General features: G+C 29.9%; 24 protein-coding genes, 1 long non-coding RNA gene, 1 other non-coding gene and 2 pseudogenes across 65 annotated transcripts; 15 read left to right on the plus strand and 13 right to left on the minus strand.

Moving 5' to 3' along the window:
• Window positions 1–3,390: 3,390 nt before the first annotated feature.
• On the minus strand, window positions 3,391–4,224 carry LOC149881337 (uncharacterized). Its single transcript, XM_090067974.1, has 2 exons — window positions 4,002–4,224; window positions 3,391–3,820 (listed from the first exon to the last, which is right to left on the minus strand). The coding sequence occupies exons 1-2, from the start codon at window positions 4,222–4,224 to the stop codon at window positions 3,570–3,572; spliced, it is 474 nt and encodes a 157-aa protein (XP_089924100.1). The 3' UTR covers window positions 3,391–3,569.
• Window positions 4,225–6,714: 2,490 nt separating this feature from the next.
• Window positions 6,715–7,717, minus strand: LOC149881338 (melanopsin-A-like). The gene has a single exon (XM_090069358.1). The coding sequence runs from the start codon at window positions 7,631–7,633 to the stop codon at window positions 6,722–6,724; it is 912 nt and encodes a 303-aa protein (XP_089925484.1). The 5' UTR covers window positions 7,634–7,717; the 3' UTR covers window positions 6,715–6,721.
• Window positions 7,718–10,724: 3,007 nt separating this feature from the next.
• On the plus strand, window positions 10,725–21,187 carry LOC145194356 (CDP-diacylglycerol--inositol 3-phosphatidyltransferase-like). 2 transcript variants are annotated; one of them, XM_090069153.1, is made up of 8 exons: window positions 10,737–10,853; window positions 14,564–14,715; window positions 15,096–15,230; window positions 17,623–17,662; window positions 17,766–17,879; window positions 19,713–19,794; window positions 20,408–20,489; window positions 20,654–21,187. In XM_090069153.1, the coding sequence occupies exons 3-8, from the start codon at window positions 15,116–15,118 to the stop codon at window positions 20,797–20,799; spliced, it is 579 nt and encodes a 192-aa protein (XP_089925279.1). In that variant the 5' UTR covers window positions 10,737–10,853; window positions 14,564–14,715; window positions 15,096–15,115; the 3' UTR covers window positions 20,800–21,187. The 2 variants fall into 2 exon arrangements, with proteins under 2 accessions (XP_089925278.1, XP_089925279.1); XM_090069152.1 differs by lacking the exon at window positions 14,564–14,715 and having other exon boundaries at window positions 10,725–10,853.
• Window positions 21,188–21,517: 330 nt separating this feature from the next.
• On the plus strand, window positions 21,518–36,626 carry LOC145193630 (integrator complex subunit 2-like). Its single transcript, XM_090069154.1, has 19 exons — window positions 21,518–21,826; window positions 22,343–22,528; window positions 22,645–22,747; window positions 23,007–23,120; window positions 23,233–23,421; window positions 23,731–23,831; window positions 24,379–24,463; window positions 24,544–24,760; window positions 24,869–25,112; window positions 25,512–25,646; window positions 26,443–26,719; window positions 29,008–29,262; window positions 29,382–29,583; window positions 29,722–29,966; window positions 30,083–30,210; window positions 31,208–31,322; window positions 35,594–35,700; window positions 35,829–36,093; window positions 36,184–36,626. Exons 1-19 carry the CDS (start codon window positions 21,593–21,595, stop codon window positions 36,450–36,452), a joined length of 3,471 nt encoding a protein of 1,156 aa, XP_089925280.1. The 5' UTR covers window positions 21,518–21,592; the 3' UTR covers window positions 36,453–36,626.
• Window positions 36,505–39,966, minus strand: LOC145193631 (glutathione hydrolase 1 proenzyme-like). Its single transcript, XM_080071091.2, has 8 exons — window positions 39,428–39,966; window positions 38,911–39,338; window positions 38,578–38,770; window positions 38,113–38,417; window positions 37,856–38,007; window positions 37,555–37,742; window positions 37,170–37,416; window positions 36,505–36,910 (listed from the first exon to the last, which is right to left on the minus strand). The coding sequence occupies exons 1-8, from the start codon at window positions 39,667–39,669 to the stop codon at window positions 36,641–36,643; spliced, it is 2,025 nt and encodes a 674-aa protein (XP_079927217.2). The 5' UTR covers window positions 39,670–39,966; the 3' UTR covers window positions 36,505–36,640.
• A 72-nt stretch (window positions 39,967–40,038) lies between these two features.
• Window positions 40,039–52,608, plus strand: LOC145194408 (uncharacterized). The gene is made up of 19 exons (XM_090069155.1): window positions 40,039–41,200; window positions 41,299–41,391; window positions 41,610–41,651; window positions 43,363–43,395; window positions 43,554–43,590; window positions 43,754–43,804; window positions 43,906–44,034; window positions 44,709–44,782; window positions 45,150–45,251; window positions 47,098–47,156; window positions 48,247–48,329; window positions 48,452–48,499; window positions 48,612–48,770; window positions 48,882–49,017; window positions 49,168–50,426; window positions 50,877–50,971; window positions 51,145–51,186; window positions 52,046–52,181; window positions 52,291–52,608. The coding sequence occupies exons 1-19, from the start codon at window positions 41,108–41,110 to the stop codon at window positions 52,335–52,337; spliced, it is 2,718 nt and encodes a 905-aa protein (XP_089925281.1). The 5' UTR covers window positions 40,039–41,107; the 3' UTR covers window positions 52,338–52,608.
• A 378-nt stretch (window positions 52,609–52,986) lies between these two features.
• On the plus strand, window positions 52,987–54,742 carry LOC149881339 (uncharacterized). Of its 3 annotated transcripts, none has more exons than XR_016445745.1 (2): window positions 52,987–53,472; window positions 54,416–54,742. It is a non-coding gene; the product is annotated as an uncharacterized LOC149881339 (long non-coding RNA). The 3 variants fall into 3 exon arrangements; XR_016445744.1 differs by lacking the exon at window positions 52,987–53,472 and adding an exon at window positions 53,697–53,900; XR_016445746.1 differs by lacking the exon at window positions 52,987–53,472 and adding an exon at window positions 53,697–53,883.
• Window positions 54,743–55,597: 855 nt separating this feature from the next.
• On the plus strand, window positions 55,598–62,381 carry LOC145193761 (uncharacterized). 8 transcript variants are annotated; one of them, XM_090069161.1, is made up of 6 exons: window positions 56,576–56,700; window positions 57,183–57,427; window positions 57,797–57,857; window positions 58,318–58,586; window positions 60,500–60,707; window positions 60,815–62,381. In XM_090069161.1, the coding sequence occupies exons 4-6, from the start codon at window positions 58,581–58,583 to the stop codon at window positions 62,134–62,136; spliced, it is 1,536 nt and encodes a 511-aa protein (XP_089925287.1). In that variant the 5' UTR covers window positions 56,576–56,700; window positions 57,183–57,427; window positions 57,797–57,857; window positions 58,318–58,580; the 3' UTR covers window positions 62,137–62,381. The 8 variants fall into 8 exon arrangements, with proteins under 8 accessions (XP_089925286.1, XP_089925285.1, XP_079927402.2 ...); XM_090069160.1 differs by lacking the exons at window positions 56,576–56,700; window positions 57,797–57,857; window positions 58,318–58,586 and adding an exon at window positions 55,598–55,618 and having other exon boundaries at window positions 57,326–57,427; XM_090069159.1 differs by lacking the exons at window positions 56,576–56,700; window positions 57,797–57,857; window positions 58,318–58,586 and adding an exon at window positions 55,678–55,841 and having other exon boundaries at window positions 57,326–57,427.
• A 1,186-nt stretch (window positions 62,382–63,567) lies between these two features.
• On the minus strand, window positions 63,568–65,788 carry LOC145194112 (calmodulin-like). Its single transcript, XM_090069163.1, has 5 exons — window positions 65,606–65,788; window positions 65,011–65,283; window positions 64,366–64,632; window positions 63,850–64,006; window positions 63,568–63,730 (listed from the first exon to the last, which is right to left on the minus strand). Exons 1-5 carry the CDS (start codon window positions 65,606–65,608, stop codon window positions 63,699–63,701), a joined length of 732 nt encoding a protein of 243 aa, XP_089925289.1. The 5' UTR covers window positions 65,609–65,788; the 3' UTR covers window positions 63,568–63,698.
• Window positions 65,789–77,960: 12,172 nt separating this feature from the next.
• On the minus strand, window positions 77,961–88,006 carry LOC145193633 (uncharacterized). Of its 2 annotated transcripts, none has more exons than XM_080071093.2 (8): window positions 86,513–88,006; window positions 83,752–83,913; window positions 83,322–83,662; window positions 82,513–82,770; window positions 81,946–82,321; window positions 81,625–81,797; window positions 81,268–81,543; window positions 77,961–79,105 (listed from the first exon to the last, which is right to left on the minus strand). In XM_080071093.2, exons 1-8 carry the CDS (start codon window positions 87,174–87,176, stop codon window positions 78,287–78,289), a joined length of 3,069 nt encoding a protein of 1,022 aa, XP_079927219.2. In that variant the 5' UTR covers window positions 87,177–88,006; the 3' UTR covers window positions 77,961–78,286. The 2 variants fall into 2 exon arrangements, with proteins under 2 accessions (XP_079927219.2, XP_089924374.1); XM_090068248.1 differs by lacking the exon at window positions 86,513–88,006 and adding an exon at window positions 86,014–86,135 and having other exon boundaries at window positions 78,130–79,105.
• Window positions 88,007–88,733: 727 nt separating this feature from the next.
• LOC145188068 (uncharacterized) lies at window positions 88,734–92,065 on the minus strand (annotated as a pseudogene). The gene is made up of 7 exons (XR_016445449.1): window positions 91,861–92,065; window positions 90,737–91,670; window positions 90,499–90,642; window positions 90,087–90,416; window positions 89,678–89,833; window positions 89,347–89,539; window positions 88,734–89,186 (listed from the first exon to the last, which is right to left on the minus strand). The product of XR_016445449.1 is annotated as an uncharacterized LOC145188068 (transcript).
• A 4,346-nt stretch (window positions 92,066–96,411) lies between these two features.
• LOC145193635 (uncharacterized) lies at window positions 96,412–104,843 on the plus strand. 2 transcript variants are annotated; one of them, XM_090068249.1, is made up of 8 exons: window positions 96,412–96,535; window positions 97,862–97,926; window positions 99,088–99,310; window positions 99,705–99,828; window positions 100,229–100,293; window positions 100,500–100,627; window positions 100,759–100,914; window positions 102,049–104,843. In XM_090068249.1, exons 1-8 carry the CDS (start codon window positions 96,504–96,506, stop codon window positions 102,060–102,062), a joined length of 807 nt encoding a protein of 268 aa, XP_089924375.1. In that variant the 5' UTR covers window positions 96,412–96,503; the 3' UTR covers window positions 102,063–104,843. The 2 variants fall into 2 exon arrangements, with proteins under 2 accessions (XP_089924375.1, XP_089924376.1); XM_090068250.1 differs by lacking the exons at window positions 100,229–100,293; window positions 100,500–100,627; window positions 100,759–100,914; window positions 102,049–104,843 and adding an exon at window positions 99,970–100,176.
• LOC145193636 (peptidyl-tRNA hydrolase 2, mitochondrial-like) lies at window positions 102,282–117,238 on the minus strand. 2 transcript variants are annotated; one of them, XM_090068252.1, is made up of 7 exons: window positions 117,190–117,238; window positions 108,151–108,332; window positions 105,812–105,898; window positions 103,471–103,524; window positions 103,326–103,393; window positions 103,073–103,185; window positions 102,282–102,624 (listed from the first exon to the last, which is right to left on the minus strand). In XM_090068252.1, the coding sequence occupies exons 2-7, from the start codon at window positions 108,289–108,291 to the stop codon at window positions 102,575–102,577; spliced, it is 513 nt and encodes a 170-aa protein (XP_089924378.1). In that variant the 5' UTR covers window positions 108,292–108,332; window positions 117,190–117,238; the 3' UTR covers window positions 102,282–102,574. The 2 variants fall into 2 exon arrangements, with proteins under 2 accessions (XP_089924378.1, XP_089924377.1); XM_090068251.1 differs by lacking the exon at window positions 117,190–117,238 and adding an exon at window positions 109,934–110,039.
• LOC145198368 (uncharacterized) lies at window positions 109,105–115,211 on the minus strand. Its single transcript, XM_090067975.1, has 3 exons — window positions 114,276–115,211; window positions 112,537–112,669; window positions 109,105–109,130 (listed from the first exon to the last, which is right to left on the minus strand). The coding sequence occupies exons 1-3, from the start codon at window positions 115,209–115,211 to the stop codon at window positions 109,105–109,107; spliced, it is 1,095 nt and encodes a 364-aa protein (XP_089924101.1).
• Window positions 117,239–120,226: 2,988 nt separating the features above from the next.
• Window positions 120,227–121,435, plus strand: LOC149881340 (zinc finger BED domain-containing protein 4-like; annotated as a pseudogene).
• Window positions 121,436–124,765: 3,330 nt separating this feature from the next.
• LOC145194407 (spliceosome associated factor 3, U4/U6 recycling protein-like) lies at window positions 124,766–139,843 on the plus strand. 4 transcript variants are annotated; one of them, XM_090069842.1, is made up of 29 exons: window positions 124,766–124,972; window positions 126,209–126,511; window positions 126,755–126,907; window positions 126,988–127,430; window positions 128,770–128,896; window positions 129,457–129,561; window positions 129,691–129,815; window positions 129,900–129,959; window positions 130,076–130,119; window positions 130,307–130,368; window positions 131,908–132,032; window positions 132,746–132,925; window positions 133,531–133,635; window positions 134,509–134,542; window positions 134,679–134,789; window positions 136,075–136,137; window positions 136,259–136,317; window positions 136,400–136,506; window positions 136,612–136,724; window positions 136,815–136,891; window positions 137,508–137,558; window positions 137,632–137,728; window positions 137,813–138,002; window positions 138,099–138,183; window positions 138,257–138,445; window positions 138,531–138,620; window positions 138,775–138,858; window positions 139,244–139,389; window positions 139,519–139,843. In XM_090069842.1, the coding sequence occupies exons 1-29, from the start codon at window positions 124,855–124,857 to the stop codon at window positions 139,703–139,705; spliced, it is 3,633 nt and encodes a 1,210-aa protein (XP_089925968.1). In that variant the 5' UTR covers window positions 124,766–124,854; the 3' UTR covers window positions 139,706–139,843. The 4 variants fall into 4 exon arrangements, with proteins under 4 accessions (XP_089925968.1, XP_089925969.1, XP_089925970.1 ...); XM_090069843.1 differs by having other exon boundaries at window positions 137,816–138,002; XM_090069844.1 differs by lacking the exons at window positions 124,766–124,972; window positions 126,209–126,511; window positions 126,755–126,907; window positions 126,988–127,430 and adding an exon at window positions 128,028–128,438.
• LOC145194569 (U5 spliceosomal RNA) lies at window positions 127,989–128,107 on the plus strand. Its single transcript, XR_013848040.2, has one exon. It is a non-coding gene; the product is annotated as a U5 spliceosomal RNA (small nuclear RNA).
• A 4,950-nt stretch (window positions 139,844–144,793) lies between the features above and the next one.
• Window positions 144,794–152,974, plus strand: LOC149881341 (uncharacterized). 2 transcript variants are annotated; one of them, XM_090069519.1, is made up of 6 exons: window positions 144,794–144,966; window positions 149,665–149,678; window positions 150,144–150,393; window positions 151,898–151,984; window positions 152,136–152,423; window positions 152,648–152,974. In XM_090069519.1, the coding sequence occupies exons 1-6, from the start codon at window positions 144,915–144,917 to the stop codon at window positions 152,680–152,682; spliced, it is 726 nt and encodes a 241-aa protein (XP_089925645.1). In that variant the 5' UTR covers window positions 144,794–144,914; the 3' UTR covers window positions 152,683–152,974. The 2 variants fall into 2 exon arrangements, with proteins under 2 accessions (XP_089925645.1, XP_089925644.1); XM_090069518.1 differs by having other exon boundaries at window positions 144,795–144,966; window positions 149,665–150,393; window positions 152,648–152,970.
• Window positions 152,975–165,438: 12,464 nt separating this feature from the next.
• On the minus strand, window positions 165,439–173,488 carry LOC149881342 (uncharacterized). The gene is made up of 5 exons (XM_090069443.1): window positions 173,307–173,488; window positions 168,157–168,720; window positions 166,409–166,495; window positions 165,970–166,257; window positions 165,439–165,745 (listed from the first exon to the last, which is right to left on the minus strand). Exons 1-5 carry the CDS (start codon window positions 173,356–173,358, stop codon window positions 165,711–165,713), a joined length of 1,026 nt encoding a protein of 341 aa, XP_089925569.1. The 5' UTR covers window positions 173,359–173,488; the 3' UTR covers window positions 165,439–165,710.
• A 9,948-nt stretch (window positions 173,489–183,436) lies between these two features.
• LOC145184478 (uncharacterized) lies at window positions 183,437–185,895 on the minus strand. The gene is made up of 2 exons (XM_090068522.1): window positions 185,627–185,895; window positions 183,437–185,516 (listed from the first exon to the last, which is right to left on the minus strand). Exon 2 carries the CDS (start codon window positions 183,873–183,875, stop codon window positions 183,531–183,533), a length of 345 nt encoding a protein of 114 aa, XP_089924648.1. The 5' UTR covers window positions 183,876–185,516; window positions 185,627–185,895; the 3' UTR covers window positions 183,437–183,530.
• Window positions 185,896–188,837: 2,942 nt separating this feature from the next.
• Window positions 188,838–209,598, plus strand: LOC145194087 (uncharacterized). Of its 7 annotated transcripts, none has more exons than XM_090068513.1 (16): window positions 188,838–189,134; window positions 189,235–189,336; window positions 189,443–189,499; window positions 199,754–199,781; window positions 199,938–199,992; window positions 200,256–200,407; window positions 200,560–200,682; window positions 201,168–201,215; window positions 201,318–201,423; window positions 201,907–202,149; window positions 202,276–202,382; window positions 202,497–202,588; window positions 202,714–202,740; window positions 203,693–203,766; window positions 208,785–208,943; window positions 209,039–209,598. In XM_090068513.1, the coding sequence occupies exons 2-16, from the start codon at window positions 189,244–189,246 to the stop codon at window positions 209,232–209,234; spliced, it is 1,560 nt and encodes a 519-aa protein (XP_089924639.1). In that variant the 5' UTR covers window positions 188,838–189,134; window positions 189,235–189,243; the 3' UTR covers window positions 209,235–209,598. The 7 variants fall into 7 exon arrangements, 6 of the variants coding, with proteins under 6 accessions (XP_089924639.1, XP_089924643.1, XP_089924642.1 ...); XR_016445541.1 differs by having other exon boundaries at window positions 188,864–189,134; window positions 202,029–202,149; XM_090068517.1 differs by lacking the exons at window positions 188,838–189,134; window positions 189,235–189,336; window positions 189,443–189,499 and adding an exon at window positions 192,940–193,008.
• On the minus strand, window positions 193,454–196,806 carry LOC149881343 (uncharacterized). 3 transcript variants are annotated; one of them, XM_090068519.1, is made up of 6 exons: window positions 196,610–196,806; window positions 196,325–196,399; window positions 195,563–196,172; window positions 194,726–195,459; window positions 194,252–194,548; window positions 193,592–194,143 (listed from the first exon to the last, which is right to left on the minus strand). In XM_090068519.1, exons 3-4 carry the CDS (start codon window positions 195,981–195,983, stop codon window positions 195,317–195,319), a joined length of 564 nt encoding a protein of 187 aa, XP_089924645.1. In that variant the 5' UTR covers window positions 195,984–196,172; window positions 196,325–196,399; window positions 196,610–196,806; the 3' UTR covers window positions 193,592–194,143; window positions 194,252–194,548; window positions 194,726–195,316. The 3 variants fall into 3 exon arrangements, with proteins under 3 accessions (XP_089924646.1, XP_089924647.1, XP_089924645.1); XM_090068520.1 differs by lacking the exon at window positions 196,610–196,806 and having other exon boundaries at window positions 193,454–194,143; window positions 195,563–196,020; window positions 196,173–196,476; XM_090068521.1 differs by lacking the exons at window positions 196,325–196,399; window positions 196,610–196,806 and adding an exon at window positions 196,187–196,201 and having other exon boundaries at window positions 193,454–194,143; window positions 195,563–196,002.
• Window positions 209,599–210,524: 926 nt separating the features above from the next.
• Window positions 210,525–239,823, plus strand: LOC145194458 (uncharacterized). Of its 8 annotated transcripts, none has more exons than XM_090069298.1 (16): window positions 210,525–210,638; window positions 227,017–227,117; window positions 227,206–227,262; window positions 232,611–232,638; window positions 232,746–232,800; window positions 233,100–233,251; window positions 234,387–234,509; window positions 234,780–234,827; window positions 234,929–235,034; window positions 235,120–235,353; window positions 235,478–235,584; window positions 236,289–236,380; window positions 236,518–236,544; window positions 236,689–236,766; window positions 237,842–237,996; window positions 239,475–239,823. In XM_090069298.1, the coding sequence occupies exons 2-16, from the start codon at window positions 227,025–227,027 to the stop codon at window positions 239,674–239,676; spliced, it is 1,557 nt and encodes a 518-aa protein (XP_089925424.1). In that variant the 5' UTR covers window positions 210,525–210,638; window positions 227,017–227,024; the 3' UTR covers window positions 239,677–239,823. The 8 variants fall into 8 exon arrangements, 7 of the variants coding, with proteins under 7 accessions (XP_089925424.1, XP_089925425.1, XP_089925422.1 ...); XM_090069299.1 differs by having other exon boundaries at window positions 236,689–236,762; window positions 237,838–237,996; XR_016445779.1 differs by having other exon boundaries at window positions 210,526–210,638; window positions 235,120–235,303; window positions 236,689–236,762; window positions 237,838–237,996; window positions 239,600–239,823.
• On the plus strand, window positions 213,246–214,662 carry LOC149881344 (uncharacterized). The gene is made up of 2 exons (XM_090069301.1): window positions 213,246–213,941; window positions 214,057–214,662. The coding sequence occupies exons 1-2, from the start codon at window positions 213,761–213,763 to the stop codon at window positions 214,626–214,628; spliced, it is 753 nt and encodes a 250-aa protein (XP_089925427.1). The 5' UTR covers window positions 213,246–213,760; the 3' UTR covers window positions 214,629–214,662.
• On the plus strand, window positions 217,165–220,083 carry LOC149881345 (uncharacterized). Its single transcript, XM_090069096.1, has 2 exons — window positions 217,165–218,247; window positions 218,299–220,083. Exons 1-2 carry the CDS (start codon window positions 217,165–217,167, stop codon window positions 220,081–220,083), a joined length of 2,868 nt encoding a protein of 955 aa, XP_089925222.1.
• Window positions 239,824–245,830: 6,007 nt separating the features above from the next.
• On the minus strand, window positions 245,831–246,525 carry LOC149881346 (uncharacterized). The gene is made up of 2 exons (XM_090067977.1): window positions 246,230–246,525; window positions 245,831–246,080 (listed from the first exon to the last, which is right to left on the minus strand). The coding sequence occupies exons 1-2, from the start codon at window positions 246,523–246,525 to the stop codon at window positions 245,831–245,833; spliced, it is 546 nt and encodes a 181-aa protein (XP_089924103.1).
• Window positions 246,526–248,171: 1,646 nt separating this feature from the next.
• Window positions 248,172–253,325, plus strand: LOC145194196 (uncharacterized). The gene is made up of 3 exons (XM_090069302.1): window positions 248,172–248,297; window positions 248,481–248,592; window positions 252,461–253,325. The coding sequence occupies exons 2-3, from the start codon at window positions 248,584–248,586 to the stop codon at window positions 253,127–253,129; spliced, it is 678 nt and encodes a 225-aa protein (XP_089925428.1). The 5' UTR covers window positions 248,172–248,297; window positions 248,481–248,583; the 3' UTR covers window positions 253,130–253,325.
• Window positions 253,326–256,854: 3,529 nt separating this feature from the next.
• Window positions 256,855–275,003, minus strand: LOC149881347 (peroxisomal acyl-coenzyme A oxidase 3-like). 7 transcript variants are annotated; one of them, XR_016445780.1, is made up of 17 exons: window positions 273,349–275,003; window positions 272,709–272,786; window positions 272,508–272,597; window positions 271,885–272,114; window positions 270,783–271,065; window positions 265,896–266,024; window positions 265,648–265,768; window positions 262,323–262,445; window positions 262,023–262,130; window positions 261,338–261,423; window positions 261,158–261,226; window positions 259,573–259,711; window positions 259,414–259,481; window positions 259,092–259,178; window positions 258,836–258,974; window positions 257,328–257,479; window positions 256,855–257,086 (listed from the first exon to the last, which is right to left on the minus strand). XR_016445780.1 is itself a non-coding variant. In XM_090069304.1 (16 exons), exons 1-15 carry the CDS (start codon window positions 273,670–273,672, stop codon window positions 258,849–258,851), a joined length of 2,061 nt encoding a protein of 686 aa, XP_089925430.1. In that variant the 5' UTR covers window positions 273,673–275,003; the 3' UTR covers window positions 256,855–257,086; window positions 258,836–258,848. The 7 variants fall into 7 exon arrangements, 4 of the variants coding, with proteins under 4 accessions (XP_089925430.1, XP_089925432.1, XP_089925429.1 ...); XR_016445781.1 differs by having other exon boundaries at window positions 272,713–272,786; window positions 273,349–273,688; XM_090069304.1 differs by lacking the exon at window positions 257,328–257,479.
• Between the last annotated feature and the right edge of the window lie 4,797 nt (window positions 275,004–279,800).

Consider the following 279,800-nt stretch of genomic DNA (forward strand, 5'->3'; position numbering starts at 1 on the left):
CACACGAGACATATTTTGTAATAAAAAACAGAACCAAGTTCAAAAATACTACGTAGTAAACAAACCAGAACACTGTTCTCAAGGAGCATTATCTTTATTTACTTGTTCTAAAATGAAGAGCCTTTGGGAAGAGTTGGGCTGTGTGTGGCAGAAATGTTTAATAAAGACATTAGTGAGGGTAAATAACCCAACTATCCTACTCTAACCTAAAAATATATTTGGCATTATTACAATCAAAAAGATCGCAATATTAATGCACAATTATGTGATCCTTGCCGTAAAAAACTGTTATATTAGGAGGAGGATGACTTCCCATTAAGACTTCTATTATGTCACAAATATTTGTTATTAATTATAGTTTATTATTAAATTAGAGCTTAATTATAATTAACCTAATCATAAGACTAACTACAACTTTTAAAAAAGGATTTTTTTTTTTTTCTTAAAATTTTTTCTTCTCTTAAAAAAATGTGTTGAGATTATTTATGCTCCTACTGCTTACAACCAGGTCAGGTTTTTAAATGATTGAGTGTACAACCATCACAAGAAATCTTAACTTGCTTTTAGTGTCTAACTATTTTAATGTAAATAGAATAGCTTGTAAATATATAGCAGGATAAATCAACGAAGTATAAATGTAAACAGTAATAATTTTAAATTATTTAAATAATACATTACCGGATTATTATTTGATCCCCGGTTAGATTGTCTTCACTTTTTGAAAGGAAACAGAATGTTTATTTAGTTTTGTTATTGCCAGTAGATACTTCCAAGTACAAATACTTCTAAAAACAACATCTTTCCAAGTAAAAATAATTTAATCAAAATGCTTTTTTTCTTATACAGTCTATGGAGATTGCATTGAAAATGTTGTAAATGTTAAAAATTACTCAAAACGAAAGAGATATAAAGGCAAAATTTAATTTAAAAACCAATCAATTTTAAAATTGAAAACTGCTTAAGTTAAGTTATGCATAGTGGACTTTTTGTTTCTTCGTCAATCAAATGTTGTAAGGCCTTTTGCCATACTTCAAAACGCCTATCATTTATTACGTGTTTCATAAAATTTTTTTTTAGACTGTCATTCAATTTGATCATAGTGCGCAACTCTATATTTCGCGAGGTTAGAATTATTTTGTTCTATCACCAAATTTAAAAGTTGAGAGAAAGTTTTTGATTTTTCTAAAAGTAAAAATTATTCAAAATTTTAGCTTTAATTTTTAAAGAAATTATAACTTATGCTTTAAATAATTTATGTTTAAGCAAATTATTTAGAAAAATAATTTATAAAATAAAGCGTATTTTAAATGTAATTATTACTAACTAAAATTAATAACTCATATTCTCCCAACTTTTAAAATCGGAGATAGAACAAAATAATTCTAACCTCGCGATTTGTCTGCTACAAATTTTCTTGGCTAACATTTTTGAAGTAACACAGCGCAGTCTCCTAATGGTCAGCGCAGTCTCTAAGATTTAAATACTTTTAAATCAAAACAACTTCTTTAAAATATTTAAAAGTACTAAAAGTAATTGCAAAAACTTTTTTTGCAAGTCTGAAGCCTAAACTTTACAGTTTAGGCTTCAGACTTGCAAATAGAAGAGTATTTGTTGCATGTATGGCGCTTCAAGTTTGAGGCTCTTATTGGATCATGTTTCTCAAGTTCCTTGTTACCACTTTCCACTCAAGTTCCTAAGTTACCACTTATCGCTATTTGTAAATGAGTTTTATTGTATAATATAACAAGATACGATACAACACTACCCAACGTAACAAATCTAAATTTAAAATGATAAAACTTCTTAAAAGCATACAAATCCTTAATTTGATTTTTCTAAATTTTTGTATAATTAATTTTAACTCTCATTCACTTAATTTTAGTGCTAATGATGCTGTAATCAAAATTACAGCATATCACCTTTAGCTTAGAACTAGTTTCCTTTGTCACTACAATGATGATTTCATATATTACAAATAAAAAGATGTATATATTCATGACAGCGATAGAAATCTAAAAAAAGTCTAGTTTTTATTAACTCATGTCTTGATTGCAACACAACTATTAAGCAAAATTCTAATGAGATGAAAATGCATCTCAAAAAAGCTGAACAAGTGGTAAATTCATTTCGTTTAAAATTATTAAATAATTTCTTTTTGTTTTCTTTTTACTAAATTTTCATCAGTGAAATTTTTGCTCTCATTTTTTTATTTATAGAATAGTTATAGATATTTTAGATAAATATGATTAAAATAAATTTAAAAAACTTTAAGGCAAATATTGCAACACACAGATATAGCGGAACATGGGGTAAGATGACGAATGGGGCAATATGAAAACATATTGTTATCTTCAAAACTTAACTAAATATGAAATCTGACTGCAGCTAAGAGGGAAGTAGATTACATCTACTAGATTTATTTATGCTTTCTATATAAATACTATTTTCGGAATCAAAGATAATTGTTAAAAAGGTTTTTCCTATATTAAGGAAAAAAAAAATTATCCACTTCTATTTGATTTATTTCACCATTACATTACCAACCAAAGGTAAGCAAGAATTTCTCATGCAGTTTGTTCAATTTGGAAGCCATGCAAGTAGTATTAAGCTATGATAACTTATTTATGTAGAGTTCTGAGTCATTTTGAAGATTAAGTAGCCTAGGGGCAAGATGAACGGGGCAAGATGACTCGTTTGTCGTTTCGCCAAAGTACATGTTTTACCATAAACCTGTACTCTAATAACTTTTGTGTAGCTTAGTCATTATTACATTGCTTTATTATGCATTGAAATATTTTGTTTGACATTTACTTTTTTTTGTTGTGTTGGAATTTGTTATGAGCTGATTAGTAGACTTTTTTTTGCATAGCCCTATATAAATATATAGTTTAATTGTTTAAAAAATCACATAACCGTTGGTATTACATATCTTACTAACTAGAATTTATGATATCGTGTTATTTGAGAAGGTAATGGTATAATGGAATTTACTTTTTATAAAGTCGTCATCTTGCCCCGCATACGGGGCAAGATAATAATTTGAGGTAACTTTGGTCAATGAGTTTTTTCCAGGCTATTTTTAATTTTTATATGGGTTTTTTTTATACATACGTGACGCACAATAATTTGTTTTCCACTTTTTGATAAAGTTTTACTTATTGAAACAGTTATTGAATAAGATATATGTGCTTTTCAAAACGTTCGTCATCTTGCCCCATGTTCCCCTATGTGTGTATTTGTGAGTGTTGCAATAAGTGCTTTAAAAAAGTTTTTTTTTCCTCGACACTTAGTCACTCTGACTATGATATGTGGTTCGTAAGGGTCTGCGTTTCTTTATTTTTTAAATCGAGACGAGACGAGACGATCCTAACAGCTTTATCCCGAATAGCGATAAAAATCGAGACAATTTTCAATTTTCAGTCGAAATCCGGGACGATACCGAGACGAGGCGAGATGTCCCGGACAAAATAGGAGCTTCACAATTTCCCGGAATTTACATCTTTTTAACGGGACATAACGAGACATAACGAGACATAACGAGACATACTAGTTAATCCTTAATGTGAAATTTAGTATTCTGCTAGGGGGGCATCAGTTGGAGCTTTGGATGGTCCAGCAAAAGGAGCTGGACCAGAACCCCTTGAACTGGTGATCAGTGGTGTAATACCTGGTACATGAGATGTTGTAGCAGTAGAGATTCTAGAGGAGGCCATACTTGCTCGATACATCGGCTGACTTGGCAGTCTTGGATTAAGCTGAATCTCAACCACATCATCAGATTCAACAATATTGGCTTGATCACTCTCTTGAGACAACAAATCTGGAAGAAAATTTACAAAATTTTTTTAAACTGAGCAAAATTTCAGTTTGAAAAGAATTTAAAAGTTTAAAATTCAAACAAAAAACATAGAAACAATAAATGGATGTAGCAAAACTTAAGATTTTACTAAAGGCAAAGATAAAGTTAAGATCTCTCTTTAGAATTTTTGTGAATGCCCTACCAGGATCTTTGTCATCTTCTGAGGTCAGTTTCCAGGACTTGATTTGAACAAAGTCATAGTTCTGTTGGATATAGAGCAACTTTTCAACATTTTGCGGCTGAAGCTTGGTACTTTTGTGTGTGACAATGTTTCCTCCTGCAGAGAAGGCCCTCTCGGAAGTGGTCGAAGATGCTGGAATTGCCAGGTAACGCCGTGCTGTTTCAGCAAAAAGAGGTAAAGTCATTTCATGTTTTTTCCAAAACCCAAGAACATTTTTCTGGGCCTCTTTCCTTGGCTAGGGATGCGTATTCTTGTAGACATCCCATTCCTTGGAAATGTCGGACTTGTCCAAAACTGCTGTGTGTTGAGAATGAAATTCAATCTCGTCTTGAGCCAACGAATCTGTTTCTTCCTCCAAGTTTACAGTGGCCGTTGGTTGGTCCATAATTTTGTTGAGCCATTCATGATGATTGGTGTGGTTTTCAACCAAGTACTTGTATTTTTTATCATAGGTTCCAAATTTTTTGGATGCCACATCATGTATATAGAATTCCAGCGAGTATTGTTGGCAGTGATGAACTATTTGTAGGCCAACTCTGTAACATTTTCCATTGAATCGGTTTCCATGGCAAGATGAATGTCCCTGTTCATTGCTGCGATTTCGGCCTTGATTCTTTCATTCGCCAAATGACTCTTGTGCATCTTTTCTGCTAGCCTTTGAGGACAAGCGATTGCATGATCTACTGTTGTGATGGCATCAACAGTGTACTTGATGGCCAAATTCAAGGTATGGTCCACACAAAGCAAAGACTCATCAATAAAGGTGCACTTTGGAATTGCAGCTTTGACATTGGTAGCATTGTCATGAGTTACGACAACAGAAACAGTTCCTGATGCAGGTAGATTGGCAACAACCCAAAAAAAGTAACAAAAAACACAGCAAACTGAAATGTCTAGTATTATCACAGTATGGTAATTTATGTCTAATACAAACACTAAAATAACTAACTTTTCTTTGCACTGATTATAAACGTGCATAATGGCGAGATCAGGCATATCACTTTAACTGTTGAACACAATTAATTTAACTCATGTAAAAAAGTACATTTTGTAATTTAACTTACTTGTCAATCTTTTTGGCAATGTTGTCTGCTGTGTGCCTCTCCCTGAACGGACTGACAGGAACGACAAACTTGTTCAGGGTCCACTCCTTGTCAATGTAACGAACAGACAATAATTGGTATGGATCAAAGTTCCTTGAAGTCCAAATATCCGTGCTCAGAGCCATTCCCGGACTTTCCAGTAGATCAGTTTCCAAAACTTTATCCACAGCCGTCTTGACATTGTCATACAACAAAGGCAGCTTGTACCTAGAATAAGTTGTGGCAGCCTTGATTTTCAGTTTTGAATCTAAGTAGTGCATAAACTCCTTGAAAGGTCTTGCCTCAACAAAGCTGAATGGAAGATTCATCCTAGCCAGAAGTTTCATAATTTCCAAGTCACCTCGAAGTTGCTTTGGATCTCTGGATTTGTACTTCAAACACTGACTCAGTCTTGCCTGGCTTGACTTACGCTTTATAAGACAATCTGGGATGGAAAGTCGTCTTTTCTTAATGGAGCGGTTTAGAACTTGAGGAAATTTTTCGCTTGGAAAAAATCTTAAAATAGTTTAGTATTGCCAAGTCTCGTTACGCTTTTCCCGGTTCATTTCGAGAAAACAACTCAGAGACGCAGGCCCTTAATATCTAGTTAATATAATTGCTCTGTCTTGTAACATTTCGTAATTAACCGGGACACAGTTTTTAAATTCCGAGAAAAAGTTTATGTCCCGATTTACAACTTTATTCCGGGATAATCGTTTCCTTTGTCTCGTTATTTTTTTCCGGGAAATTTCTCGTCTCGTTACGCTTTTCCCGGTTCATTTCGAGAAAACAATTCCGAGACGCAGACCCTTAGTGGTTCGTGATATACTGCTGTTAAATAGATCAAGTTTAATTTGCCCTTTAGATATTTCGATTCCAAAAATAAAATTCAAGCAATAAATAATTATACCAAATGTTTTTTTTTTTTTTTTTTTTGCGGATTTTCATGACCAGATATGTGAGATAAATTTATTCAACTGATAAAGTTTATCAAATCACTAAAGTTCACATCAAAATTCAAAACAAGAAAAAAAGTGAACTGGAATTTATATGACTTTAAGTTGTATTATATCATTAATTCTATTATCTGATTTAACAAACAACAACAACAGCGATAGTTACAAGTTCGTAGTAACCAAACATTTAATTGCATGTATTGCAGAAATACTAGAACTAGTTTATACATTAAACTACGAAATAAATTAACTTTTTAAGTTCTTTCTACAATATTTATAAAACGGACTTAGCTGGTATTCAAAAAGAGATTTCTAACAGCCAGGTTTAAAATAAGTTTTTTTTTAATTTTAATTCCGTCATTTATTCCGATAGGCTGGCATTTCTTCTTAAAAGCTACACCTTCTTAGTGCTAGAACTAGACTTGTAGAAATATATATATATATATATATATATATATATATATATATATATATATATATATATATATATATATATATATATATATATATATTCTGTTAGGAAATATTCTGAATGTATTGGATATAATTTAGATACTATTTTACGATAATTTCATTATTAATACTTAAATGAAGCAAGTTTAAAAAAAAAGAAAAATGTTTCTACTTGCTTTAAAATCAACTGTTATAAGTTAACTTGTCCATTTTGAAATTTGTGATTCCAAAAACCAACTTTTATCATTTGTTTGGATAAAAAACTTTTCAACTTATCTTTCTGCCAATATAAGAGTGGGTTGATCATAGCCGATAATTTTGCAAATAGAACAGCTGTTTCCATTAGCCAAATAGGATGTGTAAGATTTGTAAAGGACGATAAAAGACTGATTATCGCGTATGGGGCCCAGCAAATCACAAAAGTCAAACACATTAACGATAATGATAGCTTCACTTTGCGCTCTCTTAATTTACAAATTTTGATTGCCGATTCATTTAAATACAAATTATTTGAAATATTTTCAAAATTTTTGTGCACTGTGCCAGCTGTAATAAAGGATGACTCTACGATAACCAAAACTGGAATGACGTAGCAAAACACGAGTAGTAAAATTAAGTAAATTTTTTCTTTGTTATTTTCTACGTGCCATTTAATCAAACAACGAGATCGTGTCGATTCTAGTGTATAGGAAGAAATACCAAACAAAGGTAAGATAGACCAAAATAGACCGTAAATCATTGAAACAATAATAATAACTTTAATTTGTCTCCTACAAACTACCCCGCTCGTCAAAAAGGCTTCTTTTAATAAATAAACTCTTGTAAAAGCTATTGATGCGAGCAAAGATATTGACGCGTAGGAAGGGAAAGCAACAAAAAATGCGGTTATCTGACATATTTTGGTCACATTTTTCATATTTCCTTCCAAAAAGAGACACGGTATATATCCTAGCAACGTTTGTAGCAAATTGCATAATGATAGGCTAATGCATAGAAAAATATAATTATTCTTACGACATTTACAGAGAAAATACAAAGCCATAAAGTTGAAGAGAAGAGAAAATGTAGTAATAACTGTTAAGGCAATCTTAACAACTTCCATTATGCTTGAGCAGCTGAATTCTATTAAAACACAATAAGCTTCAGAATTAATGATTTTTATGGTTTATATAGTTTGAACAATTCTAATGGTGTTTTACTTCAAACATTTTAAGGAAGTTCCTGCACAATTATTTTGAAAACTTTGTAAGTTTAAGATAAAATCAGTGAATACACCTGCACAAAATATTGGATATCATTAAACTGCTTATAAAAAATTAATATTCATTTTCGAAAAATAAAGACACGTTCAATTTTGTGCTAAAAATGAATATTATTACAGTTAATTGTATCATTAAAATTAATTATATTGTTAGCATTAACTACATTATTATAATTAATTATATTATTATTTATAGTGTGCATTTGTATTTTTTATCTTACCTTTTTAAATCTTTCTACACATACGTCCAAAGAAATGTGATATAAAAAAATCACACTTTGAGTAGCAAAATGTATCTCAAATACGAAAGATAAAAAAATTTTATTTTAAAAAAAAGGAGTTTTAACTTTTAGACTGAATTCTTATTGTTCGGGTAGTTTTACAACACGTACTCATAAAACATAACACCCGAACACATACCTGAACACGTACCCGAACACGTACCCGAACATAAAACATAACAAAAAATATATATATTTATATAGGTATATTTCTAAATATGGAGAATTAGTAATTGGTAATTTTTTAATTATGAATGTTTTTGTCGGAAATAATTGAAAAATGGAATAAAAAAAAAGAAATGTTTTTTCCATAGTTTTTTTTAATAATACAAATACAGATTTGCACATGATGCTTCATGTAACTTCAACTCTCTATTTTTAACATGTGTTTTAAACAGACGAAGAATTAATATTCATATTTGAATGTATTTTAAAAAGCCAATTGTTAAACTCTCGAGCTATTTTGTCATGTTGGTGCAAGAAATTTCAAGCGTATCCAATAGTTTAAGGCTTTTAAATTATGGGATTAGGCAAAACAGAATGGTAATTTCACATCGACGAGCCAAATATAAATCATATATTTTATAAATAATATAAAACATTGGCTGAGGTTAAGCTAAAGTTTATAAGTTAAACCGAGGGTAATTTTCGATAATTTGATTTAGCAAAAACGTGCACTACTTTAGAATTACGTATTTTACATTTCAACAATAAGGCGTCTCAAAAGTAAATGTTAAAAATTGAAGATATTAAACATCTTTATTTTTATTGGTAAATAGGAAACTCGATTAAGTTCTTTTTACTTGTGATTTATTAAATGATAAAGGGAGTTCTTATGCCATGTGCATGATGCATATGTGTGTATATATACAACATAATGTTGATAAGCTATATATATTTTAATGTAACAAGATGTTATTTTTCGATATTATCTTTTATTGTTATATCATCGCGATCTTAAACACTACCCATCAAACAGAGATTTTAACAAAAACTCATCCCAAGTTATGTAGAAGTAACAGATTAAAAATCAGTTTCTAATGAATTCTACTAAAACAATTTCGTTTTAACTCGTAAAGCTTTGAAATTTAAAAGTTGCGGCTCCTTTCTGAACTTGACGTAATTTTTAATCCAAGAATTGTTAAAATATTATTTAAATGTTAAGGAATTTTTAAAGAAATATTAAGGCTTCTTTATCCAAGAAGCATTTTATCGTTTCAAAGGACTCAATTTAAATCTCAAAAGAATATTTTGCAGAAAGTTCAGGGGTGGAAAACGGGCAAAAACATTTATGGTATATTTGACCAATAATTATATGCAATTTTAAAATGTCATCATTATAAAATTTTAAAGTTATTAAATTCCTACATCTTTAAAATAAAAATTGTGACCCATTAGTTTTAAAGCTGTGAAACTTTACATTAAATTTCATAAAAATGCAATAAGAGTTCTAAGGATTAGAGATTAACACTGAGATAAATGAGAGATTAACACTGAGATAAATGAGAGATTAACACTAAGATAAATGAGAGATTAACACTGAGATAAACGAGAGATTGACACTGAGATAAACGAGAGATTAACACAGAGATAAACGAGAGATTAACACTGAGATAAACGAGAGATTGACACTGAGATAAACGAGAGATTAACACAGAGATAAACGAGAGAGAGAGAGAGAGAGAGAGAGAGAGAGAGAGAGAGAGAGAGAGAGAGAGAGAGAGAGAGAGAGAGAGAGAGAGAGAGAGAGAGAGAGCAAGTTGTCCAAAAAATATCAGCTTTTAATTAGTTTTTCATTCAGCAGTTTAATTAGTTCTGAAATTTGCTTGTAATCACTTTTTTTTTTTTCTCTGACAGATCTTATTTGAATGCGCTGAAATTGAAAAGTTGTACAAAGTATGCACAAAATTAGTTGTACAAAGTAATTTTTGAAATTTTAAAACTATCAAATATTCATTTTATAATTTATATTTCACCGATATTTCTTACAACATATTTTGGTAAAAAAAGTTGCAATAGTATGGCACGTAAAGGTAACATAGAATGTTTTTTTAGATCTAATCACTTCTATCGACTGTAAAGAGTAAAAGTAATTGAAAACGTTCACCAAACACGAAATTAAAAAAATTACTAAAAAAGAACCATGAATATTTGTGTAAAAAAATCGGAATAGCCTTTGCTGTCTTTGAAAAACGTTAGCCCCTGAAAATATACAAGCATGTTGATGTTACAAATAATTTAATCATTTAAAAAGAATTAACTTTTTAGTTCATAGCATATGGATAACAAAAATCAATAATAAAAAAAATTGGTATTTATGTTGAGAAAACAAAACCCCCGTGCTTGCTGATAAATCTTGCGGTTATGAATTCATATATCGTTACTAGTAAAATATACATACATTATAAATGGCGCTAGTTCCTTCTATTCTGATTCTTGTTTGTTATTCCTGTACATTTATTATAACTCATATAAGCAAAATATTTTTGAAAGCGTTGTGAGTTACAATGCAACTAAATTTTTTAAGTGATAAATTAAAATCATAGCCAAAGTATAAAAAAAATCTATCAAAATTGTATTATCAAGTTAAAAAATGTTTGTTAGTGTAAAATTACATGTACCTAGATATAACTAAATGTACTTAAGCGTTAAGAACCGCAGTATTTAGTTCATATGCTTCGGATAAAGATAAAAATATAGTGGTGTGTTTTTTAGGAAAAAAATAACTATCTTTGTGATGGCTAGTGAAAATATCTACATGTTCGTACCTAACTTAATTGGTAAGATTTTCTAATTCCTGTGCAAACTCTTCTTAATTACTGAATTGTAAGTAAATAATGTGTATAATCATTATAAATTTTAAATTTTGATTTATGAATTATTATTTATAGTTTACTGCTACAGACTTTGTTTAATAATGTTTGTCATTTACATTTTTCATCTCCACTCGCTGGGGTAAAAGTGTTTAAAAAGTTTATGTTACTATAAACACGGACATCTGCAACAAAAATGTTTTAAGTCTTAGAGTTAATTATTGCAAACATGTCACTTAGTTAAACATTCAGTTCAACCAAACACAGAAAGTTGTTTTAGCAAAGTAAAGTTCAGCTAATTAAGATTTACTCTCTTAATTAAATACAAGAGAAGCAGAATTCAAACCAGTAATATTACTACAAGTGTGTGCTTTAAGTATTTACTGTTATGAATTATAGCTTGTTATTACTTTATATCTCTCTTTAGAAATCTCATAGTTGTTTAATTGTTAATTACTATGCATTGATTGTTTGATCATTTTTGAGTCAGTAAAGTACATGGAATGTATTAAACAATACGCTGCTTGGTTATACTTACGTGGTTGACACTGTATGTCATAGCTGTATCAACCAAGTTCAATATGCCATTGCATAATTTTATCTTTTTTATTTTTTTAATAAAACTGATTGAACATGTATGAAAAAGCTTGTTAAATGTTCACTAAGGCCAAATAATCCTTCTATTTCCTAAGAGCTTTTACAACTTGCATATGCTTCTATTTCAATAGCTCGTTGCTGTATTTCATGTTTTTTAGAGGTTTTGAAAAGAAGACAACTGGCTGTTCAATTTGAATTAAAGTTGCAGTTAATGCAAAATTAGATATGTCTATTTTGATAAAAAATGGGATTGAAATATCATTTTTTTTATTAGTTTAAAGCATCTGTGGCTCACTGGTTGAGTGGGAATGTTGAACACTGTTATTACAGACTTTTTTAGAATAATGAGGGATAAACTTTGAGTAGGAGAAGAAGAGTCCTATAAGTTGTAATGCTTTACCATTTAGCAATCAAGCTTAATAAAGTAGGGGTTGCTATCTCTCTGGGTCTGGCTTTATACTATTTTAAGATAAAATAAAGTCAAAGAGATTTATTGAATTAACTGAAGCTACACTTTTGCTTTTGTTAAAAGTAAGCTTGTTTTCCTTAGCTACTTTGTTTCTTTAAATTTTGTGTTCAGCTTAAGTTATGCCTGCTGCTATTATTTAAATGTATCTAGGTGTTTGATAAGTTGCTTTTTTTTTTTGAAAAATGGCATTTGACTAAATAGCAAGTCTGTAATTTAATACAATTTGCTATCGCCCAAAATTGCTGTATAGAGCTTGTCTTCTAATAGAAGTGGTATCAAATGATAGGTACTCGTAAGATAAAGAGTACTAAATTATTACTCTGTAGGTATTTAAAATTATAGCACAATGATGCCATTAACTTAATGAACCTAATTTTATATTTAGGGTATATCAAGTGGTTTTCATTAAAAACAGCTTTAAGGATAGTTTTCTAATACATATAATATGTTTTGGGTTTACTTTGATATGTTCTCAAATTAAATCCACAATAGTTTCTTTGGGTTTTCTCAGTTTAGTTTTTCTTAGGTTAGGAAATTGTTAGTTTTTATAATTATATTTGTTCCTAGAGTTGTCAAATTGCTATAAAGTTAATGAAATTATAAAATAATTATAAAATTGGTATTTGAAAATAAGAGAGGTAAATTAATCTATTTTAAACCATCATACTTGTTGATATTCTTATAACATAAATAGGAACAGGCAAAAAACACGAAAACACGGAAGCAGTGTTTTTTGTCATTTGCCGTGTTTTCCGTGTTTTCTGAGAAATTCGTGTTTTTGTCAGATTTACCGTGATTTTCTGTTGTTTTTTTAAATTAACTCACTCTATTCTCTTACTTACTTGTTGTTAGTGGTAATTGCTTGACGTCAATTCATCTGTCATTTCCGGTTAGTAATTACCATTTTTTCGTAAATAATTTGCGTGTCAATCAATAAACATCTTACATTTAATTATGTTGAAGAACGTCGTGAATGTTTCTTGTGCCGAGCGCGCAAAATACTATCCCAAGGGAACTTTGCACGCCGACAATGGCCATCTCTTTTGCACAAGTTGTAACATTACACTAGATCATACGAGAAAAGGTACGACTGATAGACACTTGCTAACACCTATGCACACTCAAAAATGCCTCAATGAAACAAATGACACTCGTGCAAAGAAGCAAGCTACAATAACAGGTGCATTTAAGGCGGTATCTGAGTCACGTAATGCATGAAATCTTGCTCAGTTTGAATTAGTGGAGGCATTTACTGCAGCTAACATACCACTAAACTAACTTGATCATCAAAGAAATATTTACAGGCGAATGTGAAGAACCTTGGGGTACTACCATGTGCAAGTCACCTACGGCGCGATTATCTACCGAAAGTTTTTGATGTTACTCATGATGAATTGAAAGCCCGTGTTGAAGCAGCATCTTAAGTTGTTGTAGCCACTGATGAGGCCAGCGATTCCCAAAATTGTTTCGTTCTACATATACTGTTTATACTACCAGTAACAAGTTCCAATGAAACGCAGATGAAGGCGGTAATAGTTAATCTGGTCTACTTAGAAAACGTTAATGCAACGACAGTCAGTCAGACAATTGTTAAGACCCTGAACAAGTTCAAATTTAAATTCAATAAAGTCAGTGCATTTGTTACAGACAATGCCAGTTACATGACGAAGACTATGAGAAATCTCCAAGGGATACTCCTCAACTGTGTTTATTTGTCGTGTAATGTTTTTAATTCAGTAAGCTAAGAGCTAAGTGAATAATTTCAATTCAGAGACTTCAGCAACAAAGTTGAACAAACGGTCATAAAATCTTAGTTAAAACACAGTTTTTGCTTATTGAAGTTATTTCACTATGAATAAAAATGTGGCATTTTGATGCCGTGTTTTTTCCGTGTTTTTACCGTGTTTTTTACAGTTTTTATCAAAGTAGGCCGTGTTTTTTGCACTTTTTTACCGTGTTTTTCACCTGTCCCTATACATAAATTACAAAGTTACATTAGAACTGGATTAGAACTGCACTACATTAGAATTTATATTTGGCTTGAAAAAAAAGGTTAAAAGAAGTTTGCATGTCACTTTTTTTATGACATTTTTTATGTTTATGTTTATATTTAAATTGGGGTAATTTTTATTGTAAATTTAAAAAAAAAGGTAAATCCCGCAGGGATTACGTGTGAAATATATTGTAGAGTATAGTGTATCCTCATGTCCTATGTCTCATGACCTATGTTTCAATTTTCTAGATAGAATTTTCTAGATAGAATTTTCTAGATAGAATGTTTTTCCAGGTTTTAAAGTTATCAAGAATATCTTAAATCAATTTTTTTAAATTTAGTGGTTTAAGATACTTCTTCTTTTATTGAAAAGTTCAAATCTTGTTCTTAAAACATTCCTATTCAACCTGTTGATTTATTTGAGCATGTATCAATTTTTTCATAACTTTCCTTCTAAAGGTTTCTATCTGCGCACTTTACATTCTAAGCTGAAGAATATTGATTTTTCTCTAACTTCTCTTTTTACCCCAAGAGTTGTTTGAACCTTTTGCATTATTTTTAATGAAATTTTGGCATAATTTATAAAATGCACTTCCTTATTTTTCTTATATATTCCAGGCATCTTTATTTCTGTTCCCATTGCTTACTAAAGTGGAGTTGTTCTTTGCATAATGGTTTCAGTTTCAGAATGTAGCTTGGATGTTCATGAAGATTCTTTTTCAAGAGAGGGCTCTTGATTTTTTTTCAGATCCTGCTGCTTTAAGACCAAAGTAAGAGTCTATTCTTTTCATTCTGATCACAAAAGCATGCAAACCGTAAAAAAAACCACAAAATCATCAAATTTAAAATAAATATGAAAGGTTTCCATCTTAGTTTTTACTATTCTAATTTTTTTCACTAGAGGTCAGTGGATTTGCTGTATTTCAAGTTTTTTTTCCTATAAATATTTTTGCTAGATTTATTATTAAATGCTACACTCATGAATTAACTATTACAATTATTATTATTAGTGTGCGCACATGTGTGTGTGTGTGTGTGTGTGTGTGTGTGTGTGTGTGTGTGTGTGTGTGTGTGTGTGTGTGTGTGTGTGTGTGTGTGTGTGTGTGTGTGTGTGTAATGTATTTAATGCTGAAACTATTTATATTTTCAGGTTACACGAGAATTATATTCATGTTGGTTTCTTTTTACTTCATGCCTTTCAACCCTTGGATTGCTGTTAGTTTATATTTAACAAGTGAATTTCTAGATGCATTTGATGGACATGCTGCCCGTGCTTTAAACCAATGTATTCTTATCTTATTCTTTTGTTTGTATACTTTTGTTCATAGTTTGTTCACAGTGCTATGTTTAAGAACTTGAATTTTTGTTAGAGATTTTAATTAACCTTTCAGAGAAAATGTGTAATATATAAAAAAAGAAAAAAAAACCAAGAAGAGCCCCATTACATAGTTTTCAAAAATTTCTTTACTTTTGGTCTTCATTTTTAAATCTATGTTTAGATTGCCAGGTGAAAAATGAAAGATGATCATTTCTTGAAAAAATTATTTTCAAGGAGATTAAAATTGAGCCTTCTTAGAATTGAGCATTAAGCCTGCTGATTTATTTAAATTGATAATTTTTTCAAACATCATTAATATTAGCTTTTTAGAGATTAACATTAGCTTTTTAGAGTTTTCTGCACATCTGACTCCAGCTCTGAATACTAAAATAAGACATTCCAAAATCGTAGATTGTTATTTACATCACATGTTTCATTTAAAGAATGCTACTTGAATTTTCTTACATAATAGTATGTAGCTAGATATCATATGCCACAGTAGCTTTTTCAAATAAGGTATGCTCAGGTAGCTTATAATAAGTTAGTAACCAAGCCTGTACACTCTAAAGCTGAATGGTTCTTTGAATAACCAATGAGGTTTATTGACATTGGTGTTGAAGGAGCACCTGTAAAGGTTCTTCAAAGAACCCTTAGGATGTGTTTTTCAAAAGAATCTTACAGTAAGGTTCTTGGGGTGATGTGCATGCTGTCATTTAAAGGCTGTTCTTATGGTGATATATGTAAACTAAGAATGTTAGTGTTTTCATGATGGAGCAAGCACTCATCACAAGTATTGTTGAAATATCTTGTGATCAACTTTTCTTTTTTTTTTTCTTTTTTTTTTTTTTGTTGAATCAATTAGGCAAGGCGAGCTGTAGCAAGCCTATTAGTATTATCTAAAAATAAATTTTCTGCTTAGTGGACTCAAATTTTTCACAGTTGGACTTGTGAGCTTTCATCTTATATTCATTTATGTGTTTTAAATATTTTTTTAATAAATGGAAACAAAAATTTTTTATCTTGTACTCAGAAAATTAACAGCATAACAATTCTTATAAAAGTATAACACATAATTTATATTTAAGATAAATACAAAATACATATGATATTTGCTGAATGTCTATCATTTTGTAATTTTGTCTAAAACTTATTACAATGTTAAGCTGCAACTTTTTAAAATATAGCCTATTTTGTTAAATTTAATTTTCTTATGTGGGTGTAGTTAGTAGCAAAAACTGTTAAATTGAACCAAAAATGATGTTGAAGCAAAGAAACAATGTGGATGTTGCTGCACTTACAAATAATTATCATTTATTTGTTTTATAAAACAATTATTGTTATTTTGAATAGAAATGAGTTGCACTCTCAGGGCAGAGATCATTGGAATCAGGGCTAGAGAGTCAGAATCATAAACCTGGAGATTTTTGGAAGCTTCTCAAGTTAGAGTCAGTAAAATGTACCAACTCCCACCTATATGCTCATGCTTAGTATTCTTTTTTAATATTTCATTAAAGCACTTTGTCAAAGTTATGAAATTAAAATCTCAGAAAATATTCATCCTATGAATGTATGTGTTCAAATGCTTTATTATGCATTTTTATCAATAAATATAAAACTCCACTCGTCATCAAGTTTATTTTTCAAATACATAAATCTAGGTATCAAAAGAACTTGGATTTAGTGCATTTTTTAAAAAGTTCAAACAAACAACAAATTCTCACTATTTTTTAAAATGTCATAAAAGACAAAAAAAGTGTAAATCTGTAGTTCAATAAAGGTAACTTATCAATTTATTACATCTGAGTGCATACATTATTACATTTATATCTATGACATTTAAAAGCATATATAAGACTATTTTATTAATCTTCAATTAAATGTGGCTCAAATCCTTAGTGATTGCCAATAACAATAAAAGTACTCAATGTACTATAAGTTAAATCTAATATGCATTTTGTTGGATTAATTTTCAGACAAAAAAGTAAAAAATAGCTGTTAGCTAGCTGCCATAATTTGGAAATTTTAAATCTTAACAAGTGTAGCCATGTTCTAAATTCACGAATTTGAAACTGAATCTGCATCCAAATGTTGGCATAACAAGGTTATGCTGATAGGCTTTGCCTAGCCTAATTGATTTATCTCAAAAATAAAACAAAATAGTTGATCAAAAGATATTTCAGCAATACTTGTGGTGATTGCTTGCTTCTGTGAAAACACTGGTATTCTTAGTTTACATACATCACCATAGTAACAGCCGTTAAATGATAGCATGCACATCACCATAATTTAAATTAAAAAAATTTCTAACAAAGATTGTTACTTTTTGTTATTTATTCTTTTACTATTTATCTAATTTAAGGTACAAAGTTTGGTGCTGTTTTGGATATGGTGACAGATAGGTGATTATATTTTAAGATATGGATTTTAATTAAACTTAATACATATCTTATGTTATTTTAATTTTGCAAATTTGAAGTATATCAGTTGTTTTTTCTTTTATAGATGCTCAACTACTGGTTTGCTAGTTGTTCTTGCACAATTTTACCCAACCTACCAGGTAGTGTTTCAGTTCCTTGTTGTGCTTGATATCATGAGTCATTGGGTCCAAGTTTACAGGTAGCTCTTTAACTATTGTTGTATATATATATAATATATATATATATATATATATTTACATACATACATGTATATACATATACATGTATGTATGTATGTATGTATATATGTATGTATGTATGTATGTATGTATGTATGTATGTATGTATGTATGTATGTATGTATGTATGTATGTATGTATGTATGTATGTATGTATGTATGTATGTACATGTATGCATACATGCATATGAGTATCTTTTAATTTAATGAGAGTACTGTTTGGAATTTTTGTGGAATCTTTTTTGCTAAGGATTTTTTAACACTATATGCATTTCTAGTTAAAAGCATATAGTTTTCTGTTTAAACAATTATACTCTATTTATATGTTTGTACCAGTTATATTTATTTGTTGTCTAATTATGTTCTTGCTGAATATTTATGGTCTTGCTAATAATGCTATGGAGACTGAGGTTAGTTGGCTACAGTTTTAATTTTTGAGCTCTGTGCAATTCTGGGTGAATTTTTTGGAAAACATGAATTTGGCAAGCATGTTCAAGTGTCAAACATTTTAAAAGAAATTAATTGGTGGTCCCAAAAAGACCTCCTAAAAAAATTCATTTTAACTTACCCTGACCACGGGGTAAGTTTTGCACACCATATAAAAAAAGACAAGTTAAGTAACATTAAGCATCTATTTAAAGATTATCTTTTTTATGAAAACTATTGATAACTTTCATCCAACAATTTTTTTTCCCTTAATTTTTTTTGCCCTTAAGTCTATCAAATAGACCTTTCTCATATGAAAATAAGCATCGACAGCATTTTTTATAACATTTAGAGGAGTTATAGCCCTATCTGTTTTGTTTTTTTTATAATTTTGCATGTCTCTAGATCTGCAGTATTATATAACTTTAGTGAAGTTACAGCCTATGTGAATAGGGGTATATTTGCACATGTTGCCAGTTAGTCCTGTAGTCACTGTGCCAACTAACCCCAAAAACTTTTTGCTCACAAAATTTTATTTAAATATGTTGAGGAAGAAAAAAAGACAATAGTGGTTTATCACTGTATCAGGATTTGGTTATGAGCGATTCATTTTGTTTATCTTAATCTCCTGAAAGTATTTTTTTTTAAGTTTTTCCTCTTTGCTGTACATAAAAATTTAAAAAGAGTTTAAAGGGAGCTTTTAAAGAAATATTTTAGGAATCATTAAGTTAGTGATCAAATTTATTGTTAATGTGGTGATGCTTGGAAGATTCAAAGTATGAGCAATGAGATTTGTGGGATTAATTAGTTATTAGTTTAAAAGGTTTTAAAAGTGATCAACATATGGATCTTTAACACCTAATTTGACCTCTGTATGTTGCTTATATTTTATAAGTCCTAGTTTTAGTGAAGGTTTTTATTGTAAAATGTAAATTCTAACCAATCTTTATTTTTTAATATTTGCTAAATAATTGTAAACTAGAGTAACCTATATTATTAGTACCTAAGAATAAAAATAGGTTGATGATAGCGATTCAAAGATAGCTATTGTTATTATAAATGTTGTTATTTTCATTTTACAGTTAACAAGCTGTAGCAATTATCACACTTCAAAGCATCAAAAAAAAATTTTGTTTTAATATTTTGTTTTGTTTTTCTTTAATTTTAACTACTACAATGCAGTTTTCTGCAGTTTCTTTTGTTTTTGCATTATCTATAAATTGATAGTTCTAATAACTTCATTTAAAGTTTTATTTTCATTTGAAAAAAGAATTTTTTTGCACCTGTTTGAACCACTTGCTTTTTTTTCTTTTTGTAATTTTTTGTATTTTGCAGTAGTGTAACTTTTTTGCATTTGTAACTTTTAGTAATTTGCTAGCTGGTAGTCAATCACACAAAAATGTTGCTGAAAATGGAAATGCATTCTTGAAATTATACTACACATCACGGGTAAAAATATTTTAATAGAATATTCTATTTAATTCCTTTTTTTTCTCCATAAAAAAATGGATAAAATTAATATTTTATTTGGTTAGTTCTAGTTTGTTAACATAACTTGTGTTCAAATTTTATCATTTGCACATTAGTAAATTAGCATTTAATGCACTACTCATATACACTGTGTTATTTGCATTAAGGATTGTAAAGTGTTTTTTTTTCATATAAGTTTGAAAAAAATAATTTTCTAAACAAAGTTTCGTAAATAGATAAAAGTTTTTTTTACTGTTTGGAGCAGAACATTTCTTTCTAACAAAGAAAGATGGCGATTGTATTTGCAATTTTTATTTGGGACCCATCATAGTAGTTCATGTTTAATTCTTACAAAATTATTTGCTTGTATTTTCTGGCTTGATTAAAAAAATCAAATTTAAAAAAAATCAAAGTTTCTTTTTTAACAACTTTTTCTTAAAAAAATTTCTTTGTATATAAAGTGCCTTCAAACCTTTACAAGGTTATTATCTTATATTTTTATATATTATATGTATATATGTATGTATGCAATATACTTTTTTCATATTATATGTATATGTTAAATATGTTATGTACTGTTCTTATATTGCAGGTTGTCTTGTTTACAATGTGTGCTGGCAATGAATTATTCTTTGCTATGCTTTACCTGATTCATTTCTCTAGTGGACCAGTTAGTAAGTTTCTTTCTTAAAGTATAGTTGGGTGAATAATTGAAATGTTGGGGCTTATTTAGGGGGTTAAAGTTCATTTCTATGTTTAAATATGTTTTATTAAAAGAAAAAAAAACTATTACCATTGAATTTAATCTTCAGATCACTTTAAAACTCTTTTCTCTTAGTTTTTGGGTTTGGATTGTGGAAGGTGGTTGCTTATCTAGTTTTTCCAATCAGTGCGACAAAAAACTTCATAAATATCATACAACTTGTGAATGGTTTTAAAGCTGTTGGCGATGTTGACATAAAAGACAGATCTAAAAAGAATTGAAATTATTCTCTGTAAATTTTGACTTAATTTATTGTTCATTTTGTTTAAATTGTTTTTAAGCTTCTTTGAGTAAGATATTGCACACAAACTTACTAATTTTTCTTCTTTGACAATAATTTTCTTCTCTATCTATAATAAAAGGTCTTGCTCATTCAAACTATGCACCGTCTTCAAAATAACTTGGTGTAAACTGTTAAAAATAAAAAATAAAAATTCATCAAAATCAAAGAATTCTTGAAACTTTTAATTAAAAATGTCTTTTTTTATTTCACTTGCACCTATATAAAAATTAGAAAGTTTAGTTAGTAGAAATATTATTTTTATATATATCCAATCATATTTATTTGTAACAATTGTATGCTTTAAGTTGAATACATGTGTTAAAATTCAGAGTTATTTTTACTTTTTACCCATTTCCCTTAAAAACCAGTAGTTTTGAATTTATCATTTTGAAAGTTTTTTAATGAGTCAAGTTGTGATTACTTTGTACTCTTTGTTTAAGAAAAAACAGGTCTACCAAATTTTTAAGTTGGCCTTTGAAAGTTGTTTAAATCAAATTCAATATTCTTTACTGCTTTGCATCTTGTTAAAATGTTTTGTGATTTGATATTCGTCTTTTTATTTTCTCATTTCCTCCCATTTTACTTTTTGTGTGAAGAAAAGAAGAAATGCAGTGCCTTTGTATCATCTTGTAAATGTTACCAATATTGCATTAAAATACAGTCAGTAACATTAGGGCACTATTTTTAGATGTAATTCTACAATTATGTTATTAATTATTACTAAAATCTAAATGGAAGAGTATGAACATATTATACCTTCTGAAGAGGCATTCATTGCTCTGCAATCTTCATGTATTAAAAAGATTCTTAACCTTAGTAATGACAAGGTTCGGCCAATTCTCCCATCACTTGTACGGTTAATTTCAAAACCTGTAGAAAGTGTAGAATTTGAATGTCTCCAGAAAGAAATAATAAAAAAGATATCAAGATTAGATGCTGTGAATATGATTTCTGAACTGTTAAAGGTGAACTTTTTTTTTTTTTTTTTTTGGTCTACTTTTTAAGTTAGTTGAGTTCATCTTATTCTTTTTAAATACTGTTATTTAAGCTCTAAAATAATGGTATCAGATAACTCAAGCACAAAATCACTGAACTTTTTAGATAATTTGCTAGATATACCTGTTCAGTTTAATAAAAGCGACTTTATATTTTATGCAAGTAGCTAAAAAACATTCAACTTAAAAAATATGAGGAGAAAGATGTTTACTAGATGAAAAGAAATAAAAGCATAGAAAATGCAAAATTTGCAATTATACTCATTTTTAAAACTAATGACCATTTATCACTCAAATGCTGTAAACTTTGGTGTGAAGTGTAATGAAAAGAAATTCTTTGCATAAAGCTATAAAAACTTAATTTATGTATAATGGCTATTGACCACAACTTCTTATGGTTTGTAAAAAGGTTGATGTGTTGTATTCTTAATAACTAAATTATGGCAAGTGTTAGATTCTTCAGTAAATCTCTTTCTTGTTTTAAAGGTGGATTTTGTTATTGTACATGAAGATGCTTTAAAGGAGCAGCATTTACAGAAAAAACTGGGAAGCATTGAAATGTCTGAAGATTTGTTAGGCGAGGCAAAGGGATTGTTGTTAGAGTTTGAAGAAAGTGAAGGAATAAAGCGCATAAGACTAGTACTCAGTGAAATTCTTCGGATATCTGGGCAGGTAATGCTTATCATTTTACAGAATATTTTATATTTTGTGTCAAAACAAAAGAATTTGTCTTTATTTTGATAAAAACTTTCCTTTCCTTATTGAGTAACAATAATTTTATTGAATAGGTTCTGGAAAATCCTGTTGCATTCAAATTTATTGATTCGGAGTTATTTGAATGCATAACTTATTTGGAGGAGATATCTGATATAATTTGTGTATCATATGCTGGTAAATATATCATCCTCATTTTTCTCTTTGACGACAACAAAGATGATGATCATGATGATCATGATCATGATGATGATGATGATGATGATGATGATCATCATCATCATCATCATCATCATCATCATCATCATCATGATTTTTTTAGCCATAAAATATTAAATTAATGTTTCTAATTCTTACTGTTTAACTATAATTGTATTTATTGACTCCTTTTTAAAAATTGATTTTGGAAATTTGCATAGAACACTTACCTTTCTAGAACTTCCTTCACTCCTTATCATTCCTGAATTAGCTGAGGTATTACTACGTGTAAAATATGGTCCAGAGCTTCTTTGCATACTTGTTGTTAACAATCCACAGTCGTTTGATATCGGTACTTGATGGTTTTATTTATCATACTTGTTAGTTATTCACTTGTTGATAATGATAGTGCTATAATGGTGGTGATGTTGATAAGGTCAAAGAAAATTTTATTCTGTATATAGTTTGTTCAAGCATTTTGAGTCATGCCTCTTCATCTGAAGATCTGAATGTGCAAACACAAATTAGAATTAAAACTCTGAAAATGCTCTGCTCTATGAACTCTCAATACAGTAAAATTCTACGAGCTGAGTGTGTATCTACTAGGAAACTTACTGGATTGGCAATAGAGCTGTCAATTGATGGAAATGTAGGTACGTCTATCCAGCTTAAAGTTTAGAAACAGACTTTTTTTTCAATAAATTAGTAGTATGACTATGGCGAAAAAGAAAAATTTACACAAGACAAGCTGTCATTTTGAAGTGTGTTTTCCAATTTAAATTTATATAAAAGTTAAATGCTATTTTCATGAAAAAATTAAAGTTCTAAGTTTATTTAAGAGCTGTAAAAATTGTAAAATAAAGTTTTTCTATATCTTTCATTTTATGTTTACTATGAATACAGATAATTTCAAATGTTTATATTTATTTGAATATCAATTTAAAGTCACTTTTCTCAACTAGAAAACTCAAGTGACTTAGTGCCATTTTTCACTGGCCTACTCTTGGCAAGTGATCAGCAGACAAAAGATTGGTTAGCTGAATATATCAAAGTTGCTCAAAAGGTTTTTGAAGTTTTTTTTTTGTTTAGTTTTTCTGCTTTCTAGTTAGATTGAGAAAAAAAAAACTCTGAGTATAAAAGTAATTATCTTGGACTGTAAAACAAACCTTAACAATAAGGAAATGTTTTCGCTAAAGTTTTTAAAAGTCAACTATAAGAATGAATAAGACTCGACTAAGGCTTGTTTTAGTTTTGCATAATCAATTGTTAAATGTGTGTTTTTCACTCTTACAACTTCTTTACCAACACTCTTTTCTTTTCTTTTTTTTTTTTTTTTTCTTTTTTACAACTGCTACTGGTGGTTGTGAGCTGGTGAGTTGAGTGAAAAGTTGTAGATATTTTTTTTAATTGCAAGATCTAAATGATTGGTGATTGTTAAATGCTGAACAATACTTAGTTGTTTTTGTGTTGTTTTTTTTTAATATTTTAATCACTTTAATTTTTTGCTTTAATGAAAATCATAACTGTATAAACATGAATGTTAAATGAAGCTTATTTTATCACATGGTTATATTTTTATTGTTATTATTATTATTATTATTTTCAAAAAGGAACATAAAGAAAATGGTTTAACTATGTTTAAACATCAATTAATCAAAGAAATGGAGGGTGTCATAAATGTACTGATGCACAAAGGTAAAGGTTTTAAAATGTACTTATTAATATATTCTGTGTAGTTTGTAAGTTTTTGATATTTTGAATGTTTTTTACTTTAGAATGTGATGATTGCAAACTCAATCTTAAGATACTCCATGGAATTGCAATCATGCGACTTTATTGTGCACTTAAAACTGTAACAGGATTCAAGTTTTCATCAGAAGAATCAGAAGTACTGCTTGAGCTTATCACATGTAAGCCATCAATAACAGCAGTTGGAGTGCGCTTTGTTGTGGTTAGTTTGTGCACATTGGTGGCATGTGCATTTCTTATAAGGTCACTTGATTAACTTATCAATAAACTCTTTTTATCAAAAGTTTCTTTTTTTTTTTTTTTGTTTGAAATAGATTTAGTTAACCATTTTGTTTATATACAATCTTTTAGCACTCAAGAGCGTGAAGATAAAGTTGTTACTTGGTTAAGTAGTCTCCCTGGGCAATCAGCAGTATTTGATGAAAAGGTAGGCTCTTCTTATGGAGAAACCCTATTGCTTATGGCTATTCACTTTCATAATAACACTCTTGAACCTATTATGGATCTGATTTGTGACACTTTGGGTATCAAACTTCGTCCTAGCTCACTAACAAAGATCAAGATACTTTTCACTCAGCAGGTGTTTTCAGAAAGGGTAAGAGATTTTTTGGTTTTATTCTTTAACATTTTTACTTGTAATTTCTGTTATACATTTCTAGTTGCCATTGGATTGACTTGATCAGCACTCAAAAAATGTGTAGTTTAAAAAGTGTAAGAGAATCGCTTAAAAGTTTAAAAAAACTCTTTAAATAGTAAGTTTCATTTAAAATTGTAAGAAAGCTAAAGGAAAAATTTTTAACAAAGTAATTTTGAAAATACAATGTGTAGTGAGATAACAAAAGTTTAAAATGTTCATATGGTGTGTGATCATCAACAACTGCACAGAGCATTGATTTTTATCTGACGAACATTTTAATGATAAGTGTTTAAATTCACAGTTGTCAATATAAAAAAAACGTTGTTGTTGTTATTTTTTTAAAAATATTTTTATTAGGTTGTAGCAGAGCACGCTTTAACTGTTGCTATTACAAAAAACTTGAGTGCTAAGATTAAAGGTTTTCTTCCAGTTCATTGTGTTCTTCAACTAATGAAGTCTAAAGTATTTACAAAACATTCAATCGCAGTCAAGGTAACCAGTTGAAGATAAATTTACTGTTAAATTACTTTTAAGTATTATTGTTTTAATAATTTTTTAATTGGGCTAAATCAAACAAGCCAGGAAGTAATATTTGTAGTTAAAATGAGGCTAATTTGTATTTTTCCATATTTAGACATTTTATAATAAATATAACGTATATAAGTGTTTATCAATTGCACAAGAAGTGTGGATAACCAATATGTAAAATTATTTATGATTTTAACTCAACATTAAAAATTGGACTTATACAGAACTTTTTTTGTAGAACATCTGTTTTCACAAAATTTAACAAAGTACAATCTGGTATAAATGCTTATTATGGTCTTCTATCATTTCATTGCACCAAGGGAAAATCAGTTTCATTTTATTTGACATTAGTGATTTTAAAAAACACCTGTTTATATATTAAGTTTGTGAAGGACCGTCAATTTATAAGACTTTATGCTTCAATTTTTTAAAATATACCTTTGAATTTTTTAAAATATAAGGAGGGTCAAAGACAATTTTTTTTAGGCTTTGAATTTTTTAAAATATACCTTTGTAGTTTTTGCTTTAAGCTGGTTCATATTTTATTTTTTGTACTTCTTTTTTTTTTTTCTTTTTTTTTTTTTTTTTTTTTTGCATGTGTATGACTAGTTGTTTGTCTTTAAGATCAGATGGTTATTTTTACAACTTATTATTTATTGGTTATGTTGCTTATTCTTTAAGTTTGCAATTTTTATTCTATAAGTTGGCAGTTTTTATTTTTTAAGTTGGCAGTTTTTATTCTTTGGTTATTTGTTTTTAGGATTGGTTGTTTGATCAGCTTTGCTGTTGCACAACACCTGTGCACCCTCTCATGCTGCCTCTTATTGAAACTTTTGTTCATTCAATCATCAACACTGTGAATGTTAGTAAATCTTCGAAACGCCAAATGAACTCTCTAGAAGAGTTTGATGAAGAAAAAATTATAGAAGTATTTTCTGGATCCCGCAAATGTATTGATGTTACAACAACACAAATTCTACTGATGCATTATTGTCTGATATACCAGGATTCACTTCTAATAAATATGAAAACCTTGGGTAAAAAAAATTGAACTTTTTCCAAATAAGTACATTTATATGTGTGTGTGCGTGCATGCGTGCGTGCGTGCGTGCGTGCGTGCGTGCGTGCGTGCGTGCGTGCGTGCGTGCGTGCGTGCGTGTGTGTGTGTGTGTGTGTGTGTGTGTGTGTGTGTGTGTGTGTAATTTCAGCAACTTCTTTTCAAGGGCATCAGGCTGTTGAATTTATTTTAAAAATCCATTAAAGTTATTATTATTTTGCTAAAAGTTTTTTTCATTAAATCTAATGTAAGCTCATGATAAAGATTTCTCTTTTTCAGTTTTACAAAAATGTATTTAAAGCATAATTTTATAATGACATTATTTCATCCATATTTCACTGACAGCCTTTTAGTTCTCATAGTTTTTTAAAGTCAATAAATGAAACAAAAAAAAAATTTAAGAAATGCAATGTTAATAAAACAGCAGAAATGCAAAGTTAATAAAACAGCAGGAGAAAAGTAGGAGCAAAAGGTAATGAGATAAAAAAAAAATTCCTTATGCCTTATCTCTAAAAAGTTCTTTATTCACAATTGAAAATATATGTATCAAAGTGTTTGTTAAATTAGTTCCTAATATAGCCCTGTTTTTTTTTCTTTATGGATCTGACAATTAACTTTTGCTTGGTTAATGTGGCAGACATTTCCTGGTTATGATTCATTGAATTGATGGTTTGCCTTTTTTTTAAATTTATTATGCCACACTTGATTGGATAGCTCAATTTTGTCTTTGAACTTTGTGCTGTGTTAAATGATTTGAGGTGGTTTGCATAATGCAACTTGAAAGGTAGCTCACATATGTCTATGTATACTCTATCTGTATAGCTGGAAAGGCCAAAAGAAAAAATGGCTTTACAGTAGAGTGTTTTCTATGAGGCAAAGTTGGTTAAGAGAGTATTGCTGGACGTGAATTGCAAGATTTCTTAGATGGGTTTGTGATTTTCTTAATGATTTTGTGGTTGTGTGAGTTTACTACTTATTTAGCTTATGTTTTGCTGGAAAATGCTTGTCTAAATGATTGATTTGTTGCTAAATGAACCAAATAAAAGTTCTGCTTCTGGTTATTCCTGACATATTATCATTGTTGTTGTTACTATGATTTCACCAATTTTTATCTTTGTCACTGTTACTAAACAGCTTTAAGTTTAGTTTTATCATAATCATCATAGTAAAGTTGTATCATTGAATACTTGATCATATGATGGTAATCTTGATTCTAAAAGTATTGAAGCTCTAACCAAAAAAAAATATTTGTTTAATGCTGCATCATTAAACAAAGATTAACTAGGCAAACATGCAGGTTGTTTGCTTGCCTGGTTTGTTGTAGGGTTGTGAAGTGGAATTGTTTAACCTCAAAGATGTATAGGTGTGTATACATACATGCATACATACTTTTTAACAAATAATCCCATTTTGGTTTTGAAATCTTTTTTTTTAATTCTGCTTCTAATTTGGCTTCTTTTTTAGTTAAAATACAACTAATGTTAAAACTTAAAGATTTATCAAAAAGCTTAAGTTTTAGCCATAATGCCAGTAGCAACTCATTAGTATTTTTTTCCCAATTACATTTTATGCAATCTATTTCCTCTACTACTCAAAAAGTGTACTATTTATACATATAATCATCTAGTTTATAGATGATTATATGTATAAGTTCATCTGATTATAGATTTTTTTGTTCTATTTTCTCATATTTACTTCCAAGCCCAGTTTTGCTCTCACTGCTTCTTGATTATATGACTAAATATGCTTATTTTATAGTTAACATGTTATAGTTAGCAGCTATAATTTCTTAAGAATTCACTGTCAAATTTTCTAAATGCAGAATGAAGTGGAAAAAAATTAATGCATAAAAAACTTATAATCCATATTAAGTGAAATGAAATGGAATATTATGCAACCTGAATGCTTAGAAAACTTCTGTCAAGAATAGTTTGCTGATAAATAAGTTGCATTCGTTTCATTTTGCATTTTAACAAATTCACACTAGATTTTGAGAACTGAATCAAATTCACATTTGCTCTACAAATAAATAAAAGACCTGAATTTAAAAGAGAAATATATTTTAAATAGTTTCAGTTTAAAAGTTCCTATTATTTATATTTGGTACTGTAACTATTGTTTATGATTATTCCTTCTACTATCTTCAGTAAAGATATTATAAGGGTGTGAGATGCCTTTAGTCACATGACATTTTAGGAAATTCCTAAAGTAAATGTTCTTTTAATCATGTAACATTTTAAGGAAATTCTAAAGCAAATGTTTTTTCAGTTAGTAACTCAAGATCATTGAAAATGTACTCTTCTGGTTTATATGCTACAATCCCAATGAAGCAATTATTACTAAAAGCATGCTCTGCTTCTTATAGCAGTTTGTATGCCTCATTGCTGGGCTTGATGACCACTCATTATCCACATCTAAATCTTGCAGAAGATATGCTTGAAGCAGAAGAAATTGCAGAGTTACAAATCATAAATCCAGGATTGTTGGATAGGATGAAGGTATCTTCAGAAGACATTAGAAAAGGTTTCTTATTATTATTTCTTGACTTGGAGTTTTTTCTTCCTTCCTTTTTTTCTTCTATTTTTCAACCTTGATTTTTGTTTTGGCTTACAATGGAACTGATTTTTACACTTGTTTTTAAGCTTTTATATCCCTCAATGATTGTCCACAGAATGTACTGCGTTTACTTTCTCATCTTGAAACGCTTCATCCTGATGATCTAATACCCTATTTGGATGATATTGTTGAAGCATTACCAATGATATTGAATGTTGAGACACCAAGGAAAGTTCAGTTGGTATTGGCTGCTGTGTGGAAAAAGCTAAATATAGTAGCTCCAAGAATGTAAATGTTATATCAGATATTTAAATATTTAATTTAAATGTTTAAGTATAAATGGCATAATAATTTTGCATTTTTATTCCATTTTTTATGAGTTAAGTATAAAAATGTTTAAAATAAAAATTAAATTGTTTTATTTAGTTTATGGCTAAAAACAGTAAATGTGTTGCATAAAAAACCAGACCATATCAAATATGAGTGGCAGAAGGTAGTGCCATTCACTGATGAAGAAATTAAAAAAGACCCTTTAATTGTACTAAGATGTGATGAAAGGGTTTATCGTGTACCACCTGTGTTTGACCTTCTCTTGAAAACATTAAATGGTTATCTAGCAGCCTCGAGATCTCTCCTAAATTACCATATTTTGTCAAATCCCCTGACAACAGGTAGATTTTATTATGTAATAATTTTGAGTGTTATTTTAAAGTGAATGCAGATTATTTCTATTCTTTATTTCTAACTATAAATCTGTATTATTATTTCTCTTTATCAATTTTGATAGCTATGCCAATGACAATTGCAGCTGATGTTGAAAGAGAAGAGCTTAAGTCAGCTTTGATAACTGCACAAGAAAGTGCAGCATTACAAATCTTGCTTGAAGTATGTCTCCCTTATGACTTTGAAGAAACGGTAAATTTATTAATGAATCTTTATGCTTCAATTAAGTTTGCTATTTTGCTTGTACAACGTTTCTTGACATCATTTGTTAGAAAATTGTAACAGGATGAATAATGCTTGCATAATAGATGTTTCTGATTATGCCCTCTTGCACTTGAGTTTTATTGGGGTGCATATTCAACGTTTCATGAGTGTAAATAATTTTTAAATACTTAGACAAAGTTGCTTTTGGTTGTCTTTCAGTTTAATGTTGTACAGAGTGTGACATATACATTTACCCAAAACTTAAATATAAATTTTTAACAAATAATTACAGATGCATTAAAATTTTAGAAAAAAAATTTTCAATATATATAGAAAAGCCATCAGAAGGTACAATCAACTTTACACAATCTAGTTCCAGGAAGAAACCGTTCAGTTTGTACCAAGAGAGCCATCTAGATTGTTAGGAAGGGAGCCCAAACAAAACCGATAAAAATTATGAGGAATATGGCAAATGAACTTGACATTTCTAATACAGCAAAATGAGACCATTTTGAATTGTAAAATGTTTTTAGTTAATATATAAATATACATGTTAACATTCTTTTAATGTTGGAAGTATATTTCATAATAAGTTAATAATGGGTAAACATGTGACACTATGTAAAGCAAGACATAGCTCAGTTTTTTGAGAAATGGTGCCAGAGTAGATATGCTTTTACTAAATAATTGAATATTTTATTTACTGTTGGTGACTTCTAGCAATAAAAGCTGGAGTCTTTTCTTATGCCTCCATTGCACTCTCCTAGACCTCAATTGCACTTACTAATATTTATTTTTACTGTGAAAGAAATGTTTTGTTATGTTGTTTAACATTAACTTGCATTGTCTTTTGTTTAAAATGTTTTACTTTTTATTTACATTTTTACTTTTTCTTAGTCTCAATAAAAAATAAATGTGCTTTTAAATGACTCTTGTTGGTCAAACTCAAAGTATAAAGCATTATTTAACATTTTATTGTTTTCAGACTTCAACATATGGTGTACAGAGCACTCTGCGAGAAATCAGATGTCGTGTTTGTCGCTTTATTCACCAAAGTTTTATTTCTGAACCTCATATGGCAAAGCTCATCCATTTTCAAGGTAAATTATGTATATTAAGGTGTCCCATTTTTGGGATAAAATTTTTTTATTGCTTTTGCATTTCATTTAGTGAGAATGGGTGAAAACATCTGTGTTACGTTTTAACTAGAGATGGGAATCAAACCCTTTTTTTAAAGTTCAGGTTCGGTTCGGTTATATCTAATGTTCGAGCTCGGTTCGGTTCAGTCTTAAGCACAGCTCGGGTTCGGTTCGGTATCAACACAACTGTTTTTTTATTAGTTACACAGCTTTACATTTACAATGATAAAACAAAAATAAGTTAAAGTTATGTTAAGTAGTTAAATCATTGCAAATAATTTGAAATAATTTTCAATGCTTTTACACTGCAAGTTCAAAAGTTCAAAAAACAATGCAGTTGCTAATAGCTGCAGTTAAAGTGCACAAAACATTAAAGCAGTAACTTTCTGAACACAGATAATGGTAGCTCAAGTAGCCTACTGTCAAAATTTTAGCTTAGTTTTTAAAGAAATAATAACTTATGCTTTAAATAACTTTGATATAAACAAATTATTTAGACAGAAATTTAAAAAAATAAAATATATTTTAAAAGTAATTATTACTTACTAAAATTACTAACTCATTTTCTCCCAACACTTAAAATGAGAGATAGAGCAAAATAATTCTAAACTCGCGGTATGTTACACATTAGGTTATGTATTGTTATGTATTATGTTATGTATTGTAGTAATGTGCGAATTGCAAAATTTTCACTTTTTCAAACGAATTTGGCTTAGTTAAGGTAAGGACAGTTGGTTTAATTTGGTTCGTTCCCAACAGTTTTAAAGTTTGGGTTCAGTTCGGTTTGGTAACAACTAAAGTTCGGGTTCGGTTCGGTTCTGTTGTAAATAAGGTTCTAGTTCGGTTCGTTTGGTTCGGGTTCAGTTCGTTTCCCATCTCTAGTTTTAACCCATAAAAATTATTTTTGACAGGTCCCCAGCACTTTAAGGTTTAAAAAAGTGCATTTTCAGACCAAAAAAGATTTTTGAGGATCTGGGGATCTCTCTATTTTAAATATATTCATAGAAAATTTTTTTTCTAAACTCATGGATCTGAATATATAAATTTTTGTTGAAAGCAATCATATATTTTGTATTTTGATTACTTTTTATGAGTCTCACACACACACACTAACACACACACACACACACACACACACACACACACACACACACACACACACACACACACACACACACACACACACACACACAAGAATCTAGTTTTTTTGCAAAACATTGACAAATTTACAGATTTTTAACCAAGGTTATGCTGTGAATAAAATAAAAAATATCTTTTAGTTTTAAAAGGTATTGAGCTACCAATGAACAATTAAATCTTGATTGATTTGCATTAAAGTATATAATGTATTTGCATTAAAGTATATAATGTAGAATTACATCAAGTTTTTACTATATAATAGTAAAAACTTGATGTAATAGTTTAAACTGTGATGTTAAGAAGCTTCTACATTATATACTTTAATGCAATATACTTTGTTATCCAGTTTTTATTATAAATAACAAAGCTTGTTATCCAGTTTTTATTATAAAAAGTTTCCCAGTTTGCTTTCTTGTATCACAATGCACTCACTACAACATTCTCTTCTCAGCCGGTGTGCCTTTTCCTCCTTTTTTGTTTCTTTTTTCTCCACCATCAGAAAAAGATCTTGCCTAAGGTTTTTGTCATGGCTTACAGAAGCAAAGTCATTTAATAACTTGAGGTTCTTTTCAGCAGCATCATCACAACAGAGAGATTGCAAACAAACTCTTTATAGGGGCTTGTAAGATTCTACATATCAGACAGAAGTTATTGCAACCCTTATTTTCTGCTTGTCATGTTGAAGATCAATTTGGATCCTGAATTGATCAAAGATCCCAAGCTAGGTCTTTGTTCTTTATCTAAATTTAATTTGGATATTTTCAATTTATTCACTGGGAACCAAATTACACTCATTAGGATTGAGTAGACCATCATTTGTCTCTTTTGCTCTGCTGAAGCTTTAGAAGGCTTAATGGAATAAGGTAAGTATGGGTATTAAGGCCCACCTTTGTCGAATGCGCGGTAAAGAAATGCTGATTTTTTTTTGCTGCCAGTGATAAAACCAGATAACTCTAATATTTTAATGTCAAAAAAAAGTTTCACAATTTATTTTTTCCCTAACTTTGGATTAGTGGGCCTTATTACCCGCCGGGCCTTAATACCCATACTTACCTTATTAGATGAACTTATATATCAAAGACGATTAGTCATTCTCCTTAAGCACTTCTCAGAAATTTCATTAGCACTTGCTTCATAGTTTTTTATCTCCCAGATGGCTTCAAGGTTCAGCCTCAGTGAAATTATAGCAATTAAAGACCTTAAAAACAAAATTGCATAAAACAATGCAATAAACTTAGACATAAACTCAATCCTTCTTTAGAGAAATTTTTTTTTCTAGATTCGATTGGCTGTTTAGTATTTGGATTACTAAGTAATTGTTTGCTTGGGAAATCAATATTGCATGAAAAGCAGCTCCTGGGTGCCTGATTTCAACCTCCTTCTGAACTGGTGAAAGGATTAAGCAGAACAGTTCAGCTAGCTCAGTATAACCTCCTCTTGGCAAAATTTCCTCTTCAAGAGAAGTAGAACAGACCTTTAGGGATTCTAGATTGTCTAAATTTTACTCTTTCCATAATCATATTTGAAAAGTTGAGAGATGCCGATTTCTACATAAAACCAAAGCTTTTTGAATAGAAGATGATCTTTTCTACATATTGTTCTATGAATCTTAGAAGCATTTTTGACATGTCATTCATAGACGTGATGTTTGCAAAAAAGTGTCCTTGAAAATGTTCGTTTAATCTGACACAAACTCGTTTCTTTGTGGTAGTATGTGAAATTGTAGTATTAAACATCGTATTAACAATTTTTTCTTTTAGTGTATATGATTTCAGAAAGTCAGTCATTAAGTTCAGTCTGGTATTCTTCTGTTGAACTGATAAAAGAGGGTGTTCCTAGCAGAGTATTTTTGCCTACACAATACTTACTGCTATTTCTATCCCTTGTTAATTCTCTTCATTTGGTGAATTCTTGAACAATTTACCATCAAAGTGAAGTATCATAGGGGGGATCCTTTCATATCTTTTATTGATGCTCAAGCTTTTATTGTTGCTTTTTGTGTCATCTTTTTTCCCAGTTTTTTGTTATCAAAAATTAGTTTGTGATTCCGGTGTTTTTACAAGCCATGTATTTTTCCAACAAGTTGGGATTTTTTTGGTTTAAAAAGAAAAAAATATTGAAGAACGTTTTCATTTGTTGACAACTGTTTCATTTTTGAGGTTTCCCGAGTTAAATGTGTTTCTGTAATCAAGTTTTAGCCATTATTAACTAAATAACGTCTTCACTTGTGTCTTTTTACAAATGATCACTCTCCCTTTACTGTATTATGTGCTTTGTCCTTTCACAAATAAGCAGGGTTCATTCACAATATTGTTTGTGGTGTCCTAACACCAATTAATTGTTTCTTTCAACCTTTTAAACTGTATTATAGCTATTTATATTTTAACCATTTTCTAAAATAAAACCATAACATACCTGTACGGCTTTTACCTAAAAAGTTATGCTTAACTTTATTCTTTACCTCTATACCTTTTTTCTTTATGTTTATGTACATTTTATAATTTCTGATTTGTGTATATGTGTATGTATGTGAATACATTATAATAACTATTTGACCTATATTTTAACTCTTTTAAAAGTCTGTTTTATAAGTGTTACTTATAAATTTTTGTAAAGTTATACTTTTACTATGGGACTAGTTTATTTCTTACGTTTTTCTCTTGTCTTTTCATTATATTATTTAGGTCATTGCGTTTTATTTGTGAATTACTATTTGCAATGATCTGTGTTTTTTGTAACATCCTTAACACGAAATATATTGATTGAAATCTGTAAATTCGTCAAATGTTTTGCAAAAAACGAAATTCTTTTATAAAAAAGAATTAAAATACAAAATGTATGAGTTTGGAAAAAAGTTTCCCATGATTTTTTTTAAACCTAAAATTAGGAATCAGTGAAAATGATTTTTGATTTTGACACACGCACGCGCACACACACACACACACACACACACACACACACACACACACACACACACACACACTAAAAAGAAAAGGTAGTTTTTGTGTACGGAAATTTTTATAAAAAAGGTTTTCGATTTAATTTTTACACCACGCCGCTCACATTCTAAAATGTTTTTTTTTTCTTCTTAGGTTATCCTCCTTGTTTGCTCGATGTATTGTGCACTGGGGTACCCTCAATGCATATTTGTATAGAATTTATACCAGAGTTACTTAATCAACCTCATTTAGAAAAGCAGGTATCACAACATTACAAGTTTAAAAGCATATAAATATAAAAAGTTCTTTTTTTTAAATATATATTTTAAAATGTTTTAATATCCGCCAGTGTTTACCTTTAAGATTTTTAAGTTTATTTTATCCGCAGCTTTTTGCCGTTCAATTGATATCTCATCTTGCCGTGCATTATCCCATTCCAAAATCGTATTCAATGTGTAAGTACACTTTGCAAAGAGCATCTGACTTACTTGTTGCGCTTCCAGTTTCAAAACGCAACCAATTTTTTGTGCCGGCACTCAGCTGCTTTGCGAGAATTTGTAAAGCTTTCCCGCCCCTACGTAACAATGTTGTCGAGTTGCTGTTAAGTATTGGTAAAATAGCAGCTTCTCAACTTAGTAAACTGCCGTTGACAGGTTAGTTTTTCATGTGGTGGTTTTATGTTATTTTTAATTTTTGCTGAATGATTATAGAGGTTCGGAGTTTTTTGTTTTAAAAACATTTAGTCGTGTGTTCGAAGGAGAACGTGAGTAATTTTGAAGAAAACAATATTGATCAAGACTTTGAAATGGACATCGAATGTGAACCGAAAGGAGTGAACAATGCTGTGAACACGAACATGAGTATCGGCGTTAACAATAAGTTTTCCAGCAACTGTCGTCAATTTTTTATGAAACCTTGTTCCAGTCAAGAGCTTGCGGACGAAACGGAAAGAGTTTTTGAGAACATTATGAAAGCAAATTTGGAAGAAAAACTCGCCTTGTATGATACGTGATCTTTATCTTGAAAGAGCTTACAATGCTTAACTACGAAAAGATAAGACTACGTTTGTAACGATTTGCTTCCTAAGCAATAGGTATTATTGTACAGAAGATGGGTCGAAATAGCGATCATTTTTATAAAATTATTTATACAGCTGTAAAAAAACTTAAGCAATCTCATCCTTAAACATGTGATCAATGTTTAATAACCATCGGTTTTTCCCTCCCTCCTTGGATCTGACATTGCGTAAATTTGACCTGGTCTTTCAACATATATTGCTTGGGTAGATGTTTTCATCGGTAGTATAGTTTCAAAGGAGTGTCCTTTCGCTTTTAGTCTTTTTATGACCTCTTCGCCTATATTGTTCCCTTCCTCTATATTAATTATATTTGGCCAAAGTTGATGATACAGCCGTGGTAATGCAACTGAATGCGCTAGGTCCTGACCAAACCACAACTTATTTATGATAGCCTAAAATAGGAGTCATTAAATCCAATTAAGTTAGGTTTCAAATTTTTTAAAAAAAAAAAAGAAAAAAAAAAGCATATTTACTTTTCGAAAAATTCAGATTAAAGCGCCTTGTTAACGTGTGCAAAATTAGTTTTTACCCCACTAATCATTTGGCTTTTTCTATTACTTTAACCGCGCGTAATGGCTAATAAAAGCTTAGATCTGATCTTAACATTAAATGAACCAACCCTGAAAACGTGTTACTCTTTAGTAAACTTACCTGAGCCACAGATGCTATTATTCTACCGCCCCCAGTACCACCAATTACGAACTTGACTTCGCCGTTTTTGTCTGTCATTATTATAGGTGACATGGAAGAGAGGGGCGTTTTGCCACTATGCACTTTATTATATGGAGACGGTGCTAAAGGTGCCAAACCTTCTTGTACTGCACTGCTTGTACTGAAGTCACTCATTTCGTTGTTATAGATAATTCCAGTTTCAGTAGACCGATACATGCATCCAAACCTTAAAATTACAATAAAAATATTGCGTAAATAAACAAGAAGTATTGTGATTTATTCCAACAAAATACCAACGTTTCGTCAATTTGATTTTTACTACTGCGGAATTTCTAATCGTTGCTTTTTAACCAACTTTACACACCATTCGTTGATAGTGGTAGTGACTGAAACTGCGTCTCCATTTTCAGCAAGAATACTTGCATGAGATGTCCCTTTATCGGTTGGTATTGTATATTCTGATCCATAATACTGAAATTCTCGTGTTTTAACATCATCAATCTTTAGACGCAGAGAGTCTCCGAAGTTTTCATCCAGAGCATTTTCAATCTCCTTAAAAAACGTTCGTTTGTAATTGGTAAAGTTTGTCATGTAATTCGTACTAGTATAAGCGAAAACATGTTGACACAAATATGTCCCTCGTATCCATTAGAAATAATAGTTACCTTGTTAACCGAGTTTTTGTCAATAAATGCTGGATCACCATACTTGCTTTTTTGCGCAAAAGTAAACTTAAGTGCTTCAATTATCCGATGATAAGTTTTGGCTGTTTTTTCAGGGTCAGTTGGATCCAAATCAAGTGGAGAAAGGAAATAACCTTGTAAAAACAGGTGAAAAATAGATTAAAAATTCCCAATATAACTACTTCCATTAACATAGTATGAAATTAATAGTTAACTCATTTAGGAAGAAAAAAATTTACCTCTTAATATATTTAAAAGCTGAATAACTGAGACACCGCCACTTGGCAAACTTATGGTAGCGAGCTCCAAATCATTAACATAAGTTGCTATAACGCTCCTCGTTATCACCTTATATTCTGCTAAGTCATCCAACGTCACAACCCCGCCGGCTATGGATATGTCTTTTACAACTTTTTCTGCTAATTTTCCATTATAAAACGATTCAGGGTCGTCTCTAATAATTTTTAAGGTTTCTGTCAACTTTGGATCTTTTAGCACTGTTCCAGCTTGTATCGGTTGATATCCAGATGTAAGCAATAAATTTCTATTAGAGAAATGGAATATTTGTTTTTAAAAGAAAATAAAGTCAAAAACGCTACCAGATTATCAACATTTTTATGATTACAATGGTAGCTCTTAGATCATTCAAGTTATTATCATATATGGAACCTATTACTTTGAAAAGGAAAAAAACTGCTTAATACCTTAATCCAGCATCAGTTTTAATAAAGTCTTTACTTAATGTGACAACTTTGTTTAAAATTGGATGGACTACAAAACCATCAGAGGTTAACTGTATAGCTGTATCAACAAGTTTTCCCCAAGGAATTCGCCCATACTTTTTCCAAGCATGATATAAGCCTTTAATTTGACCAGGAACTCCAACCGCTTGTCCACCTGCCAAACAAGTTTAAAAATACTATTTTACTTGTAATAATATTTATATATTATAAATAAAGTGTTATTTTCAGAATCTAAATCTCTTTGTAGAAGCCTATTATATATTTATGTAGAAGCTTGCATAGTTGCATCATTACCGTATCTGGATTTATTTGTATTAATCTCAAACATATCAACGGTAGATTTTCCGGGGGCTCTCTCCCTAAAATCAATAGCTTCGAATGTCTTTTTCTCTTTTATATAAATGAGCATAAATCCTCCACCACCAATACCAGTTGCATACATGTTAATAACGCCTAAACAAAGGGTGGTAGCAATTGCACTATCGACTGCAGAGCCATTTTGACGGAGAATATTGACGCCAACTTTAGAACAAGCCCCTGCATCACAGGAAACCGCTGCTTTAGCATAAAGTTCGGCTGCATGCGTATCATGAACTTTCCCATGAATATGGCTTTTTTTTGTAAATAAAGTTAATGTTATACCGGCTGCAGCTGCAATACCAAGGAAGATTGCAAACGTGGTTAGAGACATTATAATTAGCTGCTTTGCGCTGCAGTTGTTTCTAATAAAAATTAAAAAAAAAAATAATCCTTCGATTAATTTTTGATTATAGTTCTTAGAGACCAATAGTTCTTTAAGTTTTGTTCTTACCCCTTTTTGTTTGAGTTTGTTTCCATGTCACCCGGTGTCTCGTCGAAACAACCGGTTGCATTTACGTCTGATGAACTCGGGATTATGTTTAAGCTTTCTGTTGTCGATGATGTTCCATTACTGCTATCTGAAGTTTTTATTGAAACATCGGCTCTTTTATTTCCTTGAGTATCATTTATAAAATTTGAATGTTTCGGAGATTTGCTTTCGGTTTCAGCGGTTATACTTTGATTCCTAACCATTTTTTAAGAAATAGAATGGTTTTATTTGATATAAGTCTTAACATAAGCGCTTACTTGCATCCGATAACATCAATTTAATTCCTTAAACAACTGATTTTTTTTAATAGAAAGTATTCTCGTAGTTGGAGTTTACAACAAACTTTTTCTGCGCTCTTCTTGGCTAGTTGTGAGGTTTTTCGAACATCGCCGTTAGCTTCTTAATACCAATCAAGAAAGCAAAGAAGAAGCGTTTGACTGACGCCACAACTTGGAGTATGTTACCTTTGAAAGCTCGAATTTAGCAATATTGTGCGAAAGTGAGCGCCAAAGTAAAAAAAAAACAGTTTTTGAATAAAAAAGTAAATCAAGCGTTAAAGTTTTAGAAAGACCATTCCAGAGTCTTTGAAACGAGCTATAATACAAAATAATTCCTTTCCTTAATAAATGAGTATTTGAAATTGAACTAATGGTGAAAATAACTACAATTGAAAGTCTTTCTATTATTTCATAATTTGTAATACAAATGGTAATTATTACTATTACATGTTAGAAAAAATCATTTTGAATTTTTAGCTAAAAAATTATTCTGTCGATTGTTAATACAGCTACAGATCTTTTTGGATTGTCATTAACATGGCACGACGATAAGAATACACTAATGTTTCATGGTGGCAAGATGTTAGTTAAAACCATTGGTGTGCTAAGTTTCACTATTGAGTAAAAATGCTCAGGTGGACATAAGATATTGTTGAGATGGAGCAGAAAGAAGTTTATCCACTCCATATTTTAAAACACCAGAATAATTATCTAAAATGTAAGAAAAAGAATAATATCAATGTAAAACTGATCGAACCCTTTTAATAAATTTTTCAGAGAGACCATTAATAGTTACTATATTTTTCTAACCTCTAAACTGATTTTCGTCTAAAAGCACATATCTTAAAGACTGATGGTACTGAACTTAAATACACATTCGCACTTTTTATTAATCAGTTGGATTGCCATATTCGAACCCAGAATATATATTTAAACGGCAATCGGTATGGCAACAAGTAAAACCGTCGCTTACCGTATAACTTATGAATGGGCAATATTCTCAAAAGGTCCGGCATTTTAGATCGATCCAGTCTTTTTTTTACGCGTCCAAAACAAAAACAAAGTTTTAGTTTTATAATAATACAAAGTCATTTAGGCAACAGCATCATTTAAGTTACATCATTTTTTAACAAATATTTCCTAAATACTAATACCATAGAAGCCTAATGTACTAATATGAAAACCTTCATACTAATTGCATCGGAGGAAAAATCGATCCAAGGGCTGCGCATTCAAAAGTTACCTATCTAGGCAAGTTTTAAAAAAGGATTATAATGAGTTGTTGTTTAGTTTAGAACGTTACCAGGAACTCAAATTGCACTACATGATCTACTAACTAAATACTTTTAAGTATTTTTCTGCGATGGAACAAGTAGGGAACTATGAGTACAACAAAAAAGATCTTATTGGCCATGGAGCTTTTGCAGTTGTGTTCAAAGGAAAAACTTTAGTTCCGGTAATAGAAAAATTACTTTTACATTTTAGAGATGTTTTTATTAAGTTGAAGAGTTGTATGCATTAACCTATGTTTTGAAAAAAAAAAAAATTTTTCAGGGAGTCTCTCAAGATGTAGCTATCAAACTTATTAACAAGAAGAATTTATCAAAAACACAGACTCTTCTGGAAAAAGAAATAAACATTCTTAAAGTACAGATAATTTTTTAGTCGTTTTAGTGACATTGTATTTTATCTTTAAAAAATAAAAACAGCCCATAAAAAAAACAACGAGTGATTTTAATTTTAATATTTATGAATCATTAATAGTCTTCAAGAATTTCAATCTAAAACTTTTGTTAATTGATAATAATGATTTTACTTTATATTGGTCTTAGTCACAAGTTTTTTAATTTTCATTCCAATTTTAGGATCTTAATCATGATAATATTGTTAAGTTACTGGACTGCATTGTGAGTAAATGTACCATTGATATTTCAATTTTTTATATATTATTGTTTTGTTACATTTATCTACTTACATTATTGTTTTAAAACAGATTTTGTTTGGTTGTTAATTTTGGTACACAACTTAATTATGTTTAACCTTTTTATAGATAAAATATATTTTTATATTTTAATGTTTTTTAACATTGTCATAATTTCCTATCCATCAATGAATGATAATATATTTATGAATAACATTTTTTTAATGAAATATCATATAAATGAATTTTTATGAAATGTCAGATAAATGCTTTATAAATGAATATAAAGCATCCACCTAAAAAATTTGCATTAAATTAGACACCATTTTTAAAAATTTTTTTGTAAGTATGATTGTTTTGATTTATAGTTTTGGAATCTTTGACTCATACATAAAAAAAATAATAAATTGAAAGATTTGATTTTTTTTTACAATGAATGTTAAAAATAAGATCATAATTGACTTTCATCTCTTGGGTGTTATACCCAAGAACATTACAGCAAGACAATTCTATGATGATGTTTGGAGTTTTGGCTTCCTAAAGACTTTGTCTGGTCATGAATTACCATTTTGACCCTGATGTAAAAATATACCAGCAGGTTGGGGCTTCACCCCATACAGCCAACAAGACCCTGGAGTGGCTCAGAAAAAATGTGCCTGAATTTTGGGAGAAAGTTTTGTGGCCAATAAGCTCTCCAGATTTAAACCATCTGGACTACAATATATGGGCATATGTTCAGTCAAATGCCTGTGCATCTTCCCACAACAGTATTGCAGCTCTGAAGGCCTTTACAAGTATTCATCATGTCCCCAAGACATCAAGTCATGATGTCTTGGGGACATGATGAATACTTGTACCAGGTTCTTAAACATAACAACGCCATGCTACCAGAAGAAGCGCTTTACATGATTCAATATCATTCTTTTTACCCCTACCATGCTTCAAACAGTTACTTGAATTTGTGTAACGAAAAAGATATTTCGATGTTACCTTGGATACGAGAGTTTAATCTTTTTGACTTGTACACAAAAAGCGACAACCCGCTCGATGCCAAAGCTCTTCAACCTTATTACCAGACTCTAGTTGATAAATACATACCAGGGTTGCTCAAGTGGTGAATTTTTTAAAAAAAATAAATTCGCATATATTTTTTGTAAGTAATTTAATGTGTATATACTATTGTAATATTTTGGGTAGGAATTCAGTTTATTTAAATAGCTCTCTTTTCACACCCCCGGATTTTTCACTTGTAAATAAAACTTCTTTTTTTAAAAAAAATGAATCGTAAGTATTAAGCAGTGGAATTTGATGGCCAACAAGCCTAAACGAGTCTAATAGACATTAAATAAATTCAGGATCAGAATTGAGGCTGTAACCAATAGCTAATGGTTCATAGATTTAATAATTTATTTGAAGTTCATTGAAAGATGATGTGAAATATAACCAAAAGTATTTTCTTGTTTACTTGTTTTAACAACCTACCATTTTCAAAATTTATTGCAGATTTTAAGGGTGCATACTATACTTATAAATGTTTACATTTCTCATTTACTAAACTATCTAAATTTTTGTTTTTTAAGTAATCACAGTGATAGTAGTGAGAGTTGTTATGTATTTAAATATGAAAATTTCTAAATCTTTCTAAAATCTTTTTAAAAATTTAATTAAAGTTGTTATAAACATAATTGTTTTTTTAGGAAACACCTACAAGTGTTTACCTTATTATGGAGGTATGAGGTTATGACACTTTTTACGAATTCTTTTTCATATATAGATATATACATATGGTTTGTAAAAACAAAAAGCAAGATTGCTATCATAGATTTTCTTATTAGCCATAATATGTTATCTTTTATTTGTAGTATTTTTTATTTTTTTTAATATATAGTTTTGCAATGGTGGTGATCTGGCTGATTATTTGCAGCGTAAGTATATATGTTTTAAAAAATTATTATGACTTAAGCTAGTCTGTTGTGATAATAAATGAATTGAACTCATGATTTTAAAAGCTAAACATTCTGTCTATTTTAACTGCACTTGCCTTTATACATATACAGTTTATATTTAATTTTACCATTTATGGTTTAGTCAAAGGAACTCTGAGTGAAGACACAATACGTTTGTTTTTGAGGCAAATAGGTAATACCTCACTTTACATAAAAAGATATCAATCCATATTTCAGACAAATCAGCTAAATGATTTTTTTTTTTTTTTTTTTTTTTTTTTTTTTATCTTTTAGCATCAGCTTTACAAGTTCTGACTGCAAAAGACATAGTTCACAGAGATCTGAAGCCACAAAATATTTTGCTGAGTCATCAAAATCTTTTTTCAAAGTCTCTTCAACCATGTGACATTAGAGTTAAAATTGGTAAGTAAACATAAAAAAATTTGACTCCTTTTTTTATTATTATTATTTTTTTTAACATTATTATTTGTTAGATAAAATGATAATGTTGAAGTTTTTTCAAATATGTGTTCTGAACATCAGGGAAGTGTGCCCAGATTGAGGAGAGTCACTTAGGTCAAATTGAATAATTTTGAATTGATTGAAGCATTTACAAGCTGTTCTTTCAGTTATGAAGCCTTCTCCACAAATGGAACAAATGTTTCTGGGGGTTTGAATAGCATTGGGTTTAGCTGGATTGGCAATAATACTCAAAATGAACAAGGTGTAAGAGATGTTATTTTTCATCGACTTGGAGCTCCATAAATTTGGATCTATAAAAGAAATTTTTAATAAGAAGAAATATCAGGGTTCCAAGAAATATGAAAGAACAAAAAAATGGCTAAAAGATGTTTTGCTACTCAAATTGCATTTTAATGAAAAAAGCAAAATCACAATTGTTTTAACAAAAAAAGTTCATATAAGTAATAGAACAGCACAAATTTCTTGGACAACCCAATTTACTAATTCCTTAAAAAGTGTTCCTGAAATGCTTTTGTATATTTTTGTTAAAAATCTTTTTTATGCTAAATAGATTTTTTTTAGTAATATATTATGCATGTTTTTTTTACTTATGCATGTTTTTTTGCTTTACACAGCTGATTTTGGTTTTGCACGATTTTTACATGGTGAAATGATGGCAGCAACACTATGTGGATCACCTATGTATATGGTATATTTAAGTCTTTTTAGATAATATTTTTAATTTTAGATATTTTTAGCTTAAACTTTTCTAAACAATTAATACTTGAACATTTGCTTTCTATAAAAATATCAGATTTATTTCTCACATCATCAACAAGATTATTGCAATTATCAAAACACATTATTTAAATTTAAAAAAGGTTTTCAATCTTTTTTTTATTTTATTTTTTTGTCAAAAATGTTGTCGGAATATTTTCTTTTAAAATATATTATTAAAATGAGTAAGTTTTAAAATTGCTTACATAATTAACTGGAGTGTAGGAGCTATTGAGAGTAAGTCAATAATTCACCTTTAAAAGAAAATAATTTTTGTAATTAAATTTTAAATATGACAGGCTCCTGAAGTGATTATGTCAAAAGCATATGATGCTAAAGCTGATTTATGGAGTGTTGGAGCAATTGTTTATCAATGTTTAACTGGAAAAGGACCTTTTATGGTATGATAAGTTGCATACATACAGCTATGCACAAAAGTTTAATTGAGATGGTAACTTCTATCTAACTTTTCAGGGTTTTTTCAACTAAAAAAAAAAAAATCATGGAAATGAATTTAATTTTTTTTATTTTTGAAAAAACAATTAATTAGCTATACAACTAACATTGATAAGGTAAGATAGTTAAAAAATAAGTAATTGAAAAATTTTAATAAATATATAATCATAAAATGAGTTGCATAAAAGTTTGAGTTAAGGTTTAGAACATAAAAAATTTTAAAAAAATACAAGTTTAATATTTAAATTGTCCTCCTTTGGCTCTATAGCAAAGAAGAACTTGTCTCTGCATTGATTTGACCAATTTCACGCTTATCTCATGTGGCACTTTTAACCAATACTTGTTCAGAAGTTGCTTCAAATGCTCAGTTGATTGAATTTGATGGTTTGCCAAATGATTGCCAACCATGACCAAATATTTTCTATTGGGTTTGATATCTGGTGATCTAGGGCACCAAGACAAAATATTGATTTTCTTTTGTTAAATCAGTGTGTTGTGCTATGTGCTGTGTGTGCTGAAGCCCTGTCTTGCTGGAAGATGTATTGCTTGCTTCTGCCATACAATCGCCTTATTGATGGAATCAAACGTGTTTCAAGTATGTTTTTGTAGGTGTATTGATTGATACACCCATTATACAGCTCATAAATACCAAGGCCTTTGTGGGAAAAACATCCTCATATGTCTTCTGAGTCCACCACCTTGTCATTTTGCTTGTAAATAGTGCTTGCAGTAGACTCAATATCTTTTTTTGCTGACATTCTTCTAACAAGTTCTCTGCTTACATTTTGATAAGAAAAGGATTGGTTGAATATTTGAGCTAGCTTTTTGTTGCTAAACCTAGGATTTTCTCTACTGATTCTAAATATGCTGCTTTTGTCACGGTCACTAAGCTTCAGTGATCTTCCAGAATGAGGCATGTCAACAACATAACCTGTTGGCTCCCAGGTTTTCACGGTTTTTCACACACAAAATTTAAAAACACCCATAAGTTTACTAATTTCAATGTTGTTATGATTCTTTGATTTAACCAATCCAATAATTTGCCATTTGATGCTCTCTGATACTGCTTTTCTACCCATTTGTAAGCGAATTGAAATTTAAAATATTGCAATTATTCTTTAGATAATTTTTAACAATTAAAATAATTTTTTGCGATTTTAAAATTTTTTTTTATTTAAGAATCATGAGTACTCACTATATTTACCATTTAAAGCGGTAATTAAGTATAATAATTAGTTACGAAGTGTGAAAAATGTACAATTAAATAACTTGATTAAACTTTTACTCAATTAAAATGTTATCAGTAAAATATATTGTCTAACATTCAATTAGTTTTAGGAAAGTAGTGTAGTATGTGTGAATATTCTTTTTTGTCTATTTTATCAATACAAACATAAATAACAAAAAACAAAAAAGATAAACTTTAAATCCATATCCGATAAACTTTAATGTTAAAAAAACCAGCACATTGTTATGAAAAACTCTATCTCGATTAAACTTTTTTGCATAGCTGTATTTGTGAAATTATGTCTTATTATAAGTGTTTCAAATTTTTGTCATGACTTTTTTACTGCCCTCTTTTATACTTGTTTCCATAAAGTCCAGAAAATCTGCTTTTTTTTATTTCTTTTAACATTCTTTTCTTATACTTTTAAAACATGCATCAATGCTGAGAAGTTTATCTATTCCAAAACCTAATAAACGATTGAATACTTGCATCCTGTTATTAATTATTCTATCAATGTTATTATAAATATCCTTTTACGTTTTAATTGGTTGAATGCTTTTTAGGCCAGTAATCCTCAACATCTGAGAAGACTGTATGAGAGTAACAAACACCTAAAGCCAATGTAAGTCAGATTTGCAAGTTTCATGTCTTGTAATTTGCAGGTTTGTCAATTATGCAAATTGAAAAATTAAAATAAGATTAAATATAAATATAAGATTTAGATATAAAGATTAGATAAGAAAAAAAATTAGATATAGAAGAATGATTCAAGAGAAATATCACTTCAAATTTCCCTCATTTTTGACAGTGCTCATCAGCTTCTGAACAGGATTAGGATGCATTTCTCTAGCATGAAGATTCATTTCTCTAATATGAAGATGCATTTCTTTAGTATTTCCACCATTCTTGAGTAATATTTTTTTAACAATAGTCAGAAGTTAACATGGTTGTTTTTCGAAACTTCTTTATATCATAGGTGCAAAAAGCCTGTCAGATGAGAAGTTATTTGCTAAATTTGCTGAAAACAAATGTTTATACTATAAGAAATTGAAATTTAAAGTTTATTTCCTGAAATTTGTTTAAAAGTCACATTTGATGTAAGTTCCAGCATTCATTAATATATAGGTGTCACTTTTGAGGATGTTGTAATACAGCTTGCTTTTTTGTAATTGTGGATCTCTTATCACTCTTGAGGGGGTCTTTGAACACACAGTATACCTGTAGGCACCTTTAATGCATATTCTTCTCACTGTGGCCTCTAGATAGCTTTTTGTTAAAGCCTGATCAGTTCTATTTTGAACAGAGAGCAGATTTAATTTGATAGTCCTTATGATTTTAAGAATAGTTTTTCCTTAGTTGAAATGCAATTGCCACCACTGCATTTGTACATCAGTACTAATGGTTAGACACTATTTACCATTTTAAGATCAAATAAATTTTTTCAAAAATTTTTTTCCAGCAAAATTTTCAATGCGCTTGACCAAATTAAGTTTTCCTATATCAATTTCTTTACACCGAATTTCAAGTTCTGCTTTATCAAGCCTGTTAAAAGTTATAACATTTAATTTTGGGAATGTTTATTTATGTTTGTTTCAAAACACAAGTTGACTACATTGTGCTTGCATCTTTCTGATATAGAAGTTTAGGAAAAATATAATATTTTAGAAACATAAGTATTTATAATGATGAAAACTCATTAATTTGTGCTTTAGAATTCCTGCTGACTGTTCTCAATCTATGAAAGAGTTGCTGTATGGTTTACTAAAACGAAATCCTAAAGAAAGAATGTCTTTTGGTAAATATTTGAATTTTTGGCTTTCTGCAATAGTTTTATCCCATAATATTATTTTTAAAAAAATGATTATTTTTTTAAAATGTTTTTTTGTTATGGTTTTTCTATCATTAATTTGTTTTTAGATATGTTTTTTACTCACTCTTTTTTGATTGGTGAAAAATCTTTTACCTGTGAGTTTATTGTTTTTTTACAATTATGAACAGTATATATATTATACTTGAATATTTATGAAATTTATAGTTTGTAAATATATCTTTTACTACTCAAATCTTATTATTTTAGCTACACCAGTTGCTGTTCCTTTACGAAGACGAGGGTTCTCAGAGTGTTCAAGAGGTATTCGATCACCATTGGAATCATTATCATCCCCACAGTATACAGATTACTTACAGCAAGCTGCTGTGACACCCCCAGATGACATTAAATTGTATACTGATCCAGGTATTTTTTTGATGAGAAGGGTTGAGAATATAGTTTAAAAATGCTGAATTTATTAAACTAGAACAAGTTTCTGCATGAGTCCAAATTTTCTATTGTAAGTATTTTGCTTAGTTACACAATTGAATGTGTGTGAGGTGAAGCCATGCAGTTCTTCTGCCCCAGATGATTTTGTTGTGGTATCGCAACATGTTCGTAAAGAGCTATATCGTGTTCCTTCAAAACACAAACAAATATTAGTGGCAGAAAGGTGTTTTTGTTTTTTCTTAGTATCAAGGTGTAAAGTATTATTAGGTATTTCATTTTTACATGGCTTTTACATGAGAAAACATCAATTTAAAACTTTCTATGTTATGATGATGTAATTAAATTTTGTTGATTTAAACTTATTAACTTACAGCTCTTCATCAAAAGCTGGTAAAGAAAAAAAAGCACATTTTGTGATTGGTTCTCCAGAAAGCAACCCTTATGACATTGTACTTTTTGATCAAGCGCATAATGTTGTAGCTGAGTCACTTGATTCCGCATTTTATAATTCTAGAAATTTAATGAGAAAAGCAAAATCACAATCCCCATCTCCAACAAATATTTCACGCACTCCTTCACCATTATCTAAAGATAAATCTGCTCCTACATTATGTCGAAAAACCTCATGGAAAGTTTCAACTCCTCCATCGTTGTATCCTGTGGCAGATTTTGGAGAAAATCATAATAAGGAAAAATTTCACAAGGATCAATCAATAGTTCATAAAGTTGAAAGAGTTCGTAGGGCTACTATTTCTAATTCTGAGAATCCAATGAAAGAGCTTATAAAAAACCATAGTCTTCAGGAAAATTCTAATGAAAAATTTTTATTGACAGGTGATTCTGGTGATTCTAGTAACACTGCTCTTCATAAAAGTAAATCATCACCTGCCTTGATTTCTCAAGCTGTAAAATTGATGCCTGTGCAGAAAACACACGAAGAAATGAAGTCAAATCTAGCTGCATTATTAAAACAGCTCAATTTAGAAAATCGTCAGCAAAATATCCTTGCAAACCTTCCATCACCTTCTTTCAAACTATCTGAGTCTCCAGAATCCCCAAAGTTATCTTTGGGTGAAAATACTCCTCCACCAGGTGTGTTTTTAGCAGCTTCACCATCAAGTTGGCATGATAAACTGAGCTTAATTCGGCGAGAACAAAGTAGGCGAGCAAGTAGAACCAATAATCAAAGTTTTTTAAACAAAATGCGAGAAGAAACTGAAATTGATGGAAAACAGGAGACTCTAGATTCACAATTTAAATTTGAACCTCAAGGTAATCTTAGCTCTAATAACTCATTAAATCCAATTTCTTTGACTCAGCAAACAAAACATCATGAAGAGACTTTCTTATCTCGTGAGCATTTAATAGCCATGGAAGAGATTGAGTTTTTATACTCATTTGCAGAGAATTTGTTGATTATTGTAGCAGACATAAATATTTCAAGCTATGTGTCAGATATTTTATATGACAATAATAAAATAAGCAATAGCATAAAACCAACAGTTGAAGGTTGTAAGCATAGTAAAATCTTATTGATTCTTGAAGCATTGCGTGTGGCAACGTATGCACTGAGGTTTGCACACTCCCATCAGAGCAAAGGAACTTTGCAAGCTACCACAATGTTAAAAACAGGTAAATGAAAGAAAATTTCCTAAGTTGGTTCATTAAACTATTAATTTCTTTTTGCAATGTTTACTGTATGCTATGCTATTGATTCTAAAACAAGCAAAAAGTAGATAAATCCATACACAAAAAGGAAAGTGAATATAAGTTTTAAAGTGCAGACCAAGAACTTTGCATGTAGTAATAATAAAATTGTTGAAGTTAAGGACACAAAATATTAATCTCAAATAAAAAAAAAAAAAGTTGTATAACCATTTATTGCCGTTTTATTTGCTGAAGTAGACTCCTATGATGACCAGGCTTCAAAATTTAAACTACCTTGAATACATCAAGCATCAATGGTGCTTGAAAAACACTTGTGAACAATTTGTTACTGTTCTAATTTTTTTTTTTTTTTTGAAAAATGTTTGTTGTTACGGAAATATTTTTTCACATCAAATGCGGTTTTTGATTTTTTAGTAATCACCAAGCTCTCTTCTTTATGCGATGATTGTATTCATAGAGTTGCTACTTTTAAAATTTATTCTCTTGCTGCAAATATAAAAAAGTTCAAGGTGAATTTTATAAAAACTATTGTCAACCATCAAGCTTAAGACATTAAAATCAATTGTACTCAGCAATAGTTCGTGTGTGTGTTCAGCAGCCTTTTTTTTTTTATCACTCAATGCACTGTTTTTCTGTTTCTCAACTCACTGTTTTGTGGTCAAATTTTTGTATTTCCGTTTAGGTGGATACTGCTAAACTTCTCTATATATATGGAGTTGGGGTGGTATGCAATTTTATTTTAGTTTTGAAACACAAAAACTGCTTCTTTGTGTTGTTTTCTATCATTTTTATTATGTCTATATGTTGTCTTTGTTTTAGTTTATGCTTAAAGAAATGAAAGTATTTATCTTCGTCAAATACCTCGTTTCAAAAATATCTCATTTCAAAATTATCTAATTTCAAAAATACCTTATTCATATTTTTTTTCTAATGTTGCAACCCAACAGTTGTTTCTATTTTTATTATCGATACCACTAAGTTAGAGCTACAAATATCATTGAAGAAGCCAGTATAGATGTAAAAGTAGTTTGAATATTCGGTCGATTGAGTTTTAGAGTTCTTGGATTGAAAAAAAAATAGTTATTTCTAAATTACGGTCATCCACGTGTTTTTTGTTGGACGTGTTAACTGTCATCCAAGTGTTTTCTGGTAGTCGTGTTAACTCTGTCATCTAAGTGTTTTCTGGTGGTTGTGGTAACGATAATCTAAAGTTAATGTCAATTTAAGTTAAAAAATAATCTTTTCAATAGTCGAAAACAGACTGTTACCTTTTAATCTTTTTTCTGTAACTCTTTCTGATCTTGCCGCCAAAGTTTTTTTTGCAGAATTTACCCGAGGTCATGAAATCTTGAACTTTCAAAAATAAAACTTCTTTATCTTATAAATATTATGGGAAAAAATATATCTTTGTAATTGTTGATATTCTTTTTCTAAATGCGTGTCAGTTATTCGCAACACGATATCGATATTTTTATTGTGATTCTTATTTTCGTGTAATTGATGCATTTGGTGGAGTTTTTTCTCCAACGATGTGTTATATTAACATGTAGTTGTTGGTTCTTTGATATGTTTTTTTTTGTTAGTGTCAATACGCTGCTTTTTCTGAATTGACGGCTAACCATGTTCAAGCAGAACGATGTTATAAAATTTCCAAAGTTTTATTTGATGGTTTGGTTCAACAGTCACGATCTTCGGCTGATAAAAAACTTCTTACAAATTGTCAGTTTTTTATCTTTGTCTTTTGTTTTTTTTATTTATGAGATTATATCCAACTAGCCTTATTTAAATTCTTTTTTTCTTTGACTTTTTTTTTTTCTTTTTTCTTTAGTCTCGAGAAATATAAGCGAACGATTACGAAATCTAGGTGTCACGTGACCCTCAATTAAGGGAAACGAAGATTAAGTAGAAGCGAAGAGGAGCATTATAGGTGTTTATGATCTATATTTGAGTAAATCTTGGACTGAATTCTTGGATTCGGCTTCTTTTACTTTGAGAAAATCTATTTAATTTTAACGTTTGGTATTGCAGCCAATAGAGTCTCGGTATTTGAGACTCATTGAGGTTCGTTTTGTGAGACCTTTATATTAACGAGTTTTTATCGTTTTGATGTTGTTTAGCTATTTTTAATTTAAAAAAAAAAGAAAAACGAGAAAATATTTTTTTGTTTGAATTTTGTAAAAAGCATAAGGCAATTTAAAACTATTGAAATGTGTTCTATATGTGTGTGTGTGTGTGTGTGTGTGTGTGTATATATATATATATATATATATATATATATATATATATATATATATATATATATATAAAAATTCCTCGAGTAATAGATTTCTAATATCGTTTCTATATAAGTTTTGCTTTCACTTCGACTTTTATTTCTTTATTAGTTTTATTTTTTTATACCACGAAAATATATGTTCTATATAGTTTTTAAAAAAGGGGGTTCTTCAAATCTTTCTTTTATGTTGTAAATATTGTCGCAAAAAAAAGCGTTTTTAAAATAAAAGAATTTTGTCATATTTTTCGCATCATAAACCGAACGTCGATATTAATTTATATTGCTTTAATATTGCTATAAATTTGGTCATATAATTTAGTTTAAAACTCAGTTAAATAAGACGACTAATGATATATAGTCTATTTTATTAATGCTGGAAAAATGCATTTAAAGCAAGTTGTATATTTAAAGGACCAAAAAGAGAAAGAAAAAAAATATTGATTACTTGGCCCAAGTACTGCGAAGAAAAGCAGATTAGTGAAATAGATTGGTGACGATTCTATTTTTCTATTTCTTTTTTTTCCTCTGTTATGGTGTGAGCAAGTCTAGACTTGTTAAAGGTTTTTGGAAAGAGTTTGAAAACGTTTATGATTGGTTGGTTGGTTTTGGTTTTCGTTTATGGTTGGTTGGTTTTGCATGAAAATAAAATTGCGGTGTGGAATTTCAATCCTACTTAAAAGAACTCAAAGTTATCAATCTTATCATTTTTTATTGGGTGAAACTGTTGAAATTCATGTACGTTCCTTAACGTGCGTTTTTGGTTGGAGTTTTCTTTTAAAACTAATAATTTTAATTTCTTTCGATACCTGAGATGTGCAAGGAGGTCTGTTAACAAATACCTGAGATGTGCAAGGAGGTCTGATAATTATTATTAGGTGATGTACTTAGAATTTCACAATAAGAATTCAAAACTGATTAATAAAAGTAAAAACTTTAAATTCCGATTAAGAAAATTTCAATTCAAATAGTTTTTATTATTCTACGAAACCGCGCTTTTTTTTAAATAATGCGCAGCCAAACGGGTTGCTTTCTTTATAATAAAATAACCGATTGGGTTTGAGTAATTCAAGGTCTATTGATACTTCAAAAAAAAAAAAAATTTTTTTTTTTTTAATATTTTTTTAAAGATTGATGTTAGAAACAAAGGTATACGGTTCTTCGAGGTTCACTTTCTCTTTTTTTCTATTTGTTTTTTTTTTTTGTTTGTTTGTTTGTTTTGTTTTGGTGCGTTCAGTTGCACCTAAGTTATTTATTATTAAACAACTTTCTTGCAACCAGCAGGTTGCTTTCCTTTTTTCTTTAAGGCAATGAAAAGGATTTTTTCATTCATTTGTTTTCGATAATGTTTTTTTGATTTTTTTGAGACTTAAAAAAATTTGTAACTATAACTTTCATTTTAAATCTTTCATTTTATTTAAAGTTTTCTCTCTTTTTTTTTTTTCTTCGTATTATTTCTTTACATTCTTTTCTTCTTTTTTTTTTTTTCTTTCTTTCTAATAGAGATAATTGATTTGTGCAATATTAAAAAATCGCCGACCACCTGTTGCTTGCAACTGTCAAACACTTGTTATTATCTTTTTATTCATATACATGCTAAATTTCATTTTTAAGTTTATCTATTTTTCATTTTTATTTTATTTCATCTAAATTTCATTTTTAATTTCATCTATTTTTACAGTTACGAGTTTTATTGTGCAAATCTAACGAGGCGTACTTCAAAAAGTCAAAACACAGAAGCCTGTTTTTCTGATCAGTATTATGTTAAATCTGAATAAGCATGTCTGAAGACTCGCACTCTGCCTCGTTTACCTTACCAATCTCCTCAAGAATTATTTTAGAAACAAAACAAACGTCCATCGAATAAAACGAAAACAACGTTTTGAGAAGCAATTTGGTATTACATAATTTTGATAACGAAAAACTGTTTACCATGAGAAGAGAAGCAGAAAATGATTTTAAAATATTTCAGTTCTTAATTGCTATGGATAAATAACTCAAACAAAAATCTTTTGTTCTTTGTTCTTGTCGTTTTTTTTTTGTTTTTTTTTTTCATTTTTTTTTCGAATTAAACTTCTTGATCTGATCGCCTTACGACCTCAGAGAAAAACTGTTTCTTGTAAAAAACTTTTAAACTAAAAAATTGTCGCTGGTGCACTCTGCCTTTTTCAAAAACTTGCTTAAAAAGAAGAGATGCTTTAAAAACGAAGATAAGAAAAAATAAAAAGTATTTTTTTTCATTAACAAAAGAGAAATCAAATCAAAGTTACCAAAAATAACATACAAAGGGCAGATCACCAGAAAGACCAATGAGTCATAATGAAGAAAAGGCAACGTTTAAAGAAAAAAATTTCTTTACGAGAAGTAACAAAAGAAGTAAAACGGCATCAATTGAAGAGTGATTACAACATTCGTAAATCTATATTTCGTATTAATTTTGATCGATCGTCCATAAAATTAAAGCTGCAATGTCAGCATTTTATGTCATTCATCGATTTAATTTAAAGATTTTGCAGTGTCAGCGTTTTTTGTCATTCATCGATTTAATTTTAAGATTTTATACAGTGAAAAAATAAGAAAAAATAAGAGCGGTTGTTTGTCGACATCTTAAGAAAAATGAGGTGAAAGCATTACGGTTGTTGACGGTAATTTTGTATGCTCTGTTTTGCATTTCAGTGGGGGGTGAACACTGTTCTAAGAAATTTTGTTTATACAGAAAAGTATCAGAAAGTAAGCCTGCTGCTCGCTTTCTTGTCAGTTAATCCACAACTATGTGCTTGTATTTCACTTGAATATTGCGATAAATAACGGATGTTTACGCAACTGCGCATTGAAAGCTCTAATCGGTTTCCTTTTGTTTTCTTTCTCTGTCGTGATCTTAGCTGTAAGTAATGTAGTCAACTCCTTTATGTTTTTTCTACGCATTAATTTGCCTCTGGACGCAGCATGATGGCATTCGAGTAAAATCTCCTTTTCCTGACGTTCGCTTGTTATTTTTTTGTACTCGCTTTTTTTTGCGTTTACTTGTTTTTTTTTTGTTGTTGCACCATTCAGTTTGAAGGATTTATTTTGAACTAAGATCAATTCCTTCTTCGAAAGATTCTTCGGTAAATAGAAGATTGATTCATATTTAGAATTATTCGTCGAAAGATCAAATACGATCGGAATAGAATAGATTCGATAGATTGATTACAAGTTAGATTGGAAGATAGATATGATAGATCGATTGCAAGTTAGAAAGAGGATCAATAGAAAAGACTAATTAATAAATATAAAAGTCTACTAATAAATCTGTAGATGTAGAAGTAAAGATAAATGTGTAAATGTAAAAGTAAATCATTTAAAATAGGAAACGAACTGACAATACGCATTATTTAAACATCTCTTGCATGACTGTATTTTATACAAGAGTGAAAATTTCAAGTTTAGAAGTTCTTTTTGTTCAACTACGCAATGGAAGTGTCGTGTTTAATTAAACGCAAATTTTTACGAAAAATCTATTTTTGTTGCATTTGTTTATGTTGTTAAATGGCAACCGACATAAAAAATGACGTATCGCCAAAATGCTTAACGTACACGGTATATTTTAACTCAAACCAAATATTTACATTATTACATTTTTCTCTTCTGCATATGTTTATTTTTCTCATACCCTTAACATCAAGGATACGTATTCTTTAAAACGTTTAAATTGTTAAAAATATTTCAACATTATGCACTTAAAGCGTATCCGATAGCGCCGTTTCCATGTCCTCTTGCAATGTAACTTTGTTTTTAAAGGTGTTCAGGTAAAAATTTCATCATTACGTAACTGTTTGAACGAGTAGAGGGGATTTGATCGAGTACATGGTATGTTTGTAAGCTTTTCATTAGGGTTGTACGTCAACTTTTCAAAGGCGTTCTGAAACTTCTTCTTTTATGTCATCACAATTGATCTTGCAGCAAACGTTGCTCAATGGAGATATGGTAAATTATTGTGCAACCCATTTTAAAGGGCAGTCCATAATTGCAAAAACTCATTGTAAAAGTTCGAATTCTGGTTAAGAAAATTTTTTTAAAACATTTTTTTTTTTTTTTTTCTTTTTTTTTTTTTTAACATTTGAAAGGCATTGCAGTTATATGAACGTTTATAAATAGTTACACAAAATATTATGACATCTTGAAGAATTAATTTACAAAATAGCGTTTTCAATTCCTTCACTGGCATTTTTTTGGATCAATTATCTTTACCATATAACATTGCTTATTGCTTTAAATAATGTCCCATAATCAAAACCTGATAGAATAATTTCATTTTCGCATATTTTAGAATGCCTTAAAATTATTTTTTTGACAAAGAAAATAAAAACAGAGTTTGCACTTTAAGGCCATCGTGTTTTCTTTTATTTATTTATTTTATTTTTTTTTTTGTTTCCATTTTTTGTTTTTGTTTGGTTGGTTTGGCATAGCGAAGGAGTGCTCGATCAATTATTCAGTAGGAAGTGTGCAAGCTCAAAGGAAAAGTGTGCGCTCTGCATGAGATTATTATAGTCATAAAAGACTGCGAAAAAAAAAATTATTTCATTCAATAACACAGTTTCTTCTCACGTAGCTGGCAGCTCCAACAAGCATGGTAGCCGTGGCTAAAGAAGAAGGCGATGATATATTATCGATTATGCCCAACGATCTGAAATCAAAAAATACAAACGGTCAGGTAAGGATGTACATTTCGCGGTATTAATTTATATCAATGGGTATGAAACGTATCTCCTCTCGTGGTTAAATTTCCTAGGAATAAGTTAACAGGATTTCTTCTTACTTTAACCAAAAGAAATTAACAAAATTGTTTTGTAAAAGGGAAAAAAATACTCGTCAGTTTATATCGATGATTTTAATCGAAGATTTTCTTTTTACAAAACAACACTTATTCTGGTGGATTGAAAAATATTTAGTAACATATACCATCGTTATTTATTACCAATACAAGAGTTGCTTGCATACCCATTGCTATACTTTTTTTGGAGTTTTTCTCTATCGCTAGTAAAATGTTTGTTCTGTTTTGCTTTGAAATCAATTGATATAGGAACGGTGTATCCCTATATATTGCGGGAATACAGAAAAAATGGTCTCAGAATTTTTCAATTGTAAGTTTGCTTTTTTTTACGTAGTGTCTAATTTTAATAAAACGCGTTGACACGCGTTTTAATGGAAATCATCTATGAAAATCTGCTGTTTGCAAAAAAAAAAAAAAAAATACTATCTCATTGCGAGGGAATCTTTTTAAAAAAGAATTTGAAACAGATTTTAGCATTCTCAACGAAAAGCTTGAACGCAATAAAGTTTGATGCTGTTTTTTGTGTTTCTTTCTTTCGAAAATTTGCAAGCAGATGTCGATGTAAGAGTGTTTTTTTTTAAAAAAAAAAAAAAAACCTAACTTATGAGAGGCAGTATTTTACTATGAGAAATCCGCCGATGGCATTTTTAAAAATCAAATTGTTTAATTTGTTCTTTCTTACGACCAAATTTTCGATGACACTTTAGTTTTATTTATTGACCGATGTCGCATTTTTCACACGCAAAATATTTCTTTCATCTTTTTGGCAGCCGTGTCGTTTCTATGTATTATTTTACCTTACGTTGCGGTTCTTTGTATAAGACTGGTTTACAAAGAAAAACAGACTTGCCGAGTAAATACTTATGCCAACAAAACGCAAATTAGCACGAAACGTTTAACAAAGGAATGCAGTTTTCATTTTGACGTGGAATAACGAAGTGGCAATCCTTTGAAATTCTTTGCGTAACTGAATGAAAAGAAAAAAAAAAGAAAAACAGCATTGTCGAGAATCGTGTTTTAATAAATAAAAAGAATGGAAGTGAGTCGTACGATTTTTTTTTCTTTCTTAATTATGTGTTTCTCTTGATTTTTTTACGATTTTTTTTTTAATTAGAATTTTTATTGGGACCAAAGAGTGTTTAGAAGAGTTTGTTGTGCTAAAATTCACAAATGTTTTGCCAACAGCTTTTCTTGAAGGATCTTCGTAAACAAAAGGCATTTATGAGCCGCACCTCTCAAAATTTATTAAGAGCACTGTTTTGACATATCAGTTTTCATTTAAAAGCAAAACGTAACTTTTTAATTCTGTACATTTCCAGGGGAAAAAAATACGCAGCCTCGAAAATATTTTAATAAGATTTTTCTCTGAGGTTGAAGCCATGTTAATACTTTATGTTTAATCCATCAAAAAAGAACTTTCTTTATACAGCTTTATGGGTTATATTGAGAGAATCATTTAGGAGCATGTCGCAATCAATAGTATCATTTTGACAAAGATATATACTGTGCTCACACATTTACGTTAAATGTTGTACAAATTTAGTTTCGTGAAAACACATTTAAAGTCAATGCAAAATACAAATGAATACTAAGGTAACAAGGTATATTTGCACCGTCAACAACAACTTAGGAATCGATTGACAAAGAAAGTAAAACATCTTAATATTGACTCACAGGTATTTAGAAGCATGTTACACTGTTTATCCAGCAGTTTCGGCATCCAATAAAAACTCTTCGAACTAGCCGCTACTGTTTGAGTTGTGAATTATATTAATTGCTTTTTATATGACAGCATATCGGGATTCGTTTTTTTTAAGAAACGAAAAACAAATAAAAGAATAATAACTGTCGTAAATATTCAATGAAGTCGTTCTGCTGTAAACTCAATCGGCTGATACTGAAATCATAAAGAGATAAAGAGGAAAAGTCAAATTTTCGCTCATAATTCAAAGCGAATCACCAAACTGATCGCCTTTCTGTTGAAAAAAGAAACTGAGAAATTTATTCTGCGTCCTGTAACTCTTTTCTCGCGGTCAGCTTTTACTTGTATGCGAGAGTAATCGTACCGTTCGCCGTTTTTTGCTGCTATAAGTTAAAATTCATCTGTATGAAAAAAAAATTGGAAAAATAAAAAACAATCAGATGGGATTTTATTATTATTATTACTTTTTTTTCTGTTTGAATTTATCCAAGTAAAAAAAATAAAACCATACATGAAAATCCCCCTTAACTTTTTTTTCCGGATACATAGACAGAAGTTAAGCTGCTGGGCCGGAGAATTAAGGTACAAGTGTGTATAGAATATGATTTTATTGGACGGGCATCGGTTTATAATCCAAATAACAAGCAGACCATCTAAATGACCGGGAAAATATTTTTCTTTAAAACATTTTACTGTCGGTTAAACATAAATATGATAAGATTAAGGTTTTTTAGAAATCTCGGTAGAATTATTGTTGGTTTTTAAGAAATCTCGGTAGAATTATTGTTATTATAATAATGAAAATAATAGTATTTTAGCATTAGAAATTTGAAATTATTAACCCTAATCTTACTTTAATTTGCTTAGGGAGTATTGTGAGATTATTCTTTTTTTTAAGAAGAAAAATGAGAATGAAAATGTGAGAAAACATGAAAAGCCAAAAAAGAAAGTTAGCATAATGGAGTTTTCCATTAAATTTGTATTTAGATTTCCTCGTTTAAACTAACGTTTTTTACAGATGAATTTTCTAGTCCTTTTAACATTTCTATAAAATTTCGCGTGTTGAAGGTTTTGCTTTGTGTAAAAACAACCCTAAAAGCGTTTCAAGTAGTTTTCTAAAAACTCTTGAAGTATTTAATTGTAAGTTAAATAATTTTGTTGCAAGTCGTAATTGCATTTAAAAATTCTATAACAAGGAATTTGTGCATGCAATACAAATACGACAAACACGCAGCTTGCTTTCTTCATAGGTCATGATTTACGAATCAGGATCTGTTGTACTGAAGGTGGAAGTGGGTACAACTTTAGAAGTTATGAAACTACTATATGAATCTGAGCAGAGTCAACCATGCGATAAAATAATCGGAGTGAGGCCACGAAAGTCAAACGGCATACCTTGCATAGTAACTCTACAGGATTCAAAATTAGAAGAAAACTCTTATGATGTCATACTTCGGGGTGAGTGATACTATATTATATTACTTGTATATTTAATTTCTAAACATTTTTGAGACATTGCAATTATGAATACTTCTTTCGAATTATTATGACGCAATTACTTCCAGATAAAAAGTACAACAAGTCAAAAGAGCTTTCCAGTTTCGAGCTTACTGTAGTAGAGAAGCAGGACACAACGCGCTGTGTAGATTGCTCACGGGAAGCTTGGAAATCGAAAAGGTACACTAGCATTGGAATGAACACAGAAATCAGTATTAACCCACTTTCTGAAATTGATTCTATTCGTTCACATTTATTGCACGCAACGTCTTCTAAGCAACAAGCTAATATCGAAGCGTCATATCATATTCGCTCAAGAACCCGACCTTCAATACAGAGACCCACAACGATGGAACCAGCTCCTTATAGTTCATTGCATAAGACAGATTATATCGTTACCGCTTTACCTCCAATTCCGTCTAATGTTGCTGTTCCAGATTTTATTAAATACCGCCCCCGTTCTCCAAGGAGATCTCCAGTGCACGGAAATGGTCATACACAAATTTGCTTTCCCTCTCAAAACGTAGTAAAACGAGCCGACCTTGATTCAATATCTTTTGAACCAGTTGTTCATCATAGGCTACAGCGATCGCACTCTCCACATACTGTGACTAGAACTGCACAAATATCTCCTCGACCAAGAAGTCGTTCACCTCTCGAAAAGAAAAGAGATGCACTTGATGAAATCAAATTAGACGAACGGAGGGGTTTTTACGAAAACAGATACATCCGTACTACTGATAACTATCCACATTATGACCAAAGGCAATCTACAACCACGGGAACAATTCCTTCTCATCAGCCTGAAGATACACTTGAAGGAGAGCCACCTGTGTTTGTTTTACCTAATGATTTTGACTCTAAACATGATAGAATAGACGAACATGTAATTAATTACCAAACACCAAAAAGCTATACTCCAGTGGAATCTGAAAAAGAAGATTCCAAACAAAGTGTTGGTTGCTCTTCGCCTGTTACATCCATCGGAAGTGATTCTGGTCATTCAGTTGTAGATGAGCAACTGCCTTCGACGCGTAATCTTTCATGTAAAATATGTAAAAAAGTCTTTCCAACAAAAAGCACCTTATATAAGCACTTACGTGGTCACCCTTCTGATGAAAAGCCCTTTAAATGTAGTGAATGTGGCCAAGGTTTTACGCTAAGTAGCAACTTACGCCAACATCGTATCATTCATAGAGGGTACAAACCATTCCAATGTGAATATTGCGGTAAAAAGTTTATGCGTTCAAACGTTTATAAGCAGCATAGAAGGATTCATACAGGTGAGCAAATGCACAAATGCTCATTGTGTCCAAGTGAATTCTTACAGCGATATGCTCTCGTAAAACACATGAAGAAAACGCATAACATTGAAACTATGGAAACATAGATCACTTATCTAGTAGTAGTTATTTATCGAATATAAATATATAAATAAACAATTTATTTTTTTGTGAATACATAACTTCTTTATTCGTCTGCGTTGTTTGCCTCAATGTTTTATTAGTGTTTTTATCTGAGATTCAATAATTTTTTTAAAGATATTTATATAGAATATAGACATATATGACATGTATATAGAGATATGCTTGTAGCTATATAGAATATAGAATATATTATGTGTATGTAGATTTATATACGTTCATAATTGTGTGTATGTGTGTGTGTATGTGTGTGTGTGTATATATATATATATATATATATATATATATATATATATATATATATATATATATATATATATATATATATATATATATATATATATATACATGCATTTATGCATATATATAGCAAAACCTCTACAAAGTTTACGTTGAATTTTTAGTAGATTTTGTTACTGGTACTGGAACTGAAACTTTTTCTTTTAGAAAAATTCCTTTTTGACTTCAAGTGCGTGTTAACTAAGTATGTTGTTAATAAGAATATCAATAGTAATTACATTACTAATGGTTAAAATCTGGTTAAAGGGTATGGTAAAGACTTGTGATCATTTGTTTTGAACAGCCAGTAATGGGTTCTTCATCTGTTCGCAACATACTTTGTATACTTTTCCCATAATGAAGGACAAGTCTGCTTCAATTGGAAGTTTTTCTCACCTAGAAATTGATTGCTGTTGTCTTAAATGTTAATGATGCTTTCTTTTGAGTAACAGTGCAACTGTATTTGAAATTCTCAACAATTATATATTCGAAATAATATCAATGAAGCAAAATGTTCATTTATCAAATTAAGCAAAAAATAAATTTCCTAAAGCTATAAAAACGTACATGATTAAACTTTCAGAAAAACAACATGATATATGTGTTGGCGAGTGATAAAAGAACAGAAAATTTGAAATATCCTGTACAGAGGTTTACATATATCTCGTTTATTGAAATATTTTCAATGAGGCTTGCTTAAAAAAAAATAATAATGCTTAGTGAACTCGATTAATATAATTTGAACTTTTTTCCTTATTTTTTAAACTACATATGGAAAAAATATAAGTTTTATGCTTTTATTTTTTATTTAAATATTTTAAAAGTTGAACTATTGGTGGTAACTTCCACTGTATATTGTTCACACCGGTAGACTTTAGAGAATATTTTGAAGATTCCTCACATACTGTCAGCCACTTACGGTTCTTTTTTCTTTAAATTAAAAAAATGAAAGTTTCTCTAAGTATCTTATTCTATCAAATTTAGAACTGATGGGGTGTCAGAAATATTTGCTGCATATCATTTGATCTTCTTATGATGGTCGATGGTTGGTTAGGTTATTTATGACCACTCCACACACAAATATACTGTCCACACGCTTTTAGCGAGGTAAGAGGTCACAATAAATAGTTAAATGTTCACGTGTAATACAATTCTTAACAAAATAAAACTATTTACAAATAAAAATTGAAAAACATATTCATAGTTGAAATATATAATGTTAAAAGGATATACTTGCTATTGACAGAAATTAGTTGAAAAAATTCATCATCTTGACAAACTCTAAAAAAGAGAACTTTTTTTTACCTGTTTATCCTAAATCAATTTTTTGAGTTTATACTAATGTACTCATATTTTTTAATCAATTAATAATTAATATTAATATATAAGTCGTTTTGTACCTGAGTAGTCCACTTTTCCATCACCATTTGCGTCAGCTTCTTTCATCATTTCTTCGAGTTCTTCGCTTGTTAAATTTTCACCAAATTTCAACATAATTATCTGCAACTCCTCTGAGCTAATTGATCCATCACCATCTTTATCAAAAAAGTCGAAGGCCTAATAATAAATTATACTACATGTACACGTATAAAAAAAACATATCAAGTTGTCGGCCTTCTGGCAAATATCACTAAATCCAGTTTTGCAAAAATGAAGATATTTGTACAAAAATGAGTTAAAACGTGAGCTTTATTATCTGGCAAACTTCACTTACCAAAGGATGATAAAAATGAATTTAACTTTATAATTAGAGTTAAATCTTTAGTTATTGAAATCCAAAATTTTAAATTTATCATTTTTGCCGGAATGTCAACAAAATGCTCAGAAATGTATACAAAAGAGACCATGGAAAATATAAAATAGAAGAATAATAAATGAAGTTCTTTTAATCCGTTGTAACGTGTCAAAAAATCAACCTCTTTTAGTTCAGCTGAAATATCGTCCGCACTTTTTTTTCGAGTCATAAGTGATATAAACTCATCGAAGTCAATCCCAGAACTCTCTTTGGTTTGAACGTCTCGCATCATCATTTTTATTTCCTCCTCTGTTGCGTGATGACCTAATGATTCCATGACAACGCTCATTTCAAGAATGGATATAGTACCATCGCCATTCCTGTCAAACATGCTGAACGAATCTTTCAACTCTTGAATATTTGCTTCAGAAAGATTTGTATAACAACTCTAAAATCAAATACATAAACAGTTAGGAGCTTGTGATAAGCGAAATCAAAGATCTAGATAATCAACCTGTTGCTTACAGACAAGCACTGGGCGTTAGCTCACCAATAATAAAAAAAAAATGCTTAGTACGCATTTTTACCGCGTTTTTGCGTAAAAGTAAAAACGCAAAACACGCGTTTTTACTTTTACGCAAACTTACACATAGCTGCAGTAAAAAATTTTTTTTTTCTTTTTTTTTTTTTTATAGCAGAAAGCGTAATAAAGTATAAATTTACACAAAAATAAAGGTTAGATTGCGTAAATGTTCCTCAAAGGATTTCAGATTTACGCATTTTTACGCACTTTTACCGCACTGTGGTAATGGCGGTGCTTACTTACAGATCGATGCTTTTTGGTTTGAGTCCTTGTTCGAACTATTTCTATTACTTCGCACACTTTATTTAAAAATTCTTGAAATGTAATTTTGTTGTTAAATTCATCAACAACACTTCTCATCGTGTCCTCGATATCAATGTCCATTGGTTTAGGCTCCAAGGAACGTAGCGTTATACCGAGATGCTTTGAGGAAATATACCCCGAATCATTGCTATCGAAATATCGGAACACATCTCGCAGCTGTTCAACATCTTCTTTGCTGAGGTTAAGGTATGCCTGCAACATAAGAGAAAAAACACAAGCTACGTTAGAAAAATACATACATACATACATACATACATACATACATACATACATACATACATACATACATACATACATACATACATACATACATACATACATACATACATACATACATACATACATACATACATACATACATACATACATACATACATACATACATACATACATACATACATACATACATACATACATACATACATACATACATACATACATACATATGTACCTAAAAAATTTATGTCTACATAAACTTTTTAGGTACATTTTCTTTAATTTAAAGGAATCTTACCATTGTCACGAATTCTAAGTTTTAAGTATGGCTTTATTAAAGCGTCTGTCACACTTCCAACGTTTATATTCACATCCATGTAAAAGATTGTCGGCTAAATTAAGATGATCAAAAGCAAAAAATAATTCGAATTAATAGTTTTTTTAAAAAAATGTTAAATTTTCGCTTAATGAGATCATCAGTGCACTTAAATGCCGATGTGTTCGGATGTCTTAGAAGATGAATTTGATATGAAATACATTCTCTTCATAAATCGATTAAGTAATTAAATTTTGATGAGATTTTGTTGGTTTTTTGAAAATAAAAAACAGTTTACATACAAAAAATAGTTTTATTCATGTCGAATTCTCCTGAGGGAAACATTTAAAAAATTTTATTCTGTGTTAGTCAAAGTACTTTTTTAAAAGCCAACTAAAGTTTGACTGCAGTTAGATAACAAAAATGACTTGTTTGTCGCTTGTTTATAACAAGTAGAAGAGATTTTCTTTCTTCATCGCACGACCGACGTTCGTATACAATTAACCGACTTGACTGCTGAAACTAATCGACGGTTACTGCTGATGTCGGTTTCGCAATTTGCTCTTCACTTCCCTTGCAATAGCAAAGGACAGTTTCACTTCCGCTGCATTTTTGGGTTGTCGATCATCAGATCGTAGTTATCGTCACTTTCTGAGATTTTTTTCAGTCGACTGGAATTTTTTCGGAAACTTGGCATATTTTCGTTGTAATGCCACTGCGGCATTGCGGTCACAAAATGCCGTTTTGGCGAGTTTGTTTTTTTTTTGTTTTTTTTCTCCCTTTTTCTTCTTCTTCTTCTTCTTCTTCTTATTTTCTTCTTCTTCTGTGATTAAACCAGTTTTAAAACAGATTTTTCTCCCATTTGTACTATTCTGCAGGTGTAGAAATAAGCTTCCAACGAAAATATAAGTCCCTTAATTGTTAAAAAGTTTAGTATTTTTCTGGCAGTTTAAAATTGCAAGTTTATCGTAAAATACCATTAACAGCGCTGGACCTACTGGTATGCTGACCTGGTTTATAAAAAACAGCCATTTGAGTTTGACTTTTAATAAATATTTGATTGAATTGATTATAACGAAATCTAAATTCTAAAATGAAAATTAGAACTGCTACGTGTTTCAGAAAACAAATGTTTATTATCGTAACTTGTATTTAGATTTTGGAAATCTTGTTAAGAATTAATTAAAGTTTAAAACGGCAACAATATTTAGAAAATATCACGACGGAATGCAAACAAAAATCGCACTGAGGTTTAATATTTTTGATACAATCCAATTTTGCTGTTTTTAACCTCTCTACAAACTTGAAAAATTTTTGTCAAAATTTGAAAATTCTAAATAAATTTTTTTTTTCCCAATATGTTCTTCAATTACTCCTACATCTGGGATATTTTTTTTTTCTTTAATATTTTTTAGTCTAATTAGTCTTTCCTTCAAGGAGTATGCTCCACACTATTGAGGTAGTTTTAAGGTTTCTGTAAACGAGATGAACACATTCTTTACAACTTTATTGATTAAATGCTCTTTTTTTTCTCTTTTTTTAGCTGAGAATTAAAGTAACCAAAATAAAAAAAAAAATCAAGTTATAACTAACACCTAGTAATGAAAAACAAGATTTAATAGTCTTAAACTCGTTCCCAGTGCTAGTTCGGAATGAAGTTAATTTAAAAAAATGTAATCACGTTACAAATTAGTTATTAATTATGTTATGTCTTGATTAACTACTTCCAGGTTAAACGAGATATTTTATAATTTTAGTTTGAACCCGGGATCTCAGGTGTGTTTTTAAATAGCATAACAAACGGTTAGAGTAAAAATATTGTAAATATTAAGTTAGAAAATGAGTAAAGCACTGAAATACAAAAATATTTTTTTTGAGTTAAAATATGGCATCTTCTAAACCCTACCGTTCACATGTTATTTACCTATCAAAACAAATTTTAAATCTTGTTTTCCAAGGTTTGCAAACTTTTACTTTCAGTTTTCGCAATGTAAATTAATCCCTTTTTCTAGATATCGATATCTAAAAAATGACATTTAGTTTGGTGAATACGTAAATCAGAGAAAAAGAAGAAAATTAGATTTACTTTAGAATAGGCGTTTGATTTAAAATAAGCCTAATTTAAGATAATTTATGTATTTAGATATAAAAATTTGACTGTGTGTAATTGCTATTTAATTAAATCCGTTCAACTTATTTCTTTAAAAAAAACAATTTAGGCATGGAAATCAAAGTCGCATCAAAAAATTTGGTGTTTTAATCGCATAAACAAAGAGTTCTTTTATATTAAACTTTAGAAAGTTCGATTTATCTTATTCGATTTATCTAATTCGATTTATCTTATTTGATTTATCTTATTCAATTTATCTTATTCGATTTACCTTAAAAGACTGATATAGAAATTGGTATTAGTGTTGATTTTATTGAAACTGAAAAACCAAACGTGAAGCAATTTTTTGTAAATTGTAAAAAACGCGAGATAAATATGTATTACTACACTTCATAAAGTTTAAATAGATCATATTTGTTCAAATCTGTTCATACAAAAATTTGTTAAATATCATATATTTAAATTTTATAACAACTCTTGTAAAGTCTCAATGCATTGCAACCCATCTGCTACTATGATCTCCGAACTAGGGCGTTTTCTCACATGAATAACGTTAATTGTACATTTGATGCTGTGTCATCTAAAAGTTATGTAGGACTTAAGTTGTATTAGTATAAGTTATATATTAAATATAAGTAAATGTAAAATAATTACAAAATGTAGTAGTAAAAACTAAAGCACAAAGAACATTTTTTATTAAAAGAATCACTTGAATCGTCTGAAAAGCATTCGCTTTCTGGCGCTGTTTTAAAAGTAGTTGTTTCAACGTATACTATAGTTATTTCAGGTTCCATTTTTTCAAATTGTACTGCAGTCACTTTAGGTTCCACGTTGTTGACGTGAATATGATAAATATAGTGATAAATGTTGTTGGAGCTACGCGATCTGATACTGATGATGCTAAATATTTACAGTCTTAAGTTTTCTGGATTAAATGGATTTATGAAAGCTACTCGAAATTTAGATTCTATGTTGGATGGTGACAAAGCTTTTGTATAATAGAAACAATAGGCAGGTATTGGATCCTAAATTAAATGATTTGAAATCATGATTTAAATCGTAAACTGTGAATTTTGATTTTGATTTAAAATCACGATGACACATGTGCCTTAAAATTATATTTAAATCATTTTCATTTAATTTTCTTTTAATTGTACCAAAAATTCGTCAAAATTAACTATAATTTATCTACAGGTATTATTTATCTACAGGCAGCCTTGGACTGGGCCGCCGGGATACCGGGAGATTCCCGGTGGGCCGGTTGGCATAAAAGTTGTATTATATTTTTAGTTAGGCTACATTTTATTTTCCAAATAAAATGTAAATTAAAGTTCAGACTGATTTGAAAGAGAAAAGAATTAGAGCAAATCAACTACTTGAAAGTGCAAAAGATAAATTTCGTATCAATGTTCACAACATGGTAATGAATCAAGTAATTAGTAGTTTAAAACAGAGATTCTCAGAGCATGGTAGTCTATATGCTGATTTGTCTTGTTTAGATCCAAGAAATTTTGCAAAAATTTTGAAAAAAATGCCTAGTGGCAGATTGCAGCATCTGAGTGGGTTGCTCAGAAAGTTTGATGCTAGTGTAACAAAAGATCAGCTTCAAACGGAATGATCGGACTTTGCAAGGAAATGGGAAAGTTTCGAAATAACTCTTGAAGATGAATGTAATTTGATATTTGACACGGAAGTATCTGACTCTGTCTCGGTCAACATGTAACAATATAAATCCGAAGAATCTGAAACTGTCTTTACAATCCCAGAAGTGGGAAACAGTGACAGCCACAGAAATAAATGCAAATCTTGCAAAAAATGTGTTGTTTGTTGTTACTTTGTCCTCCAGAAGTTTAACTTGCATAGTCTTGCGTATTCAAATTTGTTTCTGGCTTACAAATTTGTGCTGACATAATCCTCATCACAAGTTGCTTGTGAAAGGTCATTTTCGAAATTAAAATATATTTTGAACAGATTAAGAAATTTGATGAGCCAGTCAAGTTTACAGTCATTCATGCTGATGTCTTGTGAAAAAGACCTTCTTTCGAGAATTAATAACGATGCAATAATTGATGTCTTGGCATCGACTAGTCAAACGATGAAAATGTTGCTATACTAGTCAATATTGAATAGCGATGGTGTCTACTATTTCTAGACTCCAACTAACAGCAGTGTTTTAGAAATATTTGTTTTTATCAATATTTAGGCTGGGAAGTTTAAATCTTTTTTTTATATTTTAAATAATAATAAACAATAATTTTATAAAACGCTAATTATCCCGTTGATGGGCTCAGTGACGCAACAGTTTTTAAACTATTACTGTAAGTTAATATAATGTTTTTTGACCAATTTTTTTTTAATGATGAAAAGTTTGCATTAAAATATATAATTTCTAAAAAAATCTCGCCTTAAAGCCTAATTTCATTGTGATAATTAAACTTTTTTAGTTTTTAGTTCAGTGACGCAACCTAATTTTTACAGATGTGCATGTGACAAAAAAACACTTGAGTTATTTTTAAAGACTAAAAGTGTTTTCACTCAAGACATATATATAATCTCAAAAATTCTTTCTAACAAAAATATGGATGCGTTTTGTTTAAAATATTGCAAGAACTCACCCTCAAATTTTACTCACTTTTTCGAATAATAAAAAGAAAAAACAGTTGCTAACATTCATCAAATTTATCTACTCGGTTCATATATTTTCTACTCAAAATATATTTTAACAATAATTTTAAGGTGTTTAAACTACAATTAAAGAAAAAAAATCTTTTGAAAAAAGAAATTTCCATCGTGGAAATAGCCATATGTGTGTGTATATATATATATATATATATATATATTTATATATAAAATTTATGCAACATACAATGAAGTGGGCCGCCGTGACCAATTTTCCCGGGCCGGTTTTTCAAGCCAGTCCAACCCTGTCTACAGGTATCATTTATCAACAGGTATCATTTATCTACAGGTGTTATTTATCTAGTCAGTAATGCTAATATATTTGTTATTTGTATTGTTTATATTTAAACTATATTAAATGATAGCCAATATTAACAGTATACCGGTTATTCTTGATGGAACTTTTTCAAAATTATCCAAGAAAAAGACTAAAGGTATATATCAAATACGTTATTTACATTAAAAATGAGTTATCAGGAGCCAGAAATGCAAGGAAAAACCCGCTAAGTAATGTCACGAAAAACCTTATCTGACAGAATCACTGAAAGTAACGTTAGAGAAGCAGTACTGGCTGTAGTGTCACACCCAGGTTTTAAGTTGAAGTGAGTAAAACTAACTTTACTTGAGAGTGTAACTTAGCTGTTGATTAGTACTGTAACAAAATTAGCAAACAACTTGAACAAGGTATCTGAACAAGAAAGAGACAGGTTAGGAACACCAGCTGTCAGTGATGATGGCTGTGGTTACGGCGACACAACAGAAGCTTCATCTATCAGCAGCTCCATACAAATGTAAGCTCCACCTATTTAACAATAACTGTTACTCAAAACTGCCTCTGATTAATGTTATGATATCATTCCAGGTCCTTTTCTACTTTTCGGATACAAACTGTATCATGATATACCACCTCAACATCAATGCTTACGACAGTGAAGAAAATACTCATTCGTTACAATACAGCAAGTTCTTCGTCAACAGCTAGAATACCCTTGGCATTAAAGGCTTAATTTAGAAATCCAGACGAAACAGACTACCAGATACAATTTTCAAAAAGTTGACGGTAATAAAACTTATCCATGGTTCATTTTAACTGCTACTTGTTCTAAAGCATGTTTTTACTAAATAAAAACGTTGTGATGTGCATTTACTTTATATATAAAAACAGTTTATTGCTCAATACAGAACTGAAGCAATAACTTTATGATTTTCCATTTGTCACTGGATTTTGATTTTTAATCATTTTTATTTTTAGGATTTTAATTTCAAATTATTTAAAAAAAAAAAATGATTCTACCCAGCACTGGTCATAGGTCTCGGATTTGTAACCATCCAATAGTCACATGCAATGAACAGTTCCGTTCAAACGCTACAAATTATGGAAGTAGTTTATGGCTTCAATTTATAGATGCAATTAATGGTTGCAATGGAAAATTAGGATTGTGACTCCATGTTGCATTGTATAAACCTCTAACAGAAATATGATTTTTATGATTGTCCTGAAGTAATAAAACTGGAATTTCACGAGAGCAGTTCAAATATTTCACAAAGTCTTTCATCCATTCTATAAAAATGTTTGTCATCATTCAACCAGAAGGATTTGCAAACCTTATGCATCCAGAAGGGTCTTCCATTATCGTGTGATCTTCCATTATCATGTGATCTTTATAATTTTACTCTTAAAAAAAAAAATAGCGAAGGAATAGAATTTCTTGTTCCATTCAACCGCAACATGTACTAATCTTCTTTCTGCAAATGTAATTCTTACAACTTGCTTACTATTTCTACCTGCTACTACGTTTACTGGGTTTAATACGGTTATTAACCAGTTTCATCAACATTATACATTAAGGATTAAATTTGCATTGATTTCTTTCTATTCTGAGGTTTTGAAAAAATCTACAAACTGCGTTTCGGCTAAAAGCAGTAGATTGACCAAAGCTTCTTGCTTTAGGTGTTCAAAAAAAATCTTGCAACCAATCAATGTCTGCAATAAATTTTTTAATCCCATGATGATGGGGAAATCATATAATTTTTCACAGAAAATTCAAATGCCAATAAATGCGTTGATCTAGTTTAAAGACCGTAGTTCATTTTTGATGTAAACAGTAGATAGCTTGATAAACTTTCTTCATCTTCTGCTGTACAAACATATTTATTGTCGTAGTTAAAACCTGTTTGTTGTTGTAGTTTGACTTAAATTTCATTTTATGAATTCATATGGATAGCTTCTTTTTAAGAAACTATCGACCTTATTTTTGTTCCATGTAAAACTCGCGCGCAGCGGCATTCAGCGATCTACCTTTCAAAACTTCTCTCTTTACAGCTGCTTTTTTTTTAATCAACTGGTACAGCGGCCCTGCAAAAGCATTTGGCACAGCGGCTCTGCTCTTTTTGGACGGAGTTGATTTCCGGGGCCCCGTTTGTGTACAAATAATTTTTTAAAGTAATTTTTTAAAGATCGAAGTAGTTTTGGCTTTTAAAAGATTTAATTAACTTTCATTTTTAATTTTCAATAACCAGAGCACTCTTTTATTTGTCTTGGGTAAATAAATGATCATACTGAGGGCCCCTTAAGAAAACTAAATAAATGATCATACTGAGGGCCCCTTAAGAAAACTAAATAAATGATCATACTGAGGGCCCCTTAAGAAAACTAAATAAATGATCATACTGAGGGCCCCTTAAGAAAACTAAATAAATGATCATACTGAGGGCCCCTTAAGAAAACTAAATAAATGATCATACTGAGGGCCCCTTAAGAAAACTAGTTATCTCCAGTGCAAACAATTTTAAGAGTAGTAATCTAAGTTTCTGTTAATTGCCCATAAAAAAAGAATTTACATGTTGGATAATGGACGAATAGATTTTAAAATTTTGGCAACTTGTTTAGGGTTAGTATTAATAATATAAATCTAAAACTTGTATTGAGAGTTGGTGAACGCATTTTAAGGAGTAATCTATCCACAAAAATTGAAGTTGTTGTTTCAAAATCCTCAAGAGAAAAAAAATCAACAGTTAGAAAAAGCGAAGGTGCAAGGAGAATGATATAAGGGCTTAACCAGCACTGAAAACTGGCTTTTTCCTATCAATAAAAGACCGAGAAACCGACGCTTAGATGAGAAAACAATCAACAACCAAGGAAGATCTTATTGCAAAATCTTAACACATGATGAAGAGAAGTATATAGTTGAACTCATAAGGAATAAAAATAGATGCATGCAAGCTCTCAATAAAAAAGACCTGGAGGAGCTAATCAAGATAAATTTACCTCTCCACCAGACACCAAAGATATGAAGCAAATGTTGGACCAACTTAATAGAGACATATATTAAGAATATGAGATGGAAAAACCATCTATTTTTACAAAATTCAACTCAATAAATAGAGAAGCATTTATGTTGATGCTTGCATAAATATGCGAAATGTAGGCAACAAAAGATTGATTAGTTAATACAACAAGGTGGGTTAGCATAACCAATGATATCCTGAGTGTAGAGTTTATATAAGAAGACATGTTCAAGAGAGCTAGGAAATGCATGAAACCAGAAATATCGTCATCTATATCAGTACCAACAAGTACATCAGGACCTGTTTAACAAAGTCTCCCAACAGACAATGTGGTTCTACATCATATTGGCTTGACAAGTTTCGACAAGCTATAAGATTTATAAATGAGTTTCATAAAAAGACCATACTAACTAAATTACCTGATTTTATTAAGGTCCTAAAAGCCAAACCAAAACTATCGAAAGAATACGTCAGAGTCACCCAAATATCTGGATCAATGAAAGCCAAAAATGTGATTTAAGTTGTAAAATGAATAAAAGAGAAAAAAGAAAAAGTCGCCAAACAAAAGCAAGGTACCATAAAAAAGAAAGAAGAAGCAAAACAAAGATCCCTCCAATGTAAACTCAAATGTGTTACAGTTCAATACAATGTCCTGTCTTTCTTCAACTTATAAAATCTGTATGTAGAAAATCTACGTGTAAAATTGATGGTAGGAGCTATAGTAATTCAGATGCATCACTGAACGATGATAACAATGATCCTACCTGCAGCATTTACTGCAAAAGAACCAAGATGTCTGTCTCCCGTAGAATAAAGTGATTTCGACAGTGAGGAAAGCTCCTCTGAAGGAAGACAAATTTGTTGCTTCCCATTATGTAAAAATGTTGTTAAATATACTCTTGAAATGCTTTCCCAATGTAAAGATTTTGTTGAACACTTTTACATCGGGGAAGCATCTCAAGAGTATATTTAATAACATTTTTAAATATTCAATATATTTTTAAAGTGTTTATACTGTCACTGAGTATCTAATGTATCTGTTAGTCAGGAATGACTAAAAAATACATTAGATACTCAGTGACACACTAAATGTCTGTAGTGTGCTCATATACAGTATGCAAAAGAAATAATCGTACACTTGAAAAAAAATCAAAATTTTAAAGATTGCATCAAGAAAATGAGTTTTCCGTTAAAATACTTGAAATTTTTTTTTAGATATCTTAACAAGTATTGTTTAAAGAATTTATTTTTGTATTGGTGAGTTAATTGCTTTTCATACCTGTTGAATTTTACACAATAGATCTTAATGATGCATAAAATTGACTGCAAAAAAAATAATCGTACAGTTAAAAAATAATGTCATACTTAATCAAATTTCATGAAAATTAATATCGAGTGTGGCCTCCTTTTGCCTTCATGGTTTCAGCTAGACGATTTGGCATTGAGTTGACTAAACTTTGAGTCTCTTTTGTTGTTATATTATCCCATGCGCTCATTATAGCTTCTTTCAAGTCGTCTTTGCGTTTAAATGCTCGGTCACCAATTTTTCTGTCCAAAATATACCACAAATGTTCTATAGGATTCAAGTCCGGACTTTGAGATGGCCATTCCAAAACATTAATGTTGTTTGTTTCAAAGTATACCTTCGTTTTCATAGCGGTATGTTTTGGATTGTTATCCTGCTGAAGTATAAAATTGTTTCCCGTTCTCAATTTTTTAGTAGATGGTCGGAAGTTGGCTTTGAGAATTTCACAATACATTGAGGCATCCATTTTTTCATCAATAAATGTCAATTTCCCCAATCCTTTCCAACTCATACTACCCCAAACCATCACATTTCCTCCTCCATGCTTTACACTAACTCGCAAACAACTTAATTTGTAAGCTTTTTCTTTTTTTCGCCACACTTTCTGAACTCCATCCGATGAGACGAGGTTGTATTTTGACTCATCTGACCATAAAATTTTTTTCCAATATGATATCGGCATTTTTTCGTACTTCAATGCAAATTTTAATCGACGTTTCATTTGTTTTGCCGTTAAAAAAGGTTTTTTTCGAACAACTCTACCTCTATATCCTTGTTCTCTAATACGATTTCTATTTGTTTGAGGGGCTACTGTGATAGTGTGATCTTGAACTTTTAAAGCTAATTTAGCAGCCGAAACAAATCTATTTTTCTTCACATTAATGATGATATTGCGATCAATTGCACTGGTGGTTTTGCGTTTTCGTCCTCTGCCAGCCACACTAGCAACGGTTCCGATCAGATTATGCTTCTTAACAATTGAGGACACTGTTGTAAAAGGAAATCCTGTTTCTTTTTGGATCTGACGGTAGGATTTTCCTTGATTTTTCAAATCAATTACGAGGCTTCGTTGATGGAGAGACAAATGTTGTTTTCTTGACGCCATTTCGCTGAAACACTATATTTCATTTCTAGAACAAAAGTGTATTTAAAAAATTACTATTTTCAATTTCACTAACTTCAGTTTGATCGTTCAATTTGCTCGATTTATGCTAAAATGACGACCTATTTTGACAGCGTACGATTATTTTTTTTTTGCAGTCAATTTTATGCATCATTAGATCAATTGTGTAAAATTCAACAGGTATGAAAAGCAATTAATTCACCAATACACAAATAAATTCTTTAAACAATACTTGTTAAGATATCTAAAAAAAAATTTCAAGTATTTTAACGGAAAACTCATTTTCTTGATGCAATCTTTAAAATTTTGATTTTTTTTCAAGTGTACGATTATTTCTTTTGCATACTGTATATTGCTGATCGTAGCTGTAGTAATTCAGATACACTACTGAACAAGCAGATTTATTGTTTTCATTTTATATCGTTTCTCTCAAAATGCATACCAAAAACCACATCTTGACTTGCATATTTTGCAAGCAATTTCAGGAAAATATAGGTTTAAAAGTATGCAGCAGGTTAATTATTTCCTAGAAAAGAATGAGCAGAATTTATTTATGTCTATATTTATGTATATATATCTCTTTAAACCTCATTTATAAAGAAAGAAACAAGCTGTTTTTTTCTAAAAAAAAGCATTTATTTTTGAATAAAAATTAGATATTTCTTATAAGAAAAAACTCCATCATGTACAATAGTTCTCAATTTCGCTTTCACACCCTTTGTAAGCGACTATAAAAAATTCAAATCAATTTCTTTAAATTCAAATTTGATGCGATCAAGAGAAAATTCCTATTAAGCAAATACATTTTCTGGACTCTTTGATACATTTGTAGAATTCAGACTTTCAAAAGATGTTGTCATCAGTAATTACAATAATATTTTAACATTGATGTTATTTCGTATTACAGAACTGTTTAAGAAGATTTCTGCTTCTTTTTCTTACTTGTGTTGTTCACTAGTGTATTTGAAAGTCTTTTCACGTTTTCTGCATTGAATATTCATTTTTTGTAATTGATGACCATTTATCAATTGATTTACATGGAATTTAAGACCCAATTTTTTCTGGCTAACCCCTATTTGATTGTTGACAAGTCTCTTTAGTTTTAGTGTTGACAAGACTGATTAGTTTTAAATCTTTTTAAGTTATCATGTGATTATAATTCGAGTTATTCCTTCTTATTTGAAACGACTTACAATTTCAATATTTTTCCTAAATTAGGGTTATTTACAAACAAATTTCGAGATGTCTTCGAAAAGGTTCTCGTTCTTCTGCATTTGACCTCATTTTACATAAATGTGTTTTAAAATAGTAAACAATTGAGAGATTTTTTTAACATATGCATCAAATCACATGAATGTTTAAATAGCTAGAAAAAATTAAAATTTGTCCGATAACTTATGCATAGGCCGTTAGGTTCTACAACTGTTTATTTATTATGTACTAAAGTTTTTTTTAATGTTTTTTTACAGTTTAATAGGGTGGCTTTTATTTTCTAAGTGACGATTTGTATAATTTTCCCAATTGAAAGATATTTGCAACTAATAAGTGACAATTTCTTATAAATTCAAAAGTGTACCACGTGTGTATATTATTGCAACAATAAGCAACACCAACATAGTAGTCTGACACTGCAAAAAACGAAAGGTTCGTCAGCTAGTTAAGGCTCTTTAAGAGCTTAGTAAAAAATAGATTACCTTTTTAGTAAATGGAAGTTTTTAAACTAAACTGTACCACCTTTAATAAAACAAATTGTTTTAAAATAGTCAAGTCCAACTATTTTAAAATTGAGTCATCGGAACATGAAAGACGATGAATACATCCAGCACCATGATAGACGATAAATTAAATTTCTTTTTACTCTTTGCAAAAATACAAAACCTATCTTACAAAATATATCTTAAAAAAAACTACTCCAAAAAGTTAAATACCACTACATTTAGAGTATGAAAATTTAAAAAAACGTAAAAAGATTCTTAGTCATACTTGTTGAAAATTGATATCAGATGAATATATTGCAACGAGAACGTAAAAAAAAAAAAAAAATCGATCAAACATAATAATAATATATAACAATAATAATATAACAGAGAAAGGATATAACATTCTTTTTCAATAAAAATATTCTATTAATAGTAAAAAAAACCCTAAACAAGCAATCTACACATGTAGATCAGTGCGTATATCTTCCCAACTCCCTGTAAGAGGATTAGCTCCTTTTTTACCTTTCTTGCGTTTCCCTGTAGGCATCGATGCTACAGACTTAGGGCTCGGAGGACGCCTCAGATGCTGCAATGAGATTTGCTCAGAAAATACGCTGTTTTGATCGCTTTCGTATCCGCTACCATAGCCACCACGCTTACCGCGGCGCCTTCTTTTCCCACGACCAATACCTCCTATATTATTTTCAGGTTCAGTTACATATCCTGGATTTCGCTGGTTCGATAACGTACCAGAGAAACTCTGATGACCAGTTGGCCTAACAGATCTCAGTTGTTCATCAATTGACATTGAGTATAATGGAGGAGGGTTATAACTAGGGCCAGTAGATGATGGGTAACTAAGAATTCCAATTGTTGACGGTGTATATACTTGAGCAGATTCTGTTACTCTTAGTATTGTTGGATTAAGAAGTTTGGGAGCAGACTGTTCAGCTACTGCAGGTTGATCTTTAGAAGCCAATTTTGTCTTGTTATGCATTAATAATCTTTTTAATTCCTCTAAATCTTTTTTCAGATCTAAAATTTGGCCATTCTGAAACTGTACTACTTGCATTACACCATTAATACTAGAATCTCCACTACCACCACCTTGATTTCCACCTCGCGATCCACCAGGATGAGAATTACTATTACCCCCCACTCGCTTTATAGAATCTTCCAATATATCAATACGATTTGTGATTTGCCTAGTAACTTTCTCAAATAAATCATTGTCGTGATCGTCTGGCATATTTCCTTCATCTCTGGAATAAACTTCCTACAATTGAAAGCAAATATTTAACACTTTTTTAAATTTATTATGAATGCTATTAAATATTCTCTTAATGAAGTTTATTTTTAAAATCCTTGTTATTACATTTAAAAACTTTATCGGTATGAAACTTTTTTTTTTATTGATAATAAACAGAAAGAAGGGGGCAATTAGTGTGACATCCTGTATAAATATGAAAAATTACCGCTAATAATTGTGAGATCCCTTCAATAGAAACAAAAATATGTATGCATGTACAGTACTGTGAATATGTTTTAGACCACTTACATTTTTTCAAAAAATCCCGGAGAATTCTTCTCTAATATTTAAGTTTGTAGTTCTATATTATAAACTTATTAAAACACATGTATTTCACACAAAAATATGGAACAATAACAAACTATTTAATGTCAAACTTCATAAAAAACTCTTAATATCTACTATGTCCTCCTTTTGCCTTAATCACAGCCGATATTCGCCGGGGAATAGATTCATACAAATTAGTTATAAATTCCTGGGGTATGTTGTGACATTCTCTTTGAAGTACTTCAAAACATTCTTCAGCATTTCGGGGAGCATGTTCGACCTTCTTTCTGTCCAGGTAATCCTATATATGCTCAATTATATTCAAATCTGGACTCTGGGGAGGCCAGGTCATCAATTGTAGTACTCCTTCCTCTGCCATTTTACTTAAATAATTTTTTGCCACTCGGGAACAATGTTTTGGGTCATTGTCCTGCTGCAGAATAAAATCATGACCTATTAGTCTCATTCTGGATGATACAGCATGGTGCCTTAGGATATCCACATAACGTTCCCCGGTGAGTCGCCCCTCTATTTTGATCAAATCACCTACTCCAGATGAAGATAAACAGCCCCAAACTTGTAAAGAGCCTCCTCCGTGTTTAACGGTAGGGTTTAAACACTCGGGCTTATAGGCTTCTCCAATTCTTCTTCGAACATATTGGCGTCTTTTTGTTCCAAAAATTTCGAATTTGGACTCATCGGTGTACAGAACCCGATTAAACTTTTCTTGGGCTCAATCTTTGTGTTGTTTCGCATATTTAAGTCGTTTTTCTTTATTACCACGCCGTAATAATGGTTTTCGAATTGCAACACACCCTCTTAATCCCGATTTGAGTAGGTGTCGTCGAATACAAGAAGAGCTGACATTTTTCCCAGTTGCTGTGTTAATGTCCTTTGCCAGCTCGGTTGATGTTTTTTTCCTATTTTTTAAAGAAAGTGTTTTTAAATATTTATTGTCATCTTTTGTTAGCTTAGGAGGTCTACCACTTTTCTTTCTATTTTCAAGGGAGCCAGTTTCTCTAAACTTTTTAATGATTTCTGTAACAGCAGTCTTTGAATATCCTGTTTTGGACGAAATTTGGCGCTGCGAATAACCTTCTTCGTGAAGCACAATAACTTTTTGTCTCTCTATTAAAGATACTTTACCCATTTAATTAATCTAAAAATGCAAAACAAAACATTTAAAAATGAAAACTAATATATAATTTATCTAAAAATGCAAATTAATAACTTTGTTTAATTATTTTTAACGATTTGTCTAACTGTGTTCATAAAAAATAACAATTTTTAAAAAATGTACCAAAACCCATAATTATTGTACTAAATTCATTCAATCACTGCACTTTATAATGTCAAAAACAAAAAATGAAGGAGTATGAACCCGAATCACTATAAACCAGTTTATTTTTATTTCTTATTTAGATGAACGCTTGGTCGGTAGTTATTATGACACATCGCTTTAATAAATAAACAAACAAATCCCTCATGTTCTCTCATCAATTTTGTTTATTTATTCAAAATAATATACTCTTTCAACTTTTCTTGTATATTATTAAACTTAAGTACGCTTTAAAAAAATTATATAGGAAAAAAATTGTAAATACGTCTAATTATGCAAGTGGTCTAAAACATATTCACGGTACTGTATGTATGCATGTATGTATGTAATATATATATATATATATATATATATATATATATATATATATATATATATATATATATATATATATATATATATATACAATATAAATTTATTTATATATACATGCAATTTAAATTGCAAAGGTCAGCTTTTTTTCTTTCCAATTGCTTACCTGATTTCTGAAAACTTTTTAAAAAAATTAAAACTAAAATAAAACCTCTGGTGAGCAATGATCTTGCATAAAGTGACCAAACTTTAATTTTTTTTCTCGATTTAATTTATTTTCCAGCAAAATAACAGTCTGGGCTTGCTGCATGACAGCATTAGCTTGTGCTTGAGCATATACACGAGCAAATGTGTCAGAAAGTAGTGCAATATAAAGGTTCATGCATACAACACCAGCAAGTGCAAAATAAGTACCACACAAAATCTGGGCCATGAGGCGATCAACAGCAACTAAACCATCCCAATCAAAATCTCCCATCAATGTCATCTAGAAAAGTAAAACAATTAATGGAATTTCACTATTGAAAGTTTAAATAAAATTACAAAAATTTTGGATAAAACTGCTCACACTCCAAACAGAGAATGTCAGATCATTAAAATACTCCCAGTTAGTAGCACTTTCTTTGCCCATAGTTTGAGCATTTATTTTACCACCAAATAAAATCCAAAACCCAACAACATATGGAATAAAGAACTCAAAAAACAGAAATGCAAATTTCATCGTATCAGCAATCACAGAACCTATAGAAAAGAAGCATGTTTTAAAAATATTCTTAAAACTGATTTAAAAAATTCTCACCAACAAATCTAAATATATTTGAAGCAAAATTAAAAAATAAAGAAGCAGATAACAAACTGATATTAAAAAAAGATGATTTTTTGAACTCACCTAATATTGCAATAAATGGCCCAAGACTTCTGTAAGCACGGCATGATCGCATAAATCTAAGCCATATGACAATCAAGCCAAGAGAATACACACGGGGATGAACCTCACTTGCAGTCTGATCATTCAAAGCCACTGACATTATTCGAGTTAAAATTAATGTTAAAACAACAAAATATGTTATCCATTCAAAAATATTCCATGGTTCTCTAAAGTAAGTTCTTTGAAATGTGCGTATCTGGGCAAGTTCCGATTCCAAATATTTCCGCTCTTCAGGCCATCTAGGGTGACAATACTGTAGATCTTTCTCTACATGCTTTGTGCGCCATTGACGCCACATGTTATGAGCTTTTTCTGTTTTGCGAAGTTGAGATAACTCCTTAACAAGATTTTTAAATTAGATAATTAGAGTTCAACATACTGCATGTAAAAAATAATAAAACCTCTTAACTGCATTAATAAACTATGCATTTATCTTCTACTAAACAAACTTATGTTTATTTATTGTTTTATATTCATTAAATGACATAAACTATTAGAGTAACTCATCCAGATGTTTACTTTACTCACCATAAAAATAAAGTAACCAGTCAGTAATACGCCATTTATTTCTAGCAGCAATCTCCACCAATTTTTGCTGAGTGGAGAATAATAGTTTCGATCACGTGGTATAAAAATGCCAAGAAATGTCCAGATGAGCGTGAAGTACAAGTTAATGAGGAGTGTATATGTAGAACCAAACTTGGCAAATAAACTCCATTTAACAGAAAGAAGACGCTGGAAAACTACATGCATAACAAGATCTAGCTGGTTATACTGAACTATCACCTATTAATAAGCATCAGAAAACATATACATTTTATTTGAAAATCTTTATATTTGTATTTATATTTAATCTAAAGATGAGCTTCCGCTCATCCGTTTAGCTACAGGAAAGGGAAGGGAATGGGAAAACTAATCATATGGGCTTGTACAGTGATTAATTTTCCCATCCTTTTCCCTTAGCCGTAGCTAAAACGGATGAGTGGAAAGTCACCTTAATGTGTTTAGGGGAACCCCTAAACACATTAGATTAAATATAAATACAATAATTGAAATAAATAGAATTTTGCTATAAAGACAAAAACTGAAAAGATTGATATTATTTGTAAAGAGATTTTTTCATGTTTATACTAAGGAATAAACATTTTCATGGATTATTATTAGTGATGCAATAGATGTGGTCTTTTTCATTTATTATCTGGATAGGTATTCTTTTTTTATTTTTTATTCTAATTCAACACCCAAAACATAAATTATTTGTACAGATTATAAAACAAAAAAAAAATAAATAAACAAAAAAAAAATAACATAACACAAAAAGATAAAATGTTTTGTACCTCTAAAGGTGTTTTGGCGTATGTCTTTTCTTTCTTGGGCATTTTTTTTCCTTGGTCTTTTAGCATTCTTTTTTGATCTTTTAACTTCTCTTTTAATTCCTTTTGTTCTCGCTTACTTTTTGGAATAGGTTCAGACAAAAATTGAGGATCTCGTTCTAAATAACTTAAGTAATAATAGTGTTTTCGAAAAGCTCGGTCAAGAAGGTGGAACTGCTCTACAGCCTCCATAGCTATCTGGGGCATCTTTTCTATCATTAAAGAAAGGCACGGTGTACCACTAGTATCATACACACCAGCTGGAGCTCCTTGCTCAATAAGAAAACGAGCAGCATCTGCACGAGCTATACGAGAAAGGTTAGAAAAGTATATAATAATATTGCTTTTGAGCAGTAAGAAGAACATTTACTACTTATAATATTTACTAGATTACCAGTTTCTGCAGCAACAAATAAAGGAGTTCTTCGTTTGTAGTCTCGATCATTGATGAATGCACCCAGACGCAACATTGTTTTTAAGGAAGCTGCTGCATTATTTTTAGCAGCATAATGCATTGGTGTCTGTAGTTCTCCAAGGGTTTTTGCTCCCAAATTTGCTAAAAAAGAGTAGTAGTTATTTAAAGGAACTATTTCTGGTAAAAAAAACAACATTTATTTACACAAAATAAATTTTAAAATATTTTTTTAATAACTAGTTATGTAGATTTTCATCTAAGACCATTGATATATTTAATTTCAGTTATATTAAAACACTAACTATTTAGACTTTTGCATAATTATTTTACAAACATTTAACACCTTTGTAAGTATCACATATTTATTTCATTTTATTTTTTGATATCAAAACGTCTATTCACTATAAGAGAAATTAAAAATATATTTCAGCAAACGCGTTGAATTATCTTAAAGGTTTAAACTTTAAAAATATATTAAAAAAAAAAAAAAAAATTAAATTGATTTTAACATTTTAACATTTTTTATGTTAAAAGAATCAAAAGCAAAAATTTCCAACATTTTTTTGTTAGAAATAGATTACATTAAAAGTTGACACCAGTTAGGGTTGTACATTATGTGCCCAAGTAAAACCTACAAATGTATGGTTTATCTTTGAATAGACTGTCATTTACATTTATTACCAAATGAACAATTTATATTTTGTTTATCTTTTATTTAACTTCATTTTGTAGCTTATTTGGGAGTGCACTTTTAAAGTTCTTCCAATTTTAAATTAACGGCACAAACATCATAGACATCACCATCTCTTCATTTCATGATTTGGCAGTAGTATTGTTTAATTTTAGGTTGGAACATTCTAAATCAGCTAGTAGCTGTGGTTTGTGGTTCATGTATAATGTATAAAAAAAAAAAAATTCATTTATGACTCCAAAATTTTTAAAATTACTTACAAAGAAATGCAAGATAATATCCTCAGATTCTTACAATACAGAATTGTGAGACAGCAAGGATTATTTTGCAGTTATGTAAGCAATTTTTAAAATGCTGATTAGTGCTATAACTGAAATTTTTCATTTATATATTTATATTTTTGCATTTGTAAGGCTCAGTGTAAAATGAGACAGTTTAAATGTCATAATAATAAAAATAGAGTCAAAAGTTCAAAGGCAACAAGCATTAAATATTTTGTAGGTTTTGCTGAAACATCAATTATATACCATTTTGAAGTCTTTTTTTCCTGGTTTTCCCGGAAAAGTAAGTTCAACAATATTTTTGGATTCAAGATGTCCCAGCAAATGAGCTTTTTTTTACATTTATCATTCCGTATTTCAACAGATACTTTAAATAAATTTCAAGAGGGTAAGGTAACTCTTTTCACCAGGGTGAGGTAACTGCTATTCATTGATCAGCTAATACCTGCAGGTTTAAAAATAATGACATAGTTATAGAGAACATTACAGCAAGAAATTTTTCAGCAAAATTACTTATGAAATTTTTACAAGAAGATTATTATGCTGTTCAGACCTCACATCAGCTCTATACAAAAAAGAGTCAAAAAGCTCCATTAAAATTGCATTAATTTTTTTTTTGTACCTGTTTTGTATTAAAAGGAATACTATCACAAAATATTGTTTTGTTTATTTTTTATTTTGTTTGCTTGTTTTAATAAATTCAAGAAGAAAAAAAACAACTTTTATTACATTATTTTTTGTCACTTACTTGATGACTTCACTCATTTTCTGGTTGCAAAATTCTTAAATGTCACATTGTTCTAGTTACACTTATTTTAGATTCTTGCCTTAACTCATTGTATTTACCAGTAAAGCTAATTACAAATATAAAAGTTTAAAATAACTAAAAATAGTGTCAAGACTCTATAACTCCCTCACTACCTTGATGAATTAAGGTATTGAGGGTGTTATATGGTGGTATGGGTGCTTTCATCTGCAGAAAACATAAATCATCTTAAAAATTGACCCAAATAACATCAAGAATATGTAAAAAAAATTCATACATGAAGCTTTAAAAATACAGAAGCTATAAATCTCAGTCCACTATGTAATGAAACAAAAGAATCTGTTTGATACCTGGCCATATTATATATAAACAGAGTTATTAATCTGCTATAATTTCAAAATAAAATGTAAGAAAATTTGCCCTGTAGCTATTGGCAACAAAAACTTTTAGAAGCAGCATGGAGCACCATGAAGTTAAGTTTTAAAAATAAAATCAATTCTTACAAGAGCTTTTTTTTTCTGAACCAGTCATTCATTTTACAAAGGTGGCAACACTGCTTAATTTTTGTGAAAATTTCATTAGCAGCAAGAGGGAGCTTAAGAAACTCTCCATACTGATGAATGTAATTAGCTTTACATCTACTGAGCTCACATGCTTGTACCCCCTTGTAGTGTACATAATTCTTCTTATCCAAGGTTGAAACCCAGCCAGCGCTAAGGTATTTTTACACCTAAGCAATTATTCTAAAATAGTTACCCATAGACACAAAACCTTTTCAAAAAACACTATTTGTTAGTTCTATTTGTTAAATAAACTGACAAAATTTAATTAAATGCCCCAAATGAATTGTTAATCAAGTTATATAAAAACATTTTATCATACTTATCTAAAAAATCAAGTAAAAATTTATTTGTATACATGCAAAACACTGCAATTAAAATACTTCTGCCTTTTTTTTAGTAATTATTACTATATGCATGAATTATAATGATGAAAACATACCTCCATTGCATACAAGAAACTCTACCATTTCATCATAATCTACAGCAGCTGCTAGATGCAAAACAGTCCGACCATGGTTATCAGCTTTATTTACATCAGCACCATGCTGTAAAGCAAATTTTGCTACATCTGGATGCCAGCCACGAGCAATCTCATGTAAAATTGTTTGTCCGTGTTTGTCAGGAAAATTAATATCAGCACCATTTTGGAGCAAGGAATCAACAAAGTTTAAATCAATTGTTTCATTATCATCTTTTGATTTTGCTAACTTGGAAAAATAAACAACTAATGCTCTACAACTAGCTAGAGAATCACCTTTTTCATTAGTTTTGCTTTTAACTTTCCGATAAGGATCTTCCACTAATCCAGACTTTCGCTTATCTTCAAATTCTAAATCTTCAACATCAGAATCTAGTGTTCCATATGTGGCTTTGGAAACACTTTTTTTAAAAATGTCTGCATCTTCTATTGGAGCAGGACCTTTTCTATGTATGTTTGTTTTTTCAACCCGACGATTAGAGTTAAAATTTTTCCATTTTGAGTTAACTTCTAATTTTGGGTTGTGAGACAAGGATGTGCTGTTAAATTCCACATTTGTTGCTAAAGTTATGTCGCTGACAGCATCAGTTTCAGAAGGATTTATCATTTTCTGATATTCTGACATTCTTTGAGGAAGATCAATTAATAATCAATTAGGAATTGAAGATGCTAGTCATCAGAAAGTAATTTCTGAACATTAAATACTAAACATTAGAAAACATTTGAAATTATACTTAAATTGGTTTTAGATATATATACTACTGGTATCTTAAATTAAATCTCCATCTTTCTTTTTTCTTTATTAGACACAAATACTTTCTCAAAAAATAGTTACAGAAGATATTATGATGATTAGGTCAAAAGCAGCTTAACCAATGTAACGTTACTTTGTATCTGTCAACATTTAGAAAATATTACAGTCAGAAAACACGGATACGAAATTATTTGGCGGAAACAAAGGAATGATGGTGAGGCATTTGGCAAATAGAAAGCAAAAACTAATGTATTAAAGAAAGTCAAGGTACCTCATGTAAGGGACTAAATGACTTATTTTGTTTCTTTACATATTAAAACTTAACTTTTTTTTCTTATTGGCGAACCTTTAATGTCGCAACAGTGGTTAATACTGATTAACTTTACTTACAAAATTGAAAAAGGTAACGTCTTAGCTAAATATTATATAATCAACGCGGCAATTTGTATTCAACGCTAAGGGGGTCAGCATTTAACCAAAACAAAAGCCTGATATACTTCTTTATTAAAATTAAATTATTAACATAAACTTTATGTCCGTCCAAACAAAACTTGATGCAATAGAAATTCTAAGCCGTAAAACAATATCGATCAATGAAAATAATGATTGAAAACATGAATGTGCACGTGCGCATCAAGCTTAAAATATCTAATTCAAATTAAACATTAACGCTGCATATACACAGTGACAGTTCATTTAAAGCTAATTTTCAGCAGTTTCCAGTCTTTTGTTGTCCGAACAAAACTTTTCTAACATCCTACAAACTCGGACGTCATTTTAAACAAGTTTTGCATTCAAGTGCATCAACAACTGCTTTAAGAGTGTTAGAATATTTTAAAAGCTCTAAGAATGTTTACACGGCAGTTCCGTAATGGAACTTTATTGTGGGCATGCGCATTAACAAATATTTTTCCGGCTTGATTTTTAATAAAGCGTGCAACACGCAAAAAAACTTTGAAAAGCCTTGCCCTAATAACTTAATTTAATATATCTTTTTATAACAATAGCATGTTAAAATTTCTTTTTTTTAATAAGTGTTTATTATTACTTGCTTTCAAGAGAGAAAAATATTACACAAAAGAATTTGTCAAACTTTTACAAGATTTAGAACTTTACCTATTTTTTTGGTATGAAGTTTAGGGAAGTCAGTAATTCTTCATAAATAAGTACTTTAATAAATTTTTTGAGAAAGTCTGGAGTGTTTAAGAGAACGAGTTAAGGTATTTAAAGAGTTTGTCAAATTTTGAAGAACCGGTTTTTTTTTTTTTTCTATATATTTTTAGAATTTTTTTCGTTAAAAAAAAATACGTTTTTTCCCTAAAATTTCCATTTTGTTATAGGTACTGAACAAGATGTTAAGTAAAACGTAAAGAATAAAAACTGAAATATAATGAATTAGAAAAATAAAATATTCGTTGCTGTTCTAATACCAACCATTGAAATTCAAATATGAACTATTTTTATTTATTTTTTTTGGAAATATACAATATATAATATATTATAAAAAATTCTTACAAAAAAAATTGAAATTAAGTTGTAATGTTATACTCTGTTTACACAATTCATCTGAAAAACTTCACAAAGCTTTTCTTTTTTTAATGGTTGGTCTGATTTTCAATGTTTCTGGTGAGTTTTTGATGTAATGTTCAGACAGAATACTTTTTAGTCGCTGCGCTCCTTTCATATGGCAAAAGGTGCTGTTCATACTATTAAACTCAGCATGCATGCTTTCTATACCTTGCTCTCCGTAAATATCGAGACCCAAACCCCAATTTCTTATAAAATCAACACAATGACTCTCCAACAAATGCATTTTTGGCGTAATGGACTCGTTAGGCCATGTTTTACGAAAATAACTCATTAATTCTTCAATGGCTCTCTCTAATTCCAAAAAAGTAAATAAATAAAAGAACGTAGAAAATAAAGAAAATAAAGAAAAGAATAACTATGATAACCCTTACAAGTGTAATTTAAATGAGAGTAAATTTTAATAAGAGGACTGTAATGCAAGACAATAAATTTTTAAAAAATGTAATTTCACCTAATTCTGATAATGGATTATTATTAATGATTTCACTTGAATTCATAAAGTTTTAGCATGCTGCATATTTGCAGAACAAAATGACAAATTTTTCACTCAAAACCATTGCCTCATTATGAACATCTGTATCAATAAATCCAAGATCGCTTACTATCATAGGTATTGAATTGCAAAGATCTAGGACACTGTTTATCTAATGAACAAAGATCATTTTAGGGCACATTTACAAAATTAATGTTTAAAAACCTTTATGTATTTATGAACTTATGTATTTGAGAAGATATTTATAAAATTCATGTTTAAAAGTATGCAGAAATATAGATGAAAAAACCTGCAACATTTTACGAACATGGTTCCCAATAAAACATTTTCCATGATAACCTTGTCTTTGAACATTAAGACCACATAGAACTTGGTCAAGTTTATTCACAAGTGGTCCATGAGATTTTTCAAATGTTTTGGATCTTAGTTCTTCTAATTCGATCAGCTATATAAAAAAATATACACACACATAACAATATATATATATATATATATATATATATATATATATATATATATATATATATATATATATATATATATATATATATATATATATATATATATATATATATATATATATATATATATATACATATATATCAAAGGGCCCATTGCTCTTAAATTGATTAATGGCTACATACACATAAAAGCATGAAATATTTTATTAAATTACTTACAATATTAACTCATTATACCTTAGCATTTTTCTTCTCCATAAAATGAATTACTCTGGGCTGACAAATTTTATAGAGCTTTTCTTTATTTTCAGGAGAACACAGAACTTGAATTGCCATGGCTTCATGAATTAGTGTTATTTTTTCACAATATTCAGCAATAACCTTTTCTCCTTCATATATTTTTAACTGAAGTGCAATATATTCATTAAAATTTCTGTTGTTTGCAGTTTGATTTTTTTCACACATTTTTGCTGCAATTTTAACATCTATGAGATGACAGGCATCTTCCAGCATATTAAAAAATTTAAGATAAATTCCCAATTAGATATGCAGGGATGGAATGCACACCTAAATTCAATAAATTAATAAAAAATATATAAATAAATGGTATAAATAAATAAAAATGTAATATAGTAGAAAAATGTAATACTTGTGTCAAATGAATATCGAAAAGTGGTGAGTCAATGACATTGTTACAATACTTTGCTAATTTTGGTATTTGACCTTTTTGAATAAATTTTTGAAAATCTGCATAAAGTGTTTCCAGTGCACGATTGGAAGTAAAGTGCAAAGGCTAGAAAGTAAGAATTGAAATGAAATTCTATTTTAACAATTACAACAAAACAATATACTTTTTTTTTCTGCCATAATACTTAAAATGCACCTACCCTTGGTCCTCTGGAAAGAAAGGCAAAAGAGTTTGATTCAGAGTTAACTAGCTTTTGCTTTATAACATGCAATGCAGCATCTTCTACAATCCGTGGTATATCATCATTTTCTTTTAATAAAAATACATCAGCAAGAGTTGTATCAAGCCCATTTGCAGTTTTTTTGCAAATCTGAGCCTGCAATAACATATAACCAGTACAATTTTCTTCGTGTAATTTTTTAAGCTCATTTTCTTTAACTGTATATTTTAATTTGCATCCCTTATTGCAACCTAAAAGAATGTGCTCTATCATTTGTATTACATTAACAGAATTAAAAATTGTATTTAACGGAATATGTTGTTCACAAATAAAGAATTTTGCTTCTGTTTCCAACTTTCCTTCAATCTCCTTAAACAAACACACTGAGCAAAACGATTGTTGACAGTCTTTTAGTATTAGTGGCTTGTACATGATGTTGTTGCATAACTTACATATACATAATTTTAAATGTGGATTTGATACAGGATCAATATCAATTACATTTAAACGAATTGTTGGTATTGGTATATTACCAATTAAGCTATTTATGATTGGTCTGGTCCATCTCTTTTGATTTTGTTCCATGATACATGGTCGACCAGGTTTTAATTTTTTAACTTTCCTCCCAGAAATTTTGGGGAAACAAAAACATTTGTCTGTGCATGGTAATGGCCAGTTGATTGCTTTAACACTGTTGCTTGAACCTTTTTCAACGTTCCTCAAAATGTTATAGCATCTCCTACACATTTTTTGTGGGTGAACTTTTTTATTGTCAATGCTAGTGTTTATATAATATGAATTCTCAATTCTTTTAGAATATTTATTCACATCAACTGAGTCTTTCATTATAGCTTCTCCACATATTCGACAAATAAGATTTAACTTGGTTGAATGGTCTATGTTTACAAAATACCTAAATATAGCAGTTATGTAAGATGAATAAAAAAAGTGCAAAAAAAAAAAATAACCGGTCTTCAGAATTGACTTTAAAAGAAGGAGAATAAAATGAAGAAAAAAAAAAATCTTACTTTCAGCTACAGAAAATTCGTTTCATTATAATATAGCTGATTAAAAAACTGATTATTTCAAGAAAAATATTTTACCGTTTGATTTAAAAGCTTTTGTTGAAAATCTTAATTACAACAATAAAACTTATAATAGGAGGTTGTATCGGTCAACTCTGAAAAAAATCGCTACGGTTTAGAAGAAATTTGAAATATCAAACATAAAAAAAAACAAGTTAGAATAGTTGAGCTTCAGAAAAATTATTGAAAAAACAAGATATTTTTTCATGTTTTGAAGTTGTTGACTGCGCATGCTCAGAATAAAGTTCCAAAAAGTATCAATTTGAAACTGCCGTGTTTAATGATAATAAAGTAATTTAAAGATAATAAAGTAATAATTTAAGAGAATAAAGTTCAGCTAAGATAAAAAGAATGAAATTAGAAACTACGTTCCAAATATTAGACCTACCAAATGTACGGTTGAGAGGCCTGTAAATATAGTTTACCGTGGTGTTTAGCCTAATACGTGAAACATTTGCTTAATAAACGCATTAAGTTATTAAGTTACGAAATTTTTAGGTATTATTGATTATTTTTTTGAGGATAGAGGGAAAATGGAGGCAGGTACCCCCTTTGTCCTCTCCTTTGGTGTTGATATTTCCATTTCGTAAAGTGTGAATTAAGCGTCTGCGTCTCGGAATCGTTTTCTCGAAATGAACCGGGACAAGCGTAACGAGACGAGAAATTTCCCGGAAAAAAATAACGAGATAAATGAAAAGGTTGTCCCGGAATAAAGTTATAAATCGAGACATAAATTATGTCTCGGAATTTAAAAATTGTGTCCCGGATAATTATGAAACGCTACGAGACAGATCAATTATATTAACTAGATATTTAACTCGCGCTTTCGCAGTGAAGAAAATTTTTTGCCAACCAAGTTTGTTTTGCCAGCCAGAAAATGACGCACAGTGACTCAAAACAACAAAAAATGAATCCCTCGCAACTTTTTTGCAAATATAGTGCACTTTTTTTTAATGATATTTAATTAAAATGATTATTTATTTAAAAAGTAAAAACAGTTTTTTTATAAAACTTAAATTTTGTGTTTTATGGTTAAAAGAAATTAAATTCATTTTCAATCATAAAATTAATATCATTTTCAAAGCAATCTAAAAAATGAGAGATTTTTATTTAGTAAAAATGGAGACCTTTTAATCTAAATTAAAGTTTATATTTACTTTAAGATAATCTTTTAACTTTATATATTTCAAATATATTGGATAAAAAAATTGCATCCTGATTTTTATTGTTCAAATTAGAAGAATTTTCTAAAACAGTATAGAATATATACATATTTTTTTGTTTAAAAAAATCAGCTAAAAAAAATGTCCCACCGAGTTTCAAGGAGATTTATATTTTTTTCAGTTAATTAACACTTTTACTTTTAGAATATAAAGGAATTGCTGCGGTTGCCTGCGGTATAGGGAGTTAATGAAGAAATACAAATGTCAATAAACCCATAAAAACCTTGTTTTCAGCCATTTTTCAACAGTAGTTTATTATACTAAAACAAATTAAAATGGCGGAAAACAAGGTTTTTATGGACTCATTGACATTTGTATTTCTTGAGTTTGAGTTTTTTTAACTTGTATAATTTGTTTTAGTATATCAAATATTTTCAAGTAACATAGTTTTGTCATCATGTGCTACTTAGAAATTTGTTAAAATGTTTTTTTTAACAGTAATTTATTATTCGAGAAGTACAACATATTTGAAATAGAATTACTTAACAACTTCAGTATTTCCTGTAATATACAAGTAACATTTACTTAAACATTATAGGAAACGTAATGTGATAATTGTCAAAGAAGTTATAACATAAAATGTTAAATAGTGTTAAGTGAAAAATTATATAAAGTACTCAAAAATGTTTCTGATATATATTAATAAAACAAAGATTAGACCCAGCAAGCACACAACGTTGAAACAACGTTGAAATAACGTTGATCAACGTCGATCAACGTTATTTCAACGTTGTTTCAACGTTGTGTGCTTGCTGGGAATCTTTTCCCAAATATACGTGAATTAGGAGTGGATAAATTGCGATTTTGAAAGGATTTACTTAACGAAATCAAATGAAACTGAAGAAATTAGCAAAGAGAACATAAATAAAGTTAAGGCTACTTTAGATACATTTATTTCAAAAGTGAAGAAAAAACTAAAACAATGTGGTAGAAATTATGATTCTTTTATAGAAAAAGAATGCCAATGGCTTCAAGAAAATCTTTTGACCAATAAAAGTAGCCATTTTGGTTCTAGAAAACCCCATAAACAATAGGTCGTTTTTGGAGAGCAAATCAAAAGAGAAAAAATAAATGTACTACGTGTTAAACATCATGCTCTATTTTTAGTCTCTGCAAGAAGTACACTTTTTAAAAAAATTCAAATGTTTTATGGATCAAAAAAGTTTAAGACACTTTGGATGAAACCTTTCCTTTAAATATGAGTGTAAAACAAACTCTTCCATCAGAAATGAATACTGACCTCAGCGATAAACAATATCAAATGATCAGAAACTTAGCCCTTAGATACATACCCAGCAAGTACGCAACGTTGAAACAACGTTGAAATAACGTTGATCGACGTTGATCAACGTTATTTCAACGTTGTGTGCTTGCTGGGATATTTATCCCCTTCATGCACTATATTTTAATGGAAAAAGCTGAATAGTATCCTAAAATAGTTTTTTTTCTCTGATTTCAGCTTCTTCCATTAATATTGCTAAAGCTGTGTTTGTATAGATGGTATAACAATATTAATAGTTGCAGCTGAAATAAATGATGGTAATTGTGCCAGAAATTCATTACTTAAATTTTACATTAAGGATTAACTAGTATGTCTCGTTATGTCTTAGTATGTCCCGTTAAAAAGATGTAAATTCCGGGAAATTGTAAAGCTCCTATTTTGCCCGGGACATCTCGTCTCGTCTCGGTATCGTTCCGGATTTCGACTGAAAGTTGAAAATTGTCTTGATTTTTATTGCTAATCGGGAAATAGCTTTTAGCATCGTCTTTTCTCGTCTCGAATAAAAAAATAACGAGACCTAGACGCTTAGTATGAATAAATGGAAAACCTTATTTCATTGTCCAAATATGTATTAAGTTGGTACAAGTTAACACCTATAGTTGTAATTTGATATTTATTTTTAAATTGTAATAAAAATCAAGTTTTACTATAAGCTATTATGTTATTTATTGAGTACTTAATAATTTATCAAGTAGGCCGTGGTGCTACACAATGAAATAAATGTCATCTTAAAACTACTTGAATAACATGAAGTGTTATGTAGATGCTTAATAAAAATTTTTTATATCAATCAATAATAACCCTACACTCGTATCGTTTATTCGTGTTGTATTTGTATTCGTATCACTTACAGCGTAAGTGACATGTCATGACATATCACTGAAAAAATGTATACTTTGATATGTCTATTGTCACATGTATTCTCATATATGTATTTTGCCTATATATTGTTGTGTAAATTTTCATATATATTTTCATAGAAACTTTCTAGTTTTAAAGTTGATGAAATTGATCTTTTTTTTTTCTCAAAATCTAAAGTGTTGTTATTTTGATCAGTGATACTTCTATATAAACTACTCTTTGTTGTTCGTTTGCACTATGTTTTCCTTATCGTTAGTTAAAGTAGATGAATTTATGACATGTGAGAAGGATGACATCCTCGTAATTTATTTATAGCTGCACTTCTAACTTCTATAACTTGCTTTGTGTTTTACTTTCTTTTATATGGAAAACAATGTTTTATTTTTACAGAAAGGAGGAGAGAGAAAATACCCACGTTAAATTTGATTACTTAGCATTTCCTTTATATCAGTTTTGCATGTGTAGCAGTTGAGATCACTGTAGTAAGGAATACTTCATTTTAAAAGTTTATAAATTGTTAATCCAAAAGTAATCACTTATAAAAAAAATAGGGGTATATCCACTGGCCATATTATTACTTTCAAAACGCCCCTTGATACATTTTCCGCTAAAACTCCTTTGGTTTTAAGGTCATGCAGCTGCTTTACTTTCGAAACAATAGCCAATCAGTTTTGCTGTATCATTTCTTATATATTTTCTACAAAATTACAAAAGGTTACATGATAAAGATAAAAAAAAAAAAAAAGCACGAAATGGCTGCATCATCCTATTTATCACTAAAAAATAGGTGGCACTATCCTAGCTATATTTCAAAAGTATTACATTATCCTAGTTACTATTTTATTTTCTTAGATATAACTAAAAATTTAGTTTATTTTTTAGTAAAAAATAGACTGCTCAATGACATCATCCCTAGGTAATCAGGACAAATAGTTAATGGAACTTAAAATCTTTTTTTTACAGAACTTCATCGTTTAATGAATCGAATAAAAAAAAATGTTACAAAAATATTTTAACCTTCTGAGATTTGTTTTCTTCGAATTATTTTTTGATTAACTATTGATAAAGATGCTCTCGTTAGGGTACGCTTTTCTGACAAGATGTAAATTACCATTCATAATGGTATGCAATTTTTGTGACAATTTCAGATCGTTAAAATACCTAATAGAAATTAATAAATATGTGCTTTAGTCAAACAAAAACGGCTTTTAAAATAGTAATTTTAAATTATTTAATGTTTTTTTATTCGCGTGCGATTTTTATTTTATTATTTTCTTTCTCCTGTTTCATCTACCATGAAGACAACAGTGTGTTTTCTACTATCTTGGTAATATACCTTCTCTTTCTATTAAAAATATAAGACATAAAAAGATTAGCAAATTTATCATATTTTTTATCATTTCTTTTACTTTTGTTTTACTCTTCATTTGTATTACTCTTCAGGTGCTTACATTGGAAATGTTTTTTTTCCTAGTGCACCAGTATTTATTACCGGAAAAAATTATACAAGTTGAGGATTAAATCAAGAAGTAAACAGCACTATTATTTGTTAGTAACATAGTAGCAATTAATAAATCCAATGAAAATCTAAAGTTAGGAGAATTAATTACTTACATGTCCAACTACATTTCAATTATCAATTATAATAAACACACACGCATGTACACACATGCGCGCGCGCACACGCACACACACGCACACACACATACACACACACATATAATATAAATAAAACTACGGCAAAATTTTGGGAGAAAACTTCGTTTACTTGAAAGAAACGTAGTTTTAAACTAAATATTTTTAACAAAATACGTCAATAATTATTCTCCAAGCAATAGAAAGATTTTAATTTTTACATTACGAAGCAAGAATGCAAGAAGACATTTAAAATTATTAGGAATCATCGTGTGAGAGTGCTGATTTGTTTACGCGAAAATGTGTTTAGTCTTTGGGGAATGTGTTTGTTTTGTTAGGTTATGGTTGGGTGTTTGGGTGTTTAAGGTTAGGTTGTGGGTAATATGAGTGTAAAACAAACTTGACTTTAAGGTTAAGATTACCTCAGTTTTGTTTAGGTGTGTGCATGGTTCGTGTAACGGTGGACTCACTTTAAAATCTTCTCCTTCTCTATGAAATGGTCTCTTTACTTCTTAAGATTTTCTCTCATAAAAAAATTTTCCCATAATAAATTCTCTGTAAGATTTTCTCAACCTTTTTTTTTTCTGTGTCTGCAGATGTTTCTTAAATCAGGTGTTGATCTAGCATATGTAATTGATTTTATCTTTAAGTTCGTTTAGTGTTTTTGTTTCAACCTTTGAGTCATGGTTCTCTAAAACAGATTTCACCAGTTATCTCTTGATTAGAGTATGTTTCGAGTCTCGACTTGTTTGTAAAACTATTAAAATAGTTATGGAAATTTTGCGAACCTTATTAATTGAATATCATTTTATCAGCTTAGTTACATTTGATTTTATGGTCGTTTTTGCGAAAAGAGTTTAAAGGTGTGACAACTATAATGGTGTGATTGATTTATTTGTCATGCAACTGTATAGTCTGAGTAAAACTTAAAAATTATATTTTCATTTTCTTTCGTTTTCCCTCCTCACAATTTGTACTAAAATAACTGTGACCTGTTATTATCTTCATTTATTTTTAGTGTTCTTCGATTAATGCAATGTGGTGTAAATGACTTTTGCCCTTGCATGAGAAAACCATGTGCGAGTAAGTAGAATTTTTGTTATAAATATTTATTTCGAGGGTTTAAAGTCAAAAAAAGTTTATTTAAAAGAGAAAAAAATTTATCGTAGCATTTTTTCTATTCTAATAAAAAAAACTGATCAATCTTTTTTCGTTCCGTGCAAAACCATTAAACGTTAACTTCTTACCACAGTTAAACGTTAAAAAATTTTGAAAAAAACTCGTAAAAGTTATACTTTTGTAAAAAACGTTTGGGCTCGCTTGCCCTCGATACATCGTAAAAACTACTTAGTAGTTCGGGTTACGCGTTTTGTGTCGTTAAGGTTTTTTTTTTGTATCTTTTTTCTTTTTTTACAAATTTTAAGATTAGTAAATCAACAATAAGAAACTTAATAGCACTAAGAGAAGTACAAGAGCATTGAATATCAAAATACTATTAGAAAGAACAGTTACTGAAACAATAAATATAAAAAATAATGAATTACTAGCCTAGCGATAAAAAAAGTTGCTTTTTTTTTTGACAGTTTTGCGTGATTTTTATGTTTTCGGAGTCATATCACACACCAATTTTTCATATATGAAAATAAGGAGTGTGAGGAATTCGTTTTTTTGTACCAAATATTTATGCATTTTGATACACTAAAGCTTACACAAAAATCTAAATGAAATTAGCAGTGGTAGAAAATTTAAATAAGTGAGCAGTGATAGTAAATTGAATCTCCAGGTTTGTTTTCCCACCTTATTCTTCTTTTAGAGCTTCACCTTGTTCTTGCTCTTCACTTACAGCTGTTTGTTTTCAGTCACTTTCCAGTTTGTTCCCCATGTGCTCCAAGTATCGTTAACCCTTAGTTATAAAAACTTTTCTAAAAGATTTTGTTATACATGTGATGAACTTGTAATTAAAAAGCATAGTGCTCTGAGTGAAATAAAAGCTATAGTTAAGCAATAACATATTATGAGCTAAATTTAAAAAAAAAAATTATAACCCTTTACCCGATTTTTAATTACAATTGAAATTATATTACGAAAGATCTTTAGTTGATGCAAAAAAAAAAAAAAAAATGCCAGAAACGGTTTCTGCACCCAAAAGTACATAAGATTCAGCTGTATCTGTTTAAATGATTTAACATTAAACAAATAAAATCATGTAAATTCTTTTTTCATGTTATAAGTTTTGTTTTCCAGGCTTTTCAACTATATCAAATGATCTCTCCGCGCCATCTTGGAGCTTCCTATTTGAAAGTAATATACTTAATTCTGGATTAGAATCTTCAATTAAATTAAGTATTAATCAAGGAGCAGTAGTAAAAGTACCCGAAAGACATGGAACCGTGTTGTATTGCAATAAAGTGAATGGGTGTTTATCTCCACCTGTCTTGACGAACTTATCTGCTTTGCTTTGTGTTAAGTGAGTGGACTTGGTTTTGTTTGTTATTCTCAAAAAATACTCTTTGCATTTAATTTTACATAAATAACATTTCAAATGTAAAGACTCAACAAAATGCTCTTTTGTGTTTCATCTTTTTGATGCCCCTTTTAATTTCATCTGGATGCCAAGTGACGTCAAGAGATGCCAAGTGAGATAGATGCCAAGATGCTAAGAGATCCCAAGTGACTAGATAGCTTTGTTTCCTATTCATTTAAAAAAAGCTCTTCAAAACAATTTTTTAGAAAGACAACCTTTAAATTTTCCAAAGTCAATGAAAAACAAAAAACTTTTAACAGAAAATAAAACGTTGAGCTTTACACTTGAAAAAGGGTTGGGAAAGAGGATTGCTTTGAATTTTATTATACTTTATTAGAAATGTAAGCAGATGCAATTTGGGAGGATTTACAATTTCTTTTTGGATAAAAATGGGACCGAACGAGCAATTGAGGCTAGACCCAAATATAACTGAAAACGCGACGTATTTAATCAATTTCTCGGTAATTGATATATTTTACTTTTTTAAATTTTTGTTTAAAAAAGTTGTATAGTTTTTAACAACTAATATCTCTAAACTTCAGCTCATTTAGTGCTTTATCAACGTTGAAAATATAACTGCCTTCATAATTTTTTTACCTTAGTTTTCCGGCTGGTGAGCATTATCAAAAGATTTTTCTTTTGCCTTCATGCTGAATAAAAAAATGTGCTGAGGCTATTTTGAGGCTAGATGAAGATGGAAAGCAGAAGAGGGTGTAAAAAAATATATATTTAACTATGAAAAACACCCTGTTACCAATCTTCTCTTCATTTTATTAGTTAATTGTATAATATTTCTGTTTAATATACTATTTGTATCTTTATTTCCTCACTCTTTTAGTGTCTTTTTTTTTTTTTTTTAAGGAACAAAGCATAATGTTGAAATATGATCATATAAGCAAGATGTGGCAAATCGCCTCGAAATACAGGTAAATAAATAGAATTTTTTGTTGTTGCACATTATTCTCTAAAATAATCACCACCAAAAAACTTCATCATCTATTACATGGGGGTCAATTATACTTCGCCCTCCCTCCTCCCCTTCCAATAGGATATTACTTTACACCAAAGGTTTAATCTTTCTTAATTTCATGCATACGGGTTTAAATCAACTAGTGCTAATTTTAAAATTTAGTGGTTTGAAAGCGTATATTGAATTTTCTTGCGGAATTGTGGAAAGATGGCATCAAATAATAGCAGTGGTGACAAAAAGTCAAGCATTAAGTGCATATTGTGATGGAAAACTGATGAGGAATATAACTTGTGCGGATTTCTTGAAATTTTATAATCTTTTTTATTTTTTTAAAATCAAGAGTCTTTATTAATTATAATGATATAAAATAAAACAGTGATGACTTTAAATATGTTTATAAATATCTGAAATACCAATATAGTGACATCGCAATCAAACTTGTGGCCCTACATTAATACAACCAATATTTTTTCTGGACTCGGAGGAAATCCGAAATACGCACGTTTTTGGGTGGATAATTTTAAAATGTGGGACAAACCTTTAAAAACAGAAGAGGTTCAGAAAAACTTTAACGACGGTAAGATCTTTAATGACGGTAAGATCTTTAAATTTATGACGGTAAGATCTGAGGGTAAAATCTTTCACTTATGACGAAAGTTTTTTTTAACTTAATTGTAATTAAAGTAAACATTTTTGCTTTCACTTTATTTTTAAAAAAAAATTGGATGATGTTCTCGCTAAAATATGGCGCAAAGTAAAAAAACTTGACATGGAGATGTTAATTCTGTTAACGAATAAACAAAAGATGATCACTACCGTAAATTTCGTCACGGTCATATCACAATCGCCTAAAAGATTGTTTGTGGGTCTTGTCTCAGTAATTGAATTGTAAAGTGTATGCATTCTATTATAGTATGGCTAAATCGCTTAAATCATAAACCAATCAGAAAACAAATACATTCAGTTTCATTTCTACCCAAAATTCGTGTTTAGACTACAGTGACAATACTTTTTAATATGACGACGCCATTTATTTTGGATATCAAATGCCTATATCCTTATAAATCTCTAGGTAATACCCAAAATTATTTTTTGTCATAACTTGACAGCAACTAAGTTCAACAATTTCAAAGGCACCAAAGTGACGTAACAAAATTACCACCTATATCATTCAGTTTCTTTTTAGGTTTCAAAAAATAAAAAAATTGCGGTATGAGCGTAACGATGTGAAACACGATTCATAACGTTTGTAGCCTATACTAAAATGATTTCCGTCCGATTCATAACGTTTACTAAAAACTATAAGTCACATTTCAAAGGGACAGTCAGAAGTTACCTTTAAAGATGCAATTATATTTTTAAAGTAGAAAATGACGTTGTTAAGACGAGCCACAACTACTTTAACGGTTAAGCAAAATCGTTGTTAACTGAGTTGTAGAAAATGTAATAGAAAGAATCGGATTTTGAGCCGCGTAACGCCAACATCAGAACGAATTTTAAGGTGTTAGTGTTAGTTTATGAGTGTTAGTTTTTAAAAACCAATGATTGTCAAAACTTATTAAAAATAAGTTTCCTATACCAATATTCAGTGGTATTTACAATCTTTTGCAATTTTTAATGCGCAACTTTACTTTACTCTTTGATGTTTAGTCCTTAATAGATTTTTTTTAAATCAAAACAATTTTTTATTTTTCAAAAATTTATTTCATAGAACTCGAGGATTGATCGGTAAAATTAGCACGTGCGGATTTTTGGCAACAAAAAAGAAAAGAATGTTGAGGTTTTTTATCTAACAAAATTTTAGCATAAGTATATTGCAAAACGTTTGCTTTTCTTGTAAAATCTTAATTAAAAAAAAAAAATTTTTTTTTTGAGGTGTCGGTTTTTGTATTATTTTTGTTGGAATTCAGGGAAACCACGTCAGATTAGACTTTCTTGGTAAAGTTTTTTTTTTTTTCACTTCTAAATCATTTTATTTGCTCTAAGTGGAATTGTTTAAAGGAATGAGATCTAAGAGTTTTTTTTAACTACGGTTGAAAGTTAAGTAATAACTAATAAAAACTGCTAAATATTCAGTCAACAAATAATATCAACAAGTATTATTGTTTTGCGATTTAAAACTAAATTTTTATACTTGAAAATCTAGTCATTACGTTCTATTTAGATATATTCGAATTCGAATTTTATCTTAAAAATATCTCAAATTTAAAATAAACAGCTACACCGATTGACGTGAATCAATACAACTTCAAATGCCCCGTAACTTTATTGATCAAATCCGCAGGAGCTAAAAATTAATTGTAATGAAAAAATTAAATAAAAACAACAACTTATAAATATCAAATTGCAATTATATAAAACAAAACAAAAACATAACTTTTTGAACTTAGTCAATTATAAAGCCTACCAACAGCTTTTTATAATTTTACATTATTTCATGGTTTTAAGCAAAGAAAAAAATCATGAGGCGTCAGAGAACACAGCATTGGAACCATCTACTTTTCAAGTATTGTGTATAACACTTGATAATAGTCAAAGGAGTTCAAATAATTTTCCATACGAGACAGCAACATATTTTAACATCTTTTTAAAAAAAGACTCTGGGAATACCCTTTAAAATACATAAAACAAGACACACTCTTTCGATTACCCATCTCCTCAGTGAATTAATCTCACTACTTATAGCAGATTACATCTAGGGTTGTTAAGGGTTCCAATATAACTTTTATACAAACCTGGGCCAAGACCAAGAACTGTTTTTGAACCAGAAGGTATTTGTGTGCGACCTGCATCACATATTATTTGAGCATCAATTCCTAATGTTTTTGCATGTGTATACAAAGCTTTCCTAAATAAAAATATTAATCAAACATAAATAAAGGTTTTTTTAAACAAAGAAACTTCATTCTGTCAATTCCATTTTTCTTTATGAAATTTTTATCTGTATAAGGTTTGCTGAAATAGATCAGAAATAAAAAATAATCTTACAAGGTCTCCTCATCAGGACACTTGAGGGCCACTTTTGGACATCCACTATTTTGCCATGCATGCAACCACTAAAAGTAACATTGTACGTTTATTTTTAATTGATAATTTAAAGCGCCAATTTTTTAGTTTTAGTAAGAAATTTTACTTTTGAATGATTCTTTTCAGCTTTCAAATAAACATCAACAGCAGCATGGCAGCACTACAATATAAAAACACACTAAAATTAAACACCTAAATAATACAAAGTATAATTTTCAAATATAAAAACAAAAACTGCAGTCATGTGTTAGAATACTTTCCTACCCTTACTGTATTGGATGCAAGTTCTTATGTATTTGTCTTAAATAAACTATACAATCACCTATATGCATACGTATCTACACATGTATTTTCTAGCACACAGACAAGCTATAATTATTTAGAAACACAACATAAAATCAGATCAATATATTAAACTATAAGTTAAACAAATACATTTGAATATACAACATATACAGATGTATACGATTGTCAACCCCTATCTATGTGATATATTTTCTACCTTTTAGTGTTTGTTTTTGTGGTATAAAATCTAGTCTATTCTAACTTATTTTTTTTCACTGTTTAAAGCATTATATAATAGAATAATACACATCAAATCAAATTTTAATTAATAAAAGGGTGTTCAAAAAAAATCTGTAAAAAATGTTTATACATAGGTTATTTTATTTGCAACAACTTCCTATTTAGTTACAAATTTTATTCTCTATTAAAGTATATGATACATCACATAATTATTAGACATTTTTTCAAAAACGAGCCTCATGCAAGAAACACAAAGATACTTAATTTACAAATTTTATTTGACAAATCAATTTTATGGCAAAAAAGTTCAAGCTAGAACACTTTTAAACAGAAAATATTCAGAAACGAACCTTAGACAAAGTTAAGTATGCTTAAAACCATTCTGGCCTTGAAAGATTCAGGAGAAGTGGTCATATAGCCAAAAATTTGAATAAAAAAAAATTAAGTGTCTAAAAACCATGTTTGACCATTGTGATGAAGCTTCAAAAAGGCAGGTCGGTCAAAAATTTGAATGTAACTCAGCATTGATCAATCATACATTAATATGAAGACAAACATCTGTTGGAGTAAGAAAAATATACCAGAACAAACTGAAAAACAGTAAAACCAAACTTACAACAGCTGCAATTGCCTGTATTTGGATTCTTTAAGGAAAATCATGCATTATCAATAATAAGCCTTATTTCAATTTTGTGCACAGTATAATCAATGGAAAAGATAATTTCTACTTAACTGACATTGTACAATTGCTTTCAGCACCAATATATCAACACACTGCTAAGTTCAAACAGAAGATTTTAGTGTGGCTTAGTTTTTGAAACAAAGTTCTATTTTGTTCCAAGATATCTTAAAGTCAAACAATACACTTACCTAAAAGAGTGCATCAAGATGCAACTGGGACAATCCCATGAAGAACATCATTCTGATGTCAAGTGCTGGTTCTGGCCTGACCTGCCCCCCCCCCCCCCATTGCATTATGCCCAAATGGTTAAATTAGGTCAGAAAGAAAGTACTTTTGCTTTTTCATGAAATAGTTTAATTCATTACAATCTTCTGAATAGAGACAATCAAGCTACAATATAATCACCCTTATTATTAACAATTATTCTCTTAGTTAGATGACCAGACCATGAACATTCCTCAAGTTGGAAGTCCCTGTAATGAAAATGTTGATATCAAATTTGATAAGTGTGTTTGATAATACTGCCTTAGCTTAGGGCGACCAATCTGGAACTCATGTAAGTTTTAGTGTTGAATATGGGATTTTTGATCTAACATTTTATGTCAAGTGAACTACCTGTACTTGCTTATATAATTGCATGGAAATTTCTAGAAAAAGTACCATTGATGCATTTAAACAAAATGCTAGAACATTCTAGAAAATTACAGAACTTCCCATGTTCTAATGAGATCCATTTGTAATGGCGCAAGTGTGAAAAATACCAAATATGTATCTGAAGTTGATAGCTTTTTTTTTCTTAACAACTTTATTTTTTTAATATATGTATCCTGATTTGAGAATAACTGCAGGTATATTTTTGCTTTTCTGAAGAAGAAATGAAGATAAAAGCCATTAACACCTTTTACTTATTGCATTCTGACTGCTGTGTTTGGGCTTTATACATTAAAAAGTTATCTTTTATTGAATACTAGTTATTGGTTACATATAAAATACTATAAAAAGAGACAATTCTATTCAAGGGTGATGATTTTATTCATTTTGAGCCTCACAACAAAGTTTTTTTTACATTTAACTTTTACCATTGGAGGGTATATCTATATTTTTATAAAGTTTTAGTCAAAACCCAAAATATATTATTCATGGACAAAGTCAACACCTGAACAATTATCTCATTTTATGGTGTTTAGAAATAAAATTGCCATGATATGAAAAAAAGCTAGGACCTAACCTTGGTTCATACCTGTGCTGCAGCTTTTCCTTTGCCCATCGCCAAGTCTTGACGAACCACAAGCACCATTTTGTACTCACCAGAATCAACATAAGAAACCTAAATTAAGGAACAAGGAATCTTGGATCTTGGGTTAGATGATTAAACTGATTTTTTACATTAAAAATCAGTTCAAAATTAAAAGTCAAACTTAAAGATAAAAAAAATTTAACAACTTTAAATACTGGGGAGGAATTAGTATTAGGGAGGAATATTTTAATACTGCGACTAACAATCTTTTTGGTGTTTGAGTAAACATTTGAACTACATGAAAACTAGAAACTTTACACACTGAAATTTCTTATACATAATTTTATGAACCAAACTTTTAAATTCAATAATTCTATTTCAGGCTAAATCGTTTAGTCCTCCACTTTGCAACTACAAGCACATTTCTTTAAAAAGATATTTAATTTAATATTTAACAGAACTTTAAATTAAGCTGGTTTTTAGATGTTAATGTTTTTAGATCATTAATGTTTCATCATTTAATTCTACTCTCTCAGATGTCAATGTATTATTATTATTATTATCTGATAAAGTTTGCTCTACACAAGCATTTCCATTCAGAAATGTTAAACAGTTCTTTGCAATTTTATGAAGAAATCCATACTTAGTATTTCTATATTCAGTACTACCTTGGAACACTTTAGCCCAGTAATGGTCTACTCTTTCAAATTTATTTGTATTTGAATCTAAATACCAGTGTTCTGAAATATTACCTGCTTGGTATAACTTACATTCACCGTTTACAAACAATTCCTAAAAAAGGGACTTTTATATCATTTTTGATCTTCTGACCAAATTAGCACAAAAGATCCATTTTTTTCCTTTGCTGTATGGCGGTAATTTTATCAAACATCAAAGTGAAAGCAGCAGGAATTGATTTTATATAGCCACAAATTATTTCTCCAATAATGCTCCAAGACTTTCTTGAAGAATATATAAAACTTTATGGTAACTCATTGTAAAACCCTGACAAATCTTATTATTTGGAAATATCTTTTAAAATAATGATATATTGTCACAATCTTAAAGCAAGATCATTCCCAGTGACATTAAACAGCCTTCATTTAAAATATGAATTCAAAATAATCATTTTTATTAAAATGCCTTCTGCACCTGAAACTTTATATTTAGTAGAACATTCTAATTTTACAATTAATACATCTAATTATTCAATTTTTCTTTTTCACCTAAAAGAGTTTGTTTTTGAATCTATATATAAATGGCGAGCTGTGTTTAAAAATCTAATATCAGACACTTATTTATGTTTTAGAGTTGAAGAATGCTGAAAAAGAGCTTGGAAACCAATTAAGCTGTATTTTAACTCATTTAAAAATAGTTTAAAAACAGAATATTCTAAGTTCTAAGAATTATTCTAATATTGGATATTTTATTGTTCATATTTGTATTTTTTTTGCTAAAGGTTACCTCTTTATTATAGCTAAGCATGCTGCTCTGTCAAATTAAACTTGACGTTGGACTGCAATGGGTTAAAGACCTATTTTTCACTTCCACTTCTTGACAAATAAAGTCAATAACACAAAATTATCCCATACAATAATACTGATTTTTGAACTGATTTTTTTAACAAAAAAAAAAAATTGTTCATGTAATAAGAAAAAAAGGTTGAGTTGAAATCAAGTAAAAATAAAGTTAAAATTGAAATTAAAAATTGAAATTAAAAATGCACTAAACAAAGTACACAACAACTCCACAAGTTGCATTATTTAAAAGAAAAACATCTCACATCTTTATTTATGAATAAAAACAACTCAACTCAATGAGTAAAAAACCAAGACTTTAAAATGTACAAAATGTGAAGAAAATAATGACAATATTGAAAAAAAAAAAAGAAAAAAAAAGACAACTTGACAACCTTTAAAAAACAAAACCAATGCAAAAAAGTACATTTTTTTTTTTTTGCTTAAAAAAGCTTTTTTAATAAAAGATCACCTTATAAAACATGCTAAGGCTGCTGGTAGTAACAACATACAATCTTATATGAGATCAAACTTAATGATCTTTTTATGAAAATGGAAGAAGCTTTCCACTGAGCTTCATATAACAATTCAAATGTTAGAAATTTTGGGTGCCCAGTCAACAACATATTGGTTTCAACAGTAACATACATAAGTATGCAGCTTTTCCTAGAAGGAAATTTATAACTCTTTTACTATATGGTTGCTACATACTACCTGATATTTATCTATTTCTATAGTCTTATACTATATACTAAGTAATATTTTAACTTAAATAATTATAGTTTATCATAATCTTCAAATTCGTTATTTGCTGTATGAACCAACCTCAGACAAATCAACTTTTTGTTTAATAGTATTTTTCTTCTTTTGAAGTCCAAATAGAAGAACTACCAGTGTGCCACCAATCATAACTCCTACCAGTACACTTACTACAACTATCATCCAAACTTTAATATCATCAATCATTTTGACCTGCTCTTCTGTTGTATTTTTGTGATTTAATGTATCTAATAGAAGATAAAAATGTAAAGCTACCAACAATCTTTACACATATAAATCCATAAATGTATTTACATAAATATATACAATGGAGAAAATCTAATGCTTATTTTTTTATAACAAACACGAGAAATGTTTTTTATGAAAAAAATGAAATAGCTTGAGCATGCTGTTTTTTCATAATGAGTAAAAGTTCAAAGGTACAAAAATTAGGTATAAAGGTATAAAAATTTTAAGAGTAAAAATTAAAAAATTTTGTGCAGAAAACTTTTAAAACTTAACCACATATTTTCTCCTGAATTTTAATTATCTTAGCAGCTAACTGCAAGAAAAAAATTATGCATAAAAAATTAAAACATTTTTTGATGAGTTGTTGACAGATGTTATGGCCATGGTAAAGAAATATAAATAGCATATTAGGCTTTTATCAAATAAATAAGCATAATGTATACATATTTAAGTGTTAAATATAGAATAATAACAAATAAGACATGACAAAAACACAAACATATATATCAGATAGTTGTCCAGTAGGAAAGTAATTTATTATGTACAGAAAAAATTAATGCAATGAGCATAAAGTTAATGTAAAGTTTTTATAAAGAAAAAGTAAAACAGAGGAACCTTTTCTTCATTATAAATAAATATCCTTATTATATCTTCATTATAATTAAATATTCTTATTATATCTTCATTACAAATAAATATCCTTATTATATCTTCATTATGAATATCCTTATTATATCTTCATTATAAATAAATATCATTATTATATCTTCATTATAAATAAATATCCTTATTATATCCTAAATAAACAAATAATACACAAAATCAAATATAATGCATAGTGGTTTAGAAAAAGCAAAGTTATTGAATAAAAAAGTAAGCAATCTATATAAAAATAGGGACTTAAGAGATTGAAAGATTACAGTTTGAAGCTAATTACTGCTGTGTGCATGCTTGGAAAAAAAAATTACAATAGCTTGCAAATAAAATTTTTCATTTCAAATTCAAGACTGTAGTGCAAATTATTCTGGTAACTTGAGTGAACAGCATTTTAAAAAAAAAGTATTATTAAAGGTTAAGGGGTATTAAAAAAAAAAAAAAAAAAAAAAAGATTTGAAACATACTTTTAAAGTAATAAAAGAAATCTATGAAATTAAATCATCTTCATTGTTAGGTATAATTTTTTGTGTGTCACATTTTTACTTATAAATTTTTTTATTCTACAATTAAACTCCCCAATTCTATTTAAAAAAAAAAAATACTTGACATAAATTAAAAAAACCCTAAACAAGATTTTAAAAAAACACATTTACTTAATGAAAACATAATTATTATTGCAATCAACAAAAATCACTTTTCTCTACTATAAATCAACAATAATTCAGTTTCAAATTGTTTAGTTGAACTTTAAAACAATTCGTTAAGGAGACTGACTTGTACCTATTTGGCATATAAATAACTCTATTGATTTGATAAGTATAAAAAAAAATTCAAACTTTAAATAAAAAATATTGTACTCATGCAATTAATCTTTATATTTCTTCAAACTGATCTAAAAACCGACAGAGAATATGTTCAATACACATATGTTCAATACACTTACATGTGCGCTCGTAAGTACCATGAAAGACGAGCGATTGAGATTTTTCAAATACATATATTATATTATGAAATCTCTCATGTTAACTAGAGAAAAAAATGTCAGGCTTCTATTTAAAAATTTTATAATGACAAAAAAGAAATTTTGATAAGGTTTAACTTTAGCGTCGTAAATCTCATAAGAAAAAAAAGTAACGATTATTTCATCCTAAGACAGGCATTAATATTCAGAAATAAATGTTGAAAGGAAATGTTATATTGACGATGCAAATGTTATCAAGCAAATTTATGGTTAAAATAAAAGTTAGTTAGTTATTTGTTTCAAAAATAATTTTATTTATCTTCTTCCTTTTTTAATTTTACAATGGGTTTTGCCGCCCGTTCTACTTAATAGGGGATATCCAGGGGCGGATCCAGAGGGGTTCAAAGGGTGCCCCAGCACCCGTCAACTTTCAACAAGCAAAGTTTACTATTTTGTTGCATTTTGTTATATATGAAAATTAAATTGTTAAAATATTTTATTCAACTCAAAATTTGCGATTTAATTTTTTGTGAAGGATGTCGTAAATAATTATCTTTGTTGTTGTGTTAGCGCTAGCGTATTTTATATATATTTATGTTTCGACTAGGAAACTCCAGTATAGTCGCTTTCTGATTGGCCTGCTCCCCTCAGAATTATTTCTGATTGGCCTGCACCCTTCAGAAGCTATTTTCGATTGGCTTGGTTTCTTAAGCTAATCAAAACTGGTTCTGAGGGGTGCTGACCCAATCAGAAAGATCTCTGAAGGGTGCAAGCCAATCACGCATAAATCAGAAAAGAGGGTTTTCACTAAGCTTTTGGTTAACTCGTAGGTTAAGGGTGGAATGCAAGAACCGAACTTGAGTCAAGTTCGACTTGAAATCTCAAGTTCGACTTTGTCAAGTCAGACTTGAAAAATTGACTTGAGCGAATGCGTAAACGAGACTTGAAAATTTCAAGTTCGTGCTTGAGAAAGTCGAACTTGAAAAATAGTCGAGGCGTTGAATTTAGGGCGTTTATCGGAAAATGCACTTCGCAACCAATAGCGGTAATGGATTTTTTTTACGGGAAAAACCTTTTACTGAAACAAATTCCGTGTAATGATATTTGTATAATATACGATTAAATAAAAAGTTAATGACAGTAAAAAAAAAAAAGTTCTTGCTATGTATTTTACATCAGAAAAATAAATTCATCTTGGCACTTTCAGTTCCAAATCCTAAGTTGTTGGTAAACAACGGTTGGTCAAATGTACCACTTAAGTGATCAAGACAATTTCTCTTGATTTCTCCATTTTAACAGATTCCATTTGAATTAAAATACATGCAAATGTTCTAGAAAATGCAGAATCTTATTTTGACGCTTTTTGGGGATGATACTATACTACAATGTATTTTTATTTATCTTTTTACTAATACTTTAATGAAAATAATGGTTTTTTTTAAAAATACTGAGAAAATTACTTTAAACAAAATTAGTTTTCTCAATACTAATACTACATAATACTATGTGTGTGTGTATATATATATATATATATATATATATATATATATATATATATATATATATATATATATATATATATATATATATATATATATATATACCTACACATATATATACCATTTACATATGTAAGTATACCATTTACATATGTAAGTCAATAGAGATCACATATGGAGACAGGTCTTCTGAAATTATTGGGCCACTTATAGAAACAGAAAAGAAAACTTTTAAAAACCATTGATAGCATCTTGCTCATTAACACATGAAAAAGAACAAAGTTTAACGTTAAACAAAAATCTCTTAATAAAAAAAAATACAAAAAAGCAATATAATGAAATTCATGATCTTGATAAAGAACTAATGCAAAAACAAATAGAAATAGATGATATAAAAAAAAACTCTCTCCAGAAAAAGCAACAATACAAACAAAACTTTGTAAAAATTTTCACAGTTAAAATTTTCACAAAGTTTTAAAAAAGCAACACAACAGAATTATTCTATGTGAGGATTATTATTTTCTAACAATATCAGATCCAAATTGTTTTTGGAATGTTTGAATTTATCACTTTATTTTTTATTGAAATTGTTTTTTTCATATATAATACTATTTTGAAATATAAAATGTAATTCTTTTGAAATAATATGTAGTATAAATATTTGAAAATAATGTTTTTGTTATTAGACCCTTTATCCATTATCAGACACAAATTTTTTTTAAAAAAAATAAGTCTGAAATTTGACTTTTGCTTTGTTTCTGCAAAAATATCTTTAGTGAATGCTTTAGCACCACATTCTTCATTGCTATTTTGTATTTCATTGCCTCCACAATAATCATTTTGTAGAAGGGCAATGTTGTGAAGCACAAAACAGGGTATTATTATAGCTATGGAATTTTGCAGTTTTGTTCCTAAGGGAATGTTAAGACAAGGGTATTGTTTTTTTTTGATATACCAAAACAATATTCAACAACAACATTCAACATGTGTGTACTTCTCAAGTTGTAATTGTATCTGATTTCATTTTCATTTTTGGGTTAGAAAAAGGTGTCATTAAATATTGTTTATAAGGATAGCCAGAATCACCTGAAACATGAACATGTTGGCGAGCTTCTAAAACTTGTTTAATAGCTGAGTTAGCAAAAACAAATGAATCCTGAACAATTCCAGGCCATTGAACACAAGCAGATAAAATTTCATTTGAAGCACCTGCAATGACCTGGCAATTCAAAAAAAAATCCCTTTTTGTTTCGATAAATTTCTGAGCTTTCTCCACAAGGAATTATTATAGGAATATGTGTTCATTAATTGCTTCTATACATCCTGGGAATCCTTGAATTTGGTAAAATCTAAATAATGGTTGATAAATATAAATATTTTCTTTATCTAAGAAAAGTTTGAAGTTTGTATGAAATAGCAAAATCAGATATCCATGAAAACTTATAAGCACTTTTGCTAAATTATCAAAAAATCAGCTTCTGTTGGAAACTTTATGTACTGATATCTTTTGTTAGCCATTCGAATTGAAATGTTCTAAACCACTGGACAAACAGTTGAGTTTCAGCTCTTCCAAATCTCCTATTATTCTCTAAAAGAGTTTATTTATTGTTGTAATCATTTGTTGGTATAAAATGTTGTTATTTAAAAACGTAATGTAAAATCTACAATAAGAAGGTGCCATTTTCTGATACCGTTTCTTGAATATCTACTCACTTGGAATGAACCAGTAGCATAAAACCGAAATGCAATAGCCAGTTGTTGTACAGTTGAAAGAGGGCACCCTCGATTGTTAACATTGTTGTTAATAATGTCATTAGCTAATATTAAAAAGGTTTTTTTGAAAAATCTGTAGCACCTTTTAAATTCTATACCGTGGTAAACTTCTAAAGGATTAGCTCTGTCAATAATAAACCTTGGTATGTGACTTGGCTTATTTTTTTTTCTTCTTCTTCTAAAATTCAGCTCATACCGATTCATTTTTGAACATTTAAAAAAAAGTTTTTTTAATACTTCATGTAATTGTAACTACTTCTCATGAACTCTCTTTTACTCCTTTTACACGTATCACCTCTTTGTATAACTGCAACTATTTATTACTAAATGGAATTTACTTTTATACTGTATCACAAAAATGTGCCTTAATCAACAGCCTTTTATAATGCTAGGATGTTCGACATTTCAAAAAGCTAATAAACATTTCTAATGGCATCAAAATATGACATGTTGAATCATTACATACGAGTTACAGGATGTTTTAAAAGACACACGTTTTCGCAATGTTAATATTCAGTTTTCTGTAATGAATTCATTTAAAAATATACTTTCACAATGTAACCTTCTAAATTAATTAGGTGAATATGCCCAAGTAACTACTTTTGGGCGCTAATTTACTTTTCTACCCCCCTATTTTTATTTTTGATTATGATAGAGAATTTTATCCTGATTAAGAATCGTATAAAAACATACACCTGAAAACCAAAGGAAAGTTCTCTAATTTGATGTTGAAGTGTCAAAAAAATATTCCAAAAACGCTAATATTCGCCATCTTTTTTTACAAAACTACTAAGTTAATAATTCATGCAGTAAACATGAAATTATTTATTAAAAAAACTTTATAGCCCGGTTTTTATTTCGCTAAAACATTTTATAGAGAAATTTGTTATGTATTTTCTTTTTAAGTATTTTTTTCTTGAAAAAACTTCGAATTTCAATAACTTTTTTTCTTATTTTCAGATTATATAGATTTTTTTAAAAATATATTAATGATTTTAGATAAACAAATGTTTATCTAAAATATACAAAATATACATAAATATTATTCAAACGGGATATTCATCTACAACTTGGTTCCAAAAGTGAAAATAAGAATGTTCTTTAAAACGTTGCGCCCACATAAATTCTGACAAATAATCGGGAATCATTTCTCGATTTGTGGGCCCAAACATAGCTTTAAATTTGGCTTTGCTTCTTTGCCACATTGCCTCAACCCTGTTTGTTGTAACACTTGTTGCGGGATCAACAAAATGTAAAGTATGGTTTACTGTACCATGTTGAAAGCCTTGCGCTGCTAAACCTCGGTATGCTGCCCACATATCGCTCCATATTTCAGTTCCAGGACGAATCCATTGTATGATGATGGGTAGTAAGGTTGCAGCATCGCGGTGCGCTACAGGAATGAGTAACCCTTCTTTAGTCGCTATATCGTACGCACCAAAAATCCATTGATCTTCCACAATTCTACCTCGGTTGTGTTTCCTTCTTGAAAAAAGTGATTCATCTATTTCCACTATTGAACCTGGTCCTCCTAATTGCACACGGTTATTAAGGAAATAAGTAACGGCAATGTCTCTACAAAATTGATTCCAATCAACAACAGTTTTATTGCTACCAATTTCTAAATCCTTTTGAATGTCTTCTACTGAAAGGCCACGACTTTTTCCGGCGCTACGAGTCCAAATATAAGTAATACCTAATACTTGCCAAAGTTTCAGTTGAGATCTTTCAAAAAAACTCCCAACACGAATACTTATTTTCTTTTTGCATTGTTTTTGCATGCATCTCCAAATCTTTCCATCGACATTATCACTATTTTGTTCGTTGCACTGGATGTTACATCGAGGACAGACCATATTGATAGCAAGTAAACCAAACTCCCTGCACCAACGGATACACTCGTTATTATTGTTTTTAAACCTGCGACCAATTTCCGGTAAATTAAGGCTATCAAATTCAATAATAGTCGGTCGTCTAGCATTCGCCATTTTAATTTTAAAACAGAAATAAAGAAACATTTCTTATAGAGAGAGTCTTTTATAATTACATTTTGTTTTTTGCAAATTTTTTGCATCGGAATTTTCATGAATACTTTCTGAATTTTCATGAGAATTTTAATTACTTTTAAACTACAGAAACCAGGCGGCGTAATTAAATAGTGAAATTTTAAAGTGTTGTAAAAAAAGATGGCGAATATTAGCGTTTTTGGTATATTTTTTTGACACTTCAACATCAAATTAGAGAACTTTCCTTTGGTTTTCAGGTGTATGTTTTTATACGATTCTTAATCAGGATAAAATTCTCTATCATAATCAAAAATAAAAATAGGGGGGTAGAAAAGTAAATTAGCGCCCATAATACTATTAGAGAAAAATTTTTGCTTAATGAAAAATCTAAACTAAGTGTATTACATAAAATATGCAAAGTTTCAAATATACAGTTTCCCATCTCAATGATTTCGAGCAGAAAGCGATTTTCAACCAGTGAGGTAATAATTTGTTTCTTAAATAATTATATTAATTTAAAAATAAAAAAACAAACGAAATATTTATGTGTGTGTGTGTGTGTGTGTGTGTGTGTGTGTGTGTGTGTGTGTTGAATTATAGTTAAAATAATAGCAAATAAAGAAATCATATATAACTTTTTTTGCTTAAACATTTTACTACAAACTTATTTTTATTTTAAGCTGAAAGATGTGTAAAATTTTGTACTAGGTGCTTAAAATTTAAAAATATATTTTTCTAGTAAAATTTTGTTCATGCTTAAGTATAATTTATTTATATCATATTTCAAGGAGAAAATAATCAATTATGTTATAACTTATTTTATGATTGAATAATACCAAAATTACATTTAGTAAATGATTTACCAGTAAGTTATTTTATGACTTAAAATTGTGTAATAATTATTTTGTGGCATAACATCATTAAATTATGTTACCTCGCTCATGCTAATTTTTTGTTTTTTTATTAGAACTTCTCCAAACGGAAACTGTTTATTTGATGCTTGTTCTATATCATTAATTGGAAACGAATCTTTGTCAGAATACTTTAGATATTTGACCAGTATCGAATTATATACAAATGCAGATTTTTATTCAAACCATCCAATTATTTTTTCTCAAACTGATGTTACCAAATTTCGAAGAACTGATGAAAACACAAATATATTATATCATAGTATTAATAATTATTTTTAATAGTGAGTTGTAATACAATTGTGTTATAATTGCAATATAATGTGCATGACGCAGATGTTTTTAGAAGTTAAACTAGATGGTTACTTTATATATTTCTAAGTTTCTGTTTAAAAATCATATTAGAAGCAAAATTTGGATAGTTCCATTGAAACTAGATTTTTATTAAAAGTTTCTTTTATCAGTTCTACATTTTGTAACTATTCTACTAGTTTATTTTAGTTTTCCTACTGTTGAAATATGATTTTAATTTAGTAAAGTTTCATGATTTGAAATTTACTATATTAGTCATAAGCTAACAGTTTAGAAAAAGAAATTTAGCACAGTTATGGTAAGAAATTTGTTTACTTTTAACATTTCAAAACTGGGTTTTATTGTTCAATTCTTATGCCATTCCTAGTTTATGTTATATGCCATAAAAATAATTGTGTATTCAATGTTTGGGTTCATGAAATTAAACCCTGTTTATTCGGCAGGCGAGAGTAATTATTTTTATTATCATTTTTATTAGCTATAACTCTGTTATTGAATTGTTAATGATATAAAAGTCAATTACTGCTAATAAAATTAAGTTGCTGCATTATTTTGCATACAAAATACTATTATGGAAATAAAATAGACATGTTTATAAGAATTGTAACCTTTCTTTTCTGATTATTTAATCAAAATACGGGCAGTTTAAAGGGTATAAAAAGATGGGCAGACAGGTAAAAGACCCAGAGGGATTGAAAATTTAAAAAGTTGGTGAAAAATATAGTCAAACTACGTACGTATTCGTTGCCTTGAACACCTCTTAAACAAACTTGTACACTTTTGGGTGACTCTCTCCCCCGTACTTTATAAAAACCTTTTTTTATGACCCCCCCCCCCCCCTTCGCAAAGCGTGCGGGGGGGGGGGGGTAATGAACATATCTTCGCAGTACATACTTGCTCAGCACCCCTCAAAAAAAAAGCTAGATCCGCCCCTGATATCAGTACTTCGGTTCTCGTGCTTTTAATTTTACGCAATTTATTATATTTCACTTTGAAAAATGGCCGTTAGATCAATAGCAATTATCGTAACTGTGAATAAGTTTTTACCTGCCGCAGATATTCTTTTTAAGAATAATACTTTGTTATCCTTGCTTTCAAAGTTCAATTGCTTCTCGGTCTAATGGCTAAGATCAAGTGTATCTGGCCTTGGCCGGTGTGCTTGTATTAAGCTGATAACTTACTTTTTTTTGCCTCGCCCGCTCTTCAAAGGGGAGGCAAACTCAGGGTCGACGTGCTACTGGGTCTTCCCAGGAAAGGAGTGGGTAGTCTGCAAAACAGTCACTGGAAGGCTAAAAACACTACAATACCTCAAAATTCAATGATGATTTCTCTACTTTGCAATATGTAGCTAGGCAACGATTTGTGGCAAACAATGTTTATGTAGGATTAGGACTATTGTAATTGTAATGAAAACAATAACAGTAACAATAATTATTGTTATTATATTAACTTAATTTAGAAACAATAACAAAACTTGTGATTTACAACTATTGTAATTCTGTAATACAATAACAATAAATATTGTATTGCAATTAATCTTTATAAAACAATAACAATATCTGAAAAAAAAGTGTATTGTAATGACCCACTACAATAACAAATATTGTATTGTAATTCGTCTTTGTAATACAATAACAATAACCCTTAAAATTAACCTTTAAAATTAACCTTAAAATTTTAAAGGTTAACCTTAACACTTAAAATTAACCTTAAGTTTTTAAAGGTTAACCTTAACCCTTAAAAATAACCTTATAATTTTAAAGGTTAACCTTAACCCTTAAAATTAACCTTGAATTTTTAAAGGTTAACCTTAACCCTTAAAATTAACCTTAAAGTTTTAGAGGTTAACCTTAACCTTTAAAATTAACCTTAGAAAATTAACCGAAGTATTCGGTTAACCATACAAAATAACTTTTTGTACGGTTAACCCAATATGAATTTTTTTTAAAGTGTATAAACTAGAAACAGTGTTGCAGTTTAAAGACGACAAAGTCTCATGCAGAGGTGGTGTTTAACCCCCCCCCCTTTTTTTTTTTTTAATTTGGCATCTATCTAGAAGAGAGAAGTTAAATGAATTTAATTTAATTTAATTATCTGTAAGAGAGAGTTTTTCTCTTTTCACTTTTACAATCAGTGCTTGTTTACTAATTGTGTTGAAAAGTTCTACATATATATATATATATTCAACTTCAACAAACTTCAAATTCAAATTGATCAAGTAAGAAATTTATTTATTTATTTAATTTTTTATTTATAATCACATTATGTTTGAGGGTATATTTAAGTGCGTCACCTTAAAACAGTAATTTCTAAAACATCTTTTTCAACTAAGCACTGAATTTCTTTCCAAATGATCGCCATGTTTTTTATCAATAAATTAAAATATTATTTGCGAGTACGAAAATCTTTCTTTTTGGCATTTTGGAAATTTTGTATTTTCATTTTTTTATGTGACCCTAGCAAAAAATTACTAATTAAGAATCATCAAATAAATATAGAAGAGAAACATTTCGATAACAATTTTTCATTAACTAATAAATATGTTTTTTTAAAACAGCAACTAAAGAACCGAAATGATTGATTTAGAAAATATACCATATATTTCAGAGATCCAAAAGTATTTTGGTTACTTATAATATTCTTGATTATTTGCAATAGCTATTTGTTAACATGTAACAGTTTTATGAATTTTTAAAAATATAGCGCTGAAATATTTTTATACAGAATATAAAATTTTTAAACTGTGTCAACAGTTTCACGAAACTGCAAATAGGGAATTTACAACCTAGTCCGCCCCCCCCCACTCCTCCCCCCTCCCGTCAAACAGATAATCTTTTTTACTTGCAAATATTATTTAATTGCTTTCTAGTTATTAATTTCTTTTATTACTTTCAGTTTCATCATCATCAATCATCATGCCAAAAAAATCAATGATTTGGGACTTTTTTACAAAAACTGATGATTCTCATGCTAAGTGTAATGAGTGTGGCGCGATCCTTGTTTCAAAGAATGGCTCAACATCAGGTATAAGGAATCATCTTAAGAGACATCCTCAAAGTTTAATTGAATTCGAGCAAAGAACTGATTCTCAAGCAGTGTTAAATTCCAATGGAGCGAAGAGACACAATGATAGTGAAAGTGATAATGATGAAGACTTCATTCATTGTCGTAAACGTGCTCGTTTAGTAATGACTCCTGGATCATCAATATTACCTCATCGATCAACAAATACTCAGAAAACTCCAAAAACACCAAGAACAGCTCGTGTTGTAAGTCAATGGCCCAAAGACCATCCTGAAAATGTGCAAATAGTTACAGAAATAACTAAGTGGATCATAAGGGAACAGTTGTCATTTAAGATAGTTGATAGTGAAGGATTTCGTACAATATTGTCACTGACAACAAAGGGAAAATATAACCCTATTTCATCAACTTCCTTGTCCCGTTTAAGAATTCCAAAACTATATCAATTTGTTCAGGACCACATCTCAAAAATTGTGAATGATGAAAGGCCCTATCTTGATGGTGCTGCTTTTACAACAGACATCTGGACTACTCAGTATAATAATCTTTCATTCCAACCTTTAACTCTTCATTTTATCAATAACCGGTTTGAGCTTAAACGTCTTCTTGTCAAACTTGATTATTTCGGAGAAAAACACACGGGTGAAAAAATCTTGGAAAAACTTGACTCATTGATCAAAGGATTGAAATTGGAACAGAAAACCCACACATGGGGCAACAACAGATGGAGGTACTAATTTTTTGAAAGCTATGCGCCTCAGCAAAGCTAGCCAATTACCATCGACAAATGACAACTGTGGTGTGCTGATCATCAGATTCATTTGATTGTCACTGATGCTTTAAAAGCTGTTCCTGCCTGGAAAGAACTTTCTTCTAAACTATCTAAATTGGTTGGCCACTTCAATCATTCTCCCAAAAATTCCAGTATCTTGAGGAAAATAGCTCTTGATTTTAAGCAGTCACGAACTAAACTGGTACAGAATGTTTCAACAAGATGGAATTCAGATCTGAAGATGTTGCAGTCAATTATTTATCTTGAAGGTTGCATTGCTAAAATGGCTGAAACATCTACAGTCATTGAAGGTTTCTTGCCAAGCCTGGATGAAATTCTTATCAGGAAGGGTGTTTTGAACTGTCTTGAACCTCTTGAAAAAATGTCTAGAGCTCTTAGTTCTGACAAAGAACCAACTATGAACTTGGTGCTTATGCAACTAGTCAATGTTAGGAGAAAGTTAGTATTCTTTGGTAACCACAGTACTCTTACTTGTGTCAGTGAGATTTCAGAGAAGCTTGTTGAAGGATTAGATGCCCGATTTCCAAATTCTGGTATTGAAACACCAGAATATGTAATGTGTCATTTTCTTGATCCTCGTTATAAGGGCTCTGTTATCAATTTTGCAGATCCTGAGAAGTATGAATTGATTAAGGTAACTGCTGTCCAAGCCATAATTGATATGAAAAAGCGAGATGGTTCAGAAAGTCCTACTAGTAATGAAATCTCTTCACCAACACTACTGGAGTCTGAAGAAGATGAACAGGAAGATGTTTGGGAACAGGCAAATAAAAAACTTTATGGGAAACAGCAAAAAAGACAAAATTCTAAAGATGACTCTTTTAAGGAGGCACAAAATGAAGTAACGTTATATGTTGAAGAAGGCTGTGTACACAAAGATTCAAATATCCTTCAATATTGGAATAACCAGCAAAATAAATTTCCATATCTAACCAGACTAGCCAGGAAGATGCTGTGCATCCCAGCATCATCTTCTACATCAGAAAGAGTGTTTTCAACAGCTGGAAATATATTGACAGAACGAAGAACTTGCCTTAGCATTGACAACATTGAAATGCTTGTTTTCATGAAAGAGAACATGAAAGAAATGAAAAATATCACATGGCCTGGATTTGAAGAGAATGAGAATGAATAAGATAAGATATCCAATAAAATAAAACATGTTATAAAAACAAAAAAAAAAAAAAAAAAAAAACCTCCATCACAAAGGATAGCCTTGACGAATAGCTTTACAAAAGCTTGGCGATGGGGCTTATGCCTAGCAGTTAGAGCACTATCCATAAGATTATGCTCTAATTACTATGTAACCAATATCCTTTACACTTTTACATGTTATGAACTTTTAAGTGTAATTAATAACCTTTTACATTTATATAAAGAGCATAAAAATTTTAAACCTAAAATTCTTAGGAACTAAGAAGATATTTTGAGAAAAGGGCATTAATCCGTGACAATATAAATAAATTTAAGGGTTAAGGTTAACTGTTAAAATTAATCTTAAACTTTTAAGGTTAAGGTTAACCTTTAAAATTAACCTTAAAATTTAAGGGTTAAGGTTAACTGTAAAAATTAACCTTAAAATTTTAAAGGTTAAGGTTAACTGTAAAAATTAACCTTAAAATTTAAAAGGTTAACCTTAACCTTTAAAATTAACCTTAAAATTTTAAAGGTTAACCTTAACCTTTAAAATTAACCTTAACTTTTTAAAGGTTAACCTTAACCCTTAAAATTAACCTTAAATTTTTAAAGGTTAACCTTAACCCTTAAAATTAACCTTATAATTTTTAAAGGTTAACCTTAACCTTTAACATGATTAACCTAAAAATTAACCGTTTAACAGTTAACTGTCATGCTCTAATCATCATAAATGTGCTATATATGGCACACTCATGGTAATTTGTCACCACAACCACGCATAATTATAGGATCGGCATGTCCAAGTTACAAAAATGATTTTAACGTAAATTTCTTCTGATCAAAATATGTAAAAAATAAAATTTGCAATTTGTTTCAAATCCGTAAATAAAAAAAAGCAAAAATAATAGTAAGTTCGTCAGAGATGAATATAAATACGTTAAGATACGTTAGCTTTTCTACTGTAATGTAAAGTAATACACTACATTAGTTATTGTAATTGTTTTCATCAAAACAATACAATAATTATTGTAATTGTAATTCATTAAAACAAAACAATACAATAGTTCTCGAACTTTATTGTATTGTTAGAAAAAAAACAATACAATACTTATTGTAATTGTTTTTTATCACAGCAATACAATACCAAAGTAAAATTTTGTTATTGTTTCTGTAATATTACAAAACAATATCATTGTATTGTAATATGTAATTGTATTTAATTTTTACAATTACAATTATAATAGTCCTAACCCTAGTTATATGTTCAAATATGCAACATACCATCCTCATTGAACTAATGTAGTCCAAACTAAGATGGATAGAAGTTGCGTTGTAATGCAAACAATTTTAATCAAGCTATGTGCCATTTTTCATTTTTTGAAAGAAGTCATCTACTTCTGAAATCTCTAACCCAGCAAGCACACAACGTTGAAATAACGTTGATCAACGTCAATCAACGTTATTTTAACGTTGTTTCAACGTTGTGTGCTTGCTGGGAATTTTGCTGTTGTAGATATAATGCTTTGATTTTACACAGGTACAAACCACCCGACAGCTTCGCCTCTCTAGAAAAGGTGTTATAGGTGAACTTCATGAGACAATTTGTGAGTAAGATTTAGAAGAAATCGCAAAAAAACTTGGAGGCTAAGATGAGAATGGTGATCCACAGGATGTCGAGATTAGTTACTTAGCAACATTCGGGATGCTACTGCCTTGTAAAAGTTTCTGACAGACGTCGAGAAACACTTCGAACCATAATAGAATAAAGGATTTTACTTGGTATTTGAATAAAGTTTGACGGTTGGTCATTCTAAACTTTGACGGTTGGTCATTCTAAACTTGTGGAATATCAGCATAAAATTTGACATTTTATGCTGATATTCCACAAGTTTAGAATGATTTTTACATTCGCAAAGAGTTAGTGGAAATAAATTTGTGTTATAGCACTCGTTTTCTGGGTTTTTTATCTGGTAAAATTTTATTTTGAACATAATTTATTCCTTTTTTTAAAAACGAAAATTATTTCAAATAAATTATCATAAATAATAGTAACAAGTAATTAAACGATTGCAGTAACAAACTAAAATATAAACAACGGAGTTTTCATTTTTATGAATCTACTATTTTAACAACAAATAATTATTTAAGTAACGTATTAACTAAACTAAACAGACAATTTTTTAAAAAAAACTTTTCCACCGCAAAACATTTGTTTTCTTTCTTTCGAGATTTACGACGCTAAAGTTAAATGTTGCCGAAACTTTTTAATTTACGACAATGTAATTATACATTTATTGTCGGAAGTGTAAAAACAGAAATATTTCCATAAAATTAGCCTTGCGCTAGTGTTCAAGCTTTCCAGTAATATTACAACGACATAATTAAGCTATACTTTTTGTTATTGTAGTGATGCTGTGGTCAATTTTTTTTGCACATAAAAATACAGATGTACCAAAGTATAGTTATTTCAATAATTAATAGACCTGTTTGATAAAACTGATTTAAAAAGGTTAAGTGATTAGATATTTAAAAATTTTTGATTTAATTACCCAAATTTAAAACTTTATTGCCAATTCAAATTTTATCTCATTAAGATTTAGATAATTACAAAATCTCACCACTTTATTTAGCAATTTTTTTAAAAAATAAATAAATAAATAAAACATTTTAGCAGAAAAACCGAATCTCTTTTTTAAAAGGAAATTACCATTTTCTAATCAAGCATCTAAAAATTGCATAAAAATATATACTAAACTTTTCAAACGCAGATTAGTGTTATATATAAATACACGTTTCCTTCCCATTTTTCTCATTCTGGCCTCCCCAATCCCGCAAAGAATAGAAGGCTGGGTAAGGTTACTTATATGCCATAACCATTTGACTTCATAAATTTAATTTTTTTAAGATGGGTGCAATCGTTCTGGAATTATCAGGAGCAATTCTTCGAATTCAAATTTTAAAATACTTTCACTTTTGTTTGCGAGAAAAGCTTAAACTTCTTGTTTATATACATGCTTGCTGTTAAGTATTAAGTAACTCAATAAACAACTCAGTAGTTTAAATAAGTTAAAAATCTTAAAAATTAAAATCATAACAAAAAAATAAGCACACCAATAGCCTTCCCATCATGTTATAAAGTTGCACTTAGACATTTTATAAGTTGCTTTATTATCTAATAATCTAATAATCTAAATTCTGGATGTATCGAGAGTTCAATTTTAAGTATTTAGAAGATAAACACCTCTAAACTGATATTATTTTTGTATTACGTCTTAATTCTGATTTTACTATGTTTTCTAATGTATGTCTCTTTCTACATTTTTAATGCTGAATTAATCATTTAATTGAAGTATTGTTTATTTTATTTTGATTACTTAATAGGGTGATATCACAAATATTGTTTAAAAATTTATATAAGTGCTGGTGTTGATATAAAGTTTTTTCCAAAATGAATATGACAAAAATTGTTGAAGAACAACTACTAAAGATGGCAAAAGTTGTGACTAACAATACAAATTATGAAAATCATGATTTTAATAACCAAATTAACAGCATTGAAAATGCAGGTACTGTCAATATGAAATAATATTTTATTTTCTAAAAATGTTAAATCTTAGTTGAAAAAATATATATTCATTCTCTTGTACTAAACAAATGAACAGAGTCATTCAGAAACATCCAAATTTTCATAAAAGTGCCATAAAAGATCTAAAAGAGTACTATTACTAATTTGCTTAAATAGCTTGTGTGTAGCTGTCATTTTAACATCTTGCCTATAATATGGTTATTTTCTATCTAAGGGTTTGTTTCAGTATTTAGTGTAACAGCACATTCTTGTCAATATTGGCATAATTTAAAAGATAACAATGACCCAGCACAAATACATGCTCGCACACATCTATCATAGCACATTCAAACACACATATTTGTTATAAAACATCCATATTTTGAAAATTTGATTGCAGTGTTTTTATAAATTACAATTAGTTTTTTGATTCTTATATTTTTAGCTCTAATTTTACATTATTTAAAAAATCTAATCAGCCAAGTAGCAATTCTACTGAATAACAAAACTGATTTAGCACTAATAATAATATTTTACTAATAATTTTGTCCTACTCAATGGAATGTAAAAAAAAAACTCTTAAAAATCTTCAAAGCACATCTTATTGAGTAATCTGAAAATTCTACTTAAACCACTAGTGAGTTTCATGCATGGTATACATGCTAAGCATTTCCTTTAATCTTGATTTTTATATTTTTTAATTTCTTTTTCTCTGTTGATTTAACATCTAATCAAACTATGAACCTTTTTTTTCTTGTTGCAGTGTTGTATACATAAAATTTAATTTATTTAAGTGATAAAGTTAAATAAAGTTTTTCTAAAAGTTTTTCTGTTTACTTCATTGCAAAACTAAGCAGCACTGCCATCGGACACTGTCTTTATCCATTTTTTACTCTGTTATATGTATTTATTCATTTTACCTACTTTTAATAATAAAGAGCTCTTTGAATACTCCAAGAATGACAAGAATAAAGTTTTTTACTATTAGATTTTTTTAAATTTGTAGAATTTAAATTTAAAGTTTTACATTCTAATCATTTTTATAATATCCAAATAGCTGCATATAATTTGCAAGATGCAGTTTGCTGACCACTAACCTAAACCATTATTTTTTATTTGAAGTTTATAAGAATATAATTATAAAATTATATAAATTATATTATGTAAATTATAATTATAAAGTATATAATTATAAAATTTATATGTAAATTTTAGTTTTATCAATGCACATATTTAGATACACGAAAAATTTTTGAGGTTATCAAGTTGAATGGTTCTCTTGGAGTTACAGAGAGATGTTTAAGTGATGAAATTATCGAAGTTGATGAACAGCAGCAAACAGTTAATGTAACTGACAGTCAACATGTCATTTTTATATCCGACAATGGAAACCAACCACATATACGCTTCAGTGATGAACAACAGCACATATTGAAATTTAGTTCATATATGGATTTTAAACGAGCCCTTGCAGAATATGAAACTCAAACAATTACAAAATTTATCTTGAGAAACCAATCAAAACAATTTACTGCACCAGGTATTTTTATCCTGGAAACCTATTCTAATTTTTTAATGGGAAATTTGTACAACTTTCAAAACCTATCATGTTTCTTTGATATAAAACTCTTTTTTTTCATTTTAATTATAAATCAGATGGCTTTTTTAACTATTTACTATTTAAGTTACTTCTTTTAAAATAATTTTCCTCAAAATATTATCTTACCGAAGCATTTTTGTATTTTCCTAAAAACATTATCTTTGTCACTAAAATATTTTGTAGTTTGTTTACATGACATACTACGAAACGAAAAGAATTCATCAGATTTACCAATGATTCGTTGGGAATTTTGCGCCGCAAAAGACTTTCTTCCAATTCCATTCATGGGAATTCCTTATATAACAGTTGGGAAACAAGTCTTTCAGTGTCATCAAGGTACTTAAATATTTTGTTTTTTGTTGTTTACTTTTATTTAAGTTTATATTTTTGTTTAACTCCGTTGTAAAATTTCTTAGGTAAAGATTATAATACCAACAAGAAGCAACAATATGAACTCAAAAAAGAAATTCTTAACCAGGCTACTCGTTTTCAAATCAAGTCGCGCAATAAAGGGCCTTCAAAAAAACTGGACTGTCCAGTTTTGTTTGCTGTACGCAAACTTTATTTTTTCCCCGAATATCCCTTAGAGACTGATACAAAACGAAATCGTGCCTTGATAGCTCAAAACTTACGTGCTCATCTTGCAAAGATAAAACTTGAAAAATGTATTTGCCTAAAATCTAACGAGCATTATGAAAACTTATCTCTAAGCGACATTCCCGGAAAGCTTGAGTTTCTTACTCGCTTTCCCCAGAATAATGAGCACAATCACAGCGTAGCAAAAGCTGCCAGTTTCATAAAACTACAAATGAAGAAGCTCGGCTCTAAAAGTACTGAAAATATCGCATTAAAGAAAACGGTAAGCTTTGTATATGTTAAAAAAAGGTCCTTAAAATTGAGCTAAAATCTTTTTCATTTACATATCGATACGAAACATCCATGCATTTGAATAATGTACTGTACAGACGATAGCGGGAGTTGGTTACTGAAAAGGAAGGTTCTTTCGCTGTTGAAGGTCTTAAGGTTAATAGTAAATAAAAAAAATAAAAAGAGTGTATTGCTAATGAATCCCATGAAAAACCGGTATACCGAAAATTATATTAACGTCACAAGAAACTGGAATTAAATATTTCTTTAAGGAACAATTATCTAAGAGAGTATAAATATATTAAGTTAAGATGAAAAACTAATCATCTATCTTAATATATTTATACTAAAATTATGATTTTCATAGATTTAATATTTTTATTATATTAAATCTATGAAAATCATAATTTTAACCTAAGTTTCTTTTTTTTGAGCTATTACAGGGGTAGAGTTTCCACCAATTTGTTTATTAAAAAAAAAAGTTTTGTAATACGCACCACAAGTAACTTAGTAATAGTAGTATCAAATTCTCCTGTTCTACACTTACTATTTACTCTGGGCTTTCTTCATACACGCACAAATCTTTCGCCTTTTACTAAAGATTTCCGTGGAGAAGGCCAACACAATGAGTGTTTAACCAATTTTTCTTCGGCTTGCTAACGCGAGCCAACTAATTACTTAAATGAAATTCTGAAAAACAGTCTACTAACCTAACATATTGACAAAATTTCTCTTTGATTTACTGTCCAAATGCCTAATTTGAATACAGTTCAATTTGTTGGATGCTGTTGTTAAACCATGTTCCCTTCTTGAAAAGCGTTTAAATAAATGTATTACAAAAATTCTTTAAGGTAACTTTAAAAATCGTTGTCATTTAACGTTCTCTGAGAAATGAGAAATGGCGCTTAATGATCCACACGTGGATAGCGATGAGGAAAGCAGTTCTTCTGATTTAGAAGAAGATGGAGTAAATGCAAAAATACAGAAGCTAATTTTAGAGGTCTAGCTAATTTATTCTTTAGTTAACATAGATAAATTATATAAGTAAATTAATATATATAAATTATGGAGATATTCCTGCTATTCAAATTATACAGCTAATATGTGAAACTTTGGAATAGTTGAGTTTAATATGGTCAAAAATAAAAAATGCTATAGAATCAAAAATATGCAAACAAACAAAAAAATACGCACCTCTGTATTAATATTTTCCCCAGAACAACTTAGCAATATTTTTCTAAGTAAAGCTGAACAATGCCTTACTCTACTTTATTGCTTTTAAAGATTTAACATTTTGACACTAAAGTGTTTTTTCTTTATTTTTGGTTAAGGCTGAAGTAAATCCTTTTCAATATGATAAACATGTGGAGCTTATTACAGCTTTGCGTCAATCTGGTGATCTTGATCAGTTGCGAACAGCAAGAGAGAATATGGCAAATGTTTATCCACTGACTGAAGGTAATTAGTGCAAGTCTAGTTTTTTCTCTTAGAAATTTTTAAATATTTATAATTTAGAAATTTAAAAATAGATTTAATCTAATGTTAAAATGTTTAATAATCCACAGTTGAGATTGTGTCACAGTACTTTACTGGAAACAATATATTATATAAAGTAAACATACATAACATTTGAAACAATGAAAATATGGCATTTAAAGCAAATTAAAAAAACATCAAAAAAGATGTTAATATCAAAAAAAGCATTTTTACATTTTTGCCTTTAAATTGAATTGAATTATTTTTCTTAATTTAAAATATTTTACATGACCTAAAATGCAACAAATAATTTCATATAAGAAATATATAAGAAATATAACATTGTTAAACTAAATTAGTTTATCAACTATTTAATATAACTATCAAGGAAAAAAAAGTTCAAAGCATCAAAGATTTGTGGTGTTCATATGGAATATTTGTTCACTTTTACAATAAAGTTAATAAAATTTTTTTTTTTTTTTTAATTTGCATATGCATTTAACTTGTATTAACATAGTTAGTATTAATTTATCATTATAAAGCTATGTGGCTGGACTGGTTCCATGATGAGTTGCCTCTGGCAATGTTGCAAGAACAGAAGGAGTACCTCTTAGAAAAGTTTGATTTAGCTGTCAAAGATTATACTTGTAAAAAACTTTATTATTTTTTTGTGTTTAAAAATTCTTCCTTTTTTAAAAAATTTCTCCAAGTTCCTTTTTATCATTAATAGCTTTTATACGAGTTTCCACATTCAGATAATCTTAACTTTTATATAGCTGTAAAGGTTTGGCATGAATATTGCCAGTTTGTAATGAACAACATTGAATCTCCAGCAGATATTGAACGTGCAAGAATTGTATTTGAGCGAGCTATAACAGCAGTTGGTTTGCATGTTGTTGAGGTGGATCTTTTTGTTGCTTTTTTGTATTTTTCTTTTCCAGAAATAATCAGAAAAGTTTAAATGTGTTGCAATAATATTTTATAGGGCTCTTCAATATGGGATGGGTATCGGGAATTTGAAATGGCTATTCTGGATTCATATCAAGTAGTTATTAAATTTTGTTCTTGCATGTGCAAAGATCTCAAGAGAGGCTTTATAAAATACTTACTATATTATTACAAATCATTTAATTAACAGTATAGCTTAAGTTATTTGTTTAGCAACTTCATGAATCAGGTGATACAATTGGAATGGATGCAAAAGTGTATGAAAAGTTTCATTAACTTTTTAATAATTTTTTTTATTATTATTTTATTTTGTGGTTATTTATAGAAAAATTATGTGGTTTAATTAGAAAAGATAAAGAAAAAAAAAAAAAGGAGAGAAAAACTTAAAAAAAATATTGGTTTATTAGATTTTTAAAATGAGAAAATGATTGATCTTTGTTTTAGTGACATGCAGATTGAAAAAATATCATCCCTATTTAAACGCCAGTTATCTGTTCCTCTTATGGGTAATTCAAATAATATTGCATATATGTTTTTTTTCTTATTTGTGTTCAAATTTTCAATATAACCTTAAAGAAAATAAAACTTATTTAACATGGGCGCCGGTAGGCAAGGGCAAGGTGGGGCAGTTGCCCCCCCCCCTGGAAAAGCAAAATAACAAATTTTGATATTCACAAAATTTCTTTTAATTGTTCATTTCGATATCTTATCAATTTATTTCATTTATAGTTTTCTCACCGTAATGTAAATGAAAACAGTTTAAATGAAATATTACTATAAAATGCAATGACTTCCACTATGGCGGAAGCTTTTTTTATCAAGGCATAATTTATATTTTTAAAAAAAGATGTTTGAATGAACGTTTAAAAAAAATATGATAGAAATAGATCATAGAAAAATAAAAAAGGAATAAATAGAAAAAAACAATAGATAAAGGAGAAGTATAGAAAACAAAAAGAAGAGAAGAAGAAAAAAAAGGAAAATAAAGGAAATAATAATAAAAAAAAAGAAATCGAATTACAATAACAAAGTTCTTACTCAAACAAATAAACTTTGAACAGATGAAGAAAGAATTGGATGCAGTGATCAAATTTTTTAAATTATTTTTTAATGTGTCAGTTTCATTTACTTTTTTATGCTGTTGTTTTTTTTGTTTGTTGGCAAAATGTTTCTTGTTTGTATTGTATTTTTATTATTTTTTTTCCTATTTATTGTGTTATATTCATTTTAATAATACTATTACCTTGTGTTTTTTGCAAGCCAAATGTTGATTAGTACAATTATATATATTTAATTTGATTAACTTAAATTAACCTGCTGCATTTTAATTTTTGTTTTGTTTTTTGGAATATGTCTAATTTGTATTTGATAAATCAATGTTTTTTAACGAATCATTATATTATATAATTAAGCATTATTTGGTATTAAGCATTATTAGCATTATGAGCGTTTGTCTGGGCTTTGCATGCTGAGCATGCATCGTGAAAAAATACGCTCCAGAAAATCTGAATTTTTGGAACAAATTGTAAATAAGTTTGGCAGTGAACGCAGACGACTACAATTTCTATTTACTGAAAAACAATGATTTAACTCTTGTGTTTTTATTTTTACATTTTCTTTAATTTTCTGTTGTCACTGGTCTAATAAAATGACTTGATTAATTGATGCAGTTATGTAGTTTTTGAAATATCACTTATGAATTTTATTTTGCCCCCCCCCCCCCCCCCCTTGAAAAAAATCCTGCCGGTGCCCTTGTTACTTAATAAATTGAAAGAAATTTTTGTTAATAAAAAAAAAAAGAAAAAAAAAAAATTTGTCTGAAAACAAAATGACCAAAGATATTTTTTAATGCTACACATGTTTAAAGATTTTTTCTATTAACTTATTAAAAAATGTTTTCTTATTATTTAAGTAAAATATAAATAGAAAAAATAAAATAAAAGTTAAATATAAATAAAACATTTTTTAAATCTGGTTTTGAACATACGCTATTAGTTAAAACTGTTAAGATGTAATTTTATTATTATTTTTTTCTCCTTATTAAGGAATGTCAGAAACATTTAAAATCTTTGAAGATTGGTTAACAGAAGCTATACCAAGTGAAGTTCATCGCAGTTATGACAGAGCTCTACAAAAACTCTCTCTATGTATGGAGTATGAAGAAAAACTTGTAAGTTTTGAGGAAATTGATTTAAAACTATAACTCCAGAACATATTTTTGTTTCTGTTGATTTGGATTGGCTAAAAAAATTTTGAAACTTTGCCTAAAGTTCTATAAAATTATAGTCTGGAGCATTATGAAACATTCTTTTACAAATGTTAACATTAAATGAGGTTAAGGGAGGCTTTATTACAACTCATTAAAACTTTTCACTTTAAGTTTGATAAAATAAATGATGCTCTTATGTAATTAACCTTCAATTCTAATTTAAATGCTGATGAATTGCAATGGTGTCTCAATCAAGTTTTTTAAAATGCAGTAATGGTAAAAGTACACCATTTGATTAGTTTACAAATTTCAATAAAGGAAAATACGATTAAAGAAACTGACTATCAGAGATGAATGACGTTACAATAGAGCAGATCTGCTCAGGGTAATCTATTAAAAACTGTTCCATCCAAAAAAAAAATTTTCCAAGTAGTACTGAATGCAGCTGCAAAAATTGCATTATACAATTGCTGATGATAATTTCTTTCTCTCAATAAATTGCAAGAAAATGTATTATTAGCCTGCAGAGATTTGCTGCAGCTGGTCTAGAAAATCCTCATTCATTCACTGTACTTAGTTGATTTGGCAAAATATCTTAGTTGATTTCCTGAAAATATATTAGCCAACTTAGTATATGCTCTTGTTTTTCTTGTATAAGCAATATATATTTTTAGACATCATCGGTTGATTCTTCTTTTCCATCAACTAATTTACCTAGTTTGAATGAATATTTAAATTATATAAATTATGAAATGAAAGATGGAGACCCAGCACGAATACAATCTATTTTTGAAAGAGCAATTAAAGATCACTGTCTTCAACATGAACTGTGGATTAAATACTTGAACTATTTGGTAATTTTTGTTAGTATTAATTCTTCTTAATGAAACTTGTGCTATTTCTATAATTATGTGCTATCATCATATTCAGGCACTAATTCAAAAAATTTCACATGCCAAAGTAATATCTATTAGTATGAATTTAAATTTTTAGATTTGTGGTTGTAATCTTGAGAGGTTTTTTTTCAGCCTTTCTTTAAATTAGCTTCTTATCTTTTTTTCTGTTAATTGTATTTAAAAAATTGTATCAAAAACAGTTAACCAATTAAAACCAGTTCTTTATAAAAAATGATATGAAAAATAAAGACAAAAGCCTTCTAGCTTTTTTAATCATTGTAAATACGGCTTAATTAAATCTTTTTAGTCTGAAAAGTGTGAACATTTTTTTCTTGTTTTTAAATTTTTTTTATTTGTATATTTTTTTAAGGTATTTAAAAAGTTTTAGTGTTAAAGGATATTTTTTCCTCTATGATTTTTTAGTGTTTTTAGTATTTTTTTAGTGTTTTTAATATTTATAGGTTTAGTTATGTAGGTTTTATTTATTTTTTTCATTATATGAAGCACTTTAATGTCACAGCTTTTAAGTTGCAATAAAACATTTTACATTATCTGTATTCCAGGATTATAAATTGAAGATTCCAGACATAGCATTAGCTGCTCATGTGAGATCTGTAAGAAACTGCCCATGGGTTAGCCCATTGTGGGTTAAATACTTAAATGCTCTGGTATGTAATCAATAATTTTTTTTAACTGTTAAAAAATTGTGGCCTAAAAATTTTTAATTACGTAAATAAATATGTAAATATTTACAATTTCACGGAGAAATTGTTCTAAAAATAAATGTTCTTATCAATCCTGATATTTTTATATAATATTATTTCTATATAATATTTGATATTTCTATATAATATTTGATATATTTACATAGTATTTGATATTTATATAATATTTGATATTAGCTAATTCAGTATTAAGCTCTAAGTTGTTTCTCCAAACAGCATGATATCAGGTTAATTATTAACCAACCTTTAGATTATCACTCTTTTTAGATGCAGATCAAGCCTGTCATTGTGGCTTTAATTGGCCACAATGACAGGCTTGATCTAATAATTCTAAAGACTATATTTTTGTATTAGTAAGTTTGGTAAAAACTTTGCAACATTTCTGTGAAATTGATTTTGATACAAACTTTTATTTATCAAATAACTAAAATAATTCCTCAAAATAAAAAATGTTCCTCTTTCTTATTTGATATTCTTTCAGATCTTTTGGAATACCATTCGTTAGGCTTTTAATCAATGAATTTCAGAAAAATCTTGTCATTTTCATCAAAGAAACTCACCTCAGTTTTATCAACAAAATAGTTCTAAAAGTCCAACTACAGGATATTGTTTTTCATATACTCATTGTCTAAAACCAAAACAGAACTGACCTCACTTGAGGTGGGTTGACTAGGTTCTCAACTTCTAGTGCAAAGGAGCTTCTGCATTCTTTATTCAATCATTCTTCTGGAACTGATTTAAATTAGAAGAAGTTCAGAATTCATTTTTCTGTTTTATGAAGTTTTTGTTTGTTTAGTTGTTGCTTTTAACATTTAGGAAAGAAGTAACAAAGATTACTCAGAAATTAAAGGTAACCTTCATAGTTATTTATGAAGTTCAAAACAGATATTTAGTTAATAGTTAAGTCAATATGTAGTTTACTTCTCTGCTATCAATAAAAATGAATGCTTTGTTTTGTAGGTGTGAAGCTATATTTATTTTTTTAGATGTATTTAACCAATCATTAAAAGGTGGTTTTTCTGGAGCCCCATCTTATCTACAAATATGGTTAGCAGATTGTGACTATCATAGGAGAAGGGCTGTTGATTCATCATTTGGTAGGAATTTAAAGTGCAATGGTTTAGTTCATTATACTTTATATGTATATTTATATATATAGTTTTTAAATTTTAGATTTTCTTTTGCAAAAATTTGGATTAAAATTTTAGCTTTCATATAAATAGAAGTCTTTGACTAAAATTCATTTTCTCTTATGGAATTGTTTTCAGTAACATTCTGAGTGCAAAATAATTTTGAAGTAATATCTAAAATTTAGATCTGCTATTTATAATTTATACAATTACTTATGAGAAATCTTAATTTAATCATATTGTCTTATCTTTTAACATAAATAGTTTGTAAACTTAAAATAGTGATATATCAACAATGTAAATGTAAAACTGTTACATCTTAAAAAATACTTAGTATTATTCTTACTCAGTATTATTCTTTGATCACCATCAGATGGTACTTCTGGATTGATTTCTATCAAACTATTACTTTGATTGAAGAAAAACAAAGAAAAAAAGTAGTTTGTATGTATTTATACTAAAAGGTAAGACAAAAAGATTTGATTAAGATTTTGTGATCATCATCTTGTTGCGGTGTACAAGCTATTATTTAAAAGCTGTTGCTGCAGTGGCATTTGTAAATTAGGGATGTTTGTGTTTTCATGATAGCAAGCACTCACAGCAGTAGTAAAATACAAGTTTTGTTAAAATATCTTCTGATCAAAGAGTTTTGAGTCATTAAAAGATAAAGTAAATTCAATCAAGCATCAGTTTAATTCAACACTTCTAACTACAATTCCTGCTCTTTTGCAATCGACAAGACTCCATCTCAAAACATACGTGAATCATTTGTAAAATTTTATAACAAGATGTTTAAAAAAGCTGTTGTTTAAAAGAGGTTATAGACAGAAAAGTGCTGTGACACATAAAAAACTATTGAAAACTTTTTTAAAATTTGCCAAATTTTTTTTAAACTTTGAGTTTTATTATGAGAAAATGCTTAATATCTGCTAATTAGTTTCTGCAAATTAATTAAAAAGTAATTCCATTTAAAGTTTATTTAGCTTTTATTAGCAATAATAATTTAAAACCTTTTTCAATCCTTTGAATAAGTTCGATTTATTTGTAACATGAAAGCTTTTTTTTGATTATAGTTGTAATTGGCCAAATAATAGGATGACTTAACCAAGTAAATATACCTACTGTTCATACAAATTAGTTACTTAAAGCATTAGTCACCTTAAGAAGTTAAGATTTTTTACTCTACCTGAATACACTTAACTCTTTGAAGCATTTTTATTATAAAGTATTTTAATTTGGTTTCTTTATGTAGATAATGAAAAAGTTGAGGATCTTCGGAAATCTTTTGAAGGAGCAATAACCTATATGAATCAGTGTAAGTACTCCCTGAGATTTTAAGCTAATAACTGTTCTCTTATTGTTATGTTTTAGTTATATTTTAGTTATATTTTAGTTATATTTTAGTTATATTTTAATTCAATATTAAATATTTATAGATTTTGGACTAGAAGGCGATAAAAATTGCATTTTATTAAGAGAGTGGGCTTTCATTGAGGTAAATATTTGGTTAATTTTTTTTTAATTGCTTTTTTTTTTTTACTATAAAAACATTGTATTCAGTTTTTTCTCTTAATTAGGCAAAATATTTAAATAATGCAAAACGTGGTCAAGAGCTCTGGGATACTGTTATGAAGAAACATTCAAAAGATATCAATATGTGGCTTGAATACATACATTATCTTATGTGAGATTGTTTATTGTGACTAACATAAAATGTTTTGTAAGAAAATAAGTTAATTTTAATTTTTCTATTTTTTGTCTTGTTATATTCTGTACTTTATTTTTTAAGGTTGTTTGCTGATGTTCCCACGATTCGACGAGTTTTCCAACGAATCATACAAATTAGTTTTGATCAGCCTGAACAAATACTAGAAGCATTTATTACGTTTGAGCGCCAACATGGTTTGTTAAAAATTTTTTTTTTTTTTTTTGTTACAAGGTTCCAATATAATGATAAGTTTTGTTTACAATCTATCCAAATTTATTTCTCAGGTTCACTTGCAGAACTTGATGATGCGCAACAGAAAGTTGATGCACAACTGATAAAAATTAAAGAAAAAAGAGAGAAGGTATCTTAACCTAATACTAACTAATTAAAAATTGCATAAAAACATATATTATGTTTTTATTAAATATTATGGTTGTATATTATGTGGAATTACAGCATTCTTACTTCATAATAACAAATCTTTTATACTACGAAGAGGAGTTTGAATTCAGCAATTCACCAAGAACCATAGTTCACTAGACACTAGATGAACTCAAATCTTGTTTTAATTGATTCAAATATTATGATTAAATTTGGGCAAATTTTATAGTGATGCATGATTAGTAGTTTTAATAAATTTCAAAATTATATGTATGACTAATACAAGGTTTTTTTTTTGGTCACTTTTTAAATTGTTCAAACACACCTTACTTTTTACAGAATCAACAGTTTCTCTGAGCTAACCTTTATACATTTCTCCATTATTTAATGCATCTAGAAGCAGTTTGATATTTTAGTGATAGCAAAAACACAAACAGAATGTGTGCAACTTACTTGTGTTTGTTTATGTGTTTTTGTATGTGTGTGTGTACCTGTGTATATATATATATATATATATATATATATATATATATATATATATATATATATATATATATATATATATATATATATATATATATATATAAATCTTTTAGGAAGTTTTCAATCCTCAGCCTGAAAAGTCAGTCAAAAAAGATCAACAAAAGGTAAACAAAAGATATTTTTTGAGTTATACTTTATGCAATTTACAGGTTAAACAATCAAAAGTTTTTTTTCCAGCCAAATAAAAAAAAGAAAGTTAAAAAAGAAAAAAGTTATCTAAAGAGAAGTAACGACGAATCCATGGAAATCGAATCCCCTCTAAAAAGAAAAAAAGGTAAATAATGTTCTTATGCAACATTAGAAAAATGATTTTTACTAAGAGTGTATTTCTCTATAAAAAAAAAACTTTTATTACTAGAAGAAATGAAAATGGAATCGATAGATGAAGTAAAAACTAATAAAGATGATTTTACTTGTGTGACTGTACAAACTCAAGCTGCATTTGCTAAAACTGAGTTTACAGATATTGAGCGCTCCTCCTCTTTGCCATCACCATTAAATGTGAATGATAAAGATCAAGTGGTTCTCAACAATGGGGAGCAAGTTAGGTAAAAATTTACCCAATTAAAACCTCTCATGTAAAAGTTGTTATGTAAAATAGTCCTCAAAATGCATTTAAACTTTTTTTTTTTTTTTTTTAACAGAAAAGTGGACAATGATGCCAGTATATTTATCAGTAATCTTTTGTTCTCGGTTGACGAAAATCATATCAAAGAGAAATTTGAAAAAGTAAGTAATCAAACTCGAATATTGATTTGTTGAGTCGATTAAAAGATGACGATCTTTTTCCTTTCTATTCCAGTTTGGCGAAATCGAGACCATTCGTGTTGTGAAAAATCGTGCTGGCAAGTCAAAAGGATATGCTTATTTGCAATTTAAATCTAAATCGTCCGTTGATTCTTCATTGTTACTTGATCGCGAGTCGATACTTGGTCGACCAATGTTTGTTTCAAAATGTGTTGATAAACAGCATAATCCAACTAAGTTTAAGGTTTTTCACTTTCTAAATGATCACTTGGCTTTAACGTATTTGTTTATCTATATATGTTTACTAAAATGTATTTTTTTCTATTTAGTTTCCCACTCAACTTGATAAGCATACTCTGTATGTGTCAAATCTGCCATTCGAAATGACTGCAGAAGAAGTTACAGAACATTTTGCAAAAGTAAAAAACTGTAATTTAAGCTGTGCTTGTGTTTGTGTATGAATGGATAAATGTATTAATGGGTGCATGAAAGGGTTTGTGTGTAAATGAGTAAATTTATGAATGGGTGTATGTAAGGGTGGCTTATTGTATAAATTTCCCACTGTTTTTCAAGATAGGGAAATTAAAACAAGTTCGGCTCGTCACTAATCGGTCTGGTAAATCAAAAGGGTATGCTTACGTTGAATACGAATCAGAGGTGAGTTTCTATCTATGCATAATCATTGACTTCTCTTTTAAAAAATATGTGTCTGTGAGGTATTAAAAAAATGCTTATAAAAATATTGATGTCTATAAAATATAATTAGACGTAGTAGATGCTAATTAACTTTATAATTGGAGGCACTGCCATTATCATTTTCTTTCTTTTGTAATTGGAGAATCTGCTATTATCATTTTTTGATACAACTATGATATCTAGTGTGGTGTAGCAATAAAAAAAAAAAAAAAAAAAAAATACTTCATCTTGTACTTTTAATATTTTCTTTTAGCTTAAATATTATTCTATATAACATTTATATTGTACAATACAGAAATCAAAAATATTTAAATAGTTTGTTTATCATACGAGGTATTTTTTTAAGATTGATGCCCAATCAGCGATTGTCAAGTTAGATCAGATACCGTTACATGATCGACCTATAAATGTTGCTTTGTCCAACCCTCCTGCTCGTAAGATAAACGTCGCTCATGAGGATAAATTTAAAGTTCCTAGTAAAGAACCTGGAGTGTAAGTTGCGTTTTTTTATTCGTTTTAATAGAACCTGATACCTAGACCTCATACTTAGATACCAGACCCATAAACAAAAGCTTAACTTAGTCTGATTTACTCGTTTTCTTTACATTCATTTAAATTTAGACGAGGCCGATCTAAAACGCAGATTAGTATGGTACCTCGATCGTTACAAAAAAGCTCTTCCAGTGAGGTATCGAATAATCCATCTACTTTACAAGAACTAAAAGGCAACGATGCTACTATCAAAGATAAAGGTCCTGCTGTTGCCATGAACAACGAAGAGTTTCGACAATTTCTTCTTAAACATTGATCTTGTAATGAAATCTCCTCATAGAAAAGGATTATTTTCGAATTTTCTTGAAAGTTTTCACAAGAAAAGCTACACGAAAGTTGGTTTCATTACTAAAAAAGAATATATACTAATAGTAGCATTTGACATTCTACGAAATTCTATAGTATTCTACCTCAAAGCTTTCTTTTCAATCCCCGCATTGATACCAGTGTTTTGAATACTTTGGCGCTGCATTACTTGCCAAATACTAATAAAATTTGCTTTAATTCTTTGACGTTTTGCCAGGTTTCATGTTAATTCACTTAAAAAAAAAATCTTCATTTTAATGCTCGTCTTAATATTCAAATATAAAACATTTGATCTGGCAAAATGTAATTTAGTTTAAAATAATTTCGCACGTCGGATATAGTTTTTGCCCTTATTACAAATGGCGGATTCAATTTGTAAACAAAAAAAGCGGCTTCACTTTTCGTCCAATAAAATCCCGCAAGTTAGACATCTAGTATATATAATATATCATTGGGTTTTTATAATATTAGACTAGTTAAGTTTTTCACTACAATTACCGGATAACGATTAATTTACTGACATAAAACGTTTGTCATGAAAGTTCCACTTAAGCGAAAAACTTTTTTTGCAGTAAGTTTTTTTAAAAGATATTAGAAAAAAATTCATAACAATGAAAAAATCTTGCTGAATCTAAAATTCATACCGTGATTCTTATTGCTGATAAAATTGATCCATTACGCAAAACAAAATGAAACGATGGAACACTCTCAATATCCATTTCATGCTTTTTTAAGATGAGGATACTTTAAGAATTTCTATTTTTTGTTTTTTGCTTAATAAAATCCAAACATTCTGGATTCCACTAGTGTTTATCGTTGCTCGCCAGAATGATTTTTAACAATTCGCGAGGTTAGAATTATTTTGTTCGCTCTCCCATTTTAAAAGTTGGGAGTAAATGAGTTACAAATTTTCTAAGTAATGATTACTGTTAAAATACGCTATTTTTTAAATTTTTTTCTAAGCAATTTGTTTAAAGTAATTATTTAAAGCATAAGTTATTATTTCTTTTAAATTTATAGCTTAAAATTTAATAAATTTTTACTATTAGAAAAAAATCAAAAGCTTTCCCTCAACGTTTAAAATTGGAGATAGAACGAAATAATTCTTACCTCGCGAATCGAAGACCCACAGATGCCCACTTTTTCTACTTTTGAGAAAAATGGAATTTTGTGTTCGAAGACTTCAGTAGTTTTTAATATTAAACATTTTTTAACGACTCGATATCGAGACAGGTAGTGATAATTTTTCGCTTGTAATACACAAGCGACAAAATATCGTTATCAGTAATAGGTTAGTACCAGTGCATGACAAAATCTTAATGCGAAATTTTACGAAATAGTAAATATGTGGATGTTCCCGCGTGGTGTTCAATTAACTTACATTGACGGTATATTGAGATTTTGACGGGATCCTGAGATTAGAAAACTTCAGTCCTGCTCATTCAAGTCACCGAACACCGGAATTCACCGAACACCGGAATGAGATATTTTTAATACTCCAACACTTTCACTCATAAAAGAGAATAGATGAAAGTATAAGGAAGGCATACGAAATACCTCCTTTCAAAATTTCAGAACCACTGTTATCTATTCTTATTTATTCTTCCAACAATAATTTCTACTCAGCCTGATCGGATACAATAAAAAATGACCAAAGGTTCTAAGAAAAGTCGGTGAAACCCTCGAATTTGGCGACATTTGGCACGAATTTTTACGTTTTGTTATGGAGATTGAGTCATAAACGGGGTTTTGTCGCAAATTCCGGTACTTTCCAACCTTTCTACTGACTGTCTTTGTCATTTTTGTGACGAAATAATCACAGAATTGTTAATATAAAAAAATTTTAAGCAACTCTGTGCATTTATTATAAATTTCTGTACTTTTATCAATTATAGGGTAAAAGCATTCCTTAAAAGGAATCCTAGAACTGTTCTTTGTACCACTGCACCTATGAGAAGGGCAGCAACAATGGCTGCTGTCATCAGAATCAAGAGATTTTTTGAGTATTTTCACAAATTTTTAGAAAAGAATTGCTTGTTTCATGTCCTCGATTATCCAGATTCTTACTACAATTTGATGAGACAAATTTTGAATTGAACCCAAGCATGCCTGATATTGCTAAAAACCCAGGTCTTTTCGATTTTTTTTCGAAATTTTTTTATTAAAAGGAGAAAACACGTTTTTTTTTTAACGAAAAATTGAAATTAAAAAAAAAAAAATTAAAAACTAAAAACTTTTATTAAAAGGAGAAAACTCCAAAAAGTTTTTCTGTGATGAACGATATTTTTGCAATATTTTTCACACGTCATCAAAAATGAAAATAGTGTAAATATCCATCCTTGCATTTTGAAATATGAACACTTGACTGGATGCTTGTAATCAGCATTACAAAATTACTTCAGCACAAATTTAAGTTCTAAAGATAGGGAGTTTTGTCACGTGACATTTTATCGCGGAAAAAAAATATATCGAACGTTTTTGAAAAACTTCGTCCAAAAAACGCAACAAATGATTTTATGTAGGTGTCGAAGAATGAAAACCCACCCATGAAAATAAATAGTATATATGTATATATAGATGTTATTTTTTTTAGAAAAGGTTGCACTACAATAATATTTTTGGGGACATCGTTTTGCTTTAGAATTGATAAAGTTATTTAACTTTAAATGTTTCAGTTTTGTTTATATACAAGTAAATTAAGCTAGTTCTTTCGTCCCCACATAAAAATAGATTCTGCAACTATTTATTTATTATGTCAATCAGTTTTTTTGTTTGTTTTTGGCAGTCGAATAGGGTGGGTTTTTTGTTTTCTAAGTGGAAATTTTATAAATTTCCCCCGTCTTTAGATATTTTATTGTTAACGCAACTTTTTACGCAAGAAAAAAAAAGATAAAGTTTTTTTTTTCGGTGCCAAAAGTTTAACGAGAAACTTTAAGAAAATATTTCATAAAATGTATATGAATTGAAAATATTAAAACACGAATATCTTTGGAACTAAATAAGCTACAGAAGTGGTTGAAACCATTTTGAAAACAAAATATATTAAGGAATCCAATGCATTTTGAATAAAAAAGATTTACATCGACTATAAAAATTGCCTAAGCTCCCTACTAAAGATAAAATTGCTGTTGGCTTAGTAATATAGGACAAAATTGTATACAACTTAGAAGCTAATCCAGTATTAGCTCCATTGAATGAATACATTTTTTTTTTTAGATTTTAAAAAGTATAAGAAAATTCTTAAAAATCTTAAACCACCAAACTTTTGTTTTAAATGAAGGCCTCTTAATATCCTCTAAAAAAATCAAAGCTTCTTAACATTTTTCAAAAGACCTCTTAATATCTCACGATCATTTAAATTTATTTTGCTAAATGAAAATTAACATAAAGTTCCGGATAAGTAAAAAATCAAATCTTAACTACTGCAATGTATTTTGCAGAATACTCATCTTACAGGAACAATATCCGTCCAAACAAAAAGTAAAACCATCATAGATTTCAGAGAAATTAAGCAACTGCTGATATATATTTAAAAAAGAGGATGCGTTTCTGTCACAGCGGTAGTAAGATTGCATTTCAGCTGTTCCAATTACAACATTTGAGTTTAAAGGCAATTTTGAAAAAAAACTTCAATAATTTTTAAAAAAACGATAAAATTAATTGGTCTTTGTTGAAAGAGAAAGATATTTCTAAATATAATCTCATGTACATATTTCTTAAAATATTTTTTTTTTTTTTTCTGTTCTTTAGTAATACAAGTTTATGATTTCAGAAAATAAACAGTTTTTTAAATTTAATTTTAATTTCTATGTAAGTGTATTTAATCAAAATCAGTATATTAAAATACTAAATTCTAGAAATTTTATTTCATTTGAATTATAGTAATTTTAAATTGTTTAGTTTGGAATAAATCTTCAATTAAGGGACCATCTGTCTGAGCAAAAAGAGTTTCTGTTGTGATCTTTCAGTAGTCAAAGTTTCAGTGATCGAAGCCGCGAATAGCAGAACTCTGAGGAATCCTCTCCGTATGCAAAAAATTTGTAATCTTATACTATATCGTAAAAATTATTATTAAACTAAAATTATATCGAAAATTATATCGAAAAGCCCATTTTCAGGAAGATGGTTATTTAGAAACGCACAATGTTCCTCCTTGTAAAATTAGACCAAAAGATGGAGGCGGTTATCAAAGAAGCACTGGACATTTGGTTTCAGAGCTTTAAATCAAACTTGTTTATTTTGGAAAGTATTTAGGTACACGATGAATAAGAAAAAATCCCGAACTAATCGTCAGTTAATGTAAACCGTAAGTTGTTTAGCTGGTTGGGTTTTTTTGTTTGACCGTATTTATTTATTTCGGATATGGAGCTCACTAAACCCATCAGAAAAGACAACTTAGGTAATTGGTTTGCGGTTATCTACAAATCGAAAAGAGAGTTACATTCCTTTATCGGAATAGTAACTTGACACTTTTTTAAAGAAGAGATTTTTGATATTTAAATATCGCATTAAAAAGAGAAAATTAACGAATAAAGGTTTTTAACGCAAAAAAAAATTAGGCTGGATTTTGGGAAAATTGAAACTATTTGTTTTAATCTAAACAAAACCGAAACTGATACGGCAAACGAAAAATTAGGTAGTGAAACGTTAAAATGCGGTATCGAGTTATCAATAAGAATTCTCATAAAAGTTTTTTTGTTGAGTTCTAAAAAAATGCAATAAAAAATGACATGAATAGAACAAATGACCAAGTAAATAAAACATTTAAAAAGTAAAAATTAAAGATGCATTTTGTTAAACGAAACGTTTAATTTCGCATTCATACCACAGTGTCTTCTTTTTATGGTGTTATGAATTGGTTAGAAAAAAAAGTATTATTGCTAAATAAAGCTTAGGTCGAATTAATGCTTCTATTTTAATTGAGCTGGAATGAATTTTAACATACCAAATCGAAACTTTTACTTACGCTGATTCAGCGCTGAATCAGCGTTGATAGAAGATAAAAATACATAAAAATCTGAATTCTAATTGTTTTACATTAGAAAAGAGATTAAGAGACGACAATATATAAGTATCATCTGAGGCAATCGGTATATAAGTATCTGAGGCAATAAGTATACATATCTCATACCTGTATTTTCTCAATTATATCAGCCATTATGGGGAAACCGGTATTTTGGTTACTTTTAGTGGTTTTTGCTCTGAAACAAGGTAAAATTAATTTTTTCCTCGTGAATATTATTTTTAATTGGCAATTTAAAGATATATTTGTTGATAATTTTATTTGTTAATGATTTTGCGTTTAAGCGAATCGATCAAGCACTGGCGTTCCGCACCAACAGTAAAAAAATTGCGGTAAAAAAGGTAAAAATGCGTAACACGCAACATGCCTAACATGCATTTTTACTTTTACGCAAATTTACCCAGAGCTGCAATAAAGAGTTTTTATTTCTACATTTTTACAAGAGAAAGCGTAATGTAGTATAAATTTACCCAAAAATAATAGTGAAATTGCGGAAGTATGCGTACAGGGCTTCAGATTAACACATTTTTACTCATTGCGGAACGGTATTAACGTGCATTAAATTTGAACGGACGTGCATCAGTTTGCGGAATGCAGTAAGGCACGACAGAGTTTGCATAAAAGCTTATTTTAAACATGCCTTCAATTGTAAGTTTAAAGTGACTTTGTTTGCAACCATAAATTTGAATTAAAGGTTTGTAAAAAGGCTTTTATTGCTTGGTCAGGTGTCTTAGGTATTTTTAAAACTCAGGTTCAAATTTATTTTTGCAAGCAAATATTTGTTTGCCACAAGCAATTGAGATGCTTCCGTTATAATCCTGTAATTAAATTGTACAAAGCGTTTAGCAAAATCTAGTTTAAAATAAGTGATTGGATCCTATTTAGTGATGCTGAGCAATCGAATACGCTTTATCGTTTCGCTCAATTTACTTAAATTCTCTTTAAACTCCGAATTAATTCACAAGCACTTTCTTTTATTTTGTAATAAGATTTAAGGAAAAATTGACAGAATCTTCTGTTTTCAAACAACAAAGGAAAAGCTAGAATATTATTTTATTATATATTATTTAGAAAATTATTTCAAACGAATTGGTATTTCTTGTTAGTTTCTCCAAAAACCGCCAAATAATTTAATGCTAACCCTTTTTTAGTCATACAGTGGTCACTAGTGGGTTGGGAGGCGCGGAGAACACACCGGGTGACAAGAATTTAGGGGAGTCACACCAAAATATGGAAATAAGATAAAATGGCTGTGGCTTTGTAAGTAAGGAGTTTAGTTATTGAGAACTATTTGCGATCTTCTATTGAAAAGTTGATACTTTCCGATCTTGCAATAATATCAATAAAAAGTGACTTAATAAAAGACAATATATTACAATGGTTATTCATAAATTTACCGCTTTAAAGGTCAAGAAAGGAAAGTTATGATATATTATGGGTACAAACTAGTTTTTAGAGTTTTTTGGTAACTTGGAAGCTTTGTTCAAAGAAATCAGTACAATGTACTTTATTTAAAGTATTGTCCATCGTTAACTGCAACTTTTCCTTATTTTTCAGGCGGCATACGTATACCATGTTGAAAAAACTTTTTGTCTTTTAAGGCAATCCAAAATTCAATTCCATTCATGATTTCTTTGTAAAAAGTGAAGTGCTATTCGAAGCCATCGTGCTGAAAGATCACTTTGTCATATACTTTGACACTATAGGACCGTTCGAGCTTCAATGCTCGGCTCATTTGCATCATTTGTTGTTGGTCACATTCTCCAGTAATGGTTTTGATAGGGTGCAGTAGCTTAGAGTAGATCCTTCTAAGAAATGAATATTCTGTTTTGTTCTTGAAATATCTGAATACCATGAATATTCTGTTTTGTTGATGAATTTGATGCATGGCGGGTTTACCACACAATTCTCTAAGCTTTGGTTTGGCGTAATGGATTCGCTTTTTGTCACCTGTTACAATGTAGTGCAAAAAAACCCTTCCGAATTAGCCTTTGGAGCAGTTGTTCACAGTAAAAGTATGGCGTTCAAAATTTTTTAGTTTACAGAACTCAACTTCCTTGTTTTTTCGCCACACCATGGCCTAAAGCGGTTTAAAAATCGCTTCTTAAGTCACTTTTAAGGTTTCATCAAGAAGATGACGCTTCAACATGAATGTAGTTAAAAGATGGTCCGATGCAATTTAATGCCAGATGCGCCATTTTTTCCACAAAAGTCGTTTTTACTCCTTATTAGATGTAGCCACTGAAAATTTATAAGCACTATGTGAAGATTATTCAGATTATGTTAAGATTATGTTATTGATTAATTCAGAATCATGTTAAGGTTATTAGTTATAAAAATTCAGAACTATGTTAAGATGCAACAAATTTAAGTTCAATTACAAAAAAAAAGTCACCAATAAGTTTTGATGTAGTTGTTGTGTTGTTGATGTAGTTGCTGTGTTGTTGATGTAGTTGTTGTGTTGTTGATGTAGTTGTTGTGTTGTTGTAACCTGTTCGTCAAATGGTCACTAAAACATGAATAGTTTTATTTCAGTCATTGTACCTAAACTTATTCATAATTTTTTACAACAAGATTAAAAGGGCGAGAGGCATTTTTGCACCTACGAGGAGGTCTGTTACTTGTGATAGCAATTCTTCAGCAGCAGAGCTAATTCGATGACGTATTAGTTGTTTCCAATTGATCACACTTCCAATTTCTTTATTCTATTTTGTAATATTCAATACCATTAAAGTAGTAATTTTGAATTTTTTCGCAATTTGTCCTATTGAATATTTTTCTAACAATAATATAAATATTACCCATCGTGTTTCAACTGATAATTCGCATTTTCTTATCATTTTTTATTTAAAAATTTGAATTTACAAAAATAAAAAATTGAAATTATCGAACTTCACTCCGGCAAGAGTGTACCATTACTTTTAAAAGAATAGTTAACTGTTTCACTTTCTTAGCTTCTTACAGACTTGACCTAAATATTGGTCTTATAAACCACGGAAGTTATCATGGTTTATTTAATAAATAAATTTTGGTGAAAAAGCCGTAAACACCTACTTGAAATAATATAAAAAAATATATTGTTAAATTTATGATTTAGAAAAACTTCACTTTTTTAACAATATTACAAAAATAAAGTAAAAGAAATATTAAGTATATGGATTTTTCAAAAATCCGTACATCATTAAAGTAATTACCAGCTGGCTACAACTGTCGCGCACCTTTTAAATTTCCCGCCAAAATTTGTAGACGTCCGTTGATGTATCTTTTCATTTGAATTTTGTAACTCAATAACTCAAATTTTATGAAAAATAAAATAATTGGTCCCAGATTAGCATACGAAGTTTCAAGGAAAAAGAGAAGCTATATTTACATGTTAGAAGCCCAAAAACGACCAGTTGACATTGTCAGGATCCTAAAAGTTTCAAAATCAACCGTTTTCAAGATAAAACGTAATCTTGAAGCATATGGATAATCTCTGAAGCCTAGAAAACAGCAAAAGTGTAAAGTGAAAACTCTAGAGCTGATTCGGAAAGTCAGAAATAAGATCGCCTACAACCCAATAAGGTCAATGAGAAAGATGGCCGAAGAGCTCAAAGTTTCTAAAGACACTATCAGAAATGTGGTCAAAATTGATCTGAAGGCTAAGTCAAGAGCCAGAACAAGAAATCAACTCTTGACACAGAAGTTGAAGAGGTTGAAAACTTACAGACACAACAGATTCAAGAAAATCCTGAATTTTTGGAAAAAATCAAGTTCGGTTCTTCTTTCTTCTGATCAGAAATACTTTACAGAAGTTTATTGTTGAAAAGAATTTTATTCAAAGAAATGACTATTACATCTCAACCAAACCTGCCAGTGATGCCTTAGAACATATTAGGAGTGTTGGACATTCAAAACATTCGAATCAGCTGATGGTTTTTGGACTGGTAGCATCAGATGGCAAAAAGATGCCTCCTGTGTTCTTAGATTCTGAATTTAAGCTTAACACTGATGGATACATATTACAACAATTTGTACTTCTATGGGTCAAAGGCAACTATTAAGACACATCAAACATAGTTTTATCTGAGATGGGGCACCTTGTCTTACCTCAAAACGAACTCAAAATTGGCTAAGCGACAACCTCCACTTTTGGCTGAAGGAAATGTGGCCTCCAAGCAGTCCAGATTTAAATCCTTTGGATTATTCAGTCTGAACCAATGTTGAAACAGAAGCTTACAAGTAGAAAAAACCTAATTTGGACTTTTTGAAACGTTCTTTAAAGTCAACATGGAACAAGATGTCAGAGGACACATTTAGAAGACTTGCTCAAAATTCAGGACAAGAGTTGAGGCTGTCATTCACACTAATGGAGGGCTTTTTCAATAAATATATTCTACCATTGGTGCTGTTAATTTTTTCAGATAATGAAATTTCTTAAAAAAAATTCTTTAACAGTTTTTTTAAGCTCGAATTATATTTTTAAATGGTGCGCTAGCCTTCCGGTATAGACCATAGTGTGCTTATATATATACATACATATACATATCTATCTATCTATCTATCTGTCTATCTATCTATCTATCTATCTATCTATCTATCTATCTATCTATCTATCTATCTATCTATCTATCTATCTATATATATATATATATATATATATATATATATATATAAATTTGTATAACATTAGTGTCTATTATTATTACTACTACTATTATTATTAGTATTGTTATTGTTATTATTGTTATTATTATTATTATTATTACTATTATTATTATTATTATTATTATTATTATTATTATTATTATTATTATTATTATTATTATTATTATTATTATTATTATTATTATTATTATTATTATTATTAATATTATCATCAATATTATTATTATTATCATCATTAGGTACAAGCACTGAAACAACAAGCACCGACTCAACAAGCACTGAAACAACAAGCACCGACTCAACAAGCACTGAAACAACAAGCACCGACTCAACAAGCACTGAAACAACAAGCACCGACTCAACAAGCACTGAAACAACAAGCACCGACTCAACAAGCACTGAAACAACAAGCACCGACTCAACAAGCACTGAAACAACAAGCACCGACTCAACAAGCACTGAAACAACAAGCACCGACTCAACAAGCACTGAAACAACAAGCACCGACTCAACAAGCACTGAAACAACAAGCACCGACTCAACAAGCACTGAAACAACAAGCACCGACTCAACAAGCACTGAAACAACAAGCACCGACTCAACAAGCACTGAAACAACAAGCACCGACTCAACAAGCACTGAAACAACAAGCACCGACTCAACAAGCACTGAAACAACAAGCACCGACTCAACAAGCACTGAAACAACAAGCACCGACTCAACAAGCACTGAAACAACAACCACCGACTCAACAAGCACTGAAACAACAACCACAGAATCAACAAGCACTGAAACAACAAGCACCGACTCAACAAGCACTGAAACAACAACCACAGAATCAACAACAACAAAACCAACAACCACAGAATCAACAACTACAAAACTAACAACCACAGAATCAACAACAGCAAAACCAACAACCACAGAATCAACAACAACAAAACCAACAAGCGTAACTCCTACAAAAAGTAACTTTCTTTTGTTAAAAATAACAGTAAATTTATGTCGTCAGAACAAAAAAATATAAATTTTATATATTTTTGCTGTTAAGTTCAATGAATTATATATCTCTTAATTTAGAGATATATAATTCATTGAACTTAACAGCAAAACTAATTAATGAAATCCCCGCCCTCACAATACTTCTTAATTAATAAATTAATTAAGAAGTATTGTTAGGATGGGGATTTTATTAATTAATTTAATTAAAACAAGTTGCGCCGGTAGCTGGACAGAGGTAGTGTGAGGACAGCGATGTGTGTGTGGGAGTGCGGGGCAGAGGTAATATGGGAGTAGTGCAAATAAAGAATGTGATAGAATGTGAGATAGGGCTGTCAGTGTATAACGCAGATATTGTAGAAGCGCGGTAAGAGCATCAGACTTTTCAAAAACAATTATTTATAATAATAATGCCTTAAACAAGATGCAAACAAAGATAAAAATATTTTCTACTGGTTTTTCTTCTCTTACTTATTTTCCTTAATAAATATTCTCAATTATTGCTCACCAATATTTATTCTCCTAATATTAACTCTTACAAATAAGAATACATTAATACAGATAATAACGCATATTTAAAGTTATTCAAATATCTTTTCTTACCAACTCTTCTCATAAAGTTCTCTTTAAAATCTCCATTAATTCTCATAAAATTCTCTTTAAATCTTCAAAAATCCTTTTCTCATAAAAACCTCTTTAAAATCTCTTTAAACTCTTTCTTAATAGATCTTCAAAAACTCTCTCTAAAATAAAACACTTTATCAAAATCTTTCCTAAAAAAATCTTCTAAAAATGCCTTAAAATTTTCTCAACCGTTCCTTTTCTATCTGTCCGCAGATTTTATTTTAAATTCTCGTTCAGACGATAGATTTCTTTTTCTTCAAGTTCGTTTAGTACTTTTGTTTCAACTTCCGAGTCGTGGTATTCTAAAACAGGTTTTACAAGTTTTCTTTTTATTAGTCTTTGTCTAATAATAGCTACAGAACTTTCTAGAACTTTACTAGTTAAAATCATATCATTGTGTTTCGAGCTTGGGAAAACAGTTTTAAAAATTAATGGTTGGACTCATTCATTTGTCATGTCTTTGAACATGTGCGTCCACCTGGTGTTTTGGTTGACTAGCTCTTTTCTTCGTTCGTATGTTGCGTGTTTGAGTCGGGTAAAAACTTAAAGATAATGTTTATAATATTCTCATTTTCCCTCCTCACAGTATGATTACTTAAACAAATAAAATCTGGAAAATTCAACCTTCACTTAGGGATTCACGATGTTTCAAAAGTGCACACAAATTCTATTTAAACCTTAAAATGAATTCTATAGAACTTCTATTGAAACTCCAATCCATGTAAAAATTCAAAAAGAAATTTAACCAACAATTTGTCCCGGGCAAATTTTAAGATAACTAATAAATGACTCTTAATAAAACCTTGCTTCAATTCATACTAAGTATAGTTATGTTTTTTATATTTCTAGTTTGCAACGCTTGTCGGTGTGGTTTGGGTGTTTCAACTTTTCCCAATTTCAATCTTACGAAAGAGGATATCGAAAAAAACTTTAGTGGTGATAAATTTATTTTGGTTGTCAAGCTTACTTTTTTGGAAGGAGGGTAGGGTAGGGGGCAGAATATTTAAAACAGGAAGTGATTCCATAAATATTAAAAAGAAAAGGTAATTTCTAAACAAATTCTAAACTTATTTTTTTTATTTGCAAGGAACTTGCTTCAATGATAAACTAAAAGAGTCAATCAGATTTGTGTCCACCATAGTCAACTTGATCGTCGATAAAAACAACACCTTTGAAAGTTGCAGACGAGATTTAAAGAAAGAGATCAAATTAACAAACGACTCTCCCTGCATAGACTTGATGTTTGATAGCTTTTCAGAATGTACCGCGAATATCAACTTTCAAATTAGAGATCTTTACGTTCAAGCAAAGAGTTCCGTTAAAATGCTGGAAAAACAGTTGGTTTTTTCGGAGAATAATTTCGAGACATTCATAGGTAAAGTTCATTTGTTAACTTGTATAAACGTGTTTTGTTTTTGAGAAAGTGTGTTAACATGTGTGTAATTGAAAACCATCTAAATAACTAAGCTGTTTTTAAGATGTTGTTTTGGGTATTTGAGACATTGTTTTGGATGTTATCAAAATTGATGATATGGGAATTATTGAAGAGAGAATTCACTTTGTTCGAAATGTGTTTTTCAAGCTCTCTTTTATTCATAGGTTTAAAGAAGTTGATGAACTTCATCGGCTGGTAAACTTGTGTTTCTGATGTGTTTTTCTTTTCACATGTTGAATCTAAAAATATTTTAACCTTGAGCTCAATCATCTGGATGATGATGTAAAAGAGGGTTAGCGTCTGTTTTATCTCAACGCTGATTGACGTTTTAAACACCGGTTGCATGAACACAGCACGAAAGTTAAAGAGCAGACAAAAAATAAACAGTTGTATAGTAACAGTTACTATGACAAGAGTTGTAAAAACCAATTAAGATTATTGAACTATTCTGAAAACTAAAATAAAAAGTTTTGTTATATTTTTAAAAGATTTTTGGCTATATATATACATTTTTTTTTTCCTTCTCCGATAGAAAAATATTAGGAGTTCTGTAACTCCCTAAAATAACGTTTTAGCTGTTCTGCATCTCCCTCAAATAAAACAAACTTAAGCCATCGCGCTACTCCATTCACTAAAAAAAGTTTTTTGATCAAGGATGAAATCAAAAATAATTCAACAACAGACATTTGAAAACAAAATGCCAAGTATTTAACGAAAAAAGAGTTAGGCGATAAAAACAGGTTAACAAAATCATAATTATCATTAACCAAAAGTCCCTACGGATTTTTCAAGTGTATTCCTACATTACAAGCACAGTCCTGTTTAATAGGGGAAAGGTGCCTATGATGGCATAGCGCCTATGATGGCATACTGGTCATATTTCCAAAAATATTAGTTTCGGTGCGTAAGTGATTAGACCAACATGTGTATATTAGCAATTCATTACTTTTGATAAAAATTTGTTCCTCTGTCATAAATAATGCATTTGTAATCAACAAGCATAAATTTTCGCATGTGGTGTTGTAGTTTTAATGCTCTCATATATTTAGGATAGCGATTTTATTATACATCATACAGAAGTGAAATTTTCATGCATTTCATCTCCAGGCTTTGTACATTTATTAGAATACTTATTTTAATGCTATGTGTAGAATAAGGTAGACACAGCTTGTTTTAATAAATATGGTGACTCTTTCCTATGATGGCATACCGAGGAGTTGCCATCATAGGAAAGCCTGCAAAATGAATTGAAAAAAATCCCTGAAATAAATTTTTATGCTCTTAAAAAAGTGATCAGACTAAGAACAAAGATGAAATACGAGAGTTTGAGAAACCAACACATTTGGAAATGGAGATCTCCCCCATTAGAAGCTTCCATATGCATTGAATCTTCTGTTTCAACGAAAGGATAAGATCTAGTATATAAAAGTTGTGTCCGGTGCCTTTAGCAACCCCTAAAATCGAATTGAAAAGGGCACGAAAACGTGGAAAAACTGGACCTCTGAATATCACACCGGACATTCAAGAATTAAAAGATAAGACAAATGAAAAAAATAACAAAGAAAAGGAAAAATTTGTTAGAAAAACAAAAAGAAAGACGACTGTTGAAGAAAAATGCTGCAGTGAGGAGATTAAAAGAAGTAATAATAAAAAGAATTTCGAATCTGATACAGCATTTTTGTATTGTTATGAACTTTATTCGCTGTCTTGCTCTAAAGAACCATGGATTTGTTGTCAAAAATACAGATCTTGTTGTCATTTTTTATGTGCAGGCATAAATAGAAGTAGAAAAAAATTTATATGTGGACTATGCTTACAGACCAAATATTTATTATTAATTTTGTTTTTTTGAAAAAAGTTGTGTTTCCATTAAAAAAAAAAAAAAAAAAATTCTTGTTTGTCTATTTTCTTTAAAGTGTGCCATCATAGGAGCAGTTAGTTGCCTATGATGGCATACTTGTATTTTTTTTTTTAATGGTATAAACTTATAAAAAAGCAAAATAGTAAAAATTCTAAGGTTTATTATTACTCTGCATGCTAGAGGGAATACACCCATGTCAAAAATTGTTTTTTAAGTTTTCAGGTAATGACTCAGAGAAACGTTAAAGTTAAGTATGCCATCATAGGCACCTTTCCCCTACTTAAGGTTGTGTTATTCAAACAACTTGGATGCGGCTAACTTTCATCCATATTAACTATTTTCAAATAAGTGGCGCGCTGGTGTAAGGGATTAAAAACATTACAAAAGACTAAAATTTTTTTCAATAGTTCCAATCCACTCTGGTTAAATCACATACTTGAATCCAAGTATATGAAAACAACATTTATTTTGTTAATTATTTATTTGTTATTTTTCTCCTTTGGACAAAAATAAGTGAATTAATATTTCTATTATGTTCTATTTCTTTATTATTTCATTCTCTAAATTTTGTATTAGTTTTTTAATTTTGTCCTCTAATTTTAAGTTTCAATACACTGGAGCCAAATCTCCGTCAAGAAAAAAAAGTTCTTCGATTGAAAATGTTTTCTAATTTAACGGAATGCAGAGTTTCTGTAATAATTTACATTTAAATTACAATTAAAATTGAATTAAAAGTTCTCTGAATTTTTTTTTTTTTGTCTCGGCTAAAGATCGGCCATCAGACACTGTTCAAGGTGTTTCCAAAAAAGATCAATTATTAGTGATAATAATATATCCCCAAACTTTTTGTAATGACAAATGGAAATTTTCACTTGAAATAAAGTTATTTAGGGATATTTTAATTGGGTAACCATTCAACAGAAGGACTGTTAAAAATCCCAGCAAAAAAATATTTACCGCTACCGTTGACTTGAAAGTAGTTCTTACAGTTACAGTTTGAAAGTTGCTTTTAAAATCTTCAGGGTTTTTTGAATATATAGTTTAATTGACGTACTTTTGAATATTTATCTAATATAAGCATATCCCTAATGTACCATTGTAATATTATTGTTGTGTTCATATAACAACCAACGCAATTGAATCACCTAAAGCAAATGAAAGTGACATCTGTGCAGGTGTCAAAGTGTAGAAAATTGTTTCTACAACTCATTTAGTTATTTAACTTATCTTAACAATTTGATAATAATATCTTGATGATTATCTCAACAATTTGATAATAATATCTTGATGATTATCTCAACAATTTGATAATAATATCTTGATGATTATCTCAACAATATGATAAGTAGCTTAAACTTACTGTATTGTAGTAACAGTTTTGCATTATTTCTATTTGCTTTTTGTTATAGAAAGAATACAAAATGATGTATTAAAACTTAAGCTTTTTGGCTCAGTTTTCTATACTTAGGTACTGATGCTTTTTGTGTCGCTGAAATTGGTTATATTAGGCTGGTTTTCAATATCATATCAGACTAGTTAAGTTTTTCATCACACTCGATAACAATTAATTTAGGGACATTAAACGTTTATCATGACAGTTGCATTTTAAACAAACAAAAAAAACTTTTGCAGGGAGTTGTTAAAAGATAATCAGAAAAAAATTTCATAATAAAGAAATCTTTGCTGAATTTAAAGTTCATGGCTTGATTTTTATTGCTGATAAAAATTGATCTATTACATAAAACAAAATAAAATAATGAGACACTCAATATGCATTTCATTTCTTTGTTTTTTTAAGATGAGGTTCCTTACATTTTTCCTTAAATAATTTCTAACTTTTTTTTTTTTTTTTTGCTTAAGAAATTCTAGACATTCTGGATTCAACTAATCTCTATAGAGTAAGGGTGGGGGGGGGGGCGAGTTGAGCAGTTTTTACTAAATCTAATAGATCCCTTGAACGGTGCGTCGGATTAACATAGTTGTTACTAGGGTTAGGACTATTGTAATTGTAATGAAAACAATAACAGTAACAATAATTATTGTTATTGTATTAACTTAATTTAGAAACAATAACAATACTTGTGATTTACAACTATTGTAATTCTGTAATACAATAACAATAAATATTGTATTGCAGTTAATCTTTATAAAACAATAACAATATCTGAAAAAAAAAAGTATTGTAATGACCCACTACAATAACAATAAATATTGTATTGCAATTCGTCTTTGTAATACAATAACAATATCTGAAAAAAAAAAATGTATTGTAATGACCCACTACAATAACAATAAATATTGTATTTCAATTCGTCTTTGTAATACAATAACAATATCTGAAAAAAAAAATGTATTGTAATGACCCACTACAATAACAATAAATATTGTATTGTAATTCGCCTTGTAATACTATAACAATATATTGTTATTGTAATAAAAAAAAAAATTTTATTGTCAAAATTTAATAAATGTTTTAATAGTTCAGTTGCCGACTATATACCCTTGTACCCTTGAAATAGGGTACAACTCATATTTAATGATTGATTCTATTTTACTGAAACATAACGGGAGGGGGAAGGGGTGCCAGAATGGTATATTGGGCAACTTTAAATATTGAAAATCAAAGTTAACGGGATCAAAAAATAGGAAACCATCATTTTTCTGCAAATGAAAGGGATTCGGCAGACCTAAGACAGCGACTCAACATAAAATACGTCCTGAGAAAGGTAAAATAATAAAAATGAAGTGAATAGTTTTCTTTAAGTTTAAAAATTACAGAATATTTTACAAAAATAGGCCGGGTGAATAAAAATGAGCAATTGCTTTTACTCAGTAATTGCTCAATTTTACGTGAATAAAAACTTAAGAAAAGTTGTTGAAGTTTTTATTCACGTAAAGCTGACCAATTACTGAGTAAAAGCAATTGCTCATTTTTATTCACCCGGCCCAATAAACTACAGAATGCTCGTCAAATTGCCCACAAATGCAAAGTCCAGTTACTTTCGCGTTCGGCGCGTATAAATATTCCCAGTGGGTACGGAACGTAAAAAAGACACCTTTTAAATTCTTTTGAACGATTTGGACGTCTTTTCAACGTTCAAAAGACATCTTCTTTTGGTCCCGTGCCTACTGGGATAACACAATGAAAACTGGCTTTATTAAACAGTCGATGCAATGTTTTGATGCTCTACTATTACTTGCTGTTTTTTTCGGATGAATCTTTAAAGAATCAAAATCACTTATGTCTTTAGAGAACAAAAGTGAAATTAGTTCTTCCACGATCATACGTAATACTCTAATACTGTGTGGAAACGTCTTTCCAGCCAACATATCTCCAACACCTGCAATCGTAATTTTCAATACACCTTCCAGAATATGACATTAATGTACAAACACAATCAACAATTGCTGGATGTTTTTCAACTGTTTTAGCTACCAGCTTTTCCTGAAGAACTGAGAACCACGATAGCATTACCAACGTAGTCAAAAAGATCAAAAATTAAATTTCTGCGGCTTTTTGTCTGCAAACAAAATAAATAAATTAAAAACTACACTCTTTTTATTTGGTACGGATTAATTATCAAAAGAACATTTGCGAACGTATGCCTTACGTAATAATACCAATAAAATACCACAATGAGCGGAAACTAAAAACCTTATTGCTACGAAATTATCCTGAATTAGCAATTTAAAATTCGGGAAATTTTTAATAAAACTATTTATAAGTAAAGTCTTGTCTTGTAAAAAGAGTATACCAAAACTTCTATAGAATTTCATTAATTATATTAGTTGTAATTTATATAATATATTATTAACTAAAATCTTCTTAAATATTTTGTGGTTCATTCTCGGGTACAACCGATTTTACCCGATTCAAAAAATATTTTATGTTGAATTGCCATCTACTTAGTATTTATACAATAAACTTTTAATTAACTAAAATTTTAAACTTTGATAAGTCTAAAATTGTATTTTAACTTTAATTTTAGACTGCCTAATTCTTTCCAGCCGACTAGTACAAATTAGGTTTTTTATTGCTTTATAGTCATGGTTTTTTATTACGTAATAAATAATTCTTCCACGGAAGAATTGACACGGTCCGTGTCCAGACAACATTAAAGCGTGTCAATATAAAAGCGTGACAAGTTAAACTTTCTGAGTTGCCTAAGTCAAAAGAAAATTTCAATTTTTGAAAGATTCATAATCAAATGCAGTAAAAAGGTAAATTTTATGATTTTTTTATAGCTTGTGAAGGAAATGTTTCTTCACAGTGTTAAGCCTGAAGTTTTAAATTTCAAAAGCGCAAATTTTAAAAGAGTACTTAAAGTTTGTGTTTTTTTTCACAAAAATTGTGTGGCTCAATTTTTTTCTCAAAAAAGTAGTGTCACACAATTTTTGCAACTACACACTTTAAGTTTGTAAACATAAAAATGTTAAAAACCAGCCAAAAAAATGTTTACAATTTAAATTTATTTTCACTCTTTTAGATTTTGCATCTAGTATCAGACTCATTTTTTGCCTTAGGATCAAAGGTTGAACCACAAAATGGCAGGTATAGTTTTTTTGTTTATTTTTTTCTCTTTTTTTAAGTAAATATGATTTATAACCCAGAGTAATTTTTTTAAATAGGCTTGAAGCAGTAATTAAAAATGTTTTGTTCATCTTTAAGTTATATTATAAGATTGTAAAATGGGGATCCTAAAGAAGTCTAAGTAATACTTGCTATAAAGTTGGTATTGTTACTTTTTGAGCTTGTAAATGATTTCTTTTAAATTTGCAGAAACTAGACTCCAACCTGGTCGCAAAAAGCAAAAACTCTGGTGGAATAACTTTGAAGATGTTGAACCGACTTCAAAAAATGTTTCACAAGTCAAATGCAAGTTATGTCCAGATGTCGTCTCTAACAGAATCGCTAGACCAAATGCTTCTGCAACTGGCATGAAGTCACACCTCAAGCGCAAACACAAAACTGTGTATGATGAAGTTTTGCGGCAGGAGGAAGAAATAAAGTCTCAACAAACCACTTCTGGAGAAGAACTTGAGTTTTTGGCATCAATAGGAGGTAATCATTTTTTAATACTTAATGATTCTGAAAACTTGCAAAACTGCTTTTAGGAGTTGAAGCTCTTGTGATAACAGCAATTAAAAATATATCTAGGAACTGGAGCTGGTAGTTACTTTCAACTGCGCGGGAAATTCAGAAAGCCAACACATTTTCTAAAGCTGAAGTCGCAAGATCCTATGCAATTAAGATTTGACTATGAAGTGTGTCTAGGCCTTGCAAACTCAAATGTTTCATTTCACTTTATGGAACTTCCATCGATTCAACAAATGTTTCAAGCAATTTGTCCACAGGTATATTAGGGTTCTATTCCAATATTTATGCTAACATCAACTACCCGAGTAAAGTAAGCTTCAAATGCCAGGTGTTATTATGATTCAAAGTATTTTAAATTCTTTTTAGTACATACTTCGTTCAGCAAGGACCTACGCTCAGAATAAACTTCCCATTGTATATGAGGCTGCCAAAAAAGCTGTGAAAGACATCGTCTTTTCCGAGATCAAAATGGTTATGCGCATTGGTTTCACCACTGATGGATGGTCCTCTCCAGCATGTGACAAGTATAATTCAATCACAGTCCATTACATCAACAACAACTACCAAATACGGAAATTTTTGTGGTGTTGTGAGCCAACTGATGTTCCACAGACTGCTGAAAACTTACAAAAAATCTTCTCGGAGTAAGTACTTGATGGTTACATCAGTAAAAAATATTTTATTTTATTTTTTGATTTCTTTCAAGTAAATTATAATTAACTAAAAAATTGGGAGACTTTACTGTATTAGTAATTTTTCTGTCAAGTTCCAATTAAAAAAAGTTGTTTGGCAACTTTTGATATTGATCATTTTATGGAAACTATAGTTATTGTAGTATATATAGACTTTGGTATTCACAATACAGTGGCATAGCGAGGGTCATTAGCGCCCGTGGCCAAAAAAGGGCCTTTTTATAACAAAAAATAATTTTTTTTCAGAAAAAAGCTTTTTATAAAAAGACGAGCATTTTTTTTGGCGCCTCTTTAATTGTTTGCGCTCTGAGTTAAAAGGCCCTTTACCCCCGTTCCGCTATGCTACTGCACCAATGTGCCTCTAACATTTTTGTGTTTAATTATTTTTACAATGTTATAATTTTATTCTTCTAGTTTAACTCAGGATTTACAAAGTCAATTGCCCAATGGTTGTGAAATTTTTCTCACTCATGATGCTGCTGCCGCCAATGTGAAGGCTTTTTCAAAAAACTCATCATCAGTCTCATCAGTTTCCTGTGTCAACCATCGGTTAAATCTGGTCTGCTTGGCTGGACTTAAAGCCAGTCCTTGGTTCGAAAAAGCAAAAGCGTTTTCCTCTTTGCTTCGAAACTCACCCAAGATTGCAGGCCAAATGGAGGCCACTGCAGCGCACTTGAAACAAAAAAATTTGTTTAAAGGACCACTCCATAAAATTCAAAGCTTTGTTAAGACACGCTGGAATAGTATGTTTTTTTGCTTGAAGTCAATTTTAGATGCAAAGCCTATTCTTCTGTACATACAAAGAAAAGGAAAGAAAAATGAGTTCCCTGACAAGCAGAATATATGGTGGAGAGAAATTCCTGATGAATCCATTTTTGAAATCTGGCAGAAAGTTTTGCCCTTGATGAAAAAGCTTAATGACGCAATCAACACCTTGTCTGTTGAAGACAAGCCATCAATTCATGAAGTCATTCCCGAAGTGTTCAAATTGCACAAAATCTTTTCTGACAGCATGACAGAAGAAAACACAGAAGATGTGAAGAACTACTGTGCAGCTGTTTTGTCCAAGCTTGAAGAAAAGTTTAAGAACCATGGCTGCGATGAGAAAGCTTTTGCTGAAGCCAACTTTTTAGATCCACGTTACCGTGGTGTGGCTCTACGTCGATTCTCCCCGGCATTATTCGAAAAGGTCAAACGAGAAATTATCAATGAACATTCTTCCTACGAAGAATGGACCTCTGCAACACGCCCAGAGGTTTTTGAGGAGTTTTCCCGTGAAAACGATCCCCTTTATGAAGCCTGCAGAGATGAAGAAAAAGCAACAGACCCAATGGTTGGAGCTTAAGAGAAACCTCTTATTTTAATGGAGTGGGAAGCTTTTTCAAAAGTCAAAGTGCCAAAAGATACTGATGTCCTTTGCTGGTGGAAACAAAATGAATTTCGATTTCCTTTTTTGTCTACAGCTGCTCGTGCTGTGCTCTCCGTCCTAGCATCTTCTGCAGCATCAGAACGAGTTTTCTCAGAGGCAGGAAATATTGTAACTCCACTACGAAGTCGTTTGGACCCAACTAATGTGGCTCGTCTGGTGTATATACATCACAACAGCAGCAAAGTCATTATTCAGTGGGATTTACAACTTGAATCAGGTAAATGCAGTTTGTTAGAGGGTTTGTTGGTTGCTGTAACAAATTTATCTTTTTAATTCTTTCAATTTGATTTTTGATTTTACTTTAATTTGAAAAATTTAAATTAAAAAAATTTAATTAAAAATTTTTAAAAAAATTATAAAACCGTCAAAATGCAAATTTTTAATTTAACTGACTAAAACTGTTATGAAATATCCTATCATATTTTGATACAAAGTATTAAGAAGCGTAAAAATGCTGAAATAATGTTATTCAGGTCAACTTGAAGGTCTATCTAAGTCTGATCAGCATCAAAGCCAGCTCAGGAGATTTAGACTCTTCAATGAACAGCTCCATGTCTGCTGCCTCCTCGAGCAGAACCTCAACTTCAGTTAAGCGCAATGCATCTCATAGCCAATTTGAAGAAATTGATTCAGAAGATGATGAAGATCAACTTAATCAGGTCTCCAGTGGTTCAAGTCAGAGTTTTGATGATAATGATGATTACACATCACCCTGAATTCAAACAAAGGTAACTTTACGGTGCAGGTATTTATTCGTTGGAAATATTTAAACATCTAATAGTCTTATTCTTATACCAAAATCTTATAAACACAACTCATTCCAGTATAACTTTTAGCAATTAAAATCTTTCTAAGAAAAAGTATGAGATATTTGGAAAAATAATGAATATGAAGATATTGTTAAAAATAGTATGGTTAACATTCTGTTTTATTTTTAGGCCTTAAACGCATCAAGAAAAATCTCCTTTTGGCTCTTCGTTTCGTCATCATTAATTTTTTATGTTGGTTCTTCAACATTTCAAGAGATTAACATTTATATTTAAGAAGAATTATTATGTTTAACTGTTTGTGTTACTAAAGTTAATTTTCGTATATATTTTAAGTTCCTTTGCAGTACTAAAATCAAGAGGAAAAAATAAAAGGGCTGAATAAAATAATATATGAATGGTATTTTTCATAATAGTAAGGCTATCATCAGACAGGCAATATTTTGCGGCCATTTAGAGCATAGAAATACATAACAAGATAGGTGATGCGAAATCTAAATATGTAAAAAATAAAATTTGCAATGTTGCAAATCCGTAAATAAAAAAAAAATAGCAAAAATAATAGTAAGTTCGTCAGAGATGAATATAAATACGTTAAAATACGTCAGCTTTTCTGCTATAATGTAAAGTAATACACTACAATAGTTATTGTAATTGTTTTTATCAAAACAATACAATAGTTATTGTAATTGTTTTCATCAAAACAATACAATAGTTATTGTAATTTTATTTCATTAAGACAATACAATACAATAGTTCTCGAATTTTGTTGTATTGTTAGAAAAAAAAACAATACAATACTTATTGTAATTGTTTTTCATCACAGCAATACAATACCAAAATAAATTTTTTTTATTGTTTCTGTAATATTACAATACAATATTATTGTATTGTAATGTGTAATTGTATTTAATTTTTACAATTACAATTACAATAGTCCTAACCCTAGTTGTTACACTATTAGAAAGATGTTTTTATCTGCTAAAAATTGCTTAAAAAAAAAAAACGTTTTTAGATTTGTTTGAGAAAATATTCCCTAAAGTTTACCGAGCTGCTCAATCGCTGCCCCAGCGGGGTAAGTTGAGCAGCTGCGTGGGGTAAGCTAAAAATAAAGTAAGTTAAAATTTTTATTTCTTAACTTTTGACTTAAATATTTTATTGAATAAGTAATATTCAAGTAAAAATATTTTTAAAAGAAGCAAAAATTTAATAGTTTTAAATAGCATTAACATATTTTTTAAAAAACCGGATTTTAGATATTTAAAAAAAAGGGTTTCAGATGTTTTTAAGTGTTAATATACTATTCAATAATGATTAATTTAAATGTGTTTATGGACCTTAAAATGTTTACCCAACGAAATTTGTTTCTCCGTATCCGATAATGCCGTTTTATGTATTTTTTTTCAAACCTGCTCAACTTACCCCGAGAAAGTTAGGTTATAAAAAGATCTATAATACTTAGAGAAAAATCGCTAAGTATAACCGAAAATCAAGTAAATGGGTAAAATATTAACATTTAAGCGATGACAGATAAACGTTTTTTTTTAAAAATCTAAAAGAAAAATAGTAAAAAATTTTTTTTTACTTTTTGGTCCAAAATTGAAAAAGGTGCCTGTGTATCTCACTTGACCACCGTCCAACAACTTTTTGCTGAATTAGCCCCGCCTTACCTTAGTTGCTGGTCAGAATGATTTTTAATAATTGATGATGTCCACAAATGTCCACTTTTTCTACTTTTGAGAAAAATGAGATTTTGTGTTCGAATACTTCAGTAGTCTTTAATGTTAAAAATTAATGTTAAAAAAAAGAGTTAAGAACTCGATATTGATACAGATAAAGATTTTTTTTCGTTTGTACATGCGAAAAAAATACCAGTTATAATAACCAGTACGAAAGGACGAAAAAAATACCAGTAATAATAACCAGTACGAAAGGACGAAAAAAATACCAGTAATAATAACCAGTACGAAAGGACGAAAAAAATACCAGTAATAAAAACCAGTACGAAAGGACGAAAAAATACCAGTAATAAAAACCAGTACGAAAGGACGAAAAAAATACCAGTAATAAAAACCAGTACGAAAGGACGAAAAAAATACCAGTAATAAAAACCAGTACGAAAGGACGAAAAAAATACCAGTAATAAAAACCAGTACGAAAGGACGAAAGGAATGCTTATGTGAAAATTTCTGAAGTGGGATATCAGCATATGTTCACCTATATCTACATTGATAGAATATTGACATATGACAAGTTCACATTAATCAAAAAATTCCATTAAACTTTTTCAAAATTGAAAGGAATTTTGTGATCAATGTGAAAATCCATCTTTTTTGGAAAATGACATTTAAAAACATGTTTTTTAATATCATTTTCCAAAAAAGATGAGCTGCAACCTGCTTCTTCATCTGTCATCATCAACTATCTGCTGTCTTTCTTGCATAATTCGAGAGCATTTTAGTCTCTTGTAATGTTTTAAATCCCTTACTCCAGTACGCCACTTATTTGAAAATAGTTAAAATGGATGACAATTAGCCGCATCCAAATTGTTTGAATAACAAAACCTTAAGTATTAAACAGGACTGTGCTTGTAATGTGGGAATACACTTGAAAAATCCGTAGGGACTTTTGGTTAATGATAATTATGATTTTGTTAACCTGTTTTTATCGCCTGAATCCCAGCAAGCACACAACGTTGAAACAACGTTGAAACAACGTTGAAATAACGTTGATCGACGTTGATCAACGTTGATCAACGTTATTTCAACGTTGTTTCAACGTTTTTGTGCTTGCTGGGATCTTTTTTTTTTTCATTACATATTTGCCATTAATTTTTCAAATGTCTGTTGTTGTATTATTTTTGATTTTATTCTTGATCAAAAACGTTTTTTATTGAAGGGAGTAGCGCAATTGCTTAAGTTGTTTTTTTTTGTTTGAGGGAGATGCAGAACAGCTAAAACGTTATTTTAGGGAGATATGAAACCTCTGAAATTTTGTTTGTGGAAGGTACAAAACTGTTGAAACTTTATTTTATGGAGATACCGAACTCCTAAAATTTTTTGTTCAGAAAAGAAAAAAAAAAAACAAAGCCATAATTTTTCAAAAAAATGAAAAAAAATTTTATTTTGGTTTTCAGAATAGTTCAATAATCTTAATAGTTTTTTACAACTTTTGTCACATTTTGTCTAATTGTTTTATTTTTTTTGTCTGCTCTTTCACTTTCGTGCTGTGTTCATGCAACCGGTGTTTAAAACGTCAATCAGCGTTGAGATAAAACAGACGCTAACCCTCTTTTACATCATCATCCAGATGATTGAGCTCAAGGTTAAAATATTTTTAGATTCAACATGTGAAAAGAAAAACACATCAGAAACACAAGTTTACCAGCCGATGAAGTTCATCAACTTCTTTAAACCTATGAATAAAAGAGAGCTTGAAAAACACATTTCGAACAAAGTGAATTCTCTCTTCAATAATTCCCATATCATCAATTTTGATAACATCCAAAACAATGTCTCAAATACCCAAAACAACATCTTAAAAACAGCTTAGTTATTTAGATGGTTTTCAATTACACACACGTTAACACACTTTCTCAAAAACAAAACACGTTTATACAAGTTAACAAATGAACTTTACCTATGAATGTCTCGAAATTATTCTCCGAAAAAACCAACTGTTTTTCCAGCATTTTAACGGAACTCTTTGCTTGAACGTAAAGATCTCTAATTTGAAAGTTGATATTCGCGGTACATTCTGAAAAGCTATCAAACATCAAGTCTATGCAGGGAGAGTCGTTTGTTGATTTGATCTCTTTCTTTAAATCTCGTCTGCAACTTTCAAAGGTGTTGTTTTTATCGACGATCAAGTTGACTATGGTGGACACAAATCTGATTGACTCTTTTAGTTTATCATTGAAGCAAGTTCCTTGCAAATAAAAAAAATAAGTTTAGAATTTGTTTAGAAATCACCTTTTCTTTTTAATATTCTTGGAATCACTTCCTGTTTTAAATATTCTGCCCCCTACCCTACCCTCCTTCCAAAAAAGTAAGCTTGACAACCAAAATAAATTTATCACCACTAAAGTTTTTTTCGATATCCTCTTTCGTAAGATTGAAATTAGGAAAAGTTGAAACACCCAAACCACACCGACAAACATAGCAAGCTAGAAGTACAAAAATTACAGTTAAGTATATTAGATATGAACTGAAACAAGGTTTTATTAAAAGTCATTTATTAGTTATCTTTTAAGTTGCCCGGGACAAATTGTTGGTTAAATTTCTTTTTGAATTTTTATATGCATTGGAGTTTCAATAGAAGTTCTATAGAATTCATTTTAAGGTTTAAATAGAATTTTGTGCACTTTTGAAGCATTACAAAGCTTTTTGCCCTTTTTAAACTTTTTTGCGAAGGTTGAATATCTTATTTGTTTATTTGTTAATTTAATATATCTAATTTAAAAGAATAAAAATAAAGTAATAATAAACTGTTAAGAAAATACAAAATTAAATGTAATTTATACCTAAAATTAATAATCAAATGTAATTCATCGCACTTTAAAACAAGCAATAATGTTGATGATTTAATTTTACAGAGTTGTCAAAACTGAGAGAAAGGGTGAGTTTTTTCCCCAAAATGACTTTCAGCAAAGTGATTTAGCCTTTTTGGATTTTTGATCAATAAGTAATTTTTTTTCCTGTTTGATGATTTTAAAGCAAATGCAATGGCTTTCAAAAATATAAGATCAGTTACTTTTCTTTGATTATTAAGTTGCTGCAAGAAAACTGCTTTTAAGGTGATAGATGGGATGTAAAAGATATAAGTTGCGTAAGGAAAGACTTCAATGGTCAGTAGATGATTTGTCTTAATCCTAAACCAAGATCTATTGCTAAAACATAAGCTTCAGAAAATATAAGGAAAGATTTTGTGTACCAAGTGTAAAAGGCGGTGGCGGCTCGATTAGTATATGAGGATAAATTTGTCATAATGGGGATAGGATTTCAAAATGTTTATACAAGGAAAATTAACCAGTGTAATTAAAATGAGACCTTGGAAAATTAAGCTTTTACCTACTTCTAGATTATTTTTGGAAGGCGTGAAAAAGTTGGATTTTGCGACAAGACGGCGCAACGGCACATACTGCCAACTCGGTGAAAGAGTGGCTTTAAAGGCAACAAATGACTCTTTCTACACTGGCCAGAACGATCACCAGATCTGAACTATATCACAAATATTTGATTATAGATGGGCAAGAAGTTATTAAGAGAGAATATGGAAAGCGAAGCGCAATCGAAAATTGCACTGAAAAAAATTTAGAATGAAATTCCAAGGGAATTATGTATGCATCTAATTGAATCTATTTAAAACGTATTTTAGCCTGCGTAAAAGCACGTGGTAATCAAGCAAAATACTGAATTAAAGCGTGAACTTAAGTTTTTGACACATTTTTTTACAATAGTTTTTAACCTGATTCTCTCTTTTGATTGATTTTGGCACCAAAATAATGTTTTTATTATTTAATTTTCTTTTTTTTTTTTTTTGGCTATACAATATATTCCAAATTAAAATTTAAAAATAATCTGCCTTTCTTTTTTATATTTTTAAAAAAAGTATGGAAATAATCGCTAAAAAATTTAAAGGAAATGATGTTTTTGAAAACCACTGTATGCATTATAAAATTATTATAAAACACTGTATGTTGTATGATTGATTGATTGTATGATTCTACCATGGTTTAGGCATAACTTAGGTGTTCTGTTTATTTTATCAGACTGCTTAATTTTAGTTTTTGCATAAATTCATTTTTTACCGAAAAAAAAAAATTACGTTTTAAAGGAGTTGAACTTGTTGGTTCTACTGTTGTAGGTCCTGCGGTTGTTGGTCCTGCGGTTGTTGGTCCTGCGGTTGTTGGTCCTGCAGTTGTTGGTCCTGCGGTTGTTGGTTCTACTGTTGTAGGTCCAGCGGTTGTTGGTTCTGCGGTTGTTGGTTCTACTGTTGTAGGTCCTGCGGTTGTTGGTTCTGCGGTTGTTGGTTCTACTGTTGTAGGTTCTGCGGTTGTTGGTTCTACTGTTGTAGGTTCTGCCGTTGTTGGTTCTGCGGTTGTTGGTTCTGCGGTTGTTGGTTCTGCGGTTGTTGGTTCTACTGTTGTAGGTTCTGCGGTTGTTGGTTCCACTGTTGTAGGTTCTGCGGTTGTTGGTTCCACTGTTGTAGGTTCTGCGGTTGTTGGTTCCACTGTTGTAGGTTCTGCGGTTGTTGGTTCTGCGGTTGTTGGTTCTACTGTTGTAGGTTCTGCGGTTGTTGGTTCTACTGTTGTTAGTTCTACTGTTGTTGTTTCTTCAGTTGTTGTTTCTACTGTTGTTGATTCTGTGGTTGTTGTTTCAGCGTTTCCACCTGAATTTAAAGTATATATATATATATATATATATATATATATATATATATATATATATATATATATATATATATATATATATATATATATTAATGTATGTATATATATATATGTTTAAAAACGCACAAGAGTATTTGTATTATTATACTATAATAATACATATTTTGTATATATATATATATATATATATATATATATATATATATATATATATATATATATATATGTAATAGTAGTAGTAGTAGTAGTAGTAGTAGTAGTAGTAGTAGTAGTAGTAGTAGTAGTAGTAGTAGTAGTAGTAGTAGTAGTAGTAGTAGTAGTAGTAGTAGTAGTAGTAGTAGTAGTAGTAGTAGTAGTAGTAGTAGTAGTAGTAGTAGTAGTAGTAGTAGTAGTAGTAGTAGTAGTAGTAGTAGTAGTAGTAGTAGTAGTAGTAGTAGTAGTAGTAGTAGTAGTAGTAGTAGTAGTAGTAGTAGTAGTAGTAGTAGTAGTAGTAGTAGTAGTAGTAGTAGTAGTAGTAGTAGTAGTAGTAGTAGTAGTAGTAGTAGTAGTAGTAGTAGTAGTAGTAGTAGTAGTAGTAGTAGTAGTAGTAGTAGTAGTAGTAGTAGTAGTAGTAGTAGTAGTAGTAGTAGTAGTAGTAGTAGTAGTAGTAGTAGTAGTAGTAGTAGTAGTAGTAGTAGTAGTAATAGTAGCAGTAGTAGTAGTACTGAGGGGCTAACAAAAGATGGCGCATCTAACAAAAAGTCAAAACTGAGAGAAAGGGTGAGTTTTTTTCCCCTTGCCCAAATGATTTTTAGCAAAGTTATTTAGCCTTTTTGGATTTTTGATCAATGAGTAATTTTTCTTAAGTAGTTGTTTTGACACCTGCGACAAAAAGTGATGAAAAGTGAACCCACCATGACGAATCGTAAGTTAAGCCCTGCCAATAGTGATCAACCGGAATTCGGTTCGGATCCGGTTTCCGGCCAAGTTTCCGGTCGGAACCGAATTTCCGGTTCCGGTTTCGGATATATTTAAGATTTCGGTTCCAGCCAGAGTTCCGTTTCAAAATAATACCGAAAAAACATATTATAAAGCTTTATTTAGCATAATACCGTTATTTTCATTTTGAAAAAATGATTGAAAAATTTTTTAAATTAGTAGTTAAGCTTGAGAATTAATGTAAATAAAATTTGGCTTTTATTGAAAACTAATTAAATTTCTTGTTTAAAATAATTTTAAATTAATATTCATATCTTGTAATATTTTTATCGCTATAATTTGAGCTGAACTATCACCATTCCGCTTCTTCTAGCTCATTTTCTTAAACATGTTGTCATGATTCAAATGGACAATTTTGAACCTCCTAAAGATAAACAGCTCAAAGTCTGACTATAATGAAAAAAAATTCCATCTTTTTCGCACATTGCAAAAATTATTGCGCAAGCTCGAACAGGGGAAAATGATTAATGTGCATTTTGGCAATCCAAAAAATCATTTAAGTGTTAAATGATTTTTCTGAATTGTCTAATTGCTTCTCGATGCCTTAGGTTAAAAAACTTTTTAAAAAAAAAATGTAAAATTTTAATTATTTTTACTACATTAATTTTTGTTTAAATTAGAACTACTTTTTTAAAAATATATTACTTATTTTCGGTTCCGGTTTCTGTTCCTGTTTCGGTCTGGATTTATTTTCGGTTCCGGTTCTGGTTAGGAATATTTAGGATCTTTTACCGGTGTGGTTTCGGTTCCGGCAAAACTTATGTTCCGGTCGATCACTACCTGCCAAGCATCAAATTCAATGGCAAAACCGGATACTCATGACAAGAAGCTTATGCTGTGAATCTTGTGAGATGAGCTAGAAGGGATTTACTATGAACAACTGCTCTCTATCGAAATTTTCACTGGGAACGTTACCAACAACAAAGCTTTTTGGAGTATTGAGGTCTATAGAGCATTGAAGCTTAAAAGACACAAATACTCCAAAAGACATGACGAAGTTATCATCTTACAAGCTTTTTTGTTTTATAGTCAAAAATAGGGTTTATTCTTGCCTTAAAAGATAAAAAGTTTTTTCAACACGGAATCAGTATGCTGCCTAAAAAATAGGAAAAAGTGATATTTAACGATGGACAATTCTTTGAATAAAATTTTGCGCTTTTGCTTAACACTAATTAACTTGATCCAACCAAACGTTTCAAACAAGGATTTTGCTAAACGCTTTGTAAAATTTAATCACAAGATTATAACAAGCATATTATGCTGGTGGCAAACAAAACAAATACTTTGTTGTAAAAACAAATTTGAATTTGAGTTTTTCAAACTACATAAAACACCTGACCAAGCAAAAAAAACTCTTTCACAGCTTTAGGTTTTTAACGTTAGACTGCTTAATTGTCCAAGTGAAAAGTGTTTAAGACGTTCTTGCATACTCTGATCAAAACAAAACAACTACATGTTTGATCAACACCAGAATTAAAACTAGTGCGTCACTTGCACAAAATCAGACATTAGACTAAAAAATGTCTTACTATTTTTAGTATAGTTTTTTTCCCTCTTTACTAACTTTTTATCACGATTTATGACTGCAAACAAATTCACTACAAACTGAGAATTTAATGTATATTTAATATAAACTTTTATGCATACACCGTCGTGCCTTACTGCATTCCGCAATCTGCATTTTAATTGTCAATCGAGAAAATTGGACGTCCGTTCAAATTTATTGCACCTTAATACCGTGTTTAAAAATCGATCAAAACTAAAACCGATATATGTTTTCAGCGCATTGCAAATATTTCGGGAGTTATTTTTAAAACTTTAAGACTAGATGTTCTTTAGGAAAAGTTTTTCCATTTAAAAGTATTTGATCCAAAAGACAGAATTTGTTAAAAAACAACAACAGATTTTTAGCGTTACATAACTATAAAAAAAAAAATAAAAAAAAAAATTAGTTTCGAATTATCTCCAATATTAATTAATTTGATGATTAAAGCTTTTATTTTATTTTATTTTTTTAGAATAAAGATTATGAGAAATTTTTTAAGAGATGATTATATAGAAATTGAGATCATTTGTTTGAAATCTTTTGTTTTAAAACATAGAAATTTAATTCTCTTAAAGTCTGTCGGATTCGTCGAAAATATTTGGTTTCGTCTAACCAGTCACATCAACTTCCATATAGTTATTAAAGATAGCAGAACTAGAACCAAGTTTTAAGCTTAATTTTATATAGCTAGACATTCTTAATATTTTAAGAAATAACGCTGATGATGATATAAAAATTGAGATAATTTACTTAACCACTTTAGTAAATGTATAACTAAAGATATAACTAATAATGCAAAATATCAACTAGTTTTGTAGCTACCTAGAGCACAATGATTCCATGTCCAGGGAACTACTCCATCTACAATATTGCTGTAAACTTCCAGTTTATGAATATTATAGAATTTTATATTTTTATGTTTAACAACAGAAGTATATACAGTTAAGGATAAATAACTCGAATGTAAATAAATAAAATGAACGTAAACACAATAAAGAAAAAAAATAATTTGTCACAGTTTTAAAGAATTTAGCAAAGCCAATTTATGGCGAAGCGCAAGAATAACTAAGTATTTAGTATCAGCATAACATGATTTACCAGCTAAATATAAGCTAACTTTTATTTGACAAAAAAAAAAAGTGTTATTATGTGCTTTTTATGACAAATGAAATGATATATGAATAATGAAAAACGAAAAGATGAACAACCTGGCCGCATTTTGCAAGATAATTATAAATTTGAATAACTTTTTAAAAGTTTTTGCTTCATCAAATGAATTATAAAAAAGCCTATTAGAAAATACAACTACTAAAAAAATAATGTATAGTGGAATATATATCATGGAGCTTATAGAGTAGTCGAGGCAAAAAATGGCGACAAATTGGAAAAGATACTAAAAAAATACACAAATTTATGGTGAATGAAGGACCAAGGAGATGAATGAAACCAGATCTTGACAACAAATTTTATTTAAGCTTTTATATATTTCGCTATGCTTTTTTTAGCCATTTTAAAATCATTCTTACAGGTCTATTTAATCATGGACAGTCTTTGTTTACGAAAAAGTTCCCAAATTTACAAATATTCATCTTGGAAAAACGATAAAATCTGTTCGTGCCGAAAACTAATTTCCTTTACCTTGGTGTAATTTGATTAGTAATTTGTCAACGCGTGAAGTAGTTACTTTATCCTGAACAATTTTATTAAACAAATGCTTTTAAAGTTTAAACTAATGCCACAAGATCAGAGTTTCTGTTTTAAATCTGTCGGCAGCCGTTTTAATAGATTTTTTATTGATGGCGGAAAATTTAGAGTAAGTCGGAAACTCGCTGATTTCTGCGGCCTCTTTGGTGTGAAACAATAAGTTGAACGTCCATCTTATACGTCCATAAATAAACTAATAAGTGTTTTACCGCAATTTTTTTTTTTACTGTTGGTGCGGTAACGCCAGTGCTTTATCAATTCGCTTGTATGGAAACTTATTAGCAAATAAAATTATCAACAAATATATCTTTGATTTGCACAATTTAAAATAATATTTAAAATAAAATTTAATTTTACCTTGTTTCAGAGCAAAAGCTAAAATAAATAACCAAAATACTGGTTTCCCCATGGTGCCTAATATACTTTAGTAGTACGGATGATACTTATATATCGATTGATATTTATTTACTTTGATATGTTATCGGCGATACTTATATATCGATTATCGTCTCTTAATCTCTTTTCTAAAGTAAAACCATTAGAATTCAGATTTTTATATGCTTTTATCTTCTATCAACGCTGATTCAGCGCTGAATCAGTGTCAGTAAAATTTTCGGTTTTGTAAGTTAAAGTTCATTCCAGCTCAATTAAAATAAAAGCATTAATTCGACCTCAGCTTTATTTTACATATGCAATAATACTTTCTTTCCTATTCATTATACCATAAAAAGAAGACGGTGGTATGAACGCAAAATAAAACTTTTCTTTCCATAAAATTTATCTTACTTTTTACTTTTACTATGGTCATTTTTTTACTTATTTATAATGTCATTTTTACTGCATTCTTTTAGAAACTTTAGAACTCAACAAAGATTTTTAGGACAAATAGTATTTATGACAACTTAATACTGCATTAATATTCAACTAACAATTTTACGTTTGGATTTATAGTTTTGGTTTTGCTTTCCCTATATCCAGCAACGATTGGTTTCGATTTTCAGCGTAAATGTTTTTAGCGTTGAAAACCTTAATTCGCCAATTTTCTTTTTTTTAAATGCCGTATTAAAATATCAAAAGTTTTTTTCAAAAAGTGCTGACATGTCATTCCAATAAAAAGTGTAACTCTCTTTTCGATTTGTAGATAACCTCAAACCAATTACCTAAGTTGTCTTTTCCGATGGGTTCAGCGAGCTCCATATCCGAAATAAATAAATAAACACGGTCAAACGAAAAATTCAAATAGCTAAACACTCACAGTGTATATTAGCTGATAATTAGTTCGGGATTTCTTCGTATTCATCGTGTACCTAAGTACTTTACATATTGAACAAACTAGATTTAGAGCTTTGAAACCAAATGCCCAGTGCTTCTTTGGTAATCGCTCTCATCTTTAGGTTTAATTTTATAAGGAGGGATATTGAGCATTTCTAACTACTCAAAGTGCATTTATATCTACAATAATTACAGCATAGTTTTAAAAATACTTTTTACAATGTAATAATAACTTAAGCTTTTTGCTTAAGGAGATGATTATTCAGAGTTCGATGGCAAAATACCGAATCTCGATCACAGAATTTCACGATTTACCTCCGGGAAATCCCGGGGTTAAATAAAAAAACAGAAGCAATAATTGGCGGTGAAGCATGCGAAGCAATCATTCAAAGGTGAAGAACAAACTTTTAAGTACTCATCAAACACTGAAAAATGATTAATTTATTGATAATATAATTAAAAATATGATATAAATATAATAATATAAATTATTATCAATAAATTTATAGTTTTTCGTTTTTTAGTTAACTAAAATATTTCATTTACTAATGAACCAACCCACCCAACATAAGACGTCTTTAAGACGTTCTAACTTATCTTTCACTCGTCTAGACACCTGCAACTAGTTAAAGACGTGTTTAAGACGTCTTCAGACAACCAGTTTAAGACGTCCTTAGGACATTTTAACAAGACATCTGTATATCTCTTTTAGTAATGTGTATATATATACACATTACTATATATTGTATATATATATATATATATATATATATACAAAATATATAATGCATTATTATAGTGTAATAATACAAATACTCTTGTGCGTTTGAGAGTGCTCAATACTAATGAATAATAGAGCAATATTTATTTATTTATTTATTTAAAATGAATAAAAACACCTTTATATGGAACTCTGAGTTTCATGCCTTTCGGCAATCATCAGCCATAGTGTATATCGTTACTTAAAAACCGTTTAAAAATTACAAATTAAAATTACGGTAGAACGAGTTCTGACGTTACTAAACGGAAACAAAAAGACGTTAAAGGTTTTAGTCCCTGGTGTCAAATAAGGATAGCAAAAATTTCTTTGCATGTCGGCACTTTGATATTATTTCATATCTTTTGTTAAGTAAGTTTTCTCCTTTATATGATAATATATGAAATTTTTCGCGGAGACAAAGATTACAAACTTTTGCTGCTTGATTGTAGGGCTTGCATTGTGCTATAATCTTCCATGTAATCACCGGTTTCAGATTTTTAGATTTTAGCATCCATATTTCTTTGGAAAGTTCGGTGTCATTTTTATATTTAGGCGCGTTGAAAGATTTAAGATGGTTGCCATATCTAAGTTTAAATGTAGTTTCACTTATACCGAAATAAACTTTCTCTTTGAATTGAGGATCTCCAGAATTTACAGTGGCTTGGTATACGACATTGCTAGAAAGGCATTGGTTATTTAACGGACAATTTTTTTTGTCTATGCAGTTGCATTTTTTTGTTGTTTTATATTTATCGCTTTGAAGAATTTTGCTATTATGTGCATTTATTAAAGAATTGATATTAGGCATGCAACTATAGCTAACTTTAATAGAGTTTCTATTGAAAATTTTATGAAGCCTGTGTCCTACTGGAAAGTGTTGGTCAATTAAAGCTAAGAAGCGCTTTCCAATATTAGTTTCAACATTTTTGCTAAACGGGGGGTTATACCATATAATTTTACGTTTGCGATGTTTACTTTGATGTTTGTCTATTTGCGGTTGGTAGGTGAGTTTTGAATTGTATCCTGATTTACGTAAAGCCTCTTCATAAGTAAGAATAGAGTTATTGAACACAGTTTTATTTATTGCCATAGTTGATAATCTTGACTCAATAGTGCGAGGGATTTCTTTTATTATATTAGGTGGATGGTTTGAATCAGAATGAATATACAAAAGTTGGTTATTAGGTTTACAATATGGTTGATAAGAACCGTCGATCAGGTTCAATGTTACATCCAGATAATTGACAATTTTAATATTAGATTGAATAGAGATATTTAGGTTGTTACCTTTAAAAACATGCGTAAAATGCTTTTTAATTTTCTCCATTTGTTGGCCGCTTTTGTTTTCAAAAATAGCAAGTCCGTCATCACGATACAAGCCAAAATTATTTTTATCGTAATGTTGAGAAAGCTGAAACAATATAAAGATACCAACTAGTTCGCAAACTTCAGCTCCATCAAATGCACCCATTGTGTTGCACCCAGTTCGTTATAGATAGGTTTAAAAACATCAAAAATAAACCCCTTTGCAAATTTCTAATTTTCGATATAAATGATTTTTACCCATCTATTAGTGAAACCACACTTACCAATGCAATCAGTTTCGCCGAACAACATGTTGTTATAAATGATGACGATAAAAAACAAATATATCATGCAAGAAAATCTTTAATTTTTAAAAACGATGAAGCTTGAATAAAGAAAAGAGGCGGATTATTTGATGTCACAATGGGTGCATTTGATGGAGCTGAAGTTTGCGAACTAGTTGGTATCTTTATATTGTTTCAGCTTTCTCAACATTACGATAAAAATAATTTTGGCTTGTATCGTGATGACGGACTTGCTATTTTTGAAAACAAAAGCGGCCAACAAATGGAGAAAATTAAAAAGCATTTTACGCATGTTTTTAAAGGTAACAACCTAAATATCTCTATTCAATCTAATATTAAAATTGTCAATTATCTGGATGTAACATTGAACCTGATCGACGGTTCTTATCAACCATATTGTAAACCTAATAACCAACTTTTGTATATTCATTCTGATTCAAACCATCCACCTAATATAATAAAAGAAATCCCTCGCACTATTGAGTCAAGATTATCAACTATGGCAATAAATAAAACTGTGTTCAATAACTCTATTCTTACTTATGAAGAGGCTTTACGTAAATCAGGATACAATTCAAAACTCACCTACCAACCGCAAATAGACAAACATCAAAGTAAACATCGCAAACGTAAAATTATATGGTATAACCCCCCGTTTAGCAAAAATGTTGAAACTAATATTGGAAAGCGCTTCTTAGCTTTAATTGACCAACACTTTCCAGTAGGACACAGGCTTCATAAAATTTTCAATAGAAACTCTATTAAAGTTAGCTATAGTTGCATGCCTAATATCAATTCTTTAATAAATGCACATAATAGCAAAATTCTTCAAAGCGATAAATATAAAACAACAAAAAAATGCAACTGCATAGACAAAAAAAATTGTCCGTTAAATAACCAATGCCTTTCTAGCAATGTCGTATACCAAGCCACTGTAAATTCTGGAGATCCTCAATTCAAAGAGAAAGTTTATTTCGGTATAAGTGAAACTACATTTAAACTTAGATATGGCAACCATCTTAAATCTTTCAACGCGCCTAAATATAAAAATGACACCGAACTTTCCAAAGAAATATGGATGCTAAAATCTAAAAATCTGAAACCGGTGATTACATGGAAGATTATAGCACAATGCAAGCCCTACAATCAAGCAGCAAAAGTTTGTAATCTTTGTCTCCGCGAAAAATTTCATATATTATCATATAAAGGAGAAAACTTACTTAACAAAAGATATGAAATAATATCAAAGTGCCGACATGCAAAGAAATTTTTGCTATCCTTATTTGACACCAGGGACTAAAACCTTTAACGTCTTTTTGTTTCCGTTTAGTAACGTCAGAACTCGTTCTACCGTAATTTTAATTTGTAATTTTTAAACGGTTTTTAAGTAACGATATTAAGCTAGGGATTCTCGAAACGTTTCGGGAAAAATCAAATCGCGAAACGTCATAGATTGTTCGGGATCGAACTCACGACTTTCTAATAACGGGACATATGCCTCAGACCGCTCGACCATTGAAACAGTCTAATAAAATTTTAAAAAAATACATTATTTAAATTATACATAGTACATTTACTTTTTAAAAAATTAACAAAAAACTGATGAATATAAATACGTTAAGAGATGAATATAAATACGTTAAAATACGTTAGCTTTTCTACTTTAATGTAAAGTAATACACTACAATAGTTATTGTAATTTTATTTCATTAAAACAATACAATAGTTCTCGAATTTTATTGTATTGTTAGAAGAAAAACAATACAATACTTATTGTAATTGTTTTTCATCACAACAATACATTACTAAAGTAAAATTTTGTTATTGTTTCTGTAATGCTTGAGTCTTCTGCGGCTGAAAATTCAGCCACTTATAGACTAAAAATTGCTTCTGCGGCTGAAAATTAACGCTTGCTCAAAGTTACATCGAGATGACAAATAAATGATAACATCAAAAAAAAACTAAATTCTCAAAAGATTTTCCAATCGATAGGTCGCTCATTGTATTTTTTAAATTATCTTCAAATTCTCTTCAAATTCCTAAAAGATATCTCACAATGATATTTAAGTTAAGAAAATGAAGTAAATTAATATGAATACTTGCGCATGCGTTAATTTTCAGCCGCAGAAGCAATTTTTAGTCTATAAGTGGCTGAATTTTCAGCCGCAGAAGAATTAATCTTCTGTAATATTACGATACAATTTTATTGTATTGTAATGTGTAATTGTATTTAATTTTTACAATTGCAATTACAATAGTCCTAACCCTAGTCTTGATAAGTAATATAATAAAAGACTTTAAATTGATATTTTCAACCTTTAATTGTGTTTTTTAAAAAAAGAAAACAAAATTCAGCTGTCGCGCTCGTCAAATGTCCTAAAAATGCGTACTTCAACTGATTAACTGGTTAATCAAATTTTTTGCAAATCATTTCTGGAACTCGAAATAACTCGAAATATCCCGAAATATCCCGAAACACAAATAATTCTCGTAATGAGAAAATGAAAATTTGGGAAAAATGAGTTTCGGTTGTTACGAGAATCATTACGAGAAACTCGAAACCGTTCTCGTAATGATTCTCGTAACAACCGGGACCCGATCGAAATAAATTTCTCGAAAGTTTAAAAACTTTACTCTCGTAACTCAAAAACATTTCGAGAAGAGTTCCGTTACGAGTCTCGTTTCGTAACGTATCGAAACAAAAATAGTTTCGAGAATTCCATGCTTAAACGATATACACTATGGCTGATGATTGCCGAAAGGCATGAAACTCAGAGTTCCATATAAAGGTGTTTTTATTCATTTTAAATAAATAAATAAATATATATATACAATATTAATGTATAGTATTAGTATAATACTATACATAAATATTAAACACACACGCACACACGCACACACGCACACACACATACACACACACACAAACATACGCACACACATTTTTGAATGGCTTCCAAAAACAGAAATGAGATAGGGTTTGTTTCCATTATGGATGCAATGAGCAATTATAGAACCATCATTGGCCGTACCCCAACCATTTTGAATTAGGGTAACAGCGCAATTATAAGTAAAATCTTTTTTTATTGAACTGATTACTTCTTTATTTAGCTTTATCGAAAGTTCTGAAGATATCCGTTTTCTATTTGGTAACTCGTATCCAGGTCTATGGTTTTAAATCAGTTTGATAAATTCATGATTTTCTTCTATGTTGAATGTTATATTTTCTGAAAAGAAAAACCTTGCAACTTACAAATCCTGTTCATTGTTCATTATTTGATGTTATAGCAACAAATTTAGAAATGGATGTTTGTTGCTGCACCTTTGTTGGATTTAAATGAAAAATTGAAGAATAAGAAGTATCACTGATAAGGCTTAAACAATCTTAACCTTCTGACTGGTTAGACTTATTTGATACTGCATTTGTAGATGGTCTTGATTCTAAAACTGATATTTTGCAAAACACATTTGTGGAATAAATAACATTTCCTTTATTTTTTCTTAACTCTCTCTATTTTTTTAATTATGCTCCCTTTGCAATAATTTTATATTGCTCTATTTGGTTGATCACTTAATATGGTCACTTTATTCCACTCACTTGCCTCAATTTTTCCCCTTGAATGAAACCTTGGCAGGTTGAAGGACATATAATCTGTTACTTTAAATTTAACAGAAATTTTAAAATTATTTTTATAATTAAAACTTTAAAATTATTTTTATATTTTAAACTTAAAAGTTATTTTTATATTTGAAACTTAAAAATTATTTTTGTATTTGAAAAAAATGTCATCTAATTACGAACTAAGAAAATATGCTTGTAAAAAAGTGTTTAAATAACTTTTTAAATAACCATAAATTAATCCAACTTCCTTACTAAAGAATTATAGCAAACTAGAAGTTTTGTTTTACCTAAAACCGAAAAACTTAATGACCCAAAAACCCAGCAAAAATTAAGTTGGGTTGGGTTTCCTCAAAAAACCCAACCATAATTTATAACAATAGATAAAACAAGCATAATGAAACGCTAATTCTTTTGCTTGTTTTTATTTCAAGCCATAATTCATTTTAGTGCTTTTTATTATGCAGTCTCTTAAGATTATTTCCTCATCTTTATTAAATACTTGTGCGACAATATATTTAGTATCACAATTAGCTTGGTCTTAGATGATGAATTTTTATACTTCTTTATTCTGTAATGAAAGGTATTACTTTTTATAGTATGAGTTACAGCAACTTCGTTTGGCTTCATTAATCAGTTTGCAATTTTGAGAACAGCATTGTTAACATCTTCCTCTATGACTTCTATCACTCTCTCTTTTTTTGTATAATTTCGAACCACTTTTATTATAAAAAACTTTTATTATTAAAAATTTCGGGCTGTAGTAATCAAAAAACAAAATGCGAGAAAAAAAAAAACAACAATTCAAAAGGCGCCCCGTTCATTTTATTCAAAACCACCAAACTGCATTTTAGATAACAAACAATGAATTTTCGAAACAGAATTATCTCAGTTACTGACATTTTTTGCTTAATTTTAAATGTTGTGAACTATCTTATCTTATATATGCTATTAAATATATCAATAGTTAGAAACGTGGTCAGGAAACTCATACAACTTTATATCGAAATGTTTACTATTAATCCTAAAAAATAAACCAATCATATGTTTTGTCCAGTTTATGCCAAATGCCAGGAAAAACAGATGATAGCTGCCAGGGTAAATATTATTTTCACGAAATATTTAGTTTTATTAAGCTTATATACAAAAACGTTTCAAATATGCATTTTTTCAAAACTGCCCCCTCTCCCCCATGTATTACTTTATTTATAGAACTATACTGAAATGATTGATCTGAAAACAAACAGAACAAAACAAATACGTAGCGGATCGGACAAGGAGAGATTGAACATGTACGATCGGGCAAGGATTCGTATTCCCACTAGATATGACAAACATGCAAATGGCAAACATAAGATAATTTATGACAAATAAATCAAATTATTACATATCGAAGAAAAAGAACAATAAAACAGAAAATGAAATTAATTGATTTTGAAAATTTGTCAGTTATTTTTATCTTCTTCATAAAGATGTAACGAAATTTGTGAAACTTCTGGAATAAATTAATAAATTATATATTAAATTATTCTGGAATAAATTAATAAATTATATTTTGTATTTTGTATTTTTTAATTATATATTAAATTATTCTGGAATAATTAATAAATTTCTGATTGCACAAACGGTCCTCAAGCATTCGTGAGGCAGGTTTATGATATGGAAAAGAAGGCAGAAAAAAGAAACATCAAAATAATGACAAGAACGACTCAGATATTGAACAACCTAAAGTGTTTACTTTAAGTTGTTCAATCGTCGAAAGTTTTTTAAATGTAAAAAGATTTGAAGTTTTTTTGTTCAGTGTCCTAATAGTAGATCATTAAATATAAAAGTTATAAACAGTTATAAAGTGTACAATTTTGTTAAACAGTAAATATGGAAACAAATTTATTTTGAAAATTTTTTAAGTACTCTATGGTTTGAAATTCTTCTTTGAATTTAAAAGTTCAGTTTATAATAAATTGAAAAGTTATTATTCAATTTTATTATACAATTGCCTGGTATTTGTTAAGAACTATTCGAGCGACCCCTAAAAACCAATCAAAATCAGTTTCATCTGGAACATTAGTTTTTACATCAAACCGATCAAAACAGCTGGGTACATTAAAAAAGAAATTTTAAACTTTGGATTAAGAATCTTAGGAAGCTTAAGAATCCCTAAGCAACAGTTTAAGTTGTTCTCTGTAACTCAATCAGGGAATCTACCTTTGTATAATTGTTCAATCGATCAACAACTAACCCAGAGCAAGTAATCTTATTCTTTGTTTTATTGAGACAGATGATGAGAAATCTAAAAGGAGTAATTTTTCTTTATCCAAGATATTCAGTCAAATTGTTATGAACAACTCCACTACATAACTCCGTGTTTTCCGCAAGCGTTTGTATGTATGTATGTATGTATGTATGTATGTATGTATGTATGTATGTATGTATGTATGTATGTATGTATGTATGTATGTATGTATGTATGTATGTATGTATGTATGTATGTATGTATGTATGTATGTATGTATGTATGTATGTATGTATGTATGTATGTATGTATGTATGTATGTATGTATGTATGTATGTATGTATGTATGTATGTATGTATGTATGTATGTATGTATGTATGTATGTATGTATGTATGTATGTATGTATGTATGTATGTATGTATGTATGTATGTATGTATGTATGTATGTATGTATGTATGTATGTATGTATGTATGTATGTATGTATGTATGTATGTATGTATGTATGTATGTATGTATGTATGTATGTATGTATGTATGTATGTATGTATGTATGTATGTATGTATGTATGTATGTATGTATGTATGTATGTATGTATGTATGTATGTATGTATGTATGTATGTATGTATGTATGTATGTATGTATGTATTTAAATATTATAGTCTTATCTAGCTACCGTTTTTTAAGCTCATTTAATTGAAACAAGGTTTTAAAAAAAAGCGTGAACAGAAAAATGCGTCACTAGTTTAAAAACCACAACTAAAGTTTTATTTTTGATGAGAATGGGGCATTACAGTGTTTTATTTTAGACCAGATTAAGCCGTCTTTAAGACGTCTTAAATAAGACAACTTTAAGATGTTTTAGTTAAGACGACTTACAGTGTTTTATTTTAGACCAGTTTAAGACCAATTTCAAGACGTCTTAAATTCGTCTTTAAGACAACTTGTTGCTGGATGGGTAAGTAATTTAAATTATAAAACAATACATTAAAAAGATAACACAATATAAATTAAAAAAATAACTAAAAATAATATGATTATACAAAAGTATACATGAATTACATTTATTTTTGAAAGTACCCCCTTAAAAACCAAAAGCGTCAATCATTTCGTCGTTTAATCGCTTTTTTGAGCATAAAAATCCAGCCGCTGAGAATGCTCGTTCGGACCCCACACTTGTTGGCCTTATAGATAGTATATAATGATATGCTTTTTGAAGGTGATTACCTTTTGTGGTACCACTTTCAAACAACAATATTTCTTTTTGAACTTTAGAAGTCACACTTTCAACCCTTATAGGTAATGTTTGTGTTGCAGCCAATCCTTTTTCCATAACTTCAATCAATACTTCACTAATGGCTTTGATCTTATTATCACACTTCTTGCTTGATAAAGCTTCGTTCAGTTGAACATCACTATCACTATTCATGTCTGCTGATGTAATTATATCTGCCGAGTTTAGACGTTTTATTAGGTTTATTATATTTTTTTATTTTGGGCACTTGTATTTGGCAAAAAAACATCTGGGATTGTCGATGAAGTAACCTGGGCATTCTAATGAAAATAAACTATGCTACTTAATGGTGTTCTCCTCTCTTTAATTCGGTGACTCAAGACTGCATTCAATTGTTTTCCGATTTTGGATTGTTATTGTTTTATTTCGGTCAACATAAACTCCAATGCAATATTAGCTGCAACTAAAGTTGCGTTTTCGTTGATAAAGTGCTTCCACAGTTGCATTAACGGGAGTCAAAAGCACTACTAAATCTGATATGGTTCGATGTTCGTTTTCGTTCATCTTTATTGAATCATCAAAACTGGAATCCAATTCTAAATCTAGAAGTGGCTTTTTTACACAACATTTTTAACATAAAATCTTTTAAACATAAGCAAGAGATTGCTCCATCGTCTTTTTCAATCCATGATTAAATGGATGACCTTTCCAAACTCAGTTTTTACGTACTTTTGTAAATAATTTTACATTTTTTGTTGGGGACCTTTTAAAAGTTTTAACAATTTTCCTGACTTTTGTTATGTTAGGTCCAATTATTTGATGTTTAATTTTAACCGCATTTGTTTTATTCATTAGGTATGAATCATTCGAATCTCGAGTACAACCTTCCTCTTCATAAACGTATTTATCATTGTAATCATGATCTTTGTCTTCATCATCGTTGTTACTTAAGTTTGCAAAAACAATTTTCATCACCTAAACTTTTATCAACTTCCTAGCGACTGGCGTCTTTTTTTGTAAAGAACAGATGTAACTGCCAGCTGTAGAGCTTTTTTTGTAAAGAACAGATATAACTGCCAGCTGTAGAGCTTGGCAAAGCATAATTGTTGATCAATTTCTAGAATTTTTTCCAAGTTTCTTCGTAACGCTTGCACCATCAGTCGTAATACCCATGATATCATCCTCAAGGTTTGTTTTAAAGTTGTAAAAACTTTCTTTTAGTAGTAAAACGCACTTTTCTGCTGGCATAGATGCTAAAATGAGAATATAACCTAAATTCCAATAGCTTTTCAGCTATCATGTACATTAAAATTCATATAACTGCAGTTTCCAAGTGAAGTTTACTCATCAAGTGATAAGGAAAATTTAGAGCCTCTTGATATTGGATCAATTATTTCCTTTAAAAATTGCTTTTTAATCTGCTCGTAGTAGTTTAACACCATTTTGCTGATAGTATAACGTGATTTTGGGACATCTTTAAATTCTCGCGCTACTAACCCGGCTCGTATATCAATGGAATTACAAATTGCACTAAATGATATACCATCTTTTGCTGCCATGCGTGCCAACATTTCAGATTGATTTTCCTCTTCTTTCGATGTTGCTAAAAGTAGTTCGTGGTTTTCGGTTTTTTGTTTTGAGGTTCTTCTTCTAAATCTTCTTCTAAATCTTTCGAATTTGAAGCTCTCGTGAATAAACTTGCTGCTTGCGATTGCAATGTTACTTTAAGTTTGTTTAGATAGTAAATGGGAATGTAGACATTTTGTTGAACCACCAGCAATTTTCAATATTTTTTTGCATGTTCCAACTTAGCACACGGCTCTTTCAAATGTTTCTCTAAAGAAATATCTCCATATAAGATTTGTGGTGTTGAATTCAGCGTAGTTCGTCATGATATTTACTTTTTTATTTTAAAGTTCAAAAGTTCTTAAATTATTTCAACTTACGTTTCTTTATCAGATCTGTAATTCTTACAGAATTTGTTGCTTTGAAAAGGATTACCACTTTGAATAACTGTAAAAAAAGTTTATTTAATAAACCTTTTGATTATGAAAACTTCATCAATTGAAACCGTAGTTGAAAATCTTCTGAGAATCACGCATACATTTTGTCGCATAAAAATTATAGGGTCCTGTCTAATTTATTTGTTGTTGTGAAAATTTAACTTTCAATTTTTCTTCGTTAAAATGCTTTATTCCTGTCATTTTTTATAATTAAAACTATACGTCTTTTTCGTTATTTATGTTTCATAAATAACGAAAAAGACGTATAGTAATAATTTTTTAATGCCATTTTTAAAATTAAGTTTTTAAGAATAGCGAAGCCTGTTAGGAGGTCATATTAACTGTTTGTTTAAATTATAAAATAAAAACAAAAATACTCAAGAAAATTATTCATTTTTTAAAAAAGAAATTTTTTTTTTTTTTTTTTTTTTTAGTTACACAACAACAAGTGAGGTTCAATTAAAATTTAGGTTAGACCTTTTTAGGTAAGACCTTTTTAGGTAAGACCTTTTTAGGTAAGACCTTTTTAGGTAAGACCTTTTTTTAAATTTATAATAAATACTTGTTACGAAGTTAAAATGTTGTTTAATTGAAATATCGCTGCATTTAAAACGTTTTTAAAAAATATTTTTTTAAAAAACGTTTAAGCAAGTTTTCATCAGGTTCCTCTTCAAAGTTTTCATCAGGTTCCTCTTCAAAGTTTTCATCAGGTTCCTCTTCAAAGTTTTATCAGGTTCCTCTTCAAAGTACAAAAGACGTACAAAATTAAGCAAGTTTTCATCAGGTTCCTCTTCAAAGTTTTCATCAGGTTCCTCTTCAAAGTTTTCATCAGGTTCCTCTTCAAAGTACAAAAATGACGTACAAAATTAAGCTCTTGAAAAAAAAATTTTTGATGAAAATTAATAAAATTTTGGTTTAAATTTGTATTAAATTTGTAATTGAACGAAATTTTGAAGGATGCCAAGGCCAATAATTACTATATTCAAATGGGATAATAATTACTTATCTAAGAATATAAAAATTGAATTATTAACAAGATTGTTTCAGAGTTTAATATTATCTTTTTATTATTATTGTTTTCTAGAACTCATTATTTTAACGTGATTGTGATTAAATACGCTTACACAGAAATTAAAATTAAACTTAAAAAACTGTTTATTTTCTGAAATCATAAACTTGTATTACTAAAGAACAGAAAAAAACAACAACAAAAAAAAAACAAAAAAATTAAAAAAATATAAACATGAGATTATATTTAGAAATTTCTTTCTCTTTTAAGCAAGTGCAACAAATTTATCATTTTTTAAAATGGCTAAATTTATCATCTTTTCAAAATTCCCTTGAAATTCAAATGCTGTAATTGGAGCAGCTGAAATGCATCTAACTACTGCTGTGATAGAAATTTATCCTCTTTATTAAAATCATATCAGCAGTTGGTTAATTTCTTTGACATCTATGATGGTTTTACGTTTTGTTTAGACGGATATTGTTCCTGTTCGATGAGTATTCTTCAAAATACATTGTAGTAGTTAAGATTTGATTTTTTACTTATCCGGAACTTTATCTTAATTTTCACTCGGCAAAACAAATTTAAATGACAGAAGATACTTTAAGAAGTCTTAAAAATTGTAAAGAAGCTTTAAGAGATCCTATGATGTCTTGAGAGGATATTGAGAGGCTTTCATTTAAAACAAAAATTTGGTGGTTTAAAAAGAATTTTCTCGTAATTTTTAATATTTAAAAAAAAATCTACTAATCAAATGGAGAGGAATAAATGTAAATATAATACTAGATTAACTTCTAAGTTGCAAACAATTTTGTCTTATGTTACGTGAGCCAACATTATGTCTTATATTACATGAGCCAATGATATATTATACATACTAGATGTCTAACTTCGATTCGAAAAGTGAAGCCGTGGAAGCCATTTCTAATTCGGGCAAAAACATATATTTTAAATTTTTATTTCGCACGTCGGATATAGCTTTTGCCCTTATTACAAATGGCGAATTCAATTTGTAAACAAAACAAGCGGCTTCACTTTTCGTCCAATAAAAACCCTCAAGTTTTATATCTAGTATATATAATATATCATTGACATGAGCCAACATTTTGTCTTACATTACGTAAGCCAACAGCAATTTTATCTTAAGAGTTATGTTAAAGTAATTTTTTTATGTTGATTACAAGCACCCAATCATGTTTTCATATTTCGATATGTAAGGATGAATATTTACGTAATTTTCATTTTTGATGTGTGAAAAAATATTGCAAAAATTTCCTCGCTCATGGAAAAAAAAGTTTGGAGTTAAATTTAAAAATAAACTTAAATAAATATTTTTCTTTTTTTAATATCTTTTCATTCAAAAAACTTTTATTATTTTCATAATTCCTTATTATCATCATTATCAGTTGCGTTTGTTGGTCTATTTCTTGTTTTCCGTTTATGGGTCTGGTATCTAAGTATGAGGTCTAGGTATCAGGTTCTATTAAAACGAACAAATTTTGTGATTGGGTTGATTTTGAAAAGGAAAAAATTATGATGGACGTCACCGAAGGTATCGGATTAACGAGCTAATCTACGAATGAGTGAATTAATGATGATATTTTTTTAGGAAACCAATCTGTTCCAGCTTTCCTGCTGTAAACCTGCTTTCAATCTGCTATCAATCTGTCCATTTTTACCGATTCTTGCTATCACCTACAAATTCTTCTTTATATCTCCTAAAAATGCTTCTTGGTATGACATAAATTAGATAAATAAATTTTGTCAGAATATAAATTCGACACCTAAGCATTTTAATGTATATTCTTTTAAAAAAAATTCCGCTCATGAATAGTTGCTAAAAATTCACAATGAATAATTGATCCATCTATTGATAATACCTCATTGACTCAAACTAAAACTTTTCTGTAAAAAGTTGCGCGTTAAATTAAAAACATCGAAAAAACTTAACGATGAAAGTTTTAAAAGATTTGGCTGCTGTACTTTTTGTAAAACCGTCAACCGTCAATTTTTCCTTAGAGCTTTGATTTATTAAATTATCCACGATTTCTTTTTCATTTATTCTTCTCAACTTTAATCTGCCTGTTATTAATAATTAAATAATTGGAGCTTAAAAACGCAAACTTTTCTTTTTTTTCGATGCGAAGGTTATTGTTTTTTGTTTGTTTTGAATTAAAACGATCTACTTGAAGTATGTGATTAAAACCGATATTTGCTTTTAGACAACGAACTTTTTAAGGAAAAAATCATAAATTTTAAACGAGTTTAAATACTTTACGTCACCAATATGTAGATAACTTATTATAAATAAACTTTATTGAAAGAAAAAGAAACAAAAAGGGAAGAAATAGATAAAAAAAACTATTCAGAAGTTTAACATTTGGCTTCACAATTTCTAGAAACAAACTCAATTAACTAAATTTGACTTCAAAAAAAAAACTTAAGGTGAGAAAAAAGGTTTTAAAAGGTGTTAAAATAACAAATTAAAATAACAAAAGTATTGTTTTAAATTTGTTTTTAAATTTCATTTGTAATTCTTTTTTAGAGTTTAAAAATGAAAGTTGGTCAATTTTTGCAACGTGCTTTCTACGGTGATGGTGCGACCCCGTTGCCTATTGGAATATGCTTTGTTGTATATTTGCTTATCGTAAGCTTGCTTGACTAAATGATATTGATTCATTGTTACATCTTAAATTCTTCACAACTTTTTAAGTTATTTTACATAGAATATATTTTAATTTATCTTTTCATAGCTATTCAATGGAATGGTGGCGACTAATCTTTCGTCTTACCTTCCTCAGCTTGTTAAGGTGAATAAAATAACTATAATTATTAAAAGTTCAGATTTTAACTGACTTTAAAAACATTTTTCTTTTCGTGAAATCATCATCATCATGATTATTAATATTATTATTATTATTATTATTATTATTATTATTATTATTATTATTATTATTATTATTATTATTATTATTATTATCATTATTGTTATTATTATTATTATTATTATTATTATTATTATTATTATTATTATTATTATCGTTATTATTATTATTATTATTACCGTTATTATTATTATTATTATTATTATTATTATCGTTATTATTATTATTATTATTATTATTATCGCTATTATTATTATTATTATTATTATTTTTATTATTATTATTATTATTATTATTATTTTTATTATTATTATTATTATTATTATTATTATTATTATTATCGTTATTATTATTATTATTATTATCGTTATTATTATTATTATTATTATTATTATTATTATTATTATTATTATTATTATTATTATTATCGTTATTATTATTATTATTATTATCGTTATTATTATTATTATTATTATCGTTATTATTATTATTATTGTTATCGTTATTATTATTATTATTATTATTATTATTATTATTATTATTATTATTATTATTATTATTATTATTATTATTATTATTATTATCGTTATTATTATTATTATTATTATCGTTATTATTATTATTATTATTATCGTTATTATTATTATTATTATTATTATTATTATTATTATTATTATTATTATTATTATTATTATTATTATTATTATTACTATTATTGTTAGTGTAAAATGATAATCTAAGGTAATAGGGAGGTATGGGTCTAGGGTTATGTGGAAGGGATATTTGGAAGGTTGGATCGAGGTTGATGGTCTGAGGATTACTTGGTTTAGAATGCGCAAGATTTAATCTAAAAGATTAAGGTTGTGTTGTGCCGTCCTCAATATATTTTATCATACAATACATTTCAATAAACGTTCTATTAGTGTTTATTGGTTGGCACTCTTTTATTCATTAAGTTATAAAATACAAATAATGCTCTCTTACTCTACTTGTAGTTTTCAATACTGCTTTTATCGGTAGCTCCTCTTTAGAAGAGCTAAAGAGGAGCTACTGATAATAAAATTTTTAACTGACTTTAAAAACATTTTTCTTTTCGTGAAATAGTTAATATATTTTAGAGTGAAATTGAAGTGCCTGTACTAATACCTGTACCAATAACCTTATTGTGAGGGCGGCCTTTTAATTTTATTATAAATTTTATTACCATTATTTTTGTTATTAAGCTTTAAACTCTTTCTTCTTTTTTTTTTTAATAAAAAAACGGCGAAACTTCTGCTTACTTTTCTTCAACCAAATTTTTCTTCTGACTATTTTTTTTTTTTTGTTTACTTCTTTTGCTTTATCAACGATTTCAAATTCTTCAATAATAAAAACTCTCTTTCTCTAAAAAATCATTCTCAAAAATCATTCTTAAAAACTCTGACTTCTTTTCTTCATTTATATAAAAAGAGAACCTTTTCCTCCATCTTTTTCGTTTACTCAATAAGTAGTTCTTCTCAATTTTTTTTTTGTTATTTCAGAAAACCTTCTCACTCTTTTTGTTTGTTTTTTGTTTTGTTTTGTTTTGTTTGTTCAGCCCTTCGTAATTCTATTTTTGAGATTTTATAGTTCTCCATTATTATTTGTTTCGTTGCTATATCTATTTATGATTAATTTTTTGCTTTTCTGCTTCCTCACATTATCATAGTTAAACGAGTTCGTCAAGTTTTTCGAGTTAAAAATTTTTCCTACAAAAGTTCGTTAAATAGTAAAGTTTTTAAAATAACTCACTTGTCAACTTTTATTCATTAATTTTATTCATTATAATTATTTCATTCATTTTATTAACAACTTAACAATAGTTGCATGAAATATAAATCAATCCAATACTGACAAATTAAAAATTGACAAAGTCAATATTTTTTCCGACATAAACAAGTTATTCAATACAGTTTACATGAAGATTTGTTCATTTGCGTGTGAATATGTACTACCTGTCCCCATAAAAACTTTTTCTTATGTTGTGCGCCATAAGATACTCAACCAACTCCGATCCCAGATCCCAGAATTATTTTTTGATTTCTTTGGTTCGATCCCAGATTCGGAAAAAGTTGAAAAAAGATTTTCAAGAAGATTTTTTTGCAAACTCTTTGCAGCCTCGGTTTGATTTCACTTTGCCGATCATTGTTGGGATCCTGAACAAAGATGGAATGACTTGATGGTAGTATGAATGCTAAATATAAATTTTCGTTTAACAAAACGCATCTTTATTCTTTTACTATTTAAATACTTTGTTTACATTTTCTTTTAATTGTAACCACGATTTTTTACACACCATCTGTTTATTTATTCATAATTTTCTTATAGCAGTGTGGCTATGAGTTCGTATAAATATGCACTGATTTAAACTTTTGTGTTAGTGTCATTGAAAGGTTTTAAGCCCACAAAAAACCCTTCAGTTGAAAAATATCATTCATAAATTGTGTTGTAAGAGACATAAAAGCATAATTGTTCCTGCTTGTCCACATATCAGTTATAAATGCCACTAAGTCTTTTAAATGACTTTTTTTTTTTTTAATCGTTGAACGGCATTTTGAACAAGTTATACAACAAAGTTTTTTGTCTGGAAAATATTATACTTGACAATTATTATTAAATCCATCATGTTCATGAGCCTAAGAAATCCTCAACCTTTAGACATATTAAAAGGAAGATTATCCTTACAGATAAAAACTACCATTCCAAAATTAAAACGTATTTGCTTTGGACCACTGAACTCATAAAAGGTCTTAATCCCCATCATAATATAGGCGTTGTAAAAGGCCTTAATCCCCGCCATATTATAGGCATTAAAAAAAAGATGTTCTGTTGCGGTCAAAACAATATATTTAGAATTGAAAAAAGTTTTGACCGCCACCGAACATCTTTAATTAGATGCACTATTGAGCTACTCTCAATAACATTTGATTGGTAAAAACTAAAGAAATCCTGCTGAACTTCTAAATCTCCGCAAACGGTTCTCAAACATATGGACTATTGTTCAAGATTGCTAATGTCAGTGTATTCGTCAGCCATTATTGTAAAAAAAAAAAAAAACGTTTTCTATAAATTCTTTTAAACTCACGAAGGACATGCTGAGCCATCGAATCCAAAAGTTCTTTTTGAAGATCATTGTGGGTATAATTTAAGTTTATTTTTTCCGGTGTCCAATGAAATCGAAGGATATTTTGTTCTGAGGAGCATGACCAACTACGTAAAGTTATCATTCACTGGGTTTCCTTGGATAGCGATTCCTTGCCATGCCAAAATCAGAAGCATCGTATGACATCAAATGTTTCCTTTTTTTTTTTGATCGCGAATCCACAATACTCTGGGTTGTTAATTCAGCAATATTGGTACCTTTGCTCACAACAATCTCCAATGAAGCAGTTGCTTTTGAGTTTCAAAACACTTAGGTGCTTTTTTTTTAACTAGTGTTTAACTATTGCTTTTTAAAACTAGTGTTGTTATCGACTTTTACTAAATCGACTAAAAGTTAACAAGTCAAAAGTCCAAATAAGTCGACTTTGAAAATTCGAATAGTCGATTTAATCGACTATGGGTCTCCTACTAATTGACTAAAAGTCGATTTAGTCGGGTAATCATCCTAAAATCCTTATTGTAACTTTTTCACTTAATTTAATTTTATCAATCTCTAATATTGTTTTGATGTTGATCAATTAGTAAAGAGACATCTTTATAAAAACTTTATCTTGTAAAAATAAGTTATTTGTAAGGATTAAGCCATGCGTAAGAATATCATTCATAGCTGTTTTTTTAATTCAACCAAAATATCTGAGCATTGAACCTAATTTGCTGTATCACATAAACTTAACTCTTAGCTTACTGTATGTACTAGCACACACGTCCCGGGAATCATGAGAAACTGTCACGGAAGACTCCGAAAAAATCCTTTGGAGGGAATGATCCTCACACATTACTGTTCTCAAAAATGCAAAAAATGAAATCTTTTGTGACCGTCCGAGAAAAAAAAATCAGTTTGAATTTTTTCATTTATTCCTTAAAATCATGAATTGACAACTCTGACTCTTTTTGCATTTTTACAGCATATCTAAACAAATTCTACTCAAGCACTCGTTAGATATGGATACTAAGATAAATGTGTACACAATAATATTTAAAAAGGATTCCTAAATCAAGCCAAACAGATTGTAAACTCTTGATGACTTTAGACACTCTTGCTGTTGAAGTCAACCATGCATGCTTTGAGCCACTTTGCATACTCTGGATGGTTGTTGGGCCTTTTGTATCTTTCCCAACAATATTTGAAGCTGTGGTGCAGTGCCTCAGTGGCTTGCTCACTGTATTTGCCAAGTGATTCTTTTTTCAACAGAATAAAGTCTTCCACATGGAAGAACACTGCGTGAACTTTTGGGGTGACACTGACCCCTTGGAAAGAAAGGTATGATGCTCTGAAGGCCTGAATCTTTGAAGCGAAGTGAGGATCAAGGGTGCTGCCAAGCAGGAGGACACTACAGCATCAAACTTTTGAAGAGTGTCGATGATGCCAAAAATATTGAAGGCACAATCCTGTATAAAGAAATGCTCAAATTTAGTAAAGAAAAACATAAACAAAACACTATACCATGTACTTCTGAAGAGATTAGCATAAGGTAAATTGTAAAACTTAAAAAGTACCTTCTCAGCCAGTTTCCTCAGCACATCTGCATTCCTCAGAAGCTTACGACATTCATTGCCAGCAAACTGGCCACTATGGAAAGGATGGCTCTTGATGTGCAGTGATCTTGGCCAATCATCAGCCTTTGGCCATGCCTCTTTCAAGGCCTTGAAGAGGTGATTGACCACACCAAGGAGGAGGTGGAGCTCCATGGGTGCTATGAAGGTGAGGACCAAAGAGCTGTCTGGTTTGTTGAAGAGTGGCAAGTGAATGACATTCTTGAACAGTCATGCTTGTTTTGGATCTTGCCCATGTGCCTGAAACACAAGAACAATTTTATTTTTCCAATTTTTCTATTAAATTGACATTAATGAAAGAATAAAGGTTAGATCTGGTGTCAAGAAACAGTTATTGTTGTTTGAATTGGTAACTGAAATAGTAAAAAATTAAGACTGTTTTAAATTTTCCACGTAAAGAAGGAATGTAATTTTTACCTGAAAGGCATCAAAGCACTGTCGCAGTGACCCAAACGTCCGAAGGTTCCCTTTTTGAGAGAGTTTTTTTGCTTCAACATCACACCAAGTGCAGGGATGTGAGCAGGAATGGGACTGAATGCCACATACAATGTTGGCCAGTTTTAAGTCGCAGGAGAAGAGAAAGTCAACTCCATCAGGATGGATTAAGTCAAGGATCTTCTGAATGTTGGTGTAGTTTTCAGGAACATCTTCAGCAATGGCAACCAGAAGCTGGCGCTTGACGCTTGTGTCTTTTGCTTCTTGTGAAGCCAGAGTCTTTTTTCGAGGGGGAGATTGTAAGTCTTCAGGTTGTTCAGCTTCTTGAACTCCGAGGCTGATCTTGAGAAAGCTTCCTCTACCATCAATGCCAAGCTTCACAACATGTTCTGAGTAAATTTTTCTTTGGAGCAGCAGCTGATCAAGAAGGTCTGCTAGTTTGATGCAGTGAACAACAATTTGACTTCTTTTTTCTGTTTTGTCAGTGGTGATCTCAATTGTAGATTGGGTAAAGTATTCTGCTAAGCTCTTGCCAAGCTCAGCAAACTTTGCATGAATGTTTGGCTCCAAGACTCAAGCCTGGGAGAAGTGGTTAAGTGTGGACACTAGCTTCTTTACAAATTGATTTGACAGCCCGGTGTTGGCTTGAAGTTGCACTAACTCTCGAGCGCTCAAAACATCAGCTTCAGGGAAGAGATTCTTGGCACTGGATGGACCTAGGATCACAGAGGAATTCTCATTACTAATTTACAAAAGTCTCTTAAGTATTTAAACCACGAAAATAATGTAGCAGTACCTATTAAGAACAATAAGTCTTACCTTTCTTTACTCGCAAAAGGCGACCACCAGAAGTTTGAGCCAGTTTCACAGTCCCAAGTGGAGAAGCTTCCTTGGCAGCAACTACAGATGCTGAAACTTGCTCTCCAACCTTAGGGTTTTCAAATGCAAGTGCTGTCATATTTTCACTGAAGGAGGCATTGCTGCAGTTGTGTGGCACCCCTCTTCCAATGATTGAAAGGCAGTCTGAGCACCTCCGCTGTGTTGCTTTAGGCTGTGCTGAATTTGAAGATGGTGGGTTGTCCAGAGGATGCTTTTCAAGGAACTTAATCCGCCCTAACTTACAGATAAGACAGTAACATGCTTGCTCTCTTGTAACTGGTCTCATTCTGATAGAGGAGAAATCAAAGACAGGGGAAATGGTGACAGGCTTTCCCCTTGCTTTTTTCCCTAATGCAAGCATACATGTGTCACAAATGCCTCTGGGCACTCTTGAGTCACTGAAGTCTATAGGAGTTGGAAGGGTTTCTAGCACAACTTGTCACAAGTGGCCTGTCACCTCTCTGACACACATTCTCATGCAGAGAAAACAAACTGTTTTCCTGCATTCATCATGGGACTTGACTGAACTAGGCATGATCGCAAAGCAGACCTAAAGAAAATCACTACTTTTATGCATATGATTAGGACTGTCATTGGTGACTAGCAAAAGTTGACATTGAAAATGTATTTAAAAATTAAAAAGAAAATGAGTAATTGGTCAAGAAACACCTTGTCATCATTAAATTTGTATGGAAAATTTACCTTTAAAATGGGATCCGAAGCAGATAAATTCTCATGCACAGATATTTAGGTATTGCACACTTTATTTTGTCAGTGCTATTTCCCGGAATTCAGAAAAAAAATTTTGATTAAAAATATAGCACAAAGCAAATATTTAAAGATTGGTCCTTTAGACATATTGGCAAGAACTAACAAATCCTGTCTAATAAAAAATTACATATCAGGAAATGGTATCATTTACGGCTTTTTAGAATAGATATAAAACTTTAAAAAGGATTTATATTAATATATTTATATTTTACTTACTTTTTCTTAGTAAAGATGTTTTTGGTCAAATTCATCTCAGTATCCATATCTAAAGAGTGCTTGAGTAGAATTTGTTTAGATATGCTGTAAAAATGCAAAGAGTCAAAGTTGTCAATTCATGATTTTAAGGAATAAATGAAAAAATTCAAACTGATTTTTTTTTCTCGGACGGTCACAAAAGATTTCATTTTTTGCATTTTTGAGAACAGTAATGTGTGAGGATCATTCCCTCCAAAGGATTTTTTTTGGAGACTTCCGTGACAGTTTCTCATGATTCCCGGGATGCGTGAGCACTTCATCAATGTTTCCTTTTTCTCATTAAAGTAACTAGTTGATGCTTTTTAAAACAAAATGTTAAATAATGTATTATAGTACTTAAGGATGCGAAAAATTTTTATTAATCTGCCCCCTCTAAAAAAGTTTAGCCGCCCCATCTGCCCCCCACCTATCTACGCGACCACTTTTTTTTAAATTTTTTGTTATTTTTTTGCTTTAATTGTTGTAAAAAATGATATAAAATGTCCATTCGTGTTTTTTGTCTTTACTTTGTGATGGTAATTTCCTTTTTATTTTGTTTGTTTATTCGATTTTAATTCATCTAATAGATTAGATGGATTAAAATGCCCCACGGTTGTATTGGCCATGAGATAGAACGACGCGTTAAAAATTCAATTTTAAGCGATTAACTTAAAAAAACTTTATTGCTCTGTTTAATCTACTTGAGCACATTGTTTATTGTTTTTTCACCTAAGCTAAACTTTTTGATTTTAAATTCATGCTTTTAATGCTATTATGAAGATATTACAACTTTTTGTAAATAGATTATTTAATAATGCTTTTAAATCACGTGCTTTAAAATAATACTGAGAGATAAAAAGAGAGAAAGCTTGTTATCTCTTTCCTGTTTGTTTCCTAAGAAAATTCAATTAGTCAAAAAGGGCGGTACAGAAGTTCGTAAATGAGTCGAACTTTTAATGTTCGAATCAAATTATGTTCGAATTTAGAAATTTCTAAACTCCTGAAGTTGAATTTTGACTCAGGATTGTTTTCATTCTCACTTTCTAACAAAAAATCATTTCATTTCAAAAATTTTGATGCGGAATTGTGCTAACTTGACATAAGTTTTGTCGTTTTTTTTTTCTTTTTTTCTTTTTTACTTTTTTCCAACTTCATAAGAAATATTTTTACACTCTATTCGAACTTCTTAAACAAAAAAAATTTTTTACAGTCAATAAAAGGTGTCAATAAATGTTTGAATTAGAAAGTACTAACATTTATTGACACCTTTTCTAACTTCTTCCGCTTTTCTACGCCCCATAAAAAATAATACTAAATATATATAAAATAAAACTAAATATCTAGCAAGACGATTCAGCCTAAAGAAACAAAAAAAAACCAAAAAGAACAATCAAATATGTTATGAATAACAAAATGTGTTTTTTAAAGTTGTTAATAAATTCACTTTTTTCGTAAATTGATTTAAAAAGCGAGTTATTTTGTAGAAATGGTCGTTCATTAGGGTGAAATAATATTTTTTGTTCATGTGCAGTCACAACTTTTAATAAATGTGTTACTTTATACTTAAATGCGTTATACATTATACTTTATTTAGAAATCAACAAATTTATATATATGTTAGGAGTCTTGTAAACTCATTTATCTAAAAAGAAGTTTACTTTTAGATATAAATAAAAAAAAATTAAAAAAAAAATTAATATGTTGTTCTGTGCTCATAGACCATTTCGGGCTGCTACAGCTACTAACTATATTCTATCAGGTACATTATGAAACTTCATCAATTTTTGGTAGGTTACTTTGCATCTTTTCAAATAAGTGAATGAATGGTTGGAGTTGTTGTCAGAAGAGAGCAAATGATCTTTCACATAGAATTCTTATAATTGCTTAGGATATCTGTGTTACTCTGAATTGACTGGGAAAAAATCCTGTTGTAACAAGTAAGCTTCAATTGTTGTAAGCAATTGTTGGTGATAAAGACAAAAATATCCAAACATTTGTTTACTATAACTAATATTGTTTAAAATACTCCAGTAGTAAAATTCATGATTGAAAAGAACAATACTAGAATAAATTCTATGTAAATAAATTCTAAAAAAATGATTGGCTTGAATGCTCAAATATGACTTTCATTACTGCAAGATGTCACTTTAGAGGCCAGGGCTAGCAGCTTTCTAATATATGAACATTTTGCATTTCTGGGCATTTTAAGAGACAGTTGTTATGGCTATATATATGAACAACCTATTTTTATATGAATTTTGAATTTTGGTTTATTGATAGCTAAAACCTGAAATTTTTTACTTCAAGCCTTTTCATGCATAACATATATGCTCAAACAGACTCACAATATAAAGTAATACATAAGTATAATATTTGAATTTAAATTCATCATAATTGATGGTGATTTATTATGCTTTTTTGAGAATTTGATTGCAATTTTCTTTTAGTACTGGCTTTTAACACATCATTTAGACTGATTATCAGTCTGATAGAACTCTGATTTGTTAATAATAAGTTTGAACTATTATATACATTTTTTATGGATTTAGATACATTTTGAGATATTCAAGTTTAGTCTTATTTTGATGGCTTTGTCTGTAATATCTTAATTATTTCTAGGGATCTTTATATCTCTCTGTAATCACTAATGTATCTCTATAACAAGTTGTAGATGTGCATGTCGAAAAAATACTGTAGTTTAAGTTTTATGTGTATCTATATATTACATTTATACATACATACATACATACATACATACATACATACATACATACATACATACATACATACATACATACATACATACATACATGCATGCATGCATGCATGCATGCATACATACATACATACTAAAATAACTATGAGGTAAATTCAAGTACAAACCTTATTAATGTTTGAAAATAATACTTTCATTTGAAAGTATGTATATATCATTTGAAAGTATGTATGTATGTATCATTTGAAAGTATGTATGTATGTATCATTTGAAAGTACGTACTATGTATCATTTGAAAGTATGTATGTATGTATCATTTGAAAGTATCTATGTATTATTTGGTAGACTAGAAATTAAATTTTGTTGAGCATTTTTTCCATGTTTTTTTTTTGTTTGCTTTTTTTTTAAAGGAATTTAATGTCACTGAAGTTGAAGCAGGTATTTTTAATGCATGTTTTTTATCCCTAATAAATGTTAGTTTGCTTCATTCCATTGAAGCAATGAAAATATTTTTTTAGAATATCTTTACAGAAATGTTTTGGGTTAAATGATACTTTAAGATTTCAAAATAATTTTATAATTACAAAACTTTAGGAAAGTATGTCGGATTAGTTTCATCTGTAATGTCTCTAAGCAGAATTGTGAGCAGGTAAAAACAATTTTTTCGGTTTTATTCTTTAATTGCAAAAAAAATTTTGAAATATTTTCTCTTAGAACAAGATAGACATGCAGTTTTGAATGAGTTATTTTTTAGTTCATTTACTTCATCAGTTTCTTTTCTTTCTCTTTCTTCTTCCTTATTTCTATGGTGTTAATGCTATTTCAAAAGTTTCTTCAAAGTAAATTTTGATATAGTATTAATACAATATAACATATTTAGCAACCTATTATTGAAAATTTTGTTTTTCTTAGCATACTTTGGGGCTATATTTGTGACAATTTTGGTAGAAAGCAATCGTTACTTATGGCTGGATCCGGTCTTTCCATTGCAACATTGCTATTTGGATTTAGCTTTAATTATGTGTGGACTGTAGTTTCAAGGTCTCTGCAAGGCTTATTCATGGGTATGAAAGCTTAATTTTATGTTAAGCACTATGTCTTGCAAGAATAAATTATGATGAAAGTTTTGCTTCTTAATTACTCACTAAACTTATATTCCTATTCTCAACAGCCAAGTATCAATTAAATTTGTTAACAGGAATGCTTTCATTAATAGGATTGATTGTTATCACAAAAGCTGTAATATCTGATGTTGCTGATGATACCAATCTTGCTACAGGCTTAAGTTTCATATTTGCAGCAAATAATATTGGATATATAATTGGTCCTAGTATGGCTGGTATGTTTTAAACTATATGGTCAATGAATATTAACTTAAGATATATAAATAATTAGCTTTCAAAATGTGGAAAGTCAAACCTTTTTCTGAAAAAAAAAAACAAAATAAAACCAACAAAATAATAAAAAAGCAAATATTAGAAAACACGGATACATTTTTTTTTCTGAAAAAAAAAAAATAATAACAAAAAAAACAACAAAATAATAAAAACCCAAATATAAGAAAATATTACTCAAAGTTGTTTACATTAAAGTTTTTCTAAAATTAGTTTAAAAAAGATTAGAAGAATGAATCTTTTAAATCAAGCATGTTTAAGCTTAATATGTTAATTAACATGAAATGCAAGGTTCTATCCTAAAACAGTCCATTACAGTATTTATCATATGTTTACATATCCATATAAATTTCAGCAGAACGTTATAAATTTCAAGATTCATTTCATATTTTTCAAAGCGATTTTATGATTTGTTTTTTAATTTTGACAGGTTTTTTAGCTTTTCCTGCTCAAAAACATCCAAAGGTTTTCACTGCAGGTGATTTTAGTTTTTGTTATGCTTCTACATGTAATTTAAAAGGTTTTTACAACTTATGTAAATTTATTCTTTATTCAGGTAACAATCAACAATATTTTTCAGGTACATTTTGGGATGTATTCAAGGTATTTCTTCCAAATTTTATTATATCAGTTGGGTTGGCATTATCACTACTTGTTGCATTGGTCCTACTTCCTAAAAAAAACCCGTATGTTCTTTTGCTTTCTAATACACATTTATTTTTGTGAATTAGTAAAGTATTTCCTTAAATAGAAGTTATCAAAAAAATTGAAAAGATATTTCTATCATGAATATACCCAACTATATATGGAGGGTCATGGTCAAAATCAAAGTTATTCTTTAACCAAATACAGTCCCAGTTTTGAGCACTCTCATAATGGCGCTCTCATCTTATAACTAACTCTTTTCAACTTTTTATGAGAAATTAAATCTTTGTTTTTATTGCAAAATCTGAATCTAATTGAAACAGTCAGTCTTGTTAAGAATTCTTGTAATCACACAATGTGTGCATTCAAGTTATGTTGTGAGCATGTCCATTCCACAAATATGTTAATCTTGAAAAAGTGCACTTCTAACAATATTAAATAGAGTTATCTTAATTTCAAATAAAATTAAATACTAAAGCGCATATTAGCTTTTTTTGAACAGTTTAAATTTATTTTACTTTCAGTAATGTGAACTTGAAAAAAGATTTTGTTGCATCACTTTCAACTGAAAATCTTTCTAATGAAGTATTTAGCTTAAATGGAGATGATAATTTAAACAACAGTGAAAAAATTACCTTGATTTCAGAAAACGAGAATTCATTTACCCAGCTAAAACCAGACTTAAAGCAATATCAAAGCTCTATAAATCAAGATATGGTTCATCAAACTTCTTCACACCAAAATTCAAAATATCTACAGCTTCTAAAGTAAGCAAAAGGTTTTTGTATATATATTTATGCATGCATTATTTTGATTGTTTATGCACTCTAGTTTTAAGTGCAAAGTTAGCCTGAGAATCCTTAGCTTAAAGAAATGAAATCTTTAAATTATAGAAACAAAAGATTTATTGTCTCTGTCACTTTATATGCTTTGCATTCAATGACTATGGTGGGTTATGAAGACTTGTTTCCAGTGTTTGCTGCAACATCTGTCAAATATAGTAATTTATGTATTTATTAGCATAGTGATTCAAATCATTGTTTGTAACCAATACCTGGTAGCAGTTTGTTAAAGTAAACCTTACAATAACAATATAGGAATCCATATTTTTTAGATGGATTGGGCATGAACTCATCTGAAATTGGTTTGTTATATTTGATCACTGGTCTTGCTATGATTGTTATTCAATTTTTAGTCATTAACAAGGTATGCTGTCATTGCTATTTTTCAGTTGTTTTTTTTTGTTTTTTTTGTTTTTTTCAATTTGTTAAGTTTAAATGCTTAAAAAAAGTCAAATTGATGAAATATTGAGGAATTACTTTTTCTTACAGTTAGTTAACAGATATGGAGCAAAAAAGGTAGTTAAATTAATTTTTAATTTATAGTAAGAAAATACATATATTTTAATCAAAGATATCACAAAGTGTATCTTTTATTTATCTACTTCATGAAAATAGATATATATTTCTTACATCCTATATCATTTTTTGTGTTTAACAGATGTCCACAAAAAAGTGAATATTTATTAAATTGAAATTGAAATTAACAAAATTCATATTTTTTTTTAACAAAAGAGCTTGTGTAACAAGATAGCTTAAGTAACCAGATGGTCTGATTAATGGCTCTAGTTGTGCCTCTTGGACTAATGGCAAGACTAGAGCCATCAGTCAAGCCATCTGGTTACTTTTTTCTTGAGTTTTAAGGTTAGAGGAGCCATTTTATGATCACTGCAGTAAAATCCATCATTTCCAGCCACTGTATAGTGCAATAATTTCTATAAAACCGCCCACATTTTTGCCAAGCAGACAGCTTTTTGTAACTCAGATCTTTTTGGTAAAGCCTGACAATGTCATTTATTCCTGCATTTCTTTTGACTAATTTACGAGTGTAAGCATGTGAGTGTAATCACGTGATATTTTGAGTTTTTCTGTTATTTTGTTAACTTTGGAGCTCGAAAAATTGTTTGAGGTCCTTGATTTTGGTTTAGTATATGTAAATTTCTTTGTGAAGTTAAAACACTCTTTTACACACTTGTTTTTTTATAAAATGAAATTTTTATCGCTGAAAAAAAACAAGCATTTTTTCTTTTTTTTTTTTTTTTCCATTTATATCTTCATGTTGAATAATTGACATATGTAAAAGTAGGTATTTTTGTGCGACATTTAAACATAAAACAATTACTTTTTATTTTGTCTTATTTTGCAGTGGACACCTGTTGTACACAGAAATATATATTTCGTACAAATCACTTGTAAATGGATACATTTCTTACAAAGCATTTTTAAAGCCTAAATGCATGTTTTATTTCAGGTTTTTTGCAGTACAACATTTTTATTCAGTGTGCTTACTTTCTTATTGCCAACTGATGCTATGATAAAAAACAGGTGAGAAATTCATTTTAGGGACTGAGATGTTTTATTAAAAAAAATTGACTTTCATAAAAAAGTTTTAATGACATAAAGTAAGTGAGCAAGGAAGGTTGATCAAAGTTCGTTGAGTATTCTTTATTACACATCTACTCATAACTTAAATGCAAGTATTTGCTGACTCTAGAAATTCATCGTTAGTAGTATTGCAAGATTTGGAGCTAATAAGTAATCGACGACACAGGCGCTGAAAGTGTTAAATGGGGGGGGGGGGTAGAAATGGGTGGGGCTTGGGGAGGGGTACCCCTCCCTGAATGGGGTGTTTGGGGGGCGTTATCCCACTGAAATTTTTTTAGGCATAACACAGGTCTACAAAAAATTTATTGCATTAAATTTGACGCTTGTTCTTACATAATTTTGATATGCTGAATTCAAATCTGGCATCAGATTTTTATGGAAAGCTACACGATTTTTGCAATAAACATTTTTTTATTTTGCAAAACATTAGAAATAATTCTAAAATACAGATTTGAAACTCATTTGGAAGTGCTACGATATTTTTGACAATAAAAGTTGTTTACCAAACTAAAACAAAAGCAGAAAGCAGATGAAAAAAAAAGTGAACTGTTTAAAATATACATTTTATAAATATCGTCCTATAAATAAAGTCCTAGCAAAATTATCAACTTTTTATTGATTAATAACATAATCATGTTTTACTTTAGTTTTAAAAAAGATTGTAGATTACATTGTTTAATTAAAACTATTTAATCAGGAAGAAACTTTTGCTTGTTGCTCTTTCTTTTATAAACTTTTCCTGAGTCTTCTCTCTTGATGCCCCAACAGTAGTCTGCCATCATATGTATGTCCCATCGTCCTTGGTAATGATCTTTGATTGTCTTAAGATCTTGATGGAATCGCTCTCCTTGCTCTTCGCTCACATCTCCAAGATTTTCAGGAAACTGGTCAAGATGATTATTTATATAATGAAGTTTTATACTCATTTTGCATCCAAGATCACAAAAGGCTTTCAACATTTCATCAACTAAATCTGCATAGTTTTCTGCTTTTTACCAAGAAATTTTTCTACAACAACCACAAACGACAACCAAGCTGTTTTCTCTTTGATATTCATTGTTTTAATGAATTTTTTATCTTTTATAAGATAGCGAATTTGTGGCCCATTAAAAACTCCTGCTTTTTTTTTTCTCTATTGACAAACCTGGTAATGATGTAACTATATACTGAAAGCAATCACTATCAGTTTTCAGTGCTTTAACAAATTGTTTCATGAATCCAAGTTTAAGATGGAGTGGTGGAAAAACTATTTTATTTCGACTAACAATGGGTTCATTCACAATATTTTGCATGCCCACTGCGAGAGTCTTGCGAATGGGCCATTCTATTTGTATTTAGTGTTGATTTCTTGCTCAACTATCCCACATACAGAGATAACATGGAAACTTTGTAAAACCCTTCTGCTGACCAAGTAGAAAGTTAACCATCTTTAGATCTACACAAATAATCCAGTTATGTTCGCGATATTTAATCAAGTTAAGCACCATTTTAATGTCATCGTAAGTTTCTCGCAAATGAACAGAATCACCAATTGGTACAGAACCAAAAATATTTCCATTGTGCAGTAGGACGCATTTGAGGTTTCGCTTTAAACTATTGATAAAAAGTCTCCATTCTATTGGATTATATACAGAAATACCTAACTGTAATAGGAGACCTGATATATCATGACAGTAAACAAATAAACTGACTTCTGAAAAAAAGTTAACAAAGTTTTCATCTCTTGTTCTAAAGTAAGAAACTTTTGCAAAACTATCAAGTAGGTTTTTTTCCTTTAAACGTGATGCTAATACTTCTGCTGCTTGCTTAGAAAGTCCTAAATCACGAACTAAGTCATTCAGTTCTATCTGACTAAAACACTGAGGCAAACTGAAATTGTTTAGCATTAGATGAGAAGTCTTCCAAATCTGGTAAAAATTCTTCTGTTTCTATAGCAGTCATACTTTCCTCGTCTTCTGAAAAAAATAAACCTTTAAAAATTGGAAATGGAATCTCTTTAGAATGTTGAATTGGTCTAATAGCAGAAGGAATGTTGGGATAAGCTGTTTTTTGCCTCTTTATTTTGCCAATACCAGTAGTATTAACAAGACAAAAATAGCAGTCATCAATGTGGTTTTGTGGTTCCCTCCAAACCATGGGAACTCCAAAAGGTAAATTCTTTCTTTTTCCTTTTGTCCAATCTCGAAGACTTTCTTCACAAATATGGCACACAGTATGTAGAGCCCACTTTTTTTCTTGGTCGCCAAGTTTAATATCAAAATATAATTTATATGCTAGTTTTACAAAATTAGTAATGTTTCGTCTTTGTCGAACAAGTGTATAGCAACCACAGATATAACAGAATGAGTTAGGATTATGCTTGCACTTATGTCGATTTGAAGAAGCCATCATATTATATATTTGATCTAATAAAAACAATGATATGGTTCCTTTTTTATACCTATTGAATAAAAATACCTATGAAAAACATAGTTTTTAAAAAATAAATAAATTGGTTATTGCAAAAAAACTAGAGCTTACCAACAAAAACGGACCTTATATTTGGATTCAGCGTTTAAAAATACATAAAAATCAGTTTAAATATCTCATGCAACAGAAAAAAAGTTTTTTTTTGTAGACCTGTGTAATTAACCCTGCTAAATGCAGATTTGCAATCCTTTTTAAATCATATTTAAATATTTGGTACAAAACAAAATCTACCAAAAACAATTACAGTTACTGTAAAAAAATGACCAAATACGGATGAAAGTTTATGGGTTTTAGCCACAAACTCCTCCATGAGTGCTGTAATGTCAACCTTGTCTTGGTAATCTTTGTTAATGTGCATTAAAGCGAGGTGAGTGAGGTGACTCTGTGACATTGTTGGCCGCAGGCAAGTATTAAGCCGTCTCAATGCACTGAAGGACCTTTCAGAACCAGCTACGGATATTGGAACAGATAAACACAACACAACTACCTGTTCCACCATGTCAAGTAACCTGCGGGTACTTGGTTCAAGGTCTTTTAAAGCTGCTGCTAGCTGGTGTAAATCTTTAGGCAGTGACTTGTATTTAAACAACTGTGGAAGCAGTTGCAGCTGCATTACTTGTGGATGTGCATGAGCCTATCAAAGTAGCTTTTAATTTTATACAATTCTAAGTTAAAACGGCGCTGCAGTTCTGTAACTGAGTGGTCAATGGCTTCGAAGAGACTTTTCTTCCAGATAACATCTTTAGTTAATTGTTCTACTTTACGGCTTTGAGCTCCATGCGAGAAACGAGCAGGAGCATTAACTGTGGAACTACACTGTCCCTTAGGCAGCTCGAGATTCAGTGTGGTAGCTTTCTCGATGGCCTTCCTGTGTAATTCTGAAGCAAGTTCATCACTACGCAAGTCTTGAAGTTGAGCCAGAAGGAGTTGAAAACATTTTTCAGCGGCTGATGCACTCACTGATTTGGCTACCAATTCGAATTTGGAAAACAGAGCAGCGCATAATAGGACTCCATAAAAGGTTTGTGGCTTAGAAACTTGTTTGGCTAAGCCTGAGATTTTAGCCCTTGCATCACACGTACTGACCTGTCGCCTGCTAATCTTTGGTGCCTAATAGAAGGGGGGGGGGGGGGGGGGGATTTTGTGCAGCGGGTAAACACATTAATTATGGCATTAAACAACGTTTCAGCAGTGCTGTTCTGGAAATTGTAGAAACCCATAAAGCATTCCTGTACTTTTAAACTAGGGCCTACATACCGTATGCTGACAAAATTGCTCATGACCCGCGACATCTGTAGTTCCATCAGCTGTAAGGCCAAGATATGAGCACTGTGATATATTAGTGACAATGCTTCGTTGAACTGAATGTGCAAACATTTGAATAATTTCATTTTGTATTGTGTCTGACATCCATCTCTGTGAAAGAGTGATTAAACAAACGCGACATGTGTCGCATTTGTTTAACCAAACGTGACACATGTTGCGTTAGACTTTTGGGGATTTAGTTATTGTTAAAAAGCAATAACTATATCTCCAAAAAGCAATTGTACTTGTATTTTGTCAATAAAAAATTCAATAAGTCACATTTTAGTTTGTTTTTTTTTTTTGTTTTATTGAGAGTCTCGATTCGAGACCATGCGATACTATACGATTCTTTTTATTATCGGTATAGTTTGGTATTGAAGCGATACTGATAGTATCGACATTGGAACATAAGCGATACCACACGATACGAGACCTTCCTTCTCGGTATCGATTTGTATCGAACCGATACTGATAGTATCGACATTGGTATATAAGCGATACCACGCGATACGAGACCATTCTTCTCGTTATCGACTTATACGATACCGATTATCTAGTATCTACTGGATAATGACTTTGAAACAATAGACTTTCAAAAGTTGCGTTTTGACGTTTTCAAAACTGAAAATATTTTTTTTGCGACTGATTTATGAGGGCGATATTTTCTTTTATAACAGAAAAGTATTTGACTCTACATAATTTGTTATTAAAACTTTTAAAGCTGAACTCCAAACTAACACAGGAAAGTTCACGGTAATACACATCAACATCAGAAACTTAAACACAAATATCGATAAGCTAGAATACTTTCTTATCGAATGCAAAAGTTCTTTAAAAAAAAAAGAACTTTTGCATTCTTTTGAATGCAAAAGTTTTTTTTCTTCGGAGTGCATGAAATTATCGCTGTTTTGAATCGCGAATAGTATTACTTCGGGGGGGGGGAGGGGAGGGCAGAAGATATCCTCTGCCCCCGGTGCAGAAATGTTGGGTGGGCAGTTGCCCATCCTGCAACCTATGTTCCAGCGCCTATGATCGACGACCGTTGGAAAAGTAGAAACACAGTTTCATCAAATTTTTAGATATTTTTATTATATTATGAGTATTGTTTGTATTATGTATTACGGAAATATTTTATATTTATATTGAATGTAATATATTTAAGATTTAGTATTGTTTCATTTTAGGACTAGTTTGTGGGTAGCTTTATGGATTACCCAGTGCCTTATGAGAACGATGTATAGTTCTGGGGTTTTGTGCGTAAATATATTTATAAATAATTCGGTCGAGTCTGAGTTGCTAGGACTGGCTAATGGTGTAGGCTTGTCCGTCGCTTCCTTTGGAAGGTACAAACTCTATGTCTCGCAAACTTTAATATATTTTAGTATGACATAAAAATAGAATTTTTGGTTTCAATAAATACACCCTGTTTTCTTTGTAGGTCGATCGGATCAGTATGTTTTGGGATGGTGTTTACATGGTCAATGAGTAACGTTAAAAAGTCGAATTCAGGGGAGAAAAGTTTAGGATTCCCATTTAATCAGTATTTTGCATTTATGTTGATTGCAGTTTCTGCACTGCTTGTTGTGTTTATTGCCTCTCGTCTTCCTGAGAGCATAAATAAAAAGAGAATATAGGATTTTTAAAGGCTGTTATTTAAATTTTTGATTCAAATGTTTTTTATTTTTAAATTATTATTTTTTTTTTGTACCTATTTTTAGAATTTTAGAATTTCAAAAAAAAAAAAAAGATTTTTAATAATGACGACAATTTTTGATTTTTGTCAGCGATTTTCATGAAGAAGATTTAAATGAGTTTTGATTAATTCTCATACGCAATTTGTTCTCACAACGTTTAGCAAATATTTTAAGCTTTTGCGTAAAGATTTGTTAAACCAACCTTTTTTTATCTTACAGAGTCCGGTCCTCCATTTTATATTTAACTGTAAAAGCGCTTGTAAATTAGCCCAACCCAAAAAATGAATTATGAAGTATGTTTAATTATGTTTTGTCTTCGTTATCGGGTTCGTTGATGAGCTCATCCCCTCAGCACCATTATTATGTTTGTTGTATCGAATCGAAACAGTAATATCTTACGCTCGGGGAATTTATTTCAACATTTTCTACATAAAACCTCGTAAATAAAATGTGACGTACAAACTCGTTAAATTTCAACTCGATAACTCATTTGCTTTCCGCAGCGAGCAAAGCCCTATTGAAAACTACGTGGACATTGATCTATTTTCAACTCAACAACTGCTTATACAAAGCTTAAGAAAGCATTGTTTTTTTTTTGAGCTTAGCCTAAAAAGGCTAATTAAATTTAAACTCGATTTTGTTTGTTCATGCAAGGTGAAATAATATTTCTTAATGTCTTTCCTTTTTTCTTAAATAACATTTAATAACAATAAAATTTGGAGGAAAAAGTCAAATAGCATCTATCGATATTCTTTTGGATTCGAATATTTTGCTTGTTTTATCACAGAGTTTTATACTTTGAACATTTGTTGGCAAGTCCGGTCTCTAAACATTCGATTTTGGTAAATTTCGCGCCCTTTGATGACAAAAAAGCAGAAATAAGAAACGGTTTTAACAAAACCGTTCATTTTTTTGGTTTCATGTTTTTCCTTTTTTCGAAAGCATGAATTTATAGCTTCTATCATTGTTCTATCTACGATCTGTAGTTGTTAAAGCAATCATTATAGGCGTGCTAACTTTTTTGATTGGTTTCTTTCTCTTTATAATGACTTTTCTTTCCCGTTATAAAAGATTGCAGCTAATTCTCTCTTTGAAACAGTTTTTTTTTTTTTTTGTTTTCACCGAAACGATGAAAATACCTGTTTTCTTATAATTTTAGTTTTTATAAATTCAATACCCGTGAAAAATGTTGCATATATTGGGTTTCGTTGTTGTATATACAAACTTTTTATATTTTTATATTATATTTAAAGTTAAAGCAAGAGAACGATAAAAAACATCTAAAAGAAAATGAAAGAAACAATCGTAAGAAATGAAATAAGGAAAGAAAAATTACGAAAAATGGTAAGTGCGCTTTGAACCCTTAAACTTTTCCTTACAACAACTCCATGATTTTTTGTTCATTTTATTTTTTGTTTAGTTTTTGTAATTTTCTGTTCTTTAGTAATATAATTTTTATGATTTCATGTAATTATTAAAATTTCCACAAACAATTTCATTTTGTAAAATGGTAAAATTGTTATGCATTGGTAATTTTAATTTTTTCGAGCTTAGATTTGCTTGAAGGTTCAATTTGTGATTCATTTTCGCGCATAATATAAAACAACTAGGCTTTAGTTTACAGAGACCATGAAAAGTAGAAAGACATTTGTTGAAATTTTTTTTTGTTCAAGACGAATAGACATTCAGCTTATACAGATGTAAAAATACTTTTGCTTTCAAAACGTACTTTTTTTATTTTTAAAGTTTATCAGCCGCATACTTCTGTTTGCGATAACATTTTCAGTTTGCTCTTATATGTAAGTGATACCATTGGATAAAGCAATAGTAGATTTGTTTTAGTTGTGGTTTATTTAAGACAATTCATGATCGATTTACATGCCTACAATTTGATATTTCGGTTGAAAACAAGCATGGTTTTTTTTTTTTTTTTTTTTTGCGTTATTAGGATGTTTGTTTGCATTGAACCATATCGAAGCGTTTTTAAACTTTGAGTTCGTTTTTAAAAATGGTTGGTATACGTCTTTTGCCTGATTTGAACGTGTTGCTATCGTCAACAAAGAGTATAGTTGAAAGATTTTATGACGTCACTCAGAGATCATTGACGTAGCTTAAAGAAATATCGACTCTTGAGGCATTCAGCAAGAGATTGAAAAGGGAGTTGTGAAATTACTATTTCTTTAATATACAAACTGCATACGTCCATTAAAGTAATGCTTTAGCCACCTGTTTGATACTCTAACGACATCTTAAGCTTTGGTGAATTGCGTCGAATGTTTCGAAATAATCGACAAATTCTCTCAAAGTAAAAAGAGCTTTTTATTTCATTAGTCGTGAAACGTTGCATATTTAGTGAACATTTTTTATTTTTAAATGCAGGTTGTTTTCTATAAAATAAATTATATTGAACAAATATGGTTCAATCAACTAATGCACATTATTCGTTCTAATATTTTTGAGAAAACGGGATGCATTGATAAAGGCTCTTTAATCTCCTACTTTTGTTGTACCCCCAGATTTAAAGATTGATGTAACTTTATCTACGTCAGGTTTCTCCGCGCTAATTTATTCCATTTATTCCATTATTATATAATTTATTCCATTCCATTTTGGAGCGCTTACAAATCTTTTAGGCAAGTTCAAACCATTGTAATAGTCATTACAATCTTACAATTTGAGTCGTCAATTCTTGAAGGTTTGTTTCGATTCAAACATTTTTTTTTTTTCAAACTCATCTGATATTTGCTCTTTATTTTTTATTTCATTTTCATTACAGCTTAGATATTCGCTTTATTTACATTAGGAACTTCAGCCGCAAATTCGGTTTTTCTTAAATTCTTCAGCTATATTTTTCATCTTGGATAGTTAGATTTACATTTAAAATTTATGGCAGCATGACTTCAAAAATTTTGGTCTCCTAATACTTTTTATTTGCCGAATTTTGGTAGGCTTCAGTCGGTGTTTTCGTGTTGAAGACCACTCAGAGAAAAAATCATAATTGTCTATTATCACAAATGTTCGCGTTTGCGTCCCTTTCATCATGTACCCATATGGCCTTGCTTTACCCAGGGTGAGGTCCGTTATTTTGGTTAATGCACTTTTCTTTTTTTCTATATTTCTGTTTTTCGTATTAGGCTGTTTATCAGCATGATAATATAGCATCTTTGGAATGGTTTTTAACAATCCCGATCAAAACAAACTCTCACTCGTGATCAGAGATGCTCAAATCCAGTCGCAATTTTTTTATGCTAGTGTATTGCATCGTATTGCGGTAAGTGATATTGAGTGCGTTCACTAAACGCATCATCTGACAGCCGCATTTCACTTTAACAGATTGTTTTCTTGAGGAAATATTAAACTTATCAAAACTTCGCTACCGCATATTTAGAAAACAGAAATACCGTGTATATATACCAGTACCAATACCAACATGAGGATCTTTAAAGTAATGGGTTGCCTCACAGTCCCAAAAAAAAGCACATTAACATATTTATGGTAAATATTCATCATCGAAAGAAAAAACTATGCACTGAACAGTATTTACAACAAAAAATAATTTTCTCAAAGAGAAAATTAAAAACACGTAAAAATGCATAAAATTAAAATAACGAGATCTTGTGGTGCGGAAAAACTATTTTCCGTTCGTAATTGTTGCAGACGATAAGTAGTTCGGGCTGATGCCAAAGAAGTTTTTTCTAAATTAAAGATTGATTCCATTTTCCAAATGAATAGCTAGTTTTAAAGTTTTTAAATGGCTAATCTTCTAATAATTTATTGTAATGACACATACAAAACATCTTTATGTTAAAACGTTAAAAAACTTAATTTAAGAACCGGATAATTAAGACTAAATTGGCAAAGCAAGTACAACTCATTAAGCTCTAACCATTTTACCTGAAACAATGGTTCAAGCCGCGAATTGTATAAAGGTGAGTTTCCACTCATCCGTTTAGCTACGGGAACGGGAAAGGGATGGGAAAATTAATCACGTGAGCATGCGCAGTTTGTAATTTGATTTTCCCGCAGCTTAGTTTTTCCCATCATATCTGTCTCGGGAAAAGGTTAATCTCAAATCAACTTTTTCCCGTAAATAAGCAAATAGCGAAACGAGCAGCCAATCACCTTGCTAGAATTTTCGAAAATTAAAAACAAAAAAGTGTAAAAGTTTCCAAGAATTTTTCCATTTTCGTAATTTTGTCATAAAGCTTTAATTTCGTAATTTTGTCAAAAACATTTATTTTCCTATAACTATGTATGTAATTACTTAAAGCTATTTACGCGTATATTTTTATTTTCCTACTATGAAGCAAAATGGAAATCATTAAGATATTTAGTTACTCACAATTACAACTTTGTTAGTTTTACTGCTAATTTTAAATTGTATAAATACCCGAATAAAATGTTAAAATATTAAACTTTGAAGTGAACTGTCCGATTTACGATATTATTATAAATTTAATTTAATAATGAATGAACTAAATGTGGATTTTTCAAGAATACAAAATGTTCCAACAAACTTGGAGGCTCATTTAATAGAAGAAGTGAGAAAATTTCCATGTTTATGGGACACAACAACTCGCGCATATAAGGAAACACCTTTAAAAGTTGAAGCATGGAGGCAGATATCTACTTTATTAAAAATAGAAGGTAGCTATTTATTTTTCCAAGTAAATTTAAACAAAAATTTCTAAATAATAAAATGACGTAACCTATTTTACATAACGTAACCTATTTTTTTTTTTTTTTTTCTTTTTGTGTGTAGAAAAAACTTTGACTTCAGCATGGACGAAATTGAGAGAAAATTTTCGTAGATGCTTGAATCGTCAAAAAAAGGCTACCATGTCTGGAGCTGGTGGGGAACAATTACCATCATGCCAATTCTTCACAGAATTAATGTTTTTGAAAGATGTCATTGGGGTAAAATCGACTAGTTCAAACATAAAATGCGATATTTTTGCAACACAACATTTAGTTGAACACAGAGGACTTGAAAATATAGACAATTCCATTAGAGCATCAAGTTCAAGAGATAATTTGACTTTAGTAGAAAATGAAACAGTTATAAATTCAATTACATCACCTCAGATGATTATCTCATCGCCAAATCATATGAAAAGAAAAATGAAAATTGACCCATTACAAGTTGCTCTTGAAAAAGCGATAATGAATGATGTGGAGCAAAATAAACTGATGAAAATATATGAAAATGATCCGGATGAGTTATTCTGTAAAAGCTTAGTAAGCTCTTTTCATAATCTTTCAAAAAAGAAAAACAAATTAGCAAAAATAAAAGTTATGGAAATCCTCCTTGAAATGGAAAGTGACAATGAATGAAAATGTAAAATTTAATTTTCAAATAAAATATATTTCATATACGAAGATGTTAGTTATTTTTACATTCAATATATACATTTAAGGTAAACAATAAAATACTTCAAAAATAAAAACAAATAAAGCAACTAAAAAAACTATATATATTCATATATATAACACACACACACAGATATATATATATATATATATATATATATATATATATATATATATATATATATATATATATATATATATATATATATATATATATATATATATATATATATATATATATATAAAGGAAGAGGAATTTCATCTTTGATCAAATGTGTTTTGAGAATGAGTAACCGAATCATATTGCCATGGAACCTGTCCTTGGGGAGAATTAAAGAAGTCTCGAAATGATTCCCTCACTGCCTTTGCATCACGAGTATAGTTATTTGAGCCTAATTGTTTTTGTAAAAGTGTTATTCCTTGGTAATCAGAAACATCACTTCACCATTCACCAGCTTGCAAACCAGATGGTGTTTCATAATCAACAAATTTTGAAGGGCAATATTGATTTAATGGTTCAAACTGACGACCATGCATAAGGTAGTTATGCAGAGCAGTGGCAGCTTTAGTCACGTTAATTACAATATTTTCTTTTGCAATAATTGGTTTGCGAAAAATTCTGCATCTTGCTGCCAAAATACCAAAAGTATTTTCTATTGTTCTGCGTGCACGTGCCAATCTATAGTTATATATTCTTTCCTTCAAAGATAATATTTCTTTAGGGTATGGCTTCATTAAATAGTTTTTGAGGGGAAATGCCTCATCTCCAATTAGAACATATGGCAGTTTTACGTTTGAGCCTATTGGTTCATAAGGTTCTGGGATATTTAATAACTTTGATTCAAAAGCAATTCCCATTTTACTATTTCTGAATACACCACCATCACTATTTCTACCAGTATCACCAATATCAACAAGTGTGAATTCATAGTTTGCATTACAAATAGCCATCAGAACAATAGAGTGAGATTTTTTATAATTAAAGTAGAACGAGCCTGATCTTGAAGGGGCTTGCATAACTATATGTTTCCCATCTATAGCCCCTATGCAATTGGAGAAGTTCCATTTCTTCTCAAATTCGTTTGCTATAAATCTCCATTCATTTTTGTTTTTTGGATAGCTAATATATTCCATAGCCAACAAAATAGTCCATATAGCAGTAGAGGTTTCGTTTATTATTCTTCCTATGGAAGTCGGACTTATTCGAAACATACCAGATAGGTCTATTTGTGAAGTGCCTCCAAAAATATATCTCAAAGTGACCATTAAACGTTCACTCGCTCCAATTGTCTCGCGTCTGAGGGAAGATTTTGTAATCGCCGGTGCAATTAGACTTAACAAATGTTCATACTTTGTAGGTGTCATTCGAAAAAACTTAAAAAAGAATTCGTGATCGAAAAGTTGCGTATCTTTTATAAATAAATTGAATGCTCCTTTTGTTTTTCTTTCTCTAAATAATTTTCTGACCCAAAACCTTTTTTTATACTTTTGCCTTCTTTTGATTTTTAAATAATTCAGTAATAACAAATGTGTAATTTCGGAAAGTTCTAGAACATTTGATGACGTTAGGGATTTAATAGCTTTAATAGATTTACCAATAAGAATTGTAAATATGTGTTTGTGGTGATTTATGACGGTTTGTGGAAGGATATTTTGGGAAAAGCATGGGGTATATATAAAGGAGAAAATTTGTAAAAAGAGAGAGTTAGTTAGAAGAGAAAATTATTGCTATTTAGTGACTTGTTGATTGCGAGAAAAAACTACAAGCTAACCGGGCCATGGAACCAAGTATGAGATTGTTTGATATGTTTGAAACGTACGATGGCACTTCGGATGCTGCTGTTTGGATTCAACGAACAAAAGTGATTGCTGAAATTCAGAACTTAAAGCTTGAACTACTTTTTCCGATTCTTCTCAGAGAAGCTGCTTATGCAGTGTACGATGCTTTAACCGCGGAAGTCAAAAAAGATGTAGTGGAAGTCGAGCGTGTGTTATTAGCGGCGTTTTCTATAGATGCCTACACTGCATATGAACTATTCACAAAACGAAAATTATGTGACGAAGAAAAAGTTGACGTGTTTTTAGCTGATTTAAGACGATTAGCCTATCTAGCTAAATTACCAGAGGAGTCTGTGCGTTTGGCGTTTGTTGTGGGTTTGCCAGAAGTCTTATCATCAAGATTTCGAGCCGTAATGGACCCGATTGATAAAATGTTACCCAGAGTGAGAGCTGCTATGAACTGTGCAAATGTGATTGACAGTGATGCTGTTGGCGCTGTGTCTAGACGCCATGCTACAAAAACTGCGTTAGTGTGTTACAACTGTAAACGTTTGAATCACATTGCAAAGAACTGTTCGCTTGCGAAGAGCTTGTCTCCGAAGACTGTTAGATGTTTTAAATGTGGTGAGGAAGGACACATTGCATCGAAATGCTGGAAGCTGCAGGGAAACGATTGCAGGAGCGAGGCATCTGCGCTACCTCGCTCCTGAACATCGGTGGAATGAGCGCATTATCTGTTATTCGTTTGAAAGTTAACGGTATGGTTGCGACAGCGTTAGTAGACACAGGGTGTTCAAAGACAATTTTGAATAAAAAATTCCTGCCCAGACGTCAATGTAGGTACTCAAACTCTCAAAAGGTAGTAACGTTTGAAGGAAAGGTTCATCAGTGCACTGGGTCAGCGGTCGTGATTCTTGAAGTTGATGGCATTAAAGCACGTGATCAGGTTATTTTAGTGGATTTCCAACCGTTTGGAGTCGATATGATGCTTGGAATGAGTTCCATTAAGTTACTAGGAGGAGTATCCATCTCTCCTTTGGGAAAAGCGAAGTTCGGATTAAGTTACTGTGGAGCAACGGCTTTGAACAAGAACAAAGTCAAGAAAATCGAAATAAAAAAGAAAGATCATGAAGCAGTTTTTAATGGTGCTGAATGGAGAGTCAAATGGAAATGGAGAGATGGAGAAGGCCCCAACCGATTGTATAATAAAGTGGCACAGTACGGAATTCCACAATACGCTAGAGCAGACTATGAAAACGAACTACAGGAATGGATTGATCGGAAATGGCTGTTAGAGTACAACGAAAATGAATTGGGGCCGCCCAAAGGGCAGATTCCGTTAATGGCTGTCATTCAGAGAAACAAAGACAACAAAATCCGACCTGTTCTAGACTGGAGAGAAGCTAACGATTTAATTGAGGCATACACGAGAGATGCAGATGTGTGTGTCGAAAAGCTTAGAGAATGGAGAAGGATGGGTAACAAACCAGCAATCATCGATTTACGCAAGGCTTATCTTCAACTAAAAACTGATAAATCTCTTTGGCCGTTCCAAACAGTGGTGTTTCGAAATAAAAGGTATTGCTTGACCCGACTTGGTTTCGGATTGAATGTTGCGCCAATGATCATGAAATCCGTTGTGAGTGCCGTCATTGATCAAGACGAATTGGTGAAGAGGGGAACGTCCGCTTATGTAGACGACATTTTCGTAGACGAAAGTGTGGTGAGTCTTGATTATGTCAAGAGGCATTTTTTGAAATATGGTTTAGAGAGTAAAGATGGTGAGCAGATTGATGATAATGGAGTTCGTGTGTTAGGATTGTGTGTGCGCAAGGTTGGTAACAAACTGATGTAGTCCAGAGGGAACCGAGTTGATGCTATCTCGCAAAAGTTAACCAGGAGAGTTGTGTTTTCAATCTGTGGACAGTTGGTAGGACATTTACCCGTGTGTGGTTGGTTGCGAGTGATTTGTAGTCTCTTGAAGAGGAAAGCTGTCAGTCTGACGACGGGTTGGGACGATGATGTTTGTGATGAGAACGTTAAGTGGGTGCTTCAGGAAGTATTTGCTGAGGTGGAACGCTGCGAGCCTGCTTGTGGTGATTGGGCTGTGCGTGGTGATGAGGGAAAAGTGTGGGTTGATGCCAGTTCTTTAGCGATTGGTGCTCTTATTCAAGTTGGGGAGACTACTGTGGAGGATGCAACATGGCTGCGAAAAGAAACGTCTGATGTTCATATAAACATGGCAGAACTAGACGCTGTGATACGGGGAATGAATATGGCTCTGATGTGGAAGCTGAAGAAAGTGACTGTTTTTACCGATTCCGTGACTGTGTACCACTGGGTTTCTGACGCCCTTACGGGAAAATCAAGGTTGAGATCAAAAGCGACGGGGGAAATGCTGATTCGAAGAAGACTGAGCGTGTTGCAACAACTAATTGAAGAATACGATGTTAGCGTCGAGGTGAAACTCATTCCTTCTAAAGATAATTTGGCCGACGCATTAACTAGAGTTCGCAGCAGATGGCTCAACAAACTGACTGTGCCAGAGTGTCGGAATGGTTGCTTGGGAGTCGCAGCTACGAAGGCTGAAGCTATTTCCAATATACACAAAAGAACTGGACATTTTGGAGTGAATCGAACGTTAAACTTTGTTCGTAAAACAATTCCGACTGCTACTGAAAACGATGTTCGAAGTGTGATAAAAAATTGCGAACCATGTCAGTCAATAGATCCAGCGCCAATACGGTGGGAAAAAGGAAAATTGGATGTTAAAGGAAACTGGGAGAGATTGGCCATGGATATCACGCATTATGGCACTGACAAGTTTTTGAGTCTAATTGATTGTGGACCTTCAAAATACGCGTTGTGGCGACAATTATCGAGCTCATACGGAAGTGTTGCCATAGTCCGAATACTCCGTCTTGTTTTTTGTGAACGTGGAGCACCGTCTGAGATATTAACTGACAATGAGCCAACATTTAAGACTAAAGAGATAAGGAGTTTCCTTGATAGTTGGGGAGTGCAAATTAGATATAGAGCCGCTTATTATCCTGAAGGAAAGGGAATTGTGGAAAGAAACCACCGTACGATCAAGAGAATAGCAGAACGATCAAAAATGTCGATACCGGAAGCACTATATTGGTACAATGTCTCAGCCGACAAAAATGGTGCAAGCCCGATGGGCAAAATATACAGCTACCCCATTGGTGTGAAAGGATTGAAAAAAGAGAATCTTCCTGCACGAAATGTCCTGAACGAGAGATTTCGAATTGGCGATAAAGTCTGGCTGAAACCACCAAATGCGAGGTGCCATACAAAGTGGCAACCAGCTACGGTAACTCGGAATGCGTTAAACCAAACCGTAGAAGTGAACGGCATTCCGCGTCATGTGAAACATGTTAGACCTCGAACTGATACTCAGCCCTACATTATCCCTGATGAGGAAGTAGAGATGAATGTTGAAACTGATCAAGTGGATGCTGAAAACCAAGGAGATCCAATTAAAGATGTATTAGAGACGAACGAGGAAAATATCGACGCTGAGGATAGACCCCAAGAAATCGACATGCTTTTGCGACGGAGTGGTCGGGAACGGCGCATGCCTTCGAAATACCTTGATTACTATTTGGATGATCCGTAAGGATCAAGGAGGAGTGTAATTTCGGAAAGTTCTAGAACATTTGATGACGTTAGGGATTTAATAGCTTTAATAGATTTACCAATAAGAATTGTAAATATGTGTTTGTGGTGATTTATGACGGTTTGTGGAAGGATATTTTGGGAAAAGCATGGGGTATATATAAAGGAGAAAATTTGTAAAAAGAGAGAGTTAGTTAGAAGAGAAAATTATTGCTATTTAGTGACTTGTTGATTGCGAGAAAAAACTACAAAATGTAAAGTTCTTCTGCTAAGAATCGATAACACCGCCATTTTTATTATTTAGCTATCATTACTTAAAAGTGAAAGTTAAAGTAAAGCAAGTTTGACCAGTGCAAGTGGAAATGAATATATCCCATCCGATCTGTCCATATTCGTTTTTTTTCCCATCTCTTTCCCTACCCGTAGCAAAAAAGGATGAGTGGAAACTCACCTTAACCTTTATTTTTTTCTCATGTTAACTATCATTTTCAGGGCGTAACCATGCACCGTCGTTAAGTGCGCTTTAACTTTATTCTACCACGGACGTATAAGAGATAGACATGCATCGTTACTGTTTTTTTTTGTTGTTTTTTTTGCGAACCATGCATTTTGAAAATTGTTACAAACCTTTTGTTTTAAAACATAGAACTTTAATTCTCTTAAAATCTGTCGGATTCGTCGAAAATATTTGGTCTCGTCTAACCAGTCACATCAACTTCCATTTAGTTGTTAAAAATAACAGAACTAGAACCAAGTTTTAAGCTTAATTTTATATAGCGAGACATTCTTAATATTTTAAGAAATAACGCTGATGATGATATAAAAATTAATTTACTTAACTACTTTAGTACATGTATAGCTGGAGATATAATTAATAATACAAAATATCAACTAGTTTTGTAGCTACCTAGAGCACAATGATTCCATGTCCAGGGAGCTTGTCCATCTACTATATTGCTATAGACTTCCAGTTTATGAATATTATATAATTTTCTATTTTTATGTTTAGCAACAGAAATATATACAGTTAAGGATAAATAACTCATACATAAAATGAATATAAATGCAATAAAGAAAAAAATAATTTGTCACAGTTTTAAAGAATTTAGCAAAGCCAATTTATGGCAAAGCGCAAGAATAACTAAGTATTTAATAACAACATAATATGATTTACCAGCTATATATAAGCTAACTTTTATTTGACAAAAAAAAATTGGTTTTTTTTATGTGCTTTTTATGACAAATGAAATGATATATGAATAATGAAAAACGAAAAGATGAACAACCTGGCCGCATTTTGCAAGATAATTATAAATTTGAATAACTTTTTAAAAGTTTTTGCTTCATCAAATGAATTATAAAAAAGCCCATTGAAATTACACCGATTAAAAAATAATGCATAGTGAAATATATATCATGGAGCTTATAGAGTAGTCGAGGCAAAAAATGGTGACAAATCGGAAAAAATACTTAAAAAATACACAAATTTAAGGCTGGTGAATGAAGGACCAAGGAGTTGAATGAAACCAGATCTTGACAACAAATTTTATTTAAGCTTTTATATATTTCGTTATGCTTTTTTTAGCCATTTTAAAATCATTCTTACAGGTCTATTCAATCATGGACAGTCTTTGTTTACGAAAAAAGTTCCCAAATTTACAAATGTTCATCTTAGAAAAACGATAAAATCTGCTTGTGCCGAAAACTAATTTCCTTTACCTTGGTGTAATTTGATTAGTAATTTGTCAACGCGTGAAGTAGTTACTTTATCCTGAACAGTTTTATTAAATAAATGCTATATAGAGTTTTATAGTTATAGAGTTTCTGTTTTAAAACTCTGGGCAGCCATTTTAATAGACTTTTTGTTGACGGGTGAAAATTTAGAGTCGGAAACTCGCATGGCTCGCTGATTTGTGCGGCCTCTTTGATGTTAACAACGAGTTGCACGTCCGTCTCTTACACATCTATGACTCTGCTTCTCTTAGTAAATGTAAAAAAATGTTTTTTGTTTTATCATTGTAATTATTTTTTTTTACTAGAATCACTTATTTCATATCTTGAAATAAGAAAAGGGAAAAGATTTGTTAAAAAACATCTTTTATAGTTTGGTTGACACCTTTCCCTTTTTTACCCGCTCACTTGTTTTATTCAACAAAGCATAAATATAAAAAAAAATTTGTTTTACATTTCTTAAAAAACGTGGGATTATAGAAATAAATTAATATTTAACATCTTTATAGTTTTCATATCATAAAGGTTCGAATATTAAATTCATAATTGGCGTTGAAGTAGTTGAAAGTCGTAAAAAGTTAACGATAGTAAAAAAATTTTCGTAAATAAGTAAAAGGTAAATGACATCCGTTGCTTCTACAAAACGGAAAATTTTAATCAAGACTGAAATTCGAAGAATCTAATCTCTAGTCAACACACGGGGGTATATTAGAAACATTATTGCAGTATAAGAAAGGCGAGAAACTGCAAGGTGGTGCTATTAGAAAAGGTTGCTGCCAATTTTGAGTTAATCGTTAACAGTTTCTAAATTCGCAATTAGTTAAAAAGCAGTAAGGTGAAGGATGTTTTATCAGAAAAAAGATAAAAGAAAAAGAAAAATGCTGAAGGAATGAAATGAATTTTTCAGAAAATTTAACAAAAATGAAAAACGCTTCATTGAATCGCCATGGATCAATTCGTAGTTTGGTTTCTGCTATTGACGTCCAAAAGTCAACACATTTTAATGTTTCTAAACGTGGTACCAGTTTTAAGCGCACATTTTCTTCTATTGGGCCACGCTACAATCCAAAATGAGTATATGGCTGTTCGTTTATCAAGAAATTGATGACGTGTTTCTAACACGTCATCAAGTTCTTGGTAAACAAAAAAAAACACTTGATAATGTGTCTCTAAATTAAAAAAAAACACTTGATAATGTGTCTCTAAATTAAAAAAAAACACTTGATAATGTGTCTCTAAATTTACTGCCTTGAAGCATCAATGTTGGCTAAAAGGTCCAACTTTAACAAAAAACTTCCCACATTAACAAGGCAAAACCTCGTCACGATGGGCGACTTCAATCATGAATGTCTTTTTCCATGGAAGCAATCGAGTCAGCAACATTATTATTTAATTAAAATATCTTTATATTTTACTTTCCATTTTTGTCTCGATAAGTAAAAAAAAAATGTACACCACAAAAGCTTATTGGTTAGGCTGACTTAACGACATTTAGCCTGTTAGAACAAAAAAGTGATCGAAATAAAAAAGTTTCCAACCGCAGCACAATCTGATTTGTCAGTTAGAAAAGTGACACCCCGTAAAAATTACTCGTTTCATTCTCCATGCGAAAATACTATTTATTTTTTCCGGATATGTTCCTTCCTGCAAGTAAACTTTGAGTTATCTCAGGCATGGGGAAATTTGTCTGAAATATTCACCAATTACAACAACTCAAACGTGAAACTTAAGTGGATATTATTTGTAAAGCTCTATAAATTTGGAAATTTTGTAATTATTTCTTCAATAAAACCTTTAAATTAATTAACGTTTGTGTTATTTTCGGACAGGTAAAAAATCGAAGTGCATACTTTATTCTCGGAATAAAGTATGCACTTCGATTTTTTACCTGTCCGAAAGGAGCTCAAGGAGTATTTAGTTTACTACTATCATGGCTGCAGTTTTTTCCTGTTCAAAGAAGCTCAAGGAGTATTTAGTTTACTACTATCATGGCTGCAGTTTTTTCCTGTTCATATCATACTTTCTTAGTTAATCCGTTTTCAGATTGTTTATATTATTGTTTATATCACTGAAGAGTAATGCGGAAATTACCTAATTACTGAAGGGTATTTGCATTTTATCTGGGATTTTAAAGGGTATTATATAACTGTAACTAGAATTAAGCACTCTTAATATAAATCAATACAAAAAAAGTATTTGAATTAGAAAGAGAAATACGGAGGAATTAAAGTTTTTTGTTCAATTAGAATAAATTGGCTCCACTTAAAACTATTTTTCGAGGTTCTCAGCTTTAGAATACTGGTCACAAAAAACAAATATAACTGAATAAAAATATTTGTGAGAAAAATAAATCTCTTAACGAGCAATTTTTAGTTTGATTGATACCCTAGTTGACTATCTTACAGAAAACTTATAAGTCTTGTAGGATGGCAATATTCTTATATTATCCTTTAGGATATCCTAAAGGATTCGTAAGATCGTAAGTAAAAACAGAAAAGTTGTTTTGTTAATGTTAGTTCTGTAAAATATACTTTTTTTCACAAATGAAAAAAAAGCGCGTTTCTTAACTTCACTCAGATAATTAGAGGAGAAATTAAGAAACGCGCTTTTTTAACAATTTCGTTATAAAAATTTCATTTTCATTTGTTATAACAAGGTATATCCTGTTTAATCTATAAAAACGTTTACATTTTGTTTGGTACATGTACATGTTTAGTACATGTACTAAAAAAAAACAATATCTGCTATACTATTTATTTAGTTTTTAATGTGCAAAATTTATTTTACACAGAATGAAATTTTATTTCAATAAGAAAACATTAATTCCAACTTAAACTTACCTATTACGAATCTAAAATTAAATAGCCTACAGCATCCTATGAGAATCCTATTTTGATCCTTCAAGATCTTTTAAAATATTCTTTTAGATCTTACCTTATCCTATAAGAATTCCTTTAAATCCTACAAGATCCTTCAAAAGGATGCTTATAGGTCTTGCAGGGACTTGTGCAACTCAACCCATAGGATTCTTGTAGGATCTGTAAGATCAGTCAACTAGGGTGTCAACTACCCTAGTTGACTGATCTTACAGATCCTACAAGAATCCTATGGTTTGAGTTGCACAAGTCCCTGCAAGACCTATAAGCATCCTTTTGAAAGATCTTGTAGGATTTAAAAGAATTCTTATAGGATAAGGTAAGATCTAAAAGAATATTTTAAAAGATCTTGAAGGATCAAAATAGGATTCTCATAGGATGCTGTAGGCTATTTAATTTTAGATTCGTTATAGGTAAGTTTAAGTTGGAATTAATATTTTCTTATTGAAATAAAATTTCATTCTGTGTAAAATAAATTTTGCACATATTAAAAACTAAATAAATAGTATAGCAGATATTGTTTTTTTTTTAGTACATGTACTAAACAAAATGTAAACGTTTTTATAGATTAAACAGGATATACCTTGTTATAACAAATGAAAATGAAATTTTTATAACGAAATTGTTAAAAAAGCGCGTTTCTTAATTTCTCCTTTAATTATCTGAGTGAAGTTAAGAAACGCGCTTTTTTTTCATTTGTGAAAAAAAGTATATTTTACAGAATTAACATTAACAAAACAACTTTTCTGTTTTTACTTACGATCTTACGAATCCTTTAGGATATCCTAAAGAATAATATAAGAATATTGCCATCCTACAAGACTTATAAGTTTTCTGTAAGATAGTCAACTAGGGTACCCTAGTTGACTGATCTTACAGATCCTACAAGAATCCTATGGGTTGAGTTGCACAAGTCCCTGCAAGACTTATAAGCATCCTTTTGAAGGATCTTGTAGGATTTAAAGGAATTCTTACAGGATAAGGTAAGATCTAAAAGAATATTTTAAAAGATCTTGAAGGATCAAAATAGGATTCTCATAGGATGCTGTAGGCTATTTAATTTTAGATTCGTAATAGGTAAGTTTAAGTTGGAATTAATATTTTCTTATTGAAATAAAATTTCATTCTGTGTAAAATAAATTTTGCACATTAACAAATAAATAAATAGTATAGCAGATATTGTTTTTTTTTAGTACATGTACCAAACAAAATGTAAACGTTTTTATAGATTAAACAGGATATACCTTGTTATAACAAATGAAAATGAAATTTTTATAGCGAAATTGTTAAAAAAGCGCGTTTCTTAGTTTCTCCTTTAATTATCTGAGTGAAGTTAAGAAACGCGCTTTTTTTTCATTTGTGAAAAAAAGTATATTTTACAGAATTAACATTAACAAAACAACTTTTCTGTTTTACTTACGATCTTACGAATCCTTTAGGATATCCTAAAGGATAATATAAGAATATTGCCATCCTACAAGACTTATAAGTTTTCTGTAAGATAGTCAACTAGGGTTGTTTTCGAATATTTTTACGTACGCTGAATAAGTAATGTAATTGATAACAAAAAAAAGACAAAAGTATTTTCTTTGTATAATGTAATCAGAGAACTGATGTTTTGACTCATTTAGCTGTCAACTTTTTTTTTTATCAACAACGGAAAATGAAACGGAGTTGGAATTTTTTGTAGGATTAGTTTTAATTTTTTTTGTTAGGTTTCAAAAAATTAAAAGCTTTATTGTTTTTTTTTTTTTTGTTTTGTTTTGTTTTTGTTTTTACATATCATGTTAATAACAAAATATTGAATTTAAAGTTTTTAGTGTTAGTTTTTATAAAACTGTATTGTGTTGCTTTAAAAAGCTTTTTTTTTTTTTTTTTTTTTTGAGTTTTGTAATGAACCCATGGCTTCTTTGTTATTTAATGCGTATGTTCGGAAGTATTTTTTCGATATATGACCTTATAAATGCTTCGAAATTGTATGACAAACAGCTATGCGAGCGGATTTTTGAATAAATTAGTTGTATAAAAACTTTATTTTCAATGTCTATTTTTGTGCCAACTTTTGTATAAAATTTTGTGTTTCTACAACAATAAATCTTGTTCAAACTAAAACTGTTTTGTTCGAGTAAAATAAAGTTTAAAATGAAAAAACGAGGGGTTGCAGACGAAATTTCCCACGAAACGTTGCAAATGTTTATTAGGTTTATGCAACGTTGGTAGTTGATTAAATAAAAACTTCTTTTACTATTTTCCTGTATTATTGATTACTTAGAAATTTTTTGAGATATTTTCAGACATCATTTAATATGTTCATATTTAATTTCAAGTATAGAAAATGAAAGTCCGAAATATTTTGCATTGGTTTTTTGGTGTTGACGGTGCAACCTCTTTGCCGATTGGAATATGTGTTGTTGTGTTTTTACTTAATGTAAGACTGCCCTTTTTCGTTTCTGTTGGTTTATAGTAAGTAGACAAGTATATATTTGTACGGTGTAGAAAATCTATTTTTCATTTAGTTATTTAATGGAATGGCAGTGACAAACCTCTCTTCATATTTGCCGCAACTTGTCAAGGTATTGACTAGCATCACTGTTTAATAATTCTTCTTTCGTATCGTTTTTGATGTTAAGATTTTTGATGCCTAGATAAATTTATCTCCCGAAAACTAAGCTTTATAATTTGAATCTACATCCAAACAAAAAAAGTTAGACGGGGGTTGCAATTTTATAAAAAAATCTTATAAAAAGCAACAACAAAGTTTCAACTGTAAGCTGAAGTCCATTCATTACTCGAATAACTATATTTTTTCGTGGAAATCTTAAGGTGGGGGGAAAAAAAGGGGCTCAGCATAATTGTGCAATTTATACTGTTCTTTCATTTTAACTTTATCTGATTGGTGGGTTCTGTGGACTAAAATTAGGTTATCAATCTCCTGTTTTAGAATAGGAGCTTTTTTATAAGAATAACCATACTTGTTCACCTTTTCTTTACTGATTATTTTTTCTTTTAGCTAACAACTTTTCCTTGTAGATCAGTTGAATTTATTCTGAAACACCTCTTTAACATCAGTAACACGTAATCTTTTTTCTTATATCCTGCATTGGTGTGAAATTATGTATGTATGTATGTATGTATGTATGTATGTATGTATGTATGTATGTATGTATATATGTATGTATGTATGTATGTATGTATGTATGTATGTATGTATGTATGTATGTATGTATGTATGTATGTATGTATGTATGTATGTATGTATGTATGTATGTATGTATGTATGTATGTATGTATGTATGTATGTATGTATGTATGTATGTATGTATGTATGTATGTATGTATGTATGTATGTATGTATGTATGTATGTATGTATGTATGTATGTATGTATGTATGTATGTATGTATGTATGTATGTATGTATGTATGTATGTGTGTGTATGTATGTATGTATGTTTGTAACAATGGAAGTATGTTCCTTAAAATTGAAGCGTCGCTATGATTTATCACTTTTTAACAAAAAATGGTAAAAGAATACAAAAACTACTAATTAGGAATATTATCCTTTGTTTCAAGTACTCCAAGCGTATTAAGAATGAAATTAGTTGTTTCTATCAAGTATACCGGAACCGGAATTTTTGGCTCTCTCTTTTTTCTTTGATTCCTGACTTTTTTTGCTTTTCATGTTTTGTTTTTTTTCTTTTTGGGAGAAGGTTTCTAAAACGATATACAATCAAAAAAATGTATTGTTAAAAGCTTACATAAGTTTACAAATATTTTTGCAATGCTTTATTTAAGGTGATGTTTCTTGGACCAATGTGCTCCATACTTGGGGTAAATTGGCCCCTCAAAACATTAATAAGATACTATACATTAATAAGATACTAATCATATAAGATACTATAATTTTATTATAGTATCTTATATGATTAAAACATAATATTTGGTCACAGATTTTAGTCAATGTCTTCATCTAATGGGACTAGAAAATCATTACAGTAGAAATATTCATATGATAGACCCTCGAGTTCATTTCCTATACAATTCTTATGTGCCCACTGATGGCAGCTTGAGCACTGAATCCACTCTGCACCTGGAAGGCTATTTTAGAAGAGTTTGTGGAATACTCTTTCTCATTATCAATTTCATCATCCTTATTTTTCTTGTTCTGTTCCTTCCTCTTAGTTTGACAAGATTGAATCTGGTTGTTTAAGAGCCACTTGGATCACCTACTTTGTTGGAAAATAGTTTTAAGGAGCGGCATCTGGTATTCAACTGAAATCTGAAAAGTTTTATTCCGTTGAAGTAGATAGAGAAGCAGTCAATTTTTTTAATACTTGTTCGTTTAGAAGTGTTGTAACCTGCAGTGGAGAAATTAGTATCAGGGTCTGGTCTATCTGTTGTATATGACAGCAAAAAAGTCACTTTCTTAAAAAAGGTCTTTGTTAAATGGATAAATTCCCGTTACTTGAAGTAGGAGTTAAAGTTAACTCTCGGAAAGATAAAATATGGGGGGGGGGGGGGCACACTACTGCCAAATGCAAGATGTTCCTCATTTTATCTACTGGAAACAGCATATGTATAAGCAAAGATCATAGTATGTCACTCGCTTTCATAAGATAATGCTCTTCCTGCTCAGGTTCATATACCTGAAGAGAAAGTAATTGAGTTATATATTACATATTGCGTAAACATTCTTTTTAACTATTCCAGCTGTTCTTTGTATTGAACCATGCGTGCATGGGTCTTAAGTTACGTTACAGAAAAAAAACTATCAAACTCAAATCAGTAATTAAACAAAAAAAAATTTAATGTAACTGAAATTTTTTAGCATAGTTGAACTTGTTCCAAGGTCTTCTGCTTGATTTAGGAGGTTTTAGATCTCTCAGTGTAGTAGTTACTTCATTAATTATATTAGGCTCAGGCATTTTAACAGCAGCAACATTATGGCATTCATTTTTATCATCAGAAAATGCTGGAATCGCTAAGTTCTCATGAATCACCTCAGTTTGAACTTAAGCATTAGAAGTAGAAGGTAATCCCCTGATCCCCTGATCTGCAAATATTTTTAAAGTATAAGGTAGAAATGTGGTTAAACTTACATTTTCGATACAATATTACATCATTACACTTTTTACATATTACATTTTTAACTTATTGCATATTAATTACGTATTATTTACTTTTTTTTTAATATGAAATATTTAATATCACTACACACACACAAACACAGACACACATGTTTATATATATACATTCATATAAGATATAATTTACATAAATTTATGTTACATACATGAAACTCCGGCAAAATTATTAAATACCTATTGATTTATCAGGCTTAATTTTTCTCTAATGTGTTTTGAAACAGATAAAAAAAGCTTCAATAAAAATTTCGTTTTTATAAAAACAATATTCTATCACCGACACTTTTTTCCACCACAAACTATTTAATATTAATCAAAAATTCGTACGCATAAAAAAGGGGCACGTTAGCTCACATGGCTTAAGTGCTTTGTTTACGCTAGACCAACCCGCTACATCGCCATGTTTAGAGTAAAATTGATATTTTTCTTAACCTATCAATAGATGCTACGTTACATTTCATATAAAAAAAAGTTCCTGAGACTTTAAGCTTTGAACACTTACCTATAACACTACTTTCGAAAACTAGTGAACACAAACACAACAAATAAACTGTTCAAAATTTGCTTCAACTTATCCAAAATTGATAAAAAGACACGACACTACCAATTGGAACCAACCAAAACACTACCAACTGTACTCAGGCATCTGTGATGCTTTTGAGGAATGAGGAAAGGAGTGCTACTAACTTTCCCTTTGATTCCTAGCGTGTGAACAAACTCATAAGGGCTATCCTGCCCCTAGGGCCAACGTGCCCCACTACTACTATTCAGTGTGACTCACTTGCACAACTAGTTCGCATTTGATGAAGTCATCAGTTTCCCATAGCTTTGTTTGCTTCAATAAAAATCTTCTGGGTTAGTATTGATTAGTTGAGTCTTATGCCAGAAGCTATAAACAAGTAAGCAAAAAAGTTTTAAACAGATATAAAGAGAGTAAAATTTCTCATTTTTCTGAGCTCTTTAGCAAAAAATATTGGTCTTTAAACAACAACATCTTCAAAATGCAAAAGGTCCAAGAGCGTGCTTCTTACGTGATGAATTGCAAGAAAATTAGTAAAAGGGTTGAACCTTTAGCGGGCAATAGTCTCTCTGTTGAATCGACAGCCACCTCTTTGAGCCTTTTTTATAGCAACAACAGAGCCAATTCAGATCAGCCAAATCAAATAAATACGTCAAGACGTGGCTAAAAATAAATTTTTGTTTGACTTATTATGTTAAAAGTTTTTTTTTTTAAATACATTGAATCAAAGGCCGAATAGAAAAAGAATTAAGCATTAATATTGTTCTTACATGAAGAGAAAACCAGCTAAAAATAAAGGCTCTGATCTCTGGAGATGGATTAATGGTTGAAATTATAAAATCTCTTCTTGAAGCTTTAATATTCGTATCATAATCATGGAAAATGATGTATTTTGTGAAAAAGTTTTGTAAATTATCTATTTTATTTTGGTCATCAAAATGTTTAAAAAATTTTTTATCATTAAAATGATCATGAATGATAAATTTAAAAAGTATTAAATTTATTTCATTAAATTTACGAAAAACATCCTGCTAGTTTAAACAAACTTTTTAAAAAACCATTTCATTTCCTTCTACCATTTTCACTGATTGATTGATATGATAGTAACCCATGTCCCTTATTTTCAGTAAATATTTTTAATGCATATCAAAACAAAATTATCTCCACCTGGTAAAAAATTTTTCGTTTTAAGCACAAACGTAACTTTCTATAACCTGGAGATTTTTTCTCAATAATTTAATATTTCACAATAAATTCAAAATTTAATATTTCTCAATAAATTCAAAATTTAATATTTCTCAATAAATCCAAAATTTAATATTTCACAATAAATTCAAAACTTAATATTTCACAATAAATTCAAAATTTAATATTTCACAATAAATTCAAAATTTAGGAAAAAAGAAACATTTTAAAAGTCAAAAAAGTAAAACTTTCAATAATAACTACGTCAGATAGTACGATAGTACTACGTCAAATGGTTGATGGCAGATGGAAGTAGTAATGCGTTATTTTATATTAAACTTATGTGTTCTATCAAACGAACTCTATTATTAATACCACCCGTCAATAATCGTTACTTTTATTCTTTTCCCACCTGATACTCATACTTTAGGCTTTGCAACAAATTTTTTCCTGAAAATTAGAAGTTAAAAAATGAATTACGAGGTTTTAGCCAAAAAGTTTAGACTTTTAGAATGGATTTTTTTATTTTCTCTCCAGCAATAAAAGATTGTCGTAGGACTTTTAACTTAAGGGGCATATTTTATAATCTGGTTTTATATAAATTAATATTTTTTTTAAGAGTTTGCTAATAATATTGACGTTGTTCATAAGAATTGGTGAGGAGAAAAATCTTCTTCCTTAGCTAACATCATTCATCGTATAAAACCTTTCAAAGTTGGCTTTTTTAAGTTTTAAACTGTCAGATTCTCATCCAAGTTAAAGTATGTTGTTCAAGAATTAATTTTTCAATTTAAGTTTCTTGAAACTTTTGTTCTCCAATATTATGCCTAGTAAAAAAACTCAAATCTTTAGGGTTTTAATTAAGCTCTTACTTTTTTGTAACCGTTGAATGGAACGAAACAAAGTAGCACAGTAAAAGTTCAAGCATGGAGGTTTTGTCACTTGTATCCCTTTGTAAAATGTGCCGAAAGAGATTTTTTTAAAGACCAGCAACCCAGTGCCAAAAAAAGTGAACCATTTTCAAAAACATTTTATATTAGCAATATCAATTAAATCGATTTTATTTATTTTTAGGAGTTCAATGTGTCAGAAGTAAATGCTGGTAAGTTAGCCACCTTGGTTACGAAATATTCATTAAAGGAAAAATTTTTTTTTATCTCCAGTTATATCTCTTATTTTTACACCCAACTACTCACTCCAACAATTTAGGAGAATATGCCGGCATTGTTACATCTTCCTTGTCTGTCAGCAGAATAGTTAGCAGGTAGTCTTTTACTATGACTATTAGTGTCCTTCATTTTCATGCATTTAAAACAAAGTTGCAAATAAAATTTTTGTTAATGTAAATTTAATCTTTTAACGTTTACATACTTTGAAATTTGAATAAATAAGCAAGTAGCTATTTCTAGTATATATCTAGTATGTTTCTAGTGCGATTCTAGCATATTTCTAGTATAATTCTAGTATATTTCTAGTATAATTCTAGTATATTTCTAGTATAATTCTAGTATATTTCTAGTATAATTCTAGTATATTTCTAGTATAATTCTAGTATATTTCTAGTATAATGTGGGGCTTTATTTGTGACAAATTTGGAAGAAAAGTCTCCCTTCTTTGGACTGGATATGGTCTTGCTATTTCAACATTGATTTTTGGATTCAATTTTAATTACATATGGGCCGTGGTTTCTAGATCTTTGCAAGGCTTGTGCATGGGTAGGAATCTTATAATCGTTATAAACGTGTCTTCGCATTTACTATTGTTAAAGATTGCCCGGAATGATAATGACCCATTGGATTTTGATATATTTTAAGAGCCACTCAATCGATTTTGATCTTTTTTGTTGTTGTTGTTGTTTGCTAGCAAAAAAGTATAAATCTCAAGAGGAAATTGTCATCATCAATCACTTCCCAGTTTTGTACCATCCCGAAAAGAAGAATTTGCTAAAAGCAATTTCGGAGTTCATGTTACCGTTTGTGAAAATTGGCTGAATTTTGAAATCAAGTTTGCCAAATCACATCTTTCTTGCTAAATTTTCAATTTTAATTGCTTTTAGCGAAACGTCAAGCTTCGTTTCTTTCGAGATTTCTGTCATGAGAGCATCGAATAGCCGAGTTTGCAGTATGTTTCATCATCCATTGTAATGCACTAATGATTTCCTTGAAGCATTTATCACTGCAGTTTTCGAGCGCGCTTATGGCCCACTACAACCCTTCGCTGAATTTTGTTGGCATCTTCCAGAGAACTTCTGCTTCCAGTGTGTCTCGTAATCATATCTCTTTTTGATTTCTTGGATTGTCGGCTGGAACATCAGTTGCTTTTTTATCTCGAACATAGTAATCTGAATCTCGAAGGCTTTTTTTTTATCTCGAACGTTTTTTTATCTCGAACGTTTTTTTTATCTCGAACGTTTTTTTTTTATCTGGATATGCATTGATCTCTCTGATCACTTTTTGATGAAGTTTTAAACATGACGGAGCTATTTCTTGGTTTCTCAACTTTCTTTCCAATCCGCGACCTTCACTCACATAATTTCATGATATGACTGACAGTTTTCCTTTAAATTTTATACTTTTTTTGCTAAAGAAGAAAATGGAACATTACGATTTTTAAGCCACTTTTCTATAATGAGATTTCTCACTTCTACACCTATATTTTCCTTGTTTACAATCAACTTTTTTTAAACTACATATGTTACTTGAAAAAAAGATAAGGTTGCTTTAAAATAACAACAAAAAAAAGATCAAAATCGATTGAGTGACTCTCGAAATATTTCAAATATCCAATGGTTCATTATCATTCCGGACAATCTTATATTGCTTTTCTATACTTTTATTCATTTTTTACTAGGTCTAATTGTAATAACGAAAGCAGTTGTATCTGATATAGCAGATGACGAAAGTCTTGCTCTTGGTCTAAGTTTGATATTTTCAGCAAACAATATCGGATATATAATAGGACCGAGCATGGCGGGTAATGTTGAACATTGTGATAATTTATTGAAATAAAAAAGAAGAAGTATTAATATAAGGGTGGAATTATCAATATTTTGAGAATATTGAAATCCCACTCTTATATTAACTAAGAGAAGCCTTACATTTTTGCTTTTTCTTGAGACGTTATATACTTAATACATTATATTATATATACTTTGTTAGTTTGTGTGTTAACTTTGTCGACTGGAAACTTAAAAGATTTTAAATGATTTGCAATCTACTTTTTAATAGATTTTTTTGTGTGCAGGTTTTCTTGTTTTTCCAACTGAAAAATACCCAAAGATCTTTGCAAAAGGTGATCATAATCTATTTAACCGTCTTTGTTGTTACTTATCCGTCTAAGTTTATACTGTCCGTCATCAAAATGATTGCAATGTTTAAAATGATGATTTTTAGGTGGATTTTTCGGCACTTTTAAGGTATTGCTTCCAAACTTAATTATCGCCGCCGGACTTTTATTTGTTTTGTTGATGGCTACATATCTACTTCCAAAGAAAACGAAGTAAACACATTTTATACGTAAACAAAGTTTCAATTTTAAACCCCAATTTTTTTTCTTTTATTTTAACTGATATTTTTTCTTTCAGCAGCGATTTAGTTAATGGCGAGTCAGTTAATTCTCAAACGTGCATTCAATCATCGTTTGAAACCACTTTTACGAGCACCGTAGGCAATTACACTAAAAGTGATGAAAAACCTTTGCTTCATGAAAAAACGTCGGGGACAACAGATCACTTGGAAAATGAATCAAAGCTTGGATTTGAATCAAAAGTTAGCGTATTTAGTGATCTTCTTAACTCAAAATACGGAAGATTGCTAACGTAATCATTTCAGTTGATAAACCCGAAAACATAACTCTTTTTTTAAAAATATTTTAGATATGAAAGTAAACTTTTGCCACTTTATTAAAAACAACTGAACAATTTTAAAAAATTTTTATTTCAGTAACAAACATTATGTACTTTCAATAACTTTGTATGCGTTGTTTTCAATGACGACTGTTGGCTACGAAGACTTATTTCCAGTGTTCGCTGCTACAAAAATCAAATATAGTAATTTTTTTTTTATTAACTTAGAAGCAATTTATAAGGTGGTTAAGGTTTAATTGTGCATTAAGTTGAGTAATCGAAGAATTCAGTCCACAGCCGTCTGTGTGAGCTGGTAACTAGCTGAAGAAGACCAACAACTATAATAATCGCTAGCTAAACACTAGTGGACATTAAACAGCCGGTTAATTCAAGTTTTCGAAAACTAGTGTGGTGAGTGCATAAAAGAAAATGAGAATCAAATCTACGAAGAAAGTTTTTCGTCCAAAATATGCGAAAGACAACTTAGAAAATTGTGCAAACTTTCTGCTGCATCCGGTGATGGAAAGTTTTTTATCAAGGACAAATAAACTTAGGGCCCAGTTGATCCACCTAAGGTACCAGGTTATCAATACTACAATACTGACGGTGATTACGAGGCTGATATTGAAGCTAAAACGAAGAAATTTGAAACTCTATACTAAGTATTGCAGGTGGCTGCACAGGGTCAAATTACTGAGTCTTATCTGACGTCGGTTTTATTTTCGAACAACGCCCAATTAAACTTTGACCTTTAATTAAACGCCTAATTAAACTTTGACCTTAATTAAACGCTTTAAGTGAATAAACCTATTAGTATTGATTACATAATATTACATTATATCATTACTTGTTACATATAGCTATGATATATAATCTCATCTATATGTAAAAGAATTTTTTGTTTATAGATGGATTAGGTATGAGTACATCTGATATCGGTTTATTATACTTGATAACTGGGCTGGCTATGATCTTTATACAGTTTACAATAATTAATAAGGTTTTTTATTTTTAAAACGTTCAAATGTTAAACCAAAAAACACTCTGATTGTATTTAAATTTTTCTGTCTGTTTGCTCATTTTAAATTTATAGATTGAAAAATTATTGTGATGCAATCTGTTGAAATTTATTTTTAGGTAATCAACAAGTTTGGTTCAAAAAAGGTATCGAACCCATGATCTCATTGAAACATGATTTTTATTGCCTGCGTTACGTAAAATTACCTGCGTTGTGTAAAATAAAGTGACGTTGTGTAAAATTAGTACGCTTCTTTAACTAATTTTTTGTCATTTTATTCTTACCTTTAGATATTTTCAGTAGTCACGTTTTTCTTCTGCATTCTGGTGTTTTTACTTCCGACGGATGCTAAGATCAAAGATAGGCAAGTGCGTTTTTATTTTAGATTAAATCAGCGTTACTTAATCTGTTGCCCGTGGGCTACATATGGCCAGGCAAAATTTTTAGTGTGGCCTGCGATTGAGGGTAAAATGCGATGGTCTATAAAATATGTTTTGGTTTGTAAATAAGTTCATATTTTCTCGGTTCGCAGTTCGCATTTTACCGAAAACCGACAATCTATAGATAATTAGGCATTTAGAACGTGAGAATTTAAAAACGGCAGGAGTTTCTTCTAAATGTAAGCGAAATATGTTTGATGCATTACAGATATTGCAAAACATATCTGATCACATCATGGAACATATGAAAAATTGTAAATGTTGTTGTTCGGTTTTCGATTCACTGATCTTCATCTTCTGGTAACACGGTTTGCCTCAACTTATCTTTGTAAATCATCCTTTTCAAAAATGAAATACGTAAAAAAATGTATACAAAAATGGACTTGTTGATGCTCACCTTGATGAGTTTTTAGCAATTATAGCAATTAAAAACACTATTTATGTAAAATTATAAAAGTATATGTCAAAAATCGAACTAAATAATAAATGCTCAGATACATTTGAGTTTTATTGTAACATTATTGTACTGTGAACAGATACTTGATTTTGCAGAGGCACCAGCTCATTTTTCAATAAAGTTTTTTTTTTAGTAAACTGTAAGATTATAGTAAAATAAAAGCTTTAAAAATTATAGAACAAAAAAAGTTTAACTAGAAAATTTCAACTCAGGATCTTCAAAGGAATTTTATAAAAGGCGTAAATATCCCCCCCCCTCCCCCATCCAATGTCCAAATTTTCTAAATGTTGTGGCCAGCGAGACCTATAAAAGTTTTGAATGCGGCCCGAGGGAAAAAAGGTTGAATATTGTTTGTGCTTTGCGGTCGTCGCAATCAACCGTATACAATTACCACACGCTCGTTGTAAACTAATTGTAAGCTCTTTAAGATGAAATAAATTGTATGCGCCTCAAATTGCACGCTAGTTGAGAATAAATAATTAAAGCTGATAAAATTCAATGATTAAAGTAAAAATTGCTAATAGATGATTTTTACGTATTAGGAAGTTGTTGTGGATAGCGCTATGGCTTACACAATGTCTAATGAGATCAATGTATAGTGCAGGAATTCTATGTGTAAATATATTTATTAACAACTCAGTTGAGCCTGAACAATTTGGAATGGCAAATGGATTAGGTTTATCTCTAGCCTCGTTTGGAAGGTAACCTTTTTTCTTCCTATAAATGTTTTTTTCTTTATTCTGATATATTGCGCTTGATACCCCCGTCGATAAAATCCACTGAAAATATTAATTTTTAGAAACCGTGTAATATTTAGTAATAAATTATTATAAACTCAATTTTATTCAAAATACTGACATACATACATACATACATACATACATACATATACATACATACATACATATACATACATACATACATACATACATACATACATACATACATACATACATACATACATACATACATACATACATACATACATACATACATACATACATACATACATACATACATACATACATACATACATACATACATACATACATACATACATACATACATACATACATACATACATACATACATACATACATACATACATACATACATACATACATACATACATACATACATACATACATACATACATACATACATACATACATACATACATACATACATACATTACATACATACATTACATACATACATACATACATACATACATACATACATACATACATACATACATACATACATACATACATACATACATACATACATACATACATACATACATACATACATACATACATACATACATACATACATACATACATACATACATACATACATACATACATACATACATACATACATACATACATACATACATACATACATACATACATACATACATACATACATACATACATACATACATACATACATACATACATACATACATACATACATACATACATACATACATACATACATACATACATACATACATACATACATACATACATACATACATACATACATACATACATACATACATACATACATACATACATACATACATACATACATACATACATACATACATACATACATACATACATACATACATACATACATACATACATACATACATACATACATACATACATACATACATACATACATACATACATACATACATACATGCATACATACATAATTATTGATATAGTAATAAATTAATATTAAATAAATTTATTCACTATAATAATATTCATATAGTAATAAATTAATATTAAATAAATTCATTCACTTCAATATAGACTCACACAATTGGGCTTATTCGATATGAAGGTTTATTTAACAACTTTAATTCAGTTTTTGCATTCGGGCCAAGAATTTTGTAATTTTAGATATTAAAATTATTTGACATATTCAAAATTGATTTTTTCTAAAAAAAGTCCACTAGTGAAAGTTATTATATATTTTACACAGGTGGACAATTTTTAATCAAGATTTTTTTTCCCACAGGAGTATGATTAAGAGCAAATGATTACATCTTGACTTAATCCGCGCTGTTTTAAATATTTTAAAAAAATGTTAATGAACAATTTTTTATTTTTATTACAAATTTCAAAGGAGTATATTATATAATACACTTGTTTAGGTCTATAGGATCATTAAGCTTTGGACTCGCTTATTCGTGGTCAATGAAGAACGTTAAAAAAAGTGTAACTACGAATAAGAGTCTCGGTTTCCCATTCAATGAGTATTTTGCTTTCATTCTTATAGCACTTTCTTCGCTGCTCGTCATTCTTATTGCTGTTCTTCTTCCTGAGAGCATAAACAAGAAGAAGGCTTTAACATAAAAACTGAGAAAGTAAAAAATTTTTATATACTAATTATATTTATCCTGGATATAACATATATAGAAGTAAATATTTGATTTTTAATAACGATCTAGAATAATAATGACCTATTGGATTTTTGAAATATTTTGTGAGCCACTCAATCGATTTTGATCTTTTTTTTTTTCTTTTTTTTTTAAAGCAAATTTTTATCTCCTTTTCAAATAACATAACAGCAGCTTCAAAAAAAAAAAAAAAAAAAGGTGATTTTAAACAGAGAAAATGTATTCGCAAGATGAAATGAGAAATTTCATTTTTGAAGCGTGGTTTAAAAATCCAAATGCTCCAATTTTTTTGCTTGCAAAAACGTGTAAAGTTCAAAAGGAGAACTTGTCGATCATCAAATCGTTTACTTGAAACGTGTGAAAATTTTTTTCAAAAATGTATGGAGTATCCATTAGGAAATTATTTAAAGATTTGCTTAAAAAGAAAAAGAAGCAGTTGACAAGAAGTTTTGAAAACAAATCATGAGAGAAAAATTATTTAATGTTTAAACCTGCAATTTTCAGACGACTTCCTTATTAAATTATCTAATGGAGGAAGCCCTCAGATCATAAAAAAGGTAGTTAAACGAGATTAAATACAAATGTATAGAACCAAAGTTCCGGCCTCCCTTTTCACTAATGTTTATAAAGAAAAATGAGTTAAATGTCAAGATCATAAGAATCAAGATCATAAAAAAATAAGGTTGAATAATTAGATTTTCAGTAACGAAAGCCACTTTCGAAATGTACACAACCAAAATTGAGCAATTGGTTAAAAAGAGGCCGGCTATCGAAAAATCAAAGTTTGAACCGGCAATCATAGAAATATTAACAACGAAAAAAGTTAATAAATTCTCACATCAGAAATCTAAGGCGTTACGTTAAACTAAGGTAGCTAGGTGTTACGTTAGATTAACTAAGGTAGCTAGGTGTTACGTTAGACTAACTAAGGTAACTAAGTATTACGTTAGACTAACTAAGGTAGCTAGATGTTAAATGAAATCTTACAAAATTAAAAATAAAACGAACAAAAATTCTTGTTGAAGATTGAACAACAAACCTGATTTCGAATCGAATTATTATTAATATAATTTGTCTTAAATTTCTCTTGCGTGTCCTTTAAAAACGCTCGGAATATCAAGAATATATATATATATATATATATATATATATATATATATATATATATATATATATATATATATATATATATATATATATATATATATATATATATATATATATATATATATTGATTGGTTATGTATTATATCAAAATAATACAAAGCTCTTGTGCGTAAAAGAGTGCTCAATATTATAATAATAGAGCAATATATATATATATCTGTTATTTAAATGGAGAAAAACAACATTTTAATAGTACTTAAAGTTTCGTGCCTTACGGCAATCATCAGCTATTAATTACAAATTAAAAACGTAAAAAACCGTTTAAAAACGAATCAAATTTACGGTAGAACGAATTCTGACGTAATGAGCAAAAAGACGCAATCATTTAGTCTTCAGTATCAAAAGAGGATAAAAGGAACTTGTTAGCATGTCGACATTTAGATAATATTTCGCTTCTTTTGTTGAGTAGGTTGTTTTCTTTATGCGATAAAATTTCAAACTTCTCGTGAAGGCAAAGGTTACAGGTCTTGGTTTCAGGGTTGGAAGGTTTGCATCGCTTTACAATTCTCCACTTTATTATAGGTGTGATGGCTTTTTCTTTTAATTTCCAAATTTCCTTTGAAAGTTCTGTATCATTCTTATACCTGACCGTATTAAAAGATTTTACATGGTTAGCATATCTTAGTTTAAATGGTGTCTCGCTAATGCCAAAATAAACTTTTTCTTTGAGTTCAAGATTTTCGGAACTCACGATAGCTTTATAAACGATGTTGCTTAATAAACATTGATTGTTTAAAGGGCAAGTAGTTTTGTTAGTACAGTTGCAAGTGTTTTTTGGTATGCTTTTTTGGTCTTGTAAAATTTTGTGGTTATGCGAATTAATGATGGATTTTACGTTTCGCATACAGCTATAACTTACCTTGATCGAATTTCTATTAAAAATTTTGTGCAATCTATGATTTACCGGGAAGTGAAGGTCAACCAATGCAAGTAAACGGTTTCCTATTTTTGTTTCCACGTTTTGACTGAATGGAGGGTTAAACCATATAATGTTTCGCTTGCGTTTTGTATTTTTAGTGGTGGCAACATGATGTTGATAACTAAGTTTACATTTATAGCCTGCTTTATTTAAAGCCTCTTCGTAAGGTGGAGTAGCATTTTTAAAAATAAGTTCGTTTGATGAAGTTGAAGATAATCTTAGTTCAACAGTGCGAGGTAGTCTTTTGATAACACTTGGTGGATGGTTGGAATCACAGTTGACGTAACTCAGTTCGTTATCACATTTCGAGTAAGGTCGAAAAGAATTATCATTAAGATCAAGTGTCACATCAAGATAATTTACGATTTTCATATTGCATTTGATGGAAATAAGAAAGTCATTACTTTTAAATATTTTCACGAAATGCTTTTTGATTTTTTCCATCTGCTGGCCGTTTTTGTTTTTAAATATTGCTAGCCCGTCGTCACGATATAGCCCGAAATCTTCACTTTTATAATATTGAGAAAGTTGAAATAATAGAAAGATTCCTACTAATTCACATACTTAAATGTTACCGACTGGTTTAAAAAAATTAAAAACAAGCATCTCTACAAATTTCTAATTTTTGACATTAATGATTTTTATCCTTCAATAAGTGAAAAAACTCTCAACGCTGCAATCAACTTTGCCGAACAGCACCTTTTAATAAACTCGGAGCAAAAAGCAATAATAAAACATGCAAGAAAATCTTTACTTTTTAACAACAATGAAACGTGGATTAAGAAAAATGGGGGGCAGTTCGATGTTACAATGGGGGCTTACGATGGTGCTGAAGTATGTGAATTAGTAGGAATCTTTCTATTATTTCAACTTTCTCAATATTATAAAAGTGAAGATTTCGGGCTATATCGTGACGACGGGCTAGCAATATTTAAAAACAAAAACGGCCAGCAGATGGAAAAAATCAAAAAGCATTTCGTGAAAATATTTAAAAGTAATGACTTTCTTATTTCCATCAAATGCAATATGAAAATCGTAAATTATCTTGATGTGACACTTGATCTTAATGATAATTCTTTTCGACCTTACTCGAAATGTGATAACGAACTGAGTTACGTCAACTGTGATTCCAACCATCCACCAAGTGTTATCAAAAGACTACCTCGCACTGTTGAACTAAGATTATCTTCAACTTCATCAAACGAACTTATTTTTAAAAATGCTACTCCACCTTACGAAGAGGCTTTAAATAAAGCAGGCTATAAATGTAAACTTAGTTATCAACATCATGTTGCCACCACTAAAAATACAAAACGCAAGCGAAACATTATATGGTTTAACCCTCCATTCAGTCAAAACGTGGAAACAAAAATAGGAAACCGTTTACTTGCATTGGTTGACCTTCACTTCCCGGTAAATCATAGATTGCACAAAATTTTTAATAGAAATTCGATCAAGGTAAGTTATAGCTGTATGCGAAACGTAAAATCCATCATTAATTCGCATAACCACAAAATTTTACAAGACCAAAAAAGCATACCAAAAAACACTTGCAACTGTACTAACAAAACTACTTGCCCTTTAAACAATCAATGTTTATTAAGCAACATCGTTTATAAAGCTATCGTGAGTTCCGAAAATCTTGAACTCAAAGAAAAAGTTTATTTTGGCATTAGCGAGACACCATTTAAACTAAGATATGCTAACCATGTAAAATCTTTTAATACGGTCAGGTATAAGAATGATACAGAACTTTCAAAGGAAATTTGGAAATTAAAAGAAAAAGCCATCACACCTATAATAAAGTGGAGAATTGTAAAGCGATGCAAACCTTCCAACCCTGAAACCAAGACCTGTAACCTTTGCCTTCACGAGAAGTTTGAAATTTTATCGCATAAAGAAAACAACCTACTCAACAAAAGAAGCGAAATATTATCTAAATGTCGACATGCTAACAAGTTCCTTTTATCCTCTTTTGATACTGAAGACTAAATGATTGCGTCTTTTTGCTCATTACGTCAGAATTCGTTCTACCGTAAATTTGATTCGTTTTTAAACGGTTTTTTACGTTTTTAATTTGTAATTAATAGCTGATGATTGCCGTAAGGCACGAAACTTTAAGTACTATTAAAATGTTGTTTTTCTCCATTTAAATAACAGATATATATATATATATATATATATATATATATATATATATATATATATATATATATATATATATATATATATATATATATATATATATATATATATATATATATATATTAATAACAAAAAACAATAGTACTTTGCGTAACAACAAAAAATATTTTCCACCAAATGATTTATCAATAATTTTTTAACCTCGCATCATTCCTATTTAAGGTTCACGGAATTCAATAAATGAAGCTTGTTTTTTAAAGGTCTGTAAATACAGAAAAAAAATTCATTGCTGAAAAACTTCTTTAGTTTACTGGTAAAATAGAAAATACAACTGCGTTTAATTATCAAACTAAACATTTGATTTTGTGGTCAACTTAAATCGAAGAAAATTTGAGAACCTAAAAAAAAAATCCTTGTATTTGACAGATTCAAACTTGTAAAAACTCTTTTCAAAATTTCTTTGTTCTTACCGACAGCATTTATATTTTCTCACTTTTAAATTTCTGATGTAGGGAGATCGGTGATGCATTGTTAATTTGTCTGTTAAAATTGAGTAAATAGATTGAATAAGTAATTTATTGTTATGATTCATCAAGGTTTAAAAAAATAAGCATTTGTTTGGAATGTTTCATTCACTTCAAGGAAAATCGTTTTTTATGAATGATGGAAAGGCTCCTTTTCAGAATTATTTAAAAAGTGCATGGGCCAAGCGTTCATTTACTTCAACCCTAAATCTGGCTCTGCTGAAAGGATATTCTATCTCAACTTTTCCAACAACATTTTTTAAAACAAAAGTGCATAACAAGGAAATAATGTTCATCCCGATTGAAATAATGTTTATTCCGGTTGAAATAATGTTTATCCCGGTTGAAATAATGTTTATCCCGGTTGAAATAATGTTTATCCCGGTTGAATGATTTTTTGTTACAAACGCTTTTACTGTTAAATAATTTGGGCAATTAAAGAGTTTGTTTTTAACAATCATAAAGAAATTTCGTATTTTTTTTAATTACAAAGAACAGGGCAGAAGTGGTGTAAAAGGTTCAAGCATGCAAATACATCTCTTTGTAGTGAAAGCTGGTTTTGTTACCTTTTTGAAAAAAAAATATAGAAAAGAATATGATAAAATGTCTTGCTTGTCAAGGCTGTTGTCACGTTGACTGTGCAGGTGTTAATCAAAAACAGAAACAAAATATCTGCAACTTTTTGCCAAAAATAAAGTTTTTATGTATCTTATTTTACAATATTTAGTGTGATTGTTTTTAAAACAGATATACAGTATCGGACAAAACATGGTGGACAAACTCAAATTTAGAACAAAAGTTGATCAAAAACTAAAAAAAACTAGTAAAACAATTGAACATATTATTTTTTATTTAGTTTATTATGTTGTTAACAAAACTTAAAACTTTTGAATCATACTAAAAATCGCTAAAAAAGTTTTAAAACATGTTTTCCCTAACAAACTACATTTTTCTTTGGACAAAACAAGGTGGACATTCAAAAAATCGACTGAAAATTCAAAAAAATACAAAAATTAACTTATTATTTTTCAAAAAACTTCAAAAGTTAACTTAATATTTGGTAGGACCTCCTTTACTTTTAATTACTGCATTCATTCTTCGAGGCAAAGACGCAATTAATGAGTCAACAATTCTCATATCAACCTCTCGCCAGGCCTTCTCGATTTGTTCAAATAATTCCTCACTGGTCTTCACATTTGCACGCTCAATCTTATTGTCAATTTTTTCCCACATATTTTCTATGGGATTCAAGTCAGGGCTTTGTGCAGGCCACTCCATTTTGGTGATATTCTTGTCCTTGAACCATTGTTTTACAATTTTTGAGGTATGTTTGGGATCATTGTCCTGTTGAAAAATCACTTTAGGGGCATCTCCCATTCAGCATGTGGTAACATACCATCTTCCATTATATCTTTGTAAACAAAGCGGTCCATAATTCCATTAATTTTGTGTATAGGACCAGTTCCTAGTGCTGAGAAACATCTCATAGCAGACGTTCCATGCTTAACACTCTTCTTGGTATATTTAGTATTGAATCTGGTGTTCTTTGGTCTCCAGACTCGCTTCTTGCCGTCGCTTCCAAAAAGGTTATATTTTGATTCATCACTAAAAAGTATGTTTTTCCACTGGTCTACAGTCCAATTTTGGTGTGCTTTGGCAAACGCAAGTCTTAGCTTTCTATTTTTAAAGGAAGTTAGCGGTTTCTTGGCAGGCATTCGAGAAAATAATTTTGCTTCGTTAGCTCTTTGTCGCACAGTGCGATTACAGAGATTTGTAGTTCAAGATTTTCGGTTAATTTTGTGGATGACAAAAATGGATCTTTTTTAAGCTCTTTAACAATTATTCGATCTAGTCTTTGTGATGTTTTTCTTGGACGTCCGCCCCGATGGTTTGTTTTATAGCAGTCACGAGATCCAAATGATTTGACAGTTTTGCTTACAGTCGATTTAGCTATATTATATTTTCTACAAATTTGAGCTTGACGTTTTCCGCATTTAAAATCTTTAACAATATTTTCACGTAAAGCACTTCCTAATTTGTCGTAAGCCATTTTAAGTTGCAATTTACCCCATATATCACGAGTTAAATCTATTATTAGTTTAATTGAAAAAATAATTGGCCAGACGTTCCAAAACCTATTTTATTATTTTAGAGTAATGTTATGATAAAAGTGAAAACAAAAGAATGCGGTAAATTGAATAAAGACAATGAAATCTTATAAAAAAAGCTTCGTTTTGATTTGTCCACCTTGTTTTGTCCAAGGAAAAATGTAGTTTGTTGAGAAAAATGTGTTATAAATTTTTTTTGTGATTCTTAGTATGATTCAAACGTTTTAAATTTTGTTAAGAACATAATGAACTATTTAAAAATTAATATGTACAATTGTTTTACTAGTTCTTTTTAGAATTTGATCAACTTTTGTTCTAAATTTGAGTTTGTCCACCATGTTTTGTCCGATACTGTAGCATATATTGTTTTACATTATTTAGTATAACTATCTTTAATACCTGCCTTGCACCTCTATTCTTATCCTAGCTAACGCATTGGTAAACATACAATTTAGATTAAAATTGTACCTTATGTGGTGATACCTTTTTTCGGCATTTTCCAGAAGAAAAAAAAATTCAAGTTGCATAGAGTTTATTAAATAAAAAACTTCATTTCATTATATTATGGGCAGTTAGGTGTTATGCTATGTTATATCAAAATATTTCCAGTTGCTGATTTTATAAAAACCATTCGTTTTAATCAGTTCTTCTAATCCCTTAAATCTAAAATCATAAAACATTTGCGAAGTTGTAAAGTAATTGAAATCAAGAAAGTGGTACAATATTGGATTACAATGGTACAATTAAGGATCTAGTTTCCTTAATTGTACTCTTAGCGCTATTTTTTTAAATTTGATACTTCGAGACTTAACGCTTTTTAAATTTTGAGTTTTTTCAACATCTTTACAACAAACAATCCCTAAATTATAAAATACAATTGAAAATCCATGTTTCCACCTTACCCTATTATATTGAACAAATCTTCTTACCCTATTATATTAAACAAATCTACTTCGCTTTTTTATGTACTAGTCAAACGGACTTTTTGAATTGGTAATTGCTTTAAATTACAGTCGCAATATACGTGTAATCAATGCATCTGACGTTTGATGTCTTTTATTTGGTGTCCCACATTTGGTGTCTCACATTTGGTGCCTCCCCTTTGGTTTCTCCCACTTGATTGCTCACACTGACCTTATTTTCATTTTTCCTTTGAAAAAGAAAAATAAGGTACGGGGAGTAACTTTTAACCAACTTTTAATGCTAGCCTTAATCTCTAGTGACTAAAAATAGCGGTAAGCTACGTTCATTGTTAAATGACGAATAACTCCCTCGCGTTCATTAAACAAATCTCCACGAGAATCATTTACAAGTTTCAAAGAGAAAGATAGTAAAGAGTGAAAAATATTTAATCTTTCGATTGAGATCTTTCATAGCAATTAACTATTAATTTAAATTTTCTTTTTAAACGTTTCTGTTATTAATTTTTCAGAACATCATTTACATCAGAGATTTAAAAGTAATTTCGAAGTGTTAGCAATTTGTAAAAATAACTCTCCGTGAAACATGCCTATTATTGTTCATTCTGCTATTTATTTATTTTTAAAATCATGTTTAGCTGCACGTAAAATAGTTGAGTGGTTTTCCTCTTTTAGATATCTCGTTGACACTTTAATTTTGACTTGTGATTTTCTTATCGTTTCATCGATGTTCATGTGGGGCACTAAAATTCGACGCTTCATCTTTTATACTAAAAAAATTGCGTCAAATTTTGGTAAGTCGTTAAACTCATTAGTTTTTATCCTTTCAGTTCCTTTTTTTTTTTTAAACCTTTGAAAGTTTTTGATTGGTGTAGTGAGTCTAATGCACAAAAATCTCCCTATGATAATTTATCAATGTCAATATTCACGGCAGTCTGCAAAAAGTCTTCAAAAATGTTTTGGTTTTTTTGTTGCAGCAGACTGAGTTTAAATGAAGCGCAACCACAAGAGCTAACCGAACCGTAATAATGCGAACTGCTTATTAAACCGTTTTATAGTAAGAAATGCGAAGTTGACAAAATGGTGATGGTAAGTCACATACTGAATTTAAAATCTAAAGTAGAATTAGAACTTTTATTATATTAATTTTTTTTTTAAATATCTTTCAACAAATAGTTTACATATTTATTGCCATGGTTACTTTAATAAGTTGCAAAGTAGTTCACTATTCACTCTTAAGTGCGGAAATCCATTTTATCGATTTTTTAAACGCTGAAACGTAAAAATGCAAAATAAATATAAAAATATTTGAGTTGGAATTAAGCAGTTTTTCATCGTCAAAGCGCCAAATTGATATTTTATAGTTATTTTTGTTTTTGCAAAAAAAAAAAAAATTAAAAAAATATCAAATAATCTCATTGCTAATCAAAATTCAGTCGGCTTTAAATGCGTATGCATGCATATTTTGATTTGAAAGCATTCGTACATAAAGTATATATTTTTACTGCTACCGTCGTGGTATCGCCAGAACAACAGCAAATATTAAAAACAATTTATCCTACATAAAGACAGAAACAAAATATTTATGCGTGTATCATTATTTTTAAAGCACTTTAATTAGTTCCTTGGCTAAAAGAACGTGTAATATAATAATTACTATTAACGTATAAATCAGCCTCACAGTATATTCCTGTTTCTAAAATCTTTTTCTATATCAAAATATGGAACTTGGTGTAAACCACAAAAATAAAAAATAAAAAAACAACAAAAAACGAACAAAAAAAACAACAACAACAAAAAAGAATATTTACGATAATTTATCACATATAAATCTTTTTCAAATATACATATTTTTCTCAAGCAATTCGAAACGTTTGAAATTCAGTGGTAAAAAATTCTTCCCTTATTCAAAAACACAAGTGTTGACTTCATAAACATACAAACATGTATTAACGCGTTCTAACTGGTATTGCATCTGTAGAGTTCGGACGTTTTAATGCAGCATGATGGTAGTAGCACATCAAGTTAAAATCATTTAAACATAAGTGTCACTGTGGGACAAAGGAACCGCCAGGTTCAACGTTGCGGTACTCAAAATAAAACCATTTGAACATAAGAGTTTAGAAAAGTGTTTTTAAAATCTGGACAAAGGGGGCAAAGGTGTAAATTTGAGGCAGGGCCATTTAACCGATTTAAGACCTTGGAGAGACTCCTTTTTTCTTTTTTTTTTATTTATAGTTATTTACATTTACAACAAGTTTGTTATATAATAGTTTTCATCTTCCTTTTTACCTTGTTCGGGAAACGATACAAATGTTTGAAAATTGTTTTTTCTTAATCTAAATAAAAAATCAAATTGTTTTGCTCCAAAGTCAACAATTGTTGATCTTTCCCCATGATCTGGATGCTTCTTTTAACTCTTAAACCTTGACCCTTAAGCTTTGCACGAATACTCACTCCGGATTGTTCAGTTAAGTTACTCAATAGTTGGCTATAGTGTTTCAAACATGGGTGTACATGACGCAGTAGAATTTAGACTTTCCATGCTGTATTTGTTTTGCTTTATTTTATCTAATTTTACTGCAACCTCTTGTGCTGATTGAAACAAACTCATGACTTTTTCAGGCTTGGTCGGAAATTTGACCACGCATAAAGTATTTATTTGCGACAGCTTGGCCACGGCTCTTAAGATGTTTTGAGAACATTTTAAAATCATTTGCCAAGCCGTGGGCATGTTGTCGCAACTAAATATTGTATGCATGGTCAAGATTAGAGTGCGACCGCACGCCTTTCCCGACCAAGCCTGCTTTTTATAGCTTCTTTTGAAACCATAGCAAAATTTGCGGAATTTCCGGTTATAATTTGCCAGAAAAACAGTAACTTTGTACATTCAAAAAATCTTTTAGATGCTGAATTGGTTTTAAAATGTAGTTTGACTTGTAGATGGTTCCAACATTTTTTTCAAGAGAACCTAAGCTTTCAATAACTTTTTTTTTGGAGCGGTTTTCATTCCATCATCTACCCTGATAGCCTCATTGAATAACGTTTATAGACTTTAACCAACCATCGAACCTTCGTCAGGTATCTCGCAAGGTATCTCACCAGATAATTAATTAGCATTAAATAAAATTAGTTAATAAAATGTTATAAAGCAGTAAAACAAAGTCAAATATTTGATAAAGTTCAGGTGGAGGAACCAGGTGTTCAATTAAAGTATCCGGATCCAAATCAAGGAATAGAGCTCCCTTTCTGTGATGAAGCACCATTGCTATAAACTCTTCAATTTTATTGCAATACACGATAGGAGTATCTTTTTCTACCAAATATTCATCCAAAAAGTCAAAAGGAATGATAATGAAAAATCAAAATGAAAAATAAATATTAAAAATAAAATCTATATAAAAGCACCTAAAAGGGGTCTTTTTGACTGGTAAAACTTACTACGCAATTTATTTAAACCTTAATTTAGAACTTTAATCGAATTATCGAAAAAAGTTGTTGATAAAATCACTTACCTCTTTGATCGCTTTTAGTAGGAATAGGAATTTATCACCATAGAACAATTTTTTAATTCACTCGTTGCTCTCAATCAGATTAATATTGAAAGCAGATTTCAGACTTTTCATCCCCTCACCCTTCACTTCTCAGAAATTTACAACTTCAACCATATTGCGATTACTTAGAAGTCATAATCATTAATCATTATAATTATTTCAAAAATTAGCTTTAAACTTGTAAAAAAACATTTCTTAAAAAATTTCTGATCAGCAAAAAGTTTTAATTCGTTAAAAGAAAATTTTCTTAACTTCGGACTTTCAGAGACAAATTTCATCGGACCAAAAAAGTTTTCAAAGGTGTTCCTTGTTTAATTTGCATGATCCTTTGTGGTGGTCAAGATTATCCCCCGATTGCCCTCCCCCTCCCCATAACCATTCACTACCCCACCTCACTCGCTTAAGATATGGTTTCTAAGTTCTCTTTTCAATTTTTTGTGTGTTATATTAAACGAGATAAAAAACTCATCGATAGATTCATCAAAAAAAATTTTTTCTTGTTAAAAAATTTAAACTTTTATCAAGAAGTAGAATGTAAAATTTTTAAAAAGTAAAATGGCGCGCAATTTTAAACTTTAATTGGTCATGATGAAATTTGAAATCTGCCAACGAACTTTATTCTGGTTTAATCTAGAAGTTATAAAAAAAAAAAAGAAATAATTTTAGGTAGTTAAAAAGGTAAGTTAAAAAAAAAAAAAAAAAAGATGATTTTAGGTAGGGAACGATTAGGAGTCGGGACGTGTATGGTATGGTAGGTGATTTCCAACTCCTTAAATTTTTGCAAGTCATCCTTATTCAACACCAGTATCAGAAATTTTGAACATACCCCTTAGTTATTTATCTTGAACAACAAATTTCATGAGCACTCACCTAAAATAATTAATTTATTCCCAGGCTCCTGGTGAAAAAAGTAGTTTTTGCATTTTTGGAATAAGCAAACGTTTTTTAGTAATAGCAATAAAAAAAAAAAATTCTTGGGATGTGTTACAAGGACTTTGAGTATTTTCCTTTGTCCTGTGAAGCCAATAAATATTTTCTATTGTGGTTCACCTTTCATGTTAATAAAAGGGTGGGTTATATACAATGTGAGCTTATACTGCGGTGAGTTTATGTGTGGCATTTTTCGGTACTTTTATTTTTTTCACCTGTATTTGTCAATACATCATTAAAACTGACATGCCACTGTTATTTCATTATTAAAACTTTCTTATGTTACTGTCGATGGATTATTGCAACTTTGACACGTCACTTTAATTCATAATTGTAACTTTAAAATGTTAATTGCAACTTTTAAATATTACTATTTTAATGCATTCAGCATAAATCTTCTTTCTGTTAGTAAACCTGTTTTAATAATTTCGTGTGTTTTATATAGTTTTTAAACCATCTCTAATATTTTCTAGAAACCCGAAGAATTTCGAAAGTACATTGTGCTAGTCGTTATCTGTCTCATTGTACTCGTCCTTCTCACTTTTTTACTTTTTAATGTGTGCAAACGATGTTACTGCGTTCATACTCGTCAAAATAACACGCGATACGGAATTATCGTAGTTGGTAAAAGTCAAAACTTCGCCAAAGAACTGTTGGTTAACAAAATCTTGATTTGGAACTACACAATTTTTACACTACCAATTGATCCTGATAATGAGAAAATTTTGCAGGTTGTGGTTTGTTTGTGCAGAGAAGTTGAATTTATGATTAATATGAGAATGAATTGCGATGAAACACAAGACTTAAAGCTCGAGGATACTTGCATAAATGCATCGACATCACATCCCTGTTTCGAGACGATGTCTTCATACGAAGAACGGAATAATTGCTACGAATTTAAAATCTTTAGCGCCTCGTGCGCAATATGCTTGGAAGAGTTCGAAGTTAGGGAAAAGATTTGTATACTAAATTGCAAACATGGTTTCCACAGAAAATGCATTTGTCATGCAATTTTTTTCCATACAGAATGCCCGTGTTGTAAGAGCAATTCGGGTTTTAAAACTATTCGCTTATCCAATAATCAGTTAGCAGAAGATAGGCGTAGCTACGGCACAGTTCGAGATGCTTTAATGCTCCCCTAAGAAAACCATGATCAACTATCGAGAATTAAGTGAAGATAACAGTTTAATAAAGTTAAATTTAGATTTTTATTCTGTTTAAAATTTGTTAAACACCAATAGAAAACCTCAATAAACCTGTTGCTAGGTATAAGGTTAATTTATGGGTTAAGTTTTTCTGTCTTACATTAATTTCATTATTTCTATTAATTCTTGCCCTACCAGCATTTTATAAATTAATATAATTAGCTATTTATAAAGCCTGATTACTTTTATTATTCTAATGTCACTTCTTCATTGATATACTTTCAAGAGTACTTTTTCCTAGAATATATATATATATATATATATATATATATATATATATATATATATATATATATATATATATATATATATATATATATATGAAATATATATGAAAAATAGAACACATGATTTGAGTGCTACTCTTCCGTTTGTCTTTAAACTTAACAAAACATTACAGTTCTTCAAAGAACAGATTTATTTTTGTACCGATTTTTAGAATTAGAAAAAAACTGCACCTGAAATGCTCTGAAAATGATGATAAGTTCTCAGACGACATACTAGCATGTTATTGCTGCTCGCAAAAGAAAACGGTGGTTTTGAAAAACACTTTGAAGCACACACCATGGTGTGTATACTATTGCTTTTTATGGTGCACCGTAAAAAGCGATAGTAATTTGTTTTGTAATTTTCGAGTTTTTACTCTAGCCGATTCGATAGGCCAACAATTTGTTTTAAAAGATTTTATGCTTAAAAAAGTGGCTCATGAGAAAATATGATGAGAAATATCTCTAGCTGGCGAAAAAAAGTAAACTCGCAAATTCAGGCAAAAAACTTTGTAACCTTGTGCTGGCCTGAATTTGTTACATTGTGCTGGCCTGAATTTGCAAGCCTTCTCTTGAGGCATATTAATTTCGGACAAGAGTCCTGATTTTGCAAATAATTTGAAAGGTCAATTTCTTGGACGTCGATTATTGTTTTCCAATTCTTTAAACTGCTTAACTACGCATTTATATACTGTAACTGTATTTATCTTGAATTAAAGATCGAAATCAGTTTTTATCAGCTCTCCGTAAATCTAAACCAATGGAATAACAAGTCTATAAATCAGGGGAAAAAAAGCGGCAGTTAGTAAAGTTAATAAAGATTTTTCTTTCATTAATAAGCAGTAAAACCAGAATCATTAAAGTCAAACTGTAATTTTAATAAATGTCAAACTATAATTTTAATAAATGTCAAACTGTAATAAAATTTAGCTTTGATTTATTGGTGATTTGTCTATTCTTGTGATTTATTCAGTAAAATATTTCTTTTGCTAAATTGTTTTAAATTTTTTAAGAAATTTGGCATTGTGTAAAGATGGTAACTTACGCCATTTAGCATTTGTAAAGATTGTAACTTACACCATTTAACAACTGGATATGTACCATTTTTGTTAAAGAAACGAAATGCTCTATATAACTCAAAAAGAAATCTATAGTCTTTTTATAGCTATAGACAAATGGGTTCATCAGTTTTCATAGCCATATTTGCTTTTTTATCATTCGTATGTTTCAAAAGTATATCAACCAATGTTTTTTGCGTGGGAGTTGCGATCTCGTCTTCTTGTGACAACAACACCAAGATTTTGCGTCCATGTTTCCAATAAAAGTTATGATAATAACAATATTATATACTACAAATCCTAAAAATAGAACAACATATTTAAATCGTTTAAGAGAAGTAGTGTTTATTTTTGTAGTTGTTCCTTGCGGCAAACATGACAAAAAAGCAGTAGAAACTGATGAAGTTTTTACTTTATAGGCAATGACTAAGATTTTTAAATAAAGTTCTCATAATATTTTTTCTTAAAAGTTATGGAGATAGTATAGCAAGTAATTTTTATGATATATTAAAACTTCAAAGACTTTTTTAAATTTAAATACACATTTTTAATATTTTGGGTACGTATTAAAAACTGAAATGGATTCATGCGGAATGATTTTCTTAAGACCATTTTAACCAACCTGGTTTTGGTATTTAGAACATTAAACTTTAATTTGTAACCACAGGACTAAACTTGAAAAAATATTTTTTTTGTCATAAACCCAGAAAATAAAGAAGTTAAGATTTCACGTTTCTCTAAAGACACCCTTGAAGATCCCAAGCGGAAAAAAATGTGCCCAGATTAATGCATACCTTTTCAAAATCGTGCTGACCTTAAAAGTAAGAAAGTAACATCTATAAATTATCGAGATCAAAGAAAAGTTTTTTATGTAGAAAACAAAGTGGTTCCCCCCCCCCTCGAACCTAATATGTTCTCATAGAAGAGAGATTTCAAATGTAAAATCATAACTTTACTTGCGAACATGTTACATACTCTTTTATTATGAAAAAAAAAATTAAAATTAAGTAGAAATCCCCAAAAACTGCCAAGTTCTGCTTATGTGTGTACTTTAACGGACAATTCAACAACACGCTTATCTGTAGCCTTTTACACAAAGAAAACCGAAGAAAGTTGTGTATTAGTTGCCTTGAGAAAGATTAATTAGAGAAATCACCATGACAAGACCCACCGTTAGAGCACTTTAAAAGTATTACATCCCAAACTTGGAACTAGCTGATTACAATTATCCTACCGGTGTCTGTTCACGTGGCAGAAGTATCTTATTTTGAAGGAAACAATTTTACCACCCCCTCTACCTGCATCAGTGTGCTAGAGATGCTTATGCACAGTTGAAAAAAAGGTTTATCACATCCCTGCATTATCTCTATGCGAAGAGATATTCTTAGGTCAGTAATATTGCAATGTACAACGTCATGCTATGTCATAAAAACAAGAAAACGAATATTGTTATTAAGAACTGTTAATCAATAGTATAACTTTTTACTTTTAAAATATTTTTTAGATGACAGAGCTGCAGAACTCTTTTGTACTCAATCCTAAAACAGAAGATTTTTGATATGGAATATATCAGTATGATATAGAATATATGAGTATATATGGAATATGTAGTGATTCAGTTCAAATTGCAGCCGAAGGTTCACAACTTTTTGAGATTGAACATCCCAAGGAAATCAAATCCTGTGGGTCCTTTTTCCTGTAACCAAAATGCCAATAAGTCACAAGCATAAAAAATTCTAGAGTTTGGTGACACCCAAGCAGAAGCTGCTTGTAGTGTTTTTAGTAGCTGAAAGGAAGATATCATTTTGAACCTGAGAGAAAAACTTTTATTTTGAAGACAAAATTAAAGATGGTTTCTTTGAAGTTACAGATATTCAGTGGAAAATCAGACGAAGTGTTTGGTCTACTGTACATATCTGAGCTAATTAATCAAATTTCAAAAAAACACTGATCGTCTTAAAAAGATTTGGATTGATAGGGGTGGAGGGTTTCTTTTTTCCCTGAAATTAGTACTAGACTTGTAAATACTTAAAAAATAATGAATACCTGAGAGGAAAAAAAATACTCTGTTTTCTACTGATGAGCGATACAAATAACAATTTTAGAATGTTAAAAAATTACTTTTTGTTTAAAATTTTTTTTTTTTTTTTTTTTTTTTTTTTTGACACAAAACATAGCACACTATAGATTGTAGGCATCAATAAAAAGAATAGAACAAATGCTACACGTTGTTAGATGTTATCTCGGCCACAAGTTTTTTAAAACCTACCTTATAAACGGCCTACTTTCATTATCAAATGGTTTCAAAGCAGATAGACGGACAGAATAAACCTCTTCCAGAAACTTTCAACATTTCTTCTCAAATTATGACGCTTTTCCTTTCTTTCAATTTTAAAAACACACCTTTCTATAGCTACAAGATAAATTACTCTTACATTCAAAAGCCACGACGTTGAAATTTGGCTGTTTCTTTGGCTCACAATGGGCCGCTATTTTATTCTTATCAAACAACATCTCGGGATTGGCCTTTCGTTCGGGTTCACAAACGTGAAAAATAGTAGATTCTTATTCTATAAAAATATTATTAAAAGGAATCATAGCCAATATATCAAATATTACATAATAAAAACTTTTTCAACAATTCTTCAGTATTAAAAGCAAAACAATTACAAATGAAATTTCTAACAAACTTTAAATATTTTAAAAACCACGTGATTTTTAACAAACTTATTTTTAAAAAGATCTTTTATATATATATATATATATATATATATATATATGTATATAAACATAAAAAAATTAACTTATGACCTCAATACCACCTAAGACTTATCACGCACTATGTTTTATAGTGTGCTGGAAATGAGATGCGTTTTTGAATCACCATCTACTACCTCTTTCCACCAGTTGGGACGCATTTATGACTCAGGAGTCACCATCACGTCGTACAAATTTTTTAAAGGCTGCAAGAGAAATGTCGAATGCTCTCAAGACAATAACATTTAGGGGAGAGGGGGGGGCAGCTTTGAACAAATACATTTTTGAAGCGTTTTTGTATTTAAACTTAATAAAACTAAATATTTTTGTGAAGATAATATTTACCTTCGCAGCTGTCACCTGTTGTTATAAAACCTAATATTTTACATAACAGAATAAAGAAGTATAAAAATTTGTTATCTAAGACCAAACTTGATTTGACAACTAAATATTGAAAATAAGAAAATAATGTTAAGACTACCTAATAAAAAGCTCAAAAAACGAATTATGGCTTAACATATAAACAAGCATAAGAATTAGTATTTCATTATGCTATGAAACTTTCCAAATGCCTAAGTAAATGGATTGAAAATAAACAAGCTGGTATAGAGTGGTTGAAGGACTTCATTAAACTTAACCAAGAACTTTCACTTAGAAAACCTGAAAATACAAGTTTGTCTCGTTCAACAAGTTTCAATTAGCACAATGTAATTCAGTTTTTTGACAACTAGGAAAAAGTAAAAAAATATAATTTCACTCCTAATAGGATTTATAATATCGACGAAACCAGTATTATGACAGTAGTACAAGCACGCCATGTTATAGCATCACGTGAAACAAAATAAGTAGGACAGAGTGTCTCAGCTAAACGTGGACAACTAATTACTACTATGTGTGGTATAGGAAATGCAATCGGAAATTTCATTCCAACTGTCTTCATATTTCCAAGAGCACGGTTTCCATGACACCATGATAATTGGGTTTTTTTAAGTTTAAAGTTTAGTTAGTTATCTGAGCTTTTTTTTTTTTTTTTTAAGTTGCTTCTATTTACAGCTTAAAATAGCTTTATATAGCTTTTGTTTGATCAACTTTTTAGATTATAAGATAAGAATGTATAAAAAAAAAAGAAAAGATTTTAATTATTAGAAACTTAAACTTAATGAAATTTAAAAGTAAATCAAAGCTCTATTTTTTAAAAAATATATATATAATCTCTAGTTATTTCCTTTTGTCAGAGATAATTCAAAGCTGCCCCGGGTGTGTTCAAAGCTACTTAGGTTGGGGCAATTTTGAACATTTTCGCGCATGTTAAAGAAATAGGAATTCTGACTTAATTTTTAGCTCAGAATTTATTAAAACACTGCAGTTTTATTTCTTAATCATTGTTTTGACTTTTTTTTATTCAGAAGAAAAAAAGTGGTTAGAATAATTAAAATGATGATTTATAAAAAAAAGTTTAAAAAATGTTTAAAGCTGCCCCCCTCTCCCCTAAATTTTGCATTTAAAAAGACCTTTCAAAAAAAATAGTAAAAAAAAAAAAAATTAAATACGAGCTCTTTTACCGCTCTCTTTGTTTTATAGCTTGCTGGAAATGAGATGAGCTTTTGAACCAATATCGACACCTTCTACTACCTCCTTCCACCAGTTGGGACGCATTTGTGATTCAGGAGTCACCATCACGTCATACAAATTTTTTAAAGGCTGCAAGAAAAATACCGAATGCTCTCAAAACAATAACATTTAAATATTAGCATTTAAAAAGACCTTTCAAAAAAATAGTAACAAAAAAATTAAATACGAGCGAGAACAGTTAAATACCTGCAAATTGCTATGTCCGATAGGAGAATTCAAAACCCAATCTGGAGGAGCAAGCGCGTCAACCAATGACAGTGCACATGGTTTTATCTGACACAAGAGAGGTACTTAAATGCTTATATTTATGGATAACCAGACATCAACTCATGCATAAACATCGTCACTTTGTTATCGGATCTTTTTTTAAAAACCTTATTTTTAAAAAGTAATTGAACTCGAGTTACTTTTTCAAAATAGGTCGAAAAAATGAAAACAATTTTCTTTAACATTCGGGAAAAACTTAATGTTTTTTGTTGATTAAATAAAAATAAAAAAAAAATGGTACCAATGAGCAGTAGTGCAATACACCTTCCCTGATCAACTCTGCATGCTTAGGATCACTCAAGTAGCCACCTGAAAAAAGTTTGGAAAATAGTTTTATTACTAGCGTTCTAACGGTGATATTTGCCAGGGGAAATCTTAACACTATCTTAATAAAACCTACCTTGAAAAAGAATGGGCAGGTTTTTCTCTATTACCCATAGGCCATACAACATATACACATTCTTTAAAGGCTCTCTAAACTCTAGCGGGCAACTCACAGCGAACGCTTTTGCACTTCCAAATATATTTATTGCATATCTCTATAATAAATGCAACATCATGCAATAAATATAAAAATTAGGCTGTTTCAGGAAAAGTGATCGACCGGAATTCGGTTCGGATTCGGTTTCCGGCCAAAATTACGACCGGAACCGAAATTCCGGTTCCTGTGCCGGGTATATTTACGATTTCGGTTCCGGCCGGATTTCCGATTCAAAATGCTACCGAAAATATATATTATAAAGCTTTATTTAGCATAATACCGTTATGATCATTTTGATAAAAACGATTAAAAAAAATTTTAAAATAGTTGTTAAGCTTGAGAATTAATGTTAATAAAATTTGGCTTTGTTTGAAAACTAATTAATTTTCTTGTTTAAATTAACTTTAAATTAATATTCATATCTTGTAATGTTTTTATCGCTATTATTTGAGCTGAAGTTACACCATTCTGATTCTTACCAGCTCATTTTCTTAAACATATTGTCATGATCCAAATGGACAATTTTTAACCTCCTAAAGATGAATTTGGCTCCTGCAGCTCATCTTTTTCGCACATTGTAAAAATTATTGCGCAACTTCGAACAGGGGAAAACGATTAATGTGCATTTTGACAATCCAAAAAATCATTTAGGTGTTAAATGATTTTTTGGGATTGTCTAACTGCTTCTCTATGCCTTGGGTTTCGGAAAAACTTTAAAAAAAAATGTAAAATTTTAGTTATTTTTACTACATTAATTTTTGTTTAAATTAGAACTAACTTTTTAAATATATATTACTTATTTTCGGTTCCGGTTTCGGTTCCTGTTCCGGTTTGGATTTATTTTCGGTTCCGGTTCCGGTTAGGAATATTTAGAATCTATTACCGGTTTGGTTCCGGTTCCGGCAAAATATCTGATCCGGTCGATCACTATTCAGGAAGCGCGTGCGATTGCACGCCCTATTTGTCCAAGCACATAGTAATAATTTTAGACAAAATGACCGTGGCCGTTTGACAGTCTTAATATAAATATAATTCACGGCAAAAAGCTCAACTTATCTACAAAGAAAACTGTACTAAGAAAAGGAAACAAAAAAAGTTCGTGAAACAGTTATAATCTTTTTTTTAAATAAATTTTTAACTTTGTCATTTTATTTAAATATTCTATTACGAATACACATATATGTTATATGTTACACAAATACAGTACAGATTTTGTTTCCTTTTTTTAGTTACTTTTTTTCCGTTATTTTCGTTAAACTTTATTTTGCGCTAACTATTAAAACAGTCATAATATAATAATAACGCAGTCGTTTTGTCTAAAGCAAATACGGTGTGCGTGGACAAACAAGGCGTGCGATCGCACGCGCTTCCTGAAACAGCCTGCAAATAGTACTAGATGCAAAATATTCAAGCATTTATTTAATTTAAATCACTCATAAAGAATAAACATCGAGTATTATATAAAGATGTGCAGAATATAACTATGGCAAAAATTTAAACGTACCTCGATGAATGCTATTGCAAGTGACCTACAGTAATAGACTTGTGAGTTGTTTTTAGCAGTAAACTCGTCCTTTTAACAAAACAAAACAAAAAACATATTTTCTCATAGTTTAAAAAAACGTTCTTCTTAACTTTAATTTTAAAAAAAGTCTCTGTTTTACAACTTGAACAACAAACTCACTTTGCTCACTGAAAGCTGGGCTTCAAGTCTGCAAGCACTCTGCTCCACAAGATAACTAACTAACCAATCAAATGTGTCTTCCACATCTTAATAAAGCAATCATTTTATGAAAACACACAAAATTACATGGCAGGACTAAACTTGAACAAAAATGATTTTGGATTGTAAAAAAAGTTTATTGATTTTGCAAAAACTATTAAGAATATTCTGAAACATGTTTGAACCAAAAATAAATTCTCTATTGTTAACTTAAGAAGTTGGTTTCCATGACGTAAACTTGATTTAAGTTCTATAGCAGTTGATTATTTCAGTGCTTTTGTTCATTCATAGTCAACTTTTGAAAAAAAATATACAAATTGACCTAAAAATTACAAATCAATGTTTGGCTTTGTTTCAACCAAAATTTTATTGCAGCAAAACACACAAATGGTTTAGAAGACTAAAAAAAAAAAATGGTTGGGTAGGCTAAAACAAACTTCTTTATTAATGAAAATGTTTTTGTGTTTGATTGAGGATGTTCTGGCATTATCTTCCCTATCGCTTTATTGAGTAAATGTATGAAAGAATTCGTGTAGCTTTTTTTACTTGTGAATGAAATTTTCCTGGTCCTTTTTTTTTTCTATAAAACTGACTATATTCATTCGTTGTAGCTAGAAGACTTTTAAAAAAAAAATACTCTAAATACCTTTAGGAGTGATGTCATGTAGAGATTTGAATGAACTTCTGTTTTGAAGTATTTTATGGTGGTTGTTTAAGAAATTTATACTGCCACAAGGTGATTTCACTTCTGAGCCTAAATAATAACGGAAGATTTTAAAAACGTGTCTACACAGAGGAAATGGAGGAAAAAGATGGCTAGCTTATATAGAAGAACATGACACAAGAACATGACACAAGAACATGACACAAGAACATGACACAAGAACATGACAGAAGAACATAACGAATATCATGAATATTTTATAATAAAAACCAGTAGACTTACCCATTTTTATATCTTTGTAGACATTAAGGAGGTAATTGCTTGTTTGCATTAAAATGCAGTTGTTATCTCCTTCATATGTAGTATTAGGGTCATTTTGATCACGTAAAATACCAAGGCGATTAACTAAAAAAAAGAACTAAAACATGAACAGTAAAAAAGTAATGACTATAATAGTTTTTGCTGAGGTTTCACAAATTAATAATCCACTATAATAGAAGCTGTTGTGGTTTCACTCATTTATTTTTAAATTATTTCTAATACTGATTATAATTTTCTGTCATTGTCAATACTTTTTTTTTCTGATTAAATGGCTCACTTGTTACTAGAACATTTCACAACATATAGCACAATTTTTGATGTCAAAAACACTGCTCTACAGTTTTTAAACCTTTTTCTAGGCATTTACAGTCACTGATTAGATAGGCCCCCCATCTATTTAGGTAGGTCTTAAGTAGGAATCATTTGGTTTAAAAAAAAGGTTAAGAGTGGTTATCCCATTGATGAACTAAATTGATTGGTTTTTTTAAAAAAGAATTTGGCATTGTTTCAAACAATCAACTTAATCATTTACATAAACTAAATAACTGCTAAGAAAATAGAATCTACAATAAACAATATGCTTGCAATTTTAGACTTTGCTTGGCAAAATGCACTGCAATATGGGATAAGCCTAAGAAAAGCTACACCATATATTATGCATCCACAGTGTTAGCTGATGTTAATACGCATGGTTCTAAATGGTAATCAATCTTTGATTTATAATTTTTTAGCTAAAGCAATTCTTCTGAGATTCATGATCTACATAGAAATCATAATATTAAATGTACAGGAAATTCTTTCTTTAAAAATAGAATAAACATTTAGTATCTATAATATAGACTATATATACAGTAGCATGCAAAAGTTTGTAAACAGCTAAAATTTTCTAATTTTTTTCGTCATAAATATGTGATGTAATTTTTTTGTCATAAATTTGTGACAATTGTTCTTCTAAAGTGATTACATAGTATAATTTACTCAAAAAAAATGAAACTTGTAACAGAAGGAAGAAATAAAAACTTGTAACGGAAGGAAGAAATTCAAATTTTGTTGAAAATGTAAAAAGTTTAAAAAGTTGTAAAAGTTTTTATAAACAAATGAAAACAATTCAAAAATGAGATTTTATTTCTAATTCCTCTGCATTTTTTCATTACAGCACATTCAGTATTTTGTTGAAAAGCTTCTAGATTTTAATATTGCTTGACAACAACGACGCATAGAGTCAACTAACTTGATAAGCACATCAATGGGGATATTTGCCCAACAATCCGAAAGCATTTTGAATAAATCATTTTTATTGGTCGGTTTTTCACCCTCCAATTGATGATCAAGATGTTCCCAAAGATGTTCTATTGGATTTAAATCAGGACTTTGAGAAGGCCAATCCAAAAGTGGAATATTTTTTGAATTTAAAAAATTTTTGACAGAATTTGCATGATGGATTGTTGTCTTGCTGCAAAATCCAACCACGAGGCATTTTGTTATGTGGCAGCATAACACTAATGCAATGAAGTGGACCAATAGAATCACGACTGAAAGATCCCCAAACCATTATACTGCCACCTCCACATTTATCTGTTGACGTTTGATACTTAGGAGCAAATCTTTTACCTTTTGGACATTTTACGTATTTGATACCATCGCTATCAAACATGCGAAACTTTGATTTGTCACTAAATAAGACTTTTGACCATTCTTTTGAAGTCCAATTCAAATGATCTTTTGCAAATTCCATCTGTGCTAAGCGATTATTTGGTAATATTAAAGGTTTCTTGCCAGGACGACAACCAAACAAGTCATGCTGACACAGGCCACATTTTGTAGAATCTACGCTGCACTTAACAATATAATTCTTGCTCAAAATACCATTTAATTCAACAGCACTTCTGGGGGATCTTGTTTTGATTGTCTTACCAAAACTCTTATGATATTCTGTAGCTATCTTTGGCCTTCCTAGACGATGCTTGTTTTCAAGTGTTTTACAATCTCGATATCTCTTAACTAGTATGGTAATTATTGATTTAGCCACAACATAAAGCTCAGAAATTTGCTCATAAGGAATCTTCTCTACAGCACATATTATTAAATTTTTCTTTTCTAGTGACAATTCTTTAGACTTTCCCATTGCTTTTTAAATTAAATTTAAGTTAAATATTATCTCCAGTAAATTAATTTTGATACTAATATCTTTTTCTTAATGAAACTGATTTTTTTAATGGGGCCTGGGACTGTTTATAAACTTTTGCACAATCATGTTTTCAATAAAATTTGAATTTCTTCCTTCCGTAACAAATTTTCATTTTTTTGAGTAAATTATACTATGTAATCACTTTAAAATTTCCATTCATTTTCAGGCAAAAAGTTATGATGAAATATATAGAAACTTTTAGCTGTTTATAAACTTTTGCACGCTACTGTATATTTTAAGCTTTTTTAAGTGTAAAATTACAGTATTCAACATATATGTGAAAGATTGTATTGTTTTTTAAATAAGATATCTAATTAGGACTTCAATACATAGAATAGCAACACTATTGTCCACAGGCTTACATCAGTAAATAAACATATGAGATAAAATATAAATAAACATATTTATGTCTTATACAGCAAATAAACATCTTAAATATCAGCTAGGAATTAAAAAAAAAAAGTTTTAATTTGCCCTGCACTACATCTAGATTACCTGCTTTTTTATGATTTTCTCAAATAAATGAAATATGGATGTCTGCAGAGTAAACAGAAATACTTCAAGATCAAAGAAGACAAACCTATACATAAAGCATTAGCCAACACTTTGTCATCAATACCAACAACAAATAAACATGACAACAATGCTTGGAAAATAGTAATTATTACATAGCCAAGACATAAAAAAGGTTGGGCCACTTTTCATTATTTTCTTTCCTAGTTAACTCCAGCAACTTTGTTTGTACTAAATGGTGTAAGAAGATGGCTGCAACTATCTTCGAAAAAAATATAGCTTTAGCATCAAGATAAATGAAATGTCTGACTTTGCCCCATAATACCCTATAGTTCTGATCTGACTTTCTACTGCTTTAAATAGTTTTCTGCTTTAATGCATTTTTAATATGACTTTGTTTAAAATTCCTTTGCTTGTTACTATTATCTGAACTTGTTATTATTATTTGAACTTGTTATTATTATCTGAACTAATATTGTGCTTTAGAAATTATAAACTTTTATATAATACATAATAATAATATTATAAACAATAACCAGGTAATAAGATTTTAAAAAATGCAAACAATAAAAAAAGCAAACAAACCAGCAAGATATCCATGTCCACCACAAGCTTCTCGAGCTTCTTGTATGCCTTGCTGAGCTAACCACGATGTCACAGGTTTAGAAGAGCATGACAACGCATGAATTTCTTTTATAATAGCAATCTTTAAGATTTTGTTGAAGATGAAATGTCAAAAAACTTTTCACAATCATAACAATCTTGTAAAAGGCATAAACTTTAAAAGCAAACAATCTCATGAACATTCAACATATAATTGATCAAACATTTACCTCATAATCAGCATCTGCTTTGATGTTTGATGAATCCCCAAGTAATTTTAGGTTATATTCTGTAAGTAACCATAAGCTAAATGATTTCCAAACAAAAGTTGATGCAAGATATGGGAACAGACGCCATTGCTTAAAAAAACAAAAACAGCAAATAAAATGCAACAAGAAAAAAAGATAAATTTCAAACTTGAAATGTGAAAAATAATAATTTTTATGATGTTTTTTGTTGATATTTTTGTAGTTTATTATTAAAAAAAAAAAATTTAAAAAAAAAGCAACAAAAAGTTCAAAAGAGTGATTTAGTGTCAAACTGCTATACAGGGTGTGGCAGCAATTCACAAACTTTTTCAAAATGAATTTGTAAGGTACTAAAAAAATATATTCACGGGATATTAATAAAAGAAAAGTTGAAGATAAATGCTTTTCCCATCTTAACATTCAATTAGGTCTCCTATTTTTTGATTACTGCCTCAAGTCTAGGAAGGAAGGATTGGCAGATGCTGATTGTATAGTCCCTTGATATTGAATCCAAGTACAGGTAATAGATAACTTTACTGACTTTACACTTGAGAGAACCTTTTTGCAACCCTTATTCTCAACTATGCTCCACACACTGTAGTCAAGAGGATTCAGGTTAGGACTGGATGGTGGCCAAAAATGTTTAGGCCAGAAGTTAGTCATTGTCCTGAAGATATTTTGGGGTTTATTTGGACCCATAAAAGGGTACATTATCCTGTTTAAAGATGTAACTGTTTTCTGCAAATGTCTTCTTCAGCCATGGTGCCACATAACATTTTAGTAAGCTGATATACACATAAGAGGTAACTTTCTTTCTTTTTGATGTAGATTAGTGGATGTTTCTCTCCATTAGAAGTGATGATTCCTAGCACCATGATGGACTGAGGGTGCTTGGTATGACACACAGGTAGTGATTTGTAATATTTTTGCACTATGAATCTGTCATTTCACTTATCAATCACACAGTCAACACTAAAAAGATTTTCATCTAAGAAAATTTTGACTGTTGATGAAGCATGGCTTTTTAGCTGATTCAGAAGCTTCTTTGATTGCTCTAATCATAAAATTTTTAGCCTTTCTATCAAAAGTTGGTATGTAGGTTGGGCCACATTGACTTTTCCGAGTGTTCTAAGAGTTCCTTTGACTGTCTTCTCATCAACATTGAATAATTTTGCTGTCTTTCTGATGGATATAGTAGAACTCTTTTCAAATACGTTTTTTAAGTTTTTCAGAAAACCTGTTATCAACATTTTTTTCACTTACAGGCAAACCAATGTGAACCAAATTTAAAACTTCAGTCCTTATGGCTTCAATTGTAAAACTAAAATATTTTTTATTCACAAACTTTATTCAAATCTGTAATGTTAATTGAAAATTAGCAAACAAAAATGAATTTTAGAGGTTTTTTATATACATCACAAAACTTAGCCAAAAATCAGTCCACGAATCACTGCTACACCTTGCTTAATAGGGTGGTGTGAAAAGTATAGGAAAAAATGTTTTTGCGAAAATTAGTCTTGTAATAGTCATAAAAAGTTGTGTTATAGGTGTGTTTGTCATTAAATACCAATTTACACTATAATAGCATTTTTACACCATTTAATACCACAAATACTACAGTGATTTCTTCCAGACCAAATTAACAATAACCAAATCATAAACAGTGATGTGGTTAGAGTGACTGTTAGGTACAAAGATTTATTTTTGCTTTTTCTGTCAGTATTATCAGCAACTAATCACAACAACAGTCTTTCTTATTGTTAGAAGTGTTCATCTGTTCTTGTGATGCAATCCTGTTCTTGAATCCAATATAAGCTCTCTCACCACACACTGACTGTGATGCTTCTGAGATGAGTTTCACATGTCTTTCCACAGCCTGAGTGTGACATAGTACATTAATAAGTGGCAACAAAGCATTATTGGTTAAAAATTATTGGCCTGATATTTGATTTGTTGGAATCTGTGACAATATAGGTGGTTCGGTTACTTCAACATCAATCCAACTGATGATTTCAGTATAATCTGCTGCTTCAAAGTTAATCTGTGTGATGACAAACTTTCTAACATCAGTTCTCTGCTGCTGACAAGCTTTTAGGATTTGACAAAGTGCAAATTGTCATACATGATCTTGTTCATGAAATGCCATTGCCAGTGGCAGACTTTTAGAGTGGGCAAAGTAGACATTCCTTTAAATTACAGGATCAATGACTGCCCTGACTTCTTGTGGCAGGGCATGAGATAGATTAATAGTGAGCCAAACATATTTAGTACCACTTTTGCAACTGAGAGTGATTTTGATAGCAAATCACACAGAAGCATACACTTGCACTATGAGTTTGGCCAATAGCTACAAACTTTGCTCAAGCTTTTTTGTGGAAACATAAAGACGAAGAATTAAATTTGCTATTGTCAGTCAACGTGAGTGAGACATCTTCCCTGGATCTAGCAAGACCTTCAGAGCAATTTCAATTGCTTACACTGCAACACATCTCATACAAACACCTTTGGTCATTGCTTAAGTTCTGGATTATCACTTTGGGAAGTCCACAGCTAATAGCTTCAAACTTGCACACGGGCTCAAGCTCACAGTTTGGCAAAGCTGAAAAAAATTTCCCACTGGGTTCACAAATTAGAGTTATGTGCTTTTCATTTACAGTTTTTTAGTACCATCATGTTTCTTTTTTCTCAAGTTACAGAGTGTTATCCTTCTGTCGATCAAAGTACATAGTTTCTATTGAACCATCTACTTTCAAAAGACAGTCTCTGGTAAACTTACACTCCCGCTGCAGTTAATAACAATCAATTATATGTGTTAGCTCAGTTTGCAAAACAGCACCAAAATCCTCCAGCACAGAAGTAGCTAATGCTGCTCCAGCAGGCCTGATTCATCAAATATCTATCTGATATACCAAACCAATTACACATTTTTTCCAATTTTGGTAATCTTTTTCTGATTTGTCTGGTGCTAGTTGATGAAGTAGGTGTCTGCACATTCTTTACTTCAGCAAATTCATTTGATTTATTGTCTTTTTCCAACACTGCCAATATCTGATGACATTATGTTTTCTAAACCTTCTAAATTATATTGCTGATCACACAGATCAAATTTTCTTTTGACTCATACATTTTCTGCCATTTTTCAGCCAAAACATTTCTTTAACTTAGCTGAGGTAACCTCATCCATACTGCCAATGAACATCAGTCTAGCAGTTCGTTAATCCTGCAAAAAGTTCTGCTCATCAGCTGGTATCATTTTATGCTCCTTTGCACACTTGTAATTTCAATGGGAACACTTGCATACAGCAATGTTGAACAACTTTTACAGCTGGCATCACTTTATGCTCCTTTGCACACTTGTATATTCAATGGGAACACTTGCATACAGCAATGTGAAACAAAATTGTTTGTTTTTGTCTGCATATGCCTGAAGCTTAAACATATATCTCTTATTGGTTTTCCTTCCTTTGTATGGTTTCATCAGCTTTCTAAGCTCATCATGAGTACATCATTAGCTTCAGAATTCTAGTATGTGAAACAACAGGAATAGAGGCTCTTTTCCACACAGCCTGGATATCAGATGCAACAATTTCAGCTGCTTCGCTTACAGTAGGCTCTTATGCTTTTTCTGCTGCCATGTTTTGCTTAATGTGATTGTAACATTTCATTAAATCCATGTATGCTAGGAAAAATTTTTTAGGCAATTCACAAGGGTGACCAAAAACTGGACATTTGTGGTGGTTTGTAGTGCAGATTTTTTGACAGTGACATCCTTTCATGGGAATCAATGAAAAATAAAATAATAGTTCTCTGAATATAATTTTGCACCTACATCTATTATTCATACTTTATTAAACAGTGCAGACTGACAGATCTACAGGTATATTCGCAATTGGCAAACAAAATAGCTGGAACTAGTTTAAACTGCAACAGCTCTATACTACAGTTATAAATAAATTAAAGGAATTTTAAATCACTGTACATAGTTTTCAAGTAAGTTTCATGCAAACATGTTCAGCTTATTTTCAAACAACACCTGACAATGACTTATAAAATAAAATCACAACATAGATTTAACAGAAATGATTAAATAAAATGTCAGACAGCCATATTTGTGTACATTAAGATGCAAAATAAAGAGCATGCTTGGGGCACTTCTAAATATTAAAATAAGTATGAAAAATTTTGCAATATTTTTCAGTACCATGAAATGCAAGTTTTTATAGCTATTGCATTTAACAAATCATACTTTTATTTTTTCACACCACCCTTATGAATACTCACCTTTAATTAATTACAGAAGATGTTTCATGTGTAAATCTAATCTAAAATATGATGAGCTTATAAATATGTGTTTGTAAAAATGATGTGTTTAAAAAAGTGATATTTTATAAATATACTATTTTTGAAAAATTTTTTAAATATCAAATAAAACCATAAAAATATAACACTTGCTTACAATATCTTAAAATTACAGTGACACCACTTTAATTAAAGTTGAGAGTTCATACCATTAAACTCTGATGAAACCTGGTGATGAATTAGAATTTTGGAGATTATAAAAGAGATTACATTTTAGTATATTTTAGTATATAGACACAATGACAAAAGGTTTCAGGAAGTTGATTTCTTTTTACGACATTTAAGTTAAGGGTTTAAACCTGTGATCTTTTATTTATATTGGAAAGAATTTAAATTAAAAATTATTTAAATGGATTTAATTTTATTAAATATTGTCTGTATTAGGTTAGCTATTAATTACCTATTTCTCTGGTTATTGTTTTTTACAGCTTTTTCAAATAAAAATAAAAAACTAAAAAAATAAATTATATTTAGAACAAGCTAGAAAATAGAAAAATATCGTTATCTTACTTGCATTTGGTATTCAATAACTGGTAATTCCTCTCCTTCTTCTGAAGGTCCAAATTGTTTACGACACGCAGAATAACGCACAGCTATTGTCATGGCATTTATCAAATTTAAAATGGCAAGTCTTGTGATATCAATTCGACCACTAGGAAGAGAAGCCAAGACAGCTTTAAAGTGCTTGCTTTTATCTTCAAAAGAGCTGATGTATTTTCCTTCAACTGAAACTCCTCCCAGTTTGCTTAACAATGCTGTACTTGGAACTCGTACGTTGTTCAGTAACAAGTAGCTTGAAAAAAAAAGAAATCTTTCAATCTAATTAACATAAAATATAAAATGTAAAACATTAAAAAAAAATTTTTTTCTAATATTATTCTCGTATTCTTTTTTTTCTAATATCATTCTTGTTAAAGTAGTTTTAATAAGAACTAAGGAGTTTTCTCAGGTAATTTTGTTGTACTATTTTTGCACATCAAACACACTTGTTATTTAACTCACATTCAACCTAGTGATTTATATTACAATGGTGCTCTCAAATAGGGAACCTCAAGATGTTACACTAATACTAATTTGTTTTATACTTGATAGGTACATATCATGTAACAGCTTCCACAAGTTTCATCACTGATTTTAGATTTTTCATTTTTTAAATATTTCATGCTTAACCTTTATTACATTTTCAAATACATTTTTTTACCAAACTCACAGATCACAACCAAGAAATCTGTTCTTTGTAATAAAATACAGCTATAATATTTGGGCATAATGTTTAACTTGGAAAAAAGCTTGCAGAGGCACTCATTTTACTACTTCTGATTAAGTCCAGTCCTATTTTTGCTTAGATCCAGTCTTACATAAAGCTCTCTGAGAAGGTTACAAGAGCTGATGAATAATTATACAAAAGCCATGTAAGCAAGCAACTTAGAAGAAAAAATCTCCTTGATATCCATCATCTTGATAATCAAAAAAGAAAAAAAAAACGGTTGAAGAAGGAACCAAGAAACTTTGTTAAATAAAACAAATACAAAGAATGTGTGCAGTTAACTAATATAAAGTATGATTTTTGAAACAGCTGTTGCAATCCATATAAGAAATCAATCAAACATACCCATTACTGAGTCCATTTAGACCATGTTTTAAGCCCATGTCTCCAACTGTAATCCCAGGTAAAGGTTCCAGGTTGAGATCTCTAACTTGCACTATAAAAGGGTGCAGTCCATGTTTAACTCCATCTGAGGTGCAAAGCTGTGCAAAAACAATGGCATGTGTTGCAATATTCCCAAGGTTGCCAGACCAACATTTTATATCTTGGAATGTTGGTGAGTTTAACACAAATTCCTATTAAAAAAACAGTTCATTAACACTTACATATTGTTACATATTGTGGTGTTCTTTATAGTTGTTTAAAAGCCAGTCAGCTTTGTGGTCAGTAGAACTTTGTTTAATGAAAAACTTTAATAATGCAAATAACAAAAAAATAAACTAATACCATCAATTAGATAGTGTTTTTAATTGAATTGTTATCTTTTTGAACTGTTATTGTTTTTTTAATTCTTACCTCATAACAAAATTAATAAAAGCAGTTCTGATTGTTAAAACATGCTTTATCTTAAAGAAATCGTCAATTTTCAAAGTTCTAATATATTACTTTACAAACACAAATCAAAAAACAACCTAAAAACCCGCTAAGGAGCAAAACTCATTGTTCACAGTAAATCATTCTAAACTTACTTTTGTACTTGGATCATATGTAGCTGTTGTGCGCATTCCTTTTGTGTTAGTTCCATGAGCTAGTTCAGTCAGCGCAAATGACCCTATTATCTAAAAGAAAATAATCAATTATAATCGCTTTTCTTTTCTGAAAATAAACAATAAACATTGCATATACAAACTATACTTTTAAAGTAGACAAAACTTTTATATTATAAAAACCTGCATTTGTTTAGATTTATTAGCAAGCTCCAAAACATCTGCATTCTCTGATCCATTGCTTATTGTCATAGAAAACAACTAAAAACATAAGTTGTTTTTCTTAACAGTAACCACAATAAGTTGATTAAAATCTTATGAACCTAAACTATTACTAATTTACTCAACTCATACCCTCTTTATTGCATCTATATAAAATACAAATGGCATAGTCAAAAAAAGAAAAAGCTTGGCCAGTTTCGGCTATTTTGCAAAGTTTTTTTCAATATACTGAAAAACATTTGAACAAGACTGTGCAGACAGAATGCAATAAAAACAAAATTGACCAATTAAATTTGTTTCAGAATTAAGTTCTGGATATGCAAATAACTATTTTTATGCAACTTAAATGTAATAGGGATTTTGGTTGAACATTTGATTTTTTAAGATAAAAGAGAAATTACACTTAAATTTAGAGACAAAATTACACTTAGACTTAGAGACAAAAGTGCCAGTGAAAAAGAGAAACAAACATCATTTTAGCAGATAAGATATTTTCAATGGTCTAGATTAGAGTTAATGGTTCTCAAAACAATTTGTATTTTTAAAAAATACTAAAAAATTACATTTAGTAAAGATAATATTGACAATATACTAAACATACCGATTGGTTAATGAAGTAAATTGCTCCAAATGTATAGTCTAAATAACAATAAGCATCGCCATAGGCTGCATCACGAATAAAAGAATTGCTTAACTTTTTTTCATTCTCAGTGAGCTGGTATTCAGCAAGAGCACGGGCACGTTTAACAGATAGATGTCGAAATTCAGACACAGGCATTCTGAGGTAATCATTCCAGGTTTTGCCTGTGTTAAATAACACATTTTTTTCAAGAACTTTGTAACACTTTTCCAAACATGACGCATAAATTTCTCCTGTTATGTAGAATTTCAATTTACGGCTGTCAATAGACAGGCAGTGACTCATCTTATTCTTAAGAACTAACAAATAATCAGGTATTATATAGTTTTAAAATGTTGTAAAAAAATTTCTAGTCATTGAAAATTGCAATTACTTTTAGAATCATAAAGCAAAATTTATATAATAAAAAAAAAAAGGAAATAAAAACGACATTCAAGTAGTTGATGCAACAATATTTTTGATAAAATCAACTATTACTCAAAATTTTAATTAGAATAACAAAAGAGTATCAAATAAATTCAATATTTCAAATAAATAGTTAATTAACAAATATTAGGTTTTAGTTCAGACAAAATACAGGTCATTGCTAATAGTGATTTTCCAATAAAACTTAATGAACCTAAAATGATAAAAAAAATTTTAAAAATTCTTTATCATTTTAGGGTCAGTAAGTTTTTTTAAAACCTGTTATTATCATTAAAACTCATAAACATTGTTATTACCAATTGTTCTTTTTAAAACCCATTATTAATTGAGACAAATTTGTCTGAAAATTGACATATGTATGTCAATCTATTGTAATTAGCCTCTAAATAAAATAAAATCTACAAAAATAACACTTAAAACTAATAAACTACCTTTACACAATAAAAAGTAACTTTAAAAAGAGTTTAAAATGACAATGAGCAAAGCGCAATCAATAAATAATACAAATCAGTTTGATTACATTCAAACTTTTACATGATGTTATAAAGATTGGAACCAATACAGGGGAACAAGTTTATTTCCCTGAAAACAAGTTTAAAGTTGTTTAAGTTGATAATAGAACATTGTCAACACCAACTCTATGATTGACTATTAAGAGTATAAAAGCTTTTTAGCTTGGTATATATTCTACTCTCAGCAGAAATATAAAACTAAATTGCTTCAAAATAAATACCTAATATAGACCCCAGACGAAATATAGACCCCAGCGCTGAATAAAATGAATTATTTCCTAAACTGGTCAGTCACAGACATTGAACTTCTGTGCATTTTCAAGTAATGTATTTCTGATTATGCTCATGATATTTTGAATCTGTTTTTTTAGTTTTGCTTCAATGTTATTTTTAATTTTCTGTGTTTTTGACTCTCCTTACTCCAGAGTACCTTTGTTGTCTGACATTGTGTTGAATATTTCCTGTTTATCTACATGTTTTATAATACAATTGTTAAGAATCAATGGCTAGACGAACTGTGAAGACTCGTGATGAAATATTGATATACTTGCGATGAAACATTGGTCATGCTTCTTGTAATATCCATAATGAAGGTAGTTATTAATGAAGGTAGTTAGTAAGGAGATTTGAGCTAAGTCGAAAGAGTCGCATTATTGATGCTCCAGGCAGCGAACGTAGCGCTATTTCTGTCTGACACAGGCGACGCTAATTCCTCCGACGATGAGGATGACGACTATCATACTTTTTGTGAAATTCATGGCAAAGATGGCTGTAAGTGGTTGTTACAGCCAAAAACTATTTGACGAAGTCCAATCCTAAAAATTGCCAGGGCCAACCATGACCAAAGGATGATTGACGTCTTGCAAATATGCCCTTGAAATCATTACAAGTTTTTTTCAACAATACTTTGATACAAGATGTCATTAAACAGATGAACCAAGAAATTCAAAGTCCTAAACTGAAATTCAAAACCCAATCTGAATTTCACTTTCTTATTTTCACTTTAAATTTCACAAGAATTGACGAGATTTGTCCTGAAGCCAATATAGGACCAATTCAGTATGCTTTTGATCATGCAAAAGACTTGAAATTGCTGTCCGTTGTGTCAGTAAGAGAAAAAGAGAGTTGTGTTTCTGTCCATTGTGTATCACAAAGAAAAGATGGACGAAGGAACCGGAAAAGAATAAATGAATGCCTTCTACAATAGCTAAAAAATAGGCGTGGTAGTCATGATCAAATGTACAGCTTGTACAGCACTGCTAAAGAAAATAAATTGGTGGCAATGAATGTCTTTTACGAAATGAGTGACAGCGCTGCAGTGAATGCATAAGTTATTTTTATTAAAAATGTACCGAATTACGCAACCAAGACGTTGCACAAACGCAGCATGTTTTTGAATGTCGCAGTTGCACTGATTACTTCATATAAGAGTCAGCGATCGGATGTGCATCAAACGTCAAATGAATTCAAGTAAATCATCCGCAACTGTGGAGTTTTGCAGGTATCATTAAACGTTTCAAGTGCCGCCAGTAGTGTTACAGGACAGCACAAATGGTGCTATGTTTGTCCTCGATTGAAGGACAAAAAGACGAAAGTGGTTTGTAAAGACTTCAAGAAATTCATTTGTGAAGAACGTGGCACAATGATGTGCAGTGAATGCAAGGGATAAATTTAATGCCAGATCAGCCGTTGTCATTATGTTTTTACTAAAATCCACACAATTGCACTTTTTATTGCGCTTTTTTTTCTTAATAAGTTTGAATAATCTTAGTTATTAGCAAGACATTTTGATAAAAAATTTCAGTTTGTTTCATGATGACAAATAAATCAGATTAAAGTTACGTTTCATTTCATAATTGTGTTCTGAAGTGATAATAGAACAAAACTAGATTGTTCTGAACAGCCAATATGTTCATTTTAATGAAAAATTATGAGCCCTCTTGGTACCATAGTGGGGATTATTTTCTCATGGTTCATCAGCGGGGTTAAGCTAAATTGAATTTTCTGACATTTATTAAAATAGAACGCGTTTAAAACAACGAAAGTTTTTCGGTGTGACAAGTTTATATTCATGCAAAACATTTTATTCAAAAAAGTAAGTTCAACGGATTTAATATCGAATATTCAAAAAAGTAAGTTCAACGGATTTAATATCAAGTATCAATTCAGAGTAATTTCTTGAAGGGTTAAAACAAAATATTAAAAGGTATGTGAGGTATCGCAAGCCATTTTCTGGAAACTTATTTGTCTAAACATATATATTCAATAAATACCAAATGGCTGATATAAAGGTTTTTTTTACTTTATTCGTTATTATTCCTTAATAACGGAAAAAAAAACGCTTAAGCTAAATCGAAATTATCCTCAGCAGTACTAGTTCCTCTGCGATAGCTATCTTCGTACTAGAGAATCATAAAGCTTAGTTTTGAGCGCTTCCAGTATTAATCGAAATCTTAGAGGAACGTTAAAAAGTTAAAACACTATATTTTCTATCTGACTAAAACCAATACTGATAAGGCTACAGCTTTTGGAAAAAATCTGTAATGTGGCTCTGCTTTAAAGTATTGATTTTTTCAAGTTTCAGTACTATAAGTTGTGTTTCATTTCTACATTTTGGACAGTATAGCGAAGCATTTTGAAGTGTTTCAAAAGCAACTTATAATAGAATATCAGGTGGTCGTGATGTTGCTTCAACATTATATCATCGTTAACGTAATCCTCAACTTCATTATCATTATGATTTTCAAAATTAGTTACCACCTGTTCACTAGCTACTGATGCTAAAGTCTGAGCAATAATTTCAGCATCAGTAGCTGGAGGATAGGTGGTACTAGATTGCAATTGGACGACACTATGATCTGATTCTCAAAAAAGATTAAGCGCTTTCAAAGATTTGAGCGGATATCATCATCAGCTTTTGCCATCTACTGGTTTGATTGGCTGATACCAGATTTTTTGAAACAATTCACAACAGACTCCTTTGACACAGCATTCTAACCAGAAACAGCACCTTCCTTTGCTTGAAGGATAGAAACTTTCGACGAGGGGTTTTTGTCGACAGCCTTGATACACCAGGCGCACAATTTTTTGACGGTAACAAGTTTTAAGGCTTCGTTTTACGTCTTGATCCAAGGACTGAAGAACAGATGTGGTGTTAGGGGCGGGGGGAGTTAGATTGATGTTGCTTAGCCTTTCAATGCGTTGATGGGAAGGGTAGTTATTGACCAAAATCATTGCTTTCCTGTCCTGAGCACGAAAAGAAGACTGGAGCTTCTTTGCACATTCTTTAAAAAGGTCTCCAGTCATTCAACTTTTTAGCTGATTTCGATATGAATTGTAGCAAACATGTTAATTTATTTCCAATTGCACTTCCTGATGCCGGTTAGTCTGAATTTTATATTTTTCACCCCGGAACACTTCTCTTTTGGAAGTACATTTTACAATTCGGAATGAAAAAATTTCATGTTTTTATGCCAAATCTTTAAATTTTTTTTATGTAAAAAAAGATAAAAAATATATAAATGATGTAGAACCTAAAGTTAACAAGAGTTTTTAAAAAAAGCTTAACTTATGTTCCAAGCTTTTGATTGTGTTGACCCAGAATGACATGTTGTGCAGAATATATGAAGGACCCAACTTTTATCCTGGTCACCAAGTTTAATGCCAAAGTAACTTTGATATGCAGCTTCAAGTCTCTAAGTTTTTGCTGATTGCAGACTTTTATGAGATTATTAACTAAAATCTCAAAGATCTGGAAAGTATAATGACGCAGAAAATGAAGCAGCTTTCAGGAATTTTTCGAAGTTCCAGTTGACGTTTGGAAAAAAAAAAGTATAAATTTTAATAATAATGTCCGGATAACGACAGACATCATGAACAATCAGAAACAGTGACTCGTTTTAAACTTTTCATCTTGAATCAAGTGTCATTTATATCTATGAATTAAGACTCAAAGAATGATTCATACTTGGATAAGAGAGCCTAAATCAACTAAGGCTAATCACTGATCTCTATAATAACTGGATAGCGCAACTCAGAGCAAAACTTCTTATTTTTTGACGCCAAAATCGCCATATTGGAAAGCCCCAAAAATTTTAATCCCGTAAGCTTTAAGTTCTGTTTTTCGGCTTATCGCTTTATCGCACATATCAGATTTCATTGTTCTGGGGCTTTCCAATATGGCGATTTTGGCGTGAATTTTGATATTAGAGATGCGCTATCCAGTTATTATAGAGATCAGTGAGGCTAATGAAGGCCGATTGACTTACTTACTAATGATGTAACTATTTACAAATGATATAATTAGTTTCTTAAGCATTTTAAGTTATGCGAGCATTATTTTTTAAAAGTAAACCGTTACGCTCAGAAAAAATGACAAGTACTTTTGTTTGCAAATTCATTAAAAAATTTCTTATCTTTTCTATTTATTTAAAACGGGATTTATAATACTTTTTAGGATACATAACGATTTATCTGTATTGATTTCTCGATATTTTATCTTACAGAAGATAGTTTATAAATTATATTGACCGTTTCTCGTATACCTTAGATGCATCGCTTTCCTTTCAGACATTCTTTCATCTATAAAAGCTGCTACTTTATGGTTAGTACACGGCCAAAAAATTAGGTGAGCCAGCTCCCGCTTTTTTCTAATACTTTCATTCATAAAAACTCAACGAGTATTTTGTATTTTTCTAAACTTACTGTGAATTCTATGTATTGCTGTTTCTGGGGAAAGTACCACAAAAAAAAGAAGCGAAAAAACCTGAAATCTTTTTGGGAAATTCAAAAGAAAAACTGGAAAATTTCACAGTGGAGTCGCTTAGCGTCCGGAAACGAAACTACACTAAAACGGTTTTTAATAGTAAATATAGTTTACTATTAAAAACCGTTTTAGTGTAGTTTCGCTGTTTACAGCAAGCTAATGAGCTGTACGTTCGATAAAAATACCATTATAAATCCGCTGTTTACAGCAAGCTAATGAGCTGTAAACAGCGGATTTATGTACGGTCGATAAAAATACCATAATAAGTCCGCTGTTTACAGCAAGCTAATGAGCTGTACGGTCGATAAAAATACCATTTACCCAAGCTAATAAGTAAATTAATTTGTTTTGAATTGGATACGTAACATTTATTATTTGTATCATGTTTAAATTTCCAAAACATATATATTTTTTTTATTAATTTGTATAACTTTTTTATTATTATTAACTTGTATCATTTTTTTATTATTATTAATTTGTATCATTTTTTTATCATTATTAATTTGTATCATTTTTTTATTATTATTAACTTGTATTATTTTTTTATTATTATTATTAATTTGTATCGAAGAACAGTTTCTTTTTAACTAACTCAACTTTTTTAGTTAAAAAATTTTTCTTATACTAATACTACATTAATGAAAGACAACATTAATAAGGGAGAAATAGTGTGTAACTAATTTCAGATAGTAAGGGCCTGTTTATATGGA

Source organism: Hydra viridissima, unplaced genomic scaffold, assembly GCF_058129835.1.
Source record: "Hydra viridissima isolate aposymbiotic clone 2 unplaced genomic scaffold, HvirCarnegie_v1 scaffold_12, whole genome shotgun sequence".
In the NCBI taxonomy this organism is placed as follows: domain Eukaryota; kingdom Metazoa; phylum Cnidaria; class Hydrozoa; order Anthoathecata; family Hydridae; genus Hydra; species Hydra viridissima.

Bases quoted from the DNA above. Each gene is read 5' to 3' on its own strand.
- LOC145194407 (XM_090069842.1), top strand. From the start codon at position 124,855: ATGAATATGACAAAAATTGTTGAAGAACAACTACTAAAGATGGCAAAA. The intron at 128,897-129,456 runs GTAATTAGTGCA...ATCATTATAAAG, and splicing joins TGTTTATCCACTGACTGAAG to CTATGTGGCTGGACTGGTTC. The intron at 138,621-138,774 runs GTAAAAAACTGT...CTGTTTTTCAAG, and splicing joins TTACAGAACATTTTGCAAAA to ATAGGGAAATTAAAACAAGT.
- LOC145194112 (XM_090069163.1), bottom strand. The intron at 64,633-65,010 runs GTAAGTAAGCAC...ATTTGATTTTAG, and splicing joins AAACCAAAAAGCATCGATCT to AGTTGTTATACAAATCTTTC. The intron at 64,007-64,365 runs GTTGATTTTTTG...ATTTATTATTAG, and splicing joins TTTCAGCTGAACTAAAAGAG to GCCTTCGACTTTTTTGATAA.
- LOC145194356 (XM_090069152.1), top strand. From the start codon at position 10,811: ATGGCTAGTGAAAATATCTACATGTTCGTACCTAACTTAATTG. The intron at 15,231-17,622 runs GTATTCTTATCT...ATCTAATTTAAG, and splicing joins TGCCCGTGCTTTAAACCAAT to GTACAAAGTTTGGTGCTGTT. The intron at 17,663-17,765 runs GTGATTATATTT...TTTCTTTTATAG, and splicing joins TTGGATATGGTGACAGATAG to ATGCTCAACTACTGGTTTGC.
- LOC149881345 (XM_090069096.1), top strand. From the start codon at position 217,165: ATGAGCGCATTATCTGTTATTCGTTTGAAAGTTAACGGTATGGTTGCG. The intron at 218,248-218,298 runs GTTCGTGTGTTA...AAACTGATGTAG, and splicing joins AGCAGATTGATGATAATGGA to TCCAGAGGGAACCGAGTTGA.
- LOC145193631 (XM_080071091.2), bottom strand. From the start codon at position 39,669: ATGGTTAGGAATCAAAGTATAACCGCTGAAACCGAAAGCAAATCTCCG. The intron at 37,743-37,855 runs GTAACTATTATT...ACGTTTTTTAAG, and splicing joins ACAAAAACTCGGTTAACAAG to GAGATTGAAAATGCTCTGGA. The intron at 37,417-37,554 runs GTGTGTAAAGTT...TGTAATTTTAAG, and splicing joins ACTACCACTATCAACGAATG to GTTTGGATGCATGTATCGGT.
- LOC145193635 (XM_090068249.1), top strand. From the start codon at position 96,504: ATGAAGACAACAGTGTGTTTTCTACTATCTTG. The intron at 96,536-97,861 runs GTAATATACCTT...ATTTATTTTTAG, and splicing joins GTGTGTTTTCTACTATCTTG to TGTTCTTCGATTAATGCAAT. The intron at 100,628-100,758 runs GTGCGGATTTCT...ATACCAATATAG, and splicing joins ACTGATGAGGAATATAACTT to TGACATCGCAATCAAACTTG.
- LOC145193761 (XM_080071275.2), top strand. From the start codon at position 56,653: ATGTCATCACAATTGATCTTGCAGCAAACGTTGCTCAATGGAGATATG. The intron at 56,701-57,325 runs GTAAATTATTGT...CTTCTCACGTAG, and splicing joins CGTTGCTCAATGGAGATATG to CTGGCAGCTCCAACAAGCAT. The intron at 57,428-60,499 runs GTAAGGATGTAC...CTTTCTTCATAG, and splicing joins CAAAAAATACAAACGGTCAG to GTCATGATTTACGAATCAGG.
- LOC149881342 (XM_090069443.1), bottom strand. From the start codon at position 173,358: ATGGGGAAACCAGTATTTTGGTTATTTATTTTAGCTTTTGCTCTGAAA. The intron at 168,721-173,306 runs GTAAAATTAAAT...CTTTAAATTCAG, and splicing joins AGCTTTTGCTCTGAAACAAG to GTGGAAACGCTGAAACAACA. The intron at 166,496-168,156 runs GTAATTTTTTTT...TTGTACTTCTAG, and splicing joins AAGTTCAACTCCTTTAAAAC to CTTGCTATGTTTGTCGGTGT.
- LOC149881346 (XM_090067977.1), bottom strand. From the start codon at position 246,525: ATGGCTTACGACAAATTAGGAAGTGCTTTACGTGAAAATATTGTTAAA. The intron at 246,081-246,229 runs GTGCGACAAAGA...CATACTTTTTAG, and splicing joins CAAATCTCTGTAATCGCACT to TGATGAATCAAAATATAACC.
- LOC145194458 (XM_090069294.1), top strand. From the start codon at position 210,585: ATGAAAGAAACAATCGTAAGAAATGAAATAAGGAAAGAAAAATTACGA. The intron at 227,263-232,610 runs GTATTGACTAGC...ATTTATTTTTAG, and splicing joins ATTTGCCGCAACTTGTCAAG to GAGTTCAATGTGTCAGAAGT. The intron at 235,585-236,288 runs GTAATTTTTTTT...TTTTGTTTATAG, and splicing joins TGCTACAAAAATCAAATATA to ATGGATTAGGTATGAGTACA.
- LOC149881337 (XM_090067974.1), bottom strand. From the start codon at position 4,224: ATGACTTTACCTCTTTTTGCTGAAACAGCACGGCGTTACCTGGCAATT. The intron at 3,821-4,001 runs GTAGGGCATTCA...ATTTTCTTCCAG, and splicing joins AGAAGATGACAAAGATCCTG to ATTTGTTGTCTCAAGAGAGT.
- LOC145184478 (XM_090068522.1), bottom strand. From the start codon at position 183,875: ATGAATAGTGATAGTGATGTTCAACTGAACGAAGCTTTATCAAGCAAG.
- LOC145194087 (XM_090068513.1), top strand. From the start codon at position 189,244: ATGAAAGTTGGTCAATTTTTGCAACGTGCTTTCTACGGTGATGGTGCG. The intron at 189,337-189,442 runs GTAAGCTTGCTT...ATCTTTTCATAG, and splicing joins TTGTTGTATATTTGCTTATC to CTATTCAATGGAATGGTGGC. The intron at 202,150-202,275 runs GTAAGCAAAAGG...TTTAAATTATAG, and splicing joins AAATATCTACAGCTTCTAAA to AAACAAAAGATTTATTGTCT.
- LOC145194408 (XM_090069155.1), top strand. From the start codon at position 41,108: ATGGAACAAGTAGGGAACTATGAGTACAACAAAAAAGATCTTATTGGC. The intron at 44,783-45,149 runs GTATATTTAAGT...TAAATATGACAG, and splicing joins GTGGATCACCTATGTATATG to GCTCCTGAAGTGATTATGTC. The intron at 47,157-48,246 runs GTAAGTCAGATT...TTTGTGCTTTAG, and splicing joins AACAAACACCTAAAGCCAAT to AATTCCTGCTGACTGTTCTC.
- LOC149881338 (XM_090069358.1), bottom strand. From the start codon at position 7,633: ATGGAAGTTGTTAAGATTGCCTTAACAGTTATTACTACATTTTCTCTT.
- LOC145193630 (XM_090069154.1), top strand. From the start codon at position 21,593: ATGGAAGAGTATGAACATATTATACCTTCTGAAGAGGCATTCATTGCT. The intron at 21,827-22,342 runs GTGAACTTTTTT...CTTGTTTTAAAG, and splicing joins TGATTTCTGAACTGTTAAAG to GTGGATTTTGTTATTGTACA. The intron at 30,211-31,207 runs GTAAATTTATTA...TATTGTTTTCAG, and splicing joins CTTATGACTTTGAAGAAACG to ACTTCAACATATGGTGTACA.
- LOC149881343 (XM_090068520.1), bottom strand. From the start codon at position 196,216: ATGACAGTCCTAATCATATGCATAAAAGTAGTGATTTTCTTTAG. The intron at 196,021-196,172 runs GTCTGCTTTGCG...TATAGACTTCAG, and splicing joins AAAGTAGTGATTTTCTTTAG to TGACTCAAGAGTGCCCAGAG. The intron at 195,460-195,562 runs GTAAGACTTATT...CTGTGATCCTAG, and splicing joins CCTTTTGCGAGTAAAGAAAG to GTCCATCCAGTGCCAAGAAT.
- LOC149881341 (XM_090069518.1), top strand. From the start codon at position 144,915: ATGGGGAAACCGGTATTTTGGTTACTTTTAGTGGTTTTTGCTCTGAAA. The intron at 144,967-149,664 runs GTAAAATTAATT...TATCATCATTAG, and splicing joins GGTTTTTGCTCTGAAACAAG to GTACAAGCACTGAAACAACA. The intron at 150,394-151,897 runs GTAACTTTCTTT...TTATATTTCTAG, and splicing joins AAGCGTAACTCCTACAAAAA to TTTGCAACGCTTGTCGGTGT.
- LOC149881347 (XM_090069304.1), bottom strand. From the start codon at position 273,672: ATGAGTCACTGCCTGTCTATTGACAGCCGTAAATTGAAATTCTACATA. The intron at 266,025-270,782 runs GTAAGATAACGA...TGTTTTTTTAAG, and splicing joins TTATTGAATACCAAATGCAA to CAATGGCGTCTGTTCCCATA. The intron at 262,446-265,647 runs GTTTGTTTGCTT...TCTTTTTTTTAG, and splicing joins TGGACATGGATATCTTGCTG to TTAATCGCCTTGGTATTTTA.
- LOC145193633 (XM_080071093.2), bottom strand. From the start codon at position 87,176: ATGTCAGAATATCAGAAAATGATAAATCCTTCTGAAACTGATGCTGTC. The intron at 83,914-86,512 runs GTATGTTTTCAT...ACTCTTTTTTAG, and splicing joins GTTTCTTGTATGCAATGGAG to CAAATTTGGGAGCAAAAACC. The intron at 79,106-81,267 runs GTTTTATTTTAG...TTTCAATTGTAG, and splicing joins AAGATCATTGCTCACCAGAG to GAAGTTTATTCCAGAGATGA.
- LOC145198368 (XM_090067975.1), bottom strand. From the start codon at position 115,211: ATGGCGAATGCTAGACGACCGACTATTATTGAATTTGATAGCCTTAAT. The intron at 112,670-114,275 runs GTTTGAATAATA...TTGAATTGCCAG, and splicing joins AAGTTGTAGATGAATATCCC to GTCATTGCAGGTGCTTCAAA. The intron at 109,131-112,536 runs GTGATTCTGGCT...TTGTTTATTTAG, and splicing joins CCAACATGTTCATGTTTCAG to GATATAATAAGGATATTTAT.
- LOC145193636 (XM_090068252.1), bottom strand. From the start codon at position 108,291: ATGATTGATGATATTAAAGTTTGGATGATAGTTGTAGTAAGTGTACTG. The intron at 105,899-108,150 runs GTTGGTTCATAC...TCCTTAATTTAG, and splicing joins AAAAAGTTGATTTGTCTGAG to GTTTCTTATGTTGATTCTGG. The intron at 103,525-105,811 runs GTATGAACCAAG...TTTATATTGTAG, and splicing joins AAGGAAAAGCTGCAGCACAG to TGCTGCCATGCTGCTGTTGA.
- LOC149881344 (XM_090069301.1), top strand. From the start codon at position 213,761: ATGAATGAACTAAATGTGGATTTTTCAAGAATACAAAATGTTCCAACA. The intron at 213,942-214,056 runs GTAGCTATTTAT...TTTTGTGTGTAG, and splicing joins TACTTTATTAAAAATAGAAG to AAAAAACTTTGACTTCAGCA.